This window comes from Haematobia irritans, chromosome 3, assembly GCF_050003625.1.
Source record: "Haematobia irritans isolate KBUSLIRL chromosome 3, ASM5000362v1, whole genome shotgun sequence".
Taxonomy (NCBI): Eukaryota; Metazoa; Arthropoda; class Insecta; order Diptera; family Muscidae; genus Haematobia; species Haematobia irritans.
In genome coordinates this window covers 89050381-89338738 of record NC_134399.1, presented here as the reverse complement: position 1 = coordinate 89338738, position 288358 = coordinate 89050381, and the positions used below count along the sequence as shown (strand labels likewise).

Genomic DNA, 288358 nt, shown 5'->3' with positions numbered 1-288358 from the left:
GCATTTTGTTCTGGGTTAGTACATCGACACCAAGCGACTGAATAAGTCACTAATCAATAACAGTCTTTGATAGTCAACATATTTTTAAGAATTTTTTCACATTTTTATTGCGCCTTCACTTGAATTCCCTCAATTATGTATTACAATATGCATTTAAATTAAAACAATTCAAAGATTTCAAATTTATAGTGCTTTATGTAACTTTGAAAACAAGTCAGATTTAATAGTGTTATAGTCCCAAGCTTTTTGAATCCAAATCTAAAATTATAGATTATAGTTGTTGTCTTTGATAAGCAATGTTTTGCTGGTAACGCAGTGCACACAAAATAGAAATGCTTGGCATAAACTTAAGATGGCGCTGAAGTGGAAAATTACATTCGTAAGATAATCCTAAGACAAAAATTCTTGTTGCATTATAAAAAAACTCAATAACATCGTACTTAACGGAAAAACTTGCAATGCCTGGCTTATGGAAAAATCTCGTGAGAGGTGCTTGCCGGCTTAACTTCTGTGCGCATAAGAAATGCATAACCACACTCAAAAAACAGTTTACTTGGAACCAAATATTTTGACCTTCCCGTAAGGATTTTGGTAGTGATTCCGAGCTAAAAATCTTGCTTCTTAAAAATACAAACATTTGTAAGGGACGTGTCTAGATTTATTTATAGGATCAATAATATTAAAATTGCGACATAGATATTAATAATTGTTTATAAATATCTAAATTATAACAGCACCAAAAAAAATTTTTTTGTTCAATCACGAAATTAACTGATCCAATTAATTTTTTTAATTGAAATATCTTCAATAACGAAAATGAGAGTACTAATCACAGTTTTAATTGGGCATAAAAAGTACTTAATTAAAACATTAATTGATTTCATTAGCAAATTTCAATTAATTGATTCAATTAAAAACTTTATTGATGTTGTTTGCAAAACACAAGTAATTTTTTTATTAAAAAAGTAAATACTTTCAATTACTTTCTGAATTGACTAAGTGTTTTTAGTTTGATTAACAATTGATTGTTTAAAATAAATTTTTCATTAAAACTTTTTTAAATGGCTATGTCTTCCGAGTATGATTTAAAAGTTAATTGCATCGATAAATTTTTTAATTAAAAATTTGTACATTTTCAATCGTTGAGTTAATTAACTTAATGTTTTTGTGTTGATTAAACAGTTTATTTATTATTTGAAAAAAAATTTAACTTCAATCATTTTTTTAATTTGAAATATTTTGGTGATATATTTTTATACCCTCCACCATAGGATGAAGGTATATTAACTTTGTCATTCCGTTTGTAACACATCGAAATATTGCTCTACGACGTGAAATTCAGAGTCGTTCTGACCATGTCCGTCCGTCTGTTGAAATAACGCAAACTTCCGAACGAAACAAGCTATGGACTTGAAACTTGGCACAAGTAGTTGTTATTGATGTAGGTCGGATGGTATTGCACATGAGCCATATCGGCCCATTTTTACGTATAGCCTCCATACAAACCGACGCTCAGATTTGGCTTGCGATTGCTCTAAGAGAAGCAAATTTCATCCGATCCGGCTGAAATTTGGTACTTAGTATATGGTCTCTAACAGTCATGCAGTCAGTTGAAATGTTGTACATTGTGCTAGTATATGGCCGTTAACAACCATGCCTAACAAGGTCCATATCGGTCTATAGTTATATATAGCCCTCAGATAAATCGATTCCCAATCACACAAAAATTGGTCCATATCAAGTTCATAATTGTATATAGCCCCCATATAAGACACCCCCATATTTCAATTCTGGCTCTCTACGTACCGTGCAAAAGTCCATATCGATTCGTAATTATTTGTAGACTTACCTACACATACCTTTTTTGTCTAATATATACCACGTATGGACTAACTCACAATTTAGAAAACGATTTAAGATACCACAACCCAAGTAATTCGATTGTGGATGATAGTTTTTCGTATAAGTTTCTACGCAATCCATGGTGGAGGGTACATAAGGTTCGGCCTGGCCGAACTTACGGCCATATATACTTGTTTTTTCGTGAGATAGTTAAAAGTGAAAACTGTTTTCTTAATTCCAAAAACAAGTAAGTAAAGTAGAAAGTCGGGCGGGGCCGACTATATCATACCCTAAACCACCATTACAGAATTAGTAATCATAAGCATTTGTGGGGTAACATATAGGTCTGGGAGATAAACCGCAGTTGCATATTTAAGAAAATTAAGGGGTACATATCTATGGGTGCTTTGTGTCAATCTGACTATAGCTCATAGTCAATGTTGCTAGGGAAAATGTTCGGTTTACCCTACAAGGACAAAAAAAGTTCCCCACTTTCCTATACATTCCCAAAAAATTTTCCCTACTATATTTATACCCTAAACCACATAGTGGTCAGGGTATAATAAGTTTGATCGGCCAAAAAATGTGCCTACCAGAAAAATTGATTTTAGACCCATAAAATATATACCGATCGACTCAGAATCACCTCCTGAGTCGATCTAGCGCTTGGTGTCCGTCCGTCCGTCTGTCCATGTATTTGTTGTTCACAGGATTCCGGTCGCAATTATTAACCGAATTTTATGACATTTGGTACAGGGAGTTTTTTGGGCACAAGGACGAACGCTATTGAATTTGGAAGAAATCAGATCAAATTTAGATATAGCTCCCATATATATGTATCGCCCGATTTCGACAAATGGGGTCACGTTGCGCGTTTTTTCAAACGGATCGTCTCCAAATTTGGCAAAAGGTAATCTTTTCCATCGCCCTTCTAGTCTGCAAAATTTCATCCAAATCGGTTCAAATTTAGATATAGCTCTCATATATATGTATCGCCCGATTTTCCCAAATTTGGCCACAAAACCTTTATTTATCAACCGATCTTACTCAAAGTTGGCTAAATATAATCTTCTATAGCACTAACTATATGTGCAAAAAATCATCGAAATCGGTTCAGATTTAGCTATAGCTCCATATATATATGTACCGCCCGATTTTTCTAAATTTGGCCATAAAACCCTTATTTATCAACCGATCTTACCCAAATTTGGCTAAATGTAGTCTTCTATAGCACTAACTATATGTGCAAAAAATCATCGAAATCGGTTCAGATTTAGATATAGCTCTGAACCGATAGTACTAACTATATTTGCAAAATTTCATCGAAATTGGTTCAGATGTAGATATAGCTCCCATATATGTATCACCCGATTTTGAAAAATTCGCCCCTAATAACCTTATGTTTGACCATACAGGCCTCATTTCTTAACTGATCTTACTCAAATCTTGCACAAGGTAACCTTTTGTGGTATTAATCAAACCCGCAAAATATTATGCAAATTGGTTCAGATTCAGATATAGCTTCCATATATATGCATCGCTCGAGTTTCCCAAATTTGGCCATAGTACTCTTATTTATTAACCAATGTTACTCAAATTTCAAATTTTGATATACTAACCGATCGTATTTATACGTACTTGTAGTTTTTACATAAGAATAGTGCTCGATTTTTACAAATTTGTATTTATTACCCTCACTAATTTAACGATTTTCTCTTTTTTAATAATGGGCTCAATATTAGTGGCATACTAACTCCGTAGGTGCAATATCAACACGGCTAGAAGAAGGGGAAATTCCCTATATGTAGGGGTTTTCTAATATTTAGCGTCTTGCCACAATGTAGGACATTTTCACTCAACACAATTTGTAATAATTTTTACATTTTGGAGGCTCTAGAGGAGGAAATTAGAAGCCGGCAAGGCTTGATCTTTAACAATGTGTGGTAAACTTTATTCCTGTAGAAAATTTTGTCAACATTTTATTTCTATAGAAAATTTTGTCAAAATTGTAATTCTATAGAAATTTTTTTCAAAATATTATTTCTAAAAAAAAATTCTCAAAATTTTATTTCTGTGGAATTTTGTCTCAAAACTTTATTTCTATGGAATTATTGTCAAAATTTTTTTTTCTATAGAAAAATTTCTCACAAAAATTTGTTTATAGAAACTTTTTCCAAAATGTTATTTTTATAAAGATTTAACAAAAAAATATTACTAATTTGGGTAGAATTCTACCAACTGTGGCAACCGTGGTCGTAATACAAATTTATATTCTAAGTTATATACGTTGCATATTCATGTTTTATGATAATAAAGTACTTAGAACCATTTTTGTTTTGTAAAATTTTTTAAATTTAACGAAAACAAGTAAGTAAAGTAGAAAGTCGGGCGGTCGGGCAATATTTCTGGTAGGCACATTTTTTTGGCCGATCAAACTTATTATACCCTGACCACTATGTGGTTTAGGGTATAAAAAGAAAATTTAAATCAAAGATGAAAAATCCTCAAAATAAGTCTTAGAACCAAAGCGAAATTAGCTACAATAATTGAGTGATTTTCTCTTTTTTATGCCCTACATAGTAGTCAGGGTATAATAACTTTGATCTGCCAAAAATTGTGCCTACCTGAAATATTGATTTTAGACCCCATAAAATATATTCCGATCTACTAAGAATCACCTCCTGAGTCGATCTAGCCCTTGGTGTCCGTCTGTCCATGTATTTGTTGTTCGCAGGATTCCGGTCGCACTTAATAACCGATTTCGATGAAATTTGGTATGTGGTATTTTTTTGCTATTGAATTTGGAAAAAATCGGACCAAATTTAGATATAGCTCCCATATATATGTATCGCCCGATATCAACAAATGGGGTCATATTACGCTTATTTACTACCCTTATTTATCAACCGATCTTACTCAAGGTTGGCCAAATCTAATTTTCTGTAGTACTTATTATATGTGCAAAAAATCATCGAAATTGGTCCAGATTTAGCTATAGCTCCCATATGTATGTATCGCCCGATTTTGGAAAATTTGGTCTTAATAGCCTTATTTTTTATCCGATCTTCCTCAAATTTAGCACACAGTAACCTTCTGTGGTGTCAACCAAACCTGCCAAATATCATTCAAATCGGTTCAGATTTCTATATAGCTCCCATGTATGCACATCGCTCGATTTCCCCAAATGTGGCCGTAATTCTCCCCTTTATTAACCAATGCTACTCAAGTTTCAAATTTGTATGTATTATCCGATGTAACTCTTACGTAATAATATAGCCCGGTTTTTACGAATTCTGATTTATTACCCACATTTATTGAGCGATTTCCAATATTATGTATATACTAAAATCAACTATAGCTACAAATATACATAATATCAGACATTTCTGCTATAAAACTGTACCCCCTTAATGTTCTTAAATATGGAAATGCGGTTTATCTCTCAAACCTATTTCAATGTTACCCCACAAATTCTTATGTTTACTAATTCAGTAGTGTTGTTTAGGGTACGATATAATCGGCCCCGCCCAACTTTCTACTTTACTCACTTGTTAATAACGGACGCAATATTAGTGGCCTACTAACTCTATAGGTGTAAAGTCAAGTATACCTCCTAATATCAGGCGTTTCTGTTCAGACTGATATAAAGCTTCCATAAACATGTAACACTTAATTTTCTTAAATAAGGAAATGCAGTTTCTTTCCCAAACCTATTTTAATGAAAGCCCACAAATGCTTATGTTGACTAATTCAGTAAAAATGGTTTAGGATCCGCCCGACTTTCTACTTCGTTCCTACTAACTGACTCAATTATAGTTGTATACTAGTTATGTAGGTGTAAAATCTAGCACAAGTAGCACATATCTGTATAACACCAGATTACCGATGTTATTGAAATTGGGCACTTATCAATGCCATATGGTCTCTCACTATCCTTTAAAATGTCAAAAACATTAGATTAGATTTGTACAGAGTTCCCCCATATATACCTACTTATCTCTCGATTTTCACAAATATGTCCATACCATTATTTATTTACTGATCACTTTAAAATTTCCGGCACCTGATTTTGCACTCAAAAAAAGTGAACCCTATATTTCACTAAAGCTGATTTAATTCTATTTTAGTTCATGGAATTATTACGTTTTAATAAAGTTTCCCTGGCGTTAATAATTTTTTGCGTACGTTAGTTAATAAAACTAAAATAGAGGAAAAAATTATACGCAAAGGAAGTATAAAGATTAACTAAATTCGGGTCTCCCACAAAATAGTTCAGAATTTCTTAAAATTTGTAAAATTTACCAGTAATTAGCCCATCATGAACTTCGTATGGTACTAAAGACATGTTTGCAATTTTTAACTCCAATTTTTTCTTTCAAACTTCGACATTTTCTTTAACAAGTGAAAAAACTGAATTATGTCTAATAAATTTCCTTGAATTTATCGAAAATAATTTACTTAGTTTCATTTTAACTTTTTTTGTTTCAAATAGGTTAAAAAAAGAGAAAGAATTCCTACAATGGTACAAATCATTTAAATTTTGTCGAAAAAATGCTAAATCCAAACGTTTCAGACAAGCGTTAGAATCCATTAAAAATCATACAAAATTATAAAAATTATTTATTTGACAAAATATCACAGAATTTTTTTAATTTACATCCAAAACATTGAATTCGGATCACACCTAAAGAAGTTATGCAAATTCAGTGCAACGGCTGTTGAAATGGTCGACGTCCGTCCTATGATAAGCCCATGTTAAATTCATCGCTTCTGTGTGAATTTTGTACTACTTCCGGATCCAAAAAGAAAATTTTCATTACATTTTTGGCGACGCTTTTTTTGCTGGGTTTCTTTAAAATACCCAGCAAAACAAATTTGGAAGTTCTTCCAAAGGTGCAACTTTAAAAGCACTTTCAGAAGATGTACTCCCATTGATGTTCTTTATTTTAATTACACAGGAAGTTATTTTCATTCAATTTTTTATAACATGGCTTTTTCATATTTTTGATGGGTAATTTTAATTTTTTTTTTCAAATTGGTTAAAAACAGTTTAAGAATTCATAAAATTGTACAAATTATTTAAATTTTGTCGAAAAAAAATGCTAAAATTGTGAATTTTTGAAAATATTTGAGCTCAAACGTTTAAGACAAGAGTTAGAATCCATTAAAAATTATAAACAATCATAAAAATTATTTATTTGTCAAAATATCACAGAATTTTCTAATTTACATCCAAAACATTGAATTCGGATCACACCTAAAGAAGTGATGCAAATTCAGTGCACCGGCTGTTGAAATGGAGGACTTTCGTCCTATGACAAGCCATGTTAAATTCATCGCTCACATGTATGAGAAAAGATCAATAAATCATTCCATATATGAATTCAATTCAGCATTTTTTTATACCCTCCACCATAGGATTGGGGGTATATTAACTTTGTCATTCTGTTTGTAACACATCGAAATATTGCTCTAAGACCCCATAAAGTATATATATTCTGGGTCGTGGTGAAATTCTGAGTCGATCTGAGCATGTCCGTCCGTCCGTCCGTCTGTTGAAATCACGCTAACTTCCGAACGAAACAAGCTATCGACTTGAAACTTGGCACAAGTAGTTGTTATTGATGTAGGTCGGATGGTATTGCAAATGGGCCATATCGGTCCACTTTTACGTATAGCCCCCATATAAACGGACCCCCAAATTTGGTTTGCGAGGCCTATAAGAGAAGCAAATTTCATCCGATCCGGTTGAAATTTGGTACATGGTGTTAGTATATGGTCTCTAACAACCATGCAAAAATTGGTCCATATCAGTCCACTTTTAAGTATAGCCCCCATATAAACGGACCCCCAAATTTGGTTTGCGAGGCCTCTAAGAGAAGCAAATTTCATTCCATCCGGCTGAAATTCGGTACATGGTGTTAGTATATGGTCTCTAACAACCAGGCAAAAATTGGTCCACATCGGTCCATAATTATATATAGCCCCCATATAAACCGATCCCCCGATTTGGCTTGCAGAGCCTCTAAGAGAAACAAATTTCATCCGATCCGGCTGAAATTTGGTACATGATGTTAGTATATGGTCTCTAATGACCATGCAAAAATTGGTCCATATCGGTCCATAATTATATATAGCCCCCATATAAACCGATCCCCAGATTTGACCTCCGGAGCCTCTTGGAAGACCAAAATTCATCTGATTCAGTTGAAATTTGGTACGTGATGTTAATATATGGCCTCAAATACCCATGCAAAAATTGGTCGATATCGGTCCATAATTAGATATAGGTCCAATATAAACCGATCCCCCGATTTGACTTCCGGAGCACCTTGGAAGAGCAAAATTCATCCGATTCGGTTGAAATTTGGTATGTGATGTTAGTATATGGTATCCACCAACCATGCAGGAATTGGTTTATATCAGTCCATAATTATATATAGCTCCCATATAAACCGATCGCCAGATGCCGGTGCCTTTTGGAGAAGCAAAATTCATCCGATCTGGTTGAAATTTGGTACGTGGTGGTAGTATATGATATTTAACAACCATGCCAAAAGTGGTCCATATCAGTCCATAATCATTTATAGCCCCCATATAAAGCGATCCCGAGATTTGGTTTTGGAGCCACTTGGAGGAGCAAATTTCATCGGAGTGAGTTGAAATTTGTGGATGACAGTCTTTCGTAGAAGTTTCTACGCAATCCATGGTGGAGGGTACATAAGATTCGGCCTGGCCGTATATACTTGTTTTAAGTTGAAATACAAATGACATGAATGGAGACGGGCAAACACGTTGTGAGTGTGACCAATCCAATAAAATCTCTATCAATTTTTCTTTATTTAGTGCAACTTTTATTTGCTTCGTCTGTTTTCCATTCTCATCGTATTTTATTTGACGAATTTGTAAAAAATGCCACACTTTCTATAGAAATAAAGTTTTGACAACATTTTCTATAGAAATGAAATGTTAACAAAATTTTCTATAGAAATAAAATTTTAACAAAATGTTCTATAGAAATAAAATTTTGACAAAATTTTCTATAGAAATAAAATTTTGACAAAATTTTCTATAGAAATAAAATTTAGTTAAATTATTTTCGGCTCGAGTGGCAACCATGATTATGAACCGATGTGGACCAATGTTTTGTGATTGGAGATAGGCTATATATAAATATAGACCAATTTCGGTATTGTTGTTAGCGGCCATATACTAACACCACGTTCCAAATTTGAACGGGATCGGATGAATTTTGCTCCTCCAAAAGGCTCCGGAGGTCAAATCTGGAGAACGGTTTATATGGGGGCTATATATAATTATGGACCGATATGGACCAATTTTAGAATGGCTTTTAGGGAGTACATACCAAAACCATGTACCAAATTTCAGCCGGATCGGGTGAAATTTGCTTCTCTTGGAGACTCCGCAACAGCGTTGCCAGAATTGTTTCACCAAAAACCGCTAGATTTGTCCAAAAAACTAGCCAAAAAAAGCTAAAAAATTTAAAAAAATAGCTAGAAAAAAAGCTAAATTTTTTTGTATCAAAAGTCACGTTTTTGATTGAAATTTAACAAATTTAAAGGCTTTATTTCACTTAAAATGCATATTATTTTAATTGTATTCATTTTATTTCCATTTCTGTGAGACCGCAAGAAAATCTAAGTCATATTAGCTCTGTTTGCGTACTCGATACATATGGATTACTATCACAAATTTTTACTGGAAGTCCTTCGTTTATATTTCCTAGTAAAAACATTTTTCCCAGTAAACTTGCACTTATCAGCTGGTTAATCATCAACAAGTCAAATGTGCGATATATTGCACAATGTCACATAGAACTGCATTCGAAAATATCAACATATTTCATTTTAACTGAATTAATGATAAATTCGTGAACGAGTACACTTCTCCTAATATTTCCCAAGAGAATAAAACCCATTCTAACTATCTTGCAAGTTTATACTGAATAACTTTTATTCAAAAATTTCCCTACAAACCTATTGTTGTCCAATTTTCGTAAATGTAAATCCATTCCTTTAATAAATAGCAGATTTTTTGATCCTATCACTACGAATTTTTTTATTGCATATTTTTATTTTAAAAAAATAATACCACATTCAAAACTTTATTATTATTATTTTATTTATTATTATTATATTATTTCTATGTTCGGTTCCAAAGATTTTGAACACTAATGATTTTGGTATTGATTCCGAGTCAAATTTGAACTTATTCGTTTTTTCAGCTTTTTATTCATGAACTACCACAGTGCTTTAAAAACGTGCTAACGAAAACTTAAATTTCCAAATTCAGACTCTAAGTAGAAATTATTCTATATATACGTTTTTAAAATAAAATGTTGAAAACCCTCTTCTATTTTTGAGCCCTATTTTGGTTTGTGGTCAAGATACAAAAACTCCACAAATTTAAAGACTATTTCATTAATTTTAAGAATTTTGTAGAATTGACCCTAGCCTTCTTTCATGTAAAGATACCCACTTTTAAGTTAAATCAATTAACTATAAGGACAAAACGACTTTATCGGCTTTTGGACAAGGAAAAAAGTTTATATAAGAGAAATTCACAAATGCTATTATAACCAAAATTCGCGGACGTATTTTAAGGACATGAAATCTTTGGCCTCACGACAATGTTTTTTAGTGTACAAAGCAATTCACATCTACTATTTTAGTTTAGTAATATCATAATAAATTTAGAATATTATAATAACATGAAAAGGATAAACGAGTCAAATGCTAATATTCCTAATAATTTACTGACAGTTTATATAAGGAATTTGTATGGTAATAGTAGATTTAAAGTTTACGATAACTTTTACGAATACGAGGAAAAAACTTTACAACAAGGTGTATTTGCTCCAAAAATGCCCGGATAATGGCTGGAATAATTATTAATGCTTCAATTGAGCTTCGAATTATTTCATATTTCAATAGGAACATGTCGAAAATAAAAAAGCCAAAAATAGCTAAAAGGGTCATGAAAAAAAGCCAGAAAAAAGGCTAAAAGCTAAATGCATTTTTTCCCCGCTAAACGTCTTCAAAAAAAGCCAAATCTAGCGGGAAAAAAGCTAAATTGGCAACGCTGCTCCGCAAGCCAAATCTGGGGATTAGTTTATATGGGGGCTATATATAATTATGGACCGATGTGGACCAATGTTTGCGTGGTTGTTAGAGACCATATACTAACACCATGTACCAAATTTTAGCGAGATCGGTTGAAATTTGCTTCTCTTTGAGGCTCCGCAAGCCAAATTTGGGGATCGGTTTATATGGGGGCTATATATAATTATGGACCGATGTGGACCAATTTTTGCATGGTTGTTAGAGATTATATACCAACACCATGTACCAAATTTCAGCCGCATCGGATGAAATATGCTTCTGTTAGAGGTTCCGCAAGCCAAATTTGGGGATCGGTTTATATGGGGGCTATATATAATTATGGACCGATGTGGACCAATTTTTGCATGGTTGATAGAGATTATATACCAACACCATGTACCAAATTTCAGCCGCATCGGATGAAATATGCTTCTGTTAGAGGTTCCGCAAGCCAAATCTGAGGGTCCGTTTATGTTATATGGGGGCTATATGTAATTATGGACCGATACGGGCCAATTTTTGCATGGTTGTTAGAGATTATATACCAACACCATGTACCAAATTTCAGCCGGATCGGATGAAATTTGCTTCTCTTAGAGGCTCTGCAAGCCAAATCGGGGGATCGGTTTATATGGGGGCTATATATAATTATGGACCGATGTGGACCAATTTTTGCCTGGTTGTTAGAGACCATATACTAACACCATGTACCGAATTTCAGCCGGATCGAATGAAATTTGCTTCTCTTAGAGGCTCCGCAAGCCAAATCTGGGGATCGGTTTGTATGGGGGCTATATATAATTATGGACCGATGTGGACCAATGTTTGCGTGGTTGTTAGAGACCATATACTAACACCATGTACCAAATTTTAGCGAGATCGGATGAAATTTGCTTCTCTTTGAGGCTCCGCAAGCCAAATTTGGGGATCGGTTTATATGGGGGCTATATATAATTATGGACCGATGTGGACCAATTTTTGCATGGTTGATAGAGATTATATACCAACACCATGTACCAAATTTCAGCCGCATCGGATGAAATATGCTTCTGTTAGAGGTTCCGCAAGCCAAATCTGAGGGTCCGTTTATGTTATATGGGGGCTATATGTAATTATGGACCGATACAGGCCAATTTTTGCATGGTTGTTAGAGATTATATACCAACACCATGTACCAAATTTCAGCCGGATCGGATGAAATTTGCTTCTCTTAGAGCAATCGCAAGCCAACTTTGGGGGTCCGTTTATATGGGGGCTATACGTAAAAGTGGACCGATATGGCCCATTTGCAATACCATCCGACCTACATCAAACAACTTGTTTCGTTCGGAAGTTAGCGTGATTTCAACAGACGGACGGACATGCTTAGATCGACTTAGAATTTCACCACGACCCAGAATATATATACTTTATGGGGTCTTAGGACGGACGGACATGCTTAGATCGACTCAGAATTTCACCACGACCCAGAATATATATACTTTATGGGTCTTAGAGCAATATTTCGATGTGTTACAAACGGAATGACAAAGTTAATATACCCCCAATCCTATGGTGGAGGGTATAAAAAAGGTTCCATACAAAAAATTTGAACCTTCATTTTCGAAGTCATCAAATGTACATTTTCAGTGTAAACTAGAGTTAACAAACACCACACAAAAATTCAGATTTGGATATAGACAAAACAAGACCACTTCGGTATTGGGAGATAACACAAAGTGGGGCAAAAGAAAGCAGCTGATTTTATTAATTTATAATCTTGAAATATTAACTAATAAACCATAAAAAAATCCCATTGTGGATTCAGGGGGGGGGGGGGGGGTCACAACTAAAACTCAAGTTAAAATTTACATATATGGATGAACAAACACGTAACAATGAGACGGCAAAATATTAATTTTATAACAAATTTAAAACAAGTTTTATACATTGTTATTATTTTAAAATATAGTTAACACCATTTAATTCAATATTCATTTCGATAGAAGTTTTTCTTCTGTTGTTTTATTTATTTTAAGTTGCACTTAATTTTATATTTTTTAACACTGCAAAATTCAACTGCGTACGTGCAAATACAAATTTAAATTTTAAAACCTTGTTTGCATAAGAAACAGTGTTGCCACACTTTTTGACGAACTTCTAACTTTGATTTTTTATTTTTGATCAATGGGATCGACCACTGTGCGTTGCACTGAATTTGCATCACTTCTTAGGGTGTGATCCGAATTCAGTGTGAATTTAAATTTTGTGATATTTTCCCAAACGTTTGACCTAAAATATTTTCAAAAATTCAAAAATCCACGTGCACTTTGGAGTGTACCCACGGCAAAGGTACAAAATTACGAGAGCACCCCTATTGTATACAAAAGTATACGACAATAGCGATAAGATTATAAACAAAACCAATATGCCTTTGCAAAATATGTAGTGGTTGTTCGAGTGATTAAATTTCAAATGACATACATTCATTCACAAATAGAATACCCATAGAATATTGCTGTTAGTTTGGCCGTATATCGAAAAGTTCAGTTGTTAAAAGATCTTTGACGGTTTCTCGGCTCGATCGGAAAAAAATAGTGTTCTGTATTTCCACCTTTCATTTGACAATGAGTAATGTAAGTCAATAGAAATCGAATGTTAGATATATGAATGGAAAGATGATAATTTTGATAGACGGCAAATGTGATAAGTTTGTTTACATTGAATAGGCTTGAATAGAAATGGTGAAGCGGACGTGTTTATTTTAAACGGGATCGGGGTTTTTTTAATAATCGATAAAAATAGAAATTTACTGTCGATTCATTCCTTGTCGGGATACTTAAATGTTGCACAAAATGAGGATTTATCATCCCATCTATATAGCCCAAAACAAAATAAAGATCCGGACCTAAATTCAGCAGAAAACAACAAGAAAATATACTGAAACAATATAAAATATAAAACCATTATTATTATCACCTTTAAGTAAATCCAGTGGTCTAACTTGTCTCCTTCTGTGTGTTACAAACAAACACTGAAAAAATATTGCTCTGATAGGAAAGATCATGCAAACTAAACATTAGGATACGTAAATTATACAATATTAAAGACAAATTTCTTTGAATTAAAGTAATTTCATTTAAGAGAATGTTAACATCAAATCAAATATTGGCATTAATATATACTCAGACAGTCAACCTGCAATAAAATCCTTGGACTCTGTGTTCCTTAACTCGAAAACGGCCATAGACTGCCGCAAATCTCTCAACGAGATGGCTGAGCAGTACAATATTCACCTAATATGGGTGCCTGGCCATAGGAACATACCGGGGAACTGCGATGTGTTAGCAAGGCTAGGAACTACCTTACATATTTCAGGGGAACTAGAATCTGTTGGTATGCCTCTGGCCACCTGCAAGCTCTTACTGCGTGAGAAGGCTGTTATGATGGCCAATATTCGATGGGAAAATTGCAAGGGTTGTAACGACACCAAGCAAATATGGCCCCATTTAAACTTAAACCGCACACTAGATATGCTAGTGTTCTCAAGGCGTCAGATATCACTCCTGATATCTGCTATAACGGGTCGCTGCCTGATAGGCGAATTTTCAAAAACTATAGGTGCAAAGTATAATGACTATTGTATAAGCTGTCATGATGTGGAGGAAAAGGAATCAATTAAACACCTCTTGTGTGAGTGTCCTGCTTTATGTGTAAGGCGTAAGCGAATTTTAGGAGCATATAGCTTTAGATTACTGGCTGACCTGGAAAACGTTAACTTAAGCAGTTTGTTAATATTTTTGGAGCAATCTGGTTGGTTCCACAAAAGTAAATAATAGAGAAGGTTCAGTGGTTAAGACTAGAAGTGCCCATATGTAATAGGTACTTTTAGTTAAATGTGGTATCACAATGGACTGAATAGTCTAAGTGAGCCTGAAATTTAATCGGGCTGCCACTTTAACCTAACCTAACCTAAAATCAAATCCAGTTTGATAAATTTTACTATGACATGTCTATGACTATGCATAAAAAAACGGTGTTTACAGTGTGACTCACATGAATTCCAACCAACTTGAGATTTCCCTCATTTCTAACAGGTTGGCTGATAAGTCCCCGGTCTAACAAATAAAAACACATTTTTTTGTCAAAATTCTTTTTATTATTCAACATAGTTCCCTTCAAGAGCGATACAACGATTATAACGACCTTCACATTTGTTTATATCATTTTGGTAGTACTCCTTCGGTTTTGCCTCAAAATAGGCCTCACTTTCGGCGATCACCTCTTCATTGCAGCCAAATTTTTTCCCTGCGAGCATCCTTTTGAGGTCTGAGAACAAGAAAAAGTCGCTGGGGGCGAGATCTGGAGAATACGGTGGGTGGGGAAGCAATTCGAAGCCCAATCCATGAATTTTTGCCATCGTTCTCAATGTCTTGGTGGAACAACACTTATTTCTTCTTCATATGAGGCCGTTTTGCCGCGATTTCGACCTTCAAATGCTCCAATAATACCATACAATAGTCACTGTTGATGGTTTTTCCCTTCCCAAGATAATCGATAAAAATTATTCCATGCGCATCCCAAAAAACAGAGGCCATTACTTTGCCAGCGGACTTTTGAGTCTTTCCACGCTTCGGAGACGGTTCACCGGTCGCTGTCCACTCGGACGACTGTTGATTGGACTCAGGAGTGTAGTGATGGAGCCATGTTTGATCCATTGTCACATATCGATGGAAAAACTCGGGTGTATTACGAGTTAACAGCTGCAAACACCGCTCAGAATCATCAACACGTTGGTGTTTTTAGTCAAATGTGAGCTCGCGCGGCACCCATTTTGCACAGAGCTTCCGAATATCCAAATATTGATGAATGATATGACCAACACGTACCTTTGATATCTTTAAGGCCTCTGCTATCTCGATCAACTTCATTTTACGGTCATTCAAAATCATTTTGTGCTTTTTTTGATGTTTTCGTCGGTAATCATCTCTTTCGGGAGTCCACTGCGTTCACCGTCCTCCGTGCTCATTTCACCACGCTTGAATTTTGCATACCAATCAATTCTTGTTGATTTCCCTGGTGCAAAGTCTGGAAACTCATTATCAAGCCAAGTTTTTGTTTCCACCGTATTTTTTCCCTTCAGAAAACAGTATTTCATCAAAACACGAAATTCCTTTTTTTTTCACAATAACAAAAGTTGCTTCACCAAAGACGCTCTATCTCACAAACTAATTGACTTACAGACCTTAAATTTTGACACGAATCATTTGAAGGTTGGTACTATATAAAAAATAATATGCATTTAATACTAGCGACTCCATCTATGTGTCAGACCGGGGACTTATCAGCCAACCTGTTAAACCATTTGTCGGACAGCTGACAAATTTATTCCACACAGAAACAAAACTTCACCAACATTTTTCCAATTAAAGTCTTAATTGAGTTTTAAAAAATATTCAATTTAAAATTTAATTGATTCAACAAAATTTTTAATTGAAACAATAGTATAAATTAATAATACACTCCACCATACACTGACAAGAAAGCATGCCCGGTTCCAAAGATTTTGTCCGAGTCAAAGAAGCGGTGAATACAAGTAAGGATACACTGAAAAATATATTGTCGTGAGGTCAAAGATTTCATGTCTTTAAAATACGAATACAAATTTTGCTTAGCATAGAAGACGCATTTCTCTAAATTAAAGTTATTTTACTTATCCAAAAATCGATAAACTTTTCAATGAAGTCATATTGTCCTTATAATTAAGTGATTTGACTTAAAAATGGGTATCTTAACATGAAAGAAAAAATTTATAGGCTAAGGTCAATTTGACTTTAATAATTCAGAAAAATTCGTTAAATTTAATGAAATTGTCTTTAAATTTGTTGTCTTTTTGCAACTTGACTACAAAGCAAAAAATCATTCAAATATAGGACATGTTTTTCAAAACTTTATTTTGAAGAAGTTTTTTACTTCAAACATAGCATTATTTCTACTGGAAGTCGAGTCCTAATTTGGAAAATAAAGTTGCCGTTAACTCGTTTTTAAAGGACTTTGATAGCATATGAAGAAAAAAAAGCTGAGAAAGCGAAAAATTAAAATTTGTTTCCTAGAAGCATGTACACAAAACCTAAATTTAAAAGAGAATTGTGTCTTAAAAGTATCCTTACTTGTATTCTCCGCTTCTTTGGCTCGGAATCAATACCAAATTTTTTAAAGTAAAGACAAAATCTTTGGAACCGAGTATGCTTTTTTTCAGTGTAAGACACAATTCTCTTTTAGATTTGGGTTTTGTGTATTTGCTTCTGGGAAGCAAATTTTAATTATTTCAGTTTTTTTTCTTCATATGCTATCAAAGTCCTTTAAAAACGAGTTAACGACAACTTTATTTTCCAAATTAAGACTCGACTTCTATTAGAAATTGTTGTATGTTGCAAGTAAAAACATCTTTAAAATAAAGTGTTGAAAAACATGTCTTATATTTGAACGATTTTTTGCTTTGTAGTCAAAATGTAAAAATACAACAAATTTAAAGACAATTTCATTGAATTTAAAGAATTTTTCTGAATTATTAAAGTCAAGTTGACCTTAGCCCAAACATTTTTTCTTTCATGTTATGATACACATTTTTAAGTGAAATCACTTAATTATAAGGACAATACAACTTCATTGAAAAGTTTATCGGCTTTTGGACAAGGAAAACAGCTTTATATTAGAGAAATGCGTCTTCCATGTTAAGCAAAATTTGCATTCGTACTTTTAAGGCACGAAATCTTTGACCTCACGACAATATTTTTTTCAGTGTAGGATGGGGGGTATATTAACTTTGTCATTTCGTTTGTAACACATCGAAATATTGATTTAAGACCCCATAACGTATACTCGTATATATTCTGGGTCATGGTGAAATTCTGAGTCGATCTAGCGATGTCCATCTGTCTGTCCGGCTGTCCGTCCGTCTGTGGAAATCACGCTATCTTCCGAACGAAACAAGGAATCGGATTGAAACTAGGCATAAGTAGCAAATGGGTCATATCGGGCCACTTTTACATATAGCCCCTATATAAACCGACCAGATTTGGTACGAGATGTTATTATATGGTCTCTAACAACCATGCAAAAATTGGTCCATATCGGTCTATAATTATGTATAGCCCCCATATAAACCGATCCCCAAATTTGACCTTCGGATACTCTTGAAGGACCAACTTTCACTTATTTATTAACCGATCTGATTCAAAGTTGGCCAAATCTAATTTTCTATAGTACTTACTATATGTGAAAAAAATCATCGAAATCGGTTCAGATTTAGGTATAGCTCCCATATATATGTATCGCCAGATTTTCAGAAATTTGGCTATAAAACCCCTATTTATCAACCGATCTTTCTCAAATTTGGCTTACTATAATGTTCGATAGTACAGACTATATGTGCAAAATATCATCCAAATCGGTTCAGATTTAGACATAGCTCCCATATATATGTAACGCCCAATTTTCAAAAATTTGCCCCTTATAACCTTATTTTTAACAGTAGTGGCCTCATTTATAAACCAATTTTACTCACATTTAGCACAAGGTAATCTCCTGTAATATCAACAAAACCTGCAAAATATAATCTAAATCGAATCAGATTTAGATATAGCTCCCATATATATGTATCGCACGTTTTTGAAAAAAAATTACCCTTACAAATTTATTTCTGACCATAATATCATTATTTAGTACCCGATCTTACTCTAAGTTAGCACAGGGTAACCTTCTGTGGTATCAACCAAATCTGGGAAATATCATCGAAATCGGTTCAGATTTAGATATTGCTCCTATATATAAGCATCGATCGATTTTCCCAAATTTGGCCATAATACTCTTATTTCTTAACCACTGTTGCTTCCACATGTACATGTATGAGCTGATCGTATTTGGACTTACATGTAGCTCTTACATATATCTATTATCCTATTTTCAGAAATGTGGCTTTTTTACACACACTAATTGAGCGACTTCATCTTTTGTTTAATAATGGACTCAATATTAGTGGCATACTAACTCTGTAGGTTCAGAATCAACTATAGCTCCTAATATCACACATTTCTGTTCAGATTGTTATAAAACTCCCATGTACCCCTTAATGTTCTTAAATGTGAAAATGCGGGTTTTCCCCAAACCTATACCATTGATACCCCACAAACAATATTTATTAATGATATAGTCGGCCCCGCCCGACTTTCTACTTTACTCAGTTGTTTTTTATTGTAAGTAAAACAAGTATATACGGCCGTAAGTTCGGCCAGGCCGAAGCTTATGTACCCTCCATCATGGATTGCGTAGAAACTTCTTCTAAAAACTGCCATCCACAATCGAATTACTTAAGTTGCGGTAACGCTTGCCGATGGCAAGGTATCTTAAAACCTCCTAACACCATCTTCTAAATTGTATGTAAGTCCATACGTGGTATATATTAAATCAAAAAAGATCGATCCAATACGTATATAATTCAGTTTGACAAAGTAGACACAAAATTTTGACAAAATTTTCTACAGAAATAAAATTTTAACAAAATTTTCTATAGAAATAAAATTTTCACAAAATTTTCTATAGAAATAAAAATTTTGACAAAATTTTCTATAGAAAGAAAATTTTGACAAAAATTTCTACAGAAATAAAATTTTAACAAAATTTTCTATAGAAATAAACTGTTGACTAAATTTTCTATAGAAATAAAATCTTGGTAGATTATTTTTGGCTCGAGTGGCAACCATGATTATGAACCGAATACAATTTGAACAAAATTTTCTATAGAAATAAAATTTTGACAAAATTTTCTATAGAAATAAAATTTTGACAATGATGAAAATTTTATTATGAACCGAATAAAATTTTAACAAAATTTTCTCTAGAAATAAAATTTTGACAAAATTTTCTATAGAAATAAAATTTTGGTAGATTATTTTAGGTTCTAGTGGCAACCATGATTATGAACAGATAGGACCAATTTTTGTGTGATTGGACCAATTTTGGTATGGTTGTTAGCGACCATATACTAACACTACGTTCCTAATTTGAACCGGATCGGATGTATTTTGCTCCTCCAAGAGGCTCCGGAGGTCAAATCTGGAGAACGTTTTATATGGGGCTATATATAATTATGGACCGATATGGACCAAATCTGGCACGGTTGTTAAAAATCATATACACCCAGAGAAGGAATATGATCACCTCAAACATGTTTTAAGAGCAAAATGTTATTTTTGGGTGGTGACCATGTAACATGGTTTTCGCAACCGTGTTATTTTCTCGGAAAGCATGTATCTGATTTCGGCAACCAGATTATATTTGACGAGAAAATAACATTTTAGTGACAAACATGTTACATGGTTACCATACAAAAATAACATTTTGCTCTTGAAACATGTTTGAGGTGATCATATTCCTTCTCTGCGTGTACTAACACCATGTTCCAAATTACAACCGGATTGGATGAAATATGCTTCACTTGGAGACTTCGCAAGCCAAATCTGGGAATTGGTTTATATGGGGGCTATATATAATTATGGACCAATTTTTGCATGGTAGTTAGAGACCATATACCAATATCATGTACCAAATTTCAGGGGGATCGGATGAAATTTGCTTCTCTTTGAGGCTCCGCAACCCAAATCTGGGGATCGGTTTATATGGGCGCTATATATAATTAAGGACCGATGTGGACCAATTTTTGCACGGTTGTTAGATACCATATACCAATACCATGTACCAAATTTCAGCCGGATCGGATGCAATTTGCTTCTCTTTGAGGCGCCGCAAGCCAAATCTGGGGATCGGTTTATATGGGGGCTATATGTAATTATGGACCGATGTGGACCAATTTTTGCATGGTTGTTAGAGACCATATACCAACACCATGTACCAAATTTCAGCCGGATCGGGTGAAATATGCTTCTGTTAGAGGCTCCACAAGCCAAATCTGAGGGTCCCTTTATATGGGGGCTATACGTAAAAGTGGACCGATATGGCCCATTTTCAATACCATCCGACCTACATCGATAGCAACTACTTGTGCCAAGTTTTAAGTCGATAGCTTGTTTCGTTCGGAAGTTAGCGTGATTTCAACAGACGGACGGACGGACATGCTTAGATCGACTCAGAATTTCACCACGACCCAGAATATATATACTCTATGGGGTCTTAGAGCAATATTTCGATGTCACAAACGGAATGACAAAGTTAATATACCCCCATCTTATGATGGAGGGTATAAAAATAATTTAATGAATTATATTTTTACTTGAGTATTTCTCAAAACCTTATTAAGATTTTAATTTAACAGCGGTAAAGACTTAGCGAAACGCGAATCAGTCATATATTGGGAGCTACATTTTCATCAATACCGATATGTCAACCATATTCACACCCAGAGAAGGAATATGATCACCTCAAACATGTTTCGAGAGCAAAATGTTATTTTTGGACGGAGAACATGTAACATGTTTGCGGCAACCATGTTATTTTCTCAGAAAGCATATGTCTGACTTCGGCAACCATGTATATGTTTGCCGAGAAAACAACATTTTTGCGACAAAAATGTTCCATGGGCACCGTCCAAAAATAACATTTTGCTCTCGTAACATGGTTGAGGTGATCATATTCCTTCTCTGCGTGCAGCACATTTAGGAGACGAAAACTTGTTTTTACCAAATTTGTGGAATATTGTAGTATCTCTTTATCACTGTTGGCATCAATAATAACGAATTTTTAATATATATTGTTAAAAAAAAAAAAAAAAAAAAAAAAAAAAAAAAAAAAAAACACAATAAACAAAAAAAAAAAAATATAGTTTCATTCGTTCAAGATATATAAAATAATGTAAATGAATTTTATTTCATTTGTTCGTGGGTCAGACAAGGTGATAAGATTAGGGAATGAATTTCATATTCCTGGATTATGAAGGCAATGAGCTTCCGTTGTAGAATTTTCGTTTTATTATAGCAACCTATTTTGTTGCTGTCAGTTCGTATTAGATTTCCATACAAGTAATTGCCAAAGTTATTTCGTAAATATGTTGACTCTCATGAAGATGTACTATAAAATGAATCAAGTAAGTAAAACAAAATAATATGTCAGTTATTATGAATACCAAAGAAGCTTGGAACCGATGAAGAAAATCTTATATTCCACTTGTGATCATAGTTGGTTTCATTGAATTTATATTAATTGCTGCTGTTCCCCTATCACATAAGATAGTTTTCTCTAGTCTTATATTTCCGGTAGACGCATTTTCAAGCAGATAAAATCTTAGTACCACAATTTCACCATATACTGGTTCTGAACGCATAGTTTCGTCGATATAGCGATGTCCGTCCGTCAATCTGTTGAAATCACTCTAATTTCCGAATGAAACAAGTTATCGGCTTGAAACTTAGCATAAAAAGGTGTTAATGATGTAGGTCGCTATTAAAAGTGGGCCATTTTGGACCACTTTTAGGTAAAGCGATTCCAAGATTTGCCTTGCGGAGCAGATTTCATCCGATGCCGTTAAAATTTAGTATATTGCATGGGTGTTAGAGTTCATAGACGAACACCACGTACCAAATGTCAACCGTATCAGAAGCTCCGCCAGCCGAATCTGGGTTTCGGTTTTTAAAATTTTGAAAATTTTAAAGAAATTTATCTTTAATATAGTGTAGATCGCATACCCTAAATTTTAGGTAGCATAATCTTTCATATTAGTACGATATTTCTTTCAGGGCTTGTTTTGCTTTTGTCACTTTTTGAAAAGCGGTTCAATATGACAGACAATCAAAATGGTTGAAACTAACTTTTTTGACAAAAGCAAAATCATATGAAAACAAGATGTTTTAATTCATTGCAGATGCCAAAACCTCGAAACCTTCTTGCTTTAACCACCGAAGAAAAACGTAAATTCTTGGACTCATTCGATCATGTATTCTCTGATATCGATGGTAAGTTTGATCTCTAATATCTCTCAGCATAACTAAAAGTGTAGAAAATCTTTATTGAAGGGGTTGTATGGAATGTTGCAAATGTCATAGAAGGTAGCAGTGCCGGGTTCCAGGTATTACATGAATTAGGCAAGAAATTGACATTTATCACAAATAATAGTGTACGTCCCGAAGAACAATGCATAGCAAAATTGAAGAAATGTGGTATAGAGATCGATTCGGTAAGTAAGGGAATTGAGTTTCTTTCCAATTTCCAAAAAAAAAACTTTCCTACGAAACGAAATTTTAGACTAACGAAAATATATTTTGTTATAGGGAAGAAGTGTTATCTACTCAAACTAGTTTCAAGAGTATAATGGTATTCTTGGATTGGGAAAATGGAACATTTTTGTCACAACCATATTATTTCCTCGAAAATTATGAATCTGATCTCGGCAACCATGTATATGTGTGCCGAGAAAACAAAATTGTTGCGATAAAAATGTCCCATGTTCAACGTCCAAAAATAACATTTCGCTCTTGTGTTTGTGGTGATCATATTCTTTCTCTGCGTGTATAGAGAAGGAATGTGATCAACTCGAACTTTTTTCAAGAGCAACATGTTAAACAAAAAAAAGAAGAATATACTCTTGAAACAAATTTGAGGTGAACGTATTCCTTCGCGGGTGAGGGCAAATAAACTCGAATTTATGCCAAGCAATACAAACGATAAAACTTCGTTTCTCTAAAATTTCGTTCCTAAAAAAAAAAACTTTTCTTCCAGTGCATTACAAACATAATAAAAATTAATTATACTTTTATGAAATATAGGACAATATAATGCATCCCTCTAAGAGTATTGCGGAATATTTAAAATCTATTCAGTTTGAGGGTCTAATATACGCCATTGCCAGTGAATCTTTTAAAAGTCTCCTGCGCAGTGCCGGTTTCACGGTTATAGATGGTGTAAGCTATGTTTTGAAATTGACAAAATCTATATTCTACTGAAAACTAAAAAATGTTTTCTTTTTCTTATAGCCCCATGCCATTATTGAAGAAAATTTTCCAAAATTAATGGCCAATGTTGCTGATCGTCAACCTGTCAGAGCTGTCATTATTGATTTCGACTTTAATCTCACCATGACAACCATGATGAAGGCCAATTTCTATTTAAGACATCCCGAGTGTCTATTGATTGGGGGTGCCAGTGATTATTCATTACCTCTTACAAAAGAAATATCCATTATGGGCCCTGGAGGTTTTCTCAAGTGTTTGGAAGATACAAGCCGCAAAGAACTTCTACTGTTTGGAAAACCCGGTAAAGCTTTATCTGAGGTACTCAAACGACATTACCAAATTAGTGAACCTAAACGTGCTCTTATGATTGGTGATATGTTGGAACAAGATATACGTTTTGGTAAGAACTGTGATTTCCAGACTTTACTGGTCCTTAGCGGTGGACTGAACCTTGAAGAAGTACATGCTCAAACTGATCCAAATCTTATACCCAATTACTATGTACAAAGTATGAAAGACTTGGTGGAATTTGTAGACGATATTAAGAAGTCAAATACGTAAGGGAAATTTTCAGTGTGTTATCATTTGGTATTATTATATGTTATTAAGATATTTTGTATTTATTTTTATAAATGGTTCAATAAATGTTTTATACACATTTAAATTTTTAAATCTTTGTAATTGTAATTTCAAGCAAAAGAGTCTCCCAGCCAAAGAATGAAATTATGTATTTGATTAGGGCAAAATTCTTAAATATCTCTCGGAAATAAATTGTTCGTATTACTATACCTACCGCGATAAGATGGTTATGGGGACATGAGTTTACCCTTCCATTTGAAACATATTTAAATATCCATTTCTGACTATATAGTACACAGAAAAAAATATTGTCGTGAGGTCAAAGATTTCATGTCTTTAAAATACGAATGCAATTTTTGCTTAGCATAGAAGCCACATTTCTCTAATATAAAGTTGTTTTCCTTGTCCAAAAGTCAATAAACTTTTCAATGAAGTCGTATTGTCCTTATAATTAAGTGGTTTCACTTAAAAATGGGTATCATAACATGAAAAAAAAATGTTTGGGCTAAGGTCAACTTGACTTCATTTATTTAAGAAAAATTCTTTAAATTTAATGAAATTGTTTTTAAATTTGTTGTCTTTTTGCATCTTGACTACAAAGCAAAAAATCGTTCATAAATTGGACATGTTTTTCAACACTTTATTTTAAAGACGTTTTTTACTTGAAACATAGCATAATTTCTACTAGAAGTAGAGTCTTAATTTGGAAAATAAGGTTGTCGTTAACTCGTTTCTAAAGGACTTTAATAGCATATGAAGAAAAAAGCTGGAACAAAACGAAAAATTAAAATTTGCTTCCTAGAAGCAAGTACACAAAACCCACATTTAAAAGAGAATTGTGTCTTAAAAGTATCCTTACTTGTATTCTCCGCTTCTTTGGCTCGGAATCAATACCAAAATTTTTAAAGTAAAGACAAAATCTTTGGAACCGGGCATGCTTTTTTTTCAGTGAATATAGCGTAACCCGGTCCGCTTCGCTGCGCCTTCCGAAGCGTATTTGTAGGAACATTTTGCCTTAAATTAGTCAACCATATCCTTCGTGCTGCAAACAAATTCGAAAAGATTTGAATTCTTTCAAACAAATCGGACTACTTGCTTATAGGTACAAATACGGCGGATATGCATATGTAAAACGGTTCGTCTTAAAAAATTTCGGCGAGAGGGTGTACCCTTTCCTCCAATTTTTTTAAATAATGTTCTGTATTCTAGTAGTTGGACAATCTTCTATATTTCTTGTGAATTTTAAGTGTGGTTTGTCAAGGAAAGGTATCCTTCTTCTCAACATATCTGAAAATTAAGCACTATATTATAATAACATTCAAAGAAGTAATATTTCCCATCCAATAAATCGGAAAAAGCAAAAGTAGTAAAAAATTTTACCACATTAGCATTTGCTAAAATGTTGGAAAATGAAGCACCCTCTACGTTGGCTGCCAATTTCATGTAAATTTAAGTTTTTTACTAAAAAGAAGTCTGGCAGAAGCCTATGCAAAAATCATAAAATTATGTACTGAGTTCCCATTTACGGACAACCCTCTAAAGGGTGATACGGTCAAAATTTGGTCAATATAAACTTGACGTATTTCTTTCAATTTTGCATTTAAAAAACCTGAACACCCCTCATTTTGAACACGCACAGAAAAAACATGTTTGGACATGGTTGCCGCATCCATTTAATGCTTATTTAGAGTATGTAATGGTCGCGAAAACGATGTATTTTGTCTTTGTAAAAATAATTTTCGAGCGGAGAAAAATATATGTTGGCAATAAGCATTTAAATGGTTCTAAAATGCCGCAAACATGTTCTATTATTTAAATGATAGAATTTGAGACCATTATATGGTCAGGAAAATCATGTACCTGACCATTTAATTTTTTTTTTACTTTTTTGCAGAGAAAAAAGTATTTTTATAGTTTACGTATAGACATGTCTACAACCATTACATGGCCATAAAGACCATGTACATTGTTTTCGTAACCATTTAATTTTTTAATTTTTTTGCAGCGACAAGAATTTTATAAAAACATTGAGCAAGTACACACGATTTTCATTTTGCGCGTCAGTCGTGTGTTGATTGTTTCTTGGAATGGACGGAGAATACGGATTTACTGTGTTTTGTGTTAATTTATTTATTCAGAAGTGGCACGTGGTTTTATGTGATCACAAAAAAGGAAAGTGTAATTGAAAAATGTACCTGTTTTTTGTTCTACATTTTGCTATATGGATCATTTATTTTTATTTGCAGTTACATGATGCCTGCGTTTATACATTTGATGGGCACGATGTAAATATGGAATAATTACTTATTGTTGAAATTGAAATAAAATAGTGTGTTTAAAAATATATGATGTTTGCTTGAACGGCATTATAAATACAAATAAACAATGAATTAGTTTATAAATAAATAAAAACAAACAAATAAATTTAATTTTGTGTTTTCTTTTCTCAAGTGGCGTCCTTTTTTCGACGATGAAAAAAGTTTTTTCATAAAGGTCAAAACATTTTAGGTTGTGACCATGTTCTTTTAACTAGAAGAAAAACATTTTTAATGAATACCATAACATTTTAAATCGTGACCATTGTCTTTTCATTCAAACAAAATTCTTTTTATCAATATAATAACATTTTAGATGAGGACAATTGTATTTTTCTTAGAACCATGTTCACTGAGCCAACATGGTTGCAGGTTAAAATGTTACATGGTCGCCGCAAAAATAGCTGCTATCATATTATTTTGCTCTTCGAATATGATTGTGACAATCATGTTTCTTCTCTGCGTGAAGGTGTGTGTGTAGAATGTTGCTCCTATTTTGATTTTGGAATTCACTCTTCAGTTGCCGGTAGTTTTAAGCGAAACCCTAACCTCTCTCTCCGAGATGCCGCAAATAAGCTGGGTGTATCGTCTACAACCGTGCATCGAGCCAAAAAACGAGTTGGACTATCGACTTACAAGAAGGTAGTGACTCCAAATCGCGATGATAAATAAAATACGACGGCCAAAGCGCGATCCCGGAGGCTGTACACGACGATGCTGACGAAGTTTGACTGCGTGGTAATGGACGACGAAACCTACGTCAAAGCCGACTACAAGCAGCTTCCGGGACAGGAGTTTTATACGGCAAAAGGAAGGGGAAAGGTAGCAGATATTTTCAAGCACATAAAACTCCCGAGTACAAATTGAGAGATCTAATTTGATATGATTAGATATGAGTAGATCCGAAAAATGGTAAGATCTAATCATATCTAATTACTATGGAAATAGATCTGATCAGATCTCAAAATTGGCCCAGATCTAATGTCTTAGATATCATTATATCTATCCCTATATGTAAGTAGATCTGGTGTCAGATCTCCCTATATATGGAATTACATATAATTATATCTAATTCTATATCATCATATCTGGGTGTATTTGCCTAGATCTGAAGCGGCCAATTTTGAGATATGATTATATCTATTTAGATCCACCAATTTTTACACGGGCTGTCAAAGTTCGCAAAGAAATATCTGGTTTGGCAAGCCATCTGTACCTGTGGCTTGAAAAGCAGCATTTTCATAGCTTCCGGGACTGTCAACCAAGAAATTTACGTGAAAGAGTGTTTGAATAAACGTCTGCTGCCTTTCCTGAAGAAACACGGTTGTTCCGTACTGTTTTGGCCGGACTTGGCATCTTGCCATTACGGTAAAAAGGCCATGGAGTGGTACGCCGCCAACATCGTGTAGGTGGTTCCCAGGGACAAGAACCCTCCCAATAGGTCAGAGCTCAAGCGGAACCTAAAGAAGACCAAAAAAACTGCTAAGAACGAGCAGCAGTTCAAGCCAAACTAGCTTTCTGCGGCGAAGAAGGTGGACAAGGTGGCTGTACAAAATCTGATGGCAGGTGTCAAGCGTGAGGATTTGGAAAAGCGAAAGCCTAACTGAATATTTTTCCTGATTTTTATACTAATTGAACTTGAAAAAGAAATTTAATTTGATTTTTTAAATAAACGATTTCACCGATTTACACGCGTTTTCCCTTGACCAAATTTTGACCGTATCATCCTTTATAGATAGATATTCTTAATCACGGTGAAAATTTGAGACGACCTAACGATTTTCGTCTTCCTGACTGTCTGCTACAACCTTTAGTTATCGTCTTAAAATTCTGCATAGATTCGATTCCTAACCTAACTTAGCGCCTTAGAGCATATTCCTTACGTAGTTGCTATTGCAACCACGGTTACTACACGTATCAAAAATAATCTACCAAAATCTGAAGAAAATTTTACCAGAAGTCTATAAAATTTAAAAAATCTTTTGTTTTAGAGTTTTTTACAAAATGTTTATGGTTATTTAAAATTTTTTTCTTCGAATGAATAAATGATTATATTAGACAATTTTGTCAAAACTTTATTTATATAGAAAATGCTGTCAAAACTGACAACTTTATTTGCCCTCAGAACTCAAGCGCATCCGATAGTAATAGCCGCCGTAATAAAGGCCCATAGTGTCTCCCTACTCAAAGTAAATGCCGAATATTATAAAGTAAATACCTAGAGACAGTGTTGAAGCCCTGGCCAGACAAACATTTTGGCTGCAGACCATGGACATTCCAATAGGTCAATCCCACTCAGCACGCGTCCATCAAGATTGGCTTCAATAGGAGTTTGATTAAATTTCAATATGGTTCGTCGGTTCGTAATCGCACTGTAGTATCTGATATTGCTTTAATTTTCCGGATACCCGTGACAATGTATCCAGTGCCTGGTCCACTCTATGAGTAACAAAAAAACAACAGTTAAAATTAATTAATTGCTTTTAATTCATTTCTTAAAATTCACTTTTTAAACAAATATGTTTTTTTTTATATAAACATTCAATTAAAATAGATTATTTAAATCTGCTAATTTGTCAACTACATAATCAGGTTTCTCCAAATCACTGAACTTTAGGGTTGCCAAATCTCCTTTCTTCATGCTTCCGGCTAAAACAAAAAGAGTTTGGAAACCACAATCATGACCAAATTTGATGTCGCTCTTCAAGCTATCGCCAATCATCAAAACTCTCTGGGGATCAACAATATTGAAGGTGTTTTTCAACAGCTCACCCAATTCCGATCCTGGTTTACCAAATACTTTTGCCTTTCTCTGATTTGCTTCCTCGACAATGCGTATGAAGGCACCCGGTCCCAAAAGTTCATTGCCTCCAAACGGTATACGTGGATCGGCAGCCCCAGCTATGAATATACATTCGGGATCCTTTAAATGGACTTGTGCTCTCATCAATTTCCAGGCGGTTAGATTGAAATCAATGTCAATAACCACAGCTTTTACTGGTTCCTTGTTATAGATGGCATTGCGTAAATCTATAACAGATCCATCAATGAGGCGTTCCTTCTGCATATTGGACAGTAAAAGTTTGAGATGTAATGACTAATTATAAAACGGGATGAAGTTACCTCTTCTACAACTTGAAGTCCACTATCACGCAAATGTTGTTTAAATGCCGAAGAGGCAAAGCAGAGAATGAGACCTTGAAATTTTTGTCTTTTCAAATAATTGCCGATAGTCTTGGCTGGATGTATTAAATCACTCTGTAATTAATAAGATGACAAAAAGTTAGTACTACACCTAAAATAAAATCTACAGAGAAAGAAAGTAAATTGTTCGATGGGAAAAATTAACTAAATTGTATTCCACGTTTTGAAATGTCCACAATGCGTTGTTAACAAGGAAAATGTCATAACCTGGTATAATTTTTACTGCAATTTACGAAATTACTCCGTAGCATAGAAGAAACAAGTATATACAGCAGTAAGTTCGGCCGGGCCGAATCTTAAATACCCACCACCATGAACCAACTATTAGGGTTTCCTTTGAAATTTCAGGAGGGCTTGAGGACACTTCCGGAAAATAAATTTAAAGATTTCACCTATGAGGACTATATCAGATTCTGGATTTATAGGAACCATTTTTGTAACGTCTTGATTTGAAATCTTAAATCTGTAGAAGTAAAATCTGGAAATTTTACATTGAGTTTCAAGCAATTTTCATGATCAGTGCGCCTTCAACACCTCCAAGAAGTGAAGTCGGTCTATATGGAGGCATTACCAAATGGACCGATAAAAACTTAATCCGATACACGTTTTTGTGAGCCTCAAATACCAGAATATTTAGAATTTCAGGCAAATCAGATAAAAACTACGGTTTCTAGAAACCCAAGGAGTTAAATCTGGAAATCGTTCTTATGGGGGCTATACTAAAATATGGACCGATACTCACCGTTTTCGGCACACCTCTTTATGGCCCGAAAATACCTCTAGATTTCCAATTTCAGGCAAATTGGATAAAAACTTTGGATTCTAGAAGCCCAAGAAGTAAAATCGGGAAATCGGTCTATATGGGGGCTATACCAAAATATGGACCGATACTCACCATTTTCGGCACACCTATTTATGGTCCTAAACTACATCTAGATTTCCAATTTCAGGCAAATTGGATATAAACTACGGTTTCTATGAGCCCAAGACCCCAAATCGGGAGGTCGGTTTATATGGGCACCATACCAAAACATGGACCGATGCTCACCATTATTGGCACACCTCTTTACGGTTCTAAAGTACCTTTTAATTTCCAAATTCAGATAAATTGGATAAAAACTGCGGTTTCTATAAGCCCAAGAAGTAAAATCGGGAGATCGGTCTATATGGGGGCTATACCAAAACATGGACCGATACTCACCATTTTCGGCACACCTCTTTATGGTCATAAAATACCTCTAGATTTCAAATTTCAGGCAAATTGGATAAAAACTGCAGTTGCTATAAGCCCAAGAAGTGAAATCGGGAGATCGGTCTATATGGGGGCTATACCAAAATATGGATCGATACTCACAATTTTTGGCACACGTCTTTGTGGTCCTACAATACCTCTAGATTTCCAATTTCAGGCAAATTGGATAAAAACTACGATTTCTATAAGCCCAAGACACCAAATCGGGAGGTCGGTTTATATGGGGACTATATCAAAACCTGGACCGATATAGCCCATCTTCGAACTTGACCTGCCTGCAGACAAAAGACGAGTTTGTGCAAAAATTCAGCACGATTGCTTCATTATTGAAGACTGTAGCGTGATTACAACAGACAGACAGACGGACAGACGGACAGACGGACATCGTTATATCGTCTTAGAATTTCTCCCTGATCAAGAATATATATACTTTATATAGTCGGAAATCGATATTTCGATGTGTTACAAACGGAATGACAAACTTATTATACCCCCGTCACCATTCTATGGTGGTGGGTATAAAAATGAACTAAAAGTAAGGAAGAAATCATTGGCCATTTTAACCATCCCCACGCAAAAAAATTAATTCTTTGCACCCAAACAAAATTTTAGACAAGCAAGTGTAGTTCCCCATTTGCATACAAAAAAATATCAATTAATTTGATTGTCAATACAATTAAAATTATGTTTAAATTTGAGCTAACAACGTAATTTGTAAATACAATTACGACTTAAGTCACTTTAGCAACCAATCAACAAACATTTTGTTATATCAACAAAAATTTTGTTGAACTTAAAATTTTTCTGTAACAACAATTTATTGTTAGCTCAAAAATTATAATATTATTTTCTGTGTGCTTTTTGCTGTAGGGAAGTATGCTCGGAAGAAAAGAATTTATTTTTTATGATAAACGTTGATTTTTGTACAGGATTTTAAAATCAATTTCATAAAGACTAACGCAATTTTTTTACTTTTTTTTGTCTAATTACATCTTCCCTCACGTCTTTCTCACTTCCACGAGGTTGCTTTATCACACAAACGTAAGAATGCATTAAAACTCATCAAAAAATTTAAAAATTATTTATTCACATCCAAAACACTGAATTCGCATCACACCTTAAGAAGTGATGCAAATCCAGTGCAACGACTGTTAAAATGGTGGACATCCGTCCTATGACAAGCCCATGTTAAATTCATCGCTTCTGCGGCAAAATTTGATTATATAAATTTTTTAAATTTTACCTTTCGCCTGGAAGGGGAATCGATACGCAGACCAAACAGTTTGTGAGCCAACACACAGAGCAACGTAGTTGTTATTGTCATCAACAGACAATTAACGCTATAGCCATCAACACACAAGCAACACATACACCCAGCAAAAAAAGCGTCGCCAAAAAAGTAATGAAAATGTTCTTTTTGGATCAGGAAGTGGTGCAAAATTGACGCAGAAGCGATGAATTTAACATGGGCTTGTCATAGGACGGAAGTCCTCCATTTCAACAGCCGTTGCACTGAATTTGCAACACTTTTTTAGGTGTGATCCGAATTCAATGTTTTGGATGTAAATTAAAAATTTCTGTGATATTTTGTCAAATAAATAATTTTTATAATTTTTAATGGATTCGAAAGCTTGTCAGAAACGTTTGACCTCAAATATTTTCAAAAACTCACAATTTTTTCAGATTGGATTTAGCATTTTTTTCGAAAAAATTTAAATGATTTTTACCATTTTATGAATTCTTACTCTGTTTTTAACCTATTTGAAACAAAGAAAGTTAACATTACCCATTAAAAATATGAAAAAAGCACGTTATAAAAAATTGAATTAAAAGAACTTCCTGTGTAGTTAAAATAAAGAACATCATTGGGAGTACATCTTCTGGAAGTGCTTTTAAAGTTGTTCCTCTGGAAGAACTTCCAAATTTTTTTGCTGGGCACATAAGAAGATATATTTGTTGAGAATAATTTTTTACGCCCACGAACCGATGCAAAGAAACTTTATTTAACAGAAATGTTTCTGTTTTGTTGGCCACTTTCTTAAAAATACTTTTGGAAACGGAAATAATGTAATTTTACATACATATTCCAAAAATGTTTGTTAGATTTCGAAAAGATTCCCGGCATAACATACTACTATATTAACCCTTTGACTACTGATGTCTACTTAAGAGGACATACGAAAATGACAACTAACTCTATTTCCCCACATAGTTTCGATTTATTTTTTGATTCTATTTTAAAGTAGAGGCTTTGATCTAACTAAGCTATAAATATTTCACATATTGGTGAGTACAAAAATGCATTTTTATAAATAAACGAAAAATACGAAGTTTTGAGACCATTTTCTACTATACGTCTCTGGTAAATGGGCATTCATACAAAAACTATAGCTTATATTATTTCTGATTCTACATTAACCAAGTTTTCAGAACAAACTCCTATAGCTTTTGAACTAATTGAGGTAAGTCCTCAAAGTTACAATTTTTGTACATGTTGTTCGTACAAGTGAAAAAAATAAGAAAAATTTAAGTTTTCAACACAAGGTTTACTTCGGTAGTGAAAGGTTAACCCTCTTACTATAAAAATGAGCTTGATAAAGGGTGATACGGTCAAAATTTGGTCAAGGGAAAACGCGTGTAAATCGGTGAAATCGTTTATTTAAAAAATCAAATTAAATTTCTTTTTCAAGTTCAATTAGTATAAAATTCAGGAAAACTATTCAGTTAGGCTTTCGCTTTTCCAAAGCCGAATTGCCGGGCCTCACGCTTGACACCTGCCATCAGATTTTGTACAGCCACCTTGTCCACCTTCTTCGCCGCAGAAAGCCAGTGTGCCTTGAACTGCTGCTCGTCCTTAGCAGCAGTATTTCTCAATTAGCCCAATATTTCTCAATTGGGCGGAGCTCTGGCGTGTTGGGAGGGTTCTTGTCCTTGGGAACCACCTGCATGTTGTTGGCGGCATACCACTCCATGGCTTATTTACCGTAATGGCAAGATGCCAAATCCGGCCAAAACAGTACGGAACAACCGTGTTTCTTCAGGAAAGGCAGCAGACGTTTATTCAAACACTCTTTCACTTAAATTTCTTGGTTGACAGTCCCGGAAGCTATGAAAATGGTGCTTTTCAAGCCGCAGGTACAGATGGCTTGCCAAACCAGATATTTCTTTGCGAACTTTGACAGTTTTATGTGCTTGAAAATATCTGCTACCTTTTGCCGTATAAAACTCCTGTCCCGGAAGCTGCTTGTAGTCGGCTTTGACGTAAGTTTCATCGTCCATTACCACGCAGTCAAACTTCGCCAGCATCGTCGGGGATCGCGCTTTGGCCGTCGTATTTTGTTTATCATCGCGATTTGGAGTCACTACCTTCTTGTAAGTGATAGTCCGGCTCATTTTTTGGCTCGATGCACGGTTGTAGACGATACAACCAGCTTATTTGCGGCATCTCGGAGAGAGAGGTTAGGGTTTCGCTTGAAACTACCGGCAACTCTCTTTGTCGTCTCAGCGGCTTCCGGTTTTCGATTACCCCCTGATCCAGACTTCCTGGCTGTCGACAAACGTTCCCCAAACACTTTAATTACATTTGTAACGGTTGATTTGGCAACTTTTAGCGATTTTGCCAGCTTTGCGTGCGAGTAGGTCGGATTTTCGCGATACACGAGCAAAATTTTAATACGCTGCTCTTCTTGCTTGGACGGCATTTTGACAACTGAAGAGTGAATTCCAAAATCAAAATAGGAGCAACATTCTACACACACACACACCTTCAAAATGAGGGGTGTTAAAAATTGAAAGAAATACGTCAAGTTTATATTGACCAAATTTTGACCGTTTCACCCTTTATAAGCGAAATGGACTGTGATTTTGGAACAAAAATTATTATACCCTCAATCAGAGGATGGGGGGTATATTAACTTTTTCAGTCCTTTCGTAACACATCGAAATATTGCTATAAACCCCATAGAGTATATATATTCTGGGACGTGATGAAATTCTGAGTCGATCTAAGCATGTCCGTCCGTCCGTCTGTTGAAATTGCGCTAACTTCCCAGATTTGACTTGAGGAGCCTCTAAGAGAAGCAAATTTTATCCGATCTGGCTGAAATTTGGTACATGGTGCTAGTATATGGTCTTTAACAAACATACAAAAATTTGTCCACATCGGTCCATAATTATATATAGCTCCCATATAAACCGATCCCCAGATTTGGCTTGCGGAGCCTCTAAGAGAAGCAAATTTCATCCGATCCGGCTGAAATTTGGTACATGGCGTTAGTATATGGTCTCTAACAACCATGCAAAAATTGGTCCAAATCGGTCCATAATTATATATAGTCCCCATATAAACCGATCCCCTGATTTGACCACCGGAACCCCTCGGAAGAGCAAAATTCATCCGTTCCGGTTGAAATTTGGTACGTGGTGTTAGGTTAGGTTAGGTTAGGTGGCAGCCCGATGTATCAGGCTCACTTAGACTATTCAGTCCATTGTCCATTGCTGCCCGATTCCATGTTAAGCTCAATGACAAGGGACCTCCTTTTTATAGCCGAGTCCGAACGGCGTTCCACATTGCAGTGAAACCACTTAGAGAAGTTTTGAAACCCTCAGAAATGTCACCAGCATTTCTGAGGTGGGATAATCCACCGCTGAAAAACTTTTTGGTGTTCGGTCGAAGCAGGAATCGAACCCACGACCTTGTGTATGCAAGGCGGGCATGCTAACCATTGCACCACGGTGGCTGCGTGGTGTTAGTATATGATCTCTAGCAACCATGCAAAAAGTGGTCCACACCGGTCTTAATTATATAACCCCCATTTAAACCGATCCCCAGATTTGACCTCCGGAGCTATTGGAGGAGCAAAATTCATCCCACCCGGTTGAAATTTGGTACGTGGTTAAATTTGGTATATCGCGCTAGTATATGGCTGCTAACAACCATGCCAAAGTTGGTCTATAGTTATATATAGCCGATCCCCAAAAATAATCTACTAACATTTTATTTCTATAAAAAAATTTTGTCAAAATTTTATTGCTATAGAAAATGTCTGTCAACATATTTTTTCTATAGAAATTTTTGTCAAAAGTTTATTTCTATAGAAAATTTTGTCAAACTGAATTATTTATATATTTAATCGGCCTTCTTTTGTTTAATATATATCCCGTATGGACTAACTTACAATTGAGAAGACGGTGTTAAGAAGTTTTAAGATACCTTGCCATCGGCAAAATTTACCGCAACCCAAGTAATTCGATTGTGGACGACAGTTTTTAGTGCAAGTTTCTATGCAATCCATGGTGGAGGGTACATAAGATTCGGCCTGGCCGAACTTACGGCAGTATATACTGGTTTTTATTATTGCAAAAAACAAATTGGTAGCAAAAAAAAAATGGGTAATAAAAGTTTGAAATTTTGAGAGAACAACGTTTTCGATACACGTTTGTCAAAATTTCATTCTTACTATTTTTTATTTTTTCTGCTTTAGTTCTCATTGAACTTATATGTACAGACATTGAACGTTGAGGCATACTTAAAATTTCGGAAAAAAATTATTATTTTTTTTTAACTACAAACAAAAATATTTTATATTAGCACCATTCGATATTTTCAATAGTAACAAACAAAACAATCGATAGTATTGATACTAAGGATTTTTTCAATAACTACACTCATAGAAGGAATATGATCACCCCAAGCATTTTAAGAGCAAAATGCTATTTTTCGACAGTGAACATGGGACATTTTGATGAAATCAGATACATAATTTTCGGGAAAATAACATGGTTGCGATAAATATGTTCCATGTTCAACCTCTAAAAATAATAATAAACATGTTTAGTATTTTATAAGTTTTTATTATTGGGTAACCAACAAATTTTTTGAGAACATGTTGGCATTATTTTATTTCTTCTTTTTGAATTTATGGTCCAGCCTTGCTGATAATCTTTTCAGACTCCGTGGTTGGTAGTATGCCAAAATAACATAAAGTCCAAGATTTGAAGATTTTTAATGGAAATTATTGCCATTAGAGCACAATCAAAAGTATTTTTACATTCTGAATTTGATCCGTAAATTTGGTATCTATTGTACACTGACAAAAATATTGTCGTGAGACCGAAGATTTGCAAATTTTGCTTAGCATAGAAGACGCATTTCTATAATATAAAGTTTTTTTTTCCAAAAGTCCAAAAGTCGATAAACTTTTCAATTAAGTGATTTGACTTAAAAATGGGTATCATAACACGAAAGAAAATGTTTTTAGGGTAAGGTCAACTTGACTTTAATAATTCAGAAAAATTCTTTAAAATTAATGAAATTGTCTTTAAATTTGTTGTCTTGACTACAAAGCAAAAAATCGTTCAAATATAGCACATGTTTTTAAAAACTTTAGTTGAAAGAATTTTTTTACTTGAAACATAATTTGTACAGGAAGTCGAATCTGAATTTGGAAAATAAAGTTGTCGTTAACTCATTTTTAAAGAACTTTGATAGCATATGAAGAAGAAAAGCTGAAAAAACCTAAACTTAAAATTTGCTTCCCACACTGAAAAAAAAGCATGCCCGGTTCCAAAGATTTTGTCTTTCCTTTAAAAAATTTGGTATTGATTCCGAGCCAAAGAAGCGGAGAATACAAGTAAGGATACTTTTAAGACACAATTCTCTTTTAAATTTGGGTTTTGTGTACTTGCTTCTAGGAAGCAAATTTTAATTTTTCGCTTTCTCATCATTTTTACTTCAAATGCTATCAAAGACCTTTAAAAACAAGTTAACGACAACTTTATTTTCCAATTTAAGACTCGACTTCCAGTAGAAATTATGCTATGTTTCATGTAAAAAACTTCTTTAAAATAAAGCTTTGAAAAACATGTCCTATATTTGAACGATTTTTTGCTTTATAGTCAAGATGCAAAAAGACAACAAATTTAAAGACAATTTCATTAAATTTAAAGAATTTTTCTGAATTATTAAAGTCAACTTGGCCTTTGCCCAAAAATTTTTCTTTCATGCTATGATACCCATTTTTAAGTGAAATCACTTAATTATAAGGACAACACGACTTCATTGAAAAGTTTATCGACTTTTGGACAAGGAAAAAACTTTATATTAGAGAAATGCGTCTTCTATGGTAAGCAAAATTTGCTTTCTTATTTTAAAGACATGAAATCTTTGACCTCACGACAATATTTTTTTCAGTGTAGTACACAAAATTTAATAGAGAATTGTGTGTAAAAAGTATCATTACTTGTATTCTGCACGCAGAGAAGGAATATGATCACCTCAAACATGTTTCAAGAGAAAAGTGTTATTTTTGGACGGTGAACATGGAACATTTTTGTCGCAATCATATTCTTTTCTCGGAAAACATATACGTGATTGCCGAAATCAAGTACATAATTTTCTTTGGAACCGGACATGCTTTTTTTCAGTGTACGAAGACAATTATTTGACTCGAAATATAAATACCTTTTCATTTTTGCTGATTTTGCTCTATTTCGTGCAAAGACGTCAACTTCAGGAAAAATAATCTTATTTTTAAGAATAAGTCTATAGAAATTAATATAAATTGGAATTTTCCAGTTTGGTTTATTTTTACCTGTATTAATACGTAATGATCTTTTAATGATCTGGATTTCTTCGATAGTATCGCTATCGGAAAATAAATATCGATAGTCTCCATAAAATAAAACTATCGGTAATATCGATAGTTTTATCGATAGTTTATCGATGTTTTATAACGATCTCATGAAAAATATTATAACTGTCTATAACGGATCTACACCCTCAAAAATCGCTTCTCATATATTTTCAGGATTGCTCCAACCAAAATATTGTATGTATTGTTCAAACATATTATGTTTCACCTTAGGCATACACTTTGTGTATATATATTTAAAGCATGTTGTGCGTATACGAAGGCAGTTCGGAAACTTCTTAGCCTAGCACAAAAAGCGTGGTATAAACAGAAAAAAGTTAAGTGTTTTGGAAACTTCCATCTCTGTTACGAACACATATTACACATATTTGTTTCGATCTGGTTAAAATCAAGTTCTCGGAATTCCTACCGAATTACCAAACTATCAACAAAAAATACTGTTTGAGTGTCAAGCGTCGACATGATTGCGGATAAATGCTCTATGGTCGCCACAAAAAAGTTCCAGCCATATCAATTTCTTCTTCGATATGATCGTGACAATTGGTACATATTTCGATGGAACCTCAAGTTTTTAAAAAGGTCATCTTTATGTTAATTGGGTTCAAAGTATTTCATCTTACCTCTTCAACATGTATATTGCAATCCGAAAATTTTCGCAATTGATCATTGGTCGATGAGATGCTATTGTTAGTGACGAATATAACTCGTTTGCCTTTATCCCGTAAATATTGAATAGCATTCGAGGCTCCAGGTATGGGATTAAATAAATTTTCCCAAATAACACCTGTGTGAATCAATTTTTTCATATTACAATAATTCACGAGCCATCTGTGTCAGCACAAACTCACCATCACAATCGCAAAAGACTAAATCGAATGAATTAAGAAAATCACGTCTTTGAATTTCCGTTAAATTTTTAATGAATTTTAAATCGGACATTTTTGCAGTGAATTGTATAGAGATTAAATTTAGTGGGAAGCCGATTAAATGCCTACGATTTTTTTTTCGAATGCCTTGATGTCTACTGAGACGAGTCTTGAATGCAACTAATTTCATGCAATTGTTGAAATGTGCACTAACTAATACGATATCAATTACATTTCTTATTTCAAAGTAAGAACAATTTTAGCAATTTATGTTGCATTTTGATGCTATGGCGACGATATACAGGGGAATGGAATAACTCAAAGGGGCCTTTTTATATACCACACTACTAATGGATCATGGAATAATTATCATGGAATAATTATCTTAATTTCATAGAAAATATGGCTACATAATGTCCGAGATATGGTGGCGACAAACATAATATTACACGTTAAGAGTCCAAAAATAACATTTTGCCCCAGGTGATCATATTTCTTTTCAGTGTGTAAAGTCTATATATTCGTTCGGTTTTTATACCCTAAACCACATCGGGGTCAAGGTCAGAAAATGAAGACGAACCGTTTTTGTCCGTGGCGTTTTTGTCACACAAAATTTTTGCTTTCGGAAGTGATGGCTTAACGACTAAGCCAATAAAAAATTGTCTATTCGATGGCGAAAAATCACCCATTATAAAATCAATTTGAAGTTATCCGAACGGTAATGAGATTAGTAGTACAACCAATCTTAAAATCAAATTTACATTGCATTCAAATTTTCTGAGCTAAATTTTGCAAACTTTTTATATCAACTGATTGATTGTGGGTGGAGGGTTCAACACTAGAGGTGTGCGTTACACGAAAAATCCAAACAACTCTCGTGAATGTGCGCGAATGGGCTTAAAATAAATAAAATCGGTTCCTGAATTTGCGTGAATAAAATTTCTGCAATATCACGATCTCGAAAAAAATCAAGATTTTATTAATACTCGTATGTTAACTGAAATTAATTTAACTCTCCGACTATATTCTATTTTTGAATTTTGTTACCGTTGCTGATTTCCGCTTGGAAAATGTCTTGAGTCTCGTGAATTTATCGTGAATCACGTAATTGTCGTGAATCGTGCGTGAACGTGAGTCTTTAAAAGTAGTTCGTCCGCGGGAGTGCGTGAGTACTGGTTTTCATTTCGTGAATGTGCATGAGTGGGAATGGCTACCACACGTATCATGCGTAAATAAACATTTTTCTTCGTGAATGTGCGTGAGTGTGACTGAAATTTCAGTCACGCACACACCTCTATTCAACATTTTGGCAAAAAATATTGCAATAACTTCCTCCCCCCCCCCAGATTTGGCTTCCGGAACCTATAAGACTACCATATTTCATCCGATCTGGCTGAAATTTGGTACGTTGTGTTAGTATATGGTCTCTAACAACCATGCAAGAGTTGGTCCATATGGGTCCATAATTATGTATAGCCCCCATATAAAGCGATCCCTAGATTTGAACTCCGGAGCCTCTTAGAGGTGCAAAATTCATCCGATCCGGTTGAAATTTGGTATGTGGTGTTAGTATATGGACTCTTACAACCATGCAAAAATTGGTCCATATCGGTTCATAATTATATATAGCCCCCATATAAACCGATCCCCAGATTTAGTTTGCGGATCCTCTAAGAGCAGCAAATTTCATCCGATCCGGCTGAAATTTGGTACATGGCATTAGTATATGGTCTCTAAGAACCATGCCAAAATTGGTCCATATCGGTCCATAATTATATATAGCCCCCATATAAAACCATTCCCAGATTTGACCTCCGGAGCCTCTTGCAGGAGCAAAAATTATCCGATCCGGTTGAAATTTGGTACGTGGTGTTAGTATATGGTCTCTAACAACCATGCAAGAATTGGTCCATATATGTCTATAGTTATATATAGCCGATCCCCAATCACACAAAAATTTGTCCATATCGGTTCATAATCATGGTTGCCATTCGAGTCAAAAATAATCTACCAAAACTTTATTTCTATAGAAAATGTTGTCAAAATTTTATTTTTATGGAAAATTTTGTCAAACTTTATTTCTATAGAAGATTTTGTCAAAATTTTAATTCTATAGAGAATGTTGTCAAAATTTTAATTCTATAGAAAATTTTGTTAAAATTTTAATTCTATAGAGAATATTGTCAAAATTTTAATTCTATTGAAAATTTTGTCAAAATTTTATTTCTATTGAAAATTTTGTCAAAATGTTATTTCTATAGAAAATTTTGTCAAAATTTTATTTCTATAGAAAATTTTGACAAAATTTTATTTCTATAGAAAATATTGTTAAAATTTTATTTCTATAGAAAATTTTGTCCAAATTTTACTTCTATAGAAAATGTTGTCAAAATTTTATTTCTATATAAACATTTATCAATATTTTATTTCTATAGAAAAATTTGTCAAACTTAATTATATACGTATTTAATCGGTCTTTTTTACTTTTATATATACCATGCAATTTAAAAGACGGTGTTAGGAAGTTTTAAGATACCTTGCCATCGGCAAGTGATACCGCAACCCAAGTAATTCGATGGTGGATGACAGTCTTCAGTAGAAGTTTCTACGCAATCCACGGTGGAGGGTACATAAGCTTCGGCCTGGCCGAACTTACGGCCGTATATACTTGTTTTTTTTTTTTTTAGTTTGTGGCTAAATTTGAGTGGGGATGAGTTGATATATTCGGCTTCGATTGGTAAAAAATGGGCAGCGGCGCGATTCGATGGCTTCATTCTGTGGTTTGTATATAATAACAAGAGAATGAAGCCGCCGAGTCGCGCCGCCGATTTTAGCCGCCGCCGACTAGTTTTTACCAGTCGAAGCCGTCGCCGAATTGGTCGACTCATCTCCACTCATCTCGACTCAAAGTTAGCCGCCAATTAATCAAAAATATTGATTTGAATCAGAAAAAATTATTAATAATGGTTGCATTTTTTATCAAAATGTTTAACTTTCCACCCAAAATCCGTCAGTATCAAGTTGCTATAATAATTTTGCAAAAATTTAGCTCAGAACATTTGAATTAAATGTAAATGTGATTGTAAGATAAGTTGTACAACTAATCTCATTAACATTCGGATAACATCAAATTGATTTTATTATGGATAATTGTCCGCCGCCGATAATACAAATTTATATCGGCTTAGCCGTCAAGCCGCCGCCGCCGCCGCCGGAGTCAAAAAATTAGTATCAGCCGCTGCCGACAAAAATGGGTCGGCTTCATTCTCTGATAATAACTTTGATCTGCCAAAATATGTGTCTACCATAAATATTGATTTTAGACCCCATAATATATATATATCGATCGACTCCGAATCACCTCCTGTGTCGATGTAGCACTTGGTGTCCGTCCGTCGGTCCATGTATTTGTTGTTCGCAGGATTCCGGTCGCAATTATTAACCGATTTGGATGAAATTTAGATGAATCTTGGACGAATACTATTGAATTCGGAAAAAATCGGATCAAATTTAGATATAGCTCCAATAGCCCGATTTCGATAAATGGGGTCAGATTGTTCTCATTTACTAATCTATCGACAAATTTAGCAAAAACAGCCGCAGTAGTAGGCGTGTGCTTGGCTAAATTCTTAAGTAATGATGATGGAACTCATCCTTCCCTGATCAGTATTAAGTCATTAGTGTCCCACTATTTCCTGTCATGCACATACCTCTCCAAGCGGAGCGACAAACTAGGATCTCCTATAGTTTTTTTATTTATAGGGGCCACATAAAGTATTTTTTTCAAACTCTTTTTCTGCCCTGTAATAATGTTCTTTAGATGTGTGTCAGTAATTGAAATGCCCGCTTGATAAACATTTTCTCTTGTTCTAAACGTCACCTAGCTTTTACATGTATGACATAAAACGATGCAAATTTATTAAGAAAGCGTAAATAAATTATTATCAATCATTGATGATACAAGAAAATTTAAATATCAGTTGTAATATGAATCGTATAGTAACGGTTTAGCAGTGGTCGGCCATTTAAGACTACTTTCTAGTAATTATAGATTGATACGCTTTAGCCATTTCACAATGTCGTGAATGTTGATCTCGATTATAAAAAACAGAACTTTTCGATTTTAAGAACCAATGCACAATTCGATTTATGACATGAAGATCTCATTGAGTTCATAATAGAAATTCGAGGACTTGTTTGTTCTGAAAAAAAAAAACATAGCATAGAAGACGCATTTCTCAGATGCAAAGATTTTTTTCTAGAGCAAAAAAAAAAAACATTTCTTTGAAGGTGTTTTGTCCTTAGAGTTAGGTTATTCCAATTTAAAATGATTATCTTTACATAAATATAAAACTGGTTCAAGTTATAGAAATTGTGCTTAAACAAGATAAACAACATTCAAAGTATATGTCTTTCAAGATTTTATATTAAAGACTCTTTTATTTGAATTTGAAGTGGAGTTTGAATTACGATTTTTTAGTTAGCGTTAACATGTTTATGAAGGACTTTGATTTTACACGATAAACAAAGATAAAAAAAATTCACAAAATGTATTTCCCAGTGTCAAATACGTAAAAGCTAGATTTAAAAGGAACTGCAACTTTAATATATCCTTTGTTCAATTTCTCGCTTCCTTGGCTCTGAATCAATGCCAATATAAATAAAGTAAAAACAAAATCTTTGAAAATGGATAAGCTTTTCTTTCAGTGTGGACATTTATCTCTATATATTGTCTTTTTTATGACTTATAAGCACGATTGCCACTCCTGACAAAAATAATCTACCAAAATGTGAAGAAAATTTTACCATACATCTACCAAATTTAAAAAAATCTTTCTATAGAAATTGTTGTCCCAATTTCTTTTCTATCGAAAATTTTCTCAAACTTTTATTTCTATTGAAAATTTTGTCAAAAGTTTATTTTTATAGAAAATTTTCTCAAACTTTTATTTCTATTGAAAAATTTGTTAAAATTTTATTTGTATAGAAAATTTTCTTAAACTTTTATTGCTATAGAAAATTTTGTAAACATTTTATTTCTATAGAAAATTGTCAAAATTTTATTTCTATAGAAAATTTTATCAAAATTTTATTTCTATAGAAAATGTTGTTAAAATTTTATTTCTATAGGAAATTTTGTCAACATTTTATTTCTATAGGAAATTTTGTCAAAATTGTATTTCTATAGGAATTTTGTCAAAATTTTATTTCTATAGAAAATTTTATTTCTGTAAAAAATTTTGTCAAAATTTTATTTCTATGGAAAATTTTTCAAACTTTTATTTCTATAGAAAATTTTGTCAAAATTTTATTTCTATAGAAAATTTTCTCAAACTTTTATTTCTATAGAATTTTCTCAAAATTTTATTCTGTAGAAAATTTTCTCAAAAATTTATATCTAAAAAAAATTTGTCAAAAATTTTTTTCTACAGAAAATTTTATCAAAATTTTATTTCTGTAGAAAATTTTCTCAAAGTTTTATTTCTCTAGAAAATTTTGTTACAATTTTATTCCTATAGAAAATTATATTTTTATAGAAAATTTTCTTTTCTGGACATTTATCTCTATATATTGTCTTTTTTATGACTTATAAATACGATTGCCACTCCTGACAAAAATAATCTACCAAAATGTGAAGAAAATTTTACCATACATCTACCAAATTTAAAAAAATCTCTTTGTATAGAAATTGTTCTCAAAATTTCTTTTCTATCGAAAATTTTCTCAAACTTTCATTTCTATTGAAAACTTTGTAAAAATTTTATTTCTATAGAAAATTTTCTCAAACTTTTATTTCTATTGAAAATTTTGTTAATATTTTATTTGTATAGAAAATTTTCTTATACTTTTATTTCTATAGAAAATTTTGTAAACATTCTATTTCTATAGAAAATTGTCAAAATTTTATTTCTATAGAAAATTTTGTCAAAATTTTATTTCTATAGAAAATTTTGTCAAAATTTTATCTCTATGAAAATTTTTTCAAACTTTTATTTCTATAGCAAATTTTGTCAAAATTTTATTTCTATAGAAAATTTTCTCAAACTTTTATTTCTATAGAATTTTCTCAAAATTTTATTCTGTAGAAAATTTTCTCAAAATTTTATTCTGTAGAAAATTTTCTCAAAAATTTATATCTAAAAAAATTTTGTCAAAAATTTATTTCTACAGAAATTTTTATCAAAATTTTATTTCTGTAGAAAATTTTCTCAAAGTTTTATTTCTATATAAAATTTTGTTAAAATTTGATTCCTATAGAAAATTATATTTTTATAGAAAATTTTCTCAAAATTTTATTTGTATAGAAAATTTTCTCAAAATGTGAAAATTAAAGTACCTTTTCATTTTTTCTTCAATGAGAGGGTGTAATTTCGTGCAGTTTAAAAAGTACAACAGGGCATTAAATATTCACGGTTTTAACAATGCTTTGTGGAATTATGAAAATGTGAAGTACAATTTAGTTCGAATTTCACACGAGTTCAGTCATTCATTCTTCCTATAAAACAGTTAACTTTTTTCGGTGTGAACACCCGATTTGGTACATATGTAACTGAACGACTAGTTCTATAACGAGGAAATCGTGTTTTTATGATATATAGCCGATAGCTTTAGTTTTTACTGCTTAAGTTTTTTTATTTATTATTTATTATTTATTTTTATTGTAATTTTTAATCACAACAAAAATGAAAATAAATAAATATGAGACCGAATCAGTAATTATGGGCTGTAATCACGGTTACCACAATTGGTAGAATTCTACCAAAGATGGTAGATGTTTTACTGTTTGGTAATTCTTGATGTTTTGGTAGATTTTGAAAATATATTCCAATCCAACTAAGAGGTACTTCACAAATTTTTATAGAAATAATTTTCTATAAAAATAAAATTTTGACAACATTTCTATGGAAACAAAATTTTCTATGGAAATAAAATTTTGACAACATTTTCTATAGAAATAAAATTTTGACAAAAATTTCTATAGAAAAAAATTTTGACAAAACTTTCTATAGAAATAAAATTTTGACATAAGTTTCTATACAAATAAAATGTCAACAAAATATATACGGAAATAAAACGTTGACAAAATTTTCTATAGAAATTAAACTTTGACCAAATTTTCTATAGAAATAACATTTTGACAAAATTTTCTATAGAAATAAAATTTTGACAAAATTTTCTATAGAAATAACATTTTGACAAAATTTTCTATAGAAATAACATTTTGACAAAATTTTCTATAGAAATTAAATTTTTACAAAATTTTCTATAAAAATAAAATTTTGACAAAATTTACTATAGAAATAAAATTTTTACAAAATTTTATATAGAAATAAAATTTTAGAAAACTTTCTATAGAAATATAATTTTGAAAATATTTTGATAAATTTGGTAAAATTTTCTTAAAATTTTTGTAGATTATTTTTGACTCGTGTGGCAACCGTGGTTGTAATATATTCGACGATAATCATTGTTCACTAAATATATTCTTGTAGGGTGTATTGGGCATGACTCTAATTGTGTATTATACATTTAAATTGACAATTACATTTGTTGTACAAATAAAAAGTGCGCCAAAAAGCACGAGGCTAACAAATTATCCACTCATTACATATGGTCACCCCAATGGTGTAATGATATGCTTATATTTAAATGGAAAAATATTTAACCCTAGAAAGTCGTTACGGAATAAGTATAAACGTTAACAACAAGTATAAACGTCCGAAAATTCGACCAAAGTGCTCTTACTAAAGTTGTGGTAACGGTTGCCGATGGCAAGGTATCTCAAAACCTCTTAACATAGTCTTCAAAATTGTAACTACTGAAACCAGTTTTATCTCTTACATTAGCATACGCTAAACCGCAAAATGATAAGCGTATAGCAATATTGATGAATAGCAATATTGATGATGAGTAATGTATGAACCGAGCTATTCAGAATCACCTTCTGAGTTGATCAAGCCCTCGGTGTTCGGTGGTTTTGAATTGCAATTTGGGATACAATTTCCCAGCAGTTCTCATAACAAAATACACGGACTAGTAGAAGACTATTCATTTGGGATATAATATCCCAGCAGTTCTGATAACAAAATACACGGACCAGTAGAAGACTATTCATTTTATTATTTTATAAAACGTAAAACACTTAAAACTAGTGGAACTTCGCATATCTTGCATATAAAGTAAGTAAGCTTGTCACTCTTTCCACCTTTGTTATCATTTTGGAACTTTACGCATCGACGTTTTGTTTTAACTTCAATGGGTATGTGGTCGCCGACTATACCAAAATATGTGTCTTCATTCTTCAAATGGCTTCCAGATTTTTTCTTCTTACACAATATATCATATCCGCCGCAAATGGAATAATAAAATCAATATATGGAAAATTTGGCCAGTGATGTGTTTCTTTGTATAACATTCGCTGGCTTCTAGCAACCAGGGCTGTGGAGTCGAGTCAATTTTGCTCGACTCCGGCTCCGACTCCGACTCCGGAGTCGACTCCAGGTGGTGTAGTGTTCCAAAAATAGACCGATATAAGTATTCTAGTTTGCCATATGTGTTTATATGTCCTAAAGAACACTAGCTTTAAGTTTTGATACGATTCGACGACAAATCTCAGCATTTCAGGGATGTAAAGAACCCTACATTTTAATTTTAGGCCAATAAATTAAAATACGACACAAAACTATATAGAGACCACATCAAAATATGGGTAGATAACAACAATCTCCAGAATATGTATTTATAAAAACAATTTCAAAAAATAATTAGTCTCTCAGAAGTTTAAGAAGTAAAATCCTGGTACTAATCTATATAGGCATTTTATAAAAAATAAATCTATATAAAAAAGAAAAATACACAGAAATCAAAATGTCGGGCTAATCAGATAGAAAGTTTAGATGTTAAAAAATGTAATGTGTCGGATATAGAAAACAAACATAAACTGCCAAAAATAAGGACGGGCGGAATTTTAAATAACAACTACCATACAACAGATAACAGAAATAAAATGGTGAAACATCGATTTATAAATGGTCTACCAGTTATTGACTTAGAGGCCATTAAAAAAAAAAAAAGAAAAACCTACTTTTTCTATCACCGTGAAATTTCTCCCATATAATTCACTTTGAATGACCTGAAATCCATTACTTCGTTTTCCGTTGTTCGATTAAAAACCCCAATGGAATATAATTTGTCGAAATATTTCTTTAGTTATAAAGATAGGAAGATTTTTGCAAAGTTTGCTTCGCCGGAGTCGGAGTCGAGCAAATTTTCTACGACTCCGGCTCCGACTCCAGCAAAATCTTCAGACTCCGACTCCACAGCTCTGCTACCAACTGCAGCTGTAAAATGATAAAAGAGCATCAATATTTTCTACCAAGCATGTGTTAAAGATCATAAAAATGGTAAAAATGAGTTGCCATGTATATTTTTCAGCAATTGGTATATATTGTATTTTGGAAATTTGCATCCCTCCGTTAAAGTCGTATGTCTTTCAATTAAGGCAATTTTTCCTTAAAGTAAAGAAACATATTTTTGATTTAAAGAAATCGACCTTAAATTAGCTAAAACATTGAATTTTTAGAATTAAGATAAAAACGCTTCAAATATAGGCTAAGTTTTATTTTGAGGATTTAGCATCTTTGGTCGCTAAAAATGTCTTTATTTTAAAGAAGACGCATCTTTGGCTCGGAATCAATACCAAAATCCTTAAGAGAAGGTCAAAATCTTCTGGATCCAAGTAAACTGTTGTTTTTTTAGTGTAGAAAAAGAATATTATAAACAAATTTATGTTGATTATTTTTTACCATTGACTTCTAAATTATTAAAGAATTCTACAAAATCTCCCAAACTATCAGCATAATAATCGGGTTGATTATCAGGAGGTTGCAATAACATTTCTTCCTTAGTATGGGCACCATTCAATACGAATAAAGTCTGAAAACCCAATCGATTACCAAATTGGACATCAGCAAAGATATTGTCACCAATAAAAAGACCTCTTTTACGATCTTTGAGTCCCGTCTCATTAAGCAAAAAATCTCCCATTATATCGCTCGGCTTTCCATATATGACAAACTCTTTCTCCTTGCAACTGGGTAAGGTAGTGAGAAAATGTCCGGGTCCCAAAATTGTTAAATCTTTGGTTACTGGAACACGATCATCCAATTGATTGACAAATACTATACAATCTTTTTTCATCATGTACTCATGTAGGAGAGCCATTTCAATGTATGACATATGTATGTGAATATCCATAATTACCAATTTTGCTGTTGGAATTGCTGCACATACGGTGCTCATTTGCGAAAATGTAATATCCATCGAAGGTGTCTGTAGTGAATAATTATTATGTTTTTTTACAATTAAAAATATTTTCATTTACCTACAATATTCTCAGCCCTAATACCTTTCGAACGAAGCATTTTAAAAAATGTATCTGAGCACATGCAATAACATATTTCATTGGGATAATTCAATTCTATATATCTGGATATTGCCTTATAAGGTACCAAAAAGTCCTCCTGAAACGGAAAAAGACATGCATCAGTATCTCTTTTATTGATGCCTGATACTAGCTAATCTACCGGTAGTACTCCGTTTGCTCCAATTTTTGCCAATTTTTGGGCATGTTCTTCATCCGATCGCATGCCATTGCCTGTTACAAACTTAAATTGTTTGCCAGCATTTTTCAATAGATTTATTGAGGCTCCAACATTGGGTATGGGTTCTGAAAGCATCCAAAGCGTTCCTGTTCCAAATAAAAAAAAAAAATAAAATAAATAATTATTAATTTATATCCACTCCCAGGTGTAGGTTAGGTGTAGTGGCTGCCAATATCGCAGGCTCACTTACACTATTCAGTCCATTGTCATACCCAGGTCCATTGTGTAATAACTTTGAAACGCATGAAAATTAAAGTACCGAATTCGCTAAATTGATGATATAAGATTTTGATATAATTGTTAAACTTTATAATAGTCACTGGGAATATTCGACCTTTAAAAAATATAGGTTCGAGTCACCGCAGTCAAAAAAGTGTGGTTGATATATATTGCAACTTACACTCAAAAAAAAAAAATAAACCCACCATGAAAGAAAATGTAGGTTTATTTTAGAAAATTGTAACTAAAATAGTTTTCTAAAATAGTTTTATCAAATTGTAGAAAATTTATTACAAATTATACATTTGTTTTAGAAGATTAAGAAGATTTCATATCCCAGCAAAAAAAGCGTCGCTAAGTAATGAAAATGTTCTTTCTGTATCCGGAAGGGGTGCAAAATTGGCGCAGAAGCGCAGTGTTTTGGATGTGAATTAAAACAAGTATATACGGCCGTAAGTTCGGCCAGGCCGAAGCTTATGTACGCTCCATCATGGATTGCGTAGGAACTTCATCTAAACACTGCCATCCACAATCGAATTACTTAAGTTGCGGTAACGCTTGCCGATGGCAAGGTATCTTAAAACCTCCTAACACCATCTTCTAAATTGTATGTAAGTCCATACGTGGTATATATTAAATAAAAAAGATCGATCCAATACGTATATAATTCAGTTTGACAAAGTAGACATAAAATTTTGACAAAATTTTCTACAGAAATAAAATTTTAACAAAATTTTCTATAGAAATAAAATTTTTACAAAATTTTCTATAGAAATAAAAATTTTGACAAAATTTTCTATAGAAAGAAAATTTTGACAAAAATTTCTACAGAAATAAAATTTTAACAAAATTTTCTATAGAAATAAACTTTTGACAAAATTTTCTATAGAAATAAAATCTTGGTAGACTATTTTTGGCTCGAGTGGCAACCATGATTATGAACCGATATGGACCAATTTTTGTGTGATTGGACCAATTTTGGTATGGTTGTTAGCGACCATGCCTAATTTGAACCGGATCGGATGAATTTTGCTCCTCCAAGAGGCTCCGGAGGTCAAATCTGGAGAATGTTTTATATGGGGGCTATATATAATTATGGACCGATATGGACCAATTCTGGCACGGTTATTAAAGATCATATACTAACACCATGTTCCAAATTTCAACCCGATTGGATGAAATTTGCTTCTCTTGGAGACTTCGCAAGCCAAATCTGGGGATCGGTTTATATGGGGGCTATATATAATTATGAACCGATGTGAACCAATTTTTGCATGGTTGTTAAAGACCATATGCTGACACCATGTACCGAATTTCAGGCGGATCGGATGAAATTTACTTCTCTTTGAGGCTCCGCAACCCAAATCTGGGGATCGGTTTATATGGGCGCCATATATAATTTGGACCGATGTGGACAAATTTTTGCACGGTTGTTAGAGACCATATACCAATACCATGTACCAAATTTCAGCCGGATCGGATGTAATTTGCTCCTCTTTGAGGCTTCGCAAGCCAAATCTGAGGGTCCCTTTATATGGGGGCTATACGTAAAAGAGGACCGATATGGCCCATTTTCAATACCATCTGACCTACATCGATAACAACTACTTGTGCCAAGTTTCAAGTCGATAGCTTGTTTCGTTCGGAAGTTAGCGTGATTTGAACAGACGGACGGACGGACATGCTTAGATCGACTCAGAATTTCACCACGACCCAGAATATATATATACTTTATGGGGTCTTAGAGCAATATTTCGATGTGTTACAAACGGAATGACAAAGTTAATATACCCCCATCCTATGATGTAGGGTATAAAAATTTTGTGACATTTAGCCAAATAAATATTTTTTTTTTTTTTTTTTGATATTTAATGCATTCTAACACGCTAGTCTGAAACGTTGGACGTCAAATTCGCAATTTTTAAAAATATTTTAGAAGAATTTCCAAATTTTTTGCTGGGAAAAAATTGGATTTAAAAATTGTTAATATGCCTTTAGCACCATACGAAGTTTAAGACAAGTACAATTTTAGTAAAATTTCTTATTTGAGAGAGACAGAGAGAAAGCACTAAATTTAAGAAAACTTCTCCCATTTTAGGAAAATATCAACTTTTTTATTTTTTAGTAAAATTGTGTACTATATTTATATGCAAATTTATTTTCTTTTTTTAGTTCACGTTCTAAATTAAGCAAAAAATTACTAAAATAAGGAACATTTACTCATATTGAGCCAAATTTAATCAAAATAAAGAAATTTTTATGAACTAGAATAAAGTTAAATTGGCATTAGCGCCCCATTTTTTAGTGTACTGCAGGTGGCTATCGTATGTAAAATTTTAAGTAAATTTTCTATAGAAATAAAATGTTGAAAAAATTTAAATTTTTGTTTTTGGAAATAAACTTTTAAGAAATTTTCCTTTAGAAATTAAAATATGATAGTGTGATTTGACTGGAAAGCCAAAGGAAGCTATGGTTAGAGCCCACCGGCATTTAAGTGTGAACAAATCTTTTGTTTCTCCTGCCTTTGCTGGTCTATATCAAAACCTGTACCGATAAAGCCCATCTTCGAACCTGCGTGTAGACAAAAACGAATCTGTTCCAAATGTGAGGACGATAGCGCCATTAATTATAATCTTCAATAATGGTGACTACAACAGACATGGTTAGGTTAGGTGGCAGCTCGATATATCAGTCTCACTTAGACTATTCAGTCCATTGTGATACCACAGTGGTGAACTTCTCTCTTATCACCGAGTGCTGCCTGATTCTATGTTAAGCTCAATGAAAAGGGACCTCCTTTTTATAGCCGAGTCCAAACGGGATTCCGCATTGCAGTGAAACCCCTTAGAGAAGCTTTGAAACACTCAGAAATGTCATCAGCATTACTGTGGTGAGATAATCTACCGCTGAAAAACTTTTTGGTGTTTGGTCGAAACAGGGTTTGAACCTCCGATATGCAAGGCGGGCACCCTAACCATTGCACCACGGTGGCTCCCTACATGGTTATATCGTCTTAGAATTTCTCTCTGATCAATAATAATATATAATTTATATAGTCTGAAATCGATATTTCGATGTGTTATAAACGTAATGACAATCTTTTTATATTCTCATCACCGTTGTTCTTTGGTGGTGGGTATTAAAGAGCTATTCTTACTATTAGACTTCTGAGAGCTATGGAAACAGCAATTTTGATAGGAATGTCATAAGAAGAGCATGCGATCCATGGTGGTCCAACCGATCTTAATGTTATATATATTTTTTATGTTCTTACCATCACAATCCGACATAACAATATCGAAAGAGTTTAAGAATTCATTTTTCTCTTCGGAAGATAATTCCAGGATATGTTTTGGATTTTTACTATACATAACTGCAATTTTTATACCCACCACCATAGGATGGGGGGTATATTAACTTTGTCATTCCGTTTGTAACACATCGAAATATTGCTCTAAGACCCCATAAAGTATATATATTCTGGGTCGTGGTGAAATTCTGAGTCGATCTGAGCATGTCCGTCCGTCCGTCCGTCCGTCCGTCAGTTGAAATCACGCTAACTTCCGAACGAAACAAGCTATCGACTTGAAATTTGGCACAAGTAGTTGTTATTGATGTAGGTCGGATGGTATTGCAAATGGGCCATATCGGTTCACTTTTACGTATAGCCCCCATATAAACGGACCCCAAAATTTGGCTTGCGAGGCCTCTAAGAGAAGCAAATTTCATCCGATCCGGCTGAAATTTGGTACATGGTGTTAGTATATGGTCTCTAACAACCATGCAAAAATTGGTCCACATCGGTCCATAATTATATATAGCCCCCATATAAACCGATCCCCCGATTTGGCTTGCGAGGCCCCTAAGAGAAGCACATTTCATCCGATCCGGCTGAAATTTGGTACATGGTGTTAGTATATGGTCTCTAACAACCATGCAAAAATTGGTCCAAATCAGTCCATAATTATATATAGCCCCCATATAAACCGATCCCCCGATTTGGCTTGCGAGGCCCCTAAGAGAAGCAAATTTCATCCGATCCGGCTGAAATTTGGTACATGGTGTTAGTATATGGTCTCGAACAACCATGCAAAAATTGGTCCACATCGGTCCATAATTATATATAGCCCCCATATAAACCGATCCCCCGATTTGGCTTGCGAGGCCTCTAAGAGAAGCAAATTTCATCCGATATGGCTGAAATTTGGTACGTGATGTTAGTATATGGTCTCTAATAACCATGCAAAAATTGGTCCACATCGGTTCATAATTATATATAGCCCCCATATAAACCGATCACCAGATTTGACCTCCGGAACCTCTTGGAAGACCAAAATTCATCTGATTCAGTTGAAATTTGGTACGTGGTGTTAATATATGGCCTCAAACTCCCATGCAAAAATTGGTCGATATCGGTCCATAATTATATATAGGTCCCATATAAACCGATCCCCAGATTTGACCTCCAGAGCCCCTTGGAAGAGCAAAATACTTCCCATTCGGTTGAAATTTGGTACGTGATGTTAGTATATGGTATCCAACAACCATGCAGTAATAAGAAGTTTTAAGATACCACAACCCAAGTAATTCGATTGTGGATGACAGTCTTTCGTAGAAGTTTCTACGCAATCCATGGTGGTGGGTACATAAGATTCGGCCTGGCCGAACTTGTTTTACTTTATTTTACCAACAAATTTCGTAGTTTTCCTATGAACGATTAGGTGCAACTGATTTGAAGCAAACAAAACACTCTATGCATATCAGTATGCTACATCCAAACATTTCACAGCTTATCTCAATGTAATCTACATTATTAAGTAGAGTACATAGAATAATGTACGTACTTGTTATAATTCCAAGCTGAATAGTTTAACAAATGAGTAAAGATATAGAGTCAAAATAAACTCACAATGTCTACTTTGGCCAGAGTTAAAAGTTTTAGTTGTAGAGAAAACAGAAATAGGTGTGATAAATTAATGCATAAAATGGATAATTATAACAGCATACAGCAAATTGTATTGTAGCGTACAACAAACAAATTGTTCTTCAAGGTCAGAACTATCAAACATTGTGATAAGATAAGAAATTGTTCAATAAAGATATATTACTATTATTAAATGTTTAGAACGGAGGCAAACAATTAAAAACAGCACTAAGAAGATTCGAATCTCATTAGGCGGTTGTTAAAAATCAATAGACCCTCTCTAAGACTTAACTTGCCAGCTAAATTCTGAACGTGAAAATACATTGGTAGAGAGACTGACATCGCTAAACCAATTCATAATATCCTAAATTAAAATGAGATTATTATTCGGATGGAATGAGGAAAGAAGTTCTCAGCGGCGGATTTGGTTAGTTCTCCAATAATCGTAATTATGCCTTGTATTAGCACTCCTTATGAATACATTTCGTATCTTTTATCAGATATTTAGAAGGCCAACGAAATGTACACAATAGAAGTAAAAATATTAAGGAACAGTTAAAATTTGCTAAGGAGAATTTGAAGAAACCTTTAAGTTTCTGGAAAAAAAAATATCTTTGGAGTGACAAATCAAAGTTTAATTTCTATAATTGATATAAATATTTGGGAAATCCTTGGTCACTAAGGTTAATTAAACTTCGTATCGCCCACACAGATTCCTTCGGAACGACTTCTTTCTAAAAATTATACTTTTAACTTTTTATGCGGATAATGGGATAATTGAAGTGTGCTAATTGTACAAATGCGGTATCTACGAATGGACTGTATTAATGATGTTTCATCTCCGCAGATGTAAGAGTTGAATAATTATGCAAATAAACAAATAGAGAACAAGTATATATGGCCGTAAGTTCGGCCAGGCCGAATCTTATGTACACTCCACCATGGATTGCGTAGAAACTTCTATGAAAGACTGTCATCCACAATCGAATACTTGGGTTGTGGTATCTTAAATCGTTTTCTAAATTGTGAGTTAGTCCATACGTGGTATATATTAGACAAAAAAGGTATGTGTAGGTAAGTCTGCAAATAATTACGAATCGATGTGGACTTTTGCACGGTACATAGGGAGCCAGAATTTAAATATGGGGGTGGCTTATATGGGGGCTATAAACAATTATGAACTTGATATGGACCAATTTTTGTGTGATTGGGGATGGATTTATCTGAGGGCTATATATAACAATAGACCTATATGGACCTAGTTAGGCATGGTTTTTAACGGCCATATACTAGCACAATGCACCAAATTTTAACTGACTCGGATGAAATTTGCACTTCTAAGAGGATCCAAAACCAAATCTCGGGATCGGTTTATATGGGGGCTATATATGATTATGGACTGATATGGACCACTTTTGGCATAATTGTTAAATATCATATACTACCACCACGTACCAAATTTCAACCAGATCGGATGAATTTTGCTTCTCCAAAAGGCACCGGAGGTCAAATCTGGGGATCGGTTTATATGGGGGCTATATATAATTATGGACCGATTTCGACCAATTTTTGCATTAGTGTTTGAGGCCATATATTAACACCACGTACCAAATATCCACTGAATCAGATGAATTTTGGTCTTCCAAGAGGCTCCGCAAGCCAAATCAGGGGATCGGTTTATATGGGGGCTATATATAATTATGGATCGATATGGACCAATTTTTGCATAGTTGTTAGAGACCATATACTAACACCATGTACCAAATTTCAGCCGGATCGGATGAAATTTTCTTCTCTTAGAGGAAAGCCAAATCGGGGGATCGGTTTATATGGGGGCTATATATAATTGTGGACCGATGTGGACCAATTTTTGAATGGTTGTTAGAGACCATATACTTACACCATGTACCAAATTTCAGCCGGATCGGATGAAATTTGGGTCTGCCAGCCAAATTTGGGGGACCGTTTATATGGGGGCTATACGTAAAAGTGGACCGATATGGCCCATATTAGCTTGCGATTGCTAATACGTAAAAGTGGACCGATATGGCCCCAAATTTAGCTTGCGATTGCTTTAAGAGAAGCAAATTTCATCCGATTCGGCTGAAATTTGGTACATGGTGTTAGTCTATGGTCTGCAAAAATTGGTCTACATCGGTCCATAATTATATATATAGCCCCCATATAAACCGATCCCCCGATTTGGCTTGCGGAGCCTCTAAGAGAAGCAAATTTCATCCGATCTGGCTGAAATTTGGTACATGGTGTTAGTATATGGTCTCTAATTACCATGCAAAAATTGGTTCACATCGGTCCATAATTACCCAGCAAAAAAATTTGGAAGTTCTTCCAAAGGCACAACTTTATAAGCACTTCCAGAAGATGTACTCCCAATGATGTTCTTTATTTTAACTACCCAGGAAGTTCTTTTAATTCAATTTGTTATAACTTGGTTTTTTCATACATTTAATGGGCAATTTTAACTTTTTTATTTCAAATAGGTTAAAAACAGAGTAAGAATTCATAAATTGGTACAAATCATTTAAATTTTGTCGAAAAAAAATGCTAAGTCCAATCTGCAAAATTGCGAATTTTTAAAAATATTTGATGTCAAACCTTCCACATAAGCGTAAGAATGCATTTAAACTCATAAAAAAATTTTAAAAATTATTTATTTTTCAAAATATCACAAAATTTGTTAATTCAAATTCATGCAAACTCAGTGCAACGGCTGTTGCTTCTGCGTCAATTTTGCACCACTTCCGGATCCAAAAAGAAAATTTTCATTACTTTTTTGGCGACGCTTTTTTTGCTGGGTATATATAGCTCCAATATAAACCGATCCCCAGATATGACCTCCGGAGCCTCTTGGAAATTTGGTACGTGGTGTTAATATATGGCCTCAAACACCCATGCAAAGATTGGTGGAAATCGGTCAATAATTATATATAATCCCTATATAAACCGATCCCAAAATTTGACCTCCGGAAACCCTTGGAAGAGCAAAATTCATCTGATTCGGTTGAAATTTGATACGTGATGTTAGTATATGGTATCCAACAACCATGCAGGAATTGATTCATATCAGTCCATAATTATATATAGGCCCCATATACACCGATCCCCAGATTTGACCTCTGGTGCCTTTTGGAGAAGCAAAATTCATCCGATCTGGTTGAAATTTGGTACGTGGTGGTAGTATATTATATTTAACAACCATGCCAAAAGTGGTCCATATAAGTCCATAATCATATATAGCCCCCATATAAACCGATCCCAAGATTTGGTTTTGGAGCCTCTTGGAGGAGCAAATTTCAGCCGAGTCAGTTGAAATTTGGTACATTTTGCTAGTATATGGCCGTTAACAACCATGCCTAACTAGCTCCATATCGGTCTATAGTTATATATAGCCCTCAGATAAATCGATCCCCAATCACAAAAAAATTGGTCCATATCAATTTCATAATTGTATATAGCCCCCATATAAGCGACCCCCATATTTCAATTCTGGCTCTCTACGTACCGTGCAAAAGTCCATATCGATTCGTAATTATTTGTAGGTACCTATACATAACTTTTTTGTCTAATATATACCACGTATGGACTAACTTACAATTTAGAAAACTATGTTAAGAAGTTTTAAAATACCACAACCAAAGTAATTCGATTGTGGATGACAGTCTTTCGTAGAAGTTTCTACGCAATCCATGGTGGAGGGTACATAAGATTCGGCTTGGCCGAACTTACGGCCATATATACTTGTTTTATTTACACATTTATATTTATACTTTATTAAATTTTTATAATTAAACTTCGAAATGTGGGTTATTAAAGATTTACAGTCAGAAACAGTGTTTATTGCAAAAATAAAAATTTTGTTACAAACAACTGTTTTTGGTATAAAGTTTGAAATTTTGGAAGGAATTCAAAAACTCGAACAAAAGAAGAACGTGGAGTCCAGTATAAACATACATAAATAATTTTATAATATACACATACATTTATTAAAGCGGGAACAGTTTCTTTTACTAGCATATAACACCATTTTAAATGCATTTAAAACTTATCGTGTTTTGTACTTAAATGCATTTTTACCTTTAACGCCGGCATTAAGTTGGCAATATCGCTCCAAAATGTTTTGCCTTTTACTTTTCTTTACTAATTCATTTTAAAGAAAATAAACTTTTGCAATTGTTTTAATGCCCGCTTTCATATTTGAAGGTGTCCTCTTGGACTACTTATTAATAGAGGAACCAAACTTTGTTTTTATACATTTTATTGTTTAATGTTTCACTATTTCCTCCTTTCTTCATTTTACTGTCCCAACTCTAAAAAGAGTATAGTGCCCCCTCGTTATTTGTATGAAGATCCCTTTGTAACTTTTGTATATTTTCCACCGTTTTTTTTTTTTTTTAATTTCCTTTGCCTGAATATTTTGACTTACTCCTTGTACGTTCCGATTTCTTTTAACGAACAAAAAAAAATTGTGCCCATAATGCCAAAATGATAAACAAAATAAATGTCCACACATACATAAAATGCTGCTGTCAAGGCAAAAACACATGCTGTTTTTTTCAAATGCCTATTCTCTTGGTTCCGAATGTCTATTCTCTTTACTCCGAATGCTAATTCTAATAATCAAATTAAATAATATTTAGACTTAAGCATATCAAGTTTTAGGCCTTATCATAAAACAGTTTTCCGAAACAATATAAACACAAGCGGTTTCACAGAAATTGCTCTCGCTCTGTTATGTTGATATATTTCGTCAACCTTCCCGGTTTCCGTCTCTATACTCTCTCTCTGTCGCTCTCTGAATAAAATATCACAACATATATATGTTTACTTGAAATTTGTAAATTTATATATGTTTACATTCACACATATTATTTTTATGAAACATTCATGCCCCAAACATAATATATTCTAACATATTAACATATGTATCCCAAACATTTAGTGTTAGTTTAGGAACATTACATGTTTGCACTTAAATATATTGTGTCCGAACCACATTTTGTTTATAACGGAACATATGAAAAACATATTTTTCTAACAGTGTAGAAATATTACTGCTTGGCTGTATGGATTGCTTGTGCGTTGTGGCTATAGCGATAATTGTCCGTTGATGACAATAAAAGGTACGTAGCCCAGTGGATATGGTTCGCGATTCGATTATTAAACAAATTTAATCGTTTTGCAATTGTTTCCACATCCTGCAAAAGAACGTTTATCACAAAAAGTACATACTTTTCCATATTTCATTTGGGAGGAGAGAATTGTTTTTTTTTTTTTAAATGTACATAGTTCAAAATTTTAAAAATTTTTACACAAAATTTATCATTTTATTTATTTTAGTTTTACACATCTATATAATGTTAAAAATATTACTTTAAGCTATTGAAAAATTCAACAAAATCACCCAAACTGTCAGCGTAATAATCTGGTTGATCTTCAATAGGTTGCATGAGCATATCATCGATCGTGTGCGCACCACTAAGAACCAATAATGTCTGAAAACCTACACCAATACCAAATTTAATGTCAGCAGAGAGATTATCGCCAATTATAAGAGCTCTTTTTTTATCCTCCAATGTAATCTCAGACAACAAATAATCTCCCAATATATCACTTGGCTTTCCATACACAACAAAGTCTTTTCGTGTACTTTTTGTCAAGGGTTTGAGGAAAGATGCTGGAGTCAATATCGTCAAGTCCTTTGAAATGGGAGCTCGATCATCCAAACCATTGATAAAAATCGTACAATTCTCGTTCTGCATGTATTGATGAATCAAAGCCATTTCAATAAAGGATATATCGAAATGAATATCATGTATAATGAATTTCGCATTTTGTGAAGCTGCTAAGATTTTGCTTATATGAGAGATATTAGCATCAGGTGCAGGAGTCTAAAACAGAAAATAAATAATACAAAATATTAAGCAAAATAATCATTGAAAAATGCGAATTAATTTGAAGGCAAGATTATAAAATATTGGGATTTTATAAGAAGTTGATTTGAAGAAAAAAAAAACCTTAAAATCATTTATGTTATCTGCTTATAAGAGAGGAAAGTTTGTAGCGTCAGCAGTTATAGTTAGAAAATTGAAAAACACCATTTGAATTGAAACAAGTATATACGGCCGTAAGTTCGGCCAAGTCGACTCTTATGTACCCTCCACCATGGATTGCGTAGAAAGTTCTACTAAAGACTGTCATCCACTATCGAATTACATACCTTACCGATAAGAGAGAAGTTCACCAATGTGGTATCACAATGGACTGAATAGTCTAAGTGAGCCTGATACATCGGGCTGCCACCTAACCTAACCTACATACCTTACCGATGGCAAGGTATCTTAAAACTTCTTCACATCGTATTCTATATTTTAAGTTAGTGCATACCGGATATATTTTAGACAAAAAGAGGCCGATTAAATACGTATATAATTCAGTTCTTGATCGGTATATATAGGGGAGTCTATAAATAAATACGAACCGATATGAACTGTTGCGTGGTAATTAGAGAGTCAGAAGTGAAATAAGGAGGGTCGCTTTATATAGGGGCTATATACATTTATGAACTGATATGGACCAATTTTTGTTAGTTAGGTGGCACAGCCCGATGTATCAGACTCACTTAGACTATTCAGTCCATTGTGATAATTTTTGTTGATAGGGGGTCGGTTTATTTGGGGGCTATATATATAACTATAGACCGATATGGAACAATTTTGGCATGGTTGGGCCATATCCGAGCACAACGTACCAAATTTCTGGGGATCGGTTTTAATGGGGCCAATATATAATTATGGACCGATTTGGGCCAATTTTTGCATTGATATTAGATGCCATATATAAACACCACGTACCAAATTTCAACAGGATCGAGGCTCCGGAGGTCTAATCTGGGATCGGTTTTAATGGGGGCTATATATATATGGACCGATTTGGACCTATTTTTGGCAGGGATGTTAGAGGCCATATGTAAACACCATACAGACCATATAATTACACCATGTACCAAATTTCAAGCGGATCGGATGAAATTTGCATGGATGTTAGAGGCCACTATGGTGGGGGGTATAAAAATATTGTGGTAAGAACAAAGATTTTATATTCGTAAAATACATATGCCGTTATTGCGTAGCGTAGAACACGCATTTATCTGATTCTTTCTTACTTGACCAAAAGTTGATAAACTTTTCATTGAAGGCATTTTGGCCAACAACATGTACTTAATAAATCACTTTCAAATTAAATTTTTTTTTATCTGATCTTCAAGCAAAAAATAGTAGATGTATGCATTCTTAACATAGCCTTCTAGAAAAAAGTAAGGAAAGTTTAAAGTCGGGCGGGGCCGACTATATTATACCCTGCACCACTTTGTAGATCTAAGTTTTCGATACCATATCACATCCGTCAAATACATACATTTAAATATCACTCGAATTGCACAGAATTTGATAGACTTCTACAAAATCTATAGACTCAAAATTTAAGTTGGCTAATGCACTAGGGTGGAACACAATTTTAGTAAAAAAATATGGGAAACATTTAAATCTGAAGCAATTTTAAGAAAGCTTCGCAAAAGTTTATTTATGATTTATCGCTCGATATATATGTATTAGAAATTTAGGAAAATTAGAGTCATTTTTACAACTTTTCGACTAAGCAGTGACGATTTAACAAGGAAAATGTTGGTATTTTGACCATTTTTGTCGAAATCAGAAAAACATATATATGGGAGCTATATCTAAATCTGAACCGATGTCAACCAAATTTGGCACGCATAGCAACAATACTAATTCTACTCCCTGTGCAAAATTTCAACTAAATCGGAGTTAAAAATTGGCCTATGTGGTCATATGAGTGTAAATCGAGCGAAAGCTATATATGAACCGATTTCAACCAAATTTAGCACGCATAGCTACAATGCTAATTCTACTCCCTGTGCAAAATTTCAATTAAATAATAGCAAAAAATTGGCCTCTGTGGTCATATGAGTGCAAATCGGGCGAAAGCTATATATGGGAGCTATATCTAAATCTGAACCGATTTCAACCAAATTTGGCACACATAGCTACAATGCTAATTCTACTCCCTGTGCAAAATTTCAACTAAATCGGAGCAAAAAATTGGCCTCTGTGGTTTTGCAAGTTTTTCGAGACTAATAAAATATTCGGATGTACGGAATTTGAGGAAGATCGGTTGATATACACGCCAATTCTGACAAGATCGGAGAAAAATATATATGGCAGCTATATCGAAATCTGAACCGATTTTTTCCAAAATCAATAGGGATCGTATTTGAGCCGAAACAGGACACTATACCAAATTTTAGGACAATCGGACTAAAACTGCGAGCTGTACTTTGCACACAAAAATACACCAACAGACAGACAGACAGACAGACAGACAGACAGAAAGACAGACGGACATCGCTAAATCGACTCAGAATTTAATTCTAAGACGATCGGTATACTAAACGATGGGTCTCAGACTTTTCCTTCTTGGCGTTACATACAAATGCACAAACTTATTATACCCTGTACCACAGTAGTGGTGAAGGGTATAACAAAGCAGATTAAATAACTATATAAGCCAATTCAGTTTTTGATCGGTTTATTTAAAGGAGTCTATAAATAAATTTAAACCGCATGGTAATTAGAGAGCCAAACGTCGCATCTGGGGATTGGTTTATATATACCTAAAAGTTGGTCGATATGGCCCATTTGCAATATCATGCGACCTACATTAATAACAAATATTTGTACCAAGTTTCAACCCAATAGGTTGTTTGGTTCGGAAGTTAGCGTGATTTCCACTCACGGACGGACGGTCATCGCTAGATCGACTCAGAAATTCACCACAACGGAGAATATAAATACTTTATTGGGTCTGAGACCAATATTTCGATGTATTACAAACGGAAAGACAAAGTTAGTGTAGCCCTCCCCCCTCTTTGGTAGTGGGTATTAAAACTATATCTAAATCCGAGGCGGAGTGGGCGAATTTGGTACACTGAAAAAAATATTTACGTTAAATTAAAGATTACGCAACCCAAATTTTAGGATGCGCAATTTACAAAATATTAAAAACAAATTTCTTTAAAATAATGAAATTTTAATTAAAATAAAATTTATAATCTTTGATTCAAAATTTTTTTCCAATAAAATTGGGACACAAATTTTGTAAATTTGCGTCCCTCCGTTAAAGTCCCAGCCTTTGAACTAAGGCTTATTTTCGTTAAAGTAAAGAAACACATTTTTGATTTAATGAAGTGGTCCTTAAATTAACTGAACTATTGAATCTATAGATTTAAGATAAAAACGCTTCAAATATAGGCTAAGCCTTATTCTGAGTATTTAGCGTCTTTGGTTTAAAGTTTTTTTTTTTTTTTTGATTTAAGAAAACATTTTTAAGTATCCGTTATAATTTGGATTTTTAAACTGGCATTTATTTGTGCGTGAGTACCTTTATTAATAAACCTCGAAAAGAGAATGAAAATTTGATATATGAGACCTGTATCCTAATTTTAATTTCATTGGTCCTAGATTTGAAGCCAGTAGGTCGCTAAACAATTTCTTTATTTTAAAGATGCCGCATCTTTGGATCCAAGTAAACTTTTTTTGAGTGTACACTTTGGTATACTTCGGCAGTTTTTTAATCATAGGATGGGGGGGTATACTAACTTTGTCATTCCGTTTGTAACACATCGTAATATTGCTCTAAGACCCCATAAAGTATATATATTCTGGGTCGTGGTGAAATTCTGAGTCGAAGTCTAATCATGTCCGTCCGTCCGTCTGTTGAAATCACGCTAACTTCCGAACGAAACGAGCTATCGACTTGAAACTTGGCACAAGTAGTTGCTATTGATGTAGGTCGGATGGTATTGAAAATGGGCCATATCGGCCCACTCTTACGTATAGCCCCCATATAAACCGACGCTCAGATTTGGCTTGCGAAGCCTCGTGGAGGAGCAAAATTCATCCGATCCGGTTGAAATTTGGTACATGGTGTTAGTGTAGGGTCTCTCACAACCGTGCAAAAATTGGTGCAAATCGGTCCATAATTATATATAGCCCCCATATAAACCGATCCCCTGATTTGGCTTGCGGAGCCTATAAGAGAAGCAAATTTTATCCGATCCGGCTAAAATTTTTTGCATAGCTAGTATATGGTATTTAATTTTTGCATGGTTATTAGAGACTATATACTAACACCACGTACCACATTTCAACCGGATCGGATAAATTTTGCTAATTCAAGAGGTTCCGCAAGCCAAATCTGTACGTCGGTTTATATGGGGGCTATACGTAAAAGTGGTCCGATATTGCCCATTTGCAATACCATTCGACCTACATCAATAACAACTACTTGTGCCAAGTTTCAAGACGATAGCATGTTTCGTTCGGAAGTTAGCGTGATTTCAACAGACGGACGGACATGCTTAGATCAACTCAGAATTTCACGACGACCCAGAATGTATATACTTTATGGGGTCCTAGAGCAATATTTCGATGTGTTACAAACGGAGGGAAAAAAAACAAAAACTACCATTAGTACCGTTAAAAATTCAAAAATAATTTCGTGATAAAATTCTGAGTCGATCTAGCTTTTACTTCCTAATAAAACAAGACATCGGCCAAAAGTTCGTTCGGGTCGAATTTTAAATATCTATATACTAAAAAATTTGTTGTCATGAGGCCAAAATTTCTTGTCCTTAAAATACAAATGCGAATTTTGCTTACCATAGAAGACACATATCTCTGATATAAAACTTTTTTGTTTGTCCAAAAATCACAGTTCGGTCCACAAACTAATACCAGATGGGCCAACGTATTGGATTACACTCTGGCGAAACCGCTTTTCGACAAAAAGTTTGAAACTCTAATTCCCAACATTGAGGCGTGGTGCATACAGATCCCAGGGAATGCACGTTATATAGATTTCTACATCGATGGCTCCAAATTGGATGGACAGGTGTATTTCGGAGTATATTCTAAAGACCTGGGACATCGAATAGCGAAAATTAGCTAAATTAGCTAACAAATATTGGCATTAATATACATTCAGAGAGTTAACCTGCAATAAAATCCTTGGACTCTGCGATCCTTAACTCGAAAACGGTCATCGACTGCCGGAAATCTCTCAACGAAATGGCTGAGCAGTACAATATTCACCTATATAAACCGATCCCCATATTTGACCTCCGGAGCCCCTTGGAAGAGCAAAATTCACCCGATCCGGTTGAAATTTGGTACGTGGTGTTAGTATGTGGCCGCTAATAACCATGCCAAAATTGGTCCATACTGGTCTTAATTATATATAACCCCCATTTGAACCGATCCCCAGATTTGACCTCCGGAGCTATTGAAGGAGCAAAATTCATCCGACTCGGTTGAAATTTTGTACGTGGTGAAATTTGGTATATTGCGCTAGTATATGGCCGCTAATAACCATGCCAAAATTGGTCCATATCGGTCTATAGTTATATATAGCCGATCCCCAAAAATAATCTACTAAAATTTTATTTCTATATATCAAGAGATATCTACTCAAATATGATGAAAACCTGACATGGTATGCTGCGTGAACGCAACTTTTGAGATAGGTACAACTAAAAATAAAGTGAATATTTGCAATAATTATTTGTTATTTTTTGCAGCTTTGCACGTCCATGGCATTGACATTCCTGAGTGGCTGCCTTTCTGTGGTATAGTACCATGTACTATTAATTTGTCGTATATTTAATATTTCCAATGGTTACACGTATATCTTTATTCAAATAAAAATAAACTAAACTGAAATTTGCTCGTTATTCTTATTTCACAAATGGTACCGATAGCAAAATATTGGTTGTTCCGTTAAATTATCAGGTAGTTACGCCAACTAGCGAATGAAATTCTATTGGTTGTGATTACCAATATAATTGTCAATTGGTTATCACAACCAATTATGTCGGTTTTATTATGATAGTAGATGCAACCAAATAATTCGGTTGACCAAAGAATTGGTTGTCCCAACAAATTTGTTTTCTGTGTGTATAGGAAATTTTGTCAAAATTTTATTTTTATAGAAAATTTTGTCAAAATGTTATTTCTATAGAAAATTTTGTCGAAATTTTATTTCTATAGAAAATGTTAAGATACCTTGCCATCGGCAATTGTTACCGCAACCCAAGTAATTCGATTGTGGATGACAGTCTTTAGTACAAGTTTCTATGCAATCCATGGTGGAGGGTACATAAGATTCGGCCTGGCCGAACTTACGATCGTATATACTTGTTATATTTAATTTATTTATACCATGGGAGTCATACTGATCGTCCTTGGCGTTACATACAAATGCACAAACTTATTATACCCTGTACCACAGTACACCCAGAGAAAAAACTACTTTCCTCCGGGTCGAAATTTTACACAAAAGAATTTCCCATTTCATATAAAGTATTTTCTTAAATGTCAAATAAAACCGTATTTATGACAAGCATTGTAACGATTATATTTGATGTTTTTTGTTTGCTTTAAAATAAAATTTATTAGCATTAAAAGTAAACTTTCTTTGTTTAAAATTTCGTTCCTCAGAAAAGAAAACTCTTCTTTCAGTGTAGTGGTAAAGGGTATAAACAGCATTAAATAATAGGAGAAATCTTTGAAAGATTAAATTTACTTGAAAAACTGCATCATTTGTGCTTGAAAACGAAAACATATATTTTTAATTTGAAATTTTAAGCTTCGTTTAACACGTTTGTATTATACGACGAAAACAGACACATGATTTTATATTGATTTTTCTCTTAAACATCTTATTGGAATTGTCCTCACCCCTTTCAAAATGTATTTAAGTACTCACCATATTTAGAGCCTTGACACCTTTTGATGTTAGCATTTTAAAAAAGACGTCTGAGCATAGGCAATAGCATATCTCATTTGGATAATTTAGTTTCATATATCTTGCGATAGATTTATAGGGGACCAAAAAATCGTCCTATTATCAAAAGAGAAAAATTAATATGTGTGATTTCGTTTTGTAATTCAGTTTAAATAATAAAAATACCTCAACAACATTCTGTGCTCCAATGTTTTTTAACAACTGAACATATTCTTCATCAGATCGCATACCATTGCCTGTGACAAATTTTACTTGTTTTCCAGCTTCTTTTAATAGATTTATGGCATGTCCAACATTTGGAATGGGTTCTGACATTCTCCACAGGACTCCTGGATAAGTTTTATGATAATGAGAGAATTCCATTAAATTAAATTTAATTCATTTTAGATTGGGTTGTTTTAAATACTCACCATCACAATCTGCCAATGCTATCTCAAATGAATTCAAAAATATATTTTTCTCTTCAAAATTTAAATCGAGAATATGTTTGGGTTTTTTTAAAACACTTTTTTTCCATTGAGGCATAGCTGTGACTTATCTGAACGCTATCACTGCATAAACTGTGTGAATATAATTTGGAAATATTCATAATGTTATTTTTTTTTAATTTTAGAGTTCAACGATTAGATATTATAATGTAGACATTTTATAGATTTATTTGTTTATAACTTAAGCCAAATAGAAATATGCAGTATTTCTTTATTACCGTATCGCTCATTGAACGTAACATTGCAAAGAAGTGTGGAAATAAAAAAATGCATATTTGTTTAAACGCTAATTGTTGGTTCTTATTTGTTGTCATGTTTATTCCAATAAAATTTGTGGCAGATCACCATCTCGTGAATATTTTTGTCTTACCATCTTACGAATAATAAGATTAACAATCAGTGTACCCTAAAAAGAACATTCTGTAATCCCGAATGATTAACAAAACGAAATCCCTATTTGTTCTACACGGAAAAAAATAATTCTTTCCTCCCAAACGAAATTTTAGACAAACACAGTTCGTTTCTCATTTGCTTTTCGTTGAAAGTAAGTGTATTTGGAAGAAAAGTATATACTTTTTGTGTTAAACGTTTATTCTTTTTCAGGATGTAAAAACAATTTCATAAAGACTAACTCAAAAAAAAAAATTCTGGCTAATTGCATTTTTCCTCACATCTTTCTCACTTCCACGAAGTTTTTTAGTTCTTAGCACCTTTTTCTGTAATACAAACAATGTAGAAGAAATTATACGATTTTAGAAATTTTTAAATTTTTTTTACCTTTCGCCTGGACGGAGAATCGAACCGCGGACCATGCAATTTGTAAGGCAGCACACTATCCACTGAGCTATGTAGCCGTTATTGTCATCAATAGACAATTACCCATATAAGTTATATTAACATAGCACAGCTTGCGGCGACCACGAGCCGATTAAACAAAGTTTATTTAACAGAAAAATACACTTAGTTGGGCACCGTGGAGCAGTGGTTGCTACGTCCAACTTGCATGCCAAGGGTCGTGGGTTCGATCCCTGCTTCAACCACAGTGTTTTTTATTTTTTTTACATATATTCCAGATATGGTCGGAAGATTCCGAAAAAATGTTCAACATTACATTCTACTATATTAAATTTTGTAGCAAACGAATTTTTTTGGTGATGAAAGTGCATACTTTTCGAAGCAATTAAAAAAACTCTGACAAAAGAAAAACGTTTTCGGTACACGTTTTCCAAACGTTTTTTTGTTCTTTGCGTGTACAGCATTTTCTTTGTGTGTCTTATTTCAAATGTCCGATTATATCGTTGTTGGTCCGATATGAGCCCACACAAAAATTCATTTTTGTGTGGCTGAGTGTCACATGGCTGTGTGGCTTATATTTATATGATTTAATATCGGCTTTATTCACTCAATTGCTTATAACTTTGTAATTTTTCGGTCGATTTTCTTCGACGATTTTTCAGTGTTTTATACTTTTTCGCTGACACAGAGTCACTATAAAGCAGGATTTTTTGAAAATGCCACCATCGATATAGTTTGAACAAATTAACTTATCACAGATCCGATTTTACACGTTTGATAGTCATCTCAATACCTCGCATTTAAGTACCAACAACGATATAATCGGACATTTATAGCTCGAGATATGATTTGTCTAGTGAAAAAGGCCGAACAACTAAAAATAATGGGATTTTTCAAAAATTTAACCTTCATTTTCGAATTCAGAAGCTCAAAAAACCTCTGTCTACTCTACCTCTCATAAAATGTACATGAAAAATTTTATTTTTTAAACTAGCGTAATTTGTCAACACGGGTAAAAAATATGTTTTTCATAAGTTCCGGTGTATAAACTATGTTCTGGTCTAACTTTTTTCCACTATATTATTAAATACAAAAATATAATAAAATAGCATAAAATGTTTGTGACATAATTTTTCATAAATATAATATTTGCGGATGTAAACATATAAAGGGTGGTTAAATTTTCAAGGTCCGATGTGGATTTTGAATAAAACACAAACTATTTAGGAAATTATTGTAATTTTATTTTATTATGATTTATTGGTATTACTCAAATATGTATGGAACAAAATATCGGCCAAATGGGCGCCGCGACCTCGGTGGCACACCTTCATCCGATGGTCCAAATTTTCGATGACGCTGAGGCATAATGGAGGTTCTATGCCGTTAATTTGCCGAATTATCTCATCCTTTAGCTCTTGAATTGTTGCTTCCTTATCGACGTACACCGTTTCTTTCAAATAACCCCAAAGAAAAAAGTCCAACGGTGTCAAATCACATGATCTTGGCGGCCAATTGACATCGCCATTACATGAGATAACACGGCCATTGAATTTGTTGCGCAAAAGAGCCATTATTTCGTTAGCTGTGTGGCAAGTGGTACCGTCCCGCTGAAACCACATATCGTCCACATCCATTTCTTCCAATTCGGTCCATAAAAAGTTCGTTATCATTTCACGATAGCGAACACCATTCACAGTAACTGCCTGACCGGCCTCATTTTGGAAAAAATACGGATGATGCCGCCAGCCCATAAACCGCACCAAACAGTCACTCTTAGTGGGTGCATTGGTTTTTCGACAATCACTCTTGGATTCTCATTCGCCCAAATGCGGCAATTCTGTTTATTGACGAATCCACTGATGTGAAAATGTGCCTCATCACTGAAGATGATTTTCTTCGAAAATTTATCATCCACTTTTGCCATTTCTTGGAACCATTGAACACGTTGTTGGATTGTGTATCTCTCCATGGTAAGTCTGAAATAGAGAAATGTCAAATAAAATTCGGAAAAAACTAGGCGTTTAAGTGTGGTTCAAATTCAAATTCAAATTGAGTTAGTCTGAAATAGAGAAATGTCAAATAAAATTTGGAAAAAACTAGGCGTTTAGGTGTGGTTCATATTCAACATCGGCCCTTACAATTTAACCACCCTTTAAATAAGCCATTATATCATTAAATGTACTACGGTACACTATGTGTACTTCGTACAGACAATCAGTCTAAATGCTCATCACTGATAATAAATGCATTTAAAAATAAAACGACTGAACGAAAACAACAAAACCAATTTTTCATTTTTTTTCATATATTAACATCTTTGAAAAACTCAACAAAATCACCCAATGTATCGGCATAATAATCAGGTTGGAATTCATAGGGTTGCTGGAGCATATCCTCTTTTGTGTGGGCACCACTTAAAACCAACAGCGACTGAAACCCATATTCTATGGCAAATTTCACATCAACAAACAGATTGTCACCGAAAAATAATCTTCGATTTCGTTCAACATTGGGAAATTCATTTACCAAAAATTCTCCCATAATTTCACCGGGTTTACCAACCACTATCATCTCCTTGCCACGACTACTGACAATAGAGTTTATAAAATGACCTGGCCCCAAAAGAATAAGATCTTCGGAAATTGGAGCACGGTCATCCAATTCATTGACAAACACCGCGCAATCCTTTTTCTCCATATACTGATGGACCACAGCCATTTCAAGCCATGTTGTTTGTAAATGAAAATCGAAGATGACCACTTTAGCATTTAGCGAAGGTGTAGTGGCTCGAGCAAGAGTTTGAAATGTTGTATCGAATGGAGGTGACTGTAATGATAATATTTAAATACAGTTATGATGACATGGCTTGAAATATAGAATAAACACAATTTCACATACATACCGCATTTATCGTTTTTAAACCCAAGCCTTGGAGAGATTTTTGAAATGTCTCAGAACTTAAACAGTAACAAATTTCACCAGGAAAGTTTGATTTCACATATTTTGCAATAGCTTTATAGGGTATCAAAAAATCTTCCTGTGTACAAGAAAGATGGGAAAAAGGTAGAGTTAGATAAAGCAAGGGGTTTCAAAAATGAGTTCACTCATATATAAGGCAATTCCATACTTTAACAATGTTTTTGCACCAAGTTTAGTCAAGTTATCCACATACTCCTGATCGGATCTCGCGTTATTTCCACTAGCAAATTTAAATTGTTTTCCGGCTGCTTTCAAAAGATTTATAGCATCGCCAACATTAGGAATTGGTCCGGAAAATCTCCAAAGGACACCTGAAAAGAAATTCATATTCAACATTTATCGATTAATGCCTGACCCAGTTCCAAAGAGGTTGTCCTTATGCTAATGGGTTTGGTATCGATTGCGACCTAGAGAAACTGAAAAATGCACTAACGATTCGTTTAAGACGGAATTATATTTTTGTTGTCTTCTTATACTTACCACCATAAGATATACTTTGTCATTCCGTTTATAACACATCGAAATATTGTTCTAAGACCCCATAATCACGCTAACTAAGTATATGGTCTCTAACAACTATGAAAAAATTGGTCCACATAGGTCCATAATTATATATAAACTGATCCCTAGATTTGACTTGCGGAGCGTCTAAGAGAAGCACATTTCATCCGATCCGGCTGAAATTTGGTACATGGTGTTAGTATATGGTCTCTAACCACCATGCAGGAATTGGTCCATATCGGTCCATAATTATATATAGCCCCCACACAAACCGATCCCCAGATTTGACCTCCGGAGCCCCTTGGAGTACAAAATTCATCCGATTCAGTTGAAATATGGTACGTGGTGTTAGTATATGATATTTAACAACATGCCCAAATTGGTTCATATCGGTCCATAATCATACATAGCCCTCATATAAACCGATCCCCAGATTTGGTTTTGGAGCCTCTTCGAGGAGCAAATTTCATTCGAGTCAGTTGAAAATTGGTACATTTTGCTAGTATATGGACGTTAACAACCGTGCCTAACTAGGTCCATATTGGTCTATAGTTATATATAGCCCTCAGATAAATCGATCCCCAATCACACAAAAATTGGTCCATATCAAGTTCAAAAGTGTATATAGATAGCCCCACATAAGCGACCCCATATTTCAATTCTGGCTCTCTAAGTACCGTACAAAAGTCCATATCGGTTCGCAATTATTTGTAGGCTTACCTATACATACCCAGCAAAAAAAGAGTCGCCAAAAAAGTAGTGAAAATCACCTGTTTGGTGCAAAGAAGTGATGCAAATTCAGTGCAACTGCTGTTGAAATGGTGGACATCTGTCCTATGACAAGCCCATGTTAAATTCATCGCTTCTGCGCCAATTTTGCACCACTTCCGGATCCAACTACTTTTTTGGCGACCCTTTTTTGCTTTTTTGTTGTTGATGAGATGAGAGTATAATAAGTTTTCCATTCGATTTGTAACACCCCGTATCAAGAACATACATTCTTGATCAGGGTGAAATTCTAAGATGATCTAACCATGATCGTTCACCCGAACTAAAGATGCGACTTGTTTAAAGTAAAGACAAGGAATTATCTAGCTTTCAGTTTAGGCTCTATAAAATTAAAATTAGGATATATCAAAATTGCATTCTTTTTTCGAGAAAGCTTTTCACGTAAAACTAAACGTCAGTTTAAAATTCCAAATAATAAAAGATATTCGCTTAATTATATAAGATCGGCTAATGCATTAAAATTTGAGTAACATTGGTTAAAAATAGAGGCCAAATTTGGGAAAAAGAGCGATACTTATATATAGGATCTAACAGGTTGGCTGATAAGTCCCCGGTGTGACACATAGATGGCGTCGCTAGTATTAAATGCATATTATTTTTATATAGTACCAACCTTCAAATGATTCGTGTCAAAATTTGACGTCTGTAAGTCAATTAGTTTGTGAGATAGAGCGTCTTTTGTGAAGCAACTTTTGTTATTGTGAAAAAAATGAAAAAAAAGGAATTTCGTGTTTTGATAAAATACTGTTTTCTGAAGGGAAAAAGTACGGTGAAAGCAAAAACTTGGCTTGATAATGAGTTTCCGGACTCTGCCCCAGGGAAATCAACAATAATTGATTTGTATGCAAAATTCAAGCGTGGTGAAATGAGCACGGAGGACGGTGAACGCAGTGGACGCCCGAAAGAGGTGGTTACCGACGAAAACATCAAAAAAAGCACAAAATGATTTTGAATGACCGTAAAATGAAGTTCATCGAGATAGCAGAGGCCTGAAAGATATCAAAGGAACGTGTTGGTCATATCATTCATCAATATTTGGATATGCGGAAGTTCTGTACAAAATGGGTGCCGCGCGAGCTCACATTTGACCAAAAACAACAACGTGTTGATGATTCTGAGCGGTGTTTGCAGCTGTTAACTCGTAATACACCCGAGTTTTTCCGTCGATATGTGACAATGGATGAAACATGGCTCCATCACTACACTTCTGAGTCCAATCGACAGTCGGCTGAGTGGACAGCCACCGGTGAACCGTCTCCGAATCGTGGAAAGACTCAAAAGTCCGTTGGCAAAGTAATGGCTTCTGTTTTTTGGGATGCGCATGGAATAATTTTTATCGATTATATTGAGAAGGGAAAAACCATCAACAGTGACTATTATATGGCGTTATTGGAGCGTTTGAAGGTCGAAATCTCGGCAAAACGGCCCCATATGAAGAAGAAAAATGTGTCGTTCCACCAAGACAACGCACCGTGCCACAAGTCATTGAGAACGATGGCAAAAATTCATGAATTGGGCGTCGGTTTGCTTCCCCACCCACCGTATTCTCCAGATCTGGCCCCTGCTACTTTTTCTTGTTCTCAGACCTCAAAAGGATGCTCACAGGGAAAAAATTTGGCTGCAATGAAGAGGTGATCGCCGAAACTGAGGCCTATTTTGAGGCAAAACCGAAGGAGTACTACCAAAATGATATCAAAAAATTGGAAGGTCGTTATTATCGTTGTTCCTCTTGAAGGGAACTATGTTGAATAATAAAAACGAATTTTGACAAAAAAAATGTGTTTTTCTTTGTTAGACCGGGGACTTATCAGCCAACCTGTTATATTTAAATATAAACGGATTTGGATGAAATATTGCACACACTGAAAAACAAGTATACTCGGTTCCAAAGATTTTGTCTTTACTTTAAAAAATTGGGTATTGATTCCGAGCCAAAAAAGCGGGGAATACAAGTAAGGATACTTTTAAGACACAATTCTCTTTTAAATTTAGGTTTTTTGTACTTGCTTCTAGGAAGCAAATTTTAATTTTTCGCTTTCTCAGCTTTTTTTCTCCATATGCTATCAAAGACCTTTAAAAACGAGTTAACGGCAACTTTATTTTCCAAATTAAGACTCGACTTCCAGTAGAAATTATGCTATGTTTCAAGTAAAAAACTTCTTTAAAATAAAGTTTTGAAAAACATGTCCTATATTTGAACGATTTTTTGCTTTGTAGTCAAGATGCAAAAAGACAACAAATTTAAAGACAATTTCATTAAATTTAAAGAATTTTTCTGAATTGTTAAAGTCAAGTTGACCTTAGACTATAAATTGTTTTTCTTTCGTGTTAAGATAGCCATTTTTAAGTCAAATCACTTAATTATAAGGACAATACGACTTCATTGAAAAGTTTATCGACTTTTGGACAAGGAAAATAACTTTATTTTAGAGAAATGCGTCCTCTATGCTAAGCAAAATTTGTATTCGTATTTTAGACATGAAATCTTTGACCTCACGACAATATTTTTTTCAGTGCACCTTTGTGCTTAATTTGACGATCGGTTAGTAGATAAGCGCAATACGACGCTATTTGTTGAAATCGGGCGATACATATATATGGGGCCTATATCTAAATGTGATCCAATTTTTTTTCCAAATTCAATAGTGTTGGTTCTTGTGCCAAAAAAAAAAAAAAAAAAACGCCATGTACCAAATTTCATGAAAATCGGAATGCTGCGAACAACTAATAAATGCATGGACAGACGGACACCAAGAACTAGATCAATTCAGGAGGTGATTCTGAGTCGATTGGTATATATTTTATAGGGTATAAAATCAATTTTTTCTGATAGGCACATTTTTCCAGATCAAAGTCAATATACCCTGACCCCTACTACATGGTTTAGGGTATAAAAACAACTTTAAGTTGACCCCCATATTCAATATCTCTGTTCATATTTTTACTTTTTAATCAAAAATATTCTTCTTTACTTTAAAGATAATTTAGCTTAGTGTGAAGACATTTAACTTTTCAAAGACTTGTGTCCTAAATATTACAACAAAAATTTTAAAGCAAAGTTTATTAACTTTATTTTAATTAAAAATTCTTCATTTTGAAAAAAATTGTCCTTAATGTTGCGTAAATATCCTAAAAATTATGTTACATATTAGGTCAATATATTTTTCAGTGTGGGGCAACGCTTTTAGCAGTAACAAAATCGGCATTAGATTATTTCTAGATTAACGATTCGTCTCTATTTGATTTTCAGTTTCACGAAAAAGCACCTAAAGTTGGTTTTCTTCCTCAACATACCTTCATTTCAAAGAAGTCGTATCCCAAATTTGCGGAACACTTCGTTAGAAAATATATTCCTTACCATTGATGCGATAACATAGTTTCTTATGAAATAACTTTGAATTCAATCAATAATTTTTCCCACAAGTAGCAACGCATCACAATCTGTTATAACAATGTCGAATGATTGTAGAAATTCAATTTTTTCGCTATATGTCAAGTCCAAAATATGTTTGGACTTCTTTCGAATGTTCTCACACCTGTCAGTCATTTTTAGTAAAAGTACTTCTTTGTCTTGCAAAATGTTAGCTTAAACTAATGGCTAGAAATAGTTCACAATACCTAAATGTTAATAACATGTCATCGATTTAGACAAAAGGCATATACATTCGCATTCATTTTTTAAACATTTTAATTAATTATAATTTATTTTATTTCGACTTTGCTTTCGTTGAAGTTCTGTCGCTATGAGGTTCGAAATTCAAACACTCTTCTATGTATTTTTTTTGGTTTTTTGGTAAACAAACAATTCATTTAAAATTTTAAATTAATTCTTATGTTTATAATTATTTTTGTTGGGCTGTTTTTGGTCCAGTTTTTAAAAGATGCAAATAACAAAAATTATTCCTAGATGTTTCGTCGGATTTTTTCCGACTTCATCAATAGAGTTTTATTGACAAATAATTTATATATATATATATATATATATATATATATATATATATATATATATATATATATATATATATATATATATATATATATATATATATATATATATATATATATATATATATATATATATATATATATATATATATATATATATATATATATATATATATATATATATATATATATATATATATTCTGGGTCGTAGTTAAATTCAGAGTCGATCTGAGCATGTCCGTCCGTCCGTCTGTTGAAATCACGCTAACTTCCGAAGCTATCGACTTGAAACTTGGCACAAGTAGTTGTTATTGATGTCGGTCGGATGGTATTGCAAATGGGCCATATCGGGCCACTTTCACGTATAGCCTCCATATAAACGGACCCCCAAATTTGTCTTGCCGATCCTCTAAGAGAAGCACGTTTCATCCCCCGATTTGGTTTGCGGAGTCTCTAAGAGAAGCAAATTTCATCCGATCCGGTTGAAATTTGGTACATGCTGTTAGTATACGGTCTTTAACAACCATGCAAAAATTGGTCCACATCGGTCCATAATTATATATAGCCCCCATATAAACCGATCCCCCGATTTGGATTGCGGAGCCTCTAAGAGAAGCAAATTTCATCCGATCCGGCTGAAATTTGGTACATGGTGTTGGTATATAGTCTCTAACAACCATGCAAAAATTGGACCATATCGGTCCATAATTATATATAGCGCCTATATAAACCGATCCCCAGATTTGGCTTGCGGAGCCTCTACACGCACAGAAAAACCATGTTTGGACATGGTTGCCGCATCCATTTAATGCTTATCTAGAGCATGTAATTGCCGCGAAAACCATGTATTTTGTCTTTGTAAAAATAGTTTTCGAGCGGAGAAAAATGTGTGGTGGCAATAAGCATTTGAATGGTTCTCAAATACCGCAAACATGTTCTATCATTTAAATGATAGAATTTGAGACCATTAAATGGTCGGGAAAATCATGTACCTGACCATTCAATATTTTTTACTTTTTTACAGGGAAAAAAGTATTTTTATAGGTTAAGTATAGATATGTCTAGAACCATTACATGGCCATAAAGACCATTTACATTTTTTTCGTGACCATTTCATTTTTTAACTTTTTTGCAGCGAAAAGAATTTTATAAAAACATTGAGCAGGTACACACGATTTTCATTTTGCGCGTCAGTCACGTGTTGATTGTTTCTTGGAATGGACGGAGAATACGGATTTACTGTGTTTTGTGTTAATTTATTTATTCATAAGTGGCACATGGTTTTATGTGAACACAAAAAAGGAAAGTGTAATTGAAAAATATACCTGTTTTTTGTTCTGAATTTTGCTATATGGATCATTTATTTTTATTTGCAGTTACATGATGTCTGCGTTTGTACATTTGATGGGCACACGATGTAAATATGGAATTATTACTTATTGTTGAAATTGAAATAAAAAAGTGTGTGTAAAAATATGTGATGTTTGCTTGCACGACATTATAAATGCAAACAAACAATGAATTAGTTTATAAATAAATAAAAACAAATAAATAAAGTTAATTTTGTGTTTTCTTTTCTCAAGTGGTGTCCTTTTTTCGACGATGAAAAAAGTTTTTTCATAAAGATCAAAACATTTTAGGTTGTGACCATGTTCTTTTAACTAGAAGAAAAACATTTTGAATGAATACCATAACATTTTAAATCGTGACCATTGTATTTTCATTCAAACAAAATTCTTTTTATCAATATAATAACATTTTAGATGAGGACAATTATATTTTTCTTGGAACCATGTTCACTGATCCAACATGGTTGCAGTTTAAAATGTTACATAGTCGCCGCAAAAATAGCTCCTATCATATTATTTTGCTCTTCGAATATGATTGTGACAATCATGTTTCTTCTCTGCGTGTAAGAGAAGCAAATTTCATCCGATCCGGCTGAAATTTGGTACACGGTGTTGGTATAAGTCTCTAACAACTATGCAAAAATTGGTCCATATCGGTCAATAATTATATATAGCCCCCATTTTGGCTTGCGGATTTGGCTTGCGGAGCCACTTGGAAGAACAAAATTCATCTGATTCAGTTGAAATTTAGTACGTGGTGTTAATATATGGCCTCAAACACCAATGCAAAAATTGGTCGACATCGGTCCATAAATATATATAGCACCCATATAAACCGATCCCCAGATTTGACTTCCGGTGCCTTTCGTAGAAGCAAAATTCATCCGATCTGGTTGAAATTTGGTACGTGGTGGTAGTGTATGTTATTTAACAACCATGCCATAAGTGGTCCATATCAGTCCATAACCATATATAGCCGCCATATAAACTGGTTTTGGAGCAACTTGGAGAAGCAAATTTCATCCGAGTCAGTTGAAATTTGGTAAATTGTGCTAGTATATGGCCGTTAACAACCATGCCTAACTAGGTCCATATCGGTCTATAGTTATATATTGCCCTCAGATAAATCGATCCCCAGTCACACAAAAATTGCTCCATATCAAGTTCATAATTGTATATAGCCCACATATAAGCGACCCCCACATTTCAATTCTGGCTCTCTACGTACCGTGCAAAAGTCCATATCGATTCGTAATTATTTGTAGACTTACCTATACATACCTTTTTTGCCTAATATATACCACTTATGGACTAACTAACAATTTAGAAAACGATGTTAAGAAGTTTTAAGATACCACAACCCAATTAATTCGATTGTGGATGACAGTCTTTCGTAGAAGTTTCTACACTGTTAGAAAAATATGTTTTTCATATGTTCCGATATAAACAAAATGTGTTTCGGGCACAATTTTGAAACACAATATATTTAAGTGCAAACATGTAATGTTCCTAAACTAACACTAAATGTTTGGGACATCTATGCTAATATGTTAGAATATATTATGTTTGGGGCATTAATGTTTCATAAAAATCATATGTGTGAATGCAAACATATATAAATTTACAAATTTCGACTAAACATACATATGTTGTGATATTTTATTCAAAGCGACAGAGAGAGTATAGAGAAAGAAATAGAGATGGAAACCGGGAGAGTTGACGAAAGATATCAACATAACACAGCGAAAGAATCAAAAGACAACAATTTCTGTGTTTCCGCTTGTATGTTGTTTCGGAAAACTGTTTTATGATCAGGCCAAAAATTTGATATGCTTAAGTCTAAATATTATTTAATTTGAATAAAGAGAATAGACATTCGGAACCGAGAGAATAGAGATTTGAAAAACAAACAGCAAATGTTTTCGCCTTGAGAGCAGCATTTTATGTATGTGTGGACATGTGTTTTGTTTATCATTTTGGCATTATGGGCACAATTTTTCGTTAAAAGAAATCAGGGGTCTTCATAAAAATAACGAAAGGGCACTATACTCTTTCTAGAGTTGGGACAGTAAAATAAAATAAGGAGGAAATAGTGAAAAATTACACAGTAAAATGTATAAAAACAAAGTTTAGTTCCTCCTTATTAATAAGTAGTCCACGCTTTTATATTTGACGGACACCTTCAAATATAAAAGCGGGCATTAAGTTCGAGTTTTTCAACTAAAACAATTAAAAAAAAATATTTTCTTTAAAATGAATTATTAAAGAAAAATAAAATGCATTTTAGAGCGATGGTGTTAAATGCTAGTAAAAAAACTGTTCACGCATAAATAAATTTATGTTTATATTATAAAATTATATATGTATGTTTATACTCGACTCCACGTTCTTCGTTTGTTAGAGTTTTTGAATTCCTTCCAACAGTTTTTGTTACAAAATTGTTATTTTTGCAATAAGAAAATAATATTTTATCCAAATATCAGTCAATTTTGTTTATATCAAGCACTGTTACTGACTATAAATCTTTAATAACCCACATTTCGAAGTTTCATTATAAAAATTTAATATTGTATAAATATAAATGTGTAAATTAAAACAAAGTGTTCGGTCGGAGTAGGGATTGAACCCACGACCCTTTGCATGCAAGGCAGACAGGCTAACCACTGCTCCACGTGGCAAACAAATGTATGTTTCTGTTAAATAATGTTATGTTTGCATAGGCTCGTGGGCGCTGCAAACTATGCTATATAAATGTAACTTATAACGATAATTATCTACTGGTGACTATAACAGCTACGTAGCCCAGTGGATAGTGTGTTGGTTTACAAACTGTATGGTCCTCGGTTCGATTCTCCGTGCAGGCGAAAGGTAAAATTTAAAAAATTTATAAAAGTGAATAATTTCTTCAACATTATTTGTATTACAGCAAAAGGTGACAAGAACTAAAAAATTTCGTGGAAGTGAAAATTATGCGAGGGAATGAGCACAATCTTCTTTGGGGAAAAATCTTCCAAGCATATACTATTTTTTGGGCTCAAAATGCTTCCAAACATATAATATGTTCACATAAAACAAACATATTAATGCTTCGGCAGTATCCAATAATATATGTGCTTCCAGCAAAATATGATTGGAACATATGTTAAAGAATCGATTTTTTTGAGGGTGTACGCAATCCATGGTGGAGGGTACATAAGATTCGGCCTGGCCGAACTTACGGCCGTACCTACTTGTTGTTCTTTATATTACAATTGTTCATTGAAACGTCCAAGATACGATGAAATAAATTTGTTTTATTTGCATGTTTTAAAAACTTGTCCAAATATAACCCAATAAAAAGAATTAAAAACATAAATATGACATTAATCATAAAAGAAAAATATTAACTGAATTCAATTTGAATAAAAAATTTTACTTTATTTCGACTTTGCTGTCACTTCACCATAAGATGGTGTGCACAAAACTTCTTGAGCCTTATGGAGTATGCGATGTAAATATATGGTCTCTATCTACCATCCATTTGTATCGGTTCGTAATTATATTTATATAAATCAATCAATAAGTGGTTTCTATACACCGAAAGAATTATCTTAGTTAATTTTATGAAAAATTCTTTATTAAATATTCTTTGAAATTACGAAAAAGTTTCATTGAAGTTATAAAATTTCGTTCGCAACATAAAATTGTCTTTGATAATGTGCTTGAGTGTATTCCTTTATTCAATATTTTAATGTATATATATGCTACTTCTCATTTGGCTGTATCACCCAAACTAAATAGCACCCATAACCGCCCAGCGGCGGAATCGAGAAGGACCTTACAAATTCAGGCATGTTAAATGCCTTAAATTGGAAGGAGTTGTGTTTATAAGACATGCATGTGTACTGATTTTACATTCATCGTAGGCATTCTAAAATCAGACCTGTAATTAAGCATTGCGTTTCATTTACTTTTTCATTTTATACACCCAGACATTCTCTTTGCCTTCTTTATAGAAGTTGTATAGCATGGGTGTTAAAATAATGTAGCGAGAGAGTTGTCTTGTGCTCTCGTTTAAAAGAGAGCTTTAAAATTGTTTACATCCCTATTCATTTATAATTAGAATGCATTTGTAATGCCTTTGGAAGTCAAGTGGTTATTTCATATTATGACAGAAAATATTCCCAGCGGCGGAACCGAGAAGGACCTTGCAAATTCAGGCATGTTAAATGCCTTAAATTGGAAGGAGTTGTGTTTATAAGGCATGCATGTGTACTGATTTTACATTCATCGGAAGCCTTCTAAAATCAGACCTGTATTTAAGCATTGCGTTTCATTTACTTTTTTCATTTTATGCACACGGACATTCTCTCTGCCTTCTTTATAGCAAGTTGTATGGCATGGGTGTTAAAATTATGTAGCAAGAGAGATGTCTTGTGCTCTCGTTTAAAAGAGAGCTTTAAAATTGTTTACATTCCTATTAATTTATAATTAGAATGTATTTGTAATGCCTTTGGAAGTCAAACGGTTATTTCATATTATGACAATCCCCGACTTACAAATAGAAATGAATAGACATGTAATTACATTGCTTTCCACTTCCAAAAATAAGCTATTAGGAATGCGTAGGATTTCGTGTATGTTAGAGGAATTGTATTTTAACATTTTCTACCCCCAAACAAAAACAAAAATGAAACATAGCAACATTTGAAATTTATAACTATTTATGTCAGAAAATATTTTCATTAATGCCATGTGGATAATAATTTAGCGTACGCCAGTACATGCTATTCGTTAGTTGAATTATTGATCTGGTAAAGTACGTACGTCTTCCAAATTATAAAGTGTTTCGCATTTGCGATAGTAACCTTAAGTATAATACTCTAACGGTAAGTCTTTAATTTTATTTTATTATTTTCATTTTTTAATGCATTTTAGTTCTTTCAGATCTTGACAATAAATTTACCGAAACGCAGAAAGAATATAGAGCCCAGACGAATAAAATATAGTGATATCTTGGGGAGTGACTTGACATTTTCTTTATGTTTTTATATATCTCTGAACGCTAATCTTTTGTAATGTTAAAAATAAATAAATTTGAAACAAAAGCATAAAAATTTAATACCGGATTATTTATTTATCATAAAGGCATTATTTTGGGAATGTGTATGGAAGGCCTTCCTAAACGAGAACCCGTTTAGCGCTACAACATGCCTACAATAGGAAGGACGTGAGAAGTAGTTATATTATCAGTAATTATGTAGGTGTTTTATATACACTCCTGTAAGCCTCCTTCTTTTTGGAGGGCTGGTGAAGGGTATTTTATGGAAGCTACAAATAAGGCCTTGCCCTCCAATCTCACCCTATGTTAAATGGAAAGGAAGGTGTAATGTCCTAAGCAGGCCTCTGTAATGCCTATACAGGCCTGGAAAAAGGCCTTCCAAGCACATGAACTACGCCGCTGGGCGTATTGGAAATTATTGTTGTTTCCTCAAAATATTCTATTTGTTTTAAATATATTCATTTTAGATTGATGGGAATACATAAAAATATTACTCGTATGTATCTAAATATTAATATCAATGAATATAAACATTCCCTTTAAGCATGTTGCCTACAGAAGGATTGTCAATTGAACTGGCAACGCGGATTGAACCACTGGTAACTTCGTATCCATCATATATAGATATACATAAAGTGAGATCCGGGCTACAAGAACATTAATTCAGATTTATTTCTGTTTAGGGAACTAAATACACAGAGAATACAGATTGATTGTGACAACAAAATTTATTGCCAACCTCCTTTTGGCAGTTACAGCCACTATCAGTTTGCAGTAGTGTCATCCGAATGATTCGGTCGACACAACTAATATTACATACTGTGTTGGTTAGGTCTGCCGACGACATCCGTTGTGGTTACCCTCATCATTCGGTTATGTTGCCCAACCTTAAGAATACTCATGACCGAATTAAACATCAATTCCTTCCAAGTTAAATATTTTATTTTATTTAAATGTGTGTATAGTGATACACATTATTCTAAACACAATGTATTTGATATCAAAAGATGAAAATTGCACTTGATGATTTTTTGCGATTAATATGATTGGCCAAAGTGGCAAAAATTCTTTGCTAAAAAAAAACCAAATAAACAAGTATATACGGCCGTAAGTTCGGCCAGGCCGAAGCTTATGTACCCTCCATCATGGATTGCGTAGAAACTTCTTCTAAACACTGCCACCCACAATCGAATTACTTAAGTTGCGGTAACGCTTGCCGATGGCAAGGTATCTTAAAACCTCCTAGCACCATCTTCTAAATTGTATGTAAGTCCATACGTGGTATATATTAAATCAAAAAAGATCGATCCAATACGTATATAATTCAGTTTGACAAAGTAGACATAACATTTTGACAAAATTTTCTACAGAAATACAATTTTAACAAAATTTTCTATAGAAATAAAATTTTCTATAGAAATAAAAATTTTCACAAAATTTTCTACAGAAAGAAAATTTTGACAAAAATGTCTACAGAAATAAAATTTTAACAAAATTTTCTATAGAAATAAACTTTTGACAAAATTTTCTATAGAAATAAAATCTTGGTAGATTATTTTTGGCTCGAGTGGCAACCATGATTATGAACCGAATAAAATTTGAACAAAATTTTCTATAGAAATAAAATTTTGACAATGATGAAAATTTTATTATGAACCGAATAAAATTTTAACAAAATTTTATCTAGAAATAAAATTTTGACAAAATTTTCTATAGAAATAAAATTTTGGTAGATTATTTTTGGCTCTAGTGGCAACCATGATTATGAACCAATATGGACCAATTTTTGTGTGATTGGACTAATTTTGGTATGGTTGTTAGCGACCATATACTAACACCACGTTCCTAATTTGAACCGGATCGGATGAATTTTGCTCCTCCAAGAGGCTCCGGAGGTCACATCTGAAGAACGTTTTATATGGGGGCTATATATAATTATGGACCGATATGGACCAATTTTTGCACGGTTGCTAGAGACCATATACCAATACCATATACCAAATTTCAGCCGGATCGGATGAAATTTGCTTCTCTTAGAGGCTCCGCAACCCAAATCTGGGGATCGGTTTATATGTGCGCTATATATAAGTATGGACCGATGTGGACCAATTTTTGCACGGTTGCTAGAGACCATAACCAATACCATGTACCAAATTTCAGCCGGATCGGATGCAATTTGCTTATCTTTGAGGCTTCGCAAACCAAATCTGGAGATCGGTTTATATGTGCGCCACAAGCCAAATCTGGGGATCGGTTTATGTGGGGGCTATGTATAATTATGGACCGATATGGACCAATTTTTGCATGGTTGTTAGAGACCATATACCAACACCATGTACCAAATTTCAGCCGGATCGGATGAAATATGCTTCTGTTAGAGGCTCCACAAGCCAAATCTGAGGGTCCCTTTATATGGGGGCTATACGTAAAAGTGGACCGATATGGCCCATTTTCAATACCATCCGACCCACATCGATAACAACTACTTGTGCCAAGTTTCAAGTCGATAGCTTGTTTCGTTCGGAAGTTAGCGTGATTTCAACAGACGGACGGACGGACGGACGGGCGGACGGACATGCTTAGATCGACTCAGAATTTCACCACGACCCAGAATATATATACTTTATGGGGTCTTAGAGCAATATTTCGATGTGTTACAAACGGAATGAAAAAGTTAATATACCCCCATCCTATGATGGAGGGTATAAAAATTGATTCATAAATTGATTCGTACAAATAAATACCACAAAAAATCGGCCGGGACGGGCCAAAAAGACTTGTACACTAAAAATAAATAAAAACAAGTAAGAAAAGTCTAAAGTCGGGCGGGGCCGACTATATTATACCCTGCACCACTTTGTACATCTAAATTTTCGATACCATATCACATCCGTCAAATATGTTGGGGGCTATATATAAAGGTTTGTCCCAAATACATACATTTAAATATCACTCGATCTGGACAGAATTTGATAGACTTTTAGAAAATCTATAGACTCAAAATTTAAGTTGGCTAATAAACCAGGGTGGAACACAATGTTAGTAAAAATGGATTGATATGGGAAACATTTAAATCTGAAGCAATTGTAAGGAAACTTCTCAAAAGTTTATTTATGATTTATTGCTCGAAATATATGTATTAGAAGTTTAGGAAAATTAGAGTCATTTTTACAACTTTTCGACTAAGTAGTGGCGATTTTACAAGGAAAATGTTGGTATTTTGACCATTTTTGTCGAAATCAGAAAAACATAAATATGGGAGCTATATCTAAATCTGAACCGATTTCAACCAAATTTCGCACGCATAGCTACAATGCTAATTCTACTCCCTGTATAAAATTTCAAGTAAATCGGAGTTAAAAATTAGCCTCTGTGGTCATATGAGTGTAAATCGGGCGAAAGCTATATATGGGAGATATATCTAAATCTGAACCGATTTCAACCAAATTTGGCATGCATAGCTACAATGCTAATTCTACTCCCTGTGCAAAATTTCAATTAAATCGGAGTAAAAGATTGGCCACTGTGGTCATATGGGTGTAAATCGGGCGAACGATATATATGGGAGCCATATCTAAATCTGAACCGATTTCAATAAAATTTGACACACTTGACTACACTACTAATTGTACTCCTAGTGCAAAATTTTACGCAAATTAGGGTAAAACTCTGGCTTCTTGTATCGTATTAGTCCATATCGGACGAAAGATATATATGGGAGCTATATCTAAATCTGAACCGATTTCAATAAAATTTATTACACTTGACTATAGTACTAATTGTTCTTCTTGTGCAAAATTTTAAGCAAATTAGGATAAAACTCTGGCTTCTGGGACCATATAAGTCCATATCGGGCGAAATATATATATGGGAGCTATATCTAAATCTGAAGCGATTTCTTCCAAAATCAATAGGGTTCTTTTCTGAGCCAAACACATACTTGTGCCAAATTTGAAGTCGATTGGACTAAAACTGCGACCTAGACTTTGATTACAAAAATGTGTTCACGGACAGTCGGGCATGGCTATATTGACTCAGGAGCCCACCCTGAGCATTTTTGCCAAAGACACCATGTGCCTATCTCGTCTCCTTCTGGGTGTTGCAAACATAACTTATAATACCCTGTTCCACAGTGTGGCGCATTTTTAATATTTTGTATGATAGCTCTTAGTGTTTTCTACTGTTTTGAGTCTCTTTGGCATTGAGTGGGTTAGGGTTTTCTTCAAATCTACGGGAATTGAGCTCCATATAGTCATAAGGACGTTTTTGAGAGTTTCTTTTCTTAAAATGTTAAAGTTCTTCAGCTTTATTTTCATATATGTCCACAGGTTTCAAGTAGATTTATTTCCGGGCTCTTCGAAGGGTGAGGTAATACTTTTTTAGTTGTGTGTAGCATGCATTCTTTAACAATATGGGACGAATGCTTGGGGTTACAAATCCATCTTCTAGACCCATTTTTTGGGCAGATTCGACACCCAGGATTTGTTCGCGGATCTCTTGGACGAACAAATTTCATCCAATCCGGTTAAAATTTGTTATATGATGTTAGTATATGTTCCTTCATAACCAAAAATTGTTGTGTATCGGTAAAAAATTGGTGTATATCGGTCAATAATTTATATAGCCCCCAAATAGACTGATCCCCACATTTGACCTCCGGAACCTCTTGGAGGAGTACATTTCATTCATTCTATGATAAGCAAAAAACGCATTCGTATTTTAATGATATTCTTGGACTCACGACAATATTTTCTTAGTGTTATAAATAAAGTACAATTTTACTAGTATTGAACTTCCCACAAAATATTTCGGAATTTCTTAAAATTTGTAAATTTGACCAAAAAATTTTCCATCTTGACAGGAAACAAGAGACAATTTTGCAATTTGTATTTTTTGAATAAAAATTTTGCTGAATAATGTGAAACACACACGCGGAGAAAATGCATGAAAAATAATATGTTAGACTTAGAATTTAATTAGCATGATAAAGGCAATATATTGAATGAAACTTGAATTAATGAAAATGTAATATCTAAGCCATTTTATTTTCTCATAAAACTATTTTTTTTTATTTCTCTATTTTAATGTTCCCTTAAGTTATCGAAAAATTTCACAAAATCACCCAAACCATTAGCATAATAATCGGGTTGACACTCTGGCGGTAGCAATATCATATCCTCCATACTATTGGCTCCACTCAGAACAAATAAAGTTTGAAATCCTTGATTGATTCCAAATTTTATATCTGCCACAAGATTACCACCCACAAATATTCCACGCTTACGATCCACAATTCGAAATTCGTCCACCATATATTCGGCAATTAAATTACTTGGTTTACCGAACACTTTCAAAACATTTCCAGTTATCTCACATAGAGATTGTAAAAATGGACCAGGTCCTACCATAGTTAAACGATCTGATATTGGGAAACGGTCATCTACAGCATTGATACATACAACACAATTGTCTTTACACAGGTATTGGTGAATTAAGGCAAATTCAGGCAATGTCATATTGACGTGAATACTAACGGCGATGACTTTTGCATCGTCAATTGGTGTTACGGCTGCATTAAGTTCGTAAGGGGTTAAATTGAAGCCGGGTGTCTGTAAATTTAAACAATTAACAATTAGTAATATTATATTAATTAGCAATTAAATTTTAAAGTTTATGTACGGTATCGTATGTATCAGAGAACGGCTGCGATCTACCGCAACCGACCAGTGTATTTAGTAAACACCAACATTTGCAATCTTAAAACATCAATTGGTAAAAAAATTTTCAACCACCAATATCCAATGCAACCGTCGACTGTCGATGTTTGTTAGTATGAGTGTTGGTCTCTCGAAAACACCGTAGTAAAGCAATCACACAAATTGGTTACCCATATCTCAGCAGTTTGGTATTCTCTTATTTGGCACTCTCTCAATTCTCTTGAGCTAATACCAACTGCCAGTAATTGTTGTTGTTGAGTGCAATCACACTTAAGTGCCAACCTCGTTTTTAGTTTACCGAGCGTTGTTACGATGTCGATTGGTTTAAGATTGCAAGACACTGCATATGAACATTGTTATTGGTGTTTTTATTCTCGCATTTGTATCAATGTAAAAAATCGCATTGTAATTGGTGTCTTACTCACTGCCACCGACATTTTGTGGGTAAGATTGCAATACGAAAAAAAGGCACCGGTTGCAGTTCTCTGGTATGTATCTTTCCATGTTTTGATTTAGACCAATACACTTACAAAAATTAAACCTATATTTCACTAAAGCCGCTTTAATTATATTTTAGTTCATGGAATTATTACTTCTTAAGAAAGTTTCCATGGCTTTAATAATTTCTTGCCAACGTTAGCTAAATTAACTGAAACAGAGGAAAAAATTATACACAAATGAAGAATAATGGGTGGGAAACTGTTCTACAGTGTGGCGCAGGGTATAATGATCGTAATTTGAAATATTGGTCTTTCGTGCCATATAAAAATTTAAAAATTTTAAGAAATTCTTCACTATTTTATGGGAGCCACGAATTGTGAATAATTTTCCCCTTTTTATACCCTCCACCATAGGATGGGGGGTATATTAACTTTGTCATTTCGTTTGTAACACATCGAAATATTGCTCTAAGACCCCATAAAGTATATATATTCTGCGTCGTGGTGAAATTCTGAGTCGATCTGAGCATGTCCGTCCGTCCGTCCGTCTGTTGAAATCACGCTAACTTCCGAACGAAACAAGCTATCGACTTGAAACTTTGCACAAGTAGTTGTTATTGATGTAGGTCGGTATGGTATTGCAAATGGGCCATATCGGTCCACTTTTACGTATAGCCCCCATATAAACGAACCCCCATATTTGGCATGCGAATGCTCTAAGAGAAGCAAATTTCATCCGATCCGGCTGAAACTTGGTACATGGTGTTAGTATATGGTCTCGAACAACCATGCAAAAACTGGTCCACTTCGGTCCACTTTTACGTATAGCCCCCATATAAACGGACCCCCAAATTTGGGTTGCGAATCCTCTAAGAGAAGCAAATTTCATCCGATCCGGCTGAAATTTGGTACATGGTGTTAGTATATGGTCTCTAACAACCATGCAAAAATTGGTCCACATCGGCCCATAACTATATATAGCCCCCATATAAACTGATCCCCCGATTTGGCTTGCGGAGCCAAGAAGCAAATTTCATCCGATCCGGCTGAAATTTGGTACATGGTGTTAATATATGGTCTCTAATGATCATGCAAAAATTGGTCCACATCGGTCCCTAATTATATATAGCCCCCATATAAACCGATCACCAGATTTGACCTCCGGAGCCTCATGGAAGACCAAATTTCATCTGATTCAGTTGAAATTTGGTACGTGGTGTTAATATATGGCCTCAAACACCCTTGCAAAAATTGGTCGAAATCGGTTCATAATTATATATAGGCCCTATATAAACCGATCCCCTGATTTGACCTCCGGAGCCTCTTGGAAGAGCAAAATTCATCCGATTCGATTGAAATTTGGTACCTGAAGTTAGTATATGGTATCCAACAACAATGCAGGAATTGGTTCATAGTAGTCCATATTCATATATAGCCCCCATATAAACCGATCCCCAGATTTGGTTTTGGAGCCTCTTGGAGGAGCAAATTTTATGCGAGTCAGTTGAAATTTGGTACATTGTGCTAGTATATGACCGTTAACAACCATGCCTAACTAGGTCCATATCGGTCTATAGTTATATATAGCCATCAGATAAATCGATCCCCCCCATATAAGCGACCCCCATATTTCAATTCTGGCTCTCTACGTATTGTCTTATACATACCACGTATGGACTAACTCACAATTTAGAAAACGATGTTAAGCAGTTTTAAGATACCACAACCCAAGTAATTCGATTGTCGATGACAGTCTTTCGTAGAAGTTTCTACGCAATCCATGGTGGAGGGTACATAAGATTCGGCCTGGCCGAACTTACGGCCGTATATACTTGTTTCAGTTCATTTAACTAACGTAGGGGGAAAAATTGGGAAAAATTCAAGGAAGCTTTCTCAAATCATAATTATTCGGTTAACTACAATAGAATTAAATTTGCTTTGCGGAATAGAGGATTCACTTTTTTGTTGAAATGTATAAATCAATATCCAGATTTGGCTCACACCTGACCAATAAGGTGATTTTCTTGAACGCTTAAAGAGAATTTAAGATTTGTTCTAGAAATTATGTCGCAAATTAACCTAAAAACTATATAGGTTCGTGTTAAATCTAAATTTCTTAAGGTGTATCACTTACTATATTTTTAACAGTGATACCACATTCGCTTAAAGATTGGGAAAAAATCCGAGTTCCAATGCAGTAGCATATCTCATTGGGATACTTCAATTTAAAGTGTCTTGCAAATGCCTTAAACGGCAATATAAAATCATTCTGTTTAATAAAAAATATATTTTTTTAATACAAAAATAAAATTGAATATATAACTCAATTCAATACCTTCATTATATTTCTAGCACCAATACCGCTCGCCTTTTTGACGTAGTCATCATTAGATCTCATACCATCATTGTTCGTGACAAACTTAAAAGATTTGCCTTTCTGTTTAAGGAGATTTATTGCTTCGCCAGTATTCGAAATAGGCTGAGCTACGTTCCATATAACACCTAGAAATAGAAGAGCATATAAATAATGGAAAAAGTGAAGTTGGAAATTTTTCAATGGATGTTCATGAAACAACGAATAATCGTTCATAAAGCAAACAGAGAAGACATTGATCGGAACTGATATAAACCAGTATGCCCAGTTGATATGATACTGATAGATATATCAGTAAAGCAGCTGAGGTGATACTCATCAAAATAGTTCCAATTAAAAAGGTGATTTTAACCTTTAACTGTCCACGCGGTAGTAAAATTTTCGCACACTCGTTTACGCGTATTGTAAACAAGACGTGTAAAATAAAGTGCATGTCAATTATTGAAAGTACATATTTATAATATTTCGAAATATTGTTTTATTTTCTTTAGATACAATGTGTTATAATCAACAACTGTAATAATGATACAAAAAACAAAAACGAACACCAGTTAAAGGTTAATTGAAGACTTACGGCCATTTTCATGTGGCTGCGTTAGTCTTTAACTGTCATTTAACAGAAATTAAATTTACAATCCTACACTGAAAAAACAGTGAACCCACCAGGAAGAAAAATTTCGGTTAATTTTAGAAAATTGTGAATATTTTTAGAAAATTTTAACTAAACAGTATAACAAACGCTGGCATCACGCCGATGTCATAAAAATAAGTATATATTTTTCGACAAATTCAAGCAAATTTATTAGACATAATTAAGTTTTTTTCATTTGTTAAAGAAAATGTTGTAGTTTCAAGGAAAACATTGGAGTTCAAAATTGCAAGAATGTCTTTAGTGACATACGAAGTTCATGATGAACGCATTTGTAGTATAATTTACAAATTTAAAGAAATATTGAACTATTTGTGGAAGACACGAATTTAGTTAATCTTTATCCTTCATTTGTTTATATTTTTTTCCTCGGTTTTAGTTAATTTAACTAACGTATACAAAAAATTATTAGAGTAGAGCAAATTTTCTCCAAACATAATAATTTCATGAACTAAAATAAAGTTAAATTGGCTTTAAGGAAATAGAGAGTTCACTTTTTTTGAGTGTATGTAACTTCACCGATTCTTATGTACCCTCCACCATGGATTGCTAGTACTTATGGGGAATATTTTAGACAAAGAAGGCAGATTAAATATCTACATAATTCAGTTCTTGACCGGTACATATTGGGGAGTCTATAAATACACTGAAAAAAATATTGTCGTGAGGTCAAAGATTTAATGTCTTTAAAATACGAATACAAATTTTGCTTAGCATAGAAGACGCATTTCTCTAAAATAAAGTTTTTTTCCTTGTCCAAAAGTCGATAAACTTTTCAATGAAGTCGTATTGTCCTTATAATTAAGTGATTTGACTTAAAAATTGGTATCTTAACATGAAAGAAAAAATTTATAGGCTAAGGTCAACTTGACTTTAATAATTCAGAAAAAATCTTTAAATTTAATGAAATTGTCTTTAAATTTGTTGTCTTTTTGCATCTTGACTACAAAGCAAAAAATCGTTCAAATATAGGACATGTTTTTCAAAACTTTATTTTAAAGAAGTTTTTACTTGAAACATAGCATAATTTCTACTGGAAGTCGAGTCCTAATTTGGAAAATAAAGTTGCCGTTAACTCGTTTTTAAAGGACTTTGATAGCATATGAAGAAAAAAAGCTGAGAAAGTGAAAAATTAAAATTTGCTTCCTAGAAGCAAGTACACAAAACCTAAATTTAAAAGAGAATTGTGTCTTAAAAGTATCCTTACTTGTATTCTCCGCTTCTTTGGCTCGGAATCAATACCAAATTCTTTAAAGTAAAGACAAAATCTTTGGAACCGAGTATGCTTTTTTTTTTCAGTGTAATTACGAAGCGATATGAACCAATTTATATATGGGGATTATATATAATTATGGACCGATATCCCCCAATGGTTGTTGAAGTATATATTCTAACACAACCAAATCGGATGGAATTCCTCCAAGAGACTCCGAAAGCCAAATCTGGGTATCGGTTGATATGGGGGCTATATATAAATATGGACCTGTATTAAACAATTTATGCATGCTTGTTAGAGGCCATATACTAACTCAACGTAAAAAATTGTAATCGAATTGGATGAAATTTGCTCCTCCAACAGGCTCTTAAGGTCAAATCTGGGGATCGGTTGATATGGGTACTATATATAATTATTTATGGACCGATATGGACCAATTTCTGCATGGTTGTTGAAGTCTATATTCTAACACAACGTACAAAATTTCAACCGAATCGCATGAAATTTGCTCCTCCAAGAGACTCCGAAAGCCAAATCTGGGAATCGGTTTATAAGGGGTCTATGTATAATTATAGACCAATACGGACCAATTTTTGCACGTTTGGTAGAACCCATATACTAACGCACCATACCAAATTTCAACCTGATTGGATTAAATTTGCTCCTCGAAGAGGCTACCGAATTCAAATCTGGGGATCGTTATATATGGGGTATATATATAATTATGGACCGAAATGGATCAATTTTTGCATGGTTGTTAGATACCACATTTCAACCGGATCGGACTAAATTTGCTCCTCTAATAGGATCCTTAGGCAAATCCGATGATCGGTATATAAGGGGCTATGTATAGTTATGCACCGATATGGAGCAATTTTACATGGGTGTTAGAGGCCATAACTTACACCATGTACCAAATTTCAACAGGATCGGATGAAATTTTTTTAACCTTTTTTAAGTTAAAAGGCTCCGCAAGCCAATTCTGGGTGTACACAGAAAATAATTTCACGAAAAATTTTCCAATTAAAATTTTAATTGAGTTTTAAAAAATATTCAATTAAAAATGTAATTGAATAAACAAATTTTTTAATTGAAACAAAAATCAATCACGAAAATTAATAGGATCAATTAATTTTTTAATTGAATCAATTAATTTTTTAATTGAATCAATTAATTTTTTAATTGACCTTCAAATAATTTTTTTAATTGATACTATCATTTCTGTGATTGAGGACATTTCAATTAAAAATTAATTGGATCAATTAATTTCGTGATTGAATCAGAACAAAAAATTTTTGTGTTTTGGGTTAAAATGTGGGCTTACCTAAAAGTGGTCCGATATTGCCCATTCGCAATATCATCCGTCGATAGCTTGTTTCGTTCGGAATTTAGCGTGATTTCAACTGACGGACGGGCGGACATTTAATAAAATAAAAAATATTCGTCATCAAATAATTGAAAACTTTGCTCGGATATAATTAGTAGAAAAAAACGAAATGTTTAAAAAATTTCATAGAATTTCGAGAGGGTACAGTTAGGATGTGTGATATTGCATAAAACTACATTACATTTGTTCCACAAATATTGTCAATGTAAAACCATTCACGTTTCAGAAAATAACTGCTATTAATTGATTCGACTTTTCTTTTAGAATAAAACCGTTTTTATTTACGACAAACATAAAAACTTTCTAATAAACCTATTTTTTGTGACAGAAATTTGAATTTCTCGAGACACAAAAAAACTGTAATAAAATAACAAGGTTCGCTACCCGTTTTCCAAATGTTTTAGTTGCTTGTCATGTGTGCCAAGTTTGAGGAATGTCGCACTTAAATTGCAGAATACTCAAACTTATTATACCACAGTAGACGAGAAGTGTATAAAAATACTAACCATCACAATCTGACAAAATTATATCGAACGAATCTAAGAACTTTTGCTTTTCTTCCATTGTCAAATCAAGAATATGCTTAGATCGTTTGCGATTCTTTATTATATTTGACATTTTCATAAACCAAGATGCCTCACAAAGTTTCACAACCTTAAAGATAACGTTTAAACAATTAACTGAACTACTGCAATCAGTCCAGAACTCCTTAAATAACATACGTTCTTTTCTCACCAACCATTAAAATTAGAGTATTTTCTTATCAGGTTTTTATTTACAAGCCTTTATTATCCACAAAAAACAGCAAATGCATTTCGTACTAAATTTGAAAATGCACTGAAACAAACTATAATTTCGAACACCAGGATTTAATTTTTTAGGATTCATTTATTTTCTAAAAAAAAACTTCTTTGGAGGTTTCACCACAACTACTTTGGGTATAAAACATTTTTTACTTGTTTTTTTTTATGGAATCGCATAACGTCTCTAAAGCGTTTCCAAATTCGAATTTGCGGATTTGTTATAGGGGATTGTATTAAAATATGAACCTTTATCGCCTACTAAATCTAAATGCGATCGGACGAAAATTGTAAATGGGTATCTTAAATTTACTTCTACATTCATTGTAAAACCCAGCAAAAAATCGTAGCCAAAAAAATAGTGAAAATAAACTTTTTGGATCCGGAAGTGGATGAGAATTCAGTGTTTTGGATGTGAATTGGAAAAATATGTGATATTTTGACATATAAATAAATTTTATTTTTTTTTTTTTATTTTTAATGCATTCTAATGCTTGTAATTTGTATCATTTTATTAGTTCTTTATCTGTTTTTAACCTATTTTAAATAAAAAAATTTAAATTTCCCATCGAAAATATGAAAAAAGCGAATTATAAAAAATTGACTCAAATGAACTTCCTGTGCAGTTAAAATAAAGAACATCTTGGGGAGAACATTTTTGGATGTGCTTTTATAGTTGTACCTTTAGAAGAAATTCCAAATTGTTTTGCTGGGTACAGAAAGGAAAGTGGTGAGGGTTGAAAAAATCATGTAGAAGTTTGAGAGAGAGGTGGAGATTGAGAGATGGAAGTAGCCAAAAAATTTAAAAAAGAATAACATTTTTTCAGCTAGTAGTTACTAAATTTATTAAATTACATAAAATCCTTCAATGTTTATCACAGCAATAAAATAATGTTCTTCCTAAAATTTTTTTTACTTATGTTTGTAAGCCTAGAATTTCGTTTTTTGCGTGTAATGTTCACAGTCCAATTTGTAGTCTTAACCACAGAATGAACTCATGAAACTTCGAAGTTCAATTTAATTTATAAAAGAAGCATTGAACTTTAATCAGTATGTGGTTAGAATATAATACATTTTACATGCTTGATAGTATGTCTACCAGAAATTTTGGTCCTAGATCTTACATCATACTTATTTTATGATCAACTCGACCTGTTGCAAAATATTTGCTTTTAATCATAGTTCTCATATTTATATGCATACTAGCCGAACTCGACCCACTTCGCTGTGCCTTAATGATTTTTTTAAAACTGAGAGACTATTTGTTAAAAATATCTGATGGTTTAATACAACCATATCATTCACAGAATATTTCGAAGGATAAGATAATAAAAAAATTCAAAGGATTTGAAGTTATTTCCAAAATTCACATGAATGCAGGGTTCAGTTTATTGGTGGTTAAAGAAGAAGATATAGCTCGCGTAAGGTATATGGTTCCTATTGAACACAACATTTTCTCCGAATGGTAATGTTGATAAAAATTTTAATAAAATACGATAAAATGTAAATTTGGAAATTCAAAGTAAAATTGTTCCTAAATTCGTAACCTATATTTTTATTGCTGGACCTTCAATGAAAATTTCAAATTTCTTGACTGTAACAGTAAAAGATATGTGGAGTTATTAACATGGATCGCTCATCAATTTATCAAAAAACTATTTTAGAGAGAAGTACATCTTCCTCCATTGTGGAATCCATGGGGAGTACCCAACTTCAACTGCATAAAAACTCTCTATATTCCCTGTCAAATAAAGAGGAATCTAAATATTTAAAATTAAAAAAAAGTAGAAAGTCGGGCGGGGCCGACTATATCATACCCTAAACCACCCCTACTGAATTAGTAAACATAAGCATTTGCGGGGTATCATTGGTATAGGTTTTGGGGTATCATTGGTATAGGTTTTGGAGATTTCCATATTTAAGACAAGTAAGGAAAGTCTAAAGTTGGGCGGGTCCGACTATATTATACCCTGCACCACTTTGTAGATCTAAATTTTCGATACCATATCACATCCGTCAAATGTGTTGGGGGATATATATAAAGGTTTGTCCCAAATACATACATTTAAATATCACTCGATTTGGACAGAATTTAATAGACTTTTACAAAATCTATAGACTCAAAATTTAAGTTGGCTAATGCAAACATTTAAATCTGAAGCAATTTTAAGAAAACTTCTCAAAAGTTTATTTATGATTTATCGCTCGATATATATGTATTAGAAGTTTAGGAAAATTAGAGTCATTTTTACAACTTTTCGACTAAGCAGTGGCGATTTAACAAGGAAAATGTTGGTATTTTGACCATTTTTGTCGAAATCAGAAAAATATATATATGGGAGCTATATCTAAATCTGAACCGATTTCAACCAAATTTGGCACGCATAGTTACAATGCTTATTCTACTCCCTGTGCAAAATTTCAATTAAATCGGAGTAAAAGATTGGCCTCTGTGGTCATATGAGTGTAAATCGGGCGAAAGCTATATATGGAAGCTATATCTAAATCTGAACCGATTTCCACCAAATTTGACACGCATAGCTATAATGCTAATTCTACTCCCTGTGCAAAATTTCAACTAAATCGGAGCAAAAAATTGGCGTCTGTGGACAAAGGAGTGTAAATCGGGCGAAAGCTATATATGGGAGCTATATCTAAATCTGAATCGATTTGGATGATATTTTGCAAGTTTTTCGAGACTCATAAAATATTCGAATGTACGGAATTTTAGGAAGATCGGTTGATATACACTCCAATTATGACTGATCGGTGAAAAATATATATGGCAGCTATATCTAAATCTGAACCGATTTTTTCCAAAATCAATAGGGATCGTCTTTGAGCCGAAACAGGACCCTATACCAAATTTTAGGACAATCGGACTAAAATTGCGAGCTGTACTTTGCACACAAAATACATCAACAGACAGACAGACAGACGGACAGACAGACAGACAGACAGACAGACAGACAGACGGACGGACATCGCTAAATCGACTCAGAATTTAATTCTAAGACGATCGGTATACTAAACGATGGGTCTCAGACTTTTCCTTCTTGGCGTTACATACAAATGCACAAACTTATACAAACTGTACCACAGTAGTGGTGAAGGGTATAAACATAAAGAGGGGTACATGTTTATGGGAGTCTTTTCACAATCTGAGCAGAAATGTCTAATATCAGGAGCTATATTTTATTTTGCACCTAAAGTGTTAGTATGCCACTAATATTGAGTCCATTATTAAAAAAAGAGGAAATCGGTCAATTGATTGTGTGTAATAAATCCAAATTTGTAAAAGTCGAGCAATATTAGGCAAGCTACATGCAAGTCTAAATACGATCAGCTTGTACATCAAAATTTGAATAACATAGGTTAATAAATAAGAGTATTATGGCCAAATTGAGCGATGCATATACACGCAAAGAAAAAAAAAAACGTTTGGGAAACGTGTACCGAAAACGTTTTTCTTTTGTTAGAGTTTTTTGAATTGCTTCGAAAATTTTAAACTTTTATCACCAATAAAATTCGTTGTTACAAAATTTTTATTTTTTCAATAAAAAAAGTTATTTTTGAAACAACAACACAGTCCATTTCGTTTATATCAAACACTGTTCTTTTCTAACTTTAGGTCTTTAATAAGACACATTTTACAGTTCGAAATTTAATATACTACAATGTAATGTTGAAAATTTTTTCTGAATTTTCCGAACATATCTGGACTATATGTAAAAAAAAAACAAAAAAAAACTTTGGTCGAAGCAGGGATCGAACCCACGACCCTTGGCATGCAAGTCGGACGTATCAACCACTGCTCCACGGTGCCAAACTAAATGTTTGTTTCTGTTAAATAAACTTGGTTTATTCGGTTCGTGGGCTCCGCAAGCTATGCTATATAAATATTACTTATATGGATATTTATCTATTGATGACCATAACAGGTACATAGCTCAGTGGTTAGTGTGTTGGCTTACAAAGTGCATGGTCCGCGGTTCGATTCTCCGTCCAGGCGAAAGGTAAAAAAATTTAAAAAATTTATAAAATCGTATAATTTCTTCTACATTGTTGGTATTACAGGAAAAGGTGTTAAGAACTAAAAAACACCGTGGATGTGAGAAAGATGAAGGGAAAATGCAATTAGCTAGAAAACGTTTTTTCAGCTAGTCTTTATGAAATTGTTTTTACATCCTGGAAAAGAATAAACGTTTATCACAAAAAGTATATACTTTTATTCCAAATACACTTCCTTACAGCGAAAAGCAAATGAGAAACGAACTTTGTTTGTCTAAAATTTCGTTTGGGAGGAAAGAATTATTTTTTTGCGTGCAGGGATCGAATCCACGACCTTGTGTATGCTAGGCGGTCATGCACCACGGTGGCTCCATAACAACATGTTTTTTAAAATGTCGGACACGGGGAAGATGCCTTTCCGAATATATACCGGAAAATGAAGCACCCTCTATGTTTATATCAATAAATGTAAGATTTAAGGGCAATATTAAAACATAAAGTACTTAGTTCTCATAAAAGGACCATCCTCTACCATCCCAGCATATTGCAAGAAAACTTGAAATTTCCAAAAAAAAAAAAAATGGGACAAAGAGGAGGTGTAAATCCAGAAGAATCCCGTATATAGAATCCCGTACCTATATTCATTTACTCACCTTCTCCCATGTTCCTTGTAAATTTCAAGTAAATGCGGTATTTTAAATTTTGTTCTATTGTTTTAAAAAGAATACGTCTCCGATAAAATAGTGAAAAGAACTGGGCGTTTTTGTCAAGAGACAACCCTACACCTTCCTGAAATTAAAACAAGTATATACAGCAGTAAGTTCGGCCGGGCCGAATCTTAAAAAGCCACCAACATGAATCAAATATAATAGTTTACTTTGAAAACTCATCGTCGTAGCGGGTTACTTGATATATATAGCATTTTAGGGGGTATGATGACAAATCTTCTCCCAAGCAAATCAGGTCAACCAGTATGCTTACCGAAGAAAAAATTAAAGATTCTACCTATGAAGACCAGCTCAGATTCTGGATTTATGAGAACCAATTTTGTTTGAGTTTTAGAGAAATCATAAACATATCGTGTATATGATGAAATAACGCCTTGATTTGAAGTCCTAATAATATTTTGCAGGTATGATTGATCTACAGAAGGTTACCTTGTGTAAAATTTGTGTACGAACAGTTAATAAATGAGGCCCCTATGGTCAAAAATAAGGTTATTAGGGGAAATTTTTTCAAAATCGGGCGATACATATATGAGAGCTATATCTACATCTGAACCGATTTTGATGAAATTTTGCACATACAGTTAGTGCTATAGAAGATTGCAGTTAGCCAACCTTGGTTACGATCGGTTGATAAATGGGAGCTATATCTTAATTTGATCCGATTTCTTCCAAATTCAATAGCGTCCGGACAGACAGACGGACACCAAGCGCTAGATCGACTCAGGAGGTGATTCTGAGTCGATTGGTATATATTTTATGGGGTCTAAAATCAATATTTCTGGTAGGCACATTTTTTGGCCGAGCAAAGTTATTAAGGGTATAAAAACATAGGTTAGGTTAGGTGGCAGCCCGATGTATCAGGCTCACTTAGACTATTCAGTCCATGGTGATACCATATTGGTGAACTTCTCTCTTATGTTATCACTAAGTGCTGCCTGTGTTAAGCTCATTGACAAGGGACCTCCTTTTTACAGCCGAGTCCGAACGGCGTTCCACTTTGAAACCCTCAGAAATGTCACCAGCTTTACCGAGGTGGGATAATCCACCGCTGAAAAATTTTTGGTGTTCGGTCGAAGCAGGGATCAAACCCACGACCTTGTGTATGCAAGGCGGTCATGCTAACCATTGTACCACGGTGGCTCCATAACAACATGTTTGTTAAAATGTCGGACACGGGGAAGATGCCTTTCCGAACATATACCGGAAAATGAAGCACCCTCTATGGTGATATCAATAAATGTAAGATTTAAGGGCAATATTTTAATATTAAAACATTAAGTACTTAGTTCCCATAAAAGGACCATCCTCTACCATCCCAGCATATTGCAAGAAAACTTGAAAATTCCAAAAAAAAAAACTTGGGACAAAGAGGAGGTGTAAATCCAGAAGAATCCCGTATATAGAATCCCGTACCTATATTAATTTACTCACCTTCTCCCATGTTCCTTGTAAATTTCAAGTAAATGCGGTATTTTAAATTTTGATTTATTGTTTTAAAAAGAATACGTCTCCGATAAAATAGTGAAAAGAACTGGGCGTTTTTGTCAAGAGACAACCCTACACCTTCCTGATATTAAAACAAGTATATACAGCAGTAAGTTCGGCCGGGGCGAATCTTAAAAAGCCACCAACATGAATCAAATATAATAGTTTACTTTGAAAACTCTTCGTCGTAGCGGGTTACTTGATATATATAACATTTTAGGGGGTATGATAACAAATCTTCTCCCAAGCAAATCAGTTCAACCAGTATGCTTCCCGAAGAAAAAAAATTAAAGATTCTACCTATGAAGACCAGCTCAGATTCTGGATTTATGAGAACCAATTTTGTTTGAGTTTTAAAGAAATCATAAACATATCGTGTATATGATGAAATAACGCCTTGATTTGAAGTCCTAGAAATAAATTCGGGAACTAGGTCTATATGGGGCCTATACCAAAACATTGTCCAATACTCACCACCTCTTAAAGTTTCTTAAATATCTCTAGAATTCCACTTTCAGACGAATTGGTGAAAACTACGAATTCTAGCAGCCTAAGAAGTAAAATCGAGAGATCAGTCTATATAGGGGCTATATCAAAACATGGACCGATACGGACCATTTTCGACACACCTCTTTATGGTCCTAAAATACGTCTATATTTCTAATTTCCGGCAATTTGGATAAAATCTACGGATTCTAGAAGCCCAAGAACTAAAATCGGCAGATCGGTCTATATGGGGGCTATACCAAACCATGAACCGATACGGACCATTTTCGACACACCTTTTTAAGGTCCCCAAATACCTCTAAATTTTCAATTTCAGACAAATCGGATAGTAAATACAGTTTTTATAAGCCCAAGAAGCAAAATCGGGAGATCGGTCTATATGGGGGCTATACCAAAACATGGTCCGATGGACACCATTTTCGGCACACCTCTTTATGGTCCTAAAGTACCTCTAGATTTTCAATTTCAGGCTAATTGGACAAAAACTACGTTTTTTATAAGCCCAAGACCCCAAATCGAGAAATCGGTTTATATGAGGACTATATCACAACTTGGGCCGATATAGCCCATCTTGACCTGCCTGCATCCAATTATTGAAGGATGTAGCGTGATGACAGACGCGCAGACGGACATGCTTATATCGTCTTAGAATTTAGAATATATATATATATATATATATATATATATATATATATATATATATATATATATATATATATATATATATAATATATATATATATATATATATATATATATATATATATATATATATATATATATATATATATATATATATATATATATATATATATATATATATATATATATATATATATATATATATATATATATATATATATATATATATATATATATATATATATATACATATATATATATATATATATATACTTTATATATACTTTATATAGTCGGAAGTCGATATTTCGATGTGTTACACACGGAAACTTATTATAGCCCCACCACCATTCTATGGTGGTGAGTATAGAAAAAATTCGGAGAACTTTTCTTTAAGTTTCAAAATATCAAAAACAAAGTATAGAATCTTTGTGAAATAGAAATTTTTATTGCAAATCGGGAATAGCACCCCATTGATTTTGGAAAAAATCGATTTAGTTGTAGATATAACTCCCATATATATCTTCGCTCGATTTACACACATATTACAACAGAGGCCAAAGTTTTGCTCTGATTTGCTTAAATTTTGTACAGGGAGTAGAATTAACACTCTAGGAGTGCATGACAATTTTGGTTGACATCGGTTCACATTTATATATAGCTCCCATATATCTCTTTTGCCCGATTTACACTCATGTGAGAACAGAGGTAAAATTTGTAATCCGATATACGTGAAATTTTGCACAGGAAGTAGAATTAACATTGTAAGTATTCATGACAAATTTGAAATCGGTTCAGATTTAGATATAGCTCCAATATATATGCTTTTCAGATTTCGGCAAAAATGGCCACTATACCAACATTTTCGTTGTAAAATCACCAGTGCTAGGTCGAAAACTTGTAAGAATGACTTAAATTTTCCTATACTTCTAATACATATCTATCAACCGATAAATCATTGCTTCAGATTTAAAGGTTTCCCATATTTTTTACTAACATTGTGTTCCACCTCAGGCCATTAGCCAACTTAAATTTTAAGTCTATAGATTTTGCAGATCGGGTCTGATTTAAATGTATGTATTTGGGACAAAAACCTTTATATATAGCACCCAACACATTTGACGGATTTGATATGGTATCGAAAATGTTGATCCACAATGTGGTGCAGGGTATAATATAGTCGGCCCCGCCCGACTTTAGACTTTCCTTACTTGTTTTTTATTGTATAAGTATAGTGCCTACAACAAGATAACCAAAAAAGTTTGGAAATTAATTTAATTTTATTTAAATTTCGAAATATATTTCGAGTGTTTTTCATATCGCTATATAGGTTTCATATTATTTTTTGCTTTATTTCAACATAAAATTCTAACTTAGCAACAATGCCTAGTAGGGATTTTGAAAAATAGGAGTCAGTGGCAATACTGTCATTTGAAGGTAAGAAATTAGGATACCGTTTACCTTCGCGATCTTTGTGCTTTTTATAAGGAATGCAAGTAAACCAACGTCCGAGTAACGGTTATCGCTGTGTTTGTGCGTACACGAAAACTTTCAGCATAGTTCATAGCATAATTTTAGGATCAATATAATTTTCGATAATAACGGCGACCATACGGAAATTTAGCTTAGACTCAAACCATATAAATAGCATAGCGGTATTGTTTCTCACCTTCCAATACAACTCTGCCTAACTTTTACTCCTATGAAATCGATAGCCATGTTTCCGCTATTATCGATCACGGTTGCCAGATTTTTTGAGAGAGATCTCCAAAATGTATATGCCTAACCGCAGTATTTTTCTCCATGAAAAATCCCCAAAGAAAAATTAATATAAAAATTTTATAAATAAATTTCATTCTACAAAAAATTAAAAAACCCATCATATTATCGAATTCTTTAATAGATAAGGACTTTAACTGTATTACAAATGCAGATGTATCGCCGATTAAAAAAAAAATAAATATATTTCAATACATTCAAGAAAATTTATTAGACATAAAAAAATCCAGAAAAATCCCCAAACCATGGTTTTATCCCCAGATCTCCAAGTCCAAAAAATTTCCCAATCACGAGAAAAAAATCCCCAGTTAGGGTAAAATCCCCTAATCTGACAACACTGTTATCGATAGTTGACATTTTGCTCCGTTAAAAAAACATGGAAATTAGGATACATATCTCATTTATCAATTTTCGTTCTATTTTTATATCAACGAAGGTATTAATATACAAATATACGTCAACTTAAAAAATCCAAATTAAAACAGAACTTCAAAGCAAAAGTGTTTTCCTAACTTTAAAAAAAAAATAAACCAAAGATGTAAATTTCTCAAAAGAAATATAAAGCTAATTTTGAAGCATTTCTATTTTTAATATCATAAATATATCAAATAATTAAAAGATTATTTCTTTAAAGCAAAATTAGCTTTACTTTACGACTTTAACAGTGGGAAATTTAGTGTCATAAATTTGAAGAAACGAATTCTTCAATTTAATCTTAGCTATTGTGACCTTTCTCTTAATTAAAATTTATTTCGTTTCTTTCTTTCTATTTTTCTCTACTTTCCTCAGCTTCTACTGCTGCCCCTAATTCTTTTTTTAACTAGGTCGAGACTACTGACGAAAGCTTCAAATAAGAAAAGGTCTGTGCAGATAACCAATGGCTTTAAAACTATAATATTTGCAGCATCATTTTTCGTAGTATTGTTCCTCACAGAACTTATCCAAGTCCATATCTTGTATGATTTTATCTATTTTTATACCCTCCACCATAGGATGGGGAGTATATTAACTTTGTCATTCCGTTTGTAACACATCGAAATATTGGTCTAAGACCCCATAAGTCGTGGTGAAATTCTGACTCGATTTGAGCATGTCCGTCCGTCTGTTGAAATCACGCTAACTTCCGAACGAAACAAGCTATCGACTTGAAACTTAGCATAAGTAGTTGTTATTGATCGGATGGTATTGCAAATGGGCCATATCGGACCACTTTTACGTATAGCCCCCATATAAACCGACCCCCAGATTTGGCTTGCCGACCCTCTTGGAGGAGCAAAATTCATCCGATCCGGTTGAAATTTGGTATGTGGTGTTAGTATATGGTCTATAACAACCATGCAAAAATTGATCCATATCGGTCCATAATTATATATGAACTCTGGAGCCTCATGGAGGAGCAAAATTCATCCGATTCGGTTGAATTTTGGTATGTGGCGTTAGTATATGGTCTCTAACAACCATGCAAAAATTGGTTCATATCGGTCCATAATTATATATAGCCCCCATATAAACCGATCCCCATACTTGACCTCCGGAGCCTCTTAGAGGAGCAAAATTCATCCGATGCAGTTGATATTTGTTACGTGGTGTTAGTATATGGTCTCTAACAACCAAGAAAATATTTGTCCATATAGGGCCATAATTATATATAGCCCCCATATAAACCGATCCCCAGATTTGGCCTCCGGAGCCTCTTAGAGGATCAAAATTCATCCGATGCGCTTGAAATTTGGTACGTGGTGTTAGTATATGGTCTCTAACAACCACGCAAAAATTGGTTCATATCAGTCCATAATTATATATTGCCCCCATATAAACCGATCCCCAGACTTGACCTCCGGAGCCTCTTAGAGGAGCAAAATTCATCCGATGCAGTTGATATTTGTTACGTGGTGTCAGCATATGGTCTCTAACAACCAAGCAAATATTTGTCCATATAGGTCCATAGTTATATATAGCCCCCATATAAACCGATCCCCAGATTTGAACTCCGGAGCCTCTTGGAAGAGCAAATTTAATATGATCAGGTTAAAATTTGGTACGTAGTGTTAGTATATGGTATCTAACAACCATGCCAAAATGGTCCATATCGGTCCATAATTATATATGGCCCCCATATGAATCCATCCCCAGATTTGACCTCCGGAACCTCTTGGAGGAGCAAAATTTATCCGATTCGGTTGAAATTTGGTACATTGCGCTAGTATATGGCCGCTAGCAGCCATGCAAAAATTGGTCGATATCGGTCTATAGTTATATATAGCCAATGGCCAATCACACAAAAATTGGTCCATATCTCCAAAAAAATCTACAAAAATTTTATTTCTATAGAAAATTTTGTCAACATTTTATTTCTGTAGAAAATTTTGTCAAAATTTTATTACTATAGAAAGTTTTGTCAACATTTTATTTCTGTAGAAAATTTTGTTAAAATTTTATTTCTGTAGAAATTTTTATCAAAATTTTATTTCTATAGATAATTTTGTCAAAACTTTATTTCTATAGAAAATTTTGTCAAAATTTTATGTCTATAGAAAATATTGTCAAAATTTTACTTCTATAGAAAATTTTGTCAAAATATTATTTCTATTGAAAATTTTGTCAAAATGTTATTTTTATAGAAAATTTAGTCAACATTTTATTTCTATAGAAAATTTTGTCAAAATTTTATTTCTGTAGAAAATTTTTCAAACTGAATTATTTACGTATTTATTCGGCCTTTTTATACCCACCACCATAGAATGGTGACGGGGGTATAATAAGTTTGTCATTCCGTTTGTAACACATCGAAATATCGATTTCCGACTATATAAAGTATATATATTCTTGATCAGGGAGAAATTCTAAGACGATATAACAATGTCCGTCTGTCCGTCTGTCTGTCTGTCTGTCTGTCTGTCTGTCTGTTGTAATCACGCTACAGTCTTCAATAATGAAGCAATCGTGCTGAAATTTTGCACAAACTCGTCTTTTGTCTGCAGGCAGGTCAAGTTCGAAGATGGGCTATATCGGTCCAGGTTTTGATATAGTCCCCATATAAACCGACCTCCCGGTCTTGGGCTTATAGAAATCGTAGTTTTTATCCAATTTGTCTGAAATTGGAAATCTAGAGGTATTTTAGGACCAAAAGAGGTGTGCCGAAAATGGTGAGTATCGGTCCATATTTTGGTATTGCCCCCATATAGACCGATATCCCGATTTTACTTCTTGGGCTTCTAGAATCCGAAGTTTTTATCCTATTTGCCTGAAATTGGAAATCTAGAGGAATTTTCGGGTCATAAAGAGGTGTGCCGAAAACGGTGAGTATCGGTCCATATTTTAGTATAGCCCCCATAAGAACGATCTCCCGATTTAACTCCTTGGGTTTCTAGAAACCGTAGTTTTTATCTGATTTGCCCGAAATTGTAAATATTCTGGTATTTTAGGCTCACAAAAACGTGTATCGGATTAAGTTTTTATCGGTCCATTTGGTAATGCTTCCATATAGACCGACTTCACTTCTTGAGGGTGTAGAAGGCGCACTGATCATGAAAATTGCTTGAAACTCAATGTAAAATTTCCAGATTTTACTTCTGCAGATTTAAGATTTCAAATCAAGACATTATTTTATAATTTTCTTGCACACTTACAAGAGATGTTAATTATTCCTCTAAAACTCAAACAAAAATGGTTCTTATAAATCCAGAATATGATATAGTCCTCATAGGTGAAATCTTTAAATTTATCTTCGGGAAGTGTCCTCAAGCCCTCTTGAAATTTCAAAGGAAACCCTAATATTTGGTTCATGGTGGTGGGTATTTAAGATTCGGCAAGGCCGAACTTAGTGCTGTATATACTTGTTTTGTTTAGTACACTCTTAGAAATATATGTTTTTCATATGTTCCGATATAAACAAAAAGTGTTTCGGGCACAATTTTAAAACACAATATATTTAAGTGCAAACATGTAATGTTCCTAAACTAACACTAAATGTTTGGGACACCTATGTTAATATGTTAGAATATATTATGTTTGGGGCATGAATGTTTCATAAAAATCATATGTGTGAATGCAAACATGTATAAATTTACAAATTTCGACTAAACATACATATGTTGTGATATTTTATTCAAAGCGACAGAGAGAGTATAGAGAAAGAAATAGAGATGGAAACCGGGAGAGTTGACAAAAGATATCAACTTAACACAGCGAAAGAATCAAAAGAGAACAATTTCTGTGAAACCGCTTGTATGTTGTTTCAGAAAACTGTTTTATGATAAGGCAAAAAATTTGATATGCTTAAGTTTAAATATTATTTAATTTGAATAAAGAGAATGGACATTCGGAACCAAGAGAATAGACATTTGAAAAAAAGCCTGTGTTTTCGCCTTGAGAGCAGCATTTTCTGTATGTGTGGACATGTGTTTTATTTATCATTTTGGCATTATGGGCACAATTTTTTTCTTGGTTCGTTAAAAGAAATGAGGGGTCTTCATAAAAATAACGAAAGGGCACTATACTCTTTTTAGAGTTGGGACAGTAAAATGAAATAAGGAGGAAATAGTGAAAAATTACACAGTAAAATGTATAAAAACAAAGTTTAGTTCCTCTTTATTAATAAGTAGTCCAAGAGGAGTTAACGGACACCTTCAAATATAAAAGCGGGCATTAAGTTCGAGTTTTGCAGCTAAAACAATTTAAAAATTTTATTTTCTTTAAAATGAATTATTAAAAAAAATAAAAGGCATTTTAGACCGATGGTGTTAAATGCTAGTAAAAAACTGCTCACGCCTAAATAAATTTATATTTATATTATAAAATTATTTATGTATGTTTATACTCGACTCCACGTTCTTCTTTTGTAAGTTTTTGAATTCCTTCCAAATTTTAAAGTTTTGTACCAAAAACAGTTTTTTGTTACAAAATTGTTATTTTTGCAATAAAAAATAATATTTTATCCAAAAATCAGTCAAATTCGTTTATATCAAGCGCTGTTAATGACTATAAATCTTTAATAACCCACATTTCGATGTTTTATTATAAAAATTTAATATAGTATAAATATAAATGTGTAAATTAAAAAAAAAAAAACAAAAAAAAAAGTGTTCGGTCGGAGCAGGGATTGAACCCACGACCCTTTGCATGCAAGGCAGACATGCTAGCCACTGCTCCACGTGGCAAACAAATGTATGTTTCTGTTAAATAATGTTATGTTTGCATGGGCTCGTGGGCGCTGCAAACTATGCTATATAAATGTAACTTATAACGATAATTATCTGCTGGTGACCATAACAGCTACGTAGCCCAGTGGATAGTGTGTTGGCTTACAAACTGTATGGTACTCGGTTCGATTCTCCGTGCAGGCGAAAGGTAAAATTTAAAAAAATAAAAAAGTGAATAATTTCTTCAACATTATTTGTATTACAGAAAAAGGTGCCAAGAATTAAAATATTTCGTGGAAGTGAAAATAACGAGTATGTTAGGGAATGAGCACACAATCGTCTTTGGGAAAAATTCTTCCAAGCATATAACATTTTTGGGCTCAAAATATTTCCAAACATATAATATGTTCACATAAAACAAAGATATTAATGTTTCGGCAGTATCCAATAATATATGTGCTTCCTGCAAAATATGTTTGGAACATATGTTAAAGAGGCGATTTTTTTTGAGGGTGTATATACCACGTATGGACTATCTTACAATTTAGAAGACTGTGTTAAGGATTTTTTAAGATACCTTGCCATCGGCAAGTGGTACCGCAACCCAAGTAATTTGATTGTGGATGACAGTCTTTAGTAAAAGTTTCTATGCAATCCATGGTGGAGGGTACATAAGATTCGGCCTGGCCGAACTTTCGGCCGTATATACTTGTTCTACTTATTACATATGGAAAAAATCAAAATAGCATATGCAAACATGTACTTAGTGTTTCACTTAAAAATATCATTAATTTATTACTGAACAGTCTAAATTCATATTTAATAAAACAGTTCACATTACAGCACACGAAAATGAAATGTCAGCATGATTCCTATTTATAAGCCAGATGTATTTAGAGATTCATCATAACGATGTAGTTTCTTCGCGTCCGGCATCATTTTTGATGTAATCCTCGTTACTGGATGCTAAAGAATTATATTCGTCACCGTTTTCCTCTTCATTCACATGATTTATCCAAGATGTAACATCGTTGGTAGTTACTTCCATTGCTTGATGTTTTTCATATTCGATTATGTATTCACGAAGCAAAAAGTTTTCACTCTTGATAAGTCTAATTAGGTTCTTGGGAACGTCTGGTATTGCCCAGGCAATCACAGTCTGTATAGCTCCGGTGATATTCTGGGTGATAAAAAAATATGTGAATAATTGATAAATCTTAACAAACATAGACAAATCGTAAAAATGCAATGCATGCTTTTTTTCAGTGCAGTGTCGAAGTGTGCCTTAGAAATGCCATAGAAGGCAAATAGGAAGGCTTCGTTATATTAACGAAGTGTGTCTTTAAAATTGAGACAACGAAACAAATTTGTAAATATAATAAACATTTTCATTAGTTTAATGAATTTTCTATAAGGAACGAAGCTTTTCATTCTATTAATGAAAATGATCGTAGACTCATTGAAAATGTTTTGTTATATTAACCCTTAAATGCGCACTGTATCTTTTACGATATAACAAGAAACAAATTATTACGTCTTAAAATTTTGACAGAAATCTATCAAATTAAGTTAGTTGTATTTAGTACATAATAGCGCTATTTCTAAAAATATGTCTTTCCGGAAAATTTGTTGTACTTCTGAGTAATCTGCAGACAAAAATAAAAATCAAATATTGATGTTAAACAATATTTACCAGAGATGAAAGTAATGTTGGTAAAAAAAACTGTGTAGTGTAAACATTCTCTACTAAAATCAAATTGTTTGTTTGTATATAAAAACTTAGTTTAATTCGCACCGTATTTTTTAAGATTCAACGATTGTTAAAAAAAAACATATTTTTTGGAAAAAAGAGGTATGTTTATGTTCTTTATTTAGCATTTTGAATATTATATTTTTTCGGAGGAATCGGTGGCCTTGTGCATTTAAGGGTTAATAAAAATTAATTTTGGATTATATATCAATGAATTTTGTGTGAACTTATTTTCTGGGGTTGTTTTTTACAGTCGCATTACATTTGTTTGATGAGGATATACTAATAAACCATTGATAAAAAATTTACCTGAAATAAAACAACAAAGACCACTCGAGCCAATAGTAGCTTCCAATAAATTACAGGTCTCTCATAGGGCTGTGGATGCCATGGAGGATTCCTTAAATCAGGATAGAGACATGATGTTACATTGGCATATTGTGATGTGCTTATCCTTGGTTGAATTTCAAAATCTTTGGTATTAAAATGCGCCAAAGTAAAATTAAGATAGCCAGTTAATTCTGTATCTCCGGAGTATAAGACATATACCAATTTCGGTATGAAATTTGTAGAAAATGCTATGATAAGGGCGCACGATGTTACTGCAATTCTTGTGACAACCTGCATGATATTGAACCATACACCAATCTCATGAGCCCTCTGAGCCATAGGTCTTCGTATATATTTTAGCATCTTCAGAGCATCCGTCCGAACTTCAATGACATTGTTGATTAAGGCAAATAGAGGGGCCAAGGGAAAAGCCAATCCAAAAAGGGTTACAAAACCATATTGGATAACTAAAAGCATAGAAAAAGAAAGTAAGTTAGATAACATATTATGGATTGTTTAATTTACAATCCTACTCCTTATAAAGTAGAAATGAGAACAATATAGATGGTAAGGATTTAAGATAAGATTACCACTACCATTTTTGTCCTGGCAGAAGTAACCGTCTAACCGGGTTTTTACTTCTAAAGCGAAAATAAGTAACCGTTTATGAAACCAGTTCTAGTGGACATATTTTTTATACCCTCCACCATAGGATGGGTGGAATATAAACTTTGTCATTCCGTTTGTAACACATCGAAATATTACTCTAAGACCCCATAAAGTATATATATTCTGGGTCGTGGTGAAATTCTGAGTCGATCTAAGCATGTCCGTCCGTCCGTCTGTTGAAATCACGCTAACTTTCGAACGAAACAAGCTATCGACTTGAAACTTAGCACAAGTAGTTGTTATTGATGTAGGTCGGATGGTATTGCAAATGGGCCATATCGGACCACTTTTACGTATAGCCCCCATATAAACCGACGCTCAGATTTGGACTGCAGAGGCTCTTGGAGGAGCAAAATTCATCCGATCCGGTTGAAATTCGGTACGTAGTGTTAGTATATGGTCTCTAACAACAATGCAAAAATTGGTCCACATCAGTGCATAATTATACAGATAGTCCCCATATAAACCGATCCCCAGATTTGGTTGGCGGAGCCTCTAAGGGAAGCAAATTTCATTCGATCCGGTTGAAATTTGGTACATGGTGTTAGTATATAGTCTCTACCAACCATGCAAAAAGTGCTCCACATCGGTCCATAATTATATATAGCTCCCATATAAACCGATCCCCAGATTTTAATTTCGGAGCCTATAAGAGAAGCAAATTTCATCCTATCCGGCTGAAATTTGGTACATGGTGTTAGTATATCGTGTCTAAAACCGTGCAAAAATTTTTCCACATCGGTCCATAATTATATATAGCCCCCATATAAACTGATCCCCCGATTTGGCTTGCGGAGCCTCTAAGAGAAGCAAATTTCATCCTATCCGGCTGAAATTTGGTACATGGTGTTAGTATATGGTCTCTAACAAGCATGCAAAAATTGGTCCACATCGGTCGATAATTATATATAGCTACCATATAAACTGATCCCCCGATTTGGCTTGCTGAGCCTCTAAGAGAAGCAACTTTCATCCAATCCTGCTAGAATTTGGTTCATGGTGTTAGTATATTTTCTCTAACAACCATGCAAAAATTGCTCCACATCGGTCCATAATTATATATAACCCCCTTACCGATCCCCAGATTTGACCTCCGGAGCCTCATGGATGAGCAAAATTCATCCGATTCGGTTGAAATTTGGTACGTGGTGTTAGTATGTGGTCTCTAACAACCATGCAGGAATCGGTCCATATCGGTCTATAATTATATGTAGCCCCATATAAAGCGATCCCCAGATTTGATCTCCGGAGCCCCTTAGGTTAGGTTAGGTGGCAGCCCGATGTATCAGGCTCACTTAGACTATTCAGTCCATTGTGATACCAGATTTGTGATCCGGAGCCCCTTGGAAGAGCAAAGTTCACTCGATTCGGTTGAAATTTGGTACGTGGTGTTAGTATGTGGTCTCTAACAACCATGCAGGAATTGGTCCATATCGGTCCATAATTATATGTAGCCCCATATAAAGCGATCCCCAGACTTGATCTCCGGAGCCCCTTAGGTTAGGTTAGGTGGCAGCCCGATGTATCAGGCTCACTTAGACTATTCAGTCCATTGTGATACCACATTTGTGATCCGGAGCCCCTTGGAAGAGCAAAGTTCACTCGATCCGGTTGAAATTTTGGTACGTGGTGTAAGTATATGGTCTCTAACAACCATGAAAAAATTGGTCCATACCGGTCTTAATTATATAACCCCTATTTAAACCGATCCCTAGATTTGACCTCTGGAGCTCTTGAAGGAGCAATATTCATCCGATCCGGTTGAAATTTGGTACGTGGTGAAATTTGGTACATTGCGCTAGTATATGGTCGCTAACATCCATGCCAAAATTGGTCCATATCGGTCTACAGTTATATATAGCCGATCCCCAAAAATAACCTACCAAAATTTTATTTCTATAGAAATTTTGACAAAATTTGAAATATTTTTCAAAGTTTGTTAAAATTTTATTGGTATAGAAAATTTTGTCAAGATTCTATTTCTATAGAAAATGTTGTTACATTGAATTATATACGTATTTAATCGCCCTCTTTTTGTTTATGGACTAACTGACAATTGAGAAGACGGTGTAAAGAAGCTTTAATATACCTTGCCATCGGCAAGTGTTACCGCAACCCAAGTAATTCGATTGTGGATGACAGTCTTTAGTACAAGTTTCTAAGCAATCCATGGTGGAGGGTACATAAGATTTTTTTTTTTTTTTTTAATGTACATCACTAGAAAGGTAATAATGAATATGAAGCGCTTCAAGTATGTGTTCCTGGTATACAAATTAAAAAGTGATTTTTTGGATTCGGCTGTTTAGTCGAGAAAAAGGTACTAGATAACCGAATGTATTTTATAATAAAAAAAAATATTTTCTATTCAATAAAAATATTTACCCATTTCCAGATATTCAGCAAACATAAGACTAGAACTCCAAGGCTGTAAATGATAATCCTTTGTCCATTGATTATGAATTTGCAATTTCTGTTTATTTTTACTCGTACATTTTTTCTTCAGCCGTTTCTTCAATAGCGGCACTGTTATTTCCACAATACCATTGACCACTTGTTTACCAATCATTATGATAACCAATTGCAAACATAATTCCATAAGGCATCCCCCAGGATTACATTCTTGTTGGCGAAGATTAAATAAACGATTATATTCCCTAGGATAGCCAACAAATTTCCCCTTCACAAATGCAATGTAGAATAACGAGGAGTAATAATTCACAAATTGAAAGCTATAAATTTTCAGAGTTAAACTTTCATCGTATTCCGTTTGAGTTCTACAATATTCCAAATTCGTTAAAATTTTTGCCAAATAGGAATAGGCATAGTGGAGCACCGATATGATGATCAAATCGATACAACCAGCAGTTGCTGGCATAAGCATAATTCTGGCTGTCATCGAATTTGCTTCGCCAAAAATTGTATGAGAGGCCATTTGAGCCATACGATAAACAATCATGCCAGCTATGGCTATCAGTGATATGGATATCTGTTGAAGCAAATCTTTATCAGTATTCGGTATATTTCATATGGGACAATAAACTTACCGCAAGTAGCATAAGACTGTAACTGGTGAGACTTGGAAAAAATTTAGTTTTCCAGTAAGGCATATCAAGGTCAAATAAGTTTTCTTCGTCCAATTGTTTGAGTTTTTCGGCCAATTTTCGATCTTTACTCAACTTCTTTAGATATTGAGGACGGGGGTGTTCTACTTCATTTGAATAGCCTGTTAGCCCCCAGCGGTATATAAGGTTGGCAGAGTATCGTTTCCATAGCTCCAAATAGATAATCGCTGAAATAGAAAACATTTTGGAAATATTAAGGTTGAAAATCGTTTATTCTATTTTATGTTGACGTTAGCAAGAGTAAGCATTTGTCCGATGAAACGTCAACATCTGACACCAATCTTCTTGCATTGGTCTGTTTTAAGTGGAGCAGTAATTATTGGTCCGAACCACATGAGGGGTCGACTTCAGAATGCAATATCGAATATATAGATCAACATCAGGTTGCTCTCATTTCAAAACCGCTCGTCTGACAACTGACATATTTATTTAAGCGAAGGTGATTTCATTGGGTACAAGCTTACAAAAACATATTGATTGGTTTCAGAAATAAAGTTATTCTGAATGGAGCTCAAGCGTGATAGTGCGATTGCTTTATATTTGACTGGAAAATCACAAGTGGCAATCGTTAGAGCACTCCATCATTGTTATTGTGTTACTAACAGTGTTATTGTGTTACTAACAGTGTTGCATTGCGTCCAAAAAAAGAACGAAAAACCGATAACAATACCAGAAATGAAATTCCGAAAAGTGAAGGTCAAATGAGAAGTCATTCCAAAGAGGTTAGCTGAAAATTTAGACCTTCGATTCTACAGAGAACGGATCCTAGCAGACTCTGCAGTAGCGCATAAGGATCCCGAGGATGGCATATCACTGGACAAGGCCCAGGGGTCTGAATGTTAACCCGGAGAAGACAAAATCATGCCTATTAATTTGAATCTCATCACAATCGCCGATGGTAGAGTGGACGAAAACACGAAACATGACGAACCATCAAAGGATAATAGGGGAGAAGGTGATTCTAATGGCAGATACGGCAACGATCCACGATCCTATACTTGAGGTGGCCATGGCTGACGATTATGATATTCTGACGCCAGTAAAATGGTCCTGTGAGAATGTGACCCTAGAACAGATACCACAGCGATGGATCGAAGGACGGGGCGTATATGTAGATCTCCCAGACACCGAGGTCTTATTCCCATTACATCATAATCTTGAAGTTATAATCGCGTTCCGTAATGGAAAGTGTTAATTGGCTAGGAAAAAACGCGAGGTCCAAAACGTGAACATTTGCACAGTTTGCCGGAGGGCAATGGAGGCAATAGCAGACATTACGGCCCATTCGCGAACCGTATTGGAATGCAAAAGAATGATCAACGAATACTCGGAATACGGCAGGATCCGCATCTCAAGGGTGCCAGAATAAGAGGAAACTTAAAGACAGATGAACTGGCGATAAGAACTAGGAAACATAGGGAAGTGAACTTGGAAAACGCAAAGCCAAGAATGGCAACGCGAGCCGAGTTGGATGAATGGGTACAAGAGACACGTAAAGCGATGTGAACTAATGCAACGTTGACGACCAAATCACTATGGGATAACCCATATAAGTAAAAGAGTGGAAAATTAAGAGATTAGGACGATAGTCAAGAGAGCCGTGGAAAACCGGGCACCTAGAATTGAGAGCACATCTGTGCCGCATAGGACCCACGGAGGATGGTGTATGTGAGGCGTGATTTGGGGATGCTAAGACCTTGGAACTCTGCCTTTGTCACTGTTCTACCAATCTCTGGATCTCAATGGAACTTGTGCGCTTGGGCCATTTTGGAGAGTAAGATTGGCACTAACAATACCAAAGTGGAAGATTGGCACTAACAATCGGAAGTGGTGCAAAAATTGACGCAGAAGCGATGAATTTAACATGGGCCTGTCATAGGACGGAAGTCCTCCATTTCAACAGCCGTTGCATTGAACTTGCATCACTTTGTTAGGTGTGATCCAAATTCAATGTTTTTAATGTAAATTAAAAAATCTGTGATATTTTGTCAAATAAATAATTTGTATATTTTTTTATAATTTTTAATGGATGCTAATGCTTGTTGGAAACGTTTGACCTCAAATATTTTTAAAAATTCTAAATTTTTTCAGATTGGATTTAGCATTTTTTCGACAAAATTTAAACGATTTGTACCATTTTAGGAATTTTTACTCAGTTTTTAACCTACTTGCAACCAAAAAAGTTAAAATTACCTATTAAAAATGTGAAAAAAAAAAAACAAGTTATAAAAATTTAATTAAAAGAATTTTGTGGGTAGTTAAAATAAAGAACATCATTGGGAGTGCATCTTCTGGAAGTGCTTTTAAAGTTGTGCCTTTGGAAAAACTTCCAAATTTTTTTGCTGGGATGCTTGTCGAAACCAGCTTTACTTTCCGAAAAAATAACATGTTACATCTCCTCCGTGAAAAAACAATATTATGCTATTGAAACATATTTGGGCTGATCATATTCTTTCTCTGTGTGCAGATTTTACCGACTCACGTTTGTGAGTGAGTTTTTATCTATTATCTTTTTGGCAACTCTGGTTTACTCAGCTGTTACAGTTTGGAGCGGTTTATGTGCTAGTGGCATCATTGCACCGCACTTTTTCAAAGATGCTGCAAATTGTAACGTAACTGTGAATGGTGAGCTCTACCGTGAGGTGATATGTTATGTAACTTTTTCGACCTAAATGAAAGAGCTTAACTTGCATGACATGTGGTTTCAACAATAAGGTGGCACCTACCACACAGCATACGTAATAACGGGGTTATTGAGAGACAGGTTCGGTGAACATTTTATTTCACGTTCGGGGCCGGTCAATTGACCCCCTAGATTGAACGATTTTAGACATTTTTTTGTGGGGCTATGTTAAAGCTCATTTTTATACAGACAATCCCGCTTCACTGGAAGGCCCATTGAAGCATTTAAATTATACGAGTCGAAATGTTGGAAAGAGTATCCAAAAGCGTTTTTCTTTTGAAATATTTTTATAGCTCTTAAAAAATCACCCTTTACTTACTCTAAGGCTTAATTGAAACATTTTCGACTTTTGGCCAAGGAGAAAATGTTTGTATTTTTAGCACAAGAAATCTTTGTACTCACGATAACATATTTTTCAGTGTATATCCTTGCCATTTCTTTTTAATGCTAATTGATTTATTACCTACCCCAAATAGACATCAAAAATGCATATATGACCGTCATATTATTGTCAATCAGATAATTTATTTTCGAAGATCGACAGGTTTTACTCAGCTCCCAATAATCACAATTTCTATCGCAAAGGGGACACATTAGTGTAGATTTATTACTGCTACAAATTTGATGACTGAAAATAAAATAAGATTCATTAGTAATTTCCAATTGGATCAATTTTTTTTTTTTTATAATCTCTCCGCACCTGATAGAATCTGAATTCCATGTGAAAAATCCATAAACAAAAACTAGAATACCCAAAATACTCAAAGGTATCAACATATGGGCGTAAAACCCAAGCCATGCATAATAAATCGCTATTTTAGCCCCAAAGTAGTCTTTTATGGCATCCAAAGGTTGTATGCTAAAGTAAATAGTGTTAAGGACAAATTTATGGTTGAGAATGATCAAAACTTACTGCATCCATTTTCGTAGTGAAGCCCATTCTTTTAATAAAATTTGACGATCTTCCTCCTGTAAAAGACCACAAAAGAAATCAGTTATTCTTGGTTTTTATTTATGAATAATTCGTATACTTCATGTAAACTGTATGCACACTCATAGACTCCATCGGCTAAAAGCTTTTCTATTCCGAAATTATTGGCCGTTTCTTCACAATCCACAAAATGTTGACGTTCGAGTATGAAATTTATTATGTAGATTCTGGTGCCAGCATCAAAAAAATTCGGACGTTCATAATCAAATCTGAAAATATTATGGAATTGCGTAAAAAAGATATGTTAAAGGCTACTTTTTTTAAAGGCTACTTTTTTTAGATAATTTTTATACAGAAATACTTGGGAACCAAGGTACAAAGGTCCACACATTTAAAGATTCATTAATTCTGAAGATCTTTTCCGAATTACTAAAGCCAAGTTGATCTGAGCCTAACAACATTTTTTTCGTGTAAAGATGCCCATTTCTAAGTCGAATCACTTAGTTATACTAAACAAGTATATACTTATGTACTCTCCACCATGGATTGCGTAGAAACTTCTACTGAAGCCGATGGCAAGGTATCTTAAAACTTCCTAACACCGTAATATATACCACATAGTCCCTACGTGGTATATATTAAACTAAAAAAAGGTCGATTAAATACGTATATAATTAAGTTTAAAGTTTCTATAGAAATAAAATTTTGACAACTTTTTCTATAGAAGTAAAATTTTGACAAAATTTTCTATAGAAATAAAATTTGGAAAAAATTTTCTATAGAACTAAAATTTTGACAAAATTTTCTATAGAAATAAAATTTTGTCAAAATTTTTGGTAGATTATTTTTGGCTGGAGTGGAAACCATGATTATGAACCGCTATGGACCAATTTTTGTGTGATTGGGTATCGGCTATATATAACTATAGACCGATATGGACCAATTTTGGCATGGTTATTAGCGGCCTTATACTAACACCACGTTGCAAATTTCAACCGGATCGGATGAATTTTGCTCCTCCAAGAGGCTCCGGAGATCAAATCTGGGGAACGGTTTATATGGGGGCTATATATAATTATGGACCGATATGGACCAATTCTTGCGTGTTTGTTAGAGACCACATTCTAACACCATGTTCCAAATTTCAACCGGATCGGATGAATTTTGCTCCTCCAAGAGGCTCCGGAGGACAAATCTGGGGATCGATTTATATGGGGGCTATATATAATTATGGACCGATATGGTCCAATTCTTGCATGGTTGTTAGAGACCATATACTAACACCACGTACCAAATTTTAACCGGATCGGATGAATTTTGCACCTCTAAGTGGCTCCGGAGGTCAAATCTGGGGATCGGCTTATATCGGGGCTATATATAGTTATGGGTCGATGCGGACCAATTTTTGCATGGTCATTAGAGAACATATACCAACACCATTTACCAAATTTCAGCCGGATCGGATGAAATTTGCTTCTCTTAGAGGCTCCGCAAGCCAAATCAGGGGATCGGTTTATATGGGGGCTATATATAATTATGGACCAATGTGGACCAATTTTTGCATGGTTGTTAGAGACCATATACAAACACCATGTACCGAATTTCAGCCGGATCGGATGAAACTGGCTTCTTTTAGAGCAATCGCAAGTCAAATTTGGAGGTCCGTTTATATGGGGGCTATACGTAAAAGTGGGCCGATATGGACCAATTTTTACATGGTTAGTAGAGACCATATACTAGGTTAGGTTAGGTGGCAGCCCGATGTATCAGGCTCACTTAGACTACTCAGTCCATTGTGATACCACATTGGTGAACTTCTCTCTTATCACTGAGTGCTGCCCGATTCCATGTTAAGCTCAATGACAAGGGACCTCCTTTTTATAGCCGAGTCCGAACGGCGTTCCACATTGAAGTGAAACCACTTAGAGAAGCTTTGAAACCCTCAGAAATGTCACCAGCATTACTGAGGTGGGATAATCCACCGCTGAAAAACTTTTTGGTTCGGTCGAAGCAGGAATCGAACCCACGACCTTGTGTATGCAAGGCGGGCATGCTAACAATTGCACCACGGTGGTTCCCATATACTAACACCATGTACCAAATTTCAGCCGGATCGGATGAAATTTGCTTCTTTTAGAGCAATCGCAAGCCAAATTTGGGGGTCCGTTTATATGGGGGCTATACGTAAAAGTGGACCGATATGGCCCATTTGCAATACCATCCGACCTACATCAATAACAACTACTTGTGCCAAGTTTCAAGTCGATAGCTTGTTTCGTTCGGAAGTTAGCGTGATTTCAACAGACGGACGGACGGACGGACATGCTCAGATCGACTCAGAATTTCACCACGACCCAGAATATATATACTTTATGGGGTCTTAGAGCAATATTTCGATGTGTTACAAACGGAATGACAAAGTTAATATACCCCCATCCTATCGTGGAGGGTATAAAAAAACTTTACTTGGATCCAAAGATTTTGACTTTCCCTTAAGGATTTTGGTATTGATTCCGAGTTAAAGATTCGACTTCTTTAAAATTCAGGCGGTTTTTGGCAGTTTTCTGCCTTTCAATGAAGGTCGCATAAAATTAAAATTAAGATACTGTAGTGGCCGCTTTGATACGGAAAGTAAAATCAACTATAAGACAAAATAGATTTTTCAAATTAATTTCGTTGTGCGACACACTTTTGTCGATGAGTGTAATCTGCATTCAGCTGTATGAACAAACAAAATATGATTTTTTGCTCTATGTGTATTTACTCATTGCTCTTTGTTATACATACGCCCAAATAAATTGAACACCTGCATTCTTGTGATCTTTGCTTGATTACTACGTAAAACCAAAAATGTTTCAATGGTAATTTTTTTCTTATGCGCTTCTTTTTGCTCAGTGGTGAATTTTGTCCGAACTTCTACATTAGCTTACACATGATGATTCATTTTTTTTATTACGCAGTTTGTAATTGGGCTATATTAAAGAAGTCTATACGCGAATCCCTCTGTACATAATAACATATTTATTCAGTGAATTCCATAAATTAACTATATTTATTAAATAAATACCATAAGAAAATGTAGTGGAAAATTTTAAAAATCGGATTTTTATTTAAATCCTATAAAATCGAAATTTAAATGACCAGGAAAAATTTCGTAAGTGCGAATACCAAAATTTATTTTATGTTTCCCTGTGTTCATTAGTGAAATTTGGGTAAATATTTTGTGATCTATCGGGGAAATGGCAACACCACTATTCGCGCAGTTTTGACATTATTCTTTAGGCATCATAGAGAAAATCAAAACTCCTTTCTTTCATCGATTCGGGTAAAAACGTGAGCTTCCTTCCTCTGTGAAACGGCAACCAGATCACAGCTAAAGTGTTTCTATCCAAGAGAAAAAAATCAAAATTTTTCATTTTAATCAGCAAGTGATTTATAAATTTTCGTGAAACTTCTCCACTGATCACATTTTTACTTTAATATTTAAACAGTATTTTCTAAAGGTAAATAATTTTGTGGATTATTTGCTTTCTCGCCAGAATTTAACATTTAATTAAACTTTGCTAGATAAAATACAATACTTCCAATATATCTGCAAAAAAATCTGGGAAAACGTGACATACATTTTTTATGCTCACGCAACGTTTCGAAGTACGGAAACCTTTTTTTCATCAAAAGGATTGCTACTACCCACAGGGTAGTAGCTTCATAATTTTTGGAAAAAAGACAATCCTGAAATTTCGTTTTCCTGCCAGAATTCTTGATACCAAAATTTGGATGTAAATCTCGACACATGTGCTCCAATGATATAATGGCTTAGAACATTTTCATCACTATAAATGCTTGGATTTTTTTAATCCCATCGCCGCATTTTTTACCCTGTCTCGATAAAATCTCGATGCAACTGGAGTTTGATGCCTTTCTATGATGCCCAGACCACTGTGACATCTACAAATTTCCGGAATATTAATGAAACCTGATATGATCGTCATAACAAAAAAAAAACATAATTATAATTATATCTTCATTTCATCGGCTATAGTTGGTAAAATTCGTAACTATGAATTCTAAGTTTTCAATTGGAATTGAAATCTAAAATTATTTTTATAGAACATGAAAATTTAAGCAAACATTTCAGATCGTTTAAGTGTATAAAATTATATATTGAGATGTTGCCATGAGTAAAATTAATTTGGGAAATGTGCATTCAAAAATATTATCACGGCGTAATCAACACCCTTTAACATAATTAACATTTACATCACAACAGCATCATCGACCACATGGAGGCCTTCATCATGATCGAGTTGTTGGTAAGTTTTTACTCTTTATTATTTCCTCCATTTTTTCGGTGTTGAGTTATTTTATTTTTTCCCCTTTAATACAATTATCTATGCACATACATATCGATAATTGAGAGAGCACAAAAGAGTATGGTGTGATATTATTGTCTTTTTTTATTATTCTCTCTATTTTTGTAAAGACTATTTAATCTCCAAATAACTGGTTTACCATACACTAAGCCTCTCTTATGATCTCTCTTTTATTGTGCTCATAGCAAAAGGGCAGGTTTTATTTGTTTTGTTTTGATTCCATGGTATAATTTCTTTATGAGTGAAAGTTAGATATTTTGATTCTTAACCCTATTAGGGACGTAAATTTTGTTTCCTCTTTTTTAATATTAATGAGTAAAATTTCCTATTATAATATAAATTGAATAATTTTGAATTGATATAATTTAAAATTTAACTAAAATATGTTAGAATCATATACATATAATCGATTAATAAATATTTGAAGGTAATGATATAAAAATCATGGCTCGGTAAATTATTCTTCATAAGTGTTTTCAAGGAATGAGGCCATAAAAGAAAATAATTTTGGTTAGGGGTTCTGTTAAAATTTATGCCAACAGAACATTGGTATGGCGAGGGTTTTGAGGCAATTTATCCCAATTACATCTGGGATACATTTAACGTTGGCAATTTTTAGAAAATACTCCTGTCTCTATTTACCTTTCATTTGTGACTAGAGTGGGGAAAATCTTTAATTTTTTGTAGTTTTCTCTAGTCATTTCGGTCCATGTAAGATTTCATTAATTACTCAAATAAATAGGGAGTCTGAAATAAAATAATGCTGTGATGGGAAAGTGGTTGTGAGAGGAAAGGACACGAACCCCCCACCCGATTGTGCTAGCGAAAGAAGGCTCCCGCAGTCCTAAGTCTTTCACAATTCTAAGATGTTATGATATTCTTTACAAAACTTACATCCCTATTCAGATATTGGTCTGGTACATTACAGTATTTGGCGCCCAACGTGGGGCCGAAAAATGCCTCTGTCTTTTTGGCTCTTATTAGATATATAGATTTCATCACGTAAATTCATTTTGGGCAACGTCAGGGTGCTTGTTACTTTTTTTTGAATAACTGCTAAAACCTATCTGGATTTTTGACCATTTGATAATTTATTCGATTAGTTAACCGATCAGGATTTTTGGTTAGTATTTTCAAAAAGTAGGGCATTCATCGTTGATTGAGCTCATATGAATTTCTATTTTATTGACCTTTATGTACCACTTTGGCGAACTTAGGGATCAGAACCTGTAAATCAATTTTTGGATTTCTCTAATTTTGCTTATGGCATTTTACAGACCTTTGATTTGCAGATGTGAGATTTTCGGCAACAAGCTCTATTCTGGTGTGTTTCACAAAGTTCCGTACATTAGGTATTTTTAGTTGTACAATAGACTGGTTTTGATTTCCAAGTAGTTTTAGAAATTGCCCAATTTTTTTTTTTTTATTTGTTCTTTTCTTTGGCACTCATATCCTGTATGAAAACACTGATTATCTATATTTTGGAAAAACAAACACATACTCAATTTTGTTTTTGTTGTTGCTTGAGGAAAACATATAGTTATTGTTTTCCTTCTGTATACATATCTTTGATTCTTATTTTCTTGATTCGTGACATTATTTTAATTATGTCTGTTCCACGGACTCCTCCGGAATCTAATTCCGTACAATCCGCATTGGAACCGGCCAGTATTGCGCCTTCATCATGCCAATTATGTAATGAGATTATGTCAGAAGGGCAAGACTGCCTCATAATAAGTGAATGTTCTCATCCCTTTCATCGGGCGTGTATTGAAGGATATTTGAGTACCACTTCTCAATGTCCTGTTTGCAAACGTCCATGCCAATTGAATGAATTAAGGGTTCTTGTTATAGTACCTAAGACTGTGAACTCTGGTAAACATTTCCAAAAGGGAAAACCGAGAGGAGCATTGTCGAAACACTATAACACTCGAAGTAATCGTAACCTTTTCCAAGAGCATAATTCGCAGCTCGATCTCAGCTCTTCTGTGGATATTGCAGGTTACGTGACACCTAATAGAGATAGAATGCGTCCAAACCAGGCGGGCCCGGTCCAGGATGATCCACGGCAAAACCCTCGTACAGTTGCGACTTCTATTGATTATAACGAAATTAACCGCTTAATAGAGACTAATTTGACTCGTCTATTACAGAACTTTAATATTACGTCAAATCCCAATCAGAATTCTAACTCTAACAATTCTCAGGAACGGGGTCTTAATTTACATTCTGGACCGAATGTTAGTGTGCCTAATAACGCACCGAATTTTAATTCGAACCCTCCTGAGGTCCGGAATTCGTTGTCGTCTCCTCCTGGTAATAATCCAGTAAATAATAACGGACAAAATTTTATTAACTTATCTCCCAACATGTACTCAAACTCCGGAAGTAATGGAATTACCTCTGATAAAGCTACCTCTATAATCCAGAGTTGGAACTTGAGGTTTGATGGATCTTCTACGGGGTTGAATGTGGAAGAATTCCTTTATCGAGTTAGGTCGTTGACTAACGATAACTTTAATGGTGACTTCTCAATTATATGTCGAAACTTGAATACACTGCTAATGGGGAAAGCTAAGGAATGGTACTGGAGATACCATAAGCAGGTATCATGTTTTAACTGGAACGATTTTAGCGATGCGATTCGAGCTCAATATAAGGATTATAAAACATCTTACGACATTAGGGAGGAAATAAGAAACAGGAAACAAAAGCCTAATGAGTCATTTGATGTTTTCTTTGAATCCATATCGTCTATAATGGATAGGCTACCTGTTCCCATGTCGGAGGAAGAACTCATTGAAATATTACCCAGGAATCTTCGACCTGAGGTGCGACAAGATTTATTATATGTGAAAATAAATTCTATTTCTCATCTTCGACAACTTGTCCAAACACGGGAACATTTTCTCAGCGATGAGTATGTCAGGAGAAACTTGTCGACACGAAATACTCTCATAAATTCAGCTCCTAGAAAATATGTTTCCGAAATTGATGGAGAACATGATTCGGCTGATGAGCTTTCCCAAACTGTTGATGCCATATATAGGGTGGCACCCAACCAAAAATGTTGGAATTGCGACGAAGTTGGCCACCATTGGCAAGATTGCGTGCGCGATCGAAGCATTTTTTGCTATGGGTGTGGAAAGAAAAACACGTATAAACCGAACTGCTTTGACTGTAAAAACAGACAACATGTTAAATCAAAAAACTCGATAAAAATGGATCCCCAGATCGAATAAATAATCAGGTGGATCCCACTTTTCATGCTAAGAATCATTTCAATAAAAATACCCAGACTGAAATTTGCAACAATCATTTAGATTTTTCTTCGCATAAAGACGAGACAAATAATAGTTATATGCCCAAATTTATTTTGAAAAGACCAGATAATTTGGAAACACAATTACTTCAACGAGAACCAGCTTTTCTGTATCCACGACTGCCATATCATGAACGACTTGTTCAATACATGAAGAAACGTAATGCTATTTTTGATATTAATTTTCTTTCGGCTACTCGTAGATCAAAGCCCAAACGGTCTACTTTACGATTGAGAAATTATTACAGGACAAGAAAGATTTGCCGCAAACTCCTGGTTTCGGTCATAATTTCCAAACCATCCGACAGGAGATATTTTGCCAAAGTTTCTTTCCTGACCTATGAGGAATACGGACTGTTAGATACTGGTGCTAGCATCAGCTGTATTGGGTCCGATTTGGCTCTCCAGGATTTTTCTAAACTTCCCAATTTTTCACGATGTAAATCACACATTCAAACTGCTGATGGCACTTCACAAAGAGTAATTGGATGGCTAGATGTTAATATTTCATTTCGTGGCAAATCTAAGCCATTAAAAATTTTTATAATTCCATCTATTTCTCAGAGATTAATCCTAGGGATTGATTTTTGGAGAACTTTTGGTTTGATTCCTAACGTTTTGGAATCTGTCGATTTTGTAGCTACGGAAAATTCTTCTGTGAGCACTTTTACTTTGAAACCAGATATAGAATATGAGAAAATTCAGGCACTTGATCATTCTGATGTGGATAAATTTCCATTATTAGAACAAGAGGCGAAGCAATTGGAATCAGTTATAAATCTATTTCCGAGTTTTGAAGCCCAGGGTCTTGGAAGAACCACCTTGATTCGTCATGTGATTGATGTGGGTGATGCCACCCCAATAAAACAGCGGTTCTATCCAGTATCCCCTGCGGTGGAAAAACTGATGTTTGGGGAAATTGATAGGATGCTTCAGCTGGGTGTAATAGAACCATCAACCTCAGCTTGGAGCTCTCCAATGCGGTTGGTGGTTAAACCAAATAAAGTCAGACTTTGTTTGGATGCAAGGCGTCTGAATGCTGTAACCAAGAAAGACGCCTACCCATTACCCAATATAGAAGGAATCTTTGCGCGATTGCCGAGGGCAAACTTAATATCCAAATTGGATTTAAAGGATGCCTTCTGGCAAATTAGCCTGGACGAGAAGTCCAAACATCTGGCGGCATTTACAGTGCCCGGAAGGCCATTATATCAGTTTGTGGTCATGCCTTTCGGGCTCTGTAATGCCCCGCAGACGATGTGCAGGCTAATGGACGAGATCATTCCTCATGACTTACGCCACTGTGTGTTTGGTTATTTGGATGATCTCGTCATTGTGTCGGAAGATTTTCCTTCTCATATTGAGGTACTGGTGAGGCTGTCTATGCAATTTCGTAAAGCAAATCTTACTCTGAACATCTCGAAAAGTAAGTTTTGTGTAACGAAGGTTAATTATTTGGGTTATCTAATCGGAAACGGAGGAATCACCACCGATCCTGAAAAGGTTATAGCTATTTCGAACTGGCCAGTACCTAAAAATCTGAAGCAAGTCAGAGGATTTTTAGGACTGGCTGGTTGGTATAGACGGTTTGTACCGAATTTTTCGTCTGAAACCTTTCACATTACTGAGGTTTTAAAATCTAAAAGGAAGTTCAATTGGACTCCCGAGGCCCAGTGTGCGTTTGAAAAAGTGAAAGGTTTACTGACAACTTCACCTGTTTTATCCAATCCTGATTTCGAAAAGAAATTTTATTTACACTGCGATGCGAGTGACTACGGCATTGGCGCAGTCCTCGTGCAGTTAGATGAAAACGGTCAGGAAAAGCCCATCGCGTTCATGAGCAAGAAGCTCACAACTGCTCAGCGCAATTATAGCGTCACTGAGCGTGAGTGTCTTGCTGCAGTGGAAGCGATAAAACGATTCCGATGCTATCTGGAACTACAGGAGTTTGAGGTAGTTACGGATCACTCCAGCCTTCTATGGCTAATGCGGCAACCAGACTTAAGTGGGCGGTTAGCCCGATGGGTCTTCAAGCTGCAACCCTATAAGTTCACCATTAGCCATAGAAAGGGGAGTGAACACGTAGTTCCAGATGCATTGTCACGCATTCAGAATGACGAAATATCTGGTATTGATCTGACTGAGCCAGAAATAGATCTGGAATCACCACATTTTTCCGACGAGGAATATATTACACTGCGGACCAAAGTTAATGAAAATCAGTCTAAATTTCCTGATTTGAGAGTAGTGGACGGATTTGTTTACCATAGAACTGAACACTATTCGGGTGAAGAGGGGCAGGAACAAGGGGCGTGGAAACTGTGGGTACCTTCAGCACTTCGAAGACAAACGATCGTCAGGGCTCATGATTCTGCGGTGGCAGCACATGGAGGCATGGCCAAAACGATTGATTTGCTGCGAAGGAATTTCTTTTGGCCTGGTCTTGTACAAGATGTACGAGAATACGTCAGGAATTGTGGAGTTTGCAAGGGCACGAAGGCGCCCAATATGATTTTGAAGCCCCCTATGGGAAATCAGCCCATTTCAACCCGTCCATTTCAAAGGCTCTACATTGACCTTTTGGGGCCTTATCCGAGAAGCAAGTCCGGTTACATAGGTATCCTAATTGTCTTAGACCACTTAAGTAAATTCCATTGGTTGTGCCCTCTTCGAAAATTTACGTCGAGTGTAATCCAGGAATTTTTACTACATCATATTTTTCATGTTTATGGTGTACCGGAGACCATAGTAAGCGATAACGGTAGCCAATTCAGAGCAAACGAATTAAATGCATTTTTTACCAGCTACGGCATTAATCATATATACACTGCTCTTTATTCGCCGCAAGCCAACGCCTCTGAAAGGGTTAACCGTTCGCTTATTGCTGGTATCCGGGCATATCTGAAAAAAGATCATCGCATGTGGGATCAACATCTTAGCTCAATTAGTTGTTCGTTACGAAATGCTATTCACCAATCTATAAAATGTTCGCCTTACCACGCATTATTTGGCTTTGATATGGTGACCCACGGGTCAACATATGGCCTATTAAGGGGCCTCAATCTACTTAATGAGCCTACTACAGGTATTTGTCGTGACGATCAGCTCCAGCTCATAAGGAATGAACTAATGAAACATATTAAAGCTGCCTATGATAAAAATCAACAACAGTACAATCTTCGTGCCAGGCCACAAACTTTTAACGTTGGGCAAATAGTTTTTCGACGAAATTTTCCCAAAGCAATTTCGAAAAGGGGTTCAATGCTAAGTTTTCACCAGTATTTCTCAAGGCAAAAGTTCGCGAAAAATTAGGAAACAACTACTATGTCCTGGAGGACATGGATGGAAAAATCGTAGGGACATTTCACGGAAAAGATATCCGTCAATAATGGAAAAATTGGTATGCGCCTGAGATATTTACCTTTTTCCCATTTAATATCAATTTTATAAACAATTAATAGTGGTTGAACACTTGCGAACAACATTTTGAATATGAGATACATTTAGATAGGTAACTTTTATAACAATCAATAGCAAAAACAAAAAAACCGTAAAGAACTTTACATATCATACTAGATATTCACTGTCAACAATATAGACTTGAATGAAATTTGAAATTTGATAGAAAAAAAAATTGTATTTATTTGCGAATCATATTACCGACCATTTTCCATCTTATTTCCCATTTGAGCAACAGGGAAATAATCTGGTTTGTAGTGGCCGCTTTGATACGGAAAGTAAAATCAACTATAAGACAAAATAGATTTTTCAAATTAATTTCGTTGTGCGACACACTTTTGTCGATGAGTGTAATCTGCATTCAGCTGTATGAACAAACAAAATATGATTTTTTGCTCTATGTGTATTTACTCATTGCTCTTTGTTATACATACGCCCAAATAAATTGAACACCTGCATTCTTGTGATCTTTGCTTGATTACTACGTAAAACCAAAAATGTTTCAATGGTAATTTTTTTCTTATGCGCTTCTTTTTGCTCAGTGGTGAATTTTGTCCGAACTTCTACATTAGCTTACACATGATGATTCATTTTTTTTATTACGCAGTTTGTAATTGGGCTATATTAAAGAAGTCTATACGCGAATCCCTCTGTACATAATAACATATTTATTCAGTGAATTCCATAAATTAACTATATTTATTAAATAAATACCATAAGAAAATGTAGTGGAAAATTTTAAAAATCGGATTTTTATTTAAATCCTATAAAATCGAAATTTAAATGACCAGGAAAAATTTCGTAAGTGCGAATACCAAAATTTATTTTATGTTTCCCTGTGTTCATTAGTGAAATTTGGGTAAATATTTTGTGATCTATCGGGGAAATGGCAACACCACTATTCGCGCAGTTTTGACATTATTCTTTAGGCATCATAGAGAAAATCAAAACTCCTTTCTTTCATCGATTCGGGTAAAAACGTGAGCTTCCTTCCTCTGTGAAACGGCAACCAGATCACAGCTAAAGTGTTTCTATCCAAGAGAAAAAAATCAAAATTTTTCATTTTAATCAGCAAGTGATTTATAAATTTTCGTGAAACTTCTCCACTGATCACATTTTTACTTTAATATTTAAACAGTATTTTCTAAAGGTAAATAATTTTGTGGATTATTTGCTTTCTCGCCAGAATTTAACATTTAATTAAACTTTGCTAGATAAAATACAATACTTCCAATATATCTGCAAAAAAATCTGGGAAAACGTGACATACATTTTTTATGCTCACGCAACGTTTCGAAGTACGGAAACCTTTTTTTCATCAAAAGGATTGCTACTACCCACAGGGTAGTAGCTTCATAATTTTTGGAAAAAAGACAATCCTGAAATTTCGTTTTCCTGCCAGAATTCTTGATACCAAAATTTGGATGTAAATCTCGACACATGTGCTCCAATGATATAATGGCTTAGAACATTTTCATCACTATAAATGCTTGGATTTTTTTAATCCCATCGCCGCATTTTTTACCCTGTCTCGATAAAATCTCGATGCAACTGGAGTTTGATGCCTTTCTATGATGCCCAGACCACTGTGACATCTACAAATTTCCGGAATATTAATGAAACCTGATATGATCGTCATAACAAAAAAAAAACATAATTATAATTATATCTTCATTTCATCGGCTATAGTTGGTAAAATTCGTAACTATGAATTCTAAGTTTTCAATTGGAATTGAAATCTAAAATTATTTTTATAGAACATGAAAATTTAAGCAAACATTTCAGATCGTTTAAGTGTATAAAATTATATATTGAGATGTTGCCATGAGTAAAATTAATTTGGGAAATGTGCATTCAAAAATATTATCACGGCGTAATCAACACCCTTTAACATAATTAACATTTACATCACAACAGCATCATCGACCACATGGAGGCCTTCATCATGATCGAGTTGTTGGTAAGTTTTTACTCTTTATTATTTCCTCCATTTTTTCGGTGTTGAGTTATTTTATTTTTTCCCCTTTAATACAATTATCTATGCACATACATATCGATAATTGAGAGAGCACAAAAGAGTATGGTGTGATATTATTGTCTTTTTTTATTATTCTCTCTATTTTTGTAAAGACTATTTAATCTCCAAATAACTGGTTTACCATACACTAAGCCTCTCTTATGATCTCTCTTTTATTGTGCTCATAGCAAAAGGGCAGGTTTTATTTGTTTTGTTTTGATTCCATGGTATAATTTCTTTATGAGTGAAAGTTAGATATTTTGATTCTTAACCCTATTAGGGACGTAAATTTTGTTTCCTCTTTTTTAATATTAATGAGTAAAATTTCCTATTATAATATAAATTGAATAATTTTGAATTGATATAATTTAAAATTTAACTAAAATATGTTAGAATCATATACATATAATCGATTAATAAATATTTGAAGGTAATGATATAAAAATCATGGCTCGGTAAATTATTCTTCATAAGTGTTTTCAAGGAATGAGGCCATAAAAGAAAATAATTTTGGTTAGGGGTTCTGTTAAAATTTATGCCAACAGAACATTGGTATGGCGAGGGTTTTGAGGCAATTTATCCCAATTACATCTGGGATACATTTAACGTTGGCAATTTTTAGAAAATACTCCTGTCTCTATTTACCTTTCATTTGTGACTAGAGTGGGGAAAATCTTTAATTTTTTGTAGTTTTCTCTAGTCATTTCGGTCCATGTAAGATTTCATTAATTACTCAAATAAATAGGGAGTCTGAAATAAAATAATGCTGTGATGGGAAAGTGGTTGTGAGAGGAAAGGACACGAACCCCCCACCCGATTGTGCTAGCGAAAGAAGGCTCCCGCAGTCCTAAGTCTTTCACAATTCTAAGATGTTATGATATTCTTTACAAAACTTACATCCCTATTCAGATATTGGTCTGGTACATTACAATACGGACCTGATATATTGAATTTTCATTTTTTTTCAATATAACATATTAACAAAGTTGTTCATGTACCAATAAATTTTAATTTAAAACCCCAAATTATAACAGATACTGCAAAGAAAAAAATGTTTCCGTAAATTCAAAGCAATAAACTTTAGACCAAAAATACAAAATCATTAAATTAAGTCTTAGCCTACAAAGAAAAAAGTAAACTGTTTTATAGCAAGAATGAATTACCTCGTGCACAAATTGAACTAAATTATACTTCACATTGTGAGACTTCCACAAAGCGTTGTTAAAACCAGGAAAATTTAATGCCCTGGTGTACTTTATAACTACAACTCACGAAATTACACCCTCTCATAGAAGACAAAATTAACTAAACTTAAGACGGAAATCATTAGCGCCAAATCATGACCATTTTAATCATACTGTAGTTCATTCTCACCATTTTTGGGAATCGTACGAAAATTTTCTTTGGCTGAAAAGTCCCAGGTCTGACACATAGATGGCATCGCTAGTATTAAATGCATATTATTTTTATATAGTACCAACCTTCAAATGATTCGTGTCAAAATTTGACGTCTGTAAGTCAATTAGTTTGTGAGATAGAGCGTCTTTTGTGAAGCAACTTCTGTTATTGTGAAAAAAATGGAAAAAAGAAATTTCGTGTTTTGATAAAATACTGTTTTCTGAAGGGAAAAAATACGGTGGAAGCAAAACCTTGGCTTGATAATGAGTTTCCGGACTCTGCCCCAGGGAAATCAACAATAATTGATTGGTATGCAAAATTCAAGCGTGGTGAAATGAGCACGGAGGACGGTGAACGCAGTGGACGCCCGAAAGAGGTGGTTACCGACGAAAACATCAAAAAATTCACAAAATGATTTTGAATGACCTCAAAATGAAGTTGATCGAGATAGCAGATGCCTTAGAGATATCAAAGGAACGTGTTGGTCATATCATTCATCAATATTTGGATATGCGGAAGCTCTGTGCAAAATGGGTGCCGCGCGAGCTCACATTTGACCAAAAACAACAACGTGTTGATGCATCTGAGCGGTGTTTGCAGCTGTTAACTCGTAATACACCCGAGTTTTTCCGTCGATATGTGACAATGGATGAAACATGGCTCCATCACTACACTCCTGAGTCCACTCGACAGTCGGCTGAGTGGACAGTGACCGGTGAACCGTCTCCGAAGCGTGGAAAGACTCAAAAGTCCGCTGGCAAAGTAATGGCCTCTGTTTTTTGGGAAGCGCATGGAATAATTTTTATCGATTATCTTGAGAAGGGAAAAACCATCGACAGTGACTATTATATGGCGTTATTGGAGCGTTTGAAGGTCGAAATCGCGGCAAAACGGACCCATATGAAGAAGAAAAAAGTGTTGTTCCACCAAGACAACACACCGTGTCACAAGTCATTGAGAACGATGGCAAAAATTCATGAATTGCTTCCCCACAGACCGTATTCTCCAGATCTGGCCCCCAGCGACTTTTTCTTGTTCTCAGACCTCAAAAGGATGCTCGCAGGGAAAAAATTTGGCTGCAATGAAGAGGTGATCGCCGGAACTGAGGCCTATTTTGAGGCAAAACCGAAGGAGTACTAGCAAAACGATATCAAAAAATTGGAAGGTCGTTATAATCGTTGTATCGCTCTTGAAGGGAACTATGTTGAATAATAAAAACAAATTTTGACAAAAAAATGTGTTTTTCTTTGTTAGACCGGGGACTTATCAGTCAACCTGTTAGTTCATATTGAACTTATGTGTACGGTAATTGAACTTTATATATACATACCTTAAAAAAACTATATACATACTTAAAAAAACTAAAATTTCATTGGGGCTGTGGAAAATTAAAAAAAAAATAATAATAAAATTTAACTAGAAAAATATAATTAAAAAAAAAATAAGTTAAATTTAGCCTTAGTTTAACTATGGATTTTTTTTTCAGTGTATAACATATTTGAAACTTTTTTATCTTTAATAATAATTAAAAATATATTTCTCGTATTTCTTTTAATCAAAAATGTTTTGTTTTTACTTTAAGGAACATTTGCCTTTCTTCAACGACATGCAAATTTGACGGGGGTAGAGGGATTTCAAAGATTCGTGTTCTAAACTTAAAGAAGGAAACTTTTAAATCAAAGATTACAAACTTTCTTTTAATTAAAAATTCTTTATTTTAAAGAAATTTGCGCTTAATATTGTGTAAATTCCATGACCTAAAATTTAGGTTGCATAACCTTTCATAAGAAGTCAGTACTTTTTTTTTAGTGCATAAGGCAAACTGACTTCATTGAAAAGTTTATAGACTTGTGGACAAGAAAAAAACTCTATATCAGAGAAATTCGTATTCTATGCTAAGCAAAACTGGCATGTGTGTTTTAGGAACATGACATTTTTTGGCTCACAGCAATATGTTTTCCAGTGTATATATCACCTAAAATCCCCATTTTGAGAAGATGTGTATCGGAATCAGGTTTTTGTTTCTTTTTACTATCTTTTATGTTCAGTAAAATATAAAAAAAAATTAAAATGGTTGCTTGAATAGCGTAAAATGGTTTATGCATCACTTAAAAAAAGGAAATCCAACATGCTCTGAAAAAAATATTTACATGATATTAAAGATTACGCAACTTACATATTAGATTGAGAAATTTACAAAATATTAAGGATAAATTTCTTTAACATAATGAAATTTTAATTAAAATTAAGTTTATAATCTTTGCTTCCAAAACTTTTTTCATTAAATTTAGGACACAAATTTTGTAAATGTTCGTCCCTCCTTTAAAATCACATGTCTTTGAACTAAGCCTTATTCTCCTTAAAGTAAAGAAACACATTTTTGATTTAAAGAAATTGTCCTTAAATTAACTGATATATTGAAACTTTAGATTTAATATAAAAATACTTCAAATATAGCTACGACTTATTTTGAGAATTTACCGTCTTTGGTTTAAAGTCTTTTTGGAAACATTTTGTACTTTGAACTATCCGTTATAATTTGGATTTTTAAACTGGCATTTATTTGTACGTGAGTATCTTTATTAATAAACCGCGAAAAGATAATGAAAATTTTATAAATGAGATATGTATCCTTATTTTAAATTTATTGGTCCTAGATTTAAAGCCAGATAGGTCGCTAAAAAATGTCTTTATTTTAAAGAAGCCGCATATTTGGCTCGGAATCAATACCAAAATCCTTAAGGGAAGGTCAAAATCTTTGTATCCAAGTAAACTTTTTTTTTTTGAGTGTGGAGTTTATATGGGGTCTATATGTAATTATGGACCGATATGGCACAAATTTTTCGTATACACCGATCCTCAGATGTGGCTTAAGGAGTCTCTTGGAGGAGCAAATTTCATCCGATCCAGGTGAAATTTGGTAAAAATTGGTCATATCGGGTTATAATTATATGTAAACCCATCCCCAGATTTGATTTCCAGAGATTCTTGAAGGTGCACATTTCATCCCTTCCGGTTGAAATTTGTTGCATGGTCATAGGTTAGGTTAGGTTAAAGTGGCAGCCCGAATAAGATTCAGGCTCACTTAGACTATTCAGTCCATTGTGATACAACATTAACTAAAAGTAACTATTACATATGGGCACTTCTAGTTTTAACCGCTGAACCTTCGTGATTATTTTTCTTTGTTGAACCAACCAGATTGTTCCAAAAACATTAGCAGACTGCTTAAGTTAACGTTTTCCAGATCCGCCAGTAATCTGAAACTATATGCGCCTAAAAGTTGCTTGCGCTTTGCACAAAATGCAGGACACTCACACAAGAGGTGTTTAATTGATTCCTTTTCCTCCGCATCATGACAGCTCATACAATAGTAGTGATATCTGGCGTCTCGAGAACACAAGCATATCTAGTGTGCGGTTTAAGTTTAAATGGGGCCATATTTGCTTGATGTCGTAACAACCCTTGCAATTCTCCCATCGAACATTTGCCATCATGACAGCCTTCTCACGCAGTAAGAGCTTGCAGGTAGCCAGAGGCATACCAACAGATTCTAGTTCCCCTGGAATATGTAAGGTAGCTCCTAGCCTTGCTAGCTCATCTGCTTCGCAGTTCCCCGGTATGTTCCTATGGCCAGGCACTCATATTAGATGAATATTGTGCTGGTCAGCCATCTCATTGAGAGATTTGCGGCAGTCGATGGCCGTTTTCGAGTTGAGGAACACAGAGAGCCACCGTGGTGCAATGGTTAGCATGCCCGCCTTGCATACACAAGGTCGTGGGTTCGATTCCTGCTACGACCGAACACCAAAAAGTTTTTCAGCGGTGGATTATCCCACCTCAGTAATGCTGGTGACATTTCTGAGGGTTTCAAAGCTTCTCTAAGTGGTTTCACTGGAATGTGGAACGCCGTTCGGACTCGGCTATAAAAAGGAGGTCCCTTGTCATTGAGCTTAACATGGAATCGGGCAGCACTCAGTGATAAGAGAGAAGTTCACCACTGTGGTATCACAATGGACTGAATAGTCTAAGTGAGCCTGATACATCGGGCTGCCACATAACCTAACCTAACCTAACACAGAGTCCAAGGATTTTATTGCAGGTTGACTGTCTGAGTATATATTAATGCCAATATTGCTTGGAACATTACTTCTCAGCCAATTCACCACCTCTCTTATTGCCAATATTTCAGCCTGAAAAACACTACAGTGATTAGGTAATCTTTTCGCTATTCGAAGTTCCAGATCATTAGAATATACTCCGAAACCCACTTGTCCATCCAATTTGGAGCCATCAGAGTAGAAATCTATATATCTTTTATTCCCCGGGGTCCGTGTACACCACGCCTCACTGTTGGGAATTAGAGTCTCGAACTTTTTGTCGAAAAGTGGTCTCGCCAAAGTGTAATCCACTACGTTAGGCACATCTGGCATTATTTTGAGGATAGAACTGTGACCGTAACTTTTTTCCGACCACAGCTGACTGTTTGGACAAAATGTCTAAAGGCAATAGATGCAGTATGACATTAAGGGCATTTGTTTCTGTCTTGCTGAATGCACCTGAGATACACAAGCACGCCATACGCTGAACTTTGTCTAAACTTGTCGGCTGGTGAAGTGCCGGCCACCAGACTACAAAACTATATAGCATTATAGGTCTAACCACTGCCGTGTATAGCCAATACACAATTTTTGGTTTTTGGTGGTGCGTGGTCTTAGTCTCTGGTCTCTACCAACCATGCAACAAATACGTCTTTATTTGTCAAAAATTATATATAGTCCCATATAAACGATCCAAAAATTTAATTCGGTAAGTGTTCCCACAACCTAAGTAATTCGATAGTGAGCGTACGGACGTAACATATGTACTTGTTGAATCAGATTTTGTTTTAAGCAGAGAAAATATATTTTCTCCAAGCCCAACGCGAGTCATATCTTCAATTCAAATTCTATTAGTTATGTCTTCCGATGCTTGTCTCGGACATAGACAAGCATGTTAAATATTCCCCGTCCAAAAAAAAAAAAACAAGTATATATGGCCGTAAGTTCGGCCAGGCCGAATCTTATGTACCCTCCACCATGGATTGCGTAGAAACTTCAACGAAAGACTGTCATCCACAATCGAATTACTTGGGTTGTGGTATCTTAAAACTTCTTAACATCGTTTTCTAATTTGTGAGTTAGTCAATACGTGGTATATATTAGACAACACGTAGAGAGCCAGAATTGAAATATGGGGGTCGCTTATATGGGGGCTATATACAATTATGAACTTGATATGGACCAATTTTTGTGTAATTGGGGATCGATTTATCTGATGACTATATATAACTATAGACCGATATGGACCTAGTTAGGCATGTTTGTTAACGGCCATATACTAGCACAATGTACCAAATTTCAACTGATTCGTATGAAATTTGCTCCTCCAAGAGGCTCCAAAACCAAATCTCGGGATCGGTTTATATGGGGGCTATATATAATTATGGACCGATGTGGCCCAATTTTTGCATGGTCATTAGAGACCATATATTAACACCATGTACCAAATTTCAGCCGGATCGGATGCAGTTTCCTTCTCTTAGAGGCTCCGCAAGCCCAATCGGGGGATCGGTTTATATGGCGGCTATATATAATTATGTACCGATGTGAAGCAATTTTTGCATGGTTGTTAGAGACCATATACTAACACCATGTACCAAATTTCAGCCGGATCGGATGAAATTTGCTTCTCTTAGAGTATTCGCAAGCCAAATTTGGGGGTCCGTTTATATGGGGGCTATACGTAAAAGTGAACCGATGTGGACCAATTTTTGCATGGTTGTTAGAGACCATATACTAACACCATGTACCAAATTTCAGCCGGATTGGATGAAATTTGCTTCTCTTAGAGGATTCGCAAGCCAAATTTGGAGGTCCGTTTATATGGGGGCTATACGTAAAAGTGGACCGATATGGCCCATTTGCAATACCATCCGACCTACATCAATAACAACTACTTGTGCAAAGTTTCAAGTCGATAGCTTGTTTCGTTCGGAAGTTAGGGTGATTTCAACAGACGGACGGACGGACGGACATGCTCAGATCGACTCAGAATTTCACCACGACCCAGAATATATATACTTTATGGGGTCTTAGAGCAATATTTCGATGTGTTACAAACGGAATGACAAAGTTAATAAACCCCCCATCCTATGGTGGAGGGTATAAAAAACATTATGCTCATGAAACAGGTTTGAGGTGATGATTTCCCTTCTCTGGGTACAAAATACTTACATGCGATGATATTTTCGTTGAAATTCAGAATAAAGGCATTTTGACTTGGTAGGAAATTTGTCCCTTTTAACTTTTATACACTTAAATATTTTCTCATAAAGCGTATCTTCGTTGCCGTCCACTGTATTGTTTTCATAGATTTTGTGTTGTCCCGGAATCTGAAATTAGTTCAACAAATAATATTAACAAACATTAATTTCGAAATATATCCCAGCAAAAAAAAAAAAAGAAAAAGTCGCAGCCAAACGAGTATTTTTGGATGTACATTAAAAGTATGAAACTTTTTCACAAAAAGTACGAAGTTTTTTCTTACAAACTATGAAAAATTTTAAAGAACTTTTCTTCGTAAAAAGAACGATTTATACAGGTATATGGACATTTTCGACGTTTAACACTTTTTGACAGTAGAAAAACCCAACAAAATTGCTACTCGGACCATCTCTAGGGTTGACAAAACCAACAAATTTGAATTCTTGGCCATCCACTATCCTCAGAAAAAATCAATCAAAATTTCTATAGCCTATTTAACTTTAATATACCCAGCGCCACACTGTGGAACAGGGTATTATAAGTTAGTACATATGTTTGCAACACCTAAAAGGAGACAAGATAGACACATGGTGACTTTGGCAATAATGCTCAGTGTCGACCCTTGAGTTGATCTAGCCATGTCCGTCTGAAATCGTTTTAGATTTAGATATAGTTCCCATATAAGTCTCTGAAGGATTTTAAGATGGTATCGAAAATGTAGATCTACACCCTCAAAAAAAATCGCTTCTCTAACATATGTTCCAAACATATTTTGCAGGAAACACATATATTATTGGATACTGCAGAAACATTAATATGTTTGTTTTATCTGAGCGTATTATATGTTTGGAAGCATTTTGAGTCCAAAAATAGTATATGTTTGGAAGAATTCCCCAAAGAAGATTGTGCTCATTCCCTCACATAATTTTCACTTCCACGAAATTTTTGAGTTCTTCGCATCTTTTTCTGTAATACAAATATGCTGTTTTTTCTTTCAAATGTCTATTCTCTTGGTTCCGAATGTATATTCTCTTTATTCTGAATACTCATTCTAATATTCAAATTAAATAGTAATTAGACTTAAGCATATAAAATGTTTGGCCTTATCATGAAACAGTTTTCCGAACCAAACATACAAGCGGTTTCACAGAAATTGCTCTCATTTCATTCTATCGCTGTGTTATGTTGATATCTTTTTATTCAACCGTCCCGGTTTCCATCTCTATTTATTTCTCTATACTAACTCTCTCTCTCTCTCTCTGGCGCTCTTTGAATAAAGTATCACAACATATATATGTTTACTCGAAATTTGTAAATTTATATATGTTTACATTCACACATATTATTTTTATGAAACATTCATGCCCCAAACATAATATATTCTAACATATTAACATATGTGTCCCAAACATTTTGTGTTAGTTTAGGAACATTACATGTTTGCACTTAAATATATTGTGTTTAAAAATTGTGCCCGAAACACATTTTGTTTATATCGGAACATATTAAAAACATATTTTTCTAACAGTGTACAATATGGTGCTGGGTATAATATAGTCGGCCTCACCAGACATTAGACTTATTGGTTTTATACTAACATTGTGCTCCGCCCCAGAACGTCTAGAGATTTTTTAACAGCCAAATGAGTTCAGATTTAAATATATGTCTATGGGAACATAAACCTATTATTAAAGTGTAGTTTAACAAAGTCGGCCGGCCTAACTTAAGACCTTCCTTACTTGTTTTAGTTCATGAAAATTCATTGATTTAAGATTAATTCAAAACTTTTTTCTTTTGTTTAAATATAATTTGTATTACTTTAATGACTTCAACTAAAGCTGAGAAAGAAAGTTTTATACGAATATAGTACACAATTTTACTAAATTCAAAATTTTCACAAACTAGTTCGTTTAAATGGGTAAAGTTTACATCAATTATGGTCATAAGTAAATTCCACTTATATTTAATCTGTCCTGATATAATTTCAAACATTCTTAGCTGAAATTTTTTCCTTAAAATTATTCTTTTTTTTTTAACATAATTATGATTGAAGAAGAAACCAACATTAACAAAACAAGTATATGCGGCCGTAAGTTCGGCCAGGTCGAATCTTATATACCCTCCACCATGGATTGCGTAGAAACTTCTGCGAAAGACTGTCATCCACAATCGAATTACTTGGGTTGTGGTAATACTTACCGATGGTAAGGTATCTTAAAATTTCTTAACAACATTGTAAGTTAGTCCATACGTGATATATATTAGACGAAAAAGGCATGTATAGGTAAGTCTACAAAATAATTAGAATCGATACGGACTTTTGAACGGTACTTAGAGAGCCATAATTAAAATATGTGTGTCGCTTATATGGGGGCTATATACAATTATTTTTGTGTCATTGGGGATCGATTTATCTATATAACTATAGACCGATATGAACCTAGTTAGGCATATATATATTATTATATATATTAGGCATATACTAGCACAATGTACCAAATTTCAATTGACTCGGATGAAATTTCCTCCTCCAAGAGGCTCTAAAACCAAATCTCGGGATCGGTTTATATGGGGGCTATATATATAATTATGGACTGATATGGACCAATACCTGCATGGTTGTTAGAGACCATATACAAATACCACGTACTAAATTTCAATCAGATCGGATGAATTTTGCTTCTCCAAAAGGCACTGGAGTACAAATCTGGGGATCGGTTTATATGGGGGCTATGTATAATTATCGACCGAAAAGGACCAATTCTGCATGGTTGTTAGAGACCATATACTAACATCACGTACCAAATTTCAACCGAATCGGATGAATTTTGCTCTTCCAAGGGGTTCCGGAGTTCAAATCTGTAGATCGGTTTATATGGGGGCTATATATAATTATAGACCAATTTTTGCATGGGTGTTAGAGATTATATACTAACACCATGTACCAAATTTCAGCCGGATCGATGTGGGCAAATTTTTGTATAGTTGTTAAAGACCGTATATTTACACCATGTACTAAATTTCAGCCGGATCGAATGAAATTTGCTTCTCTTAGAGACTCCGCAAGCCAAATCTGGGGGGTCCGTTTATATGGGGGCTATACGTAAAAGTGGACCGATATGACCCATTTGCCATACCATCCGACCTACATCAATAAGAACTAGTTGTGCCAAGTTTCAAGCCGATAGTTTGTTTCGTTCGGAATTTAGCGTGATTTCAACCGACGGACAGACGGACATGCTTAGATCGACGCAGAATTTCACCACGACCCAGAATATATACTTTATGGGGTCTTAGAGCAATATTTCGATGTGTTACAAACGGAATGACAAAGTTATTATACCCTCATCCTATGGTGGAGGGTACAATAAACAAAGAAAGAGGAAGCGTGCTCAAAAAAAAGCCAAGCCAACTGCACTCAAATTGATGATATGACTTTGGCAAAGTAAAAGTTGTATGTATGTGCAAATTTATGAAGGCTAACTCGACGATCAAAACCCTTTTTCCAGGATATTCGAATGTAATTCACATTGTCCGAATTTATTCTGATAAGTGATTGATAGTTTTGTTGCAAGTAGAGGGTTCTGATGAGAAATGTGGGAGTTCTGAAACGACGGTCAATCTATAGTGTCCAAAACCGACACCCGTCAACCGAATAAACAGATTCAATTGCACAAACCGAAACTGGATTGCGAAAAATAGGCATTTTCGGTTAGTATCGAAAACCGGGTTTTGACCCACGTTTTATAGGTTTTTGTATTTCAATTGAATTTCTTTCTCTTTGTCGTAGGTTTCTTCCAAAAAGTCAAAGTTTTTGTAGATAGGTGTTGGAGTTGAGAAATAACTGATTACTTACAACATGTTTTGACTATGTAGAACAAAATAATCTTTTCCTATACCACCCTCTATACGAAGAATTCGCATTCTTTGATAAAGCTAATATATTGGGCCCAACGAAAAACAATTTTTCTCAAGAACGAAATAGAAGCGACGATTTTGACTTTTAATGTGGTTTTAAAGAGACATTTTTAGAAAATGCCGTTTGTCTAAATTTTCGCTCCCCACAAAAGAATATCAGTATATACAATGTTCTAAGGGGGTATAGCCGAAATCTACCATATGTATACAAGTATTTTCAACGTCAAAATTCATAAAAATTAAACTAAATTATATATAATCCATAATTTTATGTTGTAAAATACCATCTTCCGTTAAATTTTGTAATCAATTCATAGCAGATTTTAACTCTCAGTCATATGTACTTCTTCTTACTCAATCGTACCTATTTTTTTCGGTGTACTTTAATTAAAATGAGGAATAGTCGTAAGGTCATGCGTACATATAAACAGGCGGTCACAGTTATTTTTTGGAAAATAAATAATCTATCCCTTCTCTGATAATATTATATCATACAAAATACAAAAAATCCAGACGTCATGGATTTTTGCTAAACGTCATATTTTGGAAAACCGCATCAGACGAAAAACCTCAAAACGTAATGATTCACCATCATTTGCATGAGCAAAAACCCCAAAAAACTCTACTGTTTCCAGTAGTTACAATGTCTGGCATTAACTACCTGCAAATGTATTTTGGAATCGATGTTAGTTTCGATTAAAAAAAGAGTGTTGTTCAATGAAAATCGTGTTAATCGTAGAACAAAATCTATTCTAATGATTGTTATTGTTGTCTTTCTAGGTATTTCCCATATTTCTATGCAAAATACCCACGCTGCTAGTATGACCTGCAAAAAAGCTGGAGTCATTGTTTCCCAGTACTGCTGTCAATGCAGCGAAACTTATAGAGTGGATGAACTGTATTTGCAACAATACACCTCCTCCTTCACTTGCACCGAGAACTATGGTAGGGAATTTCATTAAGATGAACCTAGACTGGGTTAATTAGTAATAAAATTGTTGATCAAATCCCAAATGGCATTTGTTGGTGGGTATAAATTCACACTGTAAGTGATGGGGTCATTACAATTCGAATTCCAACATGGCACGAGCTAGTCAGCTTCGAAGCTGTAGTGCCATTTTAAGGCAAAAGATGAGATTTCAAGGTTTAACGTTAATTGTTTTCTTGGCCACAAGTCATATGGGTAAGTAATCGGGAAAGAAATATTAATGGATTATGCCAGATATCGATTAATATGGAATATTGTGTTATTTTTTTCAGCAATGGCTGGAGGCTATGGTGGTGCAGGAGCCTCCGCTTCTGCAAGTGCTAGTGCCAGTAGTTTCTCTTCAAGTGCTGGCGGTGGATGCAATGGTGGTTGCAGTGGAGGAGGAGGTGGCGGTAGAAATGCAGGTGGTGGATCTGGAAATCCATTCTTGCCTGGAGGTGGGATTAGTATACACAAAGAAATCAACTTGAATGGTCTTAAGCATGGAATAGCCGGTGTTGTTGGAGGCATTTTGGATGGAGTTGGTAAATTACACGCTGGTGGTGGTGGCTTTGGTGGAGGCGGCGGTGGGGGAGCTGGATTTGGTTTTGGTGGAGGTCCTGGTGGTCCTGGAAAATCGGGTAATCCCTTCTTATCTGGAGGTAAAGTAGGTGTTGGAATCTCTGCCGGTGCTCATGGTGGCATTTCTAGCGGCCCTGGTGGCTGCAGTAATGGTGGATTATGTGGACCAAGTGGTTCTGGTAAAGCCAATAGACCTGGCAGCCCTATTAAAAAACCTGATGTATCTTACATTCCACCAGCAACTGGAAATCAACCATGGCAACCAAGTGCTGATCCTAATCTTAACTCTATAGGTAGCCCCTCAGATTGGCATCCAGGTGTAAATCCAAATCCTTCACCTTGCAGAGGAGGTTCTTGTGGAGGATCCAAACAACCTGGCAGTTATGGTGGTGGTCCAATAACTTTCCCTAGTTCTGTCGAAAATGGTGGCCCAGTCGGACCTGGTAGAAGCCCGGGTGGATATGGTGGCGGTGGAGCTGGAGGCGGAGGTGGTGCCGGAGGCGGTGGCGGTGCTGGTGGTTATAATGGTGGACCAGGAGGTCATGGCGGATTAGGTGGCAGACCTGGAAGTCCTGGTAGTCCAGGTGGAGATGGCGGTTATGGTGGTGGTGGCGGTGGAGCTGGAGGCGGAGGTGGTGCCGGAGGCGGTGGCGGTGCTGGTGGTTATAATGGTGGACCAGGAGGTCATGGCGGATTAGGTGGCAGACCTGGAAGTCCCGGTAGTCCAGGTGGAGATGGCGGTTATGGTGGTGGTGCAGGAGGTGGTGCAGGAGGTGGAGGTGGTGCTGGTGGATATGGCAACAAACCTGGAGGACATGGTGGAGTAGGAGGCCAAAGTGGAAAACCTGCTGGTCCAGGAGGATACGGCGGCTATGGTGGCGGTGCTGGAGGCGGTAGTGGTGGAGCAGGAGGTGGTGGTGGTGGTGCCGGAGGTGGAGCAGGTGGATATGGAGGCCCGGGTGGACAAGGCGGTTTTGGTGGCAGACCTGGAAGTCCCGGTGGCGACGGAAGTTATGGTGGTGCCGGTGGCGGCGGTGGGGGTGGAGCAGGCGGAGGAGGTGGGGCTGGAGGCGGAGCAGGTGGATATGGTGGGGGCCCAGGAGGTCATGGTGGATTAGGTGGCTATAGTGGAAGACCTGGAAGTTCAGGTAGCCCAGGTGGTTATGGTGGTGGTGGTGGCGGCGGCGGCGGAGCCGGAGGCGGTGGTGGCTCCGGTGCTGGTGGATATGGTCATGATGGCAGACCTGGAAGTCCCGGTAGCCCAGGTGGTTTTGGTGGCGGCAGTGGTGGAGGAGCCGGAGGCGGTGGAGGAGCCGGAGGCGGTGGAGGAGCCGGAGGCGGTGGGGGCGCCGGTCCTGGTGGATATGGTGGTGGCCCAGGAGGTCATGGTGGCAGACCTGGAAGTCCAAGTGGTTTTGGTGGCGGCGGTGGAGGAGGAGCCGGAGCTGGTGGATATGGTGGTGGCCCAGGAGGGCACGGCGGTGTAGGGGGCTATAATGGAAAACCCGGAAGTCCCGGCAGCCCAGGAGGAGATGGTGGTTACGGCGGTGGCCCTGGCAATCAAGGTGGTTATGGTAACGGTGCTGGAGATGGAGCAGATGGTGGTGCCGGTGGTGGTGCTGGTGGTGGAGCAGGTGGTGGTGCCGCTGGTGGAGGAGGTGGCTATAGTGGTAAACCTGGAAGTGGTGGTCATGGAGGTCTTGGCGGCTTTGATGGAAGCCCTGGAGGACATGGTGGCTACGGTTCTAAGCCAGGAGGAGGAAGCAGACCTGGAGGATCCGGAGCTGGCCACAAAGGACCTGGAATTGACGGTGGTAACGGTTTTGCTTCTCTTATACCAAATTTCTCTGGTGCTGGTGCTGGAGCTTTCAGTAGTGCTTCTAGTTTTGCCACAGCTGGTAGTGGGGCTTTCGGTTTTGGTGGACCAGGATTCTCAGACGGAAATAATGGCAGTGGTGGATGCCCGACAAACAAATGTGGTGGTGGTGGCGGACATGGAAAATCTGGTGCATATGCTAGTGCTTCTGCTTCAGCTTCTTCATCAGCCTATGCCGGTGGTTATTAATTATGGTGATTGATTATTAGCTAAACAAATATACTCACCCATCTTTTGTTTGTATGTATGTAGTTAGATGCTCATAGGAAATGTCGTAGGTTGTTTATATATGTATGTATGAATGTTCATACTCGATGAATGTGATTTTTTACGTAGTATATAGATGTATTTACTATATTATTTTAGACTTGTCTATAAAATAATTTTTATAAACAGCAATTAAGTATGATTAAATGAAATAATAAAGCAAATTAAATGTTAATTAAACGAATAATGATATCGAAGGTATTAAATCTAAATCAATTAAAGAGGGTAGAATCACCATGTATACCAAATGTTTTTTCGAAGACTAGCAAAGATTACCATTGTAATTAATTTCACGGTGTATTTAAAGTTTACAATCAAAATTGTCCGATCCACTACTCTATATTTCGATATTTAGTCGGGGAAGGGGACTTCCCCTTTGTCCGACTTTTTTAAAGTGAAAAAACTAAACTTCTCCGATTTCCTTGAAATTAACAGAGGACTTGGCAGAGGTTATAAAATAAATATGGGTTACATGATGTTCTGATATTTTAACAGGAAGGGGGACCTCTACTTTGCCCGACTTTTTACAATTGGGTATAAGTTCTTCGATTTGCATGAAATTTTCAGTGAAGGTTGGGGGTGTCGCGCAGTGCCTCGATAGGATTTTGCAAAAAATAACGGTACTTTTTCAAAATTTTATTTTTTTTTAATGGAAAACTTACAACAATTATAAAACAAAATCAAAAAAAGAATTGAAATTCTGAAATATATTTTTAAACAAGTCCTCAAAATGCCTCTAAGATGGCCGAAATCGCAAATGTATTAAAATTAAAAAAAAAAAACAAGTATATACGGCCGTAAGTTCGGCCAGGCCGAAGCTTATGTACCCTCCATCATGGATTGCGTAGAAACTTCTTCTAAACACTGCCATCCAGAATCGAATTACTTAAGTTGCGGTAACGCTTGCCGATGGCAAGGTATCTTAAAACCTCCTAACACCATCTTCTAAATTGTATGTAAGTCCATACGTGGTATATATTAAATCAAAAAAGATCGATCCAATACGTATATAATTCAGTTTGACAAAGTAGACATAAAATTTTGACAAAATGTTCTACAGAAATAAAATTTTAACAAAATTTTCTATAGAAATAAAATTTTCACAAAATTTTCTATAGAAATAAAAATTTTGACAAAATTTTCTATAGAAAGAAAATGTTGACAAAAATTTCTACAGAAATACAATTTTAACAAAATATTCTATAGAAATAAACTTTTGACAAAATTTTCTATAGAAATAAAATCTTGGTAGATTACTTTTGGCTCGAGTGGCAACCATGATTATGAACCGAATAAAATTTGAACAAAATTTTCTATAGAAATAAAATTTTGACAAAATTTTCTATAGAAATAAAATTTTGACAATGATGAACATTTTATTATGAACCGAATAAAATTTGAACAAAATTTTCTCTAGAAATAAAATTTTGACAAAATTTTCTATAGAAATAAAATTTTGGTAGATTATTTTTGGCTCTAGTGGCAACCATGATTATGAACCGATATGGACCAATTTTTGTGTGATTGGACCAATTTTGGTATGGTTTGTAGCGACCATGCCTAATTTGAACCGGATCGGATGAATTTTGCTCCTCCAAGAGGCTCCGGAGGTCAAATCTGGAGAAAGTTTTATATGGGGGCTATATATAATTATGGACCGATATGAACCAATTCTGGCACGGTTGTTAAAGATCATATACTAACACCATGTTCCAAATTACAACCGGATTGGATGAAATTTGCTTCTCTTGGAGACTTCGCAAGCCAGATCTGGGGACCGGTTTATATGGGGGCTATATATAATTATGAACCGATGTGGATCAATTTTTGCATGGTTATTAGAGACCATATACCAATACCATATACCAAATTTCAGGCGGATCGGATGAAATTTGCTCCTCTTTGAGGCTTCGCAAGCCAAATCTGGAGATCGGTTTATATGGGGTCTATATATAATTATGGACCGATGTGGACCAATTTTTGCATGGTTGTAAGAGACCATATAACAACATCATGTACCAAATTTCAGCCGGATCGGATGAAATATGCTTCTCTTAGAGGCTCCACAAGGCAAATCTGGGGATCGGTTTATATGGGGGCTATATATAATTATGAACCGATGTGAACCAATTTTTGCATGGTTGTTAGAGACCATATACCAACACCATGTACCAAATTTCAGCCGGATCGGATGAAATTTGCTTCTCTTTTAGGCTCCGCAAGTCAAATCTGGGGATCGGTTTATATGGGGGCTATATATAATTAAGGACCGATATGGACCAATTTTTGCATGGTTGTTAGAGACCATATACCAACATTATGTACCAAATTTCAGCCGGATCGGATGAAATTTTCTTCTCTTTGAGGCTCCGCAAGCCAAATCTGGGGATCGGTTTATATGGGGGCTATATATAATTATGGACCGATGTGAACCAATTTTTGCATGGTTGTTAGAGACCATATACCAACACCATGTACCAAATTTCAGCCGGATCGGATGAAATTTGCTTCTCTTTTAGGCTCCGCAAGCCAAATCTGGGGATTGGTTTATATGGGGGGCTATATATAATTATGAACCGATGTGGACCAATTTTTGCATGGTTGTTAGAGACCATATACCAACACCATATACCAAATTTCAGCCGGATCGGATGAAATATGCTTCTGTTAGAGGCTCCACAAGCCCAACCTGAGGGTCCCTTTATATGGGGGCTATACGTAAAAGTGGACCGATATGGCCGATTTTCAATACCATCCGACCTACATCGATAACAACTACTTGTGCCAAGTTTCAAGTCGATAGCTTGTTTCGTTCGGAAGTTAGCGTGATTTCAACAGACGGACGGACGGACGGACGGACATGCTTAGATCGACTCAGAATTTCACCACGACCCAGAATATATATACTTTATGGGGTCTTAGAGCAATATTTCGATGTGTTACAAACGGAATGACAAAGTTAATATACCCCCATCCTATGATGGAGGGTATAACAAGTATATATAAATTCGGCCAGGCCGAAGCTTGTGTACCCTTCACCATGGATTGCGTAGAAACTTTTTCTAAACACTGCCATCCACAATCGAATTACTTGGGTTGCGGTAACGCTTGCCGATGGCAAGGTATCTTAAAACCTCTTAACACCACCTTCTAATTTGTAAATAAGTCCATACGTGGTATATATTAAATTAAACAAGACCGATTAAATACGTACATAATTCAGTTTGACAAAATTTTCTATAGAAATAAAATTTTAACAAAATTTTCTATAGAAATAAAATTTTCACAAAATTTTCTATAGAAATAAAGTTTTGAAAAAAGTTCTATAGAAAAATTTACAAAATTTCATATAGAAATAACCTTCCGAAAAAAAGTTTTACATGATAGCAGGCTAATGCCGAAATAAATTCGTACAAACATATCTCTCTTCCTTTGCAGTCTATAGGGCTTTGCAAAGAACATCATTGGGAGTACATCTTCTGGAAGTGATTTTAAAGTTGTGCTTTTGGAAGAACTTCCAATTTTTTGTGCTGGGATGCTCTATAATCAAAATAGTGTGAAAACAAAATTGCGATATACAATTTTTTCGGCGTCCTTTGTAAATTATCCTTTTTTGGATAGAAAAAATCTATTTAATGCCATCGATACTCACCGTTATCATTGGTAGCTTAACTTTTAAAATTTCCGCATATCGATACAAAACTTCATTGGGTATATGTATCTTTACAAAATGTATGTGCTGACTAATATCTCGTTCCAGATGTAGGCCTTCTTTTTCGAGGTTCGTTTCAAAAATTGTCCTTTTTTTGATGTTCTCCATGTTATCGATTTGTGTATTAAATGCCAGAACAAAATCGACTTTTCGTATTCCATCTTTGAAATGACGATATTGCTAAATTGCAGACAAAATTTATATAAGAAAATAATAAAAACTATTAGTAATGTAAAATGTCTAATAAAAATGATAATACATCCCAATAAAAAAAACTTGGCAAAAAATGTAGTGGAAATGTTCTTTTTGGATCCGGAAGTGGTGCTAAATTGCAGCAGAAGCAATGAATTTAGCATGGGCTTGTCATAGGACGGATGTTCACCATTTCAATAGCCGTTGTATTGAATTTGCATCACTTCTTTTTACTAATAACTTTTGAAATTTGAACAATCCTATCATGTCGCAAGTCTTTGAAGATCGCCAAACTTTTCTTCACATAAAGAAAAACGTTTTTGGAATAATGTTGAGATATTGAACCTTTGTTTAAAATCAAAAAAGCTCAAGACTCCACTTGTATGCCATTAACAATTAAATTAAACTAAACGAAGTATTGAAGCCCTGTACCGAAAAAAAGTGAACTGTTTTATAGGAAGAATTAACTACATCGCACGAAAATTTAACTAAATTTTACTCCACATTTTGAGATATCCACAAAGCGTTGTTAAAACCAGATTTATTTTTTTAATGGAAAACTTACAACAATTATAAAACAAAATCAAAAAAGAATTGAAATTCAGAAATATATTTTTTAAACAAGTCCTCAAAATGCCTCTAAGATGGCCGAAATCGCAAATGTGTTAAAATTAAAAAAAAAAAAAAAAAAAAAAACAAGTATATACGGCCGTAAGTTCGGCCAGGCCGAAGCTTATGTACCCTCCATCATGGATTGCGTAGAAACTTCTTCTAAACACTACCACCCACAATCGAATTACTTAAGTTGCGGTAACGCTTGCCGATGTATCTTAAAACCTCCTAACACCATCTTCTAAATTGTATGTAAGTCCATACGTGGCATATATTAAATCAAAAAAGATCGATCCAATACGTATATAATTCAGTTTGACAATGTAGACATAAAATTTTGACAAAATTTTTTACAGAAATAAAATTTTAACAAAATTGTCTATAGAAATAAAATTTTCACCAGGAAGAAAAATTTCGGTTAATTTTAGAAAATTTTGAATATTTTTAGAAAATTTTAACTAAACAGTATAACAAACGCTGGCATCACGCTGATGTCATAAAAATAAGTAAATATTTTTCGACAAATTCTAAAAAATTTATTAGACATAATTAAATTTTTTCACTTGTTAAAGAAAATTTTGTAGTTTGAAGGAAAAATTTTGAGTTCAAAATTGCAAGAATGTCTTTAGTGACATACGAAGTTCATGATGAACGCATTTGTAGTAAAATTTACAAATTTTAAGAAATATTGAACTATTTTGTGGAAGACACGATTTTAGTTAATCTTTATCCTTCATTTGTGTATATTTTTTCCCTCGGTTTTAGTTAATTTAACTAACGTACACATAAAATTATTAGCGTAGAGGAAACTTTCTTCAAACATAATAATTCCATGAACTAAAATAAAGTTAAATTGGCTTTAGTGAAATAGAGAGTTCACTTTTTTTTGAGTGTAGAAATAAAATCTTGGTAGATTATTTTTGGCTCGAGTGGCAACCATGATTATGAACTGAATAAAATTTGAACAAAATTTTCTATAGAAATAAAATGTTGACAATGATGAAAATTTTATTATGAACCGAATAAAATTTTAACAAAAATTTCTCTAGAAATAAAATTTTGACAAAATTTTCTATAGAAATAAAATTTTGGTAGATTATTTTTGGCTCTAGTGGCAACCAAGATTATGAACCGATATGGACCAATTTTTGTGTGATTGGACCAATTTTGGTATGGTTGTTAGCGACCATATACTAACACCACGTTCCTAATTTGAACCGGATCGGATGAATTTTGCTCCTCCAAGAGGCTCCGGAGGTCAAATCTGGAGAACGTTTTATATGGGGGCTATATATAATTAAGGACCGATATGGACCAATTTTTGCATGGTTGTTAGAGACCATATACCAACACCATGTACCAAATTTAAGCCGGATCGGATGAAATATGCTTCTCTTAGAGGCTCCACAAACCAAATCTGGGGATCGGTTTATATGGGGGCTATATATAATTATGGACCGATGTGGAACAATTTTTGCATGGTTGTTAGAGACCATATACAAACATCATGTACCAAATTTCAGCCGGATCGGATTAAATATGCTTCTCTTAGAGGCTCCACAAGCCAAATCTAGGGATCGGTTTATATGGGGGCTATATATAATTATGGACCGATATGGACCAATTTTTGCATGGTTGTTAGAGACCATATACCAACACCATGTACCAAATTTCAGCCGGATCGGATTAAATATGCTTCTCTTAGAGGCTCCACAAGCCAAATCTGGGGATCGGTTTATATTTGGGGCTATATATAATTAAGGGCCGATATGGACCAATTTTCGCATGGTTGTTAGAGACCATATACCAACACCATGTACCAAATTTCAGCCGGATCGGATGAAATATTCTTCTGTTAGAGGCTCCACAAGCCAAATCTGAGGGTCCCTTTATATGGGGGCTATACGTAAAAGTGGACTGATATGGCCCATTTTCAATACCATCCGACCTACATCGATAACAACTACCTGTGCCAAGTTTCAAGTCGATAGCTTGTTTCGTTAGGAAGTTAGCGTGATCTCAACAGACGGACGGATGGACGGACTGACATGATTAGATCGACTCAGAATATCACCACGACCCAGAATATATATACTTTATGGGGTCTTACAGCAATATTTCGATGTGTTACAAACGGAATGACAAAGTTAATATACCCCTCATCCTATGGTGGAGGGTATAATTATAGTGGTTTACTTGGTGGTATATAAACTAGGTATTAGCTCGCTCCAATTGACATCGTCGGAATTGGATTGTATATCATTCAATGAAACAATATTAAGACGTCTTTAAATAAACGACGCAAGTAAAAATTTTAGAAAAGCTGTTGAAAGTCAGTCGGAAATTTATAGGCTTCTTGATCACACCAGAGGTAGACTGTATATAAATAAGTTGTATTTAAGGCACGCTCGGACTTAATACGGCTTAATGCAAATGCACCATTTGCCTTGCGAGAAGGTAGTGTACTCTGCTCACTATGCAATTTACAGGAAAAAGAAACTCAACAAAATTTCCTCGGCAAATATCCAATGGTTATTAATTACGGACTATGCTTCTTTAAAAAACAGTATTGACCCTAACAGAAATAATCAACTTACTGACTGGAAGACAGTATATGGATTGGAAAAACCTTATTGGATACTTGAAATCTGCATTGAATTGTAGAAAATTAATCTTAACAGAATTTTCATAAGTAACTTTTAATTTTTAAACATTTTGCAAAATTGTATTTGTATGTAAAGTAATGAAATTTAATTCTGACAATTAAAAGATTCGACTGACGACTTTTGTCATAGTCGTAAAATCTTCAATTGATTAAGAACAAATTTATTATTTATTAATTTTGTGAGCTATAGAAAAGAATTTATCAATAAAGAAAGATTCATTCATTCATTCAATCACTTAGTGGCATTACATTGCAGCCACATATCATTTTATTTTAAGATACGCCATCTTTCCATCGAAATCAATATCCAATCTTTTGAGTGTATGGATCGGCAGATTTATTCTGATTCAATCATGAAATTAATTGATCCATTTATTTTCTAATTGAAATGTCGCCAATCACGAAAATGATAGTATCAATCACAGTTTTAAATGGGCATAAAAAATCTTGATTAAAAAATTAATTGATTTCATTAGCAAATTTAATTAATTTGTTAATTGATTCAATTTAAAATTTAATTGATGTTGATTGCAATACACAATTAATTTTTAAATAAAAAAGTAACTATTTTCAATTACATTCCGAATTGACTTAGTGTTTTTAGTTTGATTAACAATTGATTGTTTGAAATAACTTTTAATTAAAAATTAAAAAAAAAAAAAATCCATAACGTTTTTAACTGAGTTCGTCTTCCGAACTTGATTAAAAAGTTTATTGTATCAATTACCCAGCAAAAAAATTTTGAAGATCTTCCAAAGGCACAACTTTAAAAGCACTTCCAGAGGATGCACTCCCAATGATGTTCTTTATTTTAACTACCTAGAAAGTTCTTTTCATTCAATTTTTTATAACATCTTTTTTTTCATATTTTTAATGGGTAATTTTAACTTTTTTTGTTTCAAATAGGTTAAAAACAGAGTAAGAATTCATAAAATTGTACAAATCATTTAAATTTTTTTGAAAAAAATCTAAATCCAATCTGAGAAAATTGTGAATTTTTGAAAATATTTGAGGTCAAACGTTTCAGACAAGCGTTAGAATCCATTAAAAAATATAAAAATTATTTATTTGACAAAGTATCACAGATTTTTTTAATTTACATCCAAAACATTGAATTCGGATGACACCTAAAGAAGTGATGTAAATTCAGTGTAACGGCTGTTGAAATGGAGGACTTCCGTCCTATGACAAGTCCATGTTAAATTCATTGCTTCTGCGTCAATTTTGCACTACTTCCGGATCCAAAAAGAACATTTTCATTACATTTTTGACAACGCTTTTTTGCTGGGTAATGTTTTAATTAAACATTTTTAAATTTTCAATCATTGCCTTAATTAACTTAATGTTTTTATCTTGTCTAAAAAGTTAATTGTATCAATTAATTTATAATTGAAAAATTTCCAACTTCAATCAACTTGTTAATTGGAAATATTTTGGTGATATTTTTTTCTGTGTAGCTTGCAATTAGTTTTGGCCAACTTAAAGGCAAAATGAGGTCAGATTGGGGGAAAGAGAATGGACGCTGAAATTTTGATTTCGCGTACCTCCATTTTGTCATTTGAATTTGTTTAAATTTTTTTCACTCCAAAATAAAAATAAATTGGTAGCACTTCGTGTCACAAAACTTCATATACTATTATATAGCAACCACTTTTAGTCATTAAATTTTGCACACACGATGTTTATCTTTAATATTTCACAATGCGAGTTTTGCCAAGCATAAAATTTCGTTGTAACAAAAATAATTTCCTTGACCAAAAATCGGTCAAGTTTTCAATGAAGGCGTGTTGTCCTTAGAATTAGGAATTCAGATTTCAAATTGAAATGAGGTCAATTCATCCTAAACAAATCGTAAATGTTATTGAAATCGCCCTTAAATATGATGTTTTTTTTTTGTTTGTTTATTTTGTTTGTTTATTGTTTTTTTTTTTTTTTGCAAAAAGGGTTTAGTATAATAACTTTTTCTAGAATTTAGTATATTATTACAAAAACACACAACTATCATTCACCCCAGAAGAAGACATCTCTTGCAAAGCAATTTTTTCCATTATTTTAGAAATGCTTCACTGGTATATGACACTGAGATTTATCATGAAATGAAATTATTCTCTTTCAATTTTATGCGATGTTTTATTTCCGTTCTGTTGATAATAAAACTCACAAGAATACTGACTTTATTTTAGCTTACCCCCCCAGCTATGGTTTATATTGTTCATAGGAAATAATCTCAAATATATAAATAAAATATACACTGACAAATTATTGACACAATATGCAAAATTATAAATTTCTTTAAAATAAAGAAATGCTAATTAATGGTAAGTTCATAATATAAGTCATAAGGACTTTAAGATAAATTTTTAAAGATAAAGATAAACTATTAAAAATAAAAAAAAAAAAACAAGTTTATATGGCCGTAAGTTCGGCCAGGCCGAATCTTATGTACCCTCCACCTTGGATTGCGTAGAAACTTCTACGAAAGACTGTCATCCACAATCGAATTACTTGGGGTCGCTTATATGGGGGCTATATACATCGAATATGGGGGTCGCTTATATGGGTGCTATATACAATTATGAACTTGATATGGACCAATTTTTGTGTGATTGGGGATCGATTTATCTGAGGGCTATATATATAACTATAGACCGACATGGACCTAGTTAGGCATGGTTGTTAACGGCCATATACTAGCACAATGTACCAAATTTCAACTGACTCGGATGAAATTTGCTCCTCCAAGAGGCTCCAAAACCAAATCTCGGGATCGGTTTATATGGGGGCTATAAATGATTATGGACTGATATGGACCACTTTTGGCATTGTTGTTAAATATCATATACTACCACCACGTACCAAATTTCAACCAGATCGGATTAATTTTGCTTCTCCAAAAGGCACCGGAGGTCAAATCTGGGGATTGGTTTATATGGGGGCTATATATAATTATGGACTGATATGAACCAATTCATGCATGGTTGTTGGATACAATATACTAAGATCACGTACCAAATTTCAACCGAATCGCATGAATTTTGCTTTTCCAAGGGGCTCCTGAGGTCAAATCTGGGCTTCGGTTTATATGGCGGCTATATATAATTATGGACCGATTTCGACCAATTTTTGCATGGGTGTTTGAGGCCTTATATTAACACCACGTACCAAATATCAACTGAATCAGATGAAGAGGCTCCGGAGGTCAAATCTGTTCCAAGAGGCTCCGGAGGTCAAATCTGTTGATCGGTTTATATGTGGCTATATATAATTATGCACCGATATGGACCAATTTTTGCATGGTCATTAGAAACCATATACTAACACCATGTATCAAATTACAGCCGGATCGGATGAAATTTTCTTCTCTTAAATAGAGGCTCCGCAAGCCAAATCTGGGGATCAGTTTATATGGGACCGATGGGGGCCAATTTTTGCGTGGTTGTTGAATACCATATACTACCACCATGTACCAAATTTCAGCCGGATCGGATGAAATTTGCTTCTCGTAGAGGCTCAGAAAGCCAAATCGGGGGATCGGTTTATATGGGGGCTATATATAATTATGGACCGATGTGGACCAATTGTTGCATGGTTGTTAAAGACTATATACTAACACCATGTACCAAATTTCAGCCGGATCGGATGAAATTTGCTTCTCTTAGAGGGTCTGCAAGGCAAATTTGGGGGTCCGTTTATATAGGGGCTATACGTAAAAGTGGACCGATATGGCCCATTTGCAATACTGTCCGACCTACATAAATAACAACTACTTGTGCCAATTTTCAAGTCGATAGCTTGTTTCGTTCCACGACCCAGAATATATATACTTTATGGGGTCTTAGAGCAATATTTCGAAGTGTTACAAACGGAATGACAAAGTTAATATACCCCCCATCCTATGGTGAAGGGTATACAAATATGAGCCACGTAGTGGACATCCAAAAACAGCAACAACAACAGATATGGTATTAAAGTGCATGATATGGTATTAAATGATCGACGAATAAAAGTGTGTGGAATTGCTAATATCATTGGCATCTCAAATGATCGAGTCCATTTAATTTTGCATGAAGAACTACAGATGAAAAAGCTTTCTGCAAGATGGGTGCCGCATTTGTTAACAGTCGATCAAAAACGCATAAGTATGAACATTTCTCAAACTTGTTTGGATCGTTTTAAGTGAAATAAAATGGATTTTAAGCGTCGTTTCATAACTGTTGATGAGACATGGATCCACCACTATACTCCAGAGACAAAAGAACAATCCAAAAAATGGACTGAAGCCGGAGGAAGTGCCCCAAAGTAGGCAAAAACAATTCAATCGGCTGGTAAGGTTATGACAACGATTTTTTGGGACTTCAAAGGTATTTTATTGATTGACTATCTGCAAAAGGGTAAAACAATAAATTCTTAGTACTATTGCAACCTTTGGATCAATTAAATGTACAAATTCGAGAAAAATGTCCTGCCTTACAACACCAAAAAATTATTTTTCATCAAGACAACGCACCAGCGCACAAGAGTGTTTTAACAATGGCTAAAATCAACGAATTAAAGTACGAGTTGCTTGACCACCCAAATCATTCTCCTGATTTAGCTCCCAGTGACTTTTACTTGTTCCCAAATCTAAAAAAAATTCCTTGCTAGCAAGCGTTTTACTTCAAATGAAGATGCAATTACAGTTGTAAACCACTATTTTGAAGACCTTGAGGAAAACTATTTTAATCAAGGGATAGAATTGCTAGAAAAGCGTTGGACTAAGTGTATTGAAGTTTCAGGAGATTATATTGAAAAATAAAAATATTTTTGAAAAACTAACTTTTCTCTTTCATTGATAGGCTAAGAAGTTTCCGAATCGCCCTCGTAGGTAGGATGGTACTCCAAATGGGCCTTGTCGGACCTTTTTTACGTATAGCCCCATATAAACCATCCCTCAGATTTGGCGTGAAGAACCTCTTAGAGAATCACATTTTATCCGATCCGGTTGAAATTTGTTATGTGACCTATAACACCCATGCAAGACTTGGTTCATATCGGTCTATAATTTTATATAGCCCCAATATAAATCGATCCCCAGGTTTAACCTCCGAAGCCTCTTGGAGGAGCAAATTTCATCCGATCCGCTTGAAATTTACTACGTGGTGTAAGTATATGGTCTCTAAGAACCATGCAAAAATTTGTTCATGCCGATCCATAATTATATATAGCCCCCATATTAACCTATCCCCAGATTTGATCTCTGTGGCCTCTTGACTAATTTCTTCCAATTCTCTGTGGCTAATTTCTTTCAATTCGGTAGCCCCAAGATAAACCGAGCCTCTTGTAGAATCAATTTTCATCCGATCCGATTGAAATTTAGTGTGTGGTGTTTATATATGCCCTGTAACACCCCTGCAAAAGTTGGTTCATATCGATCTATAATTTTATACAGCCCCCATATATATCGGTCTATAATTTTATATAGCCCCCGATCAACAAAGATTTGTATATATGAGTTCACAATTGTATATAGACGTCATATAAAGTGACCCCCCATATTTACTTCTATCTCTCTCTAAACAGCGCAAAAGTTAATATCGGTTTTTAATTATTTATAGACTCCTATATAAACCGATCAAGAACTGATATATACGTATTTAATATGCCTTTTGTTGTAATATATACCCCTTTTGTTGTTCGATGTTAAGAAGTTTTGAGATGCCATCGGCAAGTATTACTACAACCCAAGTAATTCGATTGTGGATTACAGACGTTCGTAGAAGTTTCTACGCAATCCATGGTGGAGGGTATATGAGATTAATCCTGAACGTACTTACGGCCGTATATACTTGCTTTTTTTCTTTTATTGAAATTAATAAAACATTTTTGATTTTGAAGCATCGGTAATTTTGTGGATTTTCAAAACTGACATTTTTTTTACATCATCAGCCATCTCAATAAGTCACAAAAAGAGTATGAAAATTCGATAAATTAGAATGGTAGTCTAATTTCTAATTTATAGAGCCCAGATCTAAATCTAGATAAATCCCTAAAACATGCCTTTGTTTTCGAAAGAACAGCATTTTTGGCTAGCAATACCAAAGTCGTTAGAGAAGGTCAAAATCTTTGGATCGAAGTAAACATTTTTTAAGTGTATATGTATACACTAATGGAAAAAATTACGTTCCATAGTCGTGAACGAACGATGACAAAATGAAACGGAAAAGTTCACAAAAAATCAAAACAAAATGTTCACGATTTCATGAACGGCATTCGTTTTCTTTTGGCCATGAAGAGCCTTAAAATAATCGTTGGACGTTATTATGGCAACTCCCTCGGTGGTGCAATGTGCTAAGACTGTTAAGGCGTATGGTGCAGAAAACACAGGTTCGAGTCACTGTAGCGGAAATCTTTTTTTAATTTTGTTTATAAATTTATTTATTTATTTATTTCATATTTATACTTATAAGTAAATTACAAGCATAAAGGATAAAGCTATGACAACGGAGGTCTTAAGCTTTAGCGTTGTTTATAAATTCGTAACCATAACGTTTTCAGATCGCGAACGCAGGTTGTTATTTCGACAACGCATGGTGTCATTTTATCGTTATCAGATTGACACCGCCTGTTCTCCGTTTGACACCACATGTGTGTTGATTCACTTTCATGAACGAATCGTTTTTAAATGAGCACGCCGTGCATGAATTTTTCTATGAGTGTATATGTTCTTAGCTTGGGAATACATTCAATATTGTTTATTGGTGTAGTACTTATTTTGACCACTACTACTTTTTCAGTTTATTATTGGAAACCACAAGCCACACACATTCTATATAATATTTAGCATTTGTTTCAGCCAAAAATGTTGCTATTTTTGAAAATAAGCGATAACGAGCCTATGGATTGAGCAAAGTCATGGTCGATATAATTTCTGCCGAAACTGAAAACTTTAACTTATTGGAAAGCTGTCGACATATACTTCCACAACAAGCATCAGTACTAGAGGTGTGCGCGTGAGTGAAATTTCACTCACGCACATTCACGAAGCACAATGTTTATTCCCTACTTATCAGTGATTGATAGCAGCGTAGTTGTCGTGTGTCCCACATGACACTCGTCACCTTTTCGCTTGTCCAGCTAAGCCTACACTGAACAAACAGTGAACCCACTAGGAAGAAAACTTTTGATTAGTTTTAGAAAATTTAGATTATTTTTAGAAAATTTTAACTAAACAGTATTACAAGCGCTGACATCACGCCGATATCACAATAATAAGTAAATATTTTTCGACAAATTCAAGAAAATTTACTACGTATAATTTTTTTTTTGCATTTCTTAAAGAAACAATTTTGTAGCTCGAAGGTAAAAATTGGAGTTCAAAATTGCAAGAATGTCTTTATTGCCATACGAAGTTCAAGGTGGGCGCATTTGTAGTAAAATTTGCAAATTTAAAGAAATAATGAACTATTTTGTGAGAAATACGAATTTAGTAAATCCTTATGCTTCATTTGTGTATATTTTTCCCCGTTTTTTTAGTTCATTTAACTATCGTACGCAAACAAATTATTAGAGTAAAGGAAATTTTCTCCAAAGCCACCGTGGTGCAATGGTTAGCATGCTCGCCTTGCATACACAAGGTCGTGGGTTCGATTCCTGCTTCGACCGAACACCAAAAAGTTTTTCAGCGGTGGATTCTTAAACTTAATGATTCCACCCGGATATCAAAAATCGATCGATTTAGTAAACCCTACACTCACAAAAAGAGTTTACTTGAATCCAAAAACTTTGCCCTTCTCTTGAGGATTTTTTTTTTTTTGATTCGGAGCTAAAGATGAGGCTTCTTTATGAATCTACCTAACCTGAAATTTAGGCTCTATCAAATTTAAATTGGGAAACAGGTCTCATTAATGGGATTTTTCTTTTTCTGACGATATCGAATCTCCGGATCTCGTGTGATGTCTTTGTCGGCCGTTTGAAAGCCATAATTCGTGCCAATTGTAGTCAATTCGAAGAAATCTTAACTGAAATTGTTTGTTTTTGAATAAAAAAATTAATAAATATTATGTTTACTTTGTTGCTTTACATATAATTTTGATATATGTATTTCTGGTTAAGATATCTCTAAGGTTTTATTTCCTAGCAAAAAAAAAGTATATACGGCCGTAAGTTCGGCCAGGCCGAATCTTATGTACACTGAAAAAAAAAAACATACTCGGTTCCAAAGATTTTGTCTTTACTGTAAAAAATTTGGTATTGATTCCGAGCCACTTGCTTCTAGGAAGCAAATTTTAATCTTTCGCTTTCTCGGTTTTTTTTCTTCATATGCTATCAAAGTCCTTTAAAAACGAGTTAACGGCAATTTTATTTTCCAAATTAGGACTCGACTTCCAGTAGAAATTATGCTATGTTTGAAGTAAAAAACTTCTTTAAAATAAAGTTTTGAAAAACATGTCCTATATTTGAACGATTTTTTGCTTTGTAGTCAAGATGCAAAAAGACAACAAATTTAAAGACAATTTCATTAAATTTAAAGAATTTTTCTGAATTATTAAAGTCAAGTTGACCTTAGCCTATACATTTTTTCTTTCATGTTAAGATACCCATTTTTAAGTCAAATCACTTAATTATAAGGACAATACGACTTCAGTGAAAAGTTTATCGACTTTTGGACAAGGAAAATACCTTTATTTTAGAGAAATGCGTCTCCTATGCTAAGCAAAATTTGTATTCGTATTTTAAAGACATGAAATCTTTGACCTCACAACAATATTTTTTTCAGTGTACCCTCCACCATGGATTGCGTAGAAACTTCTACGAAAGACGGTCATCCACAAATTTCAACTCACTCTGATGAAATTTGCTCCTCCACAACTTCTTTTGCCCATATCTCCTTAAATATGCGTCCTAGAGCGAAAAGGACTTTCGTGACCACCCTCATAAAATTGAAAAATCCTCCACAACTTCTTTTGCCCATATCTCCTTAAATATGCGTCCTAGAGCGAAAAGGACTTTCGTGACCACCCCCATAAAATTGAAAAATCCACCCAAAACCTAAAAAATTTAAATTTTTATATGAAAAACTTCTTTTGCCCATATCTCCTAAACTAAGCGCCCTAGAGCGAAAAGGACTTTAATTCGTGACCACCCCTGCAAAATTGACAAATCCACCCAAAACCTAAAAAAATTTATATTTTTATATGAAAAACTTATTTTGCTCATATCTCCTTAAATATGCGTCCTAGAGCGAAAAGGACTTCAATTCGTGCCCATATCTCCTAAACAATGCGCCCTAGAGCGAAAAGGACTTTAATTCGTGACCACCCCTACAAAATTGACAAATCCACCCAAAACCTAAAAAATTTAAATTTTTATATGAAAAATTTATTTTGCTCATATCTCCTTAAATATGCGTCCTAGAGCGAAAAGGACTTCAATTCGTGACCACCCCCAAAAAATTGAAAACTCCACCCAAAACCTACAAAAAATTAAATTTTTAATAAGAAAAACTTATTTTGCCCATATCTCCTAAACTAAGCGTCCTAGAGAGAAAAGGACTTTAATTCGTGGCCAACCCCAAAAAATTGAAAAATCCACCCACAAAAGGCTCCAAAACCAAATCTCGGGATCGGTTTATATGGGGGCTATAAATGATTATGGACTGATATGGACCACTTTTGGCATGGTTGTTAAATAACATATACTACCACCACGTACCAAATTTCAACCAGATCGGATGAATTTTGCTTCTCCAAAAAGCACCGGAGGTCAGATCTGGCGATCGGTTTATATGGGAGTTATATATAATTATAGACTGATAGGAACCAATTCCTGCATGGTTGTTGGATACCATATATTAACATCACGTACCAAATTTCAACCGAATGGGAAGAATTTTGCTCTTCCAAGATGCTCCGGAGGTCAAATCTGGGGATCGGTTTATATAGGGCCTATATATAATTATGGACCGATATCGACCAATTTTTGCATGGGTGTTTGAGGCCATATATTAATATTAACATCACGTACCAAATTTCAACTGAATCAGATGAATTTTGGTCTTCCAAGAGGCTCCGGAGGTCAAATCTGGTGATCGGTTTATATGGGGGCTGTATATAATTAGGGACCAATTTTTGCATGGTCATTAGAGACCATATACTAACATCATGTACCAAATTTCAGCCGGCTCAGATGAAATTTGTTTCTCTTAGAGGCTCTGCAAGCCAAATCGGGGGATCGGTTTATATGGGGGCTATATACAATTATGGACCGATGTGGGCCAATTTTTGCATGGTTGTTAGAGACCATATGCTAACACCATGTACCAAATTTCAGCCGGATCGGATGAAATTTGCTTCTCTTAGAGGCAAATCGGTTTATATGGGGGCTGTATATAATTATGGACCGATGTGGACCAATTTTTGCATGGTTGTTAGAGACCATATACTAACACCATGTACCAAATTTCAGACGGATCGGATGAAATTTGCTTCTCTTATAGGCCTCGCAAGCCAAATTTGGGGGTCCGTTTATATGGGGGCTATACGTAAAGATGGTCCGATATGGCCCATTTGCAATACCATCCAACCTACATCAATAACAACTGCTTGTGCCAAATTTCAAGTCGAGAGTTTGTTTCCTTCGGAAGTTAGCGTGCTTTCAACAGACGGACGGACATGCTTAGATCGACTCAGAATTTCACCACGACGCAGAATATATATACTTTATGGGGTCTTAGAGCAATATTTCGATGTGTTACAAACGGAATGACAATGTTAATATACCACAACCTATGGTGGAGGGTATACAAATATTAAAAAAAAATCATTTGGCAAACACTGAATTCTTGAGAAGCCATGCAAATTTAGTGTATCCGTCGTATGAAAAGCCCATGTTGAATTCATAGCTTCTGCGTCAAGTTTGCAACATTTAGGGATCCAAAAAGAACATTTTCAAAAATGCATATATAGAATGTGCACAAAAGTCTATGAAATGCTGGACACCAAATTATTAAGTTCGTGATTTTGTCTCGATAGTGGAAATGGTATTGAAATGGATATCCGAACATGTTGTGTAGACTACTTACCCAGTCTAATTGATAAAATAATGAGAAATGTTAATTTTATTATGAATCGAATGATAACATTTATTCCATAATCCTATTAAATTTTGTTATACTACTTATAAAAATAGATATATTAATATGCTATACTTTGTTATTTTTACAATGAGACATAGTTTTTGAGTAATTGATTTCATTAATCACCTTACACCAAATTTATTTAACAACACATTTTAAATGCAAATTAAAACAACATATCGTGCAATTATTCTTTTTTTTTTTTGTAATAATCTTAATGTCAGGTATATATAGTTTTCCTTAATTTCAAAAAAATTTAGTTAATGAAATATTTGACAAGCCTTGTAGTTTATAATTAATCACTAAGTGGTTGCAACCTATTTTTTTGGGATAAATTCTAATATCTAGGCATTGAGGAGAGTATGTGCAGAGATTTACAAAAAAAACAGAGGTTTACTTTTGATTGATTTAAATGATGTTTAGGTACATAATATATGTATGTTATTTAATGAATGGTATGGTGTTTGCAATTCTTGATTCATAAAGTATTCATTAGTTGGTTCTGAAATTTAATTTGCTTGGCGTGCCTAAAGTTTTCGGCCTTTATGTGTTTTAATCACCTTATGTCTATATCGATAACATACCCTGCTAAAAAGGATTTGAATTAGCTATAAATCTGGCTTTTTTAGCCATTAAAACCCATATACTTTGTTATGCCACAAAATTCATAAAATTTCCGCCTAAAAACTTGCAAGTTACATTTAGAACTACGTGAACCCTCCTAAAAGTATGCAAATATTTAAATAAGTTTTTATGAGGTAGGCAAATCAGGTATATATTAAAATGTCTCAATTACAAATAACAGTGTTTTTTTGTAAGTTGATACTTTAAAGAAGTGAAATCTTTGACCTATTTTCAGTGTACACCATATTCATATAATTATAAGAATCTATCCATTCACGAAGTTAACTGGGATTTGTATTTATAAGGGCTTTATTAAATTCATACCAATACACAACATAATTGGCACATATCTTTGTGGACCTAAAATACCTCCATATTTCCACATACAGGTAAATCGCGTAAAAATACGGTGTCTAGAAGACCAGCAAACTTATACGAGGGCAGTTCTTAGCCTAGCATAAAAAGCGCGGTAAAAACAGAAAAAAGTTAAGTGTTTCGGATACTTTCATCTCTGTTATGAACACATGTTAAATTTTGTTTCGATCTAGCAACACCTTCATATAGAACAGGTGTCCGCAATTTTTTTACAATGGAAAAATTAGAAATGCGTGCTGTCATTAAATATTTACATAAAAAAGGTTGATCGGGACAAGAAATTCATAATGATATAGTGAATGTGTTAGGTGAAAGTGCTCCTCCATATGCAACAGTAAAAAATTGGGTTGCTGAATTTAAACGTGGTCGTACAAGCATTGAAAATGAACCACGTAGTGGACGTCCAAAAACAGCAGCAACAACAGAAATTGTCGCCAAAGTGCATGATATGGTATTAAATGATCGACGAATAAAAGTGCGTGAAATTTCTAATATCATGGGCATCTCAAATGATTGAGTCCATTTAATTTTGCATGAAGAACTACAAATGAAAAAGCTTTCTGCAAGATGGGTGCCGCATTTGTTAACAGTCGATCAAAAACGCATAAGAACGAACATTTCTCAAGCTTGTTTGGATCGTTTTAAGCGAAATAAAATGGATTTTAAGTGTCGTTTCATAACTGTTGATGAGACCTGGATCCACCACTATACTCTAGAGACAAAAGGACAATCCAAACAATAGACTGAAGCTGGAGGAAGTGCCCAAAGAAGTCAAAAACAATACAATCGGCTGGTAAGGTTATGTCAACGGTTTTTTGGGACTTCAAAGGTATTTTATTGATTGACTATCTGCAAAAGAGTAAATCAATTAAATGTAAAAATTCGAGAAAAACGTTCTGGCTTACAACACACAAAAATAATATTTCATCAAGACAACGCACCAGCGCACAAGAGTGTTTTAACAATGGCTAAAATCAACGAATTAAAGTACGAGTTGCTTGACCACCCACCTTATTCTCCTGATTTAGCTCCCAGTGACTTTTACTTGTTCCCAAATCTACAAAAAATCCTTGCTGGCAAGCGTTTTACCTCAAATGAAGATGCAATTACAGTTGTAAACCAATATTTTGAAGACCTTGAGGAAAAACTATTTTAATCAAGGGATAGAATTGCTAGAAAAGCGTTGGACTAGGTATAGAGAAGTTTCAGGAGATTATATTGAAAAATAAAAATATTTTTGAAAAACTAACTATTTTCTTTCATTGATAGGCTAAGATGTTTCCGAACCGCCCTCATAATCCAAATTCAAAACAAGGTTTTATGGACCTAAAAAATATCTAGATTTTCTATTTATCGCAAATCCGATAAAAAGTCAAGAAATCAAATTGTGAGCCGATCTTTTAATTTTTTTGCAAATTTTTGAAATCTCTACTTCTCATTATTTAATTAAAATTTTTAAAGACAATGAATTCAGGGAAAATTTTATTTCTATAGGAAATTTTGCCAAAATTTTATTTCTATAGAAAATTTGTCAAAAATTTTACTTCTATAGAAAAATTTGTCCGATTTGAGCCGATCTTTTAATTTTTTTGCAAATTTTTGAAATCTCTACTTCTCATTATTTAATTAAAATTTTTAAAGACAATGAATTCAGGGAAAATTTTATTTCTATAGGAAATTTTGCCAAAATTTTATTTCTATAGAAAATTTGTCAAAAATTTTATTTTTATAGACAATTTTGTCAACATTTTATTTCTATAGAAAATCTTGTCAAAATTTTATTTCTGTAGAAAATTTTGTCAGCATTTTATTCCTATAAAAAATTTGTCAAAAATTTTATTTCTATAGAAAATTTTACCACAATTTTATTTCTATAGAAAAATTTGTCATAAATTTATTTTTATAGAAAATTTTGTCAAAATTTAATTTCTACAGAAAAATTTTGTCAAAATTTATTTCTATAGAAGATTTTGTCAAAATTTTATTTCTATAGAAAATTTTGTCAAAATTTTATTTCTATAGAAAATCATGTCAAAATTTTATTTCTATAGAAAATTTTGTCAACATTTTATTCCTATAAAAAATTTGTCAAAAATTTTATTTCTATAGAAAATTTTACCACAATTTTATTTCTATAGAAAAATTTGTCAAAAATTTATTTTTATAGAAAATTTTGTCAAAATTTAATTTCTACAGAAAAATTTTGTCAAAATTTATTTCTATAGAAAATTTTGTCAAAATTTTATTTCTATAGAAAATTTTGTAAAAATTTTATTTCTATAGAAAATCATGTCAAAATTTTATTTCTATAGAAAATTTTGTCAACATTTTATTTCTATAGAAAATTTTGTCAAAAATTTTATTTCTATAGAAAATTTTGTCAAAAATTTTATTTCTATAGAACATTTTGTCAACATTTTATTTCTATAAAAAATTTTGTCAACATTTTATTTCTATAGAAAACTTTACCACAATTTTATTTCTACAGAAAATTTTGTCAAAATTTTATTTCTATAGAAAATTTTGTCAACATTTTACTTCTATAGAAAATTTTGTCAAAATTTTATTTCTATAGAAGATTTTGTCAAATTTTTTTTCTACAGAAAATGTTCTCCAAATATTACACCTATTTTTGGATCTAAAATACCTTTATTTTTAATTTCAGGCAATGTGATGGTGGGTATAAAAACTTGACCACAGACAATGAAAATGTATGTCATTGCTCGTTCGCTAACCAATAAAAACGATCTTCAATTGGGACTCATTGATCTCTTTGGACGGTAATTTTAATACGATTCTGTAAAATATCGGCACATGCACCCATAGAAGGATTATGATCATCTCTTAGAGCAAAATTTTATTTTTTGTCGGTAAACATGTAACATGTTTGTGCTTAGGTATAATGGCATCCCGTTATTTATGGCTCTCTTAAAGTATTTAGTCCATTGTGTTGTCAACTTATCTCTTATCAATAATTGGGCAAATAATGTCAGTATTCGTTTTCTATTAAGCCCAAAAAATGGAATCATATTGGTATATATCTCGATCATCAGAGATTTGGTTTCCTATGCTTGTCGCGATCGCAATTTTCTTCCGATCCGGTTAAAATTCGGCACATGATCTTACTATCTGCAAGTGTTGTGATTACGCGGTCCTTATAACCACCGATACTTTGTTCGGTATTTAGCTTCCAGAAACCACCCAAAAAGCACTCTATATCAACCTATAAAGACAATTTTATGTCACTACTCTTAAATATCCAAGCCAAGGAGGTTGTTACGAGTACATACGATTTAAACCATATTTTTTCACTTTTGTCAAAAAAAAAAAGAAAATAAATGTTTATACGGTTACCTAATGATTCGCATCATATTTGAAGAAGTACGGTCCAATGATGCCAACAACCCATAAACCTGACCAAACTGTGACTTTTACAATACTTCTATATGGTCTTCACCAAAATCGACAATTCTGCTTATTTACATATGTACCTATTGAAATGAGCTTTATCGCTAAGGACAATATTTCGCGCATTGTTTGCGTGATTATTACCAAAATTTTAAAATGAAGTAAAATCTGGGGATCGGTGTATATAAGTGCTCTGTATAACTATGAACCCATATGGACCATTTTTTGCATGATATTTAGAAGCCATATATTTACATTACGTACCAAATTTCAAAAGAATCGATTGAAATTTGTATCTTCAGATACCCCCGGATATCAAATCTAGGGATCAATTTATATGGGGGCTATATATAATTATCGACCAATATGGACCAATTTTTGCATGGTTCTTAGAGAGCATAGACTAATAGCACAAACCAAAATTAAAACGGATCGGATCGGATGAAATGTACGCCTCCAAGAGGTACCGCAAGCCCCAGATTTGGCTTGCTTTATATGGGAGCTATATATAATCAAGGTCCGATATGGACCCATTTTTGCATGGTTCTTAGAGAGCATAGACTAACAGCACAAACCAAATTTAAAATGGATTGAATGAAATGTACGCCTCCAAGAGGTACCGCAAGCCAAATCTGGGGATCGGTTTATATGGAGGTTATATATAACTATGGTCCGATTTGGACTAGTTTTGATATGAGTGTTGGAGGCCATATACGTACAACACATACAAAATTTTAACCGGATCGGATGAAATTTGGTGCACTAAGAAGATCCGCAAGCCAAATCTGGGGGTCGGTCTATAGGGGGGCTATACGTAAAAGAGGTCTGATATGGCCCATTTGCAACACCATCCGATCTACATCAATAACAACTACTTGTGCCAAGTTTCAAATCCATAGTTTGTTTCGTTCGGAAGTTATCATGATTTCAACAAAAAGACGGACGGACATTGCTAGATCGACTCAGAATTTCAACACGACCCAGGAATATATTAACAGGTTGGCTGATAAGGCCCCGGTCTGACATTAAATGCATATTATTTTTATATAGTACCAACCTTCAAATGATTCGTGTCAAAATTTGACGTCTGTAAGTCAATTAGTTTGTGAGATAGAGCGTCTTTTGTGAAGCAACTTTTGTTATTGTGAAAAAATGGAAAAAAATGAATTTTGTGTTTTGATAAAATACAGTTTTCTGAAGGGAAAACATACAATGGAAGCAAAAACTTGGCTTGATAATGAGTTTTCGGACTCTGCTCAGGAAATCAACAATAATTGATTGGTATGCAAAATTCAAGCGTGGTGAAATGAGCACGGAGGACGGTGAACGCAGTGGACGCCCGAAAGAGGAAAGAGAAAACATCAAAAAAATCCACAAAATTATTTTGAATAACCGTAAAATGAAGTTGATCGAGATATCAGAGGCCTTAAAGATATCAAAGGAACGTGTTGGTCATATCATTCATCAATATTTGGATATGCGGAAGCTCTGTGCAAAATGGGTGCCGCGCGAGCTCACATTTGACCAAAAACAACAACGTGTTGATGATTCTGAGAGGTGTTTGCAGCTGTTAACTCGTAATACACCCGAGTTTTTCCGTCGATATGTGACAATGGATGAAACATGGCTCCATCACTACACTCTTGAGTCCAATCGACAGTCGGCTGAGTGGACAGCTACCGGTGAACCGTCTCCGAAGCGTGAAAAGACTCAAAAGTCCGCTGGCAAATGATTCGCATCATATTTGAAGAAGTACGGTCCAATGATGCCAACAACCCATAAACCTGACCAAACTGTGACTTTTACAATACTTCTATATGGTCTTCACCAAAATCGACAATTCTGCTTATTTACATATGTACCTATTGAAATGAGCTTTATCGCTAAGGACAATATTTCGCGCATTGTTTGCGTGATTATTACCAAAATTTTAAAATGAAGTAAAATCTGGGGATCGGTGTATATAAGTGCTCTGTATAACTATGAACCCATATGGACCATTTTTTGCATGATATTTAGAAGCCATATATTTACATTACGTACCAAATTTCAAAAGAATCGATTGAAATTTGTATCTTCAGATACCCCCGGATATCAAATCTAGGGATCAATTTATATGGGGGCTATATATAATTATCGACCAATATGGACCAATTTTTGCATGGTTCTTAGAGAGCATAGACTAATAGCACAAACCAAAATTAAAACGGATCGGATCGGATGAAATGTACGCCTCCAAGAGGTACCGCAAGCCCCAGATTTGGCTTGCTTTATATGGGAGCTATATATAATCAAGGTCCGATATGGACCCATTTTTGCATGGTTCTTAGAGAGCATAGACTAACAGCACAAACCAAATTTAAAATGGATTGAATGAAATGTACGCCTCCAAGAGGTACCGCAAGCCAAATCTGGGGATCGGTTTATATGGAGGTTATATATAACTATGGTCCGATTTGGACTAGTTTTGATATGAGTGTTGGAGGCCATATACGTACAACACATACAAAATTTTAACCGGATCGGATGAAATTTGGTGCACTAAGAAGATCCGCAAGCCAAATCTGGGGGTCGGTCTATAGGGGGGCTATACGTAAAAGAGGTCTGATATGGCCCATTTGCAACACCATCCGATCTACATCAATAACAACTACTTGTGCCAAGTTTCAAATCCATAGTTTGTTTCGTTCGGAAGTTATCATGATTTCAACAAAAAGACGGACGGACATTGCTAGATCGACTCAGAATTTCAACACGACCCAGGAATATATTAACAGGTTGGCTGATAAGGCCCCGGTCTGACATTAAATGCATATTATTTTTATATAGTACCAACCTTCAAATGATTCGTGTCAAAATTTGACGTCTGTAAGTCAATTAGTTTGTGAGATAGAGCGTCTTTTGTGAAGCAACTTTTGTTATTGTGAAAAAATGGAAAAAAATGAATTTTGTGTTTTGATAAAATACAGTTTTCTGAAGGGAAAACATACAATGGAAGCAAAAACTTGGCTTGATAATGAGTTTTCGGACTCTGCTCAGGAAATCAACAATAATTGATTGGTATGCAAAATTCAAGCGTGGTGAAATGAGCACGGAGGACGGTGAACGCAGTGGACGCCCGAAAGAGGAAAGAGAAAACATCAAAAAAATCCACAAAATTATTTTGAATAACCGTAAAATGAAGTTGATCGAGATATCAGAGGCCTTAAAGATATCAAAGGAACGTGTTGGTCATATCATTCATCAATATTTGGATATGCGGAAGCTCTGTGCAAAATGGGTGCCGCGCGAGCTCACATTTGACCAAAAACAACAACGTGTTGATGATTCTGAGAGGTGTTTGCAGCTGTTAACTCGTAATACACCCGAGTTTTTCCGTCGATATGTGACAATGGATGAAACATGGCTCCATCACTACACTCTTGAGTCCAATCGACAGTCGGCTGAGTGGACAGCTACCGGTGAACCGTCTCCGAAGCGTGAAAAGACTCAAAAGTCCGCTGGCAAAGTAATGGCCCCTGTTTTTTGGGATGCGCATGGAATAATTTTTATCGGTTATCTTGAGAAGGGAAAAACCATCAACAGTGACTATTATATGGCGTTATTGGAGCGTTTGAAAGTCGAAATCGCGGCAAAACGGCCCCATATGAAGAAGAAAAAAGTGTTGTTCCACCAAGACAACGCCCTGTTTCACAAGTCATTGAGAACGATGGCAAAAATTCATGAATTGGGCTTGGAATTGCTTCCCCATCCACCGTATTCTTTTTCTTATCAATCAAAAAATTGGAAGGTCGTTATAATCGTTGTATCGCTCATGAAGGGAACTATGTTGAATAATAAAAACGAATTTTGACAAAAAAATGTGTTTTTCTTTGTTAGACCGGGGACTTATCAGCCAACCTGTTATGTTACCCAAAGTTATTAGTTTAAAAAATCATCCTTTACAAAATTTAAGGGAGTTTGTTTGTTATTGGGATCTCGGGAGATTTGAAAAAATCCCGTTTTCCAAACCAAACCTGAAATTGTGAGCCACCGTGGTGCAATGGCATACACAAGGTCGTGGGTTCCATTCCTGATTCGACCGAACACATAAAAGTTTTTCAGCGGTGGATTATCCCACCTGGTGACATCTCTGATGGGTTCAAAGCTTCTCTAAGTGGTTTCACTGCAATGTGGAACGCCGTTCGGACATGGCTATAAAAGGAGGTCCCTTGTCATTGAGCTTAACATGGAATCGGGCAGCACTCAGTGATAAGAGAGAAGTTCACCAATGTGGTATCACAATGGACTGAATAGTCTAAGGGCGTTTTCGTTTCGCAAATAATATGTTGCCTTGGTGTTACACTACTTTTTCCCTCATTGTTTTTTCGCCCAAATGATATTGTCATTCTAAAGTTATTGTTAATGCATAATATTGTGAGGGATACCGGATCCAAAATCTAAGATAGTGTCCTTGATATTTTACAATCAATTTCGAGAATGTTGCACCTTTTTTCCCAATCGAAATCGCCATAAGTCAGCCTGATTCATCGGGCTGCCACCTAACCTAACCTAAGACTGAAATTCCTAAGAAAACAAGAAATCGAATCCATTTCATTGATTGTGTAGTTACTAAAATTTTTTATATATTTCGAGAAAGGGAGGTGTATTACTTTGTTGTTTCGGAGCACTTTTTTTCCTTCCTTACAAACATTATTGTTTTTTTTTTTTTTTTTTTTTTACAAAATTCAATATAAAACTAAATTAATTTCCTAATACAAAACTGGACTGTTTGGCTTTATAATTTTAGTGTACATATATTAAGGCAAATTGAGTGTATTACATTATTTGTTGTTTTAACTATTTCCACTATTTTAAGGCAAATTAAATTTAAAACAATTGGCTTGTGTTGGTTCTAAATTTAAAAGTGAAACTACTTTTTTGTTTTTAATATCAGCTGCTGAGTGTATTACAATTATAGATTATATTTAAAAATTTTCAAACTTAACATTATTTAGTTTTGTATATAAATAAACTAACATTAGTACTCGTACTTTAAGTACTTAGTATTTTGTGGTTTTCATTTTATTATTTCTTTAACATTAGTTTGGTTTTTAAGGTTTTGTGTTTTGTTGTTTGTTTGTTTTTTTTTTCTTTGTCATTACAAAAATATCAATAAAAAATAAATACAACTATAATTAGAAATAGTATAGTAGAAATATAAGTAGTAATTGTCATCTGTGTGTATTTGTAAAAAAAAAAATATAGTTATAATTTAATACCATAGTTTGTCCATATAGAAAAATATAAATTTAGAATTATGCACTTCCTTTACAACTCTTGGTTATTGTTTACAATGAAATTGACAACGAAACAATTCGATGTCAGTTAGTTTAGAAAAGATAATGGAGAATCAAACTAAAAACAATATCGTATATCCTAATTCATGGAGTCAAGAAATAAAGACAATAGTTTCGTTTATTTTCTATAGAGGCATTGGCAATCGCTACTACTTTCTCTAAGGTTATGTGAAGGAGGATCAGTGAAAACTACAGAGGCGTTGCATCATCCTGTGTTGCATTACGTTTACGCAATTGCACTACATCATCATCTTCTTCTTCGATGGGATCAGAGAATGTACCCAATCCATTATTTAGGATATTGTTATTAATGCCACCCTTGAAAATGTTGTTAGCAAATCCATGAACTTTGTCCACAATTTTTTTAGCAGCTTCCTTTTGTGCTTGATGTTTTTCATATTCGATAATGTGTTCGCGTAGCAAAAAGTTCTCGCGTTTAATCCGTCTCACCAATTTGCCAGAAACATCAGGTATGGCCCAGGCAATAATGGTCTGTAAAACTCCAATGACATTCTGAAACAATACAAAAAATATGTTTATATATAAAACACAATCGAAGTATTGCTTATAGCTTTAAATTCTCAATTAGGACATTATAAATTATTTAATATACATATGTGCCTTACAACCCAGCAAAAAAATGGAAGTTGTTCCTAAGTTATCACTGTACACCTAAAAAATATTCTTCTAGACATGGACTTTATTTTCTCAAGACGATTTTTGGAAATCAAAAACAAAACTTTGTTATACAAAGTCTTCGCAATAAAATTTGGATTTGATTGAATCATTGCACGATTACACAAAAAAAAAAACAAGTATATACGGCCGTAAGTTCGGCCAGGCCGAAGCTTATGTACCCTCCATCATGGATTGCGTAGAAACTTCTTCTAAACACTGCCATCCACAATCGAATTACTTAAGTTGCGGTAACGCTTGCCGATGGCAAGGTATCTTAAAACCTCCTAACACCATCTTCTAAATTGTATGTAAGTCCATACGTGGTATATATTAAATCAAAAAAGATCGATCCAATACGTATATACTTCAGTTTGACAAAGTAGACATAAAATTTTGACAACAATTTTCTACAGAAATAAAATTTTAACAAAATTTTCTATAGAAATAAAATTTTCACAAAATTTTCTATAGAAATAAAAATTTTGACAAAATTTTTTAAAGAAAGAAAATTTTGACAAAAATTTCTACAGAAATAAAATTTTAACAAAATTTTCTATAGAAATAAAATCTTGGTAGATTATTTTTGGCTCGAGTGGCAACCATGATTATGAACCGAATAAAATTTGAACAAAATTTTCTATAGAAATAAAATTTTGACAATGATGAAAATTTTATTATGAACCGAATAAAATTTTAACAAAATTTTCTCTAGAAATAAAATTTTCTATAGAAATGAAATTTTTACAAAATTTTCTATAGAAATAAAATTTTGGTAGACTATTTTTGGCTCTAGTGGCAACCATGATTATGAACCGATATGGACCAATTTTTGTGTGATTGGACCAATTTTGGTATGATTGTTAGCGACCATATACTAACACCACGTTCCTAATTTGAACCGGATCGGATGAATTTTGCTCCTCCAAGAGGCTCCGGAGGTCAAACCTGGAGAACGTTTTATATGGGGGCTATATATAATTATGGACCGATATGGACCAATTCTGGCACGCTTGTTAAAGATCATATACTAACACCATGTTCCAAATTACAACCGGATTGGATGAAATTTGCTTCTTTTGGAGACTTCGCAAGCCAAATCTGGGGATCGGTTTATATGGGGGCTATATATAATTATGAACCGATGTGGACCAAGTTTTGCATGGTTGTTAGAGACCATATACCAACACCATGTACCAAATTTCAGGCGGATCGGATGTAATTTGCTTCTCTTTGAGGCTTCGCAAGCCAAATCTGGAGATCGGTTTATATGGGGTCTATATATAATTATGGACCGATGTGGACCAATTTTTGCTCGATTGTTAGAGACCATATAACAACACCATGTACTAAATTTCAGCCGGATCGGATGAAATATGCTTCTCTTAGAGGCTCCACAAGCCAAATCTGGGGATCGGTTTATATGGGGACTATATATAATTAAGGACCGATATGGACCAATTGGACCATCATGTACAAAATTTCAGCCGAATCGGATGAAATTTTCTGCTCTTTTAGGCTCCGCAAGCCAAATCTGGGGATCGGTTTATATGGTGGCTATATATAATTATGGACCGATATGGACCAATTTTTGCATGGTTGGTAGAGACCATATACCAACATCATGTACCGAATTTTAGCCGGATCGGATGCAATTTGCTTCTCTGTGAGGCTCCGCAAGCCAAATCTGGGGATCGGTTTATATGGGGGCTACATATAATTATGGACCGATGTGGACCAATTTTTGCATGATTGTTAGAGACCATATACCACCACCATGTACCAAATTTCAGCCGGATCGGATGAAATATGCTTCTGTTAGAGGCTCCACAAGCCAAATCTGAGGGTCCCTTTATATGGGGGCTATACGTAAAAGTGGACCGATATGGCCCATTTTCAATACCATCTACCTACATCAATAACAACTACTTGTGCCAAGTTTCAGGTCGATAGCTTGTTTCGTTCGGAAGTTAGCGTGATTTCAACAGACGGACGGACATGCTTAGATCGACTCAGAATTTCACCACGACCCAGAATATATATACTTTATGGGGTCTTAGAGCAATATTTCGATGTGTTACAAACGGAATGGCAAAGTTAATATACCCCCATCCTATGATGGAGGGTATAAAAAAAATTGTCTGATTCAATCACGAAATTAATTGATCCAATTAATTATTTAATTGAAATGTCTTCAATCACGAAAATGATAGTATCAATCGCAGTTTTAATTGAGCATAGAAAAAAATCTTGATTACAAAATTAATTGATTTCATTAGCAAATTTCAATTAATTTTTTAATGGATTCAATTAAAAATTTAATTGATGTTGATTGCAAAATTCAATTAATTTTCAAACGGTAATTATTTTCAACGGTAATTATTTTCAATTACTTTTTGAATTGGCTTAAAGTTTTTATTTGGATTAACAGTTGATTTTTTTGAAATACATTTTTAATTAAAAATTAAAACAATGCTCATCACTTTTTTAATTGACTTAGTCTTCCGAATTTGATTAAAAAGTTAATTGTATCAATTAATTTTTTAAATAAATATTAAATTTTCAATCATTTACTTAATTAACTTAATGTTTCTATCTCGATTAAAAAGTTTATTGTATCAACTAATTTATTAATTGAAAAAATTTTCAACATCAATTAACTTTTTAATTGAAAATATTTTGGTGATATTTTTTTTCTGTGTAGAGACATTTAAATTAATTTTTGTAACATTTCTTATGTAATCTTTGTTTCTGTTCCATTTTGTGTTTAATCGCAATGGACTGAGTCTGAAAATAAATCGGGCTTCCACTTTAACCTTTAAGGTTAGAGAAAAATCTGGAAATTTCCAAACATAATTATTTGAAAAGTGTGCTATTATTGTTCGAACATAGATGTAGAAATCGAAAATATTAAGAAATAGAATTTTTAAATTTTTATACTCTAAACCAGGGCTGTGGAGTCGAGTCAATTTTGCTCGACTCCGGCTCCGACTCCGACTCCAGCATTTCTTATTAGCCTCGACTCCGACTCCGGAGTCGACTCCAGGTGGTGTACCTAAATTTATTCATTTTAACAGTATTCCAATTGTAATTTTAAGGTGTAGTGTTCCAAAAATAGACCGATATAAGTATTCTATTTTGCCATATGTGTTTATATGTCCAAAAGAACTCTATTTTAAATTTTTGATACGACTCGACGACAAATCTCAGCATTTTAAGAATGTAAAGAACACTACATTTTAAATTCAGGCCAATAAATAATAATACTTCTCCTTACAGTTTTTAATATCCGCTAAGATACAAAAAAATTAAACTTGCAAAGAAAACATCGTAAATCACACAATTTTTTTACATTATTAATTTTCTTCTGATATGAGGATCTGCCATACATACCTGGAATATCACAATAAATGCCAAACGTGCCATTAATATTTTAAAATAAAACATTGGACGTTTATACGGCCTATCATCCCATGGTGCATTCCTGAATTCCGAATAACGACACGATGTCACATTTCCGTATTTCGATTCACCCAATAGGGGATGAACAACATAATCTTTGGTTTCAAAATAGGCTAAAGTGAAATTGAGATAGTTCTGCAGTCCTTCGTCACTGGGTACTTCATGTCTATAAATTATTTTCGGTATTAGATTGGTGGAGAATGCAATGATCATGGCACATGAGGCAACGGCAATTTTTGTAACTACGGTCATGATACCAAGCCATACGCCAATATTGCGAACCCTCTGAGCGACTGGTCGGCGTATATATTTCAACATTTTCACAGCATCCATACGAACTTCAATGACATTATTGATTAGAGCCAAAAGTGGTGCGAGTGGAAAGGCCAAACCGAATAGGGTGATAAAACCATATTGAATAACTGCAAGAAGAGAAGATAGAGAATGTATTTTTTTAAGAAATAAAAAAGCTTTGTACATGCAAATATTTTATTTTTAAATATTGAAAATCAAATAATTTTGTGGCATTTCTAAGTCATATGTCAATGGATACATACAGCAACCAGAAAAATTTTCTCCGAATCTAAAATAGTGATACCGCATTCTCAACGTTTTCGTCCATTCATCTCCATTCTATGTTTCATCTCTTTGACATATTCAATACTCTACATTGTCATAGATTTTCCCTCTAGGGATTTGGGACTAATCGACTTTTTTTGAATAAAAATCCAACTCGAATATTTGCAATATTAATTTCTATTTGATTGAGACAAATCGACCAATCAACTGTTGATGTTGGCCAAAATTGACTCTTGATAGTGAACACAAACAATTGAAGTTCAAAATTGTAAAATAGTCTTCTATTATTATGTTTGTCCTGCATTTCCCTGAAAATACAGGTAGGTCTACCGATCTTTCGAAGCCAAACCATGACTCGGTTGAACTATATTGTCCGATTTTAGTTCACTGGAGTCCCTATTGTGAATGCACAGGAGAGGCAAAGGTGAATATCTTCATATCTCCACGCATGATATTTTTGGTGGCTCTCACGCGTAAACACCCTAGCGAAATGGAAATCCGTACTCACGTTCAGTTACACACTAAAATCTCTTTAAAATGTACTATCACGAGTGGAAAAACTTTATTTACGTCTACTTACGATCAGAAAAAAATCACTAATGCACCGAAAATCATGACTCCCGAAATCTCAGGAGATTCACAGACATTCTCGCGACTCACTCAAGAAAATGATTGTTACTCACCATCGGATCGTATACTACGTTTGTAATTTACGTAGATACAAATAAAATTAAGTCGAAATTTCCCTGTCTCGAGTGGGATGGACTCCTTTACCACCAGCCGATGGTTACCTTATAACTTCGTTTCAATTCAAGTATCCAATTGAAGTATATCAAGAAATCCCTATACTGCTCTGCGGATTGCTACCGGCTGTTATGTTAGGTTAGGTATAGTGGCAACCCTATATTTTAGGTTAACGTAGACTATACAGCCCATTGTTATACCACAGTGGTGAACTTCTCCCTTATCACACAGTGCTGCTCGATTCTATGTTTAGCTCAATGACAAGGGTCCTCCTTTTTATAGCCGAAGCTTTGAAACACTCAAAAATGACACCAGCATTACTGAGAGGAGATCTCCTCAAACGTCGGCAACTGATAAAGAACAGTAAACAACGCGAACTGTGACACCTATTCTGTCCATGAAAGTAGAGAGAGAGAGACAATATTTTTACCGTCCCAGCAACTATTGGGGTTTATCGCAGTACTTAAACGTTTGCCTCTTATTTCTCAACCCAGATACAAGATTTATGCCCGAATTAACCTCTACTCGCATACGAGAGCCTTTCTCGGTCATTCGCCGATACCGCTGTTACTTGCGATAAATTCCAAGAGATCGTTTGTTTTGCGAAACCCCTTAGATTTATCTGTCGCTGAGTATGAGCATGATTGTTGAAATAATTTAGCTAAATTTCAATCATTTCGACTACTATTAATGAAATTTGATGAGATGCAGGTTTTATATTCAAAAATGCCAACCAAATAATTCTTAGTCATTTTTCCTCTTACCCATTTCCAAATATTCTCCAAACATTATATTATCTCTCCATGGTTCCAAATGATAATCCTCTGTCCATTGATTGCAAGAGACCAACTTTTCTTCAGAACTGCGACGTCTTATTCCCACGCGAGTCATGAATTTTCGTAACTTCTTCATTAGGTAGGGTACCAACATTTCCATAATGCCATTCACCGCCTGCTTACCAACCATAATGATAACCAATTGTACACATAATTCCATGAGACAGCCACCAGGCATACATTCCTCTTGGCGAAAACCAAATATGCGATTATATTTCATGGGATAGCCGACAAATTTACCCTTCAAAAAGGCAATGTAGAAAAGTGAAGAGTAGTAATTCACAAATTGGAAAACATAATTTTTAATTGTTAGACTTTCTTCATATTCGGTTTTGGTACGGCAGTATTCCCAGTCGGTAAGCTTAACAGCCAAATAGCTATAACTATAGTCTAATATTGAAATGACGATTAAATCAATAATACTCGCTGTAAAGGGCATGGCCATAGCTTTGTACGCTGTTGAATTTTCATCACCCAGAACACTGTGCGATGCTTTTTGGGCCATGCGATAGATTATTACCGAGCAGATGGCAATAATTGATATGCATATCTATAGGAAAAATATTAAGAATATTATTTTTTTAGGAAGTTAACAACATATTCGGGTATATCTACTTACCGAAAGAACCACTATACTGTAACTGGTAAAACTTGGTATAAACTTCGTTGACCAAAAAGGCACCTCTGGTTCAAAAACACTTTCCGGATCTTGTTGTTCCAGTTTTTGAGCAAATTTTCGATTTTTCCTTAATTTATGCAAGTACTCGGGTCGCGGATGTTCAACCTCATGTGTATAGCCTGTGAGGCCCCATCGATGTATTAGAACAGCTGAGTACCGTTTCCAAAGTTCCAAGTATATAACAGCTGCAAAATGGAATTTTATTTTTATATTGTAACTAAATGCAATGCCGATGCTCTCTATATGTGTGCTAAATTCAATATAAATCCAGACAGAGGATAAAAATAGTAGGAAACCCTATATTTTTCGACCTATCTCCAAGAGATTTTACTTTTGTATACAAAGTTGAACCGTTTGCGCATTATTATATCGGTCCATGCGTCCGACAGATTGATTTATTTTTCATTGAATACCCAGCACAAATAGCATAGCTACAAAATCAATGAAAGTGTTCTTTTTGGATCCGGAAGAAGTACACATTTGGCTCAGAAGCAATGAATTTTACAGGGCTTGTTATAGGGTGGAAATGATCTTTTCTTCAGATGTGATTCTTGCCGATGGAAAGGTATCTTAAAACTTCTTAACAACGTCTTCTAAATTGTGAGTTTTGTGTGATTAGTACCAAATTTTAGCAAAATCAAATGAAATTTGCTAATCCAGGAGGCTCAAGAAGTAAAACCCGGGGATCTGTTTATATGGGGGATATATAACAATGGACTTTGGCATGGTTTTTAGCGGCCATATACAAAACAACGTACCATATTTCAACCGAATCTGATGAAATGTGCTCCTCCAAGAGACTCCGGAGGTCAAATCTGGGGATCGGTTTATATGGGGTCTATATATATTGACTAATTTTGCATGGTTGTTAGTCGTCATATACTAACACAACATATGAAATTTACACCGAATCGAAGAGGCTTCGAAAGCCAAATTTGGGGAGCGGTTTATGTGGGGGCTATATATAATTATGGGCCGATATGGACCAATTTTTTCATGGGTGTTAGAGACTACACTCAAAAAAAAAAAGTTTACTTGGATCAAAGATTTTGACCTTCCCTTATGGTATTGATTCCGAGCCGTAGATGCGGCTTCTTTAAAATAAGGAATTTTTTAGCGACCTACTGGCTTTAAATCTACGACAAATAAAATTAAAATTAGGATACAGATCTCATATATAAAATTTTTAATCTCTTTTCGCCGTTTATTAATAAAGGTACCTTAATAAAGGTACTTTACTTCAATTAAAATTTCATTATTTTAAAGAAATTTGTCGTTCATATTTTGTAAATTTCGCATCCTAAAATTTAGTTTGCGTAATCTTTAATATAACGTAAATATTTTTTTTCAGTGTACATACTCACACCACGTACCGAATTTCCACCTGATCGGATGAAATTTGCTTCTCTAAAACGCTCCGCAAGCTATATCTGGGGGGGTCGACATCGCCCATACCATCCGACCTACTTCAATAAAAACTACTTGTGCCAAGTTTCAAGTCGATAGCTTGTTTCGTTCGCAAGTTAGCGTGATTTCAAAAGACGGACGGACGCACATTGATAGATCGACTCAAAATTTCACCAAGTGGGTCTTGGTATATATATGGTATATATATCCTGTACTTTATGGGGCCTTAGAGCAATGACAAAGTTAATATACCCCCCATCCTATGGTGGAGGGTATAATACGGAAACACTTTACATTTTTTTCAATTTTTATCTATACATGAGAACTATTTTTGTTTCAGTTTTAATGGAATCTTAAGCAAGAAACTCTTATGAAATATGAATTCATATGATTTGGAATATAAATTCTGTAGATTGAACACGTGAAATAAAATTGGGAAATTGTACTTCTAGTTTTGGACAATTCCCTCAAGGAAAGAAATCCGGAGTCCGGTGAATATGTCGGAAAAATTGCTCAAAAAACCAAACCCAGAACCGATTAGTCCATCCTCGAAGTTGACTTGATGGCAAACAAAAACCGAATCTGGCCAAAATTTCAGAACGATAACACCTATTACTCGCATCGAAGTCTGTAGCATGATTAAAAGAAATAGACAGATGGATATTCTAGGTCTTTGACATTGTCCATGATGTAAGAAATTGAGATCTCGATGTGTTACAAACGGAATGGCAACTTATTAAGACCCCATCAACATTGGTGATGGGTATAATGAGTCACCACCTATGTCCTTCCTTAACACTGAAAAAGGCATCCCCGGTTCCAGAGATTTTGTCTGCCAAAGGAGCGGAGAATTGAAGCAAAGATAAATTTAAGACACAATTCTCTTTTAAATTTAAGTTTTGCGTACTTAATTCAAGGAGTCAAAGTTTTTTTAAAATTTTTTCTTCATGTACTATCAGAGTCCTTTAAAATAATGTTAACGACAACTTTAATTTCCAAATTCGGACTCGATTACAAGTAGAAATTATGCTTCGTTTCAAGTCAAAAAGTCTTTAAGTTAAGGTTCCGAAAAAATCTTGAAAATTTTCAAAATATTTTGCTTTGTACTTAAAAAGCAAAAAAGTCTACAAATTTAAAGACGATTTTATTAATTTTGATGAAAATTTCAGAATTATTAAAGCTAAGTTTACCTTACTCAAATAAAATTTGCTTTCATTTTAGTATACCCAATTTTAAGACGAATAATCTAACTATAAGGACAAAACGACTTCATTGAAAAATTTGTGGACTTTTGAACAAGGAAAAAACTATATCATAGATACTCGTATGCGAACCAAAGATGCGGCTTCTTTAAAGTAAAAACTTTTTGGCGACCTATGTGGCTTTAAATTTAGGATCAATAAAATTAAAATTAGGATAGAAATTTCATTTTTCGCGGCTCAATTCCCTTTTTCCAGTATATTAATAAAGCTATTTACGTACAAACAAATGTCAGTTTAGAAATCCAAATTATAACGGATATTTCAAAGTAAAAACATTTTTCTTAATTCCAAAAAACTTTACACCAGATATATACAATCCCCAAAAATAAGTCTTAGCCTATATTTGAAGCGTTTTTATCTTAAATCAAGATTCAATATTTCAGTTAATTTTAGGACGATTTCTTTAAATCGAAAACGTATTTCTGTACTTTAAGGAAAATTTGCCTTAGTTCAAAGACATACGATTCTAACGGAGGGACACAAATTTCCAAAATTTGTGTCTTAATTTTTTGAAGCAAAGATTATAAACTTTATTTTAATTAAAATGTCATTATATCAAAGAAATTTGTCCTTAATTCGTATGAATTACACATCCTAAAATTTAGATTGTGTATTTATAAACTTTATTTTAATTAAAATGTCCTTATATCAAAGAAACTTGTCCTTAATTTTTATGAATTGCACATCCTAAAATTTAGATTGTGTAATCTTTAATATCACGTAAATATTTTTTTCAGTGTACTTATAATTAGAATTTTCTTTAACACTTACCCCAAATCGCCATCACAAAAGCAAATACAACCGTCATATTATTATCTATCAAATAATTCACTTTCGAAAATCCACATGTTTTGTTCAGTTCCCAATAATCACATTTTCGATCACATTGTGGACACATAAGTGTTGTATTATCGTTGCAAATTTGTTGGCTAGAAAATAAAAAGAATATGGAAACATATTAAATCATTGTAATTTTACTATAATATTTATTTTAGCAAACCTTATGGGATCTGTGTGCAATGTAAAAAATCCATAGACAAAGAATAGAATGCCCATAATGCTAACCGGTATCAACATGTGAGTGTAAAATCCCAGCCATGCAAAATAGATGGCTACTTTGGCACCAAAATATTCCTTTATAGCATCCAAAGGTTGTAGACTGAAAAATGGAACAGCATTTTGGTTAATATCTCATATTTTATATTTCTCACTTACTGCTTCCATTTTGTGATGTTGGCCCATTCGCTTAAAAGTAAATCACGATCTGTATCCTAAATGAAAAATTATATCAATTTTTTTGGCGGCGTTATTAATTTCTTTCTTTTTCTATAAACTCACATCATGCAGGGTGTATGCGCTCTCATAGACTCCATCTGCCAGTAGTTTTTCTATTCCCAGATTGTCGGGTGTTTCTTCGCCCTCTACGAAATGCTGTCGCTCCAATATGAAATTAATTATATAAATTCGTGTACCAGCATCGAAGAAATTTGGTTGTTCACATTCGAATCTAAAAGGGAATGCAAGAATAAGTATTGACATCCAAAGAATGACTACTTTCCGATTTCATTACAATAGTTGCAACAATAGTCTCACATCTTTTTAATTTGCTTTTAAATAAAATCTTTTAGCGTCAAAAAAAAACTTCATTTGTCCGAATTTTTATTTCTCACAAACGAAAAATGTTTTTTTCAGTGTACAGCAGAAACTACGGACAGGGCATTTTCGGATATTACATACTACATTTCAACCGTATCGGGTGAACTTTGCTCATACACTGAAAAAAAAAGCATGCGCGGTTCCAAAGATTTTGTCTTTACTTTAACAAATTTGGTATTGATTCCGATCCAAAGAAGCGGAGAATACAAGTAAGGATACTTTTAAGACTTGCTTCAAATTTGAATTTTTCATTTTTAAGCTTTTTTCTTCATACGACAACTTTATTTTCCAAATTCAGACTCGACTTCCAGTAGAAATTATGCTATGTTTTACGTAAAAAACGTCTTTAAGATATAGTGTTGAAATGCATGTCCTAGTTTTGAACAATTCTTGCTTTAAATTTAAAGACGATTTCATTAGTTTTAAATAATTTTTCTGAGTTATTAAAGTCAGGTTGACCTTATCCCAAAAAAGTTTTCTTTCATGTTATGATATCATTTTTAGGTAAAATCACTTAATTATAAGGACAATACGACTTCGTTGAAAAGTTTATCGACAAGGAAAAAAAAAACTTTATATTAGAGAAATGCGTCTTCTATGCTAAGCAAAATTTTGCATTCGTATTTTAAGGACATGAAATTTTTGGGCTCACGACAATATTTTTCTCAGAAGGTTCCGGAAATCAAATCTGGGTGTCGGTTTATATGTGGGGCTATATATTATTACGGGCCGATAAGGACCAATTTTTGAATGAATATTAGAGAGGATATATTGTCATCACATACAAAATTTCAACCGGATGGTATAAACCAAGAGACTCCGGAGGTCAAATTTGGGGATTTTATATTAGGACTATATGTACATTTGAACCCAATTTTACATGATTACACTGTGGTCGTCATATGATTACAAGGTGTTGGCATGTACTGACTGTTTCCTAAAATATTCAATAGTTCAAGAACTGTAGTCGAAAAACGGAAAAAATTGGGGATAAAAGTGGTAATTTTTTCGACATTTTTGTGGTTTTAAGCATGAAGATGAACATTTTCCGACTTAATATATTCATCATTTTTGTTTGCCGAGGCAATAGCTACAACTTAGTTAAACACCCAAAAAATAAATTCACAGCATTTTTCGATTGACCGTGAGAAAATTGCAAAAAGTGCTCAAAATCGAATTTGGCGCCAAAACTTTAGAGGCTCGTAAAAGACGAACGGCAACTAATCTAGCAAAATCAAGAAATTACTTTTCTCCTCTCATCGAGTACTTTCGGCTAGGATAAGTGATTTTTTGTTTGGATTTTTTGTGTTGCACTGTGTTATTGACCATATTATGACATCACGTAATAAATTTCAGCCGTGGATCGAATAATATTGAGTATCCTAACATGAAAAAAATTTTTGTTTGACTAAGGTCAACTTGGCTTTAATAATTCTGAATTTTTTTTTTCAAAATTAATGAAATCGTCTTTAATTTTGTCGACTTTTGGTATCTTGACTACAAAGCAAAAAAGTGTTTAAAAATAGGATATGTTTTTCTACACTTTATTTTAAAGACGTTTTTTATACCCACCACCATAAAATGGTGACGGGGGTATAATAAGTTTGTCATTCCGTTTGTAACACATGGAAATATCGATTTCCGACTATATAAAGTATATATATTCTTGATCAGGGAGAAATTCTAAGACGATATAAGCATGTCCGTCTGTCCGTCTGTCTGTCTGTCTGTCTGTTGTAATCACGCTACAGCCTTCAATAATGGCACTATCGTCCCAAAATTTGGCACAGATTAGTTTTTTGTTTGCAGGCAGGTCAAGTTCGAAGATGGGCTATATCGGTCCAAGTTTTGATATAGTCCCCATATAAACCGTCCTCCCGATTTGGGGTCTTGGGCCTATAAAAACCGTAGTTTTTACCAGATTTGCCTGAAATTGGAAATCTAAAGGTATTTTGGGACCATAAAGAGGTGTGTCGAAAATGGTCCGTATCGGTCCATGTTTTAGTATAGCCCCCATATAGACCGATCTCCCGATTTTGCTTCTTACGCCTCTAGAAACAGTATTTTCTATCCGATTTGTATGAAATTGAAAATCGAAAGGTATTTTGGGACCATAAAGAGGTGTGTCGAAAATGGTCCGCATAGGTCCATGTTTTGATATAGCCCCCATATAAACCAACCTCCCGATTTGGAGTCTTGGGCCTATAAAAACCGTAGTTTTTATCTAATTTGCCTGAAATTGAAAATGTAGAGGTATTTGAGGACCATAAAAAGGTGTGCTGAAAATGGTTCTCATCTGTCCATGTTTTTGTATAGCCCCCATATAGACCGATATCCCGATTTTGCTTTTAGGGCTTCTAGAAACTATATTTACCATCCGATTTGCCCGAAATTGGAAATCTAGAGGTATTTGAGGACCATAAAAAGGTGTGCCGAAAATGGTGCTCACCGGTCCATGTTTTGATATAGCCCCCATAGAGACTGATTTCCCAATTTAGCTTCTTGGGCTTCTAGAAACTATATTTACCATCCGATTTGCCTGAAATTGGAAATCTAGAGGTATTTGAGGACCATAAAAAGGTGTGCCGAAAATGGTGCCCATCGGTCCATTTTTTGGTATAGCCCCCATATAGACCGATCTCCCATTTTGCTTCTTGGGCTTCTAGAAACTATATTTAACATCCGTTTTGCCTGAAATTCTTGAGCTACAATAAACTGTATTTATTACATGATTTGCCTGAAATTCGAAATCTAGAGGGATTTTTCGACCACAAATAAGAGTGCCGAAATTGAGGTATATCGGTCCATTTTTTGGTATAACCCCCATATAGACTGATCTCTCGATTTTTACTTCTTGGGCGTCTAGAGACTATATTTTCTGGCCGATTCGTTTGAAATTGAAAATCTGGAGGTATTTTAAGATCACAAATATGTGAGTAGCAAATGGTTCCTATCGGTTCATGTTTTGGTATAGCCCCCATATACACCGATCTCCTGGCTTTATTTCTTGGGCTTCTAGAATCCGTAGTTTTTATCCGATTTGCTGGAAATTAGTAATCTATAATAAAATTTTAGACAAACGAAATTTCTTTTTCTTATAAAGTGTTTTCGTTTATTCAACGATTGTCTCTAAAATTTGTGTCAAAAGAAAACTTTGCTTGTCTAAAATTACGTTTCTCAAAAAAGAAAACACTTCTTTCAGGGTATAGCAGGCGCACTGATCATGAAAATTGCTTCAAACTGAAAGTAAAAGTTCCAGATTTTACTCATCGTATTTAAATAAATGCGGAAAATCTACAGATTTAAGATTTTAAGTCAATGCGTAATTTCAACATATACACGATATGTTTATATTTTCTCCAAAAACTCAAACAAAATTGGTTGTCATAAATCCAGAATCTTATCTGGCCTTCATAGGTAGAATCTTTAAAGTTTGTCTTCGGGAGCTGGCTCGTTTGGGAGAAGATTTGTCATGAAACCCCCTACAATTCTATATATTATCAAGTAACCCACTACGACGAAGAGTTTTCATAGTAAACTATTATACTTGATTCATGGTGGTGGGTATTTAAAATTCGGCCCGGCCGAATTTACTGCTTTATATACTTGTTTTTTACTTGAAACATGACATAGTTTCTACTTCGTATCAGAATTTGGAAATTTAAGTTGTCGCTAACATGTTTTTTAATGGCTTTGGTAGCACATTAAGAAAATAGCTGAAGAAACGAATAAATTAAAATTGTTTTCCTACAATAAAGTACACAAACCTCAAATTTAAAAGAGCATTGAGTTTTACTTCAATTCTCCGCTTCTTTGGCTCGGAATCAATACTAAAATCAGTAGTGTAAAGACGAAATCTCTAGAACCGGACATGATTTTTATTTATTATTTACAGTGTATTACTCTTCTATTAGAAATATCTATATGTTTTCTATCGGCATGCGGTATTTTAAAGTAACACATGCTCAAGAACGAACCTAACACCGTATTTACTTATTTCTATGGTAACTATTTCAAATTATACTTACAAATGCTCATAGTTTCGTTGAAATTCAAAATGAATACGTTTTGGTTTAGGTGGAAATTTCTCAGGATTTAATTGTATTGATTTGAAAATATTACCACAACATCTTCGAACACTATCGCTGATCTCATAGTCATCATCATAGATTTGATCTTGACCAGGAATCTAAAATTGCAATGATCATCAATCAGGCACATAAGATCCTAGTTAGTTTCCGAATACTCGTACCTTTTTCATTGGCAGCCTAATTTTAAGTATTTCCGCATAACGATGCAATACTTCTTTGGGAGCATGGATCTTTATGAAATGTATTCTCTGTGTGTTATCCCTTTCCAAATGTAAACCTTCACGTTCCAAATTGGCTTCAAAAGTTTCTCTTTTTTTAATGTTATCCAATTTGTGATCGGCACCATTGAAGGCCAAAACATAATCCACTCCACGGACACCATCTTGAAAACGTCGTCTTGTCTAGAGAAGGAAAATACCAAAAAAATTATTAAAATTTAAATCTTCTTTTAAATCTTTTCAAAGGAAAATACGTAGTGTAGTAATAAATCTATGTCTATTATATTACTTAAAGAATGTATTAATTTTGTTGATGATGATTTTTGATTAACTCAAAGCACAATGTATGAGCAAATTGTAGGTGCAATTGTTGATCAGCCTAATGCTGTACTAAACTAATGAAGCAAAATATTTATCTAAAGATTAAAAGTATTTTCCAACATTTAAGCTATTACACTACTAAAGAACTACAAAAAACACTTTTCTTACTTCTGGATCGCCTTCTATATTATCTAAATCTGAAAATACCCTTAAAGCATTTCCCATATTATATTGTCAGCCACTATTGCCAAAATGATACATTTGTGTATTTCTTTTCAAAATTTTGCACAAGCTAATTTTTACGTCAATGTTTCTGCCTGGTCTTTAATTTATGAACATTCTTTTTATATGCAAAATAAAAAATCACAAAATAAAAACAATCCGAAATTTTATTCACGTTTTTTTGGCACTTTCTATCTTCTGAAGTGGTGTATGCAGAATGGACAACAGTACTGAATCAATGCTAAGGCCATTTTATGCCCTAGACCAGATGATACACAAAAGACTGACATAAAATAAGTAAACATAGACGCTCTCATCTACCGGCACATTTTGACTCAGTGGATCATATGTGAGAGCAAGATCTCTGAAATCATATAGTCTCTTATATGTTTATAGCTCTCCCATACTATGAGACTTATAGTGAGAAGAGATGTCAATACGATACAACTAATTGAAATAAAATGTTAACATAATCTCTTTCAAATTTTAAGTAACAAAGGACACAAAGCGAGAGAGATACTTTGCATTTTCAAAATAAAATTTAAAAAATGTAGGAATATTGCTTGAAAATATGTGATTAGTCTATGGATAAATCGAAATATATGGAAGGAATATCTGCATATGTATGTCATGATATGTCATTTGTAAAATACGTCCGAGTCTGTTGTCATCACGCTAGATTCTTCAATAATGAAGCTACAGTTCTACAATTTGTTATAGATTCGTTCGAGGTCTACAAGCATATCAAGTTCAAAGATAAACTGTATCAGTCAAGGTCCCAGCAAGAAAAGGGTTGCTACAAAAGCAATGAACATTTTCTTTTTGGCTCCGGAGGTTGTGCATATTTGGTTGAGAAGCAATGAATTTTACATCCCTCCAAAAATCATCGCCAAAAAGTAGTGCAAATGTTCTGTTTAGATGTGGTGCAAAATCGATGAATTTAACATGGGCTTATCCAACATTTCATTTCTCCTGAGCCTTTTGGAGGAGCAAAATTCATTCGATCCGATTGAAACTTGGTATTTGGGGTTAGTATATGGTCTCTAACAACCATGCAAAAAATGGTCCATATCGGTTGATAATTATATATAGCCCCCATATAAACCGATCACCATATTTGACCTCCGGATCCTCTTGGAGGAGCAAAATTCTTCCGATCCGGTTGAAATTTGGTACGTGGTGTATGTATATGGTCTCTAACAATCATGCAAAAATTGCTTTATATCGGTTCATAATTATATAGCCCCATATAAACCGATCCCCAGATTTGACCTCCGGACCCTCTTGGAGGAGCAAAATACATTCGATCCGAATGAAACTTGGTACGTGGTGTTAGTGTATGGTCTCTAATAACCATGCAAAAATTGGTCCACATTGGTTCATAATTCTATATAGCCCCCATATAAACCGGTCCCCAGATTAGACCTCCGGAGCCTTTTGGAGAAGCAAAATTTATCCGATCCGGTTGCAATTTGGTACGTGGTGTTAGTATATGGTCTTTAAGAAACATGCCAAAATCGGTTCATTTATATAACATATAGTCATATATATCCCCCATATAAACCGATCCCCAGATTGGGTTTTAGAGCCTCTTGGAGGGGCAAATTTCACCCGATTCAGTTGAAATTTGGCACATTGTGCTTGTATATGTCCGCTAAGAACCATGCCAAACTAGGTCCATATCGGTCTGTAGTTATAACAGGTTGGCGATATGTCCCCGGTTTTACACATAGATGGCGTCGCTAGTATTAAATGCATATTATTTTCATATAGTACCAACCTTCAAATGATTCGTGTCAAAATTTGACGTCTGTAAATCAATTAGTTTGTGAGATAGAGCGTCGTTTGTGAAGCAACTTTTGTTATTGTGAAAAAAATCGAAAAAAATGAATTTCGTGTTTTGATAAAATACTGTTTTCTGAAGGGGAAAAATACGGTGGAAGCAAAAACTTGGCTTGATAATGAGTTTCCGGACTCTGCCCCAGGGAAATCAACAATAATTGATTGGTATGCAAAATTCAAGCGTGGTGAACTGAGCACGGAGGACGGTGAACGCAGTGGACGCCCGCAAGAGGTGGTTACCGACGAAAACATCAAAAAAATCCACAAAATGATTTTGAATGACCATAAAATGAAGTTGATCGAGATAGCAGAGGCCTTAAAGATATCAAAGGAACGTGTTGGTCATATCATTCATCAATATTTGGATATGCGGAAGCTCTGTGCAAAATGGGTGCCGCGCGAGCTCACATTTGACCAAAAACAACAACGTGTTGATTATTCTGAACGGTGTCTGCAGCTGTTAACTCTTAATGTACCCGAATTTTTCCGTCGATATGTAACAATGGATGAAACATGGCTCCATCACTACACTCCTGAGTTCAATCGACAGTCGGCTGAGTGGACTTCTACCAAAGCAATGGCCTCTGTTTTTTGGGATGCGCATGGAATAATTTTTATCGATTATCTTGAGAAGGGAAAACCCATCAACAGAGACTATTATATGGCGTTTGGAAGTCGAAATCGCGGCAAAACAGCCCCATATGAAGAAGAAAAAAGTGTTGTTCCACCAAGACAACGCACCGTGCCACAAGTCATTGAAAACGATGGCAAAAATTCATGAATTGGGCTTCGAATTGCTTCCCCACCCACCGTATTCTCCAGATCTGGCCCCCAGCGACTTTTTCTTGTCCTCAGACCTCAAAAGGATGCTCGCAGCGAAATAATTTAGCTGCAATGAAGAGTTGATCGCCGAAACTGAGGCCTATTTTGAGGCAAAACCGAAGGAGTACTACCAAAATGGTATAATCGTTGTATCGCTCTTGAAGGGAACTATGTTGAATAATAAAAACGAATTTTGACAAAAAAATGTGTTTTTCTTTGTTAGACCGGGGACTTATCAGCCACCCTGTTATTTAGCCATCAGATAAACGGACTTCCAATCACACAAAAATTGGTCCATATCCCCAAAAATAATCTACCAAAATTTTATTTCTATAGAAAATTTTGTCAAAATGGTATTACTATAGAAAATTTTGTCAAAATTTTATTTCTGTAGAAAATTTTGCAAAATCTTATTTTTGTTAAAATTTTATTTCTATAGAAAATTTTGTCAAAATTTTATTTCTATAGAAAAGTTTGTCAAAATTGAATTTCTATAGAAAATTTTTTCAAAATTTTATTTCTATAGAAAATTTTGTCAAAATGTTATTTCCATAGAAAATTTTGTCAACATTTTATTTCTATAGCAAATTTGTAATTTGGCATGGCCAAAATTTTCGGCTGTATATTCTTGTTATACCCACACTGAAAAAAATATTGGCGTGAGGTCAAAGATTTCATGTCTTCAAAACACGAATGCAAATTTTGCTTAGCATAGAAGACGCATTTCCCTAATATAAAGTTTTTTCCTTGCCCAAAAGTCGATAAACTTTTCAATGAAGTCTTATTGTCCTTATAATTAAGTGATTTGACTTAAACATGGGTATCATAACATGAAAGAAAAAATGTTTGGGCTAAGGTCAACTTGACTTTATTAATTCAGAAAAATTTTTTAAATTTAATAAAATTGTCTTTAAATTTGTTGTCTTTTTGCATCTTGACTACAAAGCAAAAAATCGTTCAAATATAGGACATGTTTTTCAAAACTTTATTTTAAAGAAGTTTTTTACTTGAAATATTGCATAATTTCTACTGGAAGTCAAGTCTTAATTTGGAGAATAAAGTTGTCATTAACTCGTTTTTAAAGGACTTTGATAGCATATGAAGAAAAAAAGGTGAGAAAGCGAAAAATTAAAATTTGCTTCCTAGAGCCAAGTACACAAAACCTAAATTTAAAAGATAATTGTATTCTCCGCTTCTTTAGCTCGGAATCAATACCAAATTTTTTAAAGTAAAGACAAAATCTTTGGAACCGGGCATGCTTTTTTTTCAGTGCAAGACTATGTAGTTCGAAGTCTTCAAACTACATCACGTACCAAATTTCATCCGGATATGATGAATTTTTCTCATCGAGGGGGCTATAGAACTCAAATGAGGAGATCGTTTTATGTGGGCAATACCTAAAGGTGTTCTAATATAGCCCATTTGCAATACCATTTTACTTACATCAATAACAAGATTCAAGCCTATAGTTTGCTTCGTTCGAAAGAGTTATTTCAACAGACGAGCGGATAAACATCGTTGGATACGACACAGAACCCAGACTCACCACGACCAAGAATATCTTTTATGGGGTCTGAGACTAATATTTCGATGTGCTATAAACGGAGGGAGCATCTTGGTTTATAAATTTCGACATTACATTTTATAAATTTATTCTTCAAATTACATTATTCTTTAGTGGCCTAATAAAAGTATTGCTTTATTATTTTTGAGAGCTGTAATCTCTTTAGCATATATGTCTCCTACACCTTAATATTGATAAAAACAGGTTTTCCGTTTTGTTTTTGGCGGAATGCGTTAAAATATTTGTAGCAACTACACCCATATTTGCTAAGAAAGAGAAAAGCCTGCAACTTTGGTGCCCATAATAAAATGATTCATGAAGGCCCATCAATTCGAAAGGCAGTCATGTGTCACCAACATCTTATTGAATGACGAACAAAAAGTAGTAAGTAAAAGCTAATGTCGAGCTGAGCCGAGTTTCAGATACTCTATACCTAACTACTTCTACCTGAATTTACGAAGTACTCATTTGGGAAAATTTTCACATGAGGGCACGTGATGGGCAGAACTTATTTTTAGGGTACAAGTTTTTTTTTTCTAAGCAAAATTATTTTTTTGCTATTTTCCCACTAAACAGAAGTAAATCTGAATGAATTTTTCTTTTATTTTGTATATAGGATTTTAAACTTTAATTGTAAGTAAGTTCATTATGAACCAAAGCAGAAGAAAAATTTCGTAATATTCCCAAAAATAGTAAGAATGAACTTCTATTCGTATGGTTAAAATGGTCATGATTTGGCGCCAATGATTTTATTCTTTACAAAAGGGCATTCGGCAGTGGCAGCCCGATTAAGTTTCAGTCTCATTTAGACTATTCAGCCCATTGTGATAAGGCAAAATCGTTAGTCACTTCTTCAAATCCTATGTTTTTTAGCACATCACAACCCAGAAAAAAAATTGGAAGTACTTCTAAGGGAACAATTTTAAAAGCACTTTCAAAAAATGTCCTCCAAAGATGTTATTTATTTTAGCTACTAAGGAAGTTCTTTTAATTCATTATTTAAAATTTGTCAAAAAAAATGCTAAATCCATTCTATAACAATTGCGAATTTTTGGAAATATTTGGGGTCAAAAGTTTCGAACAAAGGATAGAATGCATTAAAAATCATAAAAAATTTAAATTTTTTTGTGCAAAATATCACATTTCTTTTAATTGGATGTACCAAAAGACTCAATTAGGATCACACCTTTAGAAGTGAAGCTAACGCAGTGCAACGGCTGTAGAAATGCTGGACATCCGTCCCATGTTAAATTCATCGCTTCTGTGCCAATTTTTCATCACTTCCGTATTCAAAAAGCACATTTTCACTACTTTTTGGCGACGATTTTTTAGGTCCGCCATTAGTCTAAAGCTATATGCCCCTAAAATTCGCTTACGCCTTACACAAAATGCAGGACACTCAATCAAGAGGTGTTCCATTTCCTCCGCATCATGACAGCGTACAGTAGTCATTATACTTCTCGTCAATAGTTTTTGCAAAATCGCCTATCAGGCAGCGACCCGTTATAGCAGATATCAGGAGTAATATCTAACGTCTTGAGAACACTAGCATATCTAGTGTGCGGTTTTAGTTTGAATGGGCCCATATTTGCTTGGTGTCGTTACAACCATTGCAATTCTCCCATCGAACATTTGACATCATAACAACCTTTTCACGCAGTAAGAGCTTCCAGGTAGCCTGAGGCATACCAACAGTTTCTAGTTCCCCTGGAATATGGAAGGTAGTTCTTAGCCTTGCTAACTTATCCGCTTCCCAGTTCCCCGGTATTTTGCTATGGCCAGGCAATAAATTATCCTGGTTTTAACGACGCTTTGTGGAGGTAGTTCATTCTTGCTATAAAACAGTTAACTTCTTCTCTGTGTATGCTAAGCAAAATTATCATTTGTATTTTAGAGTCAAGAAATCTTTGGCCTCAAGTCAATAGTTTTTTTTAGTGTACTTGGAAACAATAAAATAGGTTGTAAGTTAAATAAATATCATCAAACAGTGCATTTTTCGGGATGCATGGGCAGTTCTTGAACGGCTTCTGGTTGCTCTTCACTCCAAATGCGGCAATTTTGCTTATTTACGTAGCCATTCAACCAGAAATGAGCCTCATTGCTGAACAAAATTTGTCGATTAAAAAGCGGATTTTCTGCCAACTTTTCTAGGGCCCATTCACTGAAAATTCGACGTTGTGGCAGATCGTTCGGCTTCAGTTCTTGCACGAGCTGTATTTTATACGGTTTTACACCAAGATCTTTGCGTAAAATCTTCCATGTGGTCGAATAACACAAACCCAATTGCTGCGAACGGCGACGAATCGACATTTCACGGTCTTCAGCAACACTCTCAGAAACAGACGCAATATTCTCTTCTGTACGCACTGTACGCATTGGTGTGGTTGGTTTAATGTCCAATAAAGTAAACTGAGTGCGAAACTTGGTCACAATCGCATTAATTGTTTGCTCACTTGGTCGATTATGTAGACCATAAATCGGACGTAAAGCGCGAAACACATTTCGAACCGAACACTGATTTTGGTAATAAAATTCAATGATTTGCAAGCGTTGCTCGTTAGTAAGTCTATTCATGATGAAATGTCAAAGCATACTGAGCATCTTTCTCTTTGACACCATGTCTGAAATCCCACGTGATCTGTCAAATACTAATGCATGAAAATCCTAACCTCAAAAGAATCACCCTTTATATATATATATATATATATATATATATATATATATATATATATATATATATATATATATATATATATATATATATATATATATATATATATATATATATATATATATATATATATATATATATATATATATATATATATATATATATATATATATATATATATATATATATATATATATATATATATATATATATATATATATATATATATATATATATATATATATATATATATATATATATATATATATATATATATATATATATATATATATATATATATATATATATATATATATATATATATATATATATATATATATATATATATATATATATATATATATATATATATATATATATATATATATATATATATATATATATATATATGTGGGTGCTTAAACATTTTTTTATTTTGTATAACCTCTACAAACTTAAAATGTCTCATGCACTAAAGCAGTAACGATTTCATCAATACGTTCATTCTCATAACTTTACAAGTAAATTTCGAAAAAAATAAAACCAACTTCATTCTAAATAAAATATTTATATATTTTAAAAATTAAAAAAAAAAACAAGAAAAAATTGCCATTACCCGTTCCCGCAAGCGTTTTCATTTAAACAAGGTGAATGTGAGTGTGAGTTAGGATACGAGTACTTGGATTTTAGCACACACATTTTACACACACACACAAGAGCAAGAAAAAAAGAAATAAAAATTAGAGAGAAAATTATTAGAAATTATCACAAAGATTGCAATTTCATAAACAGAATTAAAGAACGTACAAACTGAAATTAAAAATGATATTTTTAAATAAACGGTGAGACATAACCAATCAAGGCTAGGAGGAAATGAAAATGACATTAGAGAGAAATGATAGCCAATCAATAAAACCAATGTGAGTATCAAGAGAGTGAGAGCAAGAAAAATAATTTGGTGTGCAAATTTTGTATCAAGACCGGAAAAAGATAATAAAATGTTCCAAAAAATTTAGCAATAGCATTATTTACGTGTGTGTATATATGACAGAGAGGGAAATAGTGTGAGAGAGATATTGTGAGTAAAGATGATCAAAAGAGCAAGAATAGTTAGATATTCGTTTTTGTTTTTTACTTCTTTTGTTTCGAAAAAAAACCGAGTGTTTTTAGGTATTTTGTGATAATAAGAAAAGGGAATTTAAATGTTTACCCTAAATTTCCACTGGGAGTATGTAATTGGCAATTTCTTATCTCTACTACTCTGTGCACTATTCTGTAAGAGACGTCTAGAGACCTCCATATCGTTGGCCATATGAAGTGCTGTCTCACCGGCACCAGCACCAGCTGTGTAATTCGATCGACCATTCTGTAGGGCCATTACCTGAGCAGCTAGAACAGCATCTGTACAATCTGCACCATTGCCACCACCGCCAGCCCCCGTTGTTACATTGGTACCATTGGAATTGGATGTGGTCATCATTGACGTTGTTGTTGGCATATAATTTTCTAAAGGCGATGAATGACGGTAGGTGGGATTCCATGTTGAACGAATCCTATGACCATTCTCCAAACGCATACTATTCGTTCGTTTGGCTGGTGTCTCATCTCCAGCTAAATCTGCCGCCGAATAGTAGATGGTATTACGTGATTGGGATAATGATTTGCGATGAGCTGCTGCTGCAGCAGCAGCTTCAGAATCAGCCAGCGATATTGTATCGAAATATAAACTTTCACGATCATCCATTTCCGATTCTGGATAATCGTAGTCGTGTGTTCGAACTGCAAGTGAAGAGAGAAACAAAAAATATAAAAAATAAAGATTATTTTTTCTTCAATATTACAATATTGATTAGTGCAAACAAAGTTAACATACTTGTGGTTAGGAAGCAAAAAAAAAAACAAGCCATTACCTGGAAGGCAAATAAATATTTCTTACAAAAGCAATTCATTACAAGCATGTAGCAATAGTTCGGAGGAAACAGGTTGACATTGACATAATACTATTTCTTAAAGCTGTGATTTTGAATAAATATTATTTTGAATGAGTAAATTTTTATTGATTTATAATTTAATGGCAGATTATATTCAATTTTTATGATTTTATGACATTGTGAGTGAGTAAAACTAAAAATTTTCCAAACCAAGTGAAAGTGAAGAGTTTTTCAATAAGATATATTATTTTGAATCGCTCTGTATTTTGGGTGGCTGTTACTTTCTAAGCTTTAATTTAAAGTCATTAGTTACAAAGGACCGATAAGGGCTTAACCATGTTGATGATCAACAAGCAAAGTTGTTCCATCTTCAAGCCTAGTACTAAGATCACGTTTTCGCGCGAAAAACTGTTATACTCCATATAAAAAATGTTAGCGCGGAATAAATGCGAAATCTTTGTTTTGCGCATTTTTAAACACATATTTAAACAACCCTGGATTTTTCGCACGAAAAAATAGGCTGGTATATTATTTCGCATAAATAAGTTAACATCCCTGCGTTTGAGACCCTATTTACGGAGATAGATGAAGATATTCGTTTTTCGCAGAAACGAACTTAGTACTAAGCATCAGCTCGGAAAATCCAACCTCTCCATTCTCAACGTGGTATATTTGGTGGGGTTTATGATTTTGGCCTTCCCTTCACAATTCTGGCATTGATTTCCAAAGCCAAAGATGCTGCTTCTTTAGGTTAGGTTAGGTTAGGTGGCAGCCCGATGTATCAGGCTCACTTAGACTATTCAGTCCATTGTGATACCACATTGGTGAACTGCTGCTTCTTTGATATAAAGACTTCTAGATTTTCTACGGAACTATCTAGATTTAAAAATTTTGTCTTTACACAAATGACATGGCTACATTGACTCAGAACTGTACCAGCGCCCAGAATATATATACTTGGATAGTTACCAGAAAGTTCATAACATTTGCTTAAAGAATTGTTTTCTTTAAGTTTGGCACACGATTCTTTGATATTTTTGTCCCATTTCCCGAAAAGTAAAGAAAGGCGTTTTTGATTTAGGGAAATAATCTTTAACTTAACTAAGATATTGAAACATTGACTTAAACGTAAACGCAAAGCTTAAAAACATGCTAATACTTAGTTGTTTTTTACATCTTTTATTTACAGTTTTTTTTTATACCCTCCACCATAGGATGGGGGTATATTAACTTTGTCATTCCGTTTGTAACACATCGAAATATTGCTCTAAGACCCCATAAAGTATACATATTCTGGGTCGTGGTGAAATTCTGAGTCGATCTAAGCATGTCCGTCCGTCCGTCCGTCTGTCCGGCTGTCCGTCCGTCTGTGGAAATCACGCTAACTTCCGAACGAAACTAGCTATCGACTTGAAACTTGGCACAAGTAGTTGTTATTGATGTAGGTCGGATGGTATTGAAAATGGGCCATATCGGCCCACGTTTACGTATAGCCCCCATATAAACCGATCCCCAAATTTGTCCTGCGGAGCCTTCCGGAGCAGCAAAATTCATCCGATCCGGTTGAAATTTGGTACGTGGTCTAAGTATACGGTCTCTAACAACCATGCAAAAATTGGTCCATATCGGTCCATAATTATATATAGCCCCCATATAAACCGATCCCCAGATTTGACCTCCGGAGCCTCTTGGAGGGGCAAAATTCATCCGATCCGGTTGAAATTTGGTACCTGATGTTAGTATACGGTCTCTAACAACCATGCAAAAATTGGTCCATATCGGTCCATAAATATATATAGCTCCCATATAAACCGATCCCCAGATTTGACCTCCGGAGCCTCTTGGAGGAGCAAACTTCATCCGATCCGTTTGAAATTGGGTACCTGATGTTAGTATACGGTCTCTAACAAGCATGCAAAAATTGGTCCATATCGGTCCATAATTATATATAGCTCCCATATAAACCTATCCCCAGATTTGAACTCTGGAGCCTCTTGGATGAGCAAAATTCATCCGATCCAATTGAAATTTAGTACGTGGTGTTAGTATATGGTCTCTAACAACCATGCAAAAATTGGTCCGTATCGGTCCATAATTATATATAGCTCCCATATAAACCGATCCCCAGATTTGACCTCCGGAGCCTCTTGGAGGAGCAAAAGTCATCCGATGCGGTTGAAATTTGGTACATTTCGTTAGTATATGGCCTCTAACAACCATGTAAAAATTGTCAAATTTTACTACTATAGAAAGTTTTGTCAAAATTTCATTTCTATAGAAAGTTTTGTAAAAAGTTTATTTCTATAGCAATGTTTGTCAACATTTTATTTCCATAGAAAATTTTGTCAAAATTTTATTTCTATAGAAAATTTTGTAAAAAAATTATTTCTGTAGAAAATTTTGTCAACATTTTATTTCTATAGAACATTTTGTCAACATTTTATTTCTATAGAAAATTTTGTCAACATTTTATTTCTATAGAAAATTTTGTCAAAATTTTATTGCTATAGAAAATTTTGTCAACATTTTACTTCCATAGAAAATTTTGTCAACATTTTATTTCTATAGAAAATTTTGTCAAGTTTTTATTTCTATAGAAAATGTTGTCAAAATTTTATTTCTATAGAAAATTTTGTCAAACTGAATTATATACTTATTTAATCGGCCTTTTTTTTTTGTTTAATATATACCCCTTATGGACTAACTTACAATTTAGAAGACAGTGTTAAAAAGTTTTACGATACCTTGCCATCGGCAAGTGTTATCGCAACCCAAGTAATTCGATTGTGGATGACAGCCTTTAGTAGAAGTTCCTACGCAATCCATGGTGGAGGGTACATAAGATTCGGCCTGGCCGAACTTACGGCCGTATATACTTGTTTTTTTTTTTTTTTGAATTTAAGTAAACATATTTTCTTTGAAGTATCTGTTATAATATAATCGTTTATAGAGTCTAGATTTAAAGCTAGCAAATCTTTGAATTCAAGTAAATTTTTTTTCTGAGTGTAAAGGAGGCTAAAATATAACGGATTGTCACCGAAACCTAAACTATCACAACAGTCTGGAGCTATAACCCACAATATTGACTAATCTCATTGTTCTCATAGAATTTTGGAACACAATCTAATATAAAGAAAAATTCAATTTTTCATTTCATAATCTACAACATTTGCTTATTAAATTACCTATACCTCATTTATATTTTTAATATTAAATTATTTACATATAGTGGAAATAATCGCGGTATAAGTCACTTTCGACTGATAAACTAAATTAAAAATAGTTTCACCGATAATAGCCAATGAGAGATATTATACCAACAGTTCCTAAATGGACTTTGCTCACCATTATTACTTCATTTATTTACAAAAGTGCCTAATTTATTTAGCTATACAGACAGAAAGTAGAATCTATTCATTCAGCCATATAAATTTATTAGGTTTTGTTGTTCGTGACATAATTTATAATTGCTATTTAATTAGTGGACTTATAAAAAAAATTGTTAGAATTGCAATTGAGTCAAAGGATCATAATCGAAAATTTGCTACCAAATATCTGGCAATTTATTCAAAAAATATACAAGTTTGAAGAACAATTAATTGACAATTGCTATTTTGTGAACACACAACAAAACTATAAATATAGTTAAATTCCTAGATTTTTTTTCAATATATTTTTATGTACTCAAAATTGTTGTTGATGGAAACGGATTACAATTTTGGGACATATATAACTCTCAAAATTTAAGAAAACAAAAACAAATAACCATATACGGCCAAAAGTTCGACTGGGCCGAATGTTAAATACCCACCACCATCCCAGCAAAAAAAAGAGCTTCCAAAAAAGTAGTTTGCATTCCCAACTTGCGATCCGGAAGTAGTGCAAACTTGGACCATCTCCAATGAATTTTACATTGGCTTGTCATAGAACGGATATAATTCGTTTTCGGATTCTATGCATTGCTTTAGAAGTTGTTCCTTGGAAGTTCATTTGAATGAATGAATTTAAAAAAACGAAAAAAAATCCACCATTTCACTTTTTATTTTTATCAATATTTTTTTATTAAACTTTTATTTTCTTATTATTTAATTCTTTCAACCTGAACTTTTTCTCTCCGACCGGGGGTTGAACCTGGGTTTGTTGGCACCATAGGTTAGGTGGCAGCCCGATGTATCAGGCTCACTTAGACTATTCAGTCCATTGTGATACCACATTGGTGAACTTCTCTCTTATCACTGAGTGCTGCCCGATTCCATGTTAGGCTCAATGATAAGGGACCTCCTTTTTATAGCCGAGTCCGAACGGCGTTCCACATTGCAATGAAACCACTTAGAGAAGCTTGTTGGCACCACAACAAAACGCCTTAGCACACTCAGCTAAAATGCCATTGAACATGAAACGTCAATTCAAATGTTTGTGATTTGGTCGTAATATGACAACAATGCATAACATTCTAACAACTTCTCGAAATGTTCTTTGTTAGTATGAATGAAAAAATAAAGAACACAGATTCAAATCTCACCAGCGGTTAAAAAATTATCGTAATTTTCCAAACCTTCTCAAAAGAACTTTCATGTTAGTGAAACGTCACAGGTTAAAACCCAGCGGGGATGACATTTTTAATTTTATTTTTAATATTTGTTTACTTTTTTTTTATTGATATTCTAAAAGCTTTTGTGAATTGTAATTTTCCATAACTTAAATTTTCACTTAAAATAATACTTGTCCAAAAGGACTGCGTCGGAATAGGAAAAAAAACGATGGGGGATCCCGAGATGCGTTTTAAAAGAAATGTTTGTGGACTTCTCCCAAAGGACTGCATCGGAAGTGAAAAGAAATCGATGGGGATTCCGGGATGTGCTTTAAAAGAAATGTTTGTGGAATAACTTTTTGCTGGGATGGAACGCATAAAATATTTTTTATTTTATTCTTCTCGTTTTTTATACCCTCCATAGGATGGGAGTACATTAACGTTGTTATTCCATTTGTGACACATCGAAATGTTGGTCTAATGTATTGGTAGTGGTGAAATTCTGAATCCATCTATTTTGATCTGCTGAATTCGAAAAAAATTAAAAAAAAAAATTATGGAACAGTTTTTGAGATATCCCGTTATTTGTAGTTTTTCGCTCTCTTTCTACTAAACAAATTATATCTCAAGTTAGAAATGTCCAATTATATCGTTGTTGGTCAAGTTCGAAGATGGGCTATATCTGTCCAAGTTTTCATATAGTCCCCATATAAACCGACCTCCCGATTTGGGGTCTTGGGCTTAAAAAAACGTAGTTTTTGTCCAATTTGCCTGACATTGGAAATCTAGAGGTATTTTAGGACCATAAAAAGGTGTACCGCAAATGGTGCCTATCGGTCCATGTTTTGATATAGCCCCCATATAGACCGATCTCCCGAGTTTGCTTCTTGGGCGTCCTTTCGGGATTTTCTTGTTTTTTCTATCCGAATTGCATGAAATTTGAAATGTAGAGGTATTCTAGGACTACAAATAGGTGTGGCTAAAATGGGGCGTATCGGTCCATCTTTGGGTATAGCCCCAAATAGACCGATCTCCCGATTTTACTACTTCGGCTTCTAGAAACTGTATTTACTATCCGATTTGCCTGAAATTGAAAATCTAGATGCATTGTAGGACCATAAATTGGTGTGTCGAAAATGCGGTGTATCGGTCCATGTTTTAGTACAGCCCCCATATAGACCGATCTCCCGATTTTATTTCTTGGGCGTCTAGAAACCGTATTATCAATCTGATTTACCTAAAATTTGAAATCAAGAGGTATTTTAGTACCAAAAATAGGTGTAGCGAAACTGAGACATATTGGTCCATCTTTTGGTATAGCCCCAATATAGACCGATCTCCCGATTTTACATCTTGGGCGTCTAGAAACTATATTTTCTATCCGATTTGCTTGAAATGGAAAACCTAGAGGTATTTTAAGATCACAAATAGGTGTGTCGCAAATGGGGTGTACTGGTCGATGTTTTGGTGTAGCCCCCCTATAAACCCATCTCCCGACTTTACTTCTTGGGCTTCTAAAATCCGTAGTTTTTACCCAATTTGCCCGAAAGTGGAATACTAGGGGTATTTGAGGACCATTAAAAGGTGTGCCGAAAATGGTGCTTATCGGTCCATGTTTTGGTATATATGGACTGATCTCCTTCTAGAATTCGTAGTTTTTAAAAAACTACTAAAAATTTGTCTAAAATTTCGTTCCTCAGAAAAGAAAACTCTTCTTTCAGTATAAAGCAGGCACACTGCTCATGAAAAGTGCTTGAAACTGAAAGTACAATTTCCAGAGTTTACTACTCGTTATCATTTAAATAATGGCGGTAAAAATCTGCAGATTTAAGATTTCAAATCAAGGCGTTATTTCATCATTGGCAGATATGTTTATGATTTCTCTAAAACTCAAACAAAATTGGTTCTTATAAATTCAGAATCTGATCTAGTCTTCATAAGTAGAATCTTTAAATTTATCTTTGGGAAGCGTACAGGATGAACTGATTTGATTGGGAGAATATTTGCCATCAAACCTTCTGAAATTTTATATATTATCAAGTAACCCGCTACGACGAAGAGTTAAACTATTACATTTGATTCATGGTGGTGGGTATTTAAGATTCAGCCCGCCCGAACTTACTGCTGTATATACTTGTTGCATATATGATATGTAAAGTTTCATGCATTTTATGAAAGAGTACATGTATATTATTAAAGCAATCATATTTTATTGATTTTGAAATCTATACAAATGAATGTAGAAATTCATAATTTTTTTTGTGTATTTTGAACAAACATGCATTAGATCAATCTATTACAATACTCCAAGCAATTATTATACCACCCCCACATGAAATAGGATGAAATATAGTGATGTTATTATTAACCGATTCAAATGTCCAAAGCAATTTTATTCTACGTCAATTTTCCATATGTCATGTCATGAGTAAAGGTGCAAATATAAAATATATCAAGGTTGAATTGCTAATGAATGAACTTTCATTAGGTTCTGATGATGATGATGATGGTGAAGGAGGTGAACTGAACATTAAACGAAACAAAAATTTAAATAATATTGTGATTTTAAATTTACAAAACAATTCTCCGGTGGACATAATAGAGTTGGCAACAAAAGAAGTTTTCTTGTTTTTGGCATTTCACATTCACAAAACAAAAAGACCAGACACATTTATAATTCATGGATTAATTACCGGCAGAATACATGATTTTGTTTCAGTTTCGACGATTGGGCCAGTCGAATAAATAGTTGGTGGATTCGTCGAAACACTGGTGGTGGAGCCAATTTGAATGATGGTATTGGTGCTTCTTTTGATGAAGATGATGATAATGGTGGTACTCTTTGGAAGAGTCGAACATAGGAAAACCACACGTTTATTTAGATTGACACAAGGCAAGCCAAAAAGACGAAGAAACTATTAGAAGTCAACAAACTGGAAATGTTGTAGTTGTTGTTCTCTGGTAGGCTTTATGTGAGGTGAGTTTATTGTCTTCCGGTTCGTTGAAATAAACAATTATCAAGTTTTCATTTTCTTATTGTGTAATGGAAAAATTCTTGAAAATTTCCAAAAACTTGTATTTTTTAATCATTTTCTCGGTAATGAGACGTCGTTTATAACAATTCTTTGGGGTTTCGGCAGTACTCAGGGCACTATAACAAAAAACTGTACCACAAAAACAAATGTTTAATGTGATGATTAATTTCTTGGTCACTTCACACAGTTTCGGCTACCGCACATTCTATTTAGGCTAGCGAGTGCAATTTAATTCGTACATTAAATGATGGATGCGCTTGATGATCAATCACACATTTATTTACTTGGCAGCCAGGTCATTCGGTTGGTCGCAATTCAAATACATTGTCGTGGTTCATTTATTTCACTACATGACACTTCACTCACTCGTTTAATGGACGGAAATTGTAATATACACGTTCTCACAAATTTTATTGAAGCAACTCACTCTCTCTCTTTATTTTGTTTGTAGTTCGTAGACTATCTTTGTATGTGGGTTTAATTCAAATGCATGTGCGTGTATGTAGCACATTGGACATCATCATATATAGAGAGCATTGAATATATATATGGGTCACTTATGTTTGCATTCTTAATTCAAAAACGACAGCGTTTCCATGTTAGAAACTTCACAAACCATTCAGTGATTTGTTTTGATGAATCTATAATGACATTTATTTAAGAAAATTGTTGTTGCAGTTTTATGATTCTTGAAATGTAAAAAAATGTCACCGCTATAGTTGTGCTGAGACTGTTGTTGTTTATAGCCAGTGATGTATAGAGATAAATGCCAGGTTTTTCATTAGGAAGTTTTTGAAAAAATATACTAAAGCACTTGAATACATATGTTAGAAGGCCATCAACCCTCTAACACCCATTATATGATGTTGAAATATCTGCATAAGTCCTATGAAAATCTTAACGAATAATATGAAATATTTTGCTATTGGCAAACAAATTCTTTGGGAAAAGTTGAAGATTAACTATACAAAAAAAATATTTTTTGTCTTCAATCACGAAATTAATTGATCCAATTAAGTTATAAGTGAAATGTCTTCGACATAAATTATAGTATCAATCACCAAAGTCCATTAAAAAATTAATTGATACAATCAATATTTATTATTGATTTTTGTTCCAATTAAAACAATTTTAAATCAATTAAATGTTTAATTGAATATTTTGTAAAATTTATTTAGCATTTTAAACAATTTTAATGGAAAAAATTAACTACTTCGGCGGAATTGAACCAAATCTGAGAAAAACTAACATTATGCTCTTGAAACAGGTTTGGGGTGATCATATTCCTTCTCTGAAATTACTCATAAAGGAGCTAAAGCGAAGAAAGAAATCATTGACACTAAAGTATGACCATATGAACAATGACGTACTTCATTTCTACTATTTTTGGTGCATTTTCATCACGATTTTTATACCCTCCACACTAGGATGGGGGTATATTAACTTTGTCATTCCGTTTGTAACACATCGAAATATTGCTCTAAGACCCCATAAAGTATATATATTCTGGGTCGTGGTGAAATTCTGAATCAATCTAAGCATGTCCGTCCGTCTGTTGAAATCACGCTAACTTCCGAACGAAACAAGCTATCGACTCGGCACAAGTAGTTGTTATTGATGTAGGACGGATAGTATTGAAAATGGGTCATATCGGTCCACTTTTACGTATAGCCCCCATATAAAGGGACCCTCAAATTTGGCTTGTAGAGCCTCTAACAGAAGCATATTTCATCCGGTTCGGCTGAAATTTGGTACATGGTGTTGGTATATGGTCTCTAACAACCATGCAGAAATTGGTCCACATCGGTCCATAATTATATATAGCCCCCATATAAACCGATCCCCAGATTTGGCTTGCGGAGCCTCAAAGAGAAGCAAATTTCATCCGATCCGTCTGAAATTTGGTACATGATGTTGGTATATGGTCTCTAACAACCACGCAAAAACTGGTCCACATCGGTCCTTAATTATATATAGCCCCCATATAAACCGATCCCCAGATTTGGCTTGCGGAGCCTCAAAGAGAAGCAAATTTCATCCGATCCGGCTGAAATTTGGTACAAGATGTTGGTATATGGTCTCTAACAACCATGCAAAAATTGGTCCACATCGGTCCATAATTATATATAGACCCCATATAAACCGATCCCCAGATTTGGCTTGCGAAGCCTCAAAGAGAAGCAAATTTCATCCCATCCGGCTGAAACTTGGTACATGGTATTGGTAACAACCGTGAAAAAATTGGTCCACATCGGTCCAAAATTATATATAGCGCCCATATAAACCGATCCCCAGATTTGGGTTGCGGAGCCTGAAATTTGGTACATGATGTTGGTATATGGTCTCTAACAACCATACAAAAATTGGTCCACATCGGTTCATAATTATATATAGCCTCCATATAAATCGATCTCCAGATTTGGCTTGCGAAGCCTCCAAGAGAAGCAAATTTCATCCAATCCGGATGTAATTTGGAACATGGTGTTAGTATATCTTTAACAACCGTGCCAGAATTGGTCCATATCGGTCCATAATTATATATAGCCCTCATATAAAACGTTTTCCAGATTTGACCTCCGGAGTCTCTTGGATGAGCAAAATTCATCCGATCCGGTTCAAATTTGGAACGTGGTGTTAGTATATGGCCGCTAACAACCATACCAAAATTGGTCCATATCGGTCTATAGTTATATATAAAAGATCTCCAATCACACAAAAATTGGTCCATATCGGTTCATAACCATGGTTGCCACTAGAGCCAAAAATAATATTCCAAAATTTTATTTCTATAGAAAATTTTGTCAAAATTTTATTTCTATAGAAAATTTTGTCAAAATTTTATTTCTATAGAAAATTTTGTCAAATGTTATTTCTATATAAAATTTTATCAAAGTTTTATTTCTATAGAAAATTTTGTCAAAGTTTTATTTCTATAGAAAATGTTGTAAAAATTTTATTTCTATAGAAAATTTTGTTAAAATTTTATTCCGTTCATAATAAAATTTTCATCATTGTCAAAATTTTATTTCTATTGAAAATTTTGTCAAAATTTTATTTCTATAGAAAATTTTGTTCAAATTTTATTCGATTCATAATCATGGTTGCCACTCGAGCCAAAAATAATCTACCAAGATTTTATTTCTATATAAAATTTTGTCAAAAGTTTATTTCTATAGAAAATTTCGTTAAAATTTTATTTCGTTAGAAATATTTGTCAAAATTTTCTTTCTATAGAAAATTTTGTCAAAATTTTTATTTCTATAGAAAATTTTGTGAAAATTTTATTTCTATAGAAAATTTTGTTAAAATTTTATTTCTGTAGAAAATTTTGGCAAAATTTCATGTCTATTTTCTCAAACTGAATCGATCTTTTTTGATTTATTATATACCACGTATGGACTTACATACAATTTAGAAGATGGTGTTAGGATGTTTTAAGATACCTTGCCATCGGCAAGCGTTACCGCAACTTAAGTAATTCGATTGTGGATGGCAGTGTTTAGAAAAAGTTTCTACGCAATCCATGGTGGAGGGTACATAAGCTACGGCCTGGCCGAACTTACGGCCTTATATACTTGTTTTATTTGTGTGGTTACTGATATTTATACCCACGTTTAGTTCACAAAATTTTTGAGACACTCATTAGGAATAACCTTCTTATAACCTCCCCCATAAGATGGGGGATAAATATTTATAATGCCCATTTAAACCTATCGCCACATTTAACTTCTTGAGACTCCTGGAGGAACAAATGTCATCCTATCCGGTTAAAAATTTTATATCTAATTACCATGCGCAAAATTGTTCATACCGGTTCATAATTATTCGTAGACACCTCTGTATAAACCGAACAAGAATTGAAGTGGCTTATAAAGGGTGAATTTTTAGCTATTATCTTTTTGGCAACACTGGTTTAAACAACTGACGCACGTTTCGTGTTTTACTTCGCTAGAAATATCTTCAATTTCACCATGAGTTGAAACTTCATCACGCGGCGAAGATAATTTTTTGGCTCAATGGGTAAGTAAATAGGCAGAATGGGTAAGTAAATAAGCAGAATTGTTTGTAGTGAAGATCAGGCAGAAGCATTGAAAAATGCCACCAATTCATCCAGAAAAAGGCACAGTTTAATGCGATTGATGCACCCAGAGAACCGATATGGTCACCTCCCAAAGTAAAATGTTTTTTTTTTTTTTTTGAGCGGTGACCATGTAACATGTTTGTCGCAACTATGTTATTGGGGATTAGTATCTAATGTCGACAACCATTTAATATTTAGACTATTTATCGTGGACTATGTGAAAGCATTAAGTTGTATGGACCTTACTATCGATTAAAAAAATTATTTCTGAAATTATTTCTCTATGTGAAAAATTTTCGTATAGCTCTTAAAAAATCACCCCTTTATCAGTATTTAATCTTTATGTTTTTGTATATTATAGATCCCATATAGACTAACTTAAAATTTAAAAACCAATGTTAACAAGTTTTAAGATATCTTGCCATCGGCAACTGTTACCACAGTCTTTAGTAGAACTTTGTACTCAATCTAGGGTGGAGGATACATAAAATTCGGCCTGGGTGAACTTATTTTAAAATAGAAGCAAGAGCTTTTGGTGGGTCCTAAACAAAATAATGAATAGTCACTAAAATATATCTGAAGACTTGAGAAAAGTCTAAGTCTATTTGATAAAATATCTTGTATCATATTTTTATACCCACCACCATGATGGTGGTATAATAAGTTTGTCCTTCCGTTTGTAACACATACCGATTTCCGACTATATAAAGTATATACTCGTATATTCTTGATCAGGGGAAATACTAAGATGATATAAGCATGTCCGTCTGGCCGTCTGTCTGTTGTAATCATGTTACAGTCTTCAATGATGGCGCTATCGTCCTAAAATTCGGCACAGATTCGTCTTTTATCTGCACGCAGTCCAAGTTCGAAGGTGGGCCAGATCGGTCCAGGTTTAGATATAGCTCCCATAAAACCGATCGCCCGATTTGGTGTCTTGGGCTTCTAGAAACCGTAGTTTTATTCGACTTGCCAAAAATTGGAAATCTGGAGGTATTATAGGACCACAAATAGGTGTGCTGAAAATGGTGTGAGTCGGCCCATGTTTTGGAATAGCCTCCTTACAGACCGATTTGACTTCGAGACACCACAATTTTTATCCGATTTGCCGGAAATTCAAAGTTTAGAGATATTTTCGGTCCGTAAATAGGTGTAGCAAATATGGTGTGGATCATTCCGTGTTTTGGTATAGTTCCCATGTGTTTAGTCTCCCGATTTCTACGTTGGTATATATGTTAGCTTGGCAGATTATCTGTCATCAAATCCACCATAGATTCTATATATGTATTTTCAAGTGACTTAACGAAGACTACCTACACCGAAAAAAGTAAATTGTTTTATAGGAACAATAAACTACCTCGTGCGAAAAATGAACTAAATTGTACTCCACATTTCGAGAATTCCCCAAACCGTTGTTGAAACATTGAAAATTGAATGCCCTGTTGTACTTGTTCACTGGTGTTCACGAAATTACATCCTCTCATAGAAGAAAAAATGAATTAAAATAAAGTCATGACCATTTAACCATACAATAGAAAAAATAATAATAATAAAAAAACAAGTACTTATATACGGCCGTAAGTTCGGCCAGGCCGAAGCTTATGTACCCTCCACCATGGATTGAGTAGAAACTTCTTCTAAACACTGCCATCCACAATCGAATTACTTGAGTTGCGGTAACGCTTGCGATGGCAAGGTATATTAAAACCTCCTACCACCGTCTTCTAAATTGTAAGTAAGTCCATACGTGGTATATATTAAATTAAAAAATACCGATTAAATACGTCTATAAGTCAGTTTGACAAATTTTTCTATAGAAATAAAATGTTAACAAAATTTTCTATAGAAACAAAATTTTCTATAGAAATAAAATTTTAACAAAATTTTCTACAGAAATAAAATTTTCACAAAATCTTCTATAGAAATAAAATTTTGACAAAGTTTTCTATAGAATTAAAGTTTTGAAAAAATTTTCTATAGAAATGAAATCTTAACAAAATTTTCTATAGAAATAAAATTTTAACAAAATTTTCTATAGAAATAAAATTTTGACAACATTTTCTTTAGAAATAAAATTTAGATAGATTCTTTTCGGCTCGAGTGGCAACCATGATTATGAACCGATGTGGACCAATTCTTTGTGATTGGAGATCGGCTATATATAACTATAGACCGATATGGACCAATTTTGGTATGGCTGTTAGCGGCAATATACTAACACCACGTTCCAAATTTGAACCGGATCGGATTAATTTTGCTCCTCCAAGAGGCTCCGGGGGCCTCTTGGAGGAGCCGGACCGATATGGACCAATTCTGGCACGGTTGTTAGAGATCATATACCAACACCACGTACCAAATTTCAGCAAGATCGGATGAAATTTGCTTCTCTTAGAGGCTCCGCAAGCCAAATCTGGGGATCGGTTTATATGGGGGCTATATATAATTATGGAACCAAATTTCAACCTGTTCGGATAAATTTTGCTCCTCCAAGAGGCTTCGCAAGCCAAATCTGAGGGTCGGTTTATATGGGGGCTATACGTAACAGTGGTTCGATATGGCTCATTTGCAATACCATCCGACCTACATCAATAACAACTACTTGTGCCAAGTTTCAAGTCGATAGCTTGTTTCATTCGGAAGTTAGCGTGATTTCAACAGACGGATGGACGGATCGACTCAGAATTTCACCACGACCCAAAATATATATACTTTATGGGGTCCTAGAGCAATATTTCGATGTGTTACAAACGAAATGACAAAGTTAATATACCCCCATCCTGTGGTGGAGGGTATACTAATAATAATACTTAACTACAAACAAATATTTTTCTTCCAATAAAAATAAGTTAAATTCGGATATTTTCTGTGTAAGTAAACAATTATATTTTTTTTGATTCATGATGGTGGGTATTTCAGATTCGTCCCGGCCGAACTTAAGTCCGTAAATACTTGTTTTAAATAAAACCATAAATTTTAAAGTTAAAATTTTTGAAAAAAATCAAATAGATAAAGCAAATCAGATAAATTAAAACATAGCTATTTATTTAGATGTATAGTAATTTCGCTCTCCTGACATGTGTTGTTTTGTAAAGTCCACAGATAATCTTTTTTGCATACCTTATGTATTATTATGTCTGAATAATGTATGAAACTCTAGGGAGTAGTCCATTGTAATTATTTGATTTTGACCAAATAGGCTTAGAATTACATGCTCTGAATGAATAAATAAATAAATAATCATGTAGCTGTCATTTGTAGTTGGTCAGTAATAGCAATATGAACGTACATTCAGCAAAGTCCATCGTTAAATTTTCGTTAGATGGTTGGTATTGTGGCAGCTCGTTATTTTGAACACAGTCAAGTGTGTCCAAATTGTCATACCACCCTCGTAATATGTATAATAACCTTTTCTGACTTTGGTAATTTTATGGAAGAATTGTCACACAGAATGATCTTGCTGTGGGAGTGAAACCTTATAAACTATTTCACTTTTGCAGATCATGTTTCCCCAAACATGCGGAAGTGAACACAGATGGTTTTTCAACGATCACGGTTAACCAAACAAGTTGTATTGACAAAAGCAAGAAAGAGTAAGCATAATAATGTTGGAATATCAATAGCAAAGGAAGGTTTACAATCCGAAATATATTTTGGCTTATGGCATAAATTTGATAAGCACTAGGAATTATTTTATATCCGCTACATATATTTGTAGCTCAAAGTAATAAATCGTTAAGCCAAACCAATTAAGGAGAGATATAGCGCAGTGGATATGATGAAAAGCTAATAAAGTTTATAAAACTGGTTATACGATCACATGGTATTAAAGGGTAGCACTTTTTTAAACAGAGTAAGTAACACCAAACTGGAAATGATAGTTACATAATATTTATTGTATAGCTTAATATATTGTTTACACGCCGGCAAAACCATTTGCGTTTGGTTAGGTAAGTAAATGCAGTTGTGACCACCGACGGTCGTTCTCCCGCAATCATTACGGCCTTAGATCATAGAAATACCATTAATGCATAATCACAAAGAATTGAAAAAACTCATCTTTCGCAGATCATTTTGTCCCCATATTGCTTTTCCAGCTCGCCATATTCTAATCTGATGTCTTTTTTCTATCTGCTTATCTAGATAACTATTCTTGCATGAATGCGCCCAAGAAAGCAATTGCATTGGAAAAGATCTAAAATCTCGGTTATTTGCAAATCATTTTTAACCTATTCACTCCATGGGGCAGCAAACGTTCATTTGGTAAAAACAAGTATATTTGGCCGGACCGATATTTAATCGTCTTACCAAGACAATTGGATACTAAATGCACCCAGAGAAGGAATATGACCACCTCCTAGAGCAACATTTATTTTTGTACGGTGAACATGTAACATGTTTGTCGCAACCATGTTGTTCTATATTCGCGATTCACAAATACCATTTTGCTCTAGGACGTGGTCATATACCTTTTCTGCGTGTGCGGTGCCTAGATTCCCAAGAATTCAAAACGGAAGAGCGGACTATACGGATGCTTTACCAAACATGGACCGATACCCGCCATATCTGGCACATGTACCTATGGACAAGTTTAGAAAACTCGGATAAAAATTGAGGTGTATAGAAACCATAAAAATTAAAATCGGGAAATCGGTTCAATGAGGGCTTTAACACAACATCGACAGATAAAAAACTTTAGCCTTTGTGGACCTAAAATACACCTACACCGAAAATATTTCCGTATTTAAACTAACGCTAAATTTCACACATTTCTATTGCAAACAAAAATATTTATTTATAGTTAATTTTTATCATTTCTTTTTTTTAATTTTCCACAGCATAATCACATTTTCGTTTTTTAAGTATGTCTCAAACATTTTATTTATTTGGGTATAAAGTTCAATAACCGTACACATAAGTTCAATATGAACTAAAGCAAAAGAAAATTTTCTTACGATTCCCAAAAATAGTAAGAATGAACTACAGTATGGTGAAAATGATCATGATTTGGCGGCGATTATTATACCCTCCACCATAGAATGGGGAGTATATTAACTTTGTCATTCCGTTTGTAACACATTGAAATATTGTTCTAAGACCCCATAAAGTATATATATTCTGGGTCGTGGTGAAATTCTGAGTCGATCTAAACATATCCGTCCGTCCGTCCGAAATCACGATAACTTCCGAACGAAACAAGCTATCGAATTGAAACTTGCCACAAGTAGTTGTTATTGATGTAGGTCGAATGGTGTTGCAAATGGGCCATATCGGTTCACTTTTACGTATAGCCCCCATATAAACGGAACCTCAGATTTGGCTTGCGGAGCCTCTATTTCATCCGATCCGGCTGAAATTTGGTACATGGTGTTGGTATATGATCTCTAACAAGCACGCAAAAATTGGTCCACATCGGTCAATAATTATATATAGTCCCCATATAAACCGATTCCCAGATTTGGATTGCTGAGACTCAAAGAGAAGCAAATTTCATCCGATCGTGCTGAAATTTGGTACATAGAGTTGGTATATGGTCTCTAATAACCATGCAAAAATTGGTCCACATCGGTCCATAATTATATATAGCCCCCATATAAACCGATTCCCAGATTTGGCTTGCGAAGCGTCAAAGAGAAGCAAATTTCATCCGATCCGGCTGAAATTTGGTGCATGATGTTGGTATATGGTTTCCAACAACCATGCTAAAATTGGTCTATATCGGTCCATAATTATATGTAGCCCCCATATAAACCGTTCTCTAGATTTGACCTCCGGAGCCTCTTGGAGGAGCAAAATTCATCCCATCCGGTTCAAATGTGGAACGTGGTGTTATTATATGGCCGCTAACAACCATTCCAAAATTGGTCCATATCGGTCTATAGTTACACTGAAAAAACAGTGAACCCACCAGGAAGAAATGTTTCGGTTAATTTGAGAAAATTTTGAATATTTGTAGAAAATTTTAACTAAATAGTATTACAAACGTTGGCATCACGTCGATGTCATCAAAATAAGTAAATATTTTTCGACAAATTCAAGAAAATTTATTAGACATAACTAAGTTTTTTCACTTGTTAAAGAAATTTTTGTAGTTTGAGGGAAAAACTTGGTGTTCAAAATTGCAAGAATGTCTTTAGTGATATACGAAGTTCATGATGGACGCATTTTTGGTAAAATTTACAAATTTAAAGAAATTCTGAACTATTTTGCGGAAGGTACGAATTTAGTTAATCATTATACTTCATTTGAGTTTAGTTTTTTCCTCGGTTTTCGTTAATTTAACTAACGTAAACAAAAAAGTATTAGAGTAAAGGAAACTTTCTCCAAACATAATAATTCCATGAACTAAAATAAAGTTAAATTGGCTTTAGTGAAATAGAGAGTTCACTTTTTTTTGAGTGTATATATAGCCGATCCCCAATCACACAAAAATTGGTCCATATCGGTTCATAATCATGGTTGCCACTCGAGCCAAAAATAATCTACCAAAATTTTATTTCTATAGAAAATGTTGTCAAAATTTTATTTCTATAGAAAATTTTGTTAAAATTTCATTTCTATAGAATATTTTGTTAAAATTTCATTTCTTTAGAAAATTTTTTCAAAACTTTATTTCTTTAGAAAATTTTGTCAAAATTGTATTTCTATAGAAAATTTTGTTAAAATTTTATTTGTATAGAAAATTTTGCCAAATTTTATTTCTATAGAAAATTTTGTTAAAATTTTATTTCTATAGAAAATTTTGTTAAAATTTTATTTCTATAGAAAATTTTGTCAAGCTGAATCATATACGTATTTAATCGGTTAGAAGACGGTGTTAGGAGGTTTTAAGATACCTTGCCATCGGCAAGCGTTACCGCAACCCAAGTAATTCGATTGTGGATGGCAGTGTTTAGAAGAAGTTTCTACGCAATCCATGGTGGAGGGTACATAAGCTTCGGCCTCGCCGAATATACTTTTTTTTCACTTTTAGTTAATTTTTTGTTCTATATTTTTTTTTAATTTTGTTCTATAATTATTTCGTGAGTTGTAATTAAAAAGTAGACCAGGGCATTCAATTTTTCTGGTTTTAACAACGCTTTGTGGAAATCTAAAAATGTGTAGTATGACTTAGTTCGAATTTCGCTCGACGTAGTTCATTATTGCTATAAAACAGTTTACATAGAAAAATTGGATAAAAATTTCTATGTCTATATGCCCCAGAAGTCTAATCGGAAGATTGGTCTTTATGGGGGATGTACCAACACATGAACCGTATTTGGCGCACCTATTTGTGGATCCAAAATACTTCTAGGCTTCTTATTTCAGGTAGCTCCGATAAAAATCTTCTAATCATATCAGTTGCCAACTCAAGAAATCGGTCTATATGGATGCTACACTAAACCAGGTGTTCTTGTATGTATACAAAAACCAGGTTTTTTGTATTTGTATGGTGTCATTAATATTGAAACAAATTATTTGATATAGCGAAATGTTATGATAAAGAATTTTCTACGACATGTTTCATGCTATTAATGCATATTTTCATTGTCTTTATGGAAATGTTTCGTTATATCAATGAACAATTTTTGTTGGCTAAATTTCATTGAAATTGTCTTTGTCTGTGTGAACCTAAAATGCGTTTAGATTTCCAATTTCAGTCAAATCGGTTTAAGAAGTCCAGAAACCCAGGAAGTAAAATCGGTATACTGGATTATATGGGCGCTTTACCAAAACATATACCCATATAAACCAAACTAGACACATCTATGTTTCCAATTTTAGGCAAATGTAGATACTTCAGAAACCAAACTGGGGGTCGGTTTATACAGTGGGCTTCGTCAAAACTTGGACTGATATAACCCTACATCGAACTTGACCTGTTTACATACAAAAAACGAATCTATGCCACATTTCGGAACAATAGCGCCACTATTAAAGGCTGTAGCGTGATTAAAACAGACAAGCAGACGGAGATCGTTATATAGTCTTAGAATTCCTCCCTGATCAAAAATATATATGTTTACTTTATATAGTCAGAAATCGATATTTCGATGTGTCCTCGAAATCTATCTATTTACTTAACCTATTTAATCAATCATTGGACAACGTTCAATGTACAGAGAAGTTCATAATTTAATTTTATAATCGTTACAAAACATAATATAATGACCGAAGAAATTTCAATGAAATTCGCTTTTTATTTAAAAACCAAAAACATATTCCTAATAAGCTGTAATCTAGTGATCGCTTAAACCAAATTAATCTTATGGCCTCTTAAGGGGTCATATCACTTCCAAAGGGGAGACTGGTATTTATCTCTATGACATCACTATATTTCATTGATTTTACTATTGATCTCATTTTGGTTATAGTAACAATTTCATTACTTTTATATGTTTAACTTAGATCATTTCTTTTTTTTAATTTTTTTCTAATTAGCTGAACTTTGATCCAAATACTTTTTCGGATCATTAGACGTTCGCCTAATTTTGATGAGACATTTATTTCGTTTTACCGAATTTATTTCATATTTACGGCGCGAAACCGGGGCGGCAAACAAAGAACAACACTCCAGTTTATTTCAGAGTGAAGTGTGTCCACACGAGCGTTACGTTGAAAACTAAATCAAAAGCACAATGTTTCAGTTTTCGCTTGAGAACTCTTGCTTTAGCTCAATGTTATGGCTGGCTGGCTGACTGGTTGGAGGTGCTGGCTCTCGAGAGCTTGTCGCCCCACCACAATAGAGAGCAATTGTTAATGTTATTCATAGGTGATACGCTAGCAATTTAAACGAATATGGTTTTGATATGATTTTCATTGCTAATGCTGAAGGTATTGTTGCTGCTATCGGAGTGTCGCTACTTTTGTGGTTGATTGTTTCACAGCAACGAGCTTATGACGTAGCGTTTCATATCAAGAGAATAGAAAAAAAGAAATAATAGCTGCTAGATCGACGAACGAGCTGGCCTTCAGTCAACCACCCATATATGTCGGCATTTTGTTGTTTATTTTTCCAGCACACATCCAATTTGTCTGGTCCCGTCATAGTAGTTGTGTAGAAATATCAGCTAATCAAGTTTTGGGATTCTCCGGTGGCCTTTTTTCGTATTTGTTCTTTTATTTTTATTCACCATCATTATAACCTACTCTTGATCAGTCTTTCCATAAAAACATCATCATAATGATTAGCTATATCCCAGAGAGAGAGAGAGATACAGAATCAATATTATGGCCATATTTACTTTGTCTTTTATTGCAATTTTGGATTTGAAGTCAAGTGTTTGTTTTTCTTTTGCTTCATTTCGATATGATTGACAGAGGCAGGTTTGGCTTGAACAATAGGGTGTATCGAAAAAATATAACGCAAATTTTAGATGTATATAAATAAGATGTCGAAATACTTAAAATTTTTGCTCAGCACATGCAGAGAAGGAATATATATGACCACCCCAAATATGTTTCAAGAGCAAACTGTTATGTTTGGACGAAGAGCATGGAATATGTCTGTCCCAAAATTGTAATTTTCTCGCCAAAAATATAAATGGTTGCCGAAATCATATACATAATTTCTGAAAAAATAACATGGTTGCGATAAACAGTTATTTCGGGGGGAACATGTGTCATGTATGTTCCCCATCCAAAAATAACAGTTTGCTCTTGAAACATGTTTGAGGTGATCATATTCATTCTCTGGGTGCACACAGTACAGAAATGGTCGCCTAATAGTATCTATTTTCGGTTCAAAGATGATCCCTATTCATTTTGGAAAAAATCAGTTGAGATTTAGATATAGCTGTCATATATATTTATAACCGATCTTGTCATAAATGACGTATTTATCAACCGATCTTTTTCAAATTTCGTATAATCAAATATTTTGTGAGTCTCGTAACAGGTTGGCTGATAAGTCCTCGGTCTGACACATAGATGGCGTCGCTAGTATTAAATGCATATTATTTTTATATAATACCAATCTTCAAATGATTCGTGTCAAAATTTGACGTCTGTAAGTCAATTAGTTTGTGAGATAGAGCGTCTTTTGTGAAGCAACTTTTGTTATTGTGAAAAAAAAAAATGGAAAAAAGGAATTTCGTGTTTTGATAAAATACTGTTTTCTGAAGGGAAAAAATACGGTGGAAGCAAAAACTCGGCTTGATAATGAGTTTCCGGACTCTGCCCCAGGGAAATCAACAATAATTGATTGGTATGCAAAATTCAAGCGTGGTGAAATGAGCACGGAGAATGGTGAACGCAGTGGACGCCCGAAAGAGGTGCTTACCGACGAAAACACCAAAATGATGTTGAATGACCCTAAAATGAAGTTGATCGAGATAGCAGAGGCCTTAAAGATATCAAAGGAACGTGTTGGTCATATCATTCATCAATATTTGGATATACGGAAGCTCTGTGCAAAATGGGTGCCGCGCGAGCTCACATTTGACCAAAAACAACAACGTGTTGATAATACACCCGAGGTTTTCCATCGATATGTGACAGTGGATGAAACATGACTTCATCACTACACTCCTGAGTCCAATCGACAGTCGGCTGAGTGGACAGCAACCGGTGAACCGTCTCCGATGCGTGGAAAGACTCAAAAGTCCGCTGGCAAAGTAATGGCCTCTGTTTTTTGGGATGCGCATGGAATAATTTTTATCGATTATCTTGAGAAGGGAAAAACCATCAACAGTGACTATTATATGGCGTTATTGGAGCGTTTGAAGGTCGAAATCGCGCCAAAACGGCCCCATATGAAAAAGAAAAAAGTGTTGTTCCACCAAGACAACGCACCGTGCCACAAGTCATTGAGAACGATGGCAAAAATTCATGAATTGGGCTTCGAATTGCTTCCCCACCCACCGTATTCTCCAGATCTGGCCTCCAGCGACTTTGTCTTGTTCTCAGACCTCAAAAGGATGCTCGCAGGGAAGGTGTGATCGCCGAAACTGAGGCCTATTTTGAGGCAAAACCGAAGGAGTACTACCAAAATGGTATCAAAAAATTGTAAGGTCGTTATAATCGTTGTATCGCTCTTGAAGGGAACTATGTTGAATAATAAAAACGAATTTTGACAAAAAAAATGTGTTTTTCTTTGTTAGACCGGGGACTTATAAGCCAACCAGTTAAATCTTGCCAAATATGAGTCAAATCAGTTCCGATTTAGATATCACTCTGGAAGCCACCGTGGTGCAGTGGTTAGCATGCCCGCCTTGCATACACAAGGTCGTGGGTTCGATTCCTGCTTCGACCGAACACCAAAAAGTATTTCAGCGGTGGATTATCCCACCTCAGTAAGGCTGGTGACATTTCTGAGCGTTTCAAAGCTTCTCTAAGTGGTTTCACTGCAATGTGGAACGCCGCTCGGACTCGGATATAAAAAGGAGGTCCCTTGTAATTGAGCTTATGTATTTATATGGCCCCAGAGGTCTGAGTCTCATATACATTTATTGGCCGATTTACTCTCATATGGCCACAGAGGCCAAAGTCTTACTCCAATTTACGTGAAACATAGTCTTACTCCAATTTATATTTAACATTCCAGCTATACATACTACATTTGGTAGAAATCGGTTAAGATTTAGATATAGCCTACATATATATCTTTCGCTCGATTTACACTTATGACACCATATAGGGCAAAGTTTTACTCTGATTTACTTTAAACTTTGTACAAAGAGTAGAATTAATATTCTAGTTATGCGGGTTAAATTTTGTTGAGATCGGGCCAATTATTGACCCGATAATTGACCCCAGAAACCAAAGATTCGATTTGAAGTGCTTCAAATTTTGCACAAAGAGTACAATTGAAGGTATTGTCAAGTATGTCAAATTTTGGTTGAAATGGGTTCATATTTAGATATAGCTCTCATATATATTCTGTGGAATTATGACAAAACCCCAAAGTCGAGATAAGACAATTTCCCAAAAATTGTATGTTTAGTTTTTGAAGGTATATTTTATTGTCTTTACATATTTTTGATATCTGTCCTAGATTGGGAGTCCACACATATCGTGAGTCATGGGGTTTTGTCAAATAACATATACACATAAAGGCACATTTAACTTCAGTTGGGTTGTTTTCTTAGTCAGGAGAAGTTCACCACTGTGGTATCACAATGGACTGAATAGTGTAAGAGAGCTTAATACATCGGGCTGCCACATAACCTAACCTAACCTAACCTAACCTAGTCAGGATTCAATGCGACAAAACACTATAAATAGAGATACGCTATTTTTTTAAATAAAATTTCATTTGACAAAACAATATAAGTCGGCAATTTCTAATTTTCTCTTAATTGGGGTGCTAGGCGAATTTGGTAAAATGAAAAAATAGGTTATTGCAAAGGTCTCTCACACAAATATTAAAAAATATTTTCCAGATGTTTTCTACAGAATTTTTTTCTGACTCCTTAAAGGTGTATTTTCGCTCTCCTGTATTATTTTTAATTTAAAAAGCGTGTGTTGTTTGTCAAATTGTTTGGGCAAATCCCTCTAGACTGCAATTCCGTTTCGGAATTACCACATTCCTCATGAACATCCTCTACATGCAGCGAAACCATCAACCAATTATCAGATTAAATTCGGATAATTCACTAAACTCAAAGTGAATTAATTAAACCTCCCCTAAAAAAGTTTTTGATAGTCGACTTTGCCTTAATAAAATTTTGTAGTTTTTCTTTAAACAAAGTTTCTTTAGATCTGCTAGTGTGGGCCCAACAATCAGGTATGTACACCCTCAAAAAAATCGTTTCTCTAACATATACCCCAAACACATTTTGCTTCAAGCATATTTATTTTCAGGATTGGTCCAAACAAAATATTGTTTGTATTGTTGAAACATATTATGTTTCACCTTAGGGCATACACGGGTAGTAAAAAACTTTAATGAAATTTTCTTTGTGTGAATATATTTTTAAGGCGCCAATTGGTTACTTCCATTATTTTACTTGCAGCAAACTGTCTAGGTCTCTCTTTCTAAATACATATATGTTTATAGGCTATTTCCAAATTAATATTTGTTTGCATCTAAGCATATTATATTTACAAACATTTAGTGTCCCAAACATAATATGTTCTAACATATTAACATATATGTTCCAAACATGTTATGCTAGTTTATGAACATTATATGCTTTCACTTAAAAATATTGTGTTAAAAAAATTGAGTTCCAAACATATAATTTTTACACCCAAACATATGAAAAACAGTCTTTTTCGTCCATGCAGAAAAATGTGCTTGACTGTATGCGTTGCATGTGTTTGTATATCAGAAATTTCTACCAAACGCAGATATGAAGCAATTTTTGGACGTTAATTAGAGAGGTAAAGTGAAAAATGGGGGTCGGTTTATATTGGGCTCTGTATAATTATGGACAGATATGGACCAATTTTGCATGGTTGTTAGTAGCCATATACTAACACAACGTACTAAATATCGTATTATATATTGAGACTCCCATACACATTTCGCAATATCCGTTATTACCATCGGATAGAGCATTTAAAGATCTATATTTCACATATAAATCTGGAACCCCATATTTTTCCATTTGGCCACAGTGGTCACTTTTCTCTTGAGGAGCAGTGCATCCACATTTTTCCAGGCCTTATATTGAGACTCCCAAACACATTTAGCTGTATCCGTTTTTGCCATCGGCTAGAGCACTAAAAGATCTTTATTTCTTATATGAATCTGGATTGGGTCCGGAAGTGGTGCAAAATTGGCGGAGAAGCAATGAATGTAATATGAACTGGTCATAGGACGAATGTCCACCGTTTCAATAGCCGTTGCAATGAATTTGCATTACTTTTTAAGGTGTGATCCGAATTCAGTGCTTTGAATGTGAATTAAAAATATTTGTGATATTTTCCCAAATAAATAATTTTTATAATTTTTTTTATAATTTTTAATGCATTCTGCCGCTTGTTTGAAACGTTTTCCCTCCAATATCTTCAAAAATGATCAATTTTTCTATAATGGGTTTAGCAGTTTTGTGGCAAAATTTGAATAATTTGTACCATTTTATTTATTCTTACTTTTTTTTTAAAAAAGAACTATTTGAAAAAAAGAAAACAAACAAGTATATACAGCCGTAAGTTCGGCCAGGCCGAATCTTATGTACCCTCCACCATGGATTGCGTAGAAACTTCTACGAAAGATTGTCATCCACAAGCGAATTACTTGGGTTGTGTTATCTTAAAACTTCTTAACATCGTTTTCTAAATTGTGAGTTAGTCCATACGTGGTATATATTAGACAAAAAATGGTATGTGTAGGTAAGTCTACAAATAATTACGAATCGACATGTACGTAGGGAGTCAGAATTGAAATATTGGGGTCGCTTATATGGGGGCTATGAGTATGGGGGCTATGAGTATTATGAACTTGATATGGACCAATTTTTGTGTGATTGGGGATCGATTTATCTGAGGGCTATATATAACTATAGACCGATATGGACCTAGTTAGGCATGGTTGTTAACGGCCATACGAGTATACTAGCACAATGTACCAAATTTCAACTCACTCGGATGAAATTTGCTCCTCCAAGAGGCTCCAAAACCAAATCTCGGGATCGGTTTATATGGGGGCTATATATGATTATGGCCTGATATGAACCAATTCCTGCATAGTTGTTGGATATCATATACTAACATCATGTACCACATTTCAACCGTATCGGATGAATTTTGCGCTTCCAAGGGGCCCCGGAGGTCAAATCTGGGGATCGGTTTATATAGGGGCTATATATAATTATGGACCGATTTCGACCAATGCTTGCATGGATTTTTGAGGCCATATGTTAACACCACGTACCAAATATCATCTGAATCAGATGAATTTTGGTCTTCCAAGAGGCTCCGGAGGTCAAATCTGGTGATCGGTTTATATGGGGGCTATATATAATTATTGACCGATGTGGACCAATTTTTGCATGGTCATTACACACCGTATACTAACATCATGTTCCAAACTTCAGCAGGATGGGATGAAAATTGCTTCTCTTAGGGGCTCCGCAAGCCAAATCTGGGGATCGGTTTATATGGGGGCTATATATAATTATGGACCGATGTGGACCAATTTTTGCATGGTCATTAAAGACCATATACTAACATCATGTTCCAAACTTCAGCCGGATGGGATGAAATTTGCTTCTCTTAGAGGCTCCGCAAGCCAAATCGGGGGATCGGTTTATATGGGGCTATATATAATTATTGACCGATGTGGACCAATTTTTGCATAGTTGTTAGAGATCATATACTAACACTATGTACCAAATTTCAGCGGGATCGGATGAAATTTTCTTCTCTTAGAGGCTCCGCAAGCCAAATCTGGGGATCGGTTTATATGGGGGCTATATATAATTATGGACCCATGTGGTCCAATTTTTGAATGGTTGTTAAAGACCATATACCAACACTATGTACCAAATTTCAGACGGATCGGATGAAATTTGCTTCTCTTAGAGGCTCCGAAAGCCAAATCTGTGGATTGGTTTATATGGGGGCTATATATAATTATGAACCGATGTGGACCAATTTTTGCATGGTTGTTAGAGACTATATACTTACACCATGTACCAAATTTCAGCCGGATCGGATACTAACACTATGTACCAAATTTCAGACGGATCGGATGAAATTTGCTTCTCTTAGAGGCCCCGAAAAGCCAAATCTGTGGATCGGTTTATATGGGGCCTATATATAATTATGGACCGATGTGGACCAATTTTTGCATGGTTGTTAGAGACGATATACTTACACCATGTACCAAATTTCAGCCGGATCGGATGAAACTTGCTTCTCTTAGAGGCTCCGCGAGCCAAATCGGGGGATCGGTTTATATGGGGGCTATATATAATTATCGACCGATGTTGACCAATTTTTGCATGGTTGTTGGAGACCATGTACCAAATTTCACCCGGATCGGATGAAATTTGCTTCTCTTAGAGGGTCTGCAAGCCAAATTTGGGGGTCCGTTTATATGGGGGCTGTACGTAAAAGTGGACCGATATGGCCCATTTGCAATACCATCCGACCTACATCTATAACAACTACTTGTGCCAAGTTTCAAGACGATAGCTTGTTTCGTTCGGAAGTTAGCGTAATTGCAACAGAGGGACGGACATGCTCAGATCGACTCAGAATTTCACCACGACCCAAAATATATATACTTTATGGGGTCTTAGAGCAATATTTCGATGTGTTACAAACGGAATGACAAAGTTAATATACCCCCATCCTATGGTGAAGGGTATAAAAAGAAAACAAAAAAATACACATTAAAATATGATAAAAATGAAGTAAAAAACTTCCTGTGTAGTTAAAATAATTAACTTCTTTGTGAGGAAATTTTTGTAAGTGCTTTTAAAGTTGTGCCTTTAGAAAAGTGTGGAACTACTTTTAGTTGCTTTATGATAAATTAATTGTCGAGTTATTTTATTCATTTTTATGAAATAAAACATTAATTGAACCTATAAGTTCAGTTTATAAATTTTTAGGTACACTGTAAAAAAAGCATACTCGGTTCCAAAGATTTTGTCTTTACTTTAAAAAATTTGGTATTGATTCCGAGCCAAAGAAGCGGAGAATACAAGTAAGGATACCTTTAAGACACAATTCTCTTTTAAATTTAGGTTTTGTGTACTTGCTTCTAGGAAGCAAATTTTAACTTTTCGCTTTCTCAGCTTTTTTTCTTCATATGCTATCAAAGTCCTTTAAAAACGAGTTAACGGCAACTTTATTTTCCAAATTAAGACTCGACATCCAGTAGAAATTATGCTATGTTTGAAGTAAAAAACTTCTTTAAAATAAAGTTTTGAAAAACATGTCCTATTTTTGAACGATTTTTTGCTTTGTAGTCAAGATGCAAAAAGACAACAAATTTAAAGACAATTTCATTAAATTTAAAGAATTTTTCTGAATTATTAAAGTCAAGTTGGCCTTAGCCTATAAATTTTTTCTTTCTTGTTAAGATACCCATTTTTAAGCCAAATCACTTAATTATAAGGACAATACGACTTCATTGAAAAGTTTATCGACTTTTGGACAAGGAAAATAACTTTATTGTAGAGAAATGCGTCTTCTACGCTAAGCAAAATTTGTATTCGTATTTTAAAGACATGAAATCTTTGACCTCACGACAATATTTTCTTCTTCCCCTAGGAGTGGGTATATGGGTTTAGAATGAGAGACCGAGAAAGTATGTTGCAAGTAAAAAATTGAAGTATCCAATTGGTGCCTTAAAAATATATACACACAAAGAAAATTTCAGTAAAATTTTTTTCTACTAGTGTAGGCCTAAGGTGAAACATAATATGTGAATAATACAAACAATATTTGGTTTGGACCTAAAATTATATATACACGATGTAGAATGTATTTCGGATTATATGTTACAGAAGCGATTTTTTGAGGATGAAAAACGACTCAGAATTTCACCACGACCCACAATATATATATACTTTATGGGGTCTTAGACCAATATGAAGTCTAATTACTTAGCCAGAAAGTAAAAAAAAAAAACATTTTTTTGAGTTAACTTTATTAATTATTTTCACATCATGTCCAAGAGTCATAAGTCTATACATTTCTTCCGAACACACTTACTTACGATGAAATGCAAATGTGGTGGTGGGATAAAGACGTCCATCCTTAAACAGGTCCTAAATATAACGTATTATCTTTTCCTATAAACAGTTTATTTTTTTCGGTACAGCTCTGTGTCAGCGAACAATTAAGCATTACTACCTTTTTCATAACAAATGCAAATCTTCCCCAATATGCCCATAAATATATTAAATGGAATTAATTTCTCGCTGTTTTGCTACCTTTCCAACAAAACCATAGCTCTCTTGACCTATAGGGGCAACACAAAATTTGTACTGCCAATCTCTTGAGAATTCAAACAGAAACCAAGCAATTACAAGCACAACAAATTTGCATAAGCTTTTGTTAACCTTTGGCTTTTAATCACATCAAAGACCCAAATGTCCACTCGTGAAACTCACAAAGAGAGAAATTTAAATCAAGCGTTCTACTCAAACCACAAGTGGGAGACAAAAATATAAAACCACCAAAAAATCTCAATATACAAATGAAGATGAGATACCCCATGACCCCAATAAGGATAACAAACAAATCCTCGAATCGTATAAAAAACAGGTAAAGGAAAGAGGGTCATCTGCTCTCCATAAAGATTTCATGCAACAGCTAGCAAACATCAGCTACAAAAGCTGTCCTTCATGGGACAATTTTAAGAGAGCAAAATTTGTAGGAAGTACTCCACAGTTGAGCTACAAGTGTCATTATCGTCAACGACAACGGAGACCATGACAAATACCAATAAAGAAAAAGTTTGAATTTTCTCTGTAAAAATTTCTTCAGCATTGTTCTGGTCGATGGAATATTATTTTTTATGAAAACGAACTTCTTCGGAGAAATGCAAAGTTTATTGTTCAAAGAAAATGGGGTTGCAATGTGTCCTTGCTATGAGGACTTCAATGTTTCCATGGCAGCAGGTGTCCTTTATGTAAGGAAAAAAGTGAAAAAATGTATTTTGCTAGAAATTATCTTATAAACAAGTATATACAGCAGTAAGTTCACCCGGACCGAATCTTAAGTAACCACTACCATGAATCAAATAAACTACACCCAGAGAAGGAATATGATCACCTCAAACATGTTTTAAGAGCAAAATGTTATTTTTGGGTGGTGACCATGTAACATGGTTTTTGCAACCATGTTATTTTCTTGGAAATCATGTATCTGATTTCGGCAAGCAGGTTATATTTGACGAGAAAATAATATTTTAGTGACAAACATGTTACATGGTCACAATACAAAAATGACATTTTGCTCTTGAAACATGTTTGATGTGTAGTTTCCTTTGAAAATTTCAGGGGGGTTTGATGACAGATATTTTCCCAAGCTGGTCAGTTCAACCAGTACGCTTCCCACAGATAAATGTAAAGATTTTACCTATGAAGACTAGACCAGATTTTGAATTTATAAGAACCATTTTTTGTTTGAGTTTTAGAGGAATCATAAACATCTCTTGTAAGTGTGCAGGAAAATGATGAAATAACGGCTTGATTTGAAATCTAAAATCTGTAGAATTTCATCCCAATTATTTAACTGATTACGAGAAGTAAAATCTGGAAATTTTGCATTCAGTTTCAAGCAATTTTCATGATCAGTGAGCCTTCTATACCCTCAATAAGTGAAATTGGTCTATATGGAGGCCTTACCAAATGGACCGATAAAACTTAATCATATACACTTTGTTATGGGTCTGCCAGTATATTTTCAATTTGTGGATAATCGGATAAAAACTAAAATTTTTAAAAACCCTAGGAGTTGAATCGGGAGTTCGGTGTTATGGGGGCTATACCAAAACATGGAAGGATACTCACAGTATTCAGCACATTTAATTGTAGTTCTAGAATATAGACCCCAAATCGGATGGCCGGCAAACCTTTTTATGGTCCTAGAATACCTCTAGATTTCCAAATTTCAGGCAAATTGGATAAAAACTTCGGATTCTAGAAGCCCAAGAAGTAAATCTGGAGATCGGTCTATATGGGGGCTATATCGAAACATGGTCCGATAATCACATCTCTTTATTTTCCTAGAATAACTCTAGATTTCTAATTTGAGGCAAAATGGGTAAAAACTACGTATTCTAGAAGCCCAAGAAGTAAAATCGGGAGATCGGTCTATATGGGGGCTATATCAAAACATGGACCGGTACTCACCATTTTCGGCATATCTCTTTATTTTCCTAGAAAACCTGTACATTTCCAATTTCAGGCAAATTGGATAAAAACTACGGATTCTAGAAGCCCAAGAAGTAAAATCGGGTTTATATGGGAGCCAAATCAAAATATAGTCCGATAATCACCATTTTCGGCACATATCTTTTTTTTCCTAAAATACCTCTACATTTCCAATTTCAGGCAAATTGGATAAAAACTACGGATTCTAGAAGCCCAAAAAATAAAATCAGGAAATCGGTTTATATGGGGGTTATATCAAAACATGGTCCGATAATCACCATTTTCGGCACACCTCTTTACGGTCTTAGAATACCTCTAGATTTCCAATTTTAGGCAAATCGGATAGAATATGCACTTTCGAGACGCCCAAGAAGCAAAATCGGGAAATCGGTCCATATGGGGGCTAAACCAAAACATGGACCGATAGGCACCGTTTTCGGTACACTTGTTGATGGTCCTAAAATACCTCTAGATTTCCAATTTCACGCAAATTGGATAAAAACTACAGTTTTTATAAGCCCAGGACCCCAAATCGGGAGGACGGTTTATATGGGGACTATATCAAAACTTAGACCGATATAGCCCATCTTCGAATTTGACCTGCCTGCAAACAAAAGACGAATCTGTGCCAAATTTCAGGACAGGCTTATATCGTCTTAGAATTTCTCCCTGACCAAGAATATATATACTTAATATAGTCGGAAATCGATATTTCGATATGTTACAAACGGAATGACAAACTTATTATACCCCGGTCACCATTCTATGGTGGTGGGTATAATAAAATTCACAGCATATTGACCATTTGATGATACACCCGAGTTAATAAAATTCTCTTTAGAACTCCGATAGTGCAATGAGAAAAAAAGTTTCTTGGAAAAACTAGATGTCCTTATATACAGGGTGGCTGATATGTATTATAACGATCTATATGTTGATATCATTTCTAAACTGTCCTTATCTGATATCTTATAGGATTATGCTACTGACAATTCATTGCACAATTGTTTCGGTTCGGTTAGGGTGGGTATAGTGGCAGCTTAGGCTCACATATACTAACTTCACTTAGGCTTTACCACCTGTGGTATGTATCAGTCCATTGTCATACCACAGGTGGTGAACATCTATCTGACCATTGAATGCTGTCCGATTCTATGTTCAGTTCATTGACAAGGGATCTTCCTTCTTATAGCCGAGTCCGAACAACGTTTCTAATTAAGATGTGCTTAGAGAAGCATTGATACACTTAGAAATGTCACCAGGATTACTAGGAGAGAATAATCCACCACTGAAAAATTGTTTGATGTTCGACCGAAACTCGGGTTGAACCCACGACCTTATGTAGGTGGGCATGCAAACCATTGCACTATGGTGACTCCCGTGGTGCAAACTCAGAAAATTGAACGTCGTAACTACAAGTAAATTCCATAATACTGAGTAGTTCAAAATTTTACTCACAGTTAGTTAAATTTAATTATTGATGAACCAAATTAACTCAGTGGAAGTAAATTTAACTTACGGCCATTACCAGCAAAATGGTTAAGAACTCTCAATGAGTTCGTAAATGGACTGAAGCAAAAATAATAATAGGGAATACGTATTTTCTCGAACGTACGAGAAAGTTTCACAGCGTTACATAACTTTTACTGTGCAATTGTACGAAGTTTAGTTGGACGCGAAATTTCCGTTTTTAGTATAAATAAACTAACGATGAACGTCAATTCTAACTACCGTTAAGTGAATCTATTGCTAGACAATAGTTCGTCTCCGAAACATGTTCTCGTGTGCTGCTCTAGAAATAGACACCCTTGACTGTATGTGTTAATAATTACCCAGCGGCGTAAATCGAGAGCACTTTCGATTTAAAGCATTCACGGAGCCCTTATTTTAGAGGCAATACTCATACGATTAGGTCTTATAAAATAATCCCTTTTGTAAGACCTCTTCCTTCTTTACAAAAAAAAGTTGATACTCATTCATCATTCATTGCAAAAAACAGGCCTTAAAAAAGGTCTTTATTTACTAAGATCGCTATTCCAATTCCAATTTATAAGTTTTTCGACAACGAGTCACAAACATTATAACGGCTTTAAAAAAAAGACATGTTCTCATATGCGCACTTCTTTAATCTAAGATACCTTTGATAAGCCCTTATGCCGTAAGTTTATAAGTAACCGAAAGTTAAGAATAAAAATAATTTTGCACAATTTAAAGCAACACGTGTTTCTTCATTCGGGTTTGTGATTTCGTTTGAGCAAGTCGAGGTATTTGTTTTTTATTTTAAGTAGCTGAAGTGTCAAATATGCGGTAAGTATATATTTTTTGACGAATATTATACTATATTGAATTACATTATAATAATAATTTTATAATAATTTTACTTATTTATTTAGCGGCAACTTCTACCACGAAAGCCAATGATCTGTTCAATATGTGGAAATCAGACGTCCTATACGAAATCAGTTCCTATGAAGAAGGTGATTTATTTTTTATAGTACAATTTTATATAGTACAAAATAAAATAAAAACAATTCTGCACAAATTTTGGGTTTCTTGTTTATATATGAAATTTGGAGTATGTCCTTTATAAGGTATGTAAACAAGGCCTTTTAAACAGCCTTCATGTTTTGCTTGGCTGCATGTATACATGCAAACAAAGTCACATAATAAACAAAGTCACATTTGGTTGTTGATGAGTATAAAAGCTAAGATACATAGGGGGTAGTGTGTTTAGTTAGCTAGTTAGAAAACTGATGGTACGCGGTTCGATCTTCTGTCCGGACGAAAGGTAAAATTTTATAAAATGATAAAAATAAAATCTAAGAAATTATTCTAAAGGATTTGTTCTACAGAAGAGTAAGTGGTTTGTACTAAATATAATATGACATGTAGAAATGGGGATCCTCCCCTTGAGGTCTCCTTGCTCCAAGTCAACCAGGTGGTCTAGGAAATTCAGAATATTAATTTCTTTCGTTTTTAAAAAATTTATTCTTTAGTTAATTTTTATAACCTCCACCATAGGATGGGGGGTATATTAACTTTGTCATTCCGTTTGTAACATATCGAAATAATGCTCGAAGACCCCATAAAGTATATATATTCTGTGTCGTGGTGAAATAATGAGTCGATCTAAGCATGTCCGTCCGACGGTCTGTTGAGATCACGCTAACTTCCGAACGAAACAAGCTATCGACTTGAAACTTGGCACAAGTAGTTGTTATTGATGTGGGTCAGACGGTATTGAAAATGGGTCATATCGGACCACTTTTACGTATAGCCGCCATATAAACCGACGCTCAGATTTGGCTTGCGGAGCCTCTTGGAGGAGCAAAATTCATCCGATCCGGTTGAAATTTGATACATGGTGTTTGTATATGGTTTCTCACAACCATCCGAAAATTGGTCCAAATCGGTCCATAATTATGTATAGCCCCCATATAAACCGATCCCCAGATTTGGCTTGCGGAGCCTCTAAGAGAAGCAAATTTTATCCGATCCCGCTGAAATTGGGTACGTAGTGCTAGTATATCGTCTTTAACAAACATGCAAAAATTGGTCTACATCGGTCCATAATTATATATAGCCACCATATAAACCGATCCCCAGATTTGTCTGGCGGAGCCTCTAAGAGAAGCAAATTTCATCCGATCCTGCTGAAATATGGTGCATGTTGTGAGTATATGGTCTCTTATAACTGTGCAAAAAATGGCCCACATCGGTCCATAATTATATATATAGCCCCCATATTAACCGATCCCCATATTTGGTTTGCGGTGCCTCTAAGAGAAGCACATTTCATCCGATCCGGCTGAAATTTGGTGCATGGTGTGAGTATATGGTCTCTCATGACTGTGCAAAAATTGGTCCACATCGGTCCATAATTATATATAGCCCCCATATAAAGCGATCCCCCGATTTGGCTTGCGGTGCCTCTAAGAGAAGCAAATTTCATCCGATCCGGCTGAAATTTGGTGCATGGTAAAAGTATATGGTCTCTAACAACAATGCACAAATTGGTCCATATCGGTCCAGAATTATATATAGCCCCCATCCCCAGATTTGACCTCCGGAACCTCTTGCGGGAACAAAATTCATCCGATCCGTTTGAAATTTGGTACGTGGTGTTAGTATGTGGCTAACAACCATGCGAGAATTGGTCCATATCGGTCCATTCCTAGATTTGTCCTCCGGAGCCTTTTGGAGCAGCAAAATTAATCTAATCCGGTTGAAATTTGGAACGTGCTGTTAGTATATGGCCGCTAATAACCATGCCAAAATTGGTCCATATCGGTCTATAGTAATATATAGACGATCCCCAATCACACAAAATTGATCCATATCGGCTCATAATCATGGTTTTTCTATTTTATTTCTATAGAAATTTTTGTTCTATAGAAAATTTTGTCAAAATTTTATTTCTATAGAAAATTTTGTGAAAATTTTATTTCTATAAAAAATTTTGTCAAAATTTTATTTCTATACAAAAATTTGTCAATATTTTATTTTTATAAAAAATTTTGTCAAAATTTTATTTCTATGGAAAATTTTGTAAAAATTTTATTTCTAGAAAAAATTTTGTCCACATTTTACTTCTATAGAAAATGTTGTCAAAATTTTATTGTTTCAAAATTTTATTTCTATAAAAAAATTTGTCAAACTTTATTATATACGTATTTAATCGGCCTTTTTTAGTTTAATATATACCACGTATGGACTACCTCGCAATTCAGAAGACGGTGTTAATAAGTTTTAGGATACCTTGTCATCGGCAAGTGTTACCGCAACCCAAGTAATTCGATTGTGGATGATAGCCTTAAGTAGAAGTTTCTACGCAATCCATGGTGGAGGGTACATAAAATTCGGCCTGGCCGAAGCTAAGGCCGTGAATACTTGTTTCAATTAGGCTAATCGCAACAAAAAATCATACGTTGCCATTACGGTACATCAACGTTAAATTTTTAGATATAAGGTTAAATTGCTCGTAACATTTTACGAGAGCGCTGTATTTCGATTAAGAAGTAGGGGAACTGTGGAGAAATCGAAAGAGGTGGAACTAGTTCCCGCAATTCCTTAAAGTGGTTAATGCACTTGGTCCATCTGGAACTATCCAAACTCTATACTATTCTCCAAACAGCATATACACAGAAAAAAATTTCCGTAGTTAAACTAACGCTAAATTTAACTTATTTTTATTGTAAAAAAAATTATTTGTTATAGTTAAATTTTATTACTTTTTGCGAAATTTTCCACAGCCCAATGAAATTTTCGTTTTTTTATGTATGTCTCCAATAATTTATGAACTAAACGTGAGTATAAAGTTCGATGACCGTACACATAAGTTCAATGTGAACTAAAGCAAATGAACATTTTCGTACAATTCCCAAAAATAGTAAGAATGAACTACTGTATGGTTAAAATGGTTATGATTTGGCGCCAATGATTTTCTTCTTATCTTTTAGTTAATATTTTCTTCTATTAGAGGGTGTAATTTCGTGAACTGTAGTTAAAAAGTACAACAGGGCATTAAATGTTCCTGGTTTTAAGAACGCTTTGCGGAAATCTCAAAATGTGTAGGAAAATTTAGTTCAATTTTCGTGCCAGTTAGTTTATTCTTGCTATAAAACAGTTTACTTTTTTTCGGTGTACGTAGACTTTTTCACTGGTACTTTTTTTTTAATTTCTGATGACAAGTAACACTTGACTCCATCCAAAATAAAAGTAAACGGTAATTTAGCTATTAACATGTTTGTATACAAAATAAGCACATTATCAGCTGTTTATAATAAACTAAAGTGGCAATACTGCTGGCAACTCTAAACCAATGTCATTGAAGCTGTTTTTGTTGTTGTTGCTTTATTTACGCGAGAGTATATAGCGGTGCCTAGCTACTCAGTGAATTCTAATCTCTCATAGAGATAAGTGCCTTTTAGTTTATTTACAAATTGTTTTGGTATATTTATTTATTTTCTTTTATGTTGTATTTTGCTCAAATTGTTTATGGTTTATTATGAATGAAATGAAATACGTTAATAAGCTAATTGACATAGTTTGCTTATATGGTATTTTGTTGCTTTCGTTAGATAATAAAGATAAATATTACATCTAGCTTTGTTTATTTACATGTTTGTTTTTTTTTTCTCTATATATTATTTTAAAATTACTTTTTGTTAATAATCCACAACCATTTGAAATGAGAAATGAATCATTTTCAAATGAATCAATCCCACATGCACTTCGTGTTCTCTCCATTGAAGTTAGATGACAAATGCGGTTAGTAATTTGTTAAATTCCTTTTATGGTTATAGCAACTATGCAGATATTTTGTTGGTTATTGAAGGAGACACACTATTTGGTTAATGGGAAATTTCCCAAAAAAAAACTTACTTTGTTTAATAAAAAATTTTATGTTTTTTTTTATAATTTATCTCACTTTTGAAGGTTTTATGTCAATATTTTTTATTATCTTTGTTTTGGAGTTTTAATTGACTTTTAAGATCTAGCATTTAAATGTGTGTATATGTGTTGCGACTGTTGCCTTGTTACGGAAGGACGGGCAGGATAAACCACTTGACTTTGAAACACTCACTCAAACTTTTACAACGAATACATATAACAACCGCACAATGTAATATAACTTTTGAGGTCTATGGTTTCCCCAGAGTATTAATATGAAGAATTTCTTATGATACGTTTAATTTTTCAAATTTTAATTTTCTTTTATTGCTCCACCTTCGTTTAATTGTATCCCGAAATTTTCTATAAAAAACAAAATTGGGAAAAAATATGAACGTGATTCTTGCCGAGTATACTAGCCAGCCCACAATTGATGGTGCCTGCCTGACAATTAACAACTGACTGGTGAACCTCATTCACCACCATACTGCATTTGCCAGAATAAATATGTTGTTAAATATTCACAAATAATAATAAATGACATCATTTTACAAATATTTTTTCCATACACAATTTTCTTCGAATTTATTTACTTAATAATCTTTCTCATTGTTGGTATCCTACTCCATTAAATATGGATAAGGTTTATTTGATTTTTATTCACTATGAAACATTTGTTAATATTCTAATATGCCTATACACTTTATACATTTTTCCATAATATTTTTTTTTATAGAATTTTCCATATTATATGAAAATTTTTGTTTTCTTTCTCACTTTTGTATATTCTTTTCACATTAAATTAGCTTAACATTTTTGCTTTGTGCTTAACTAAGAACAAATTAATAAGTCTTAAATCAAGAGAGACCATAAAAAAATACTGAAGAATTTTTTCTTTGCCGTAAGAGAAATGTATCGCTAAGTTTGTCGTCTTGCCACCGCCGCCAATCAAACGAACTAATAGATAGAAATATGGAATGAATAGAGAAGAATACACAATACAACCAAAAAATACAATATGACAGACGACCACTTTCGACAGAGACGTCAACGACAACTATGTTGTCGGTTTTTGTCCGGTTATTTCTTTTATGTGTATATTTTTATGAATGAACTCTGGGAGTAATGTGAAAATTGTTGGGTCTGTCATCTACGAATTTTTTGTATACAACAAATCCAATTGTACACTACCACCTTACTAGTATCCGCCTCATAATACAACTGACTCGATTGAGAGAGCAAAGAAATCCATTTGTACACATGTTCTTCCATGGTTCGTGTTGACAGATGTTTTGGTGGTGGTTGCTCACAATTGTTCGTTGACAAAGAAACGTCAAAGATATCAAAACTGGAGAAAAAAATATCAGAACTAGAGAAAATGAAGCAAAATAAAAGAAAATAGACTTTGACAGCAAAATTACTGGGTGATTCCAATTATTGTTTTTTAGTCTTTATATTATTTTTGTTATTTAGTTCTTAGCATAGACAAACACCACTACTTAACACTGTATAATATCGCACCGAATATATTGCTATATTCGGTTTAGGTAGTAAAACCATGGTTGCCACTCGAGCCAAAAATAGTCTACCATAATTTGGGAAAAATTCTACAAAAAAAAAACAAAAAATCGTTTATTTCTATAGAAAATTTTGTCGACATTTTTCTATAGAAAATTTTATCAAAATTTTATTTCTATAGAAAATTATGTCAAAATTATATCTCTAGAGAATATTTTTTCAAAATTTTATATCTACAGAACATTTCTCCAAATTTTATATCTACAGAATATTTTGTCAAAATTTTATTTCTATAGAAAATTTTGTCAAAATTCTATTTCTATTGAAAATTTTGTCAAAATTTTATTTATATAGAAAATTTTGTCAAAATTTCATTTCTAGAGAAAGTTATGTCAAAATTTCTTCTTTACAGAATATTTAGTCAAAATTTTATTTCTATAGAAAATTATGTCAAAATTTTATCTCTAGAGAATATTTTTTCAAAATGTTATATCTACAGAATATTTTGTCAAAATTTTATTTCTATAGAAAATTTTGTGAAAATTTTATTTCTATAGAAAATTTTGTGAAAATTTTATTTCTATAGAAAATTTTGTCAAAATTTTATTTCTATATAAAATTTTGTCAAAATTTTATTTCTATAGAAAATTTTGTCAAAATTTTATTTATATAGAAAATTTTGTCAAAATTTTATTTCTATAGAAAGTTATGTCAAAATTTTATCTCTACAGAATATTTTGTCATAATTTTATTTCTATAGAAAATTTTGTCAAAATTGTATTTCTATAGAAAATTATGTCAAAATTTTATCTCTAGAGAATATTTTTTCAAAAAGTTATATCTACAGAACATTTTCTCCAAATTTTATATATACAGAATATTTTGTCAAAATTTTATTTCTATAGAAAATTATGTCAAAATTTTATCTCTAAAGAATATTTTCTCAACATTTTATGTCTACAGAATATTTTCTCAAAATTTTATATCTACAGAAAATTTTGTCAAAATTTTATATCTATAGAAAATTTTGTCAAAATTGTGTTTCAATTGAAATTTTGTCAAAATTTTAGTGCTACAGAAATTTTAGTAAACATTTTATTCCTATAGAAAATTTTGTCGAAATTTTATTTCTATAGAAAATTATGTCAAAACTTTTTTGCTATAGAAAGTTTTATCAAAATTTTATTTCTATAGAAAATTATATTAACATTTTATCTCTAGAGAATATTTTCTCAAAATTTTATATCTACAGAAAAAAATTTCTAAATTTTATATTTACGGAATATTTTGTCAAAATTTTATATCTACAGAAAATTTTGTCAAAGTTTTATTTTTATAGAAACTTGTCAAAATTTTAATAATAATCTACCAAAATAAAATTTTGGTTGGGGATCGGCTATATATAACTATAGTCCGATATGGACCAATTTTGGCATGGTTGTTAGCGGCCATATACTAGCGCAATGTACCAAATTTCACAACGTACCAAATTTCAACCGGGTCGGATGAATTTTGCTCCTCCAGGGGACTCCGGTGGTCAAATCTAGGGATTGGTTTATATGGGGGCTATATAATTATGGACCGATGTGAACCAATTTTTGCATGGTTGTTGGAGACCACACGCAGAGAAGAAACATGATTGTCACAATATAATAATATGATAGGAGCTATTTTTTTGGCGGCGACCATGTAACATTTTCACCTGCAACCATGTTGTCTCAGTTAACAAAGTTGTACAAAACATAAAATTGTCCTCTTCTAAAATGTTATTATATTGATAAAAATTGTTTGAATCAAAAGGCAATGGTTACGATCTAAAATGTTACGGCATTCTTCAAAAATGTTTTTCTTCCAGTTAAAAGAACATGGTCACAATCTAAAATGTTTTGATCTTTATGAAAAAACTTTTTTCATCGTCGAAAAAAGGACGCCGCTTGAGAAAAGAAAACACAAAATTAACTTTATTTATATATAAACTAGTTCATTGGTTATTTGTATTTATAATGCCGTTCAAGCAAACATCATATATTTTTACACACTCTATTTTATTTCAATTCCAACAATAAGTAATCATTCCATATTTACTGCGTGCCCGTCAAATATACAAACGCAGACATCATGTAACTGCAAATAAAAATAAATGATACCATATAGCAAAATGCAGAACAAAAAACAGGTGCATCTTTTCAATTACATTTTCCTTTTTTTTGTCTTCACATAAAACCACGTGCCACTTCTGAATGAATAAATTAACACAAAACAGTAAATCCGTATTCTCCGTCCGTTCCAAGAAACAATCAACACACGACTGACGCGCAAAATGAAAATCGTGTGTACCTGTTCAAAGTTTTTATAAAATTCTTTTCGCTGCAAAAAAATTCAAAAATTAAATGGCCACGAAAAAAATGTACATGGTCTTTATGGCCATGTAGTGGTTCTATAGCATACCCTAAACCACCATTACAGAATTAGTAATCATAAGCATTTGTGGGGTAACATATAGGTCTGGGATAAACCGCAGTTACATATTTAAGAAAATTAAGGGGTACATGTCTATGGGTGCTTTGTGTCAATCTGACTATAGTTCATAGTCAATGTTGCCAGGGAAAATGTTCGGTTTACCCTACAAGGACAAAAAAAGTTCCCTACTTTCCTATACATTCCCAAAAAATTTTCCCTACTATATTTTTCGTTAAATTTAAAAAATTTTACAAAACAAAAATGGTTCTAAGTACTTTATTATCATAAAACATGAATATGCAGCGTATATAACTTAGAATATAAATTTGTATTACGACCACGGTTGCCACAGTTGGTACAATTCTACCCAAATTAGTAATATTTTCGTTAAATCTCTATAAAAATAAAATTTTGGAAAAAGTTTCTATAAAAAAATTTTTGTGAGAAATTTTTTTATAGAAATAAAATTTTGACAATAAATTCTATAGAAATAAAATTTTGAGAAAAAATTCCACAGAAATAAAATTTTGAGAAAATTTTTTATAGAAATCATATTTTGAAAAAAATTTCTATAGAAATACAATTTTGACAAAATGTTCTATAGAAATAAAATGTTGACCAAATTTTCTACAGGAATAAAGTTTACCACACATTATTAAAGATCAAGCCTTGCCGGCTTCTAATTTCCTCCTCTAGAGCCACCAAAATGTAAACATTATTACAAATTTTGTTGAGTGAAAATGTCCTACATTGTGGCCCTACGTCCCTACAAGATATTAGGGACGTAGGGCCACAATAGGCCAAAATATTAGAAAAGCCCTACATATAGGGAATTTCCCCTACTTCTAGCAATACTGGCTGTGTTGATATTGCACCTACGGAGTTAGTATGCCATTAATATTGAGTCCATTATTAAAAAAAAGAGAAAATCGTTAAATTAGTGTGGGTAATAAATCAAAATTTGTAAAAATCGAGCAATATTCTTATGTAAAAGCTACAAGTACGTATAAATACGATCGGTTAGTATATTAAAATTTGAAATTTGAGTAACATTGGTTAATAAATAAGAGTACTATGGCCAAATTTGGGAAACTCGAGCGATGCATATATATGGAAGCTATATCTAAATCTGAACCAAATTGCATAATATTTTGCGGGTTTGATTAATACCACAAAAGGTTACCTTGTGCAAGATTTGTGTAAGATCAGTTAAGAAATGAGGCCTGTATGGTCAAACATAAGGTTATTAGGGGCGAATTTTTCAAAAACGGGTGATACATATATGGGAGCTATATCTACATCTGAACCGATTTCGATGAAATTTTGCACATATAGTTAGTACTATAGAGGATTGAATCTAGCAAACTTTTAGTAAGATCGGTTAATAAATAAGGGTTCTATGGCCAAATTTGGGAAAATCGGGCTATACATATATATGGGAGCTATATCTAAATCTGAACCGATTTCGATGATTTTTTGCACATATAGTAAGTGCTATAGAAGACTACATTTAGCCAAATTTGGGTCAGATCGGCTGATAAATACGGGTTTTATGGCCAAATTTAGAAAAATCGGGCTACACATATATATGGGAGCTATATCTAAATCTGAACCGATTTCGATGATTTTTTGCACATATAGTAAGTACTATAGAAGACTACATTTAGCCAAATTTGGGTCAGATCGGTTGATAAATAAGGGCTTTGTGGCCAAATTTGGGAAAATCGGGCGATACATATATATGGGAGCTATATCTAAATCTGAACCGATTTGGATGAAATTTTGCAGACTTGAAGGGCGATGGAAAAGATTACCTTTTGCCAAATTTGGTGACGATCCGTTTGAAAAAAAGCGCAACGTGACCCCATTTGTCGAAATCGGGCGATACATATATATGGGAGCTATATCTAAATTTGATCCGATTTCTTCCAAATTCAATAGCGTTCGTCCTTGTGCCCAAAAAACTCCCTGTACCAAATTTCATCAAAATCTGTTAATAATTGCGACCGGAATCCTGTGAACAACAAATACATGGACAGACGGACGGACACCAAGCGCTAGATCGACTCAGGAGGTGATTCTGAGTCGATCGGTATATATTTTATGGGGTCTAAAATCAATATTTCTGGTAGGCACATTTTTTGGCCGATCAAACTTATTATACCCAAACCACTATGTGGTTTAGGGTATAAAAAATGTACCAAAAACTAAAAAAATCGTGGAAGTGAAAATTATGTGAGTGAATGAGCACAATCTTCTATGGGGAAGATTCTTCCAAGCATACAATATTTTTGGGCTCAAAATGCTTCCAAACATATTATATTTTCACATAAAATAAATATAATAATGTTTCGGCAGTATCCAATAATATATGTGCTTCCTGCAAAATAGGTTTGTAACATATGTTAGATAAGCGATTTTTTTTGAGAGTGTGGGTATTTAATTGACCCGGCCGATCTTTTGGCCGTACATAATTGTTTTCTCTAAGATTATATGTGTTAAAAACGTTTGCATTAAATTTAATTTGAATTTGCATAATAATGTGTCAATTTCATATAAAATCCATGTAATTGAATGTCACATTTAAACTTAAATTATACGTAATTCGACATCGAGAATGGCTTGTAACCAGTTGTATTTAAATTATATAATATATTTAACTTTTCATTACACTCGATTACGTTTGAATGTCATTGAACATGCCTTTTTGAACTCTCGAATACATTAATTCGATGTTATGATTGTATTAATACGTCATATGATGAACAGCGTTAATGCATTAAAATAATAATGCTATAGCATTAAAATAATAATGCTACAAGTTATTGGGTGTATAAACCCAATAACTTGTAGGGTTTCAACCATTGGTATACATTACGAAGATAGAACAATTAAGTTCAAATGAAGAACATCTTTGGGAGGACATTTTTGAAAGTCCTTTTAAAGTTGTGCCTTAAGAATTTTTTGCTGGGTATTTTAGTTTAAATTTTCTAAAAAAAATTAACATTTTCTTTCACGGTGGGTTCACTTTTTGGGGTGTACGATTTGGTTAAACATTTTAAAATTAACTTACATTTCCTTCCTGTTGGATTAATTTTTTTTTTTAGTGTAAGTAGTCTAAAATTTTGGGCTTCTGACTTATTTATCTGTGAATTAAAAAAAAAAAACACACAACAACAAAAACAAATAAATAAAATCACTTATTAAATGTTGTTATGCAAATATCCACATTTTACGTGAAAGTAAAACGGCTTCTTTATTCAGTTTTCAATATCGGCTTGGGGGTCAATCAAACAAAACTGGCGGAAATGTGGTTCACTAAACATCGCTAAGTTGCAAATCATCTTGAGATTTGACTGACTTTGATTATGTTTGTCTCAAACTAAGCATTGAGTTTAGTCATCTGCAAAATGGATTGTTAAACTCAAAGTAGTCGGACATGCAAACAGACAGACAAAGTACCGGTAAATGCAAAACTAAAATTAAAAAATAAATAAAATAAAGTGTCTTTTATTATTTTGTTTGTTTCTGGTGTTTTGGAGAGTGAATCTGCTTATGATGCTCCATCCCCATCGTTTTTGTTTTGCTGGAACCAGTTTTTTTTTGTTGCCCATATGGACATACCACCACCGGTAACTGTATTAAAACAAGACGACAGATTTACATCAAACTGGGTCGAAATAATCACAAATGTTAGACTATACCAGACCATTTGAGTGAACGTTAATGTTGTTCATTTTAATATCGAAAGAGAAAAAACGGTCATAGTCGTAATGAAATAATCCTTTAGGGAACTTGTGTATTATGGGTTTCTAATTAAACATCTTCGCGATTTTTATGATATATTACTCATTTGCAAACTGCACAGTGGGCCGTGCCTCAACAGTGAAATTGTTTTTATTAAATGCACAGAACATTTTTTTTTGGATTCAATCACGAAATTAATTAATCCAATTATTTTTATACCCTCCATCATAGGATGGGGGTATATTAACTTTGTCATTCCGTTTGTAACACATCGAAATATTGCTCTAAGACCCCATAAAGTATATATATTCTGGGTCGTGGTGAAATTCTGAGTCGATCTAAGCATGTCCGTCCGTCCGTCCGTCCGTCCGTCCGTCTGTTGATGGATGGATGGTATTGAAAATGGGCCATATCGGTCCACTTTTACGTATAGCCCCCATATAAACCGATCCCCAGATTTGGCTTGTGGAGCCTCTAAGAGAAGCATATTTCATCCGATCCGGCTGAAATTTGGTACATAGTGTTGGTATATGGTCTCTAACAATCATGCAAAAATTGGTCCACATCGGTCCATAATTATATATAGCCCCCATATAAACCGATCCCCAGATTTGGCTTGCGGAGCCTCAAAGAGAAGCAAATTTCATCCGATCCGGCTGAAATTTGGTAGATAATGTTGGTATATGGTCTCTAACAACCGTGCAAAAATTGGTTTACATCGGTCCATAATTATGTATAGCCCCCATATAAACCGATCCCCAGATTTGGCTTGTGGAGCCTCTAAGAGAAGCATATTTCATCCGATCCGGCTGAAATTTTGTACATAGTGTTGGTATATGGTCTCTAACAATCATGCAAAAATTGGTCCACATCGGTCCATAATTATATATAGCCCCCATATAAACCCATCCCCAGATTTGGCTTGCGGAGCCTCAAAGAGAAGCAAATTTCATCCGATCCGGCTGAAATTTGGTACATAATGTTGGTATATGGTCTCTAACAACCATGCAAAAATTGGTCCACATCGGTCCATAATTATATATAGACCCCATATAAACCGATCTCCAGATTTGGCTTGCGAAGCCTCAAAGAGAAGCAAATTGCATCCGATCCGGTTCAAATTAGGTCGCTAACCACCATACCAAAATTGGTCCAATCACACAAAAATTGGTCCATATCGGTTCATAATCATGGTTGCCACTAGAGCCAAAAATAATCTACCAAAATTTTATTTCTATAGAAAATTTTGTTAAAATTTTATTCGGTTCATAATAAAATTTTCATCATTGTCAAAATTTTATTTCTATAGAAAATGTTGTCAAAATTTTATTTCTATAGAAAATTTTGTTCAAATTTTATTCGGTTCATAATCATGGTTGCCACTCGAGCCAAAAATAATCTACCAAGATTTTATTTCTATAGAAAATTTTGTCAAAAGTTTATTTCTATAGAAAATTTTGTTAAAATTTTATTTCTGTAGAAATTTTTGTCAAAATTTTCTTTCTATAGAAAATTTTGTCAAAATTTTTATTTCTATAGAAAATTTTGTGAAAATTTTATTTCTATAGAAAATTTTGCTAAAATTTTATTTCTGTAGAACATTTTGTCAAAATTGTATGTCTACTTTGTCAAACTGAATTATATACGTATTGGATCGATCTTTTTTGATTTAATATATACCACGTATGGACTTACATACAATTTAGAAGATGGTGTTAGGAGGTTTTAAGATACCTTGCCATCGGCAAGCGTTACCACAACTTAAGTAATTCGATTCTGGATGGCAGTGTTTAGATGAAGTTTCTACGCAATCCATGATGGAGGGTACATAAGCTTCGGCCTGGCCGAACTTACGGCCGTATATACTTGTTTTTATTGAAATGTCTTCATTCACGAAAATTATAGTATCAATCACAGTTTTAATTTGGCATCAAAAAACTACTTGATTAAAAAATTATTTGATATCATTAGCAAATTTCAAATAATTTTTTAATTGATTCAATAAATAATTGATTCAAAAATATAATTGATGTGTATTGCAAAACTCAATTAATATTTTAATTAAAACATAACTACTTTCAAACACTGCTTTAACTGATTTTACTTTGATTACAAGTTGTTTCAAATAATTTTTTAGTTAAAATTTTTTCAATTTCCATAATTTTTTTACCTGACTTTGTCTTCCGAGTTTTGATTAGAAAGTTAATTAAAAAGTAATTAAAAAATTTCAATCATTGACTTAATGTTTTTAGCCTGATTAAAAAATAACTGTATCAATTAATTTTTTAATTGAAAAAGTTTTCAGCTTTTATCAACTTTTTAATTGCACAGAAAAAAAGTGTCTTGTAAATTTAAGGACCATTTTAACTTTCACATAGTTCAACAAATTTACTGTAATATAGTTCATTTTTCGTAACCACTACGAAAATTAACTTAGTTAAAGGAAAACTTATAAAAATTCAGTAAATGTTTTTTAGTTCACTAACTACGAAATGGGAAGGATTTTTCCTTAAATAAATTTCCAACACTGTAGTTAATGCATCGTTGATTCTATTATAAAACTACATGGGCAATATAAAAATCTTACTACGAAATGTGGACAATTTACTAAGAAAAAAATTTGTATAGAAAAAAATTTTTGTAGTAAAAATTAACTTAACGACATTACCGATTTGTACGATGGCTACCTACAGATTATTTCCCTTTTTATTATATGTTGGAGTGTTTTTACTCACATTGAAAATTTTAGATAAAGTAGAATAAAAAGTAGTTAATATAATCCTTGACGGGTGTATATAATTTTATATAGATTCCTCATAGATTTGGTATATATTTAACCTTAACTTATAGATAGAATTCCAACTAATCAATAAACGTGCTACTGGAAAATGTGAGTGCATCATGTGAGGGAGTTTTTAGAGACATTTTGTGTATATCTCGTATGATTGTTTGTGTTTGTTATTGCGTCATTTATGCTGTTGTTGGTTGTTTTGATCCTAGAGACAATGGAATCCCTTCAGTTTTTTTTGGTGCCAATTGACCCCTTCCAAGCAATTGGAATTTTATACCGGTCATGGGACTGGTTGTATTTAGCCAATTGGTAGCCACTTCATGAATTTGTCTCTAGACCACAATGAACCTATCCCCTAACCGGTTCAAAAGTCTCTATCACAGGGTTAATTAACACATTTCTGGCCCTTTTGCATCTATAACAGGGACAGTTCTATTTTTAGATTTTTTTCAGTTATATTTTCCCTATATTTGTTCATTTTCTACCAATATCACAACCATTTAAATTGACGTTTCAACGCTGGGTGTTCAATGGTGTTTGTGGCTGAATGCGTTAAGGCGTTTTGTTATGCTGCCAGTAAACCCAGGTTCAAAACCTTGCCGGAGCGAAAAAGTTTTTCAAATTGTAAAAATTAGATAAAATAACATAAGACAAATAAAAAAAAAAAACATTGATAGAAATAAGAAGTAAAATTGGTGGAAAAATTTGTTTTTTTAGAACTGTCTCTCTAACATGTCTATTTGAACTGGTTAATTGGTGGGTTGAAAACAACCGGTTAAAGGATTGGTTTGTAGGTATCTATGTGGGGGTCAATTGACCCCATGTTAATTTCACCGGTCACCTAACCAGTTGAAGGACCTGTACCGGCTATAAAGGACAGGTGAATCAACCGGTTTGGGACCAGTCCCAAGAACTGAAGGGATGTTTTGTGGGGAGAGTTGTTTTCTTGCAATAGCGAGATCAGAAAGGGATCGTGTGTGTGTGTGTGGAGTTGTTTTTCTTTACGGCAGGTATGTATCCTTTATGACTATTTGTATCTTTGAGTTTTATTGCTGCATTCAGTTCTGTTGATGCATTTATAAAGTGCACACGTGGATTTAATTTTGCAAAATTGTACGTGCGGTATTGGTGTTTATTAATGAAAATACATTTATTCGAAACATTTTAGAAACTGAGAAGTGAATGATGTGATGTTAGAGTAATCAAAAACGCTTTTTATTGATAAATAACAGATTAAGGAACTGTATATTTCTGTTAATATGTTAGTTTAAAATTAGTGCGGATTTTTAATTGATTTACATAAAAATATACAACATGAGTGGTAATAGGATGATCTATATTTATTATACATCTGGATCACAGGTTGGAGCTGCAACCATTTTTTTGAATCTATATTTTTTGATGTTACAGCAATTCCTACAGGTGAGTACTAAGTTCGAGTTTAGCCGCTAAAATTAAAATACGTCTTCGATACAAATTTAAATATAACTTGATGGAGAATGTGCCAAACCAAGTTTTTTATAAAATTATATTTTTTTTATAATGGATTATTAAAGAAAAATTGCGATTTTAGCCTCTAAACTCGAACTTAATATCCACCTTAAGTACTAAATGCTATACTGACAAGTGGAAATTATGTTTAATTTTATAATATTTTTTATTTCAAATATATTCTGAGAATAATTTCAAAAACGTCCCATTAGTCCATGGATATGATTCCAATAATGTACCTACTGGATGGATTTTTCAATGTGGTAAGTTTTTCTATAAACGGTATTTTGTCCGTTTTTAATAAAAACCAAAGTTTCAATTTATTAAAAATAATTATTTTCACTTGCAGGTAGACAGGTTTTGTAATGGTAATTTTTTTGAATATTCTTACTGTTTAATGGTAATTAAGCTGATATCCTTATTGGTTCTAGGAAATACTCTTGAAAACCGTAAGTTAAAAATCAATATGAACGATTTTTCTTATATGATGTATAACTTCGCAATTTCAGATCCGCCCAACAAAAGTTAGCCAAAATCGATGAAATTGGACAATTCAATTGAATATACCAACTTATGCCACATATATCTTTCGTATGGATAGAAAACATGGAAATTTAAATTAACTAGTTTAGTCCTAATAACATAGAATATTACTCTTTTGAAGAAGCAATTACTAACTACCGACAAGTAACTGCATCCAACGTACTAATAAAAATATTTCCTTTACTGTATATCATAACCCATAATTTTGTGTAATATAATAATAATTTTTTGAAATAAAATACTGGTGGTTATAGAAAATTGACTTGTTTTGTACGAAAAATTTCTTAGTTGTATACAGGCTTGTTGTACCTTTGATTCCTCCATTTCTCTACTTTTTTGAAACTTATACTGACAAACAGTTTATTTCAAACCACTTTCTTAATACAGGTTTCCCAAAAAATGGTTCATTTTTCCGGATAGCAGGAATATTTTGAATGAGTTTAACTATATTCTTCCCACAGCATAGTAATAAAGAACTAAAATACGATGCAATACATGAACTAATTTATAAGAAAATCATGAACTTATCTAGATGAAAAAAATCTTTGGCGCTAAATCATGGTCATTCTTACTATGGGTTAGTTCATTTTTCATAAAAAATAGTAAACTTTTTTTTCGGTGCATTTTATTGGTTCAACAACTGCTGGATTTGGAATTGCTTCTCATCGTAGAAAACCAAATCCGGTAACTGGCCACTTTAATCACGGTAATATCGTAAAGAGCTGGATAATATTACGCAGTGCAGTTACAGAGTCAATGTCAAATACAATGATGTATGGAAAGGATGATGGGCTGCGAGCAAACCAAATTGATATGGAACGACAAGAGTAAGAACTCTGGATTTCTAATGGTGACGAATAGGAAGGATTTGCGACCGTTAATAAGCATCATAAAAGGACATAACACACTTGGGAAACGCATGGATGTAAGGTTTGACTTAATGACTGACCATGGGTTCTGCTATGAACTTAACCGTTCTGAGTGACATTTACATTTCAAAGTTTGTCTAAGGGGCAATAAGAATTAGGTCTTCTGTTTTGAGACAAGTTCAATAAGTGATATCGCATTGTAATTCATCTCAAATTTATATAGATGGCCATGCTACCTTGTATTATCTACTTTGAGTGAAAATAATGGTTAAAATAAAATATATAAAATTATTATTTATTTCTACTCTTAAACTATTTATTTACATCTGTTGAAATTTATTAACTAGACAACATAATATAGGCCTTGTAGTACCATCACGGTCTTAAGTCTTGACTAGCAGGAATGCAATGTAGAACTACATTCACCATCCATGTCCTTCTTGTAATTTTACAATCTTCAGCACTTTGATATCACTACTGCCATGGGCCCCATATCCATGTGCAAGACCCCCATAGCCACCGGAGTAACCACCATCATCCTTAATGACTTTAATAATTTTTACATGATCGCCAGTATGGGCTGCTGGAAAACCACCATAATTGGCGGCGGAGAAACTTCCATAGCCGTTAGAGAGAGCACCGTGGTCGCCAGGGTAACTGCCATAATCACCGTCAGAAACCTGAGAGATGACTTTGACAACTTTAACAGCCGGAGTAAAACCAAAGCCGCCAGCATGACCAACGCCATAGCTCCCATCAAAGCCACTTCCAAAACCGCCGTTATAAGTGCCGTAATTAGGGTGAATACCAGCTTCATTGATAACTTTCACAATGGCGCTAGCGTCGCCACTGTGATAACCACCACCGTAGCTAGAACCGTATGCGTTAGCATAGCCACCGATACTACCCACTCCGTGGCCAATGAATCCGGCATTAGCCATAGCTAAAGCTGTAGTGATTAGAGTAACAAAAACCTAAGGCAAACCAGAAAACGAAACCAAATACGAAAAACGAAAGAAAGAAGAATAAATGAATACTCAGTTATCAACATGACGCCGAGATCTACACTAAGGTCAATGTCAATGTCAACTTACCTTCATAGTGTTGTTAGTTATGATTTGAATTTTTATCACAACAAATGTTCGTAGAGAGTTTGTTGAACTGCTGCACTGAAATGGATTCAGTTAATTAATGATTGATTCCCGAAAATCATCGATATTTATATATCACAGCCCAAATATTATATGTGTCACATCAAAAGGTGTGTCCAAAAGCCTATTCCAGCAAATAAGACAAAAAAGAGTTTATTGCACTATTCTCATGCAGATTTGCAAACAATATACTTATTTATAGTATCGGATATATGCAACCAGCAGTTTGTTTCTCAAAATCACTCACAAATACATCATAGTCATAAACATTGCATAAATTAGCTATGTTTCGAATACTTTGAAAATGTAAATAAAGTTTAAACAAAGATTGCAAGATATAAACATAATGAAATGGAACGTTAACACTTGAAAATTGGTTGTTCGGAAATGTGAAAGAAATCTGTTGTAAAATACAACAAGACAACAATAATGGACCTTTTTCGAACACAACATATTCGTAATTGCCAATGTCCGGCAACCACAGTTGTCACAGTTGATACAATTCTATCAACAATTTTAGATTTTTTTACTGTTTGGTAAATTTGTAGATCCCTTGGTGTTTTGGTTGATTTTACAAATTTTTATCTTATTCTAAGAGGTAATTTGATAAATTATTATATGAAAAACTTATTTTGGTCATATCTCTTAAATAAGGCGTCCTAGAGCGAAAATGAGTTTAATTCGTGAACACCCCCCAAAAATTTAAAATTCCAATCAAATCCTAAACACAATGATTTATGGGAAAGATAATGGGCTGCCAGCAAACCAAATTAATATAGAACGACAAGAGTAGCAAAATCTCCGTATTTCTAATGACGACACATAGAGAAGATTTGATAGGCATCATAATAGAACATAACACACTAGGGAAACATCTGGTAAGGATTGACTCAATGACTGATGATATTGGTAGAAGGTGCTTGGACCCGGGGGCTACACCCTCAAACTAAATCGCTTCTGTAACATATACCCAAAACACATTTTTCTTCAAATATATATATTTTCGGGATTGGTCCAAACAAAATATTATTTGTATTGTACAAACATTCCATTCCATTATTTTACTTGCAGCATACTCTCTAGGTCTCTCTTTCTAAACACGTATATGTTTATAGGCTATTAGCAAATTAATATATGTTTGCATCTAAGCATACTATATTTACAAACATTTTATGTTACAAACATAATATGTTCTAACATATTAACATATATGTCCCAAACATGTTATGCTAGTTTATGAACATTATATGCTTGCACTTAAAATTATTGTGTTAAAAAAACATAAAATTTTCCAAACATATAATTTTTACACCCAAACATATGGAAAACAGTCTTTTTCTTCCGTGTACGGAAGACTCCTGTCATTTTCCTTATCAGGTATTATCATTTAGAAGAAATTAGATACTGGGTTTATTTTTCTTACCGGATATTTCCTATGTACGGGACAGTAATCTGAGAGATATACTTGCCTTTATCAAGGCTTCAGGATGGAAGAGATACAAAACTCGTTCGAAAACGCAAATGTGATAGAATTAATCCTGGCAGACGAAGATAGATGATGAAAAAAAAAACGAAACAACTATAAAGAAATCTTTTTTATACCCTCCACCATAGGATGAGGGGTATATAAACTTTGTTATACCTCCACCAGAGGATATATTAACTTTGTCATTCACTTTGTAACACATCCAATTTTGCTCTATGACCCCATAAAGCATATATATTCTGGGTCGTGGTGAAATTCTGAGTCGATCTAAGCATATCCTTCCGTCCGTCTGTTGAAATCATGCTAACTTCCGAACGAAACAAGCTATCGACTTGAAACTTGGCACAAGTATTTATTATTGATGTAGTTCGAATGGTATTGAAAATGGGCCATATCGGTTCACTTTTACGCATCGTTCTCAATGACTTGTGGCACGGTGCGTTGTCTTGGTGGAACAACACTTTTTTATACCCTCCACCATAGGATGTGGGGTATATTAACTTTGTCATTCCGTTTGTAACACATCGAAATATTGATTTAAGACCCCATAAAGTATATGTATTCTGGGTCGTGGTGAAATTCTGAGTCGATCTGAGCATGTCCGTCCGTCCGTCCGTCTGTTGAAATCACGCTAACTTCCGAACGAAACAAGCTATCGACTTGAAACTTGGCACAAGTAGTTGTTATTGATGTAGGTCGGATGGTATTGCAAATGGGCCATATCGGTCCACTTTTACGTATAGCCCCCATATGAACGGACACCCAACTTTGGCTTGCGAGGCCTCTAAGAGAAGCAAATTTCATCCGATCCGGCTGAAATTTGGTACATGGTGTTAGTATATGGTCTCTAACAACCATGCAAAAATTGGTCCATATCGGTCCACTTTTACGTATAGCCCCCATATTAACGGACCCCCAAATTTGGCTTGCGATTGCTCTAAGAGAAGCAAATTTCCTCCGATCCGGTTGAAATTTGGTACATGGTGTTAGTATATGGTCTTTAACAACCATGCAAAAATTGGTCCATATCGGTCCATAATTATATATAGCCCCCATATAAACCGATCCCCCGATTTGGCTTGCGGAGCCTCTAATAGAAGCAAATTTCATCCGATCCGGCTGAAATTTGGTACATGGTGTTAGTATGTAGTCCCTAACAACCATGCAAAAATTGGTCCACATTGGTCCATAATTATATATAGCCTCCATATAAACCGATCCCCCGATTTGGCTTGCAGAGCCTCTAAGAGAAACAAATTTCATCCGATCCGGCTGAAATTTGGTACATGATGTTAGTATATGGTCTCTAATGACCATGCAAAAATTGGTCCATATCGGTCCAGAATTATATATAGCCCCCATATAAACCGATCACCAGATTTGGCTTGCGGAGCCTCTAAGAGAAGCAAATTTCATCCGATCCGGCTGAAATTTGGTACATGATGTTAGTATATGGTCTCTAATGACCATGCAAAAATTGGTCCACATCGGTCCATAATTATATATAGCCCCCATATAAACCGATCCCCCGATTTGGCTTGCAGAGCCTCTAAGAGAATCAAATTTCATCCGATCCGGCTGAAATTTGGTACATGATGTTAGTATATGGTCTCTAACAACCATGCAGAAATTGGTCCATATCGGTCCATAATTATATATAGCCCCCATATAAACCAATCCCCAGATTTGACCTCCGGAGCACCTTGGAAGAGCAAAATTCTTCCCATTCGGTTGAAATTTAGTACATGATGTTAGTATATGGTCTCTAATGACCATGCAAAAATTGGTCCATATCGGTCCATAATTATATATAGCCCCCATATAAACCGATCCCCAGATTTGACCTCCGGAACCTCTTGGAAGACCAAAATTCATCTGATTCAGTTGAAATTTGGTACGTGATGTTAATATATGGCCTCAAACACACATGCAAAAATTGGTCGATATCGGTCCATAATTATATATAGGCCCCATATAAACCGATCCCCAGATTTGACCTCCGGACCACCTTGGGAGCAAAATTCTTCCCAATTGGTACGTGATGTTAATATATGGTATCCAGCAACCATGCAGGAATTGGTTCCTATCAGTCCATAATTATATATAGCTCCCATATAAACCGATCGCCAGATTTAACCTCCGGTGCCTTTTGGAGAAGCAAAAGTCATCCGATCTGGTTGAAATTTGATACGTGGTGGTAGTATATGATATTTAACAACCATGCCAAAAGTGGTCCATATCAGTCCATAATCATTTATAGCCCCCATATAAACCGATCCCGAGATTTGGTTTTGGAGCCTCTTGGAGGAGTAAATTTCATCCGAGTGAGTTGAAATTTGTGGATGACAGTCTTTCGTAGAAGTTTCTACGCAATCCATGGTGGAGGGTACATAAGATTCGGCCTGGCCGAACTTACGGCCGTATATACTTGTTTCTTCTTCATATGGGGCCGTTCCAATAACGCCATATAATAGTCACTGTTGATGGTTTTCCCTTCTCAAGATAATCGATAAAAAATATTCCATACGCATCCCAAAAAACAGAGGCCATTACTTTGCCAGCGGACTTTTGAGCCTTTCCACGCTTCGGAGACTCAGGAGTGTAGTGATGGAGCCATGTTTCATCCATTGTCACATATCGACGGAAAAACTCGGGTGTATTACGAGTTAACAGCTGCAAACACCGCTCAGAATCATCAACACGTTGTTGTTTTTGGTCAAATGTGAGCTCGCGCGGCACCCATTTTGCACAGAGCTTCCGCATATCCAAATATTGATGAATGATATGATCAACTTCATTTTACGGTAATTCAAAATCATTTTGTGGATTTTTATGATGTTTTCGTCGGTAACCACCTCTTCCGTCCTCCGTGCTCATTTCACCACGATTGAATTTTGCATACCAATCAATTATTGTCGATTTCCCTGGGCCAGAGTCCGGAAACTCATTAAGAAAATATTGAACTTGGTTAAAATCGAATCATTCGTTCTGTTGCACCATCACAAAAAAAATATTTTTCTGATTCCATCACAAAATTAATTGATCCAATTAATTTTTTAATTAAAATGTCTTCAATCACAGAAATGATAGTATCAATTAAAAAATTAATTGACAGTCAATTAAAAAATTAATTGATCCAATTTAAAAAATAATTGATACTATTAATTTGTGTGATTGACTTTTATTTCAATTAAGATGTTCATTGGAAAATTTTTCGTGAAATTTTTTTCTGTGATCCACGTAATCTAACATCAAAAAAAATTAAAATTCAAGTATTTCATTTTTGCATCCGAAGTTCGATATCATAGACTATTAAAAACAGAAATTAGAATTAAAATCGGAGCATATATTTTTTGCCGCTTTCGAAGCTCTATGAGTCTGTCTGTGAACACATTTTTGTAATCGACATAGATGGTCGCAGCTTTGGTCCAATTAACTCTAAATTTTGATATTGGAAAAAATCGGTTCAGATATAGCTCCCATATATATTTCTATGTTAAGCTCAATGAGAAGGGACCTCATTTTTATAACCGACTCCGAACGGCCTTTCACATTGCAGTGAAACCACTTAGAGAAGCTTTGAAACACTCAGGAATGTCACCAGCATTACTGAGGTGGGATAATACACCATTTAAAAACTTGTTGGTGTTTTGGTCGAAGCTGGGTTTGAACCCACGACCATAGAATGAAGCCGCCGACTCGCGCCGCTGATTTCAGTCGCCGCCGACCATTTTTGCCAGTCGATGCCTCCGCCGGATATGTCTACTCATCTCGACTCAAATTTAGCCGCCAATTAATCAAAAATATCGATTTAAATCAAAAAATGTATTAATAACTGTCGTATTTTTTGCCAAAATTTGGACCATCCACCCACAATCTACCAATTTCAAGCTGCTATAATAGTTTCGCAAAAACTTAGCCCAGAAAATTTTAACGAAATGTAAATTTGATTGTAAGATTGGTTGTACAACTAATCGCATTGCCATTCGAATAACTTCAAATTGATTTTATAATGAATAATTGTCCGCCGCCGAATTGACAAATTTATACCGGATAAGCCGTCAAGCCGCCGCCGCCGGAGACAAAAATTTAGTGTCAGCCGCTGCCGACAAAAATGGGTCGGCTTCATTCTCTGCCCACGACCTTATGCATGCAAGGCGGGCATACTAACCATTGCACCACGGTGGCTCCTCCAATATATTTACCTCTAATTCATATCTATCGACTGATAAATCATACATTTATCTTTTTCTAACATTGTGTTTCACCCCAGGGCATTAGTCGGTTTAAATTTTAGGTCTAGATTTTGTAGAATTCTAACAAATTTTATCCAGACTGCGTCAGATTTAAATATATGTATATGGGAACATAAACCTTTATATGTAGCACCCAACAAATTTGAAGGATTTGGTGTTGGGTATATTATAGTCGGCCAAGCCCGACTTTAAACTTTCCGCACTTGTTTTTTCAGTGAACCACGCTAAGTTCCAAACGTCTGTTTCTCTGTGCCATAAAAACATACAATTTTTGGATAGAAAATTTTTCGTACAATTTCAAAATTTTAAATTTAGGATTTGTAGCATGGCATAGTTCTACAGTACATGTAGAGTGTGTAAAATTATTCGTTCTTAAGAAAAGAACAGCGATTGGTCTAAAAGAACGAAATCGGCTGCGTGTAGAATTAAAATATTTTTATTTACGGCAAAAGTAAAACCCATTTTCTAAGCGTTTTAGATTTTGACGTGTATTTACAGCCATCTTTTGTTAATGTTGTGAGTTGTATGAGAAGAGATGTTTGACTTCTCACCATTTCAAAATAATCCCTGATTTTAGCATAATCTACGAATTGTTTTTCTTTCATTTTCACAAGGCAAAAGGTAGTACAATAACCCACTTCTTATATGGAACCATTACCACATTTCTTTAACCTTGATTAATAAATCTTTTGTCGTGGGAATTAAAAAAGTCAATTCAATGGAACAAAGCCATTTACAACATAAGGGAGTCTTAGTTATTATCACCATTAAAAACGCTAATTTGCAAATTATGGGTAACGCCCCACTGTGCAACATTCCAAATGAATAAAGTCTTTAGAAATGTCATAATGCTGGCATATCTCATCCGTATTCCATGTTCAATGATGCCAAAGACTTTCGTTTTCATTCCATAATCACCTTCACTTTGAGCCAACTACATCAGTCTTTCCGCAGTTGTTGTGCTTTGAGGAGACTTTTTTACCTGATTTCTGATTAATTTGTGGAGTGTTGCTGTGGCTGGAAATGTTTCACAGGGTATGAATGGTCATCCATCTCTCCTGTTTTACTCCACTGATTATTACATGCGCGATAATCTTTGATGGCCCAATTTTCGGAAGTATAAATTGTGAGCATATTTAGCTTAGGATAGTTAGTTACCTCGAAACAGTCCAGAGTTACAGAGGTTGGTTGACTTCGTCTACGTTAGTGCTTGTGTTGGAATTTAAATTGAACTTGCAACAAAATGAAGGTTGGTATGATGTAATCTTGCATCAGTGTAGCAAGAAGATTTTGTCATATTTTCCCTCTTCCTTCCAGGTTTTCGTATGCATTTTGGCTATGATGTCTGCAGTTCATGCTGGAATTATAGGTGGTGGCCACAGCAGCGGAGGAGGTGGAGGTTATATTTATGGAAATGGTGGTCATAGCATTGGCGGGAGTAGTTATTCTTCGGGTAGCAGTGCTGCTAGTGTTGTCAAAGTCATACACGATGGTGGTAGTGATCATCATGGTGGATTCTCCAGTGGCCTCAGTGGTGGTTATGGAATAAGTCACGGTGACAGTTATCATGACAGTGGATATAGTGGAGGATTCGATGCTGGCTATGGTGGAAGCTTTGGTGCAGGTCATGGTGGCAGCTCTGGTAATGTCAAAATTATCAAAATTATCTCTCATGGATCTAGTGGAGGAGAAGGAGGCTATGGTGGACTTTCTGGTGGTCATGGAGGTTTTTCCGCAGGTCATTCCGGTGGTGCTGTAAAAATTATTAAGGTCATTCATGAAGACGCTGGTCTTGGCTCTCATGGCGCTGGAGGGTATTCTGACTATCATTCAGGAAGCCATGCTGATAGTTTTTCTTCAAGTCATGGTAGCAGCTATTCCGGTGGACATTCGGGTGGCGATGTACAAATTTTGAAGATTATTAGCCAAAGTGGAAGTGGAGGCAGCGCTGGCCACAGTGGCCTATCTTCACGTTATGGAGGTGGTTCAAGCAGTTGGTCTAGTGGTGGTTGGTAAATTTCAGTTTCCCGATACTAAAAATACCTATTTAAGATATTACACTTTTCCCTGCTGTAAAATATTTCATTCTTCATTCTGTTGTAATTTATTTTTCCTTACAAAATAATCACCACATTCATCTGATGATACCTTCATTATTACAAAAATGACCAGGCATCATGACCGATCATTTTGTTGTTTAGTTTTAAGAAACTTCTCATGTAGACGATGTTAATTATTGTATTCGGTTACGTATAGACTGAATTGTAAAATATATGAAAATATTTTATATCCTAATATTAGTCATGTTCCAACATTGATTTGAGAGAGCAAAATTCGGCCTCCGTAAAGATGTCTGAAGAGGAATACCACCACCTTTAAAGGCTATCATTAAAAAAGAGAGAAGTTCACCACTGTGGTATCACAATGGACTGAATAGTCTAAGTGAGCCTGATACATCGGGCTGCCACATAACCTAACCTAACCTAACCATCATTAAACAAGTAAAATAGAAAGTCGAGCTGGGCCGACTACATCATACACTATACAACCCCAAATTAAAATAGTAAACCTAAACATTCGGGATGGTTTACTAAAATATTTTTGGAAGATAAACCTAAATCTCACACTATATGGCTGACGCTACGCACTTTCATTCCAAGTTTGCATAAAATAAAATTAAGCGATAGATATTTACGAGAGCTTTACCTTAACCCCCTCATGCCCAATGTTGCCTATAGACAATATTGTGCTTATATGCTTCTAAGTCCTGTTATTTTGATTTGTTCGACATGAGATTTTTTGCATTATGTGACGAACCAGGATACCACGAACTTTGAACGGACTTCCACACTATAACTTTATCCGGACGGATTGTCTGTGCACCGAAAAAAAAGTTTACTATTTTTTATGAAAAATGAACTAATCCATAGTAAGAGTGACCATGATTTGTAGCCAAAGATTGTTTTCATATAGATAAGTTCATGATTTTCTTATAAATTAGTTCAAGTATTGCATCGTATTTTAGTTCATTATTACTATGCTGTGGGAAGAATATACTTAAACTCATTCAAAATGTTCCTGCTATCCGGAAAAAGGAACAATTTTTTGGGAAACCTGTATTAAGAAATTGATTTGAAATAAACTGTTTGTCGGTATAATTTTCAAAAGTGTAGAGAAATTGAGGAATCAAAGGTACAACAAGCCTGTATAGCATACAACTAAGATAACAAGTAAATTTTCTACAACCACCAGTATTTTATTTCAAACAAGTATATACGGCCGTAACTTCGGCTAGGCCGAAGATTATGTACCCTTCACCATGAATTGCGTAGAAACTTCTTCTAAATACTGCCATCCATAATCGAATAACTTAAGTTTTGGTATCCTAAAACCTCCCAACACCGTCTTCTAAATTGTATGTAAGTCCATACGTGCTATATATTAAATCAAAAAAGATCGATTAAATACGTATATAATTCAGTTTGACAAAATGTTCTATAGAAATAAAATTTTGACAAAATTTTCTATAGAAATAACATTTTAGCAAAATTTTCTATAGAAATAAAATGTTCACAAAATTTTCTATAGAAATAAAATTTTAACAAAATTTTCTATAGGAATAAAAAGTTAACAAAATTTTCTATAGAAATAAAATTTTGGTAGATTATTTTTGGCTCGAGTGGCAACTATGATTATGAACCGATATGGACCAATTTTTGTGTGATTGGAGATCGGCTATATATAACTATAGACCGATATGGAACAATTTTGGTGTGGTTGTTAGCGGCCATATACTAACACCACGTTCTAAATTTGAACCGGATCGGATGAACCGGATGGGGGCTATATATACTAATGGACCGATATGGACCAATTCTGGCACGGTTGTTAGAGATCATATACTAACACCATGTTCCAAATTTCAACCGGATTGGATGAAATTTGCTTCTCTTAGAGATTCCGCAAGCCAAATCTAGAGATCGGTTAATATGGGGGCTATATATAATTGTGAACCGATGTGCACCAATTTTTGCATGGTTGTTAGATACCATATACCAACACCATGTATCAAATTTCAGCAATTTCGGATGAAATTTTCTTCTCTTTGAGGCTCCGCAAGCCAAATCTGGGGATCGGTTTATATGGGGGCTATATATAATTATGGACCGATGTGGACTAATTTTTGTATGGTTGTTGGAGACCATATACCAACACCATGTACCAAATTTCAGCAAGATCGGATGAAATTTTCCTCTCTTTGAGGCTCCGCAAGCCAAATCTGGGGATCGGTTTATATGGGGGCTATATATAATTATGGACCGATGTAGACAAATTTTTGTAGGGTTGTTAGAGACCATATACCAACACCATCTACTAAATTTCAGCAGGATCGGATGAAATTTGCTTCACTTTGAGGCTTCGCAAGACAAATCTGGGGATCGGTTTATGTGGGGGCTATATATAATTATGGACCGATATGGACCAATTTTTGCATGGTTGTTAAAGACCATATACTAACACCACGTACCAAATTTCAACCGGATCGTATGAATTTTGCTCCTCTAAGAGGCTCTGCAAGCCAAATCTGAGGGTCCGTTTATATGGGGGCTATACGTAAAAGTGAACCGATATGGCCCATTTGCAATACCATCCTACCTACATAAATAACAACTACTTGTGCCAAGTTTCACGTCGATAGCTTGTTTCGTTCGGAAGGTAGCGTGATTTCAACAGACGGACGGACATGCTTAGATCGACTCAGAATTTCACCACGACCCAGAATATATATACTTTACTAGCGTACCCCGGCCCGCTTCGCTGCGCCTTCCGAAGCATATTTGGAGGAATATTTTGCGTTAACTTAGTCAACTATATCCTTCGTGCTGAAAACAAATTCGAAAAGATTTGAATTCTTTTAAACAATTCGGACTACTTGATTTTTCGTTTATAGGTACAAATACGGCGGGAGAGGGTGCACCTTCTTCTATATTTCTTGTGAATTTTAAGTGTGGTTTGTCAACGAAAGGTATCCTTCTTCTCAAAATATCTGAAAATTAAGCACTAGATTATAATAACATACAAAGAATTACTGTTTCCCATCCAATAAATCGGAAAAAGCAAAAATAGTAAACAATTTTACCACATTAACATTTGCTAAAATGTTGGAAAATGATGCACCCTCTACGTTGGCTGCCACTTTCATGTAAATTTAAGTTCTTTACTAAAAAGAAGTCTGGCAGAAGCCTGTGCAAAAATCATAAAATTATGTACCGAGTTCCCATTTACGGACAACCCTCTACTTTCAATTTAAGAAAAAACCTTTGCTCCACTCCGACCTGATATCGGACTATCACGTACCCTATATTAATTTCGCAACTACTCAATGGTCCCTATAAATTCTATCGAAGTAAATCGACAAAGTTTATTTCAATTTTCCCCTTTCCCAACCAGATATCGAAAAATCATATACTAATTTAAAAATCATGTATAAATTTAATCACCTCCTCCCACGTTCCCTGTAGATTTCAAGTAGATCAGCGATGTTTAAATTTTGCTCTATTGTTTTAAAGGGACGTCACTTTCCCCGATACAATATCGACAAACACCGTAGTGAATAGCATCCCTAACCTTCCCTGAAAATTCTTGAAACTTTCCTTCAAGTATGGGGCAAGGAAGGTTGCCTCTTCGTTCATAACCCTCCCCCTCTGCCTACGTAAATTTCAAGAAAACTTAAGAATTGTTGTTTTTTTTTTGCGAAAAGTGATGTAGCGTATCTTTTGTAAACGTCCCAGAAAATGTCAAGCAAATTATAAGCCTAAAAGGGCGGCCTCTCTTCCGTCCAAATATCACAAAATCAGGTATCAACTATTAATATCGTAACCTCTCCCCAGTCCTCTGTAAAGTGCAAGTAACTCGGTAAAAGTTTAATTGTTTCTTTGTATGTACTTAAGAGAAGCGGATGTCTCCCTATGCCCCTTTATTTTTATTAAAAAATCAAGAACCTGATATAAATTTCATAACCCATTTTTTCCGTAAAATTTCAGTCGGGGGAGTTTAGTTTGGACTTTCAAACAAAAAAAAATCGGGCAAAGGGGTGTCCCCCTCCCCGACCAAATATCGAAAAATAATGTAGCGGTTTTTTGTCTAGATGCCAACCCCAACATTCAAAGAAAATTTTAAGCAAATCGCATAATTTTGTTCCAAGTTTTTATAGATTAAATTATATCGACACGAATTATAACTTGAATGGCACAACGCTTGAAACTGTTGAATCCTTTAAAGATCTTGGAATACTTTTGGATCGCATGCTAAATTTTAGATCTCACATTTCTATGACTGTAAATAAGGCCTATGGATCATTTGGATTTGTCAAGCGCTGGAGTAAGGAATTTTCTGACCCATTTGTTACAAGAAACTTATATACTTCACTTGTGCGTCCTATCCTGGAATATGGATCTGTAATTTGGGACCCACAGTACCAAATTCATTGCAATCGTATTGAATCTGTTCAGAAACAATTTTTACTGTTTTGTTTACGTCGGAATAACTGGACACCTCAAACCTTGCCGTCTTACAAAGAAAGACTATCGCTCATCAAATTACCTACACTGAAAAGTAGACGTACCATGCTGAATATCTGTTTTGTGGTTGATTTAATTAACGGAAGATTTAAATCTGACTTCCTTATTAACAGCATATCATTCAATGTACCCTTTAGACCTACCCGCAACTTTGAACTGCTCCACATTGAATACTTTCGAACGAACTTTGAAAACAACGATCCACTTCGCCGTCTTTGTAAAGAATTCAATAAATTTTATTATTATCTTGATTTGTCAGAAGAGAAATACAATGTAAAGAAAAAGATAACATTATTATTAAATACTTGATATATTAACAAACAATATGTATATAATGTAATATATTACTGTTAGTCTGTAAGGGTTTAATCCATAGATGAAAATAAAAAAATAAAAAAAATAAAAAAAAAAAAAAGTTTCAAAAAGTAGGGCAAGGGTACCCCATATTAATTCCATAACCTCACCACATGTTCTCTGTAAATCTCAGATAATTTAGAGAATTTTAGTTTTTTCACTGTACTTTAAAAAAAGTCGAACAAAGGGGAGGCCCCCCTCCGCCTCCAAATATCGAAATAAAACGTAGCGGATCTTTGTCTAGATGCCAACCCCAATCTTCAATGAAAATTTCAAGCAAATCGTTCAACTTTGGTCCAATTTTCAAAAAGTCCGACGAAGGGGAGATCCCCCTCCGCGACCAGGTGTCAAACAATGTGGTACCCTATTTTCACCACATGAACGCCCCCTACGATCTCTGAAAGTTTCAAGTAAATCGGTTCAGCCGTTTCGGAGCCAACTCGGAACATACAAACAAACAAACAAATAAACAAATATAGATTGAATTTTATATATATAGATGGGGTTTTAGAGCAATATTTCGATGTATTACAAACGGAATGACAAAGTTAATATACCCCCCATCCTATGGTGGAGGGTATAAAAAAATTGTATGTATAAATATGTATGCTCAGCTTAATTCAATAAAAAACAAAGCCTAAAAATATGCTTCAATTTTTTCCGCTGAATGTACACATATACATCTTAACTAAGAAGAGCTTTATTGAGTCTCCATATTCGTTAAAAATTCAAATGTATGATTTGAATTTATTAAAGAGTAAGGCATAAGAAATAAATAATCATCCGAAGTGAATAATATTTGGAATTTTCTAAAGTCTAAAACTTAAAAAAAAATATTGTGTAATAATTAATAGAAATTTCTAGGACAATCTCTAATTTCTAAGGGTATAAATAATTCGGTTTTGTTCCATAGAAGAAACAAAAACAAAAAAAGAAACGAAACGAAATCAATTATCCGCGACAAGTTTTATATTTGATAAGAATTCTTTAAACATGTTCTAATCGATTCTTCCGTAAGGTCCATAGACGATACCAGACATTGTAGTTTTTAATGAATGGAGAGTGAAAAATGCATTAACTGTGGTGACTTAACAACATTTGTAGATTTTGTATATAAAGAACGCATCCGATATCGAAGCACTAATTTCCAAATTCATTCTAGTCTATTTCGGAAGTCAAATAATGAACGTAAGTCGAGGAAGAAATTTTGCTTTTGGGAAAAGTATTAATGGTTAATTTTTTTGTTTTCATTTTTTAGGGATTTATTGCAGGCTTGGCGTTAGCTACTTTAGTGGCAACGGCCCAAGCAGGATTCTTGTTTGGTGGTCATGGTGGCGGCGGAGATGCCGGAGGATATGGAGGAGGTGGTGGCTATGGTGGCGGTGGTTATGGTGGCGGCGGCGGTGGAGGTTATGGCGGAGGTGGCCACGTTGACACCTATAAAGTTATTGTATCCGGTGGGGGTGGTGGACACGGAGGTGGATACGGTGCTGGTGGCGGCGGTGGCTATGGTGGTGGTGGATATGGCGGTGGCGGCGGCGGAGGCTATGGAGGTGGTGGTGGCCATGTTGACACCTATAAAATTATTACTTCAGCTGGAGGGCATGGAGGCGGTTATGGAGGTGGTCATGGTGGCGGTCATGGAGGCGGTTTCGGTGGTGCCGGAGGCTATGGAGGCTATGGAGGTGGTGGCGGCCATGTAGACACCTATAAAATTATTACTTCAGCTGGAGGGCATGGAGGCGGTTATGGAGGTGGTCATGGTGGTGGTTATGGTGGCGGTCATGGTGGTGGATTCGGAGGAGGCCATGGCAGTGGTCATGTGACAACCTACAAAATCATTTCTTCCGGTGGTGGTGGTGGTGGATACGGTGGTGGCTATGGAGGTGGTTATGGGGGTGCTAGTGCCTCTTCCGGTGGCTGGTCTTCCGGAGGTGGTGGTTGGTAAATGTTTTCCGTCCCTTCCCCATTTTAGTTCAATTAGCATAAATAAAATCACATTATAAAAAGTTCAAAATTTTTTTTAATTTGCATTTTGCTCCCTTACTTCTTCTATTTATTCATATGACATAATTGCCAATAGATAAAAACGAGAATTTATTATATTAAATTGATAGATAGGATTTACTTCTCTGAGATGACTGTTAAACTGGAAGTGCAACTCTAAAAAAAACCGAATATTCCACTTTTTAAATGATTATTTATGCACATAACAAATTAAAGAAGAGCAATTCCGTTTAAAATGAACCGAACTAAAACAATATAACAAAAACCAGCTGTGGATTCTTTTCGAAATAGAGCTAAGTTTTAATCCGAATGAAAGTCATATTGTTTGCAAGTGATAGCCGTACTTTTTCGTTAATGTATTTTATATGCAGTTATATTCTGAAAAAAGGTCACTGAGGGAAATATGGGCCATTCGTACGGCATACTTATGAAACTAAATAATATAATAATACATAATAATACTATGTTGAAATACAAGTTTTCAGCTATTCGCGTCTATAAAGTTCGAGTGCGAAAACACTGGACTTCCGGTCATCCGAAAATAAGTATATGGTAAAACTAACACACCGAAGTGAGGACGGTGCTATTGGGACCATGGTTCATAGACGCAACGAATAATTCTTTTGTAGTTAAAGGGTGATACGGTCAAAATTTGGTCAATATAAACTTGACGTATTTCTTTCAATTTTGCATTTAAAAAACCTGAACACCCCTCATTTTGAAGGTGTGTGTGTGTAGAAGGTTGCTCCTATTTTGATTTTGGAATTCACTCTTCAGTTGTCAAAATGCCGTCCAAGCAAGAAGAGCAGCGTATCAAAATTTTGCTCGCGCATCGCGAAAATCTAAGCTACTCGCACGCAAAGCTCGCTAAATCGCCAAATAAACCGTTACAAATGTAATTAAAGTGTTTGGGGAACGTTTGTCGACAGCCAGGAAATCTGGATCGGGGGGAAATCGAAAACCGGAAGCCGCTGAGACGACAAAGAGAGTTGCCGGTAGTTTCAAGCGAAACCCTAACCTCCGAGATGCCGCAAATAAGCTGGGTGTATCGTCTACAACCGTGCATCCAGCCAAAAAACGAGCCGGACTATCGACTTACAAGAAGGTGGTGACTCCAAATCGCGATGATAAACAAAATACGACGGCCAAAGCGCGATCCCGGAGGCTGTACACGACGATGCTGACGAAGTTTGACTGCGTGGTAATGGACGACGAAACGCACGTCAAAGCCGACTACAAGCAGCTTCCGGGACAGGAGTTTTATACGGAAAAAGGAAGGGGAAAGGTAGCAGATATTTTCAAGCACATAAAACTGTCAAAGTTCGCAAAGAAATATCTCATTTGGCAAGGCATCTGTACCTGTGGCTTGAAAAGCAGCATTTTCATAGCTTCCGGGACTGTCAACCAAGAAATTTACGTGAAAGAGTGTTTGAATAAACGTCTGCTGCCTTTCCTGAAGAAACACGGTTGTTCCGTACTGTTTTGGCCGGATTTGGCATCTTGCCATTACGGTAGAAAGGCCATGGAGTTGTACGCCGCCAACAACGTGCAGGTGGTTCCCAAGGACAAGAACCCTCCCAACACGCCAGAGCTCCGCCCAATTGAGAAATACTGGGCTATTGTCAAGCGGAACCTAAAGAAGACCAAAAAACTGCTAAGGACGAGCAGCAGTTCAAGGCAAACTGGCTTTCTGCGGCGAAGAAGATGGACAAGGTGGCTGTACAAAATCTGATGGCAGGTGTCAAGCGTGAGGCCCGGCAATTTGGATTTGGAAAAGCGAAAGCCTAACTGAATATTTTTCCTGAATTTTATACTAATTGAACTTGAAAAATAAATTTAATTTGATTTTTTAAATAAACGATTTCACCGATTTACACGCGTTTTCCCTTGACCAAATTTTGACCGTATCACCCTTTAATCATGACCATTTTAACCATAGAGTAGTTCATTTTTAATATATTTGGGAGTCATGTGAAAATGATCTTTTGCTTTAGTTCCTATTGAACTTATGTATACAGTCATTGAACTTTGTACCCACGTTTAGTTCACAACCCAGACTAAAAATCTATATAAGCAAATTCAATTCTTGACCAGTTTATAGGGCAGTCTATACATTACGAACCGATATGAACATTTTTGCGGGGTAATTAGAGAGCCAGCAGTGAAATATGAGGATCGGTTTATATGGGGGCTATATATAATTATGGACCAATATGGACACATTTTTGTATGGTTATTAGAGATTAGAGGTGTGCACGTGAGTAATAGTTTACTCACGCTCAGGCACACTCACGACTGACAAATCATACTCACGCACGATATTTTTTGGTAGGACTCACGCACACTCACGAAAAGAAATTTTGTACTCACGCACGAAAACGTCGTGACTCACGAAAAATACCGTGACTCACGAAAAATATCGAATAATTTTATGATTAATTTACCTTACCGAAGTGCCTGAAAACATGAGCCTTATTTAAATCGAGAGTGTTATTAAACTCTTAACATCCAAGGTGTCACTAAAATTGTAATTGAATTTAACTCTTAAGTGTTTTATGTTGGTGAGCAGGAATATTTTCGTGAGTGTAATTCATTACTCACGCACACTCACGAAGAAATTATTTTCGTGACTCACAATCACGCACGACATTTTAGTTTGTTAATCACGCACACTCACGCTGTTGTCATGTGCGTGACTCACGACTCACGCACGAATCACGAAGATTTTCGTGAGTCACGACAATTTCGTGTCACGTGCACACCTCTATTAGAGACCACATATTAACACCACGTTCCGAATTACAACCGGATCATATGAAATTTGGTCCACTAAAAAGAGTGTTTTTCATATGTTTGTGTGTAAAAATTATATGTTTGGAACTCAAAATTTTTAACACAATATTTTTAAATGCAAGCATATAATGTTCATAAACTAGCATAACATGTTTGGAACATATAGGTTAGGTTAGGTTATGTGGCAGCCCGATGTATCAGGCTCACTTAGACTATTCAGACCATTGTGATACCACAGTGTTGAACTTCTCTCTTATTGGGACATATATGTTAGTATGTTAAAACATATTATGTTTGGGACATAAAATATTTGTAAATATAATATGCTTGGATGCAAACATATATAAATATAGAAATAGCCTATAACCATATATGTGTTTAGAAAGAGAGACCTAGAGTGTATACTGAAAGTGAAAGAATGGAAGTAGCCAATTTGCGCCTTAAAAATATATATACACCAAAAAATTCTACCAAACAAAATATTGTTTGAACAATACAAACAATATTTTGTTTGGACCAATACTAAAAATATATATGCTTGAAGCAGAATGCGTTTGGGGTATATGTTACAGAAGCGTTTTTTTTTTTTTTTTTGAGGGTGAACATACTAACACAACATACCAAATTTTAACCTGATCGGATGAAATTTTCTGGGGATCAGATTATATGGGGTCTATATACGAGTATAAATAATTATGGGCCGATATGAACCAGCTTTTGCATGGTTATTAGAATCGCATAAAATATGCTCTTTCAAGTGGCTCCGCAAACTAAAACTGGGGATCTGATTATATGGGAGCTATATATAATTATATACCGATATGAACCAATTTTTCCATACTAACACCACGTTCCGAATTGCAACCGGATCGGATGATATTTGGTCCTCTAAAACGCTCCGCAAGCCAAATTTGGGTGTATGCTTATATATGGCCCATTTAAAATACCATCCGATCTAGCAACTGAGACAAAGATGCTGCTTCTTTAAACTAAAGACATTTGTTAGGGAGCTCTCTGGCTTTAAATCTAGGCTCTATAAATTTAAAATAAGGATACAAATTTCACTTATAGAGTTTTCGGTCTTCTTTTGTGACATAAATACCAACAAAGGTATACATGTACAAAATCATGTTAATTCAAAAATCCAAATTATGACTGATACTTCAATGTAATACATGTTTTCTTAATTTAAAACAAGTATAAACGGCCGTAAGTTCGGCCAGGCCGAAGCTTATGCACCCTCCATCATGGATTGCGTAGAAACTTCTTCTAAACACTGCCATCCACAATCGAATTACTTAAGTTGCGGTAGCGCTTGCCGATGGCAAGGTATCCTAAAACCTCCTAACACCATCTTCTAAATTGTATGTAAGTCCATACGTGGTATATATTAAATCAAAAAAGATCGATCCAATACGTATATAATTCAGTTTGACAAAGTAGACATAAAATTTTGACAAAAATTTCTACAGAAATAAAATTTTAACAAAATTTTCTATAGAAATAAACTTTTGACAAAATTTTCTATAGAAACTAAATCTTGGTAGATTATTTGTGGCTCAAGTGGCAACCATGATTATGAACCGAATAAAATTTGAACAAAATTTTCTATAGAAATAAAATTTTGACAAAATTTGATTGGACCAATTTTGGTATGGTTGTTAGCGACCATATACTAACACCACGTTCCTAATTTGAACCGGATCGGATGAATTTTGCTCCTCCAAGAGGCTCTGTAGGTCAAATCTGGAGAACGTTTTATATGGGGGCTATATATAATTATGGACCGATATGGACCAATTTTTGCATGGTTGTTAGAGACCATATACCAACATCATGTACCAAATTTCAGCCAGATCGGATGAAATTTGCTTCTCTTTGAGGCTCCGCAAGCCAAATCTGGGGATCGGTTTATATGGGGGCTACATATAATTATGGACAGATGTGGACCAATTTTTGCATGATTGTTAGAGACCATATACCAACACCATGTACCAAATTTCAGCCGGATTGGATGAAATATGCTTCTCTTAGAGGCTCCACAAGCCAAATCTGGGGATCGGTTTATATGGGGGATATATATAATTAAGGACCGATATGGACCAATTTTTGCATGGTTGTTAGAGACCATATACCAACATCATGTACCAAATTTCAGCCGGATCGGATGAAATTTTCGTCTCTTTGAGACTCCACAAGCCAAATCGGGGGATCGGTTTATATGAGGGCTATATATAATTATGGACCGATGTGGACCAATTTTTGCATGGTTGTTAGAGACCATATACCAACACCATGTACCAAATTTCAGCCGGATCGGATGAAATATGCTTCTGTTAGAGGCTCCACAAGCCAAATCTGAGGGTCCCTTTATATGGGGGCTATACGTAAAAGTGGACCGATATAGCCCATTTTCAATACCATCCGACCTACATCGATAACAATTACTTGTGCCAAGTTTCAAGTCGATAGCTTGTTTCGTTCGGAAGTTAGCGTGATTTCAACAGACGGACGGACGGACGGACGGACATGCTTACATCGACTCAGAATTTCACCACGACCCAGAATATATATACTTTATATTCTTAGAGCAATATTTCGATGTGTTACAAACGGAATGACAAAGTTAATATACCCCCATCCTATGATGGAGGATATAACAAGTATATACAGCAGTAAGTTCGGCCGGGCCGAATCTTAAATACCCACCACCATGAACCAAAACCTAATCCTTTCAAATTTCAGGAGGGCTCGAAGACTTGAGGACACGTCCCGACGATAAATTTAAAGATTTCACCTATGAGGACTATATCAGATTCTGGATTTACAAGAACCATTTGTGTTTGAGTTTTAGAGGAATCATTAATATCTCTTGTAAGTGTGCAAGAAAATTATAAAATAACGTCTTGATTTGAAATCTTAAATCTGTAGATTTTCACCCGAGAAGTAAAATCTGGAAATTTTACATTGAGTTTCAATCTATTTTCATAATCAGTGCGCCTTCTATACCCTCAAGAAGTGAAGTCGGTCTATATGGAGGCATTACCAAATGGACCGATAAAAACTTAATCCGATACTCGTTTTTGTGAGCCTAAAATACCAAAATATTTACAATTTCAGGCAAATCGGATAAAAACTACGGTTTCTAGAAACCCAAGGAGTTAAATCGGGAGATCGTTTTAATGGGGGCTATACTAAAATATGGACCGATACTCACCGTTTTCGGCACACCTTTTTATGGCCCGAAAATACCTCTAGATTTCCAATTTCAGGCAAATTGGATAAAAACTTCGGATTCTAGAAGCCCAAGAAGTAAAATCGGGATATCGGTCTATATGGGGCTATATGGGGGCTATACCAAAACATGGACCGATACTCATCATTTGTGGCACACCTCTTTATGGTCCCAAAAATACCTATAAATTTCCAATTTCAGGCAAATTGTATATAAACTACGGATTCTATAAACCCAACATGTAAAATCGGGAGATCGGTCTATATGGGGGCTATACCAAAACATGGAACGATACGGACCATTTTCGGCACACCTTTGCATGGTCCTCAAGTACCTCTAGATTTTCAATTTCAGGCAAATTGGATAAAAACTACGGTTTCTATAAGCCCAAGACCCCAAATCGGGAGGTCGGTTTATATGGGGACTATATCAAAACTTGGACCGATGGGCTATCTTCGAACTTGACCTGCCTGCAGACAAAAGACGAGTTTGTGCAAAATTTCAGCACGATTGCTTCATTATTGAAGGCTGTAGCGTGATTACAACAGACAGACAGACGGACATCGTTATATCGTCTTAGAATTTCTTCCTGGTCAAGAATATATATATACTTTATATTGTCGGAAATCGATATTTCGATGTGTTACAAATGGAATGACAAACTTATTATACCCCCGTCACCATTCTATGGTGGTGGGTATAAAAATACTTTACATCAAAGATTCAAAATCTTTTAAAAAAGGTACACTCATACAAAAAATTATGCACGGCGTGCTTATTTCAAAACGATTCGTTCATGAAAGTTAATCAACACACATGTGGTGTCAAACTGTGAGCAGGCGGTGTCAATCTGACAACGATAAAATGACACCATGTGTTATCAAACCAACAACCAGCGTTCATTATCTGAAAAGGTTATGGTTACGACTTTATAAACAAAATTAAAAAAATATTTCCGCTAGCGTGACTCGAACCTGTGTTTACTGCACCATACGCGTTAACAGTCGCCTTAGCACATTGTAAAACCGAGGGAGTTTCCATAACATAGTCTAACGATTATTTTAAGTCTTTTCATGGCCAAAGAAACACGAATGCCGTTCATGAAATCGTGAACGCCCGTGGACGAAATTGTGAACATTCCGTTTTGATTTTTTGTGAACGTTTCCGTTTCAGTTTGTCACCGTCCGTTCACGACCATGGAACGTAATTTTTTCTATTAGTGTATTAGCGTACTTTTGAAGCTTTTTCATCTTTAACCCGAAGATCCAATATCCTAGTTAATCTGAAGGGAAATTTGCCTTACTTCAAAGACATAGGACTTTAATGGACGAACAAAATTTGCAAATATTCGTATCTTAAATTTAAAGAAACAAATTCTTCTTTTCTTTATTTTAAAGAAATTTGTATTTGTAATATTGTGTAAAATTTAAGTTGAATAATTTTTCATATTAGGTCAATATTCTTTTCAGTGAACATCGGTAACAACTACTTGTTACATGTACCAAGCTTATAGTTTATTTTGTTCAGAAGTTAGAACGATTTCAACAGACGGATATCACAGATCGACTCAGAATTTCTGAGAATTTCTGTCTGAGACCAATATTTCGATGTGATACAAACTGAATGACAAAGTTTGTATATCGCCCATCATATGGTGGAGGGTATAGAAATCAATCTATATCGAAAAGAAAACTTTATATTACGTTTTGGCATAATACCTTGAAATCATACTATTCACATGAGACAATAATCTACCAATGGTTTCCATTCAATATAATTATATACCATTGTTTGTATCAATCTACAAAAAAAGAAAACATCCGCCGTTATGCAGTTTCATACAAAAAAAAACATCTGGAAACAACTGCGGATATCACTATAAAAATAAATATATTTAAAAATAGCTTATTAAATACATTATAAATTAGGGACGTCCGTTGTAGACCTTATTTTTGTATGGTTTTTAAAATGACCCTATATCATATGAGCTTGGTATTGCATGGTGCTGAGGAGGTCACTATTTAACCCGTATCATGATACAAAAAGATGATGACCTTCATTTAAGGCAAAGAAATACATTTGAATTAGATAATAATCGCCGACGCAAAAGACTTGTATTCTTACAACTGGATGAGATATGCATGGAAGCTGATGAAAAATCTCTTAATTCATTGGATTAAAGCGAAAATAAATGCTCTGTAGTCAATACACGACAACAATATCCTTCCTCCTGATATTCTTAGACCAATTAACATCTTTTGGATTTTTTTCGCGCTAAGCAACTTTGGAAGAAAAGTATGATTTATTCAGTTCTCATCTTTTTCTGTAATACAAAGAGTATAAAAGAGTATTCGTCAAAGCCGATTTGACGAAATATTGTCCATAAACCAAACTTAGCTAAGATTGGGTTTAGCCTCTGGCTTCTATTAATATCGCCGATTTGCCCACACATTGTCCATAAACCAAGAATTCGCCATCTATATAGCCCATGTAAAATGGACACCCAAAAAAATAATTCTTTCCTCCCAAACCAAATTTTAGACAAACGAAGATCGTTTCTCATTTGCTTTTCGTTGCAAGGAAGTTTATTTGGAAGAAAAGTATATACTGTTTGTTCAATGTGGTATCGCAATGGACTGAATAGTCTAAGTGAGCCTGATACATCGGGCTGCCACCTAACCTAACCTAACCTAACCATATACTTTTTGCGATAAACGATTATTCTTTTCCAGGATGTAAAAACAATTTCATAAAGACTAATTCAAAAACAAACAAGTATATACGGCCGTAAGATCGGCCAGGCCGAATCTTATGTACCCTCCACCAAGGATTGTATAGAAACTGGTACTAAAGACTGTCATCCACAATCGAATTACTTGGGTTGCGGTAACACTTGCCGATGGCAAGGTATCTTAAAACTTCTTAACACCGTCTTCCCAATTGTAAGTTAGTCCATACGGGGTATATATTGAACAAAAAAAGACCGATTAAATAGTTTGACAAAATTATCTATAGAAATAAATTCTTAACAAAATTTTCTATAGAAATAAAATCTTGACAAAATTTTGTATGGCAATAAAATTTGACAAAATTTTCTATAGAACTAAAATTTTTACAAAATTTTCTATAGAAATAAAATGTTTACAAAATTTTGTATAGTAATAAAATTTTGACAAAATTTTCTATAGTAATAAAATTTTGACAAAATTTTCTATAGGAATAAAATTCTGGGAGATTATTTTTGGGGATCGGCTATATATAACTATAGACCGAAACGGACCAATTTTGGCATGGTTGTTAGCGGCCATATACTAGCGCAATGTACCAAATTTCACCACGTACCAAATTTCAATCGGATCGAGTGAATTTTGCTCTTCCAAGGGGCTCCGGAGGTCAAATCTGTGGATCGATTTATATGGGGGCTATATATAATTATGGACCGATGAGGACCAAGTTTTGCATGGTTGTTAGAGACCATATACTAACACCATGTACCAAATTTCAACCGGATCGGATGAAATTTGCTTCTCTTAGAGGCTTCGCAACCAAATCTGGGGATTGGCTATAACATATATAATTATGGACCAATTTCTGCATGGTTGTTAGATACCATATACTAACACCATGTACCAAATTTCAACCGGATCGGATGAATTTTGCTCCTCCAGGAGGCTCCGCAAGCCAAATCTGTGTGTCGGTTTATATGGGGGCTATACGTAAAAGTGGTCCGATATGCAATACCATCCGACCTAATATACATCAATGACAACTAGTACTTGTGCCAAGTTTCAAGTCGATAAGTTGTTTCGTTCGGAAGTTAGCGTGATTTCAACAGACGGACGGACGGACATGCTTAGATCGACTCAGAATTTCACCACGACTCAGAATATATATTTACAAATATATATTCGGAATGACAAAGTTAATATACCCCCATCCTATGGTAGAAGGTATAAAAAACGATATTTTCTGGTTAATTGCATTTTCCCTCATATCTTTCTCACTTCCACGAGGTTTTTTAGTTTTTAACACGTTTTTCTGTAATACAAACAATGTAGAAGAAATTATTCGATTTTATAAATGTTTTAAATTTTACCTTTCAACTGGACAGAGAATCGAACCGCGGACTATGCAATTTGTAAGCCAACACACTATCCACTGGGCTACGTAGCTGTTAAGTCACCAATAGAAAATTATCGTTATAAGTTCCATTTATAAAGCATAGGCGCCCACGAGCCTATTAAACATACATTTAGTTGGGCATTGTGGAGCAGTGGTTGGTACGTCCGCCTTGCATACCGAGGGTCCTGGGTTCGATCTCTTTTTTTTTTTTTTGTTTTTTTACATATATTCCAGATATGTTCGGAAGATTCCGAAAAGGTGTTCAACATTACATTAAATTTTTACTATGAAACTGTAAAATGTGTCTTATTAAAGACTTAAAGTCAGAAAAGAACAGTGCTTGATATAAACGAAATGGACTGTGTTGTTCAAAAATATTTGTTTTTATTAAAAAAAAAAAATAAAAATTTTGTAACAAACAATTTTTTTTGGTGATAAAAGTTTAAAATTTTGGAAGAAATTCAAAAAACTCTAACAAACCAAAAAAGCGTTTTCGGTTCACGTTTTCCAAACGTTTTTGTTTTCTTTGTGCGTAAAAGCAAAAAAATGCTTTATTTGCAAACGTCTCCGGATTCACCTTCATACAACCTCTGTAACAAATACAATTTTTGGGCAAAACAAAACCATATTTTTCACTTTATAAGAAGTTTTTTTGTGGATATATATAAAAATCCTTTATTTTAAAGAGTATAGCAATAAAATTAATTTTCTGAATTTCACTGTATATAAATCAAAAAATATTTGAAAAAGGTAAAGGGTAATATTTCATGTAGAACTTTTCATCAAATTGGTGCTGGTATTATTCGAAACATCCTTAAATAGAAGTAGAGACCGAAAAAGGGAATCGAATCGCGGACCACGCACCACACCAGACAACACGAAGTGTGTGAAAGGCAATAAGGTATCATTGTCTTCAGGAAACAATTATCCATCAACGCAAATGAAACCCATACTGTCAAACTGTTCTATTGATATACAAGATTGCTGGTCAAACACAAGACGATTTAAAGAAACTTTATTTAAGGAAAACAAATAAGTTTAGTTGGCCCTTTTCTTACAAACGGAGTACCAGATATGAAATTGTCGTGAGTCGCTGAAGTCGTGAGTCACATTTATGGCACACATTATCAAATGTCGCACATGAACCTCAAAATGCGTGAGTAATGAATTTTAGAAAAATACGCTCTCGAATACGCATACATCTTTCGCTTTCCATTTTAGTCATGCATGTGCCCCAAGTAAATTACTCATATAATTGTATGATTGACCCTATATCTACACCCAAAGAAGGAATATGACCAAATTTTATTTTTGGACGGTGAACGTGGAACATATTTGCCGTAACCATGTTATTTTCTTTTTTCTCTTTGAAAGCAACAGTCCTGCCAAAATGATCGCGCGTCAGTAAAATATTACCCTCGTGCACATCTTTTGTTTGGAGTTAAAAAAATATTATTGCAAATATAACAAGTACAAACGGCCGTAAGTTCGGCCAGGCCGAATCTTATGTACCCTCCACCATGGAGTGCATAGAAACTTTTACTAAAGACTGTCATCCACAATCGAATTACTTGGTTTGCGGTAACACTTCCCGATGACAAGGTATCTTAAAACTTCTTAACACCGTCTTCTCAATTGTAAGTTAGTCTATACGGGGTATATATTAACCCTCTAATGCCCCAATTTTTTTGTCAGCTTATTTGATTTTCAATGTTAACGACACGAAAGCAAGAAAACTAAACAAGAACAATTTATGCGGTAAAATCCAGTATATGCTGCAAAGCCTCTTGAACAGTTTTAACTAAGTTTTCTTTTTATTTTACCCATTTTTGTTGTTTTAATGTGTGTTTTACTAAAAGCTTCCTTACAAAATGAAGACCGCCTAAAGGCGGGCTTGGGCATGAGAGGGTTAAACAAAAAAAGGCCGATTAAATACGTATATAATTCAGTTTGACAAAAATTTCTATAGAAATAAAATTTTGTCAAAGTTTTCTATAGAAATAAAATTTTGACAACATTTTCTATAGAAATAAAATTTTGACAACATTTTCTATAGAAATAAAATTTTGACAAAACGTTCTATAGAAATAAAATGTTGACAAAATTTTCTATAGCAATAAAATCTTGACAAAATTTTCTATAGAAATAAAATATTGATAAAATTTTCTGTAGTAATAAAATTTTGACAAAATTTTCTATAGTAATAAAAATTCGACAAAATTTTCTATAGAAATAAAATTTTGACAAAATTTTCTATAGAAATAAAATTTTGACAAAATTTTCTATAGCAATAAAATTTTGGTAGATTATTTTTGGGGATCGGCTATATATAACTATAGACCGATATGGACCAATTTTGGCATGGTTGTTAGCGGCCATATACTAGCACAATGTACCAAATTTCACCACGTACCAAATTTTAACCGGATCCGATGAATTTTGGTCCTCCAAGAGCTCCGGAGGTCAAAACATGGGGATCGGTTTAAATAGGGGTTATATATCATTAAGGCCGGTATCGACCAATTTTGCTATACTAGGTTAGGTTAGCCATATACTAACATATACTAACTATATACTAACACTACGTACAGTGCTGCCGCTACTACTTCAATCGAAGTATTTTGCTTCATTTTCACAAAATTTACTTCGTCACTCCTTCTTCCAAAAATCTGCTTCACTTTTTGTTCTGCTTCAAATTTTAAAATTTTTCCCCATATTACCTAAATGTTTTTCCTATTCCTTTAATTACGATGAATATAGCGGTTTTAATCATTGAATTATTAACCGATGTGGACCAATTTTTGCATAGGTGTTAGATACCATATACTTACACCATGTACCAAATTTCAGATGAAATTTGGTTCTCTTAGAGGCTCCGCAAGCCAAATCGGAGGATCAGTTTATGTGGGGGCTATATATAATTATGGACCGATGTGGACCAATTTTTGCATGGTTGTTACAGATCATATGCTGAAACCATGTACCAAATTTCAGCTGGATCGGATGAAATTTGCTTCTCTTAGAGTCCCCGCAAGCCAAATTTGGGGGTCCGTTTATATGGGGGCTATACGTAAAAGTGGACCGATATGACCCATTTGCAATACCACCCGACCTACATCAATAACAACTACTTGTGCCAAGTTTCAAGTCGATAGCTTCTTTCGTTCGGAAGTTAGCGTGATTTCAACAGACGCACGGACGGACGGACATGCACAGACCGACTCAGAATTTCATCACGACCCAGGATATATATACTTTATGGGGTTTTAGAGCAATATTTCGATGTGTTACAAACGGAATGACAAAGTTAATATACCCCCATCCTATAGTGGAGGATATAATAAAATGAATTATATTGTTTAGTTTTCAAAAATGTATTCTACTTCAATTTTATTCAATCTACTACACTTTTTTCCAAAATCTACTTCACTCAATTTTTCACTAGCGGCAGCACTGACTACGTACCATATTTCAACCGAATCGGATGAATTTTGCTCATCCATGAGGCTTCGGAGGTCAAATCTGGGGATCGGTTTATATAGGGGCTATATATAATTATGGACCGATGTGGACCAATTTTTGCGTAGTTGTTAGAGACAATGTACTTACACCATGTACCAAATTTCAGCCGGATCGGATGAAATTTGCTTCTCTTAGAGGCTCCGCAAGCCAAATCTGGGGATCGGTTTATATAGGGGCTATATATAATTATGGACCGACATGGACCAATTTGAGCATCGGTTTATATGGGGGCTATACGTAAAAGTGGTCCGATATGGCCCATTTTCAATCCGACCTACATCAATAACAACTACTTGTGCCAAGTTTCAAGTCAATAGCTTGTTTCGTTCGGATGTTAGCGTGATTCCAACAGACGGACGGACGGACATGTTTAGATAGACTCAGAATTTCACCACGACCCAGAATATATATATATATACTTTATGGGGTCTTAGAGCAATATGTTGATGTGTTACAAACGGAATGACAATGTTAATATACCCCCCATCCTATGGTGGAGGGTATAAAAATTTAGTTTGAATTTCTCAAAGACAAAAACTCTAAAAATAGTCGATATTTGCTATACCTATCTTCCAAACACTAATATTTCTTTGTGTGTAGCCTATATAATGATATTCATTGAATACAAATAAATCAATCACTCAAATAGCAAAACAGCAATAAATCTATATAAAGGGTGATTTGTTAAGAGCTTGATAACTTTTTTTTAAAAAAAAACGCATAAAATTTGCAAAATCTCATCGGTTCTTTATTTGAAACGTTAGATTGGTCCATGACATTTACTTTTTGAAGATAATTTCATTTAAATGTTGACCGCGGCTGCGTCTTAGGTGGTCCATTCGGAAAGTCCAATTTTGGGCAACTTTTTCGAGCATTTCGGCCGGAATAGCCCGAATTTCTTCGGAAATGTTGTCTTCCAAAGCTGGAATAGTTGCTGGCTTATTTCTGTAGACTTTAGACTTGACGTAGCCCCACAAAAAATAGTCTAAAGGCGTCAAATCGCATGATCTTGGTGGCCAACTTACCGGTCCATTTCTTGAGATGAATTGTTCTCCGAAGTTTTCCCTCAAAATGGCCATAGAATCGCGAGCTGTGTGGCATGTAGCGCCATCTTGTTGAAACCACATGTCAACCAAGTTCCATTTTTGGCAACAAAAAGTTTGTTAGCATCGAACGAAAGCGATCGCCATTCACCGTAACGTTGCGTCCAACAGCATCTTTGAAAAAATACGGTCCAATGATTCCACCAGCGTACAAACCACACCAAACAGTGCATTTTTCGGGATGCATGGGCAGTTCTTGAACGGCTTCTGGTTGCTCTTCACTCCAAATGCGGCAATTTTGCTTATTTACGTAGCCATTCAACCAGAAATGAGCCTCATCGCTGAACAAAATTTGTCGATAAAAAAGCGGATTTTCTGCCAACTTTTCTAGGGCCCATTCACTGAAAATTCGACGTTGTGGCAGATCGTAAGTCTATTCATGATGAAATGTCAAAGCATACTGAGCATCTTTCTCTTTGACACCATGTCTGAAATCCCACGTGATCTGTCAAATACTAATGCATGAAAATCCTAACCTCAAAAGAATCACCCTTTATAAAACAAGTAAGGAATGTCTAAAGTCGGGCGGGGCCGACTATATAATACCCTGCACCACTTTGTAGATCTAAATTTTCGATACCATATCACATCCGTCAAATGTGTTGGGGCTATATATAAAGGTTTGTCCCAAATACATACATTTAAATATCACTCGATCTGGACAGAATTTGATAGACTTCTACAAAATCTATAGACTCAAAATTTAAGTCGGCTAATGCACTAGGGTGGAACACAATGTTAGTAAAAAAATATGGGAAACATTTAAATCTGGAGCAATTTTAAGAAAACTTCGCAAAAGTTTATATATGATTTATCGCTCAATATATATGCATTAGAAGTTTAGGAAAATTAGACTCATTTTTACAACTTTTCGACTAAGCAGTGGCGATTTTACAAGGAAAATGTTGGTATTTTGACCATTTTTGTCGAAATCAGAAAAACATATATATGGGAGCTATATCTAAATCTGAACCGATTTCAACCAAATTTGGCACGCATAGCTACAATGCTAATTCCACTCCCTGTGTAAAATTTCAACTAAATCGGAGTTAAAAATTGGCCTCTACGGCCATATGAGTGTAAATCGGGCGAAAGCTATATATGGGAGATATATCTAAATCTGAACCGATTTCAACCAAATTTGGCACGCATAGCTACAATGCTAATTCTACTCCCTGTGTAAAATTTCAACTAAATCGGAGTTAAAAATTGGCCTCTACGGCCATATGAGTGTAAATCGGGCGAAAGCTATATATGGGAGATATATCTAAATCTGAACCGATTTCAACCAAATTTGGCACGCATAGCTACAATGCTAATTCTACTCCCTGTGCAAAATTTCAACTAAATCGGAGCAAAAAATTGGCCTCTGTCGGCAAATGAGTGTAAATCGGGCGAAAGCTATATATGGGAGCTATATCTAAATCTGAACCGATTTGGCTGATATTTTGCAAGTTTTTCGAGGCTCATAAAATATTCGGATGTACGGAATTTGAGGAAGATCGGTTGATATACACGCCAATTATGACCAGATCGGTGAAAAATATATATGGCAGCTATATCTAAATCTGAACCGATTTTTTCCAAAATCAATAGGGATCGTCTTTGAGCCGAAACAGGACCCTATATCAAATTTTAGGACAATCGGACTAAAACTGCGAGCTGTACTTTGCACACAAAAATACATCAACAGACAGACAGACAGACGGACAGACAGACAGACAGACAGACGGACATCGCTAAATCGACTCAGAATTTAATTCTGAGACGATCGGTATACTAAACGATGGGTCTCAGACTTTTCCTTCTTGGCGTTACATACAAATGCACAAACTTATTATACCCTGTACCACAGTAGTGGTGAAGGGTATAATTAAATGACAAAATTGATTTTAAATTTGTTTCAGCCTTGGTAATCAACATATACACGACCCTTAAGATGTTATTGTTTGTTTGTTTTCATGTTTCAACTCTGAACCAGTTATTACATTTTCCCCCCACCACATGACACTATTGAACGGACCCCATTCCTTAATTCAGTGCAAAAAAGATTAATTACCGGAGAGATATAAACAAATTAATTTTGAAAACTTTAAAAGGGCTAGTGATCTCTAAAGTCTCTAATTTGAAAACTTGTTTGCTGTGAGATAGAGTCTGTGATTTATTGGATTGTTAAATCTATACACACAAAGAAAATTTCATTAAAAATCAGCCAACGAAACAATTTCATCGATATAACGAAATATTGTCATTAATACAATGAAAATATTCGTTAATAGCACGAAATGTTACGTTGATTTGCAGAAAATTCGTTATATTAACGAAAAAATTCGTTGTATTAACGAATTTGTTTCATTGGCTGACTTTTAACGACACATTTCGTTAATATAACGAAACTGTTTCTATTAGTGTATATAGAAAATAAAGGCTTGCCTTGGTCTTATGCTGAACAAATTTGATCAAGTTTATGTCTCATTTCTGCTAATGGATGTACTAAATTGTTTATATCGGGCCGTGTTTTGAAATAGGTCCCATATAGATCGGTCGTTTGATTTGACTCCTTGAGAGCATGGAAGCCACAATTAACTTTATATTTGCTGCAAATTTAAAATCTTAATTAAACAAGTAAGAAAAGTCTAAAATCGGGCGGGGCCGACGATTTTATACACCACTTTGTAAATCCACATTTTCGATACTATATCACTTTGAGTCACTTTAACAAGTTTTCGACTTAGCAGTGGCGATTTTATAAAGAAAATGTGGATATTTTGGTAATTTTTGTCCAAATCGGAAAAGCATATATATGGAAGCTATATAGAAATCGGAACCGACTTCAACCAAAATTGACATGCATACTTAGTATTTTAGTTCTACTCCCTGTGCAAAATTTCACGTAAATCGGACTACAACTTTGAACTCTTTGGTCATTTGACGGAAAATCAGGCGAAAGATATATATGGGAGCTATATCTAAATCTGAACCGATTTCAATCAAATTTTGCACATTTGACTACACTACTAATTGTACTCCTAGTGCAAAATTTCAACCAAATTAGGCTAAAACTCTGGCTTCTGCGGCCATATAAGTCTATATCGGGCGAAAGATATATATGGGAGCTATATCTAAATCTGAGCCGATTTCAATCAAATTTGACACACCTTCCTATAGTACGTATTGTTCTCCTGGTACAAAATTTCAAGCAAATTAGGGTAAAACTCTGACTTCAGGGGCCAATAAGTCCATATCGGGCGAAAGATATATATGGGAGCTATATCTAAATCTGAACCGATTTCAATCAAATTTTGCACACTTGACTATACGACCAAGTGTTATGTTTGTGCAAAATTTCAAGCAAATCAGGGTAAAACTCTGGCTTCTGGGTCCATATAAGTGCATATCGGGCGAAGGATATATATGGGTGCTATATATAAATCTGAACCGATTTCTTCCAAAATCAATATTCTGACCAAAAACATGAACTTGTGCCAAATTAGAAGACGATTGGACTTAAAGTGCGACCTAGACTTTGATCACAAAAATGTGTTCACAGACAGACGGACGGACGGACAGACGGACATGGCTATATCGACTCAGGAGCCCACCCTGAGCATTTTTGCCAAAGACTTCAAGTGTCTATCTCGTCTCCTTCTGGGTGTTGCAAACATATGCACTAACTTATAATACCCTGTTCCACAGTGTGGCGCAGGGTATAAAATATCTTGTGCTTCATTTGGTAGACATCGATCTATGTTTTTGATCCCATATTTAACGGTTTCGATGGAGGTGGATATTTAAGATTCGGCACGGTAACGGTTTCGATGGAGGTGGATATTTAAGATTCGGCACGGCCGAACCGGAATGGATATCAAATTCATATTTTTCACTGACTTGAACATTTTTCTTTATGTCAACGAAAATGTTCATTACGATTATGAACTGTTTCGTTATTAAATGGAAAATACATTACAATAATGAAAAGTTTCATTGCCTTTATGCCATTGATTCATTAGCTCACTCTCAATGAAAAATTTCCTTAATATTAACAAACGTTTTCTCACAGTGAACATTGTTTCTTTGCTAATTGTATAGTCATATCATTGAATTATTAAAGATTTGCCACACAAGGATCTATCTATTAAAATTCTTAGTAAAATACTACTGGGAGAAAAACTTTCTCAATATTAAATTTGTGACTAAAATTGTGTTAACGAAACAATTTCATCAAAACAATGAAAAGTGAAATTTTATTATTATAACGAAACGTTTCATATTAATTATGACTATTTTTAGTGTAGTAA

At 34.4% G+C, this 288358-nt stretch overlaps 9 protein-coding genes across 18 annotated transcripts; 3 read left to right on the top strand and 6 right to left on the bottom strand.

The window, feature by feature from the left end:
- The first annotated feature begins 13445 nt into the window (after positions 1-13445).
- LOC142230204 (glycerol-3-phosphate phosphatase) lies at positions 13446-24566 on the top strand. 2 transcript variants are annotated; one of them, XM_075300848.1, is made up of 5 exons: positions 13446-13579; positions 22816-22906; positions 22967-23127; positions 23717-23851; positions 23924-24566. In XM_075300848.1, exons 1-5 carry the CDS (start codon positions 13571-13573, stop codon positions 24461-24463), a joined length of 936 nt encoding a protein of 311 aa, XP_075156963.1. In that variant the 5' UTR covers positions 13446-13570; the 3' UTR covers positions 24464-24566. The 2 variants fall into 2 exon arrangements, with proteins under 2 accessions (XP_075156963.1, XP_075156962.1); XM_075300847.1 differs by lacking the exon at positions 13446-13579 and adding an exon at positions 21928-22041.
- Positions 24567-29259: 4693 nt separating this feature from the next.
- On the bottom strand, positions 29260-39949 carry LOC142229065 (chronophin). The gene is made up of 4 exons (XM_075299595.1): positions 39753-39949; positions 39525-39688; positions 29920-30054; positions 29260-29857 (listed from the first exon to the last, which is right to left on the bottom strand). Exons 1-4 carry the CDS (start codon positions 39841-39843, stop codon positions 29342-29344), a joined length of 906 nt encoding a protein of 301 aa, XP_075155710.1. The 5' UTR covers positions 39844-39949; the 3' UTR covers positions 29260-29341.
- Positions 39950-49565: 9616 nt separating this feature from the next.
- Positions 49566-54024, bottom strand: LOC142231052 (uncharacterized). Its single transcript, XM_075301672.1, has 4 exons — positions 53928-54024; positions 50357-50520; positions 50159-50293; positions 49566-50102 (listed from the first exon to the last, which is right to left on the bottom strand). Exons 1-4 carry the CDS (start codon positions 54022-54024, stop codon positions 49566-49568), a joined length of 933 nt encoding a protein of 310 aa, XP_075157787.1.
- A 6876-nt stretch (positions 54025-60900) lies between these two features.
- LOC142229159 (uncharacterized) lies at positions 60901-69026 on the bottom strand. The gene is made up of 4 exons (XM_075299699.1): positions 68888-69026; positions 68643-68806; positions 68439-68573; positions 60901-61486 (listed from the first exon to the last, which is right to left on the bottom strand). The coding sequence occupies exons 1-4, from the start codon at positions 69000-69002 to the stop codon at positions 60965-60967; spliced, it is 936 nt and encodes a 311-aa protein (XP_075155814.1). The 5' UTR covers positions 69003-69026; the 3' UTR covers positions 60901-60964.
- A 3024-nt stretch (positions 69027-72050) lies between these two features.
- On the bottom strand, positions 72051-96819 carry LOC142231051 (uncharacterized). The gene is made up of 6 exons (XM_075301670.1): positions 96658-96819; positions 92861-93027; positions 92660-92794; positions 89453-89977; positions 72666-72800; positions 72051-72589 (listed from the first exon to the last, which is right to left on the bottom strand). Exons 1-6 carry the CDS (start codon positions 96773-96775, stop codon positions 72065-72067), a joined length of 1605 nt encoding a protein of 534 aa, XP_075157785.1. The 5' UTR covers positions 96776-96819; the 3' UTR covers positions 72051-72064.
- A 15184-nt stretch (positions 96820-112003) lies between these two features.
- Positions 112004-158543, bottom strand: LOC142228228 (anoctamin-2-like). 2 transcript variants are annotated; one of them, XM_075298605.1, is made up of 11 exons: positions 158403-158543; positions 152865-153104; positions 141573-141730; positions 120829-120997; positions 120711-120766; positions 120498-120656; positions 120265-120425; positions 117037-117281; positions 116375-116978; positions 113303-113790; positions 112004-112423 (listed from the first exon to the last, which is right to left on the bottom strand). In XM_075298605.1, exons 1-11 carry the CDS (start codon positions 158439-158441, stop codon positions 112148-112150), a joined length of 2595 nt encoding a protein of 864 aa, XP_075154720.1. In that variant the 5' UTR covers positions 158442-158543; the 3' UTR covers positions 112004-112147. The 2 variants fall into 2 exon arrangements, with proteins under 2 accessions (XP_075154720.1, XP_075154721.1); XM_075298606.1 differs by having other exon boundaries at positions 158390-158542.
- On the top strand, positions 146559-149409 carry LOC142228229 (uncharacterized). Of its 3 annotated transcripts, none has more exons than XM_075298609.1 (3): positions 146559-146703; positions 146781-147674; positions 147831-149409. In XM_075298609.1, the coding sequence occupies exons 1-3, from the start codon at positions 146601-146603 to the stop codon at positions 149132-149134; spliced, it is 2301 nt and encodes a 766-aa protein (XP_075154724.1). In that variant the 5' UTR covers positions 146559-146600; the 3' UTR covers positions 149135-149409. The 3 variants fall into 3 exon arrangements, with proteins under 3 accessions (XP_075154724.1, XP_075154723.1, XP_075154722.1); XM_075298608.1 differs by having other exon boundaries at positions 146781-148352; positions 148389-149409; XM_075298607.1 differs by having other exon boundaries at positions 146781-149409.
- Positions 158544-176500: 17957 nt separating the features above from the next.
- LOC142228381 (anoctamin-1) lies at positions 176501-241223 on the bottom strand. 6 transcript variants are annotated; one of them, XM_075298794.1, is made up of 13 exons: positions 240809-241223; positions 240023-240394; positions 201514-202082; positions 192805-193044; positions 192581-192741; positions 188235-188403; positions 188112-188167; positions 187897-188055; positions 187668-187825; positions 184168-184412; positions 183477-184098; positions 181321-181811; positions 176501-177765 (listed from the first exon to the last, which is right to left on the bottom strand). In XM_075298794.1, the coding sequence occupies exons 3-13, from the start codon at positions 202045-202047 to the stop codon at positions 177442-177444; spliced, it is 3159 nt and encodes a 1052-aa protein (XP_075154909.1). In that variant the 5' UTR covers positions 202048-202082; positions 240023-240394; positions 240809-241223; the 3' UTR covers positions 176501-177441. The 6 variants fall into 6 exon arrangements, with proteins under 6 accessions (XP_075154909.1, XP_075154910.1, XP_075154907.1 ...); XM_075298795.1 differs by having other exon boundaries at positions 240900-241223; XM_075298792.1 differs by lacking the exons at positions 240023-240394; positions 240809-241223 and adding exons at positions 209459-210441; positions 222248-222460.
- A 20260-nt stretch (positions 241224-261483) lies between these two features.
- LOC142231050 (uncharacterized) lies at positions 261484-269295 on the top strand. Its single transcript, XM_075301669.1, has 4 exons — positions 261484-261592; positions 261661-262355; positions 268454-268466; positions 268537-269295. The coding sequence occupies exons 1-4, from the start codon at positions 261587-261589 to the stop codon at positions 269224-269226; spliced, it is 1404 nt and encodes a 467-aa protein (XP_075157784.1). The 5' UTR covers positions 261484-261586; the 3' UTR covers positions 269227-269295.
- Positions 269296-288358: the final 19063 nt, after the last annotated feature.

Coding starts and splice junctions, on each gene's coding strand:
- LOC142228229 (XM_075298607.1), top strand. CDS start 146,601: ATGGCACGAGCTAGTCAGCTTCGAAGCTGTAGTGCCATTTTAAGGCAA. Junction 146,704..146,780: donor CTTGGCCACAAGTCATATGG/GTAAGTAATCGG, acceptor TATTTTTTTCAG/CAATGGCTGGAGGCTATGGT.
- LOC142231052 (XM_075301672.1), bottom strand. CDS start 54,024: ATGTATAGTAAAAATCCAAAACATATCCTGGAATTATCTTCCGAAGAG. Junction 50,521..53,927: donor TGTTATGTCGGATTGTGATG/GTAAGAACATAA, acceptor TATTTGGAACAG/GAACGCTTTGGATGCTTTCA. Junction 50,103..50,158: donor GTATTAGGGCTGAGAATATT/GTAGGTAAATGA, acceptor TATTCACTACAG/ACACCTTCGATGGATATTAC.
- LOC142231051 (XM_075301670.1), bottom strand. CDS start 96,775: ATGAAAATGTCAAATATAATAAAGAATCGCAAACGATCTAAGCATATT. Junction 72,801..89,452: donor TCGATAACTTAAGGGAACAT/TAAAATAGAGAA, acceptor TCTTGTACACAG/GAAGATTTTTTGATACCCTA. Junction 72,590..72,665: donor GTTTAAAAACGATAAATGCG/GTATGTATGTGA, acceptor TTATCATTACAG/TCACCTCCATTCGATACAAC.
- LOC142230204 (XM_075300847.1), top strand. CDS start 22,003: ATGTTGACTCTCATGAAGATGTACTATAAAATGAATCAA. Junction 22,042..22,815: donor TGTACTATAAAATGAATCAA/GTAAGTAAAACA, acceptor AATTCATTGCAG/ATGCCAAAACCTCGAAACCT. Junction 23,128..23,716: donor GTGGTATAGAGATCGATTCG/GTAAGTAAGGGA, acceptor TATGAAATATAG/GACAATATAATGCATCCCTC.
- LOC142228228 (XM_075298605.1), bottom strand. CDS start 158,441: ATGGAAAAAATTGCTTTGCAAGAGATGTCTTCTTCTGGG. Junction 141,731..152,864: donor TTAAGCTACCAATGATAACG/GTGAGTATCGAT, acceptor AACTAATTTCAG/ATTCCGGGACAACACAAAAT. Junction 117,282..120,264: donor ATTTTTGATGTCTATTTGGG/GTAGGTAATAAA, acceptor TTTCTATTTCAG/CGATTATCTATTTGGAGCTA.
- LOC142229159 (XM_075299699.1), bottom strand. CDS start 69,002: ATGCCTCAATGGAAAAAAAGTGTTTTAAAAAAACCCAAACATATTCTC. Junction 68,807..68,887: donor AGCATTGGCAGATTGTGATG/GTGAGTATTTAA, acceptor AAACTTATCCAG/GAGTCCTGTGGAGAATGTCA. Junction 68,574..68,642: donor GAGCACAGAATGTTGTTGAG/GTATTTTTATTA, acceptor TTTTGATAATAG/GACGATTTTTTGGTCCCCTA.
- LOC142229065 (XM_075299595.1), bottom strand. CDS start 39,843: ATGTCCGATTTAAAATTCATTAAAAATTTAACGGAAATTCAAAGACGT. Junction 30,055..39,524: donor GCAATATACATGTTGAAGAG/GTAAGATGAAAT, acceptor TATTAATTACAG/AGTGATTTAATACATCCAGC. Junction 29,858..29,919: donor GACTTCAAGTTGTAGAAGAG/GTAACTTCATCC, acceptor TCCAATATGCAG/AAGGAACGCCTCATTGATGG.
- LOC142228381 (XM_075298792.1), bottom strand. Junction 188,168..188,234: donor GCGCATACACCCTGCATGAT/GTGAGTTTATAG, acceptor TTTTTCATTTAG/GATACAGATCGTGATTTACT. Junction 184,413..187,667: donor TTTTGTGATGGCGATTTGGG/GTAAGTGTTAAA, acceptor TCCATTTTGCAG/CTGTTATATACTTGGAACTT.